The following is a 284370-nucleotide window of genomic DNA, read 5'->3' as shown; positions in this document are numbered from 1 at the left end:
ATCCCACAAGTCCCCTTCCTTGAATTCACCCTCAGAAGAGAAGCCCACTGGAGACTGAAGGTTTAGGGGGATGTGGATCTAAGCAGAAGGAGATACAGAGATGTGCTGCTCAGGTCCCCCTGTAAGGAGGGAGCAGGTGTCCAGCTGTGGGCAGAATGGTCAGCAGAGGACCTGCAGCTGTCAGCTCCTTCAGTGTCAGCCTCTCTTAGGTTATGTCCTTCCCTGGTCAGCTTGCTTCAGAGCTCGAAGGATGAGGGTACATGAAAGGGGTGGCTATCTTGGCCCAAGAGCTTCCTGCTGGCATGGCCAATACCATTAGGTTGATTGACTTCTGCCTCTTCCCCTTCTTTAAACATCGCTACAACATGGGATGGATGCTCTTAGCTGCTATTCTTCACCTATCTGGTTGTCTGTTACACTGTAGGAATTCAGTAAATGTTTGTTGAGTAAATAATTCAAACTCACAAATGTTTACTGAGTAACTTCTATGTAAAAGGTATTATACTTTTGATTATTTAAAAAAATGCTGTTTTTAGTGGAGTTTATTGTCCAGTGCCCTCGTAGTTGCACCTGGCCCACGAACCAGGTGACCACAGTGGTAAGGATGGAGATCATGCGTGGAATCCAACAGCTTGAGCCCACCCAGGATGCTCTGGCTTTGTCACGGCTGGCTATCCAACTGCTAGCAGGAGCCATCAATATGGCATCAATACTGAAAGAGATCATCAACCTTGGCCACCAGGTGGCAGATCCAGGTCGCCAGTCAGATCCTTTTGTCTTTGGAGAACTTAGAAATTTTTCCCTTTAAACTTATTATGTCTATATATGGGTTTACCTTCCTTGTTCCACTAGTAATACCAACAATTGGTGGCCTGCAGGTAGTACGTATTGGAAGTTATATTATATAACCTTGGGGAAGAAGGTACCCATTTAAAAACAAAGGCAGGGCGATAATGGTCTTACCATTCATGCCATCACCCAGAACTAACTGTCATAGTAGAATAGAATGATGGGATGGCCTGTTGCATCTGATGTTTTGAGATGTGGATCTTGTTGACCCTGGAGAAACTGCTCCTCCCAGAATAAGCCAATTCCTAGAGATAGTAAACAGCCTTTCACGCTCATAGTAACCAACCAGAGCCCATGGCTCCCTCTCCCACCTCCTCTACTGGCCCCTTGGACTCTGGGTCACTATTTTCCTGAACTAAAGCTCCCAGGGCCAACGGTCTCTAAACAGTTACAGACAGCCCCTAGATCTCAGGGCCTGCTGCTGTTCCTCAAACTAGATAATCCTAAACCTGCTCACTCTCTCTGTTTCCTTCTGCGGAAATTAGAATAAAGGCTCTTATCCACTTTCCCCAGTTCCTTCAACCTCCTGACCAACACTTGGGCTTCTCTCATTTCCTCACTTGGTGTGATGTGCCCACTGCTCTTGGGCACTGTGATTAATGAACTATCTTATGGGGCAGCACTATGGCATAGCGGGTGAAGCCGCCACCTGCAATGCCAGCATCTCATATGGGTGCCAGTTCAAGTCCCGGCTGCTCTGCTTTCAATCCAGCTCCCTGCTAATGGCCTGTGAAAAGCAGTGTAAGATGCCCCATGTGCTCAGGCCTTCCAGATGAAGCTCCTGGCTCTCACTATCTGCCTGGCCCAGCCCGGGTCATTGCAGCTATTTGGGGAGTGAATCAGCACATGGAAGCTCTCCCCTCTCCTTTCTTTAACTCTGCTTTTCAAATAAAATTAAATACTAACAAAACAAGAAACTATCTTTGCAGCAGTAATTGTCTCCTGACCTGTTGACATTGCCACATCTGAACAATAGTTAAATTTACATTTTAAAACATCTGTTGAGGCCAGTGCCCCGCGGATCACTTGGCTAATCCTCTGCCTGCGGCACTCCAGGTTCTAGTCCCGGTTGGGGCACCAGATTCTGTCCCGATTGCTCCTCTTCCAGTCCAGCTCTCTGCTGTGGCCCAGAAGTACAGTGGAGGATGGCCCAGGTGCTTGGGCCCTGCACCCGCATGGGAGACCAGGAGAAGCACCTGGCTCCTGGCTTCAGATCAGTGCAGCGCGCCAGCCATAGCAGCCATCTGGGGGGTGAACCAACAGAAGGAAGACCTTTCTCTCTGTCTCTCTCTCACTGTCTAACTCTGCCTGTCCAAAAAAAAAAAAAAAAATCTGTTGAAGGCTCATTTAATGTACAGGCAAACCATTGCAAGGATGGCCAGCCATCCTGAAAGACCTGATTTGTTACCCAAACCAGCAAGTGATATACCATGTATTCTGTTGGGGAAAAAGGAATGGCCTGTCTCACAAGGACACCCAGGGGCACACTTGCAGATTTTATGTTTTACATCCTTGGAACCCTGGGCTCTTTAGGGTAACAGTTTCTGATTTCTGGAGGAGCACTTAGGCCAGGTGATATTGTAAGCATCCCACTGAATTGGATACTTGTGACTCTACTGTGACAATTTGAGCTCCTCAGATCACTCAATCAACTGGCAGAGAAGGGAGTGACTGCACTGTTTGGGTTGGCTCCTTCTGGCTGCTGTGGGGAATTGGAATTCTTATTCAACAAGGGCAGGAAAGAGAATGTCTGGTACCCAGCGAGTTCACGAGTGTGTCATTTGATACTTCCATGCTTGGAATGATTGCTAAGGGGCAGTTCCACCAACTGTGACCTAGCAAGGGCACCTAAATACTCACGCCCCTGGGGGATGGATATCTGGGCTACCCTACCCAGATCAACCAAAATGTTAGCAGAAGATGAGGGAAATCTACATGGATAGTAGAGGAGAGAGCTGATACATTGCTGTGATGGCCCCTGAACTAGCTCTAGGAATGGAGACTTTGTTAATTTCCTCTTGCTGCTATGACAAATTACCATGTACTTAGTGGCTTAGAGCAACACAAAATTTTCTGACAGTTCTGTGGACCAGAAGTCCAACTCTGGGCTGAAATCAGGACATTTTCAGGCCTGTACTCCTTTTTGGAGCCTGCAAGGGAGAAGTTACTTCCATGCCTTCTCCAGCTTTTAGAAGCTTGCCCACATCTTCGGTTAGGGCTTCTTTTGCCATCTGTGAACATCTCTCTGATCATCTGTGGTTGCATTGCTCTGACCCACAGCTGAGAATGCTGCGCTGATTTCAGGGACTAGAGTGGGTCCACCTGGAAAATCCAGGCTGTCTTTCTCAACGTCCTTAACTGTAATTCTCAATGCAATGCACATGTTTCAGGCAGTAGGGCACAGATAATTTGGAATTAGGTAGATATTATTCTGCCTACCAAAGACTGAAATTTATTTCACTAAGCCTCTCGTCTCAGCCTTCCTGGAGTTGATGACTGGTTATCTCCTTGAGACACGGACTCTGTAATTGGAAGTACGTGTTCCTTCCCTCTTTGGGAAAGAATGAAGGCATGTTTGTGCTTATGGATACAATGGTGGCTCCAAAATGGAAGGGCATGGGTGGACATGAGTAGTGTGGGAGCCTTGCATTAGGCATAAGCCTTACAAATCTTTCCAGACTCCCTCAGCTGCCTAACCACACTGAGTTTCCTAACTTGAGGCAATGCCATTCTACGGGAATTTTCCAGCCTGGGTGGTTGCAAGGTGCTAAGTTGCACAACTGGGAAGTTTTGGGAAATGAGTTTGCCAAGGGATGGATTTTTTTTCAAAGATTTATTTATTTATTTGAAAAGCAGAGAGAGAGAGAGATATCTCCTCCATCACTGGTTCACTGGTTCACTCTCCAAATGGCCACAAGAGCCAGAACTGGGCCAGTCCAAAACCAGCAGCAAGGAGCTTCTTCCAGGTCCCAAGGACCTGGGCCATTTTCTGTTGCCTTTCCTAGGCATATCAGTAGTGAGCTGGGTCAGTAGTGAAGCAGCCAGGACTTGAGCGAGCTCCCATATGGGATGCCAATGTCGCAGGCAGTGGCTTTATCTGCTATGCCACAAAACCGGCCCCAAGGGATGAATGTTGACTACTGAGAAGTGGGAAATGGGGTGAGGGTAGCTGAGCAGATAGAGTTGCTCTCCTTTTCCCCTTCTTGCTCCCGTTTCTAGATGTGGCTTCTCCCTTCTGGAAAGACTGCCAAGCAAGCAAGGCTGCTGAGCAACCGGCTGCGGGTGACTGGAATTGGTGGCCGGTGTACAAATGTGTCACATTGCTTTGTATTTTCCTTCACCTCCTTCCTCATTCTTTCTTTTATACTCACCTTCATGGACTTTAATCTCCTAAATAAAACGTTATCCTCATCCCAGGCTAAGGAGGTAGAACCCAGGAAACAAATTATTTTACTACCGTTTTACTACAATAAAAGAAAGAGCTGTCATATAGGGCATTTAGATACTTGGGAAGAGTGTGGTAAGATTATAGAGAACTCTGAAAAGGAAGCCTCCTGGCTTACCACTTCTGTCGAGATCTCTGGGGTGGGAAATGAAAACAGAAAGGTGGTGTAGTCGCATGTGCCAATGACAGAGAAGGTCGGGACAGCAGGAATTCAGAGGTTGGAGGGAGAAATTCAATGAAGCCTTTTATAAGCTACAGTCTAGATTTATCTCACCTATTCATCTCTGCATCCATCTCTCCATCCATACGTCCCTAGGCATCCTCTATTTATTAAACCCCTCCAATGTGTCAGGCATCATGTGCTAAGTACACAGCAGAGGGGAGAGAGATAACGGTCCTGGATTTTTTTTTTTTTTTTTTTTTTTGGACAGAGTTAGAGGAGAGAGAGAGAGAGAGAAAGGTCTTCCTTCCGTTGGTTCATCCCCAAAATGGCCGATATGGCCGGCGCGCTGCACCGATCCAAAGCCAGGAGCCAGGTGCTTCCTCCTGGTCTCCCATGCGAGTGCAGGGCCCAAGCACCTGGGCCATCCTCCACTGCCTTCCCGGGCCACAGCAGAGAGCTGGACCGGAAGAGGAGCAACTGGGACAGAATCTGGTGCCCCAACAGGGACTAGAACCTGGGGTGCCGGCATGGCAGGTGGAGGATTAGCCTAGTGAGCAGTGGTGCTAGCCGATGGTCCTAGTTCTTATGGAGCTCAATGTTCAGCAGCAAAGACAGAAAAGACATGTCTAAATGAGAACAGGATTTAATTGGAGAATTTGTTTTAGGAGTCTTGGTGCCAAAAAAGCAGACTGTCTAATTTCTGTAAGGATCTTAATGGAAATAAGGAAGGCTGGGATCTCAAAAGTCTGCAGGGCCCTGTGGGAACCCAGGTAAAAGTGGATAACTCAGCCTCCCTTGGGGTATTAGAACTGAATCCTGGTGGGATCCAAGTGAGTACAACCTAGGCCAGAGTCGTAAGGCCCTGAGATCCACCGCGGCAAGCCCAGCTCTGTTATTTCATGGATAAGCGACTGTAATAAACAGATTTCCGAGGCCAGGAGCTTACACAAGTTAGATTTTTTTTTTCATATGCTAGTCCATAGATAGGAGTTAGTTCAGGGAGATTAGGCAGCTCTGGGCCATGAAGCTGAATATGAACTGAGAGTCCTCCTTGGCGGTTGCTGTGGTTTCCTTCATCTGCATAGATCAGAACAAGCACTCAGCTCTGTGGACAGTGGTGAGAGGAGGCAAACGGACAAGTGGTTGACACGGTGCCCTTCCCTCCCACTCCTGTTCTCAGCACGACAACCAATCACGAGCCCCTCCTAGAGCGAGGGCGGCTGGGCAGTGTGGTCCCCAGGTGTGGTGAGTGAGGATGGGGGAGAGATACTGAGTATGACTGAGTATGCCCATTTTAACCCTGAGTTTCAGATAACAATGAATACTTTAAAAAATACAACGATGTCCCATTTTTCAGGTAGTCAATGAGTATGTCTCAATGGGATATAGTTAGACTAAAAATTATTCATTATTTACCTAGAAGTCAAATTCAGCTGGGAGTCCTGGCACAAAGGGATGTGAATGGCAGTGTTCTTGAGCAAATGTACATGAGCTGCAACTGAATTCTCAAAACTTACCCTGCTGTCTTCCTGTTCTAGATTTTACTTGGCCAGCTCTTCCTTTGTTTTCATAAAATCTCTAGTGTCTTTTCATTATCTTCCTCTCCCTGTTTCTCCCTGTTTTTTCCTTTTCTTTCCTTTTGAAAAAAAAATATTTAAAAGGCAGAGTTATATATAGAGAGGGAGAGAGAGAGAGAGAGAGAGAGAGAGAGAGAGAGAGAGAGAGAGAGTCCTGCCATTCACTGATTCCCTCCCCAGATGGCCAGGCTGAAGCCAGGAGCCAGGAACTTTATCCGGGTCTCCCACATGGTTGCAGGGGCCCTTGGACTTAGGCCATCTTCTCCTGCTTTTCCCAAACCCATTAGCAGGGAGCTGTATTGGGAGTGGAGCAGCTAGGACTCAAACTGGTGCCCCTATGGGATGCCAGTGTTGCAGGCGGCGGCTTTACCTGCTGTGCCACAGTGCCGACACTATCCTGTTCTCTCCTTCAGTGCTCATGTTGGCCACAGAACATTTCTGTTACCTGCAATCAGAAGTTTGCAAGCAAAACAAGGCCTATAGCCAAGTTTAACCTTGAAAGAGACATAAATGACAGGAGCTGTTTTGGCAGTATTTGTCATTGTGAGACACCTATGAAAGCCATCACTTTTGTCAGCAACAGGATTGAATGTGCTCCCGTGGTTTGTGTTTTATTGTGGTTTCTAAAGAAACTACCAAGGCCTGGGTTCTAAATGGAAGAGGCATAGATGTATGCTGATAGCTGTCCCCTCAACTTTAGGAGGTAGAATTTGAATACATTTCCAACACTGAGCAGGCCAAGAAAAAACTGACCAGTGGAAATTTTATTTTACTCTTCTCTCCAGTCTGACAAAGGAGAGAAATAGGGGAGGAGAAGCAGAGGGAGATGAGAAAGAGAAGAAAAAGCCCAGGCAATCTGTAAACTGATATTCAGGGATCGGTCATCATTGGATGATATCAGACTTAGCAGATAAACTAATAGATGTTTTCAATTTTCAAATTTTATGTATTTATCTGAGAGACAGAGAAAGAGAGATACAGAGACAGAGGGAGAGATATCCCATCTTCTGGTTCACTCCCTGGATGCCCATAATGACTTAGGAGCCTAAAACAAAGAGTTGGAACCTCAACCCAGGCCTCCCACATGGATGGCAGACACCCAATTACTTGAGCTATTACCACTTCCTCCCGGGTTCTGCACTGGCAGGAAACTGGGAAACCAGGGTCAAGGACTGAACCCAGGTATTCTGGTGTGGGCAGGCTGTAGGCGTCCTAACTGGTATTTTACCCACCAGGCCAAACGCCTGTGCCAGGAGAGGCTTAGATCAGACTTAGAGAGACCATTCTGGATAGCTGAGAGTCACGATTCAGCGCAATGAGAAAGCAGGAGTGGCCGTGGATCTTCATCTCGGGAGAATGGGAAGAAAAGGACAACCTGCTCTCTCACCTGGGACAGACTGGGGGAGCTCGGGCAGATTCTCCAGTCCTATGACTCATCATTGGGGTTCCATGAGATTTTACCCCCTCAATTATTTTAACGCATGTTCCTACCAGCCCGGAGCCTTCCTGGGTGAGCTCATTTCTCTGTTACCCTGTGACCCGCTGGAGGGCAGGGCCCCTACAGACCATTGCAAGTCAGCCCCTGACTTGCACAGACACAAGCTTCTGTTGCCTCACACCCTTTTTCGGAAATATGATTCAGGCCTCACAACACACTCAGAAGTGTGGCGTACCTGACAATCTGTCGGCCCCCCGGCATGCTAATCACGCGGAACAGCGGCAGTGGCATCCATGGCTACCTCTTGTGAAATGCAAACGTGCCACTTCAGTGGCTGCCAGGTGGTGCTGAAATAAACAGGGACACTTCACCTTGAGAGCGTTTGGTAAGTGCTGGGAAACAAAACAGAAATAAATGATTTACAAAGCTGGATTCCCTGCATTCAAATAGTCTAGTTCAGTGATGCCATAGCCTAGAGCTGTTTCTTTCTTTCTTTCTTTCTTTCTTTCTTTCTTTTTTTTTTTTTTTTAAGATTTATTTATTTATTTGAAAGTCAGAGTTATACAGTGAGAATGAGAGAAAGAGAAAGAGAGTGCTCTTCCATCCGCTGGTTCACTCCCCAATTGGCCGCAGTGGCCAGAGCTGTGCCGATCCAAAGCCAGGAGCCAGGAGCTTATTCTGGGTCTCCCACGTGGGTTCAAGGGCCCAAGGACTTGGGCCATCTTCTACTGCTTTCCCAGGCCATAGCAGAGAGCTGGATCGGAAGTGGAGCAGTGGGTACTCGAACTGGCGCCTATATGGGATGCCAGCGCTTCCAGGCCAGGGTGTTAACCTACTGTACCACAGCGCTGGACCCTAGAGCTGTTTTGTACTTTGAGGGTGGCTAGTGTGTTGGAGGGACTGAAGTAATTTTATTTTAAATTTATTTGAAGGACAGAGTTCTTTCATATGCTGGTTTACCCTCCAAATACCTGCAAATACCAGGGCTGAACCAGGCTGATGCCAGAAACCTGGAGCTCAATTTAGGTCTTTCACGTGGGTATCAGGGACTCAAGTACTTGAGCCATCACTTGCTGCCTACCGGGGTGTGCAATGATAGGAAGTCAGAATGGAGAACAGAGTCACGACTCGAACTCAGGCTCTCTGATATGGGATGCAGCTGTCCAAAGTGGTGTCTTAACTGCCATGCCAAATGCACACCCCCATTTATGGGTTTTATGAGATCTAAGTTCAAAGGAATTATTTCGAACTAAAATTAACTTCCTAACTGAGATACACTTGAAGTATAATTTTACACTTACATTTTGAAAACCTAGTACACAAAAATGTAAAATATCCTATACACAGGGCTGGCACTGTGGTATAGCAGGTTGGGCCACCATCTGCAGTGTTGGCATTCCATATGGGTGCCAGTTTGAATCCCGGCTGCTCCACTTCCAAACCAGCTCCCTGCTGGTGTGCCTGGGAAAGCAACATCCATGTGGGTGACCTGGATGAAGCTCTTGGTTTTGGCCTGGCCTGGCCCTGGGACATTGGGGCCATTTGGGGAGTGAACCAGTAGGTAGAAGACTTCTCTGCCTTTGCCTCTCCCTCTCTCTAACTTCACCTTTCAAATAACAAAAAAATCTCATGCATCTTATTGTATATTGAATGCATGTTGAAGTGAGGTTATTTTAAAATATTAAAGTGGGTTTAATAAAATTTTTCACCAAAATAGATCTCACCTGTGTTTCTTTAATTTTTTCATTGTGGCTACTAGAACATTTAAACTTGTGTGTGTGACATAACAGCAGGACTGGGGGCCAGGCAGAAGCCAGGAGCCAGGACCTCAGTAGGGATCCCCCACGTGGGTGACAAATACTTGAGCCATCACTTGATGCTTTCCAGGGTGTGCATCAGCAGGAAGCTGGATGGGAAACAGTCTCCAGGACTCGAACCAGGCATTCCGATATGAGATGTGGGCATCGTAAGGGGTGACTTTACCTGCTGTACCCAATGCCCACCTTCTTCCTGCTTTATAACTCAGCATTTGGTGATACACCATCCCATCAGTTTTGGATGCACTGAGTGTACCTACCTTTGCGTAGAAGGATAAACATTCACTTAGGGAGGTTCATCTACCAGCAATGCACTGGATGATATCATTGCTGTGCACCGTGCTGGAAGTCCAGTGAAAGGAGATAGAAAACAAATGAGAGTATCACAGATGCTGATAAGTTCTTGATAAAGATACAGGTTTTTTTGGGTAAAGAGTAACTTCCAATCAAGATTAACTTTACCAAATAGTTGGGGAGCAGGAGGGCTCTATTGTAAATAAAATGGCTGGGCAATCTCTCTGAGAAGAGGACATTAGAGGACTAAGAAGGAGTCAGTCATTGTAGAGCCACGGGCAGAGCACACCAGGCAGAAGGCTTCCAGGTGGGGAGAAGGTTTGATGAGTTTGAGGCATAGAAAGGAAACTGTATGCCTAGGATGTGTCGAGGGAAGGGGGAAGGGGCAAACGATTGGGGATGGTAAATCGGAGCCATCAGGAGCTGGTAGGGCACATGAAGAAGTCTGAGTATTATTTTAAAGGAGATAGGGAACCCCTGATGGTTTTAGAGCATGGAACGATCAGATACATTTTTCATACAGATGACCAAAGAGTGGCCTTAATGGACAGCTGGCCATTCACCTGAAAGGAAGACCTAAGACCTGAGCAGTTTTGGTAGGTGTCCTTGACTTCTCACTGTTATTTTAGTTATTGACATATCAAGACATCTTGTACTTTTTTGCTTAGATCTGGTTTTTCCATGACATACTCAGAGACCTCCCAGGAGATAATTCATCAAAGGCCAATCAGACAAGTTTGATTTAAATAAATGACTATCGTTTGCATGGGTGGTTTTTGAGAACGTGGGTTACCTGTAACTCAGATGAATTTTCAGGATCAGTCCTTTTGAGTTTACCATTGCCTGAGTTTCATCTGGTTAGGACTGCAAGTAAAGGTTAAGAGACTTTTTTTTTTTTAAAGATTTTTTTTATTTATTTGAAAGGCAGAGTTACAGAGGCAGAAGCAGAGAGAGAGAGAGAGGTCTTCCATCCACTGGTTCACTCCCCCAAAAGGCTGCAATAGCTGGAGCTGCACCAATCCAAAGCCAGGAGCAAGGAGATTCATATGGGTCTCCCACATAGGTGCAGGGGCCCAAGGACTTGGGCCATCTTCTGCTGCTTTCCCATGATTGGGACTTGAACCAGTGTTTATATGGGATGCCAGCACCACAGGTGGTGGCTTTACCTGCTGAACCACAGCACTGGCCCCATGGTTAAGAGACCTTATTTAATAAAAACCTCTTTTTGGTGGTTGCTTAGGGCTAGAGTAGGACCAAAAGAATATGAGAGTTGTGACTAGAGGATATAGGGTTCCTTTTTAGGTGGTAAAAATGTTCTAGAATTGACTTTGGTGATTGACATATCATATGTTGAACATATTTGTGAATGTAGTAAACATCACTGAAACACGTGTACTTTAAATGGGTGAATTATATGGTGTGTGAGTTGCATTTCAATAAAGCTTTTTTAAAAAAGAAGATCTAAAATCTATAGTCTCTCATCTAACAAGCTAAAACCTAATATAAGCAGAAAGAAAAATAATGATTAGGATGAAAATAATTAAAACAACAGGAAAACAGCAGAAAAAATAAACAAGACTAAATATTGGATCTTTGAAAAGACCAACAAAATTGAGTGAAAAGTCAACTGACAAGACAGCAGGCCGGCGCCGTGGCTCAACAGGCTAATCCTCCGCCTTGCGGCGCCGGCACACCGGGTTCTAGTCCCAGTCGGGGCACCGATCCTGTCCCGGTTGCCCCTCTTCCAGGCCAGCTCTCTGCTGTGGCCAGGGAGTGCAGTGGAGGATGGCCCAGGTGCTTGGGCCCTGCACCCCATGGGAGACCAGGATAAGCACCTGGCTCCTGCCATCGGAACAGCGCGGTGCGCTGGCTGCAGCGCGCTACCGTGGCGGCCATTGGAGGGTGAACCAACGGCAAAAGGAAGACCTTTCTCTCTGTCTCTCTCTCTCACTGTCCACTCTGCCTGTCAAAAAAAAAAAAAGACAGCAAATAATGATTTGCATGTTGGTGAAAATGGATTTGATGCTCAAATCTGCAACTAAATTTGAGATGTTAGTTTAGGGATTTTCCTAACTTTCCTAGGTTTCAGTTCTTTATCTTTGTAATTGAAAGAATTGACATGGATTCAGTAAAATGTATTTCAACAAACATACCATATGCAAAATCTTTGAATTAATAAAATATAATTTTTATTGCAAAAAAAAAAACCCCTCTTTTTGGTCGTAAACAATATTGTTCTGGCATCTTGTCAGCATGGCAGCATATGACATGGCAGTGTGGTTAGGAGGCATCCCCTCTGCTGAACATCAGATAACTTTGGCACCTTGGGCCAATTGGCACCCAGTGGGAGGCAACAGTGGGGAGTAGCAAAGATGGTACCTAATGGTACAAAGTGGAGATACATCTTGGAGAAAGTGGAAGTCAGCCAAGATACTAGTCAATAGCAGAAATAGCAGCACAAGTTGCTGTAGCGGAATGAAAGGAGCAAAGGAGGAAAAACCCAGAAACATGGTAGCTGAGAGGTCATGGTGAGCTGTCTGTGTTGGGGTCCCCAGGAATTCTCGCTGAGGCAATTGCTCACATGCAGACCTATGATCCCAGGAAACTAGTGTGGGAAGAGGGAAGGAGAGACATGGAAAGGAAGACAGCTCCAAAGGGTCTGTTACCAAGCAGGTTCCCACGATGGGCACCTGCAGTTCATCTCTACTGGGGAGCTCCGGAAGACACGTATGGCATGCCTCAGTGCCATCTCAGGGGAGGGGACAGGGAGCGGGCTATTTATTTACCAACTCCCATCTGTCAAAGGGTAGGGGCTGTTAGGGACATGAACTCTTTGGTTCCTCTTGGCTGTGCTGATTGCTGGCCAGGTGTGCCCTCATTCAGGGAGTCACATGACCATCTTGAGTATCGAGAGATGAGTGTTGAGGGGCCCCAGTAGAACCCACTCCAGCAGTGATGACATGAGGCTTTGTGCATGGAGATGTATCATGTTTGCCTCCGTGCTGCTCTTATTTCTGGCCCCCATTTCAAACCTCGTTTTTGTTTTGATTTTCTTTTGCTTTTTCCTCTCCTACTTGTAATTCATGTTATCTGGATATTTTTTATGTATCTGAGTAAACAACCTTAAGATTTTTTTTCTGGAACACAGAAGGCTATAAATAAATAAACAAATAAATACCAAATGAATTTCAGCATTTTTCTTTTCTTTTTGACCATTTTTTCCCATTCTGTGACCTTGGAACAGAGAATTTTTGGCTGTGCCTAGCATTGTGCTGAGTATATCCAAGGAGGACATTTGACTGTTGCTCTGTAAAAGGACACATACCACAAGGGTACACAGAGCTCTTCACAAATCTATTCTGTGACCAGATGCAGGGGAACAGTCCCCTCTGGCCCCTTCCTTCCTGAACTGTCTCCTATCACATAGTAGACGTGTTAGAAGAATTAGTAAGAATTACATACCATAAAATATTACATAGGGCATCAGCTAGAAATCCGCCAACATACTAGAATTGTGCTTTTTTTTTTTTTTTTTTTTTTTTTTTTTTTTTTTTTTTTTTTTGACAGGCAGAGTGGATAGTGAGAGAGAGAGACAGAGAGAAAGATCTTCCTTTGCCGTTGGTTCACCCTCCAATGGCCGCTGCGGCCGGCGCATCGTGCTGATCCGAAGCCAGGAGCCAGGTGCTTCTCCTAGTCTCCCATGCGGGTGCAGGGCCCAAGGACTTAGGCCATCCTCCACTGCACTCCCGGGCCATAGCAGAGAGCTGGCCTGGAAAGAGGGTGCAACCGGGATAGAATCCAGCACCCCACCCGGGACTAGAACCCGGTGTGCCGGCACCGCAAGGCGGAGGATTAGCCTGTTAAGCTACGACGCCGGCCGAATTGTACATTTCATAAGCTCAAAGTTGCCCTTGAAATCGCTATTTTGTGGATGTTTTTAGTTTTCTAAGTGCTAGCTGGGGGGTAGGGTCTAAAGATAGATCTGGAAATGCTGTTTTAAACGTATACCCAGCAGGCTGTATAAGTGTAAGAACACCCAGTGGCAATTCAAATGCGTGCTGTTTATGAGCCTAATCTGTGCTTGTAGGTGTCCTGGCAAACTGTTCCCAATAATACCCCCATTGAGAACAGAATTGCCAGCAATGCTGGAAACTGGGCTCCCCAGGAATTTCAGATGCTAGAAATTGAGTAACTTCCTTACTTTCTATGAACCAGAAAGAAACTGTTGTTTGAGGGATGGGTAACAGGCATGGGAGTATCTGAGGTTTTTCACTGTCATGTTTTTCCCTTAAGAGGCAAGCATAGTAGTTTTCTTTAATGAAACACTAACTAGAAACAAAAAATTATTCTAGCCCTTGAAAGTCAAATTCTTGCCGTTCAATTTATTAGCGTTTTCCCAAAGATAGACTATTTCCAGGAAGTTCCATGTTTGTGCAGATCTTAACAGAAGAGAGAGAGAGTTTGACAGTTCTATCGTGCATTTTTAAAAATAAATTATTTATTTGAAAGGCTGTGTGTGGGGAGAAGGGAAGAGAGAGAGAGAATTAATCTTCTATCTGCTGGTTCATTCCCAGATGGCCATGCCAAACATGGGCTAGGCTGAAGCCAGGAGCCAGGAACTCCATCCTGGTCTCCCACTGGGTAGCAGGGACCTAAATAATGGGGCCATCCGCTGCCTCCCCAGGTACATTATCAGGAAGCTGGACTGGAAGCGAAGCACCAGGCACACAAACCAGTGCACTGATATGAGATGCCAGCATTGCAGGCAGCAGCTTAACCTACTGTGCCGTAATACCACAGCCGTTATGCAGCTTTAACTGATAAATAGTTCACATGCTATAAAGCTTATCTTTTTAAAGAATACAATCCAGTGGTTGTTAATATATTCACCACTAGTTCCAGAATCATCACCACCCTCTAATTCCAGAACATTTTCATCACCTCCAAAAGAAGCCTTGTACCCATGAGCAGTCAGTCCCCAATCTTCCCTCCTCCAGTCTCCTGTCACTAACCTACCTGCTTTCTCCATGGATTTGCCTATTCTAGGTATTTCACATAAATGGGTCCTACCATGTCTGGTGACCTTCCGTGTCTAGCTCCTTTCACAGAGCATGATATTTTCAAAGTCCATCCATATTGTAGCATGAGTCAGTATTTTGTTTTTACATTTTATTTATTTGAGAAGCAGAGAGAGAGGAAGTTCCCACTCCCCAGATGCCTGCTACAGATGGGGCTAGATTAAGGCCAAAGCCAGAGGCCAGCAGCTCAGTTCAGGTCTCCCGCATGGGTAGCAGGGACCGACCACTTGAGTAACTCATCATGGCTGCCTCTGAGGGTTGGCTTCATCAGGAAGTTAGAGTCAGGATCTGGAGATGGGTTTTGAACTCATGTGGGATGGAGGCTTAACCATTAGGCCAAATGCCCAACCCAGGACTGCCTTTTTTATGGCTGAGGAATGTTCCATTGTCTAGAAACACATATTTTGCTCATCTGCTCATCAGATGACAGGCATTTGGGCTGCTTCCACTTTCTGGCTAGGATGCATAAAACGGTAATGGCTGTTGGTGTGCAAATATCTGTGCAAGTCCAGGCCTTCAGCTCCTTGGCGGATGCGTCTGGGAGTGGAATTGCTGCACCATATGGGAATTTTTTTAAACTTTTATTTAATAAATATAAATTTCCAAAGTATAGCTTTTGGATTACACCGGCTCCCCCCTCCCCCCCATAATCTCCCTCCCACCCGCAACCATCTCATCTCCAGCTCCCTCTCCCATCCCATTCACATCAAGATTCATTTTCAATTATCTTTATATACAGAAGATCAATTTAGTATATACTAAGTAAAGATTTCAACAGTTTGCACCCACACAGAAACACAAAGTGTAAAGTACTGTTTGAGTACTAGTTATACCATTAATTCACATAGTACAACACATTAAGGACAGAGATCCTACATGAAGAGTAAGTGCATAGTGACTCCTGTTGTTGATTTAACAATTGACACTCTTGTTTATGGTGTCAGTAATCACCTGAGACTCTTGTCATGAGTTGCCAAGGCTATGGAAGCCTTTTGAATTCGCCAACTCTGATCTTATTAAGACAAGGCCATAGTCAAAGTGGAAGTTCTCTCTTCCCTTCAGAGAAAGGTACCTCCTTCTTTGATGGCCCATTCTTTCTGATGGGATCTCACTCACAGAGATCTTTCATTTAGATTTTTTTTTTTTTTTTTTTGCCACAGTGTCTTGCTTTCCATGCCTGAAAATACTCTCATGGGCTTCTTAGCCGGGTCCAAATACCTTAAGGGCTGATTCTGAGGCCAGAGTGCTGTTTAGGACATGTGCCATTCTATGAGTCTGCTGTGTATTGCCATATGGGAATTTTAACTGTGAAAAACTGCTTAACGTTTCTCAAGGTAGCTGCACTCTTTTTTATGTTCCCATTAGCAATGTGTCGGGGTTTAAACTTCTCATTTTGCCTAATATTTATGTGTGTGTGTGTTGTGTTCAAAATAGCTATTTTAGTGAGTGAACAAATATCTCACTGTGGGTCATTTTATTATTTTTTGGAAGTTTTGATGCCCCTCTGTCCCATCTGAGCCCAGACATACTTGTCCTAGAGCACCCGATCCATGGTTTCCCCACCACCACCACCACCATCTTTCCTCTTTTTGCTTTATTTTAGGACAATTTTAGGTTTATAGAAAACTGAACAGGTAGTATAGTTGCTGTTCCACAGTTCCATTTCTTATTAAGATCATACTTGAATGTGGTGCATTAGTTAGAATTGATGAATCAGTATTGATACATTAATTAAAGTCCACAGTTTACATGGGGGCTCATTTTTTTGTGCTGTGCAGTTGTATGGGTTTGGAGAAATACATAATGACATGTGTCCACTATTAAAGCATTGTATAGAATCATTTCACTGTCTTAAATTTGCCCTGTGCTTCCCCTGTTCATCCCTCCCTCCCTCTGCCAAACCAGCAGCCAGCACAGATCTCTTCACCATCTCATTTTACAGTAGCACACTTAACTCTTTGAAAAAAAATTGATTTTCATTTTTATTTGAAAGGCAGAGAGACATAGGGAGGTTATCTGTCTGTTGTTTCACTCCCCAAATGCCCACAATTGTTCAGGCTGTACCAGGCTGAAGCCAGCAGCCTGGAACACAATCTAGGTCTCCTGCATGAATGACAGGGACCCAAGTACTCGCGCCATCATCTGCTGCCTTGCTGGGTGCACATTACCTGGAAGTTATTAACAGAAGCAGAGGAGCCGGGACTCAAACTAGGCACTCCAATATGGGATGCAAGCAGCCCAAGTGGCAAATCAACCACGGTGCTGAACACCTGCCCCAGCAAACATTTTAGTTTTTACCCTACCTCTGTCTTTTCATATATTCAGAATCATACAGCATGCAGTCTTTTCAGACTGGCTTCTCTCACTTAGTGATATGCATCTAAGTTCCTCCTGTGGCTTTTTTTTTTTTTTTTTTTTTTTTTTTTGCTTTGTATCTCATTTCTTTGTATTACTGGCTATTCCATTGTCTTGGCTGCTTTTGGCTTTTGGCAATTATGAATAAAGTTGCCCTGGATATTTGCAGGTTTTTGTGAGGATGTGAGATCTGAATTCATTGGGGAAATACCTCAGAGCCCCAGTTCCTGGGACATACAGTAAGGTTCTATGCACTCAGTAAGCAGCTGCCAGCCGCGGTCCAACGTGATTGTCCTATTTTGCATTCCCACCAGCAGTGAATGAGCTTTCTTGTTGCTCCATGTTCTTCTAATACCCAGCATTTGCATTCACATCCTTCTGTACTGCCCTCTCTGTGAATGGGGACAGGGCCTGAGACTTGCTTCTAACGAGTGAGTATTGCAAGTGATGGGACATGTCACATAGGCTGCTAATGTCCATCTTGGTGGTAGATGTTCTCTCTTGCTGGCTTTGATAAAGCAAGTCGCCATGTTAAGGAAACCCAAGTGGCGACTGAGAGAAGAGAGCATCAGGCCAAGTACCAGAAAGCTGATTGCCAGGAAGAAACTGAAGGACAGCAGCTCTTGGTCTCACAGGCTGCAAGGAGCAGAGTTCTGCCAACAATGCCATACATGAGCCTGGAAGGGCCTCCTTCCCCAGGTGAGCTGCCGAGATAACAGCTCTGGCCAGCACCTTCACAGAGACCCTGTTACAGACCCTGAAGTAGCGGAAATGGCTAATCTGTGTACTTCTGATCCACAGATTATGAGATTATAACCGTGTATTGTATTAAGTTGCTAAGTTTGTGGCATTTGTCTCCTAGCAATAAATATAGCTGAGCCATGTGGCTAATCTTCTACATAGCTCAGGAATCCTCAGTCCCGAGTCTCCAACAGGCAAATGCTTGATTCATAGGAAATGAAGTGAAAATCTTGCCTTAAAGGTGAGACCAACTCAGACCAAGGGATCTATTTAATTCAGGTTCTTTGAAGACGTTCTGGATTGTTCCACAGTACACTGAATTCCATCCTACCTGGACAGTGAGTTGAGCCATCGAGAAGTTTCAGAGTCGTTGTAAAGGGGCATTTCTGAGTATAATCATGATGGGGAATTCATGATCTACGCTGTGATTGTAGCTAACAGATGAAGTTATGTTTGGTCGTTTTTCTTCTTCTACAGTTCTTTATAAAAATTACTTGGGTACATATCATAAAGTTAGAATCCAGGGATTTCAGGATGAACTAGCAGTCAGAGGGTTGGGGGCTTCTTAAGAGAACCATCCTGGGGCCAGCGCAGTGGTGCAGTTGGTTAATCCTCCACCTGCGGCGCTGGCATCCCATATGGGGGCTGGGTTCTAGTCCCGGTTGCTCCTCTTCCAGTCCAGCTCTCTGCTGTGGCCCGGGAGGGCAGTGGAGGATGGCCCACGTGCTTGGGCCCCTGCATCCGCATGGGAGACCAGGAAGAAGCACCTGGCTCCTGGCTTCGGATTGGAGCAGCACTGGCCATAGCAGCCATTTGGGGAGTGAACCAATGGAAGGAAGACCTTTCTCTCTGTCCCTCTCTCTCACTGTCTGTAACTCTACCTCTTAAATAAATAAATAAATAAAGCCATCCTGTAGTGGATGATAGCAATGCTCTACCCTTATCCACCCACTGTACCTCTTCCCGTGGATGTTGGTCCAACCTCAGTCTGCTAGCCCTTGCATTTCTCTGCTGGAGAAATTTCTCTGGACACTGAAGTCTACTCTACCAGCCTGGTGGCAAGCTGGAAGTGCCAGAGGGCAAAAGGCCCTGGGAGCAGCCTTCAACCATTCACTCCCAGGACTTGGTGTAAAAAACCCCAACCACTGTCTCTCGATGGAATCTCTCTGAGGTGGTGCCTGCTCTAGTTAACTCTGAATTTCCTCAGACCGATGGTTTGGGGTTAGAGTTTCTGGAAGTAGATGCTTATATGGAGTTTGAAGTACGAAATGCTGGTTAGAAATCAAGCCTGGTTGGAGGGGAAGGATATTTATTTAGCATAGAGCTTAAGATGCCCACATCCCATATCTGAATACCTGGATTTGACTCCTTATTCCAGCTCCTGGCTCCATCTTCCAGCCAACCCAGGCCCTAGGAACCAACAGTGATGGCTTGAGTAGTTGGGTCTCTGCCACCTGAATAGAGACAAGCATTGAGTTCTCAGCTTCTTGTTTTGGTCTCCCTGGCCTGTTGTGGGCATTTGGGGATGAACCAACAGATGAGAACTCTTTCCCTTCTGCCTCTCAAATACATACAGTTTTTGGGGATTTGCATAATTTTGATTTTGCCATCATCTTACCACTCTTTGAAGTGAGTGATTCTTAACAAGAAGCTGAGAATGGACAAGGGGAAAGAGTTCATTTTGACCTTGAATGCCATCAACGCCTTGTTTATGTGAGTGAGTCATCACATTTTAGAGCTGAGGCAATTTTCAGGACCGGCTAACCCATCGACTCTCCACCTTTTCTTCTGCTAACGATGCTCATGGTTGGTATGCACACGCCTAACACCCCCATGGGAATCCCCAGCATGCCAGCAGTAACCCCACTCTTTTTCTTCCCACTTAGGAAATCATATTAAATGCTGGCAAGAATGAGATTGTTACAGGGATAATGTATTTTTTAAAAGAGCTGACTCATGCTGAAGCTCTGGTACTTTAGCTATTAGCATCAAATCAGTCATGACACAGTTCGTGACTGATTGAATTTGGGAATTGCTGATCTTCTTCCAAACCCCTGAATTACATAAAAAAGTCATTTAGCCTCATGGTGTCTTCATTTTCTCACCTGGAAATGGGAACGGTCAAGTCCACTTCTTGGTGTGGTTGAGTTGTGGTGGAAGGCAGATGAGATAATGAATTGCAAGCTTCGGGAAACATAAAAATTGTAGACGGGGAGTGTGTGTCGGAGGTGGGGGATGTTTAGCTTAGTCGTTAAGACATCTGTATCCCACATCAGAGAACCTGGGTTCAATATGGACTCCAGCTTCCTGCTAAAGTGCACTGTGGAAGGCAGCCATGATGGTTCAGGCAGTTGGGTCCCTCCCCCATGCAGGAAACCTGGATTGTGTTCCTGGCTTCCGGCTTCAGTCCTGGCTATTGGGGGGCATTTGGAGAGTAAACCAAGAGATGTGATTTCTCTCTCTCTCTGCCTTTCAAACAAAAAACTTTTTAAACATTTATTTATTTGAAAAGCTGAGAAAGGTATCTTTTTTATTATCATTTTTTATTTATTTGACAGATAGAGTTACAGACAGTGAGAGAGAGAGAGAGAGAGACAAAGAGAAAGGTCTTCCTTCCATTGGTTCACTCCCCAAATGGCTGCTATGGCCAGTGCTGCTCCGATCCAAAGCCAGGAGCCAGGTGCTTCTTCCTGGTCTCCCATGCGGGTGCAAGGGCCCAAGCACGTGGGCCATCCTCCACTGCCCTCCTGGGCCACAGCAGAGAGCTGGACTGGAAGAGGAGCAACCAGGACTAGAACCCAGTGCCCACGTGGGATGCCAGCGCTGCAGGCGGAGGATTAACCAAGTGAGCCATGGAGCTGGCCCAAGAGAGGTACCTTTTTTTTTTAAAAAAAAAAATTATTTGAAAGTCAGAGTTATATACAGAGGGGGAGAGACAGAGAAAGAGAAGCTTCAATCTGGTGATTCACTCCCTAATGACCACAATGGCCAGGGCTTCTTCTGGGTCTCCCACATGGGTACAAGGCCCAAACACTTAGGCCATTTTCCACTGTTTTTTCAGGCCATTAGTAGGGAGCAGGATCAGAAGTGGAGCAGCAGGGACAAGAACTGGCACCCATACGGGATGGCGGCATCGTAGGCATCAGCTTTATCTGCTAAGCAACCATGCCATCTATATACTGGTTCATGCCCCAAATGGCTGCAATAGCTGGGCTGGATCAAGAACTCCATCCAAGTCCCAGGCAGGGATCCAAGCACTTGAGCCACCCTCTGCTGCCTTCCCAGCCACAATAGCAAGAGGTTATATCAGAAGCAAAGCAGCCAGAACTTGAACCCACATTCTGACGTGGGATGCGGCCTTAACCCCCTAGGCCACAGTGGTGGTCCCCAAGTCAAAAAGAATCTTAAATAGGGCCATCAGTACTTGACAGGAGACAGCTGTGTCTGTTGAGAATGTTTAAGCATCAGGATTTACAAAATATGCCCACTGGTGAATTTGCATCTGTTTGCTTTGTATAGGGATTCTTTGCTCAGCCTATTTGCAAGTCAAAATGTCATTAGCTTTCCTAGTTGTTGTCATCTTCTCTTTCTTTCTTAAAGATTTGTCTTGTTACTTATTTGGAAAGCAGATTGACAGAGACAGGAGAGACAGAGAAAGAGCTCTTATACCTGCTTGTTCACTTTCCAAATGGCTGAGATTGGGACTGGAGCTGGCTGAAGCCAGGAACTAGGAACTCCCCCCCGGGGTCTTCCACATGGGTGGCAGGGGTCCAGGTCTGGGGCTGTCTTCAGCTGTCTCCCCAGGAACCCTAGCAGTGAGCTGGATCAGAAGAGGAGCAGTCAGGACTCGAACCAGTGTGCTGATATGGGATGTGGGCATCACAGGTGGCGGTTTAACTAGCTGCAGCCCCATGCTGGCCCCTCTCCTGGTTGTTTTGTGCATTCTTTACACTTATGCTAAGATGTGCTAGTCAGAATCTCACAGCTACAAGGAATAGAAATCCAACACAAATTGGCTTGAAAAGTGGTTTTGACTCTTGCATCCCATATCAGAGGACCTGGGTTTGATTCCCTCTGGCATCACAAGGATTCTCTGTGCTTCTCACCCAAGCTGCTCTCTGTATATTGGCTCTGTTTTCTCGGGGAAGTTTTTTCCCCAAGCTGGGGCGGTGGATGGTAGACACTAGGACCCTATCTTCACAGCCTGTGGCCAGAGAAGATAGGTTCCCTCTCTCCCCATCTCACCCCTTCAGATTAGTTAGAAGAGCCCTGGGGAAGTACTCTGATTGGCTCACCTTTTGTCTTAGTCTGTTCAGGTTGCCATAACAAACGTCTCAAACCATCACATTTATCAACCACAGAATTTATTGCTCGCAGTTCTAGAGAGTGGGAGGTACAAGATCAAGGCACCAGCAGACTCACTATCAGCTAAGGGTCTGTTCCTCATGGATGGTGCCTTTGGGTCCTCCCTGGTGGGTGTGTCCAGGGTCCAGCAGCTGCCTCAGGCCTGTCTCCTAAGTGCATTGATCTCATTCATGGAGGCTCTACCCTAAGCACCTCATCTTCCAATACCATCACTTTGCTGATTAGAAATCAACATATCAACTTTGGAGGGACACAGACATTGGGAACACGGCCTCCTTGGACCAATCACTGAAGTCCAGGCACTAAGGTATAGACCGAGCCGGTTAAGTCAGAGGCCTGCGCCTCAGATGAATTATCCAGGAGCTTCTCCTGTACACGGCTGTTTCAAGGATAGTTGGGAGCTGGCAGCCACCAAATCTGTGTCTATCACTTGGGGAAAATGCTGTCTTATGCACTGTCAACCCTTTATTCTTAATGAATCTATCACACTTCCAGGGCTATAAATAATAAATCCATTCCCTTCCCTTCCAATGCAAATATTTTGAATATTTTAATGATTGCTTTCCAAAGCCTACTTTTCAAATCGCCCTTCAAAGTTTTGTGCCAACGTACACTCCCACAAACAGATGGTGCTGGGCAGTCTTGAATTCTATGCTGATCTGTACTGGTGGTTTTCAACTGAGAACAGTTCTCCCTCCCAGGGGACAGCAGCAGTGACTGGGGACGTATTTGATTGACACAGCTGGGGGTACTACCAGCTTCTAGTGGGTAGGAGGACAGAATGCTCCTAGGCATCCTATAATGAACAGGACAGCTCCCCACAACAGATAATGATCTGGCCCCCAAAGTCAACAAAGCTGAGGCTGAGTAACACCAGTACAGAGACCGTCCTGACTGGTGGAATATAAGGTAGTCTGAATGAGAAGTCTGTGCGGGATAGGAAGACTTTGGCAGCATGCGACGAGATTGGTTTTTTAGAATGTTGAGATACACTCATGGTCTTACTTTCGCAATTTGGGAGGAGGATATTGAACATGGCAGGTAAAAGTTTCCAGCTAGGGGCAGGTGTTGTGGTACAAGGGGGTTAAGCCAACACTTGGGATGCCAGCATCTCATATGAGCACCAGTTCAAGTCCTGGCTGCTCCGCTTCTGATCCAGCTTCCTGCTAATGCACCTGGGAAAGCAGCAAAGATGGTCCAAGTGTCTGGGACCCTGCCACCCATGTGGGAGACCCGGATGGAGCTCTGGGCTCCTGACTTGGGCCTGGCCCAGCCCTGGCTGTTGCTGCCATTTGCAGAATGAACCAGTGGATAGAAGATCTCTCTGCCTCTGTCTCTCCCCCTCTGTAACTCTGCACTTCAGATAAAGAAATAAATCTTTTTTTTTAGACATTGTTGGTTTTCTGTTTAGATTTTTATTTATTTTTATTTGAAAGGCAGAATTACAGAGAGAGAAGGAGAGCAAGAGAGAGACAGAGAGGCTGGCACCGCGGCTCACTAGGCTAATCCTCCACCTTGCGGCACCGGCACACCGGGTTCTGGTCCCGGTCGGGGCGCCGGATTCTGTCCCAGTTGCCCCTCTTCCAGGCCAGCTCTCTGCTGTGGCCAGGGAGTGCAGTGGAGGATGGCCCAAGTGTTTGGGCCCTGCACCCCATGGGAGACCAGGATAAGTACCTGGCTCCTGCCATCGGATCAGTGCGGTGCGCTGGCCGCAGCGCGCCAACCGCGGTGGCCATTGGAGGGTGAACCAACGGCAAAGGAAGACCTTTCTCTCCGTCTCTCTCTCTCTCTCACTGTCCACTCTGCCTGTCAAAAAAAAAAAAGAGAGAGAGAGACAGAGAAAGATCTTCCATCTGCTGATTCACTCTCCAAATGGCTGTAATGGCTAGCACTGGACCAACCCCAAATCCTGGAGCCAGGAGCTTCTCCCAGGTCTCCCACATGGGTGCTGGATCCCAAGCACTTGGACCATCTTCTACTGCTTTCCCAGGCACATTATCAGAGAGCTGGATCAGAAGTGAAGCAGTCAGGTCTCGAACTGGCATTGTAGTTGGTGGCTTAATCTGCTATACCACAATGGTGGCTCCAAGAAATAGATCTTCAAAAAAAAAAAAAAAATGCTATAAGGAGGGAATCAAAAACAGGAAGTCAGCCTGCTCAGATTCAAATTCTGAGTCCACTGCACTAGTTACTATCGCTGTGGCTTTGGGAAATCACACAACTAACCACAGTGTCCTGATTTGTAAACTAAGGATGATAATGGGACCACCTGAGAGGGCTGTTGTGAGGGTTAAATAGTTACTAGAGGGGCCGGTGCTGTGGCATAGCAGGTGAAGCCACCGCCTTACAGTGCTGTCATCCCATACGGGCACTGGTTCTAGTCCTGGCTCTGCTTCTGATCCAGCTCTCTGCAAATGCACCTAGGACAGCAGCAGAAGGTGGCCCAAGTACTTGGGCCACTGGAGCCATGTGGGAGACATGGAAGAAGCTCGTGGTTTAAGTCTGGCCCAGCCCTGGCTGTTTTGGCCTTTTGGCGAGTGAGCCAGAGGATGGAAGATCTCTCTTTCTGTCTCTCCCACTCTGTAACTCAAATCTTGTTTTTTTTTTTTTTAAAGTTACTATACATAAAGAACTTATAATGGTGCCTATAAAATAGCAAGTACAGATTGAGTATCCCTGATCCAAAAATGCTTAGGACCAGAAGTATTTTGAATAATGGACTTTTTTTCATACTTTGGAATATTTCTTATAAACATGAGATATCTTGGGGCTAGAACCCAAGTCTATACATGGAATGCATTTATGTTTCATGTACACCTTCTACCCAGAGCCTAAAGGTAATTTCAGACAATATTTTTAGTGTTTCTTCTTTTAAAAATTTGTATTTATTTCAGAGGCAGAGAGAGGAAGCTCCCATCTTCTGGTTCACTCCCCAAAGGCCTGCCACAAGGTGGGAACCATGAACTCTACCCAGGCCTCCCATGTGGGTGTCAGGAACCTGGTCACTCGGGCCATCACTGCTGCCTCCCAGGGTCTGCATCAACAGGAAGCTGGAGTTGGGAGCTGGAGCTGGGTATCAACCGAGGCATTCTGACGTGGGACATGGTCATCTTTTTTCTTTTTTTAAGTTCTGTTTATTTGAGAAGCAGAATTACAGACAGAGAAAGGCAGAGGCAGAGAGAGAGAGAGAGAGAGAGAGAGAGAGAGAGAGAGAGATCTTCCATCTGCTGGTTCACTCCCCAAATGGCTGCAAAGGCTGGAGCTTGGCTGATTCGAATCCCGGAGCTTCTTCCGGGTCTCCCACGTGGGTGCAGGGGCCCAAGCACTTGGGCCATCTTCCACTGCTTTCTCAGGCCATTAGCAGAAAGCTGGATCAGAAGTAGAGCAGCCAGGACTCGAACCAGCACCCACATGGATGGTGATGCTGCAGGCAGAGGCTTAACTGGCTATGCCATAGCGCCGGCCCCGGACGTGGTCATCTTAACTTGTGTTTGAACTGCTGGGCCAAATGCCCAACTCCATGCCTGAATTTTGACTATGACCAGTCGCATGAGATCAGAAGTGAATTTTCTCACTTGTGTAGCCCTGTTGGTGCTCAGAAAGTTTCAGATTTGGGAGCATTTTGGAGCTTTGGATTAGGGATGCTCAAGCTGTACTATATAAATGTTAGAAATATTACTTTCAATTCTCTACCACTTTACAGAAACCTGATGTCAGACTAACACCCAACATTAAGTTCTAAATGAATGGTAACTGTTTAGTGTGGGATGGTTGGTGAGAATCGTTGGGTTTAAGAATCTGAGCTTTTCACAAAGACAGCACTTCACGTGAAACTGAACAAATTCATTTTCAGCATGCCTATCAAAGTCCTTTAGAATTAGGAGTATTGTATTTAGCAAAGGTTGACCAACTATGACCCAAAGGCCAAAGCCAGCTAGCTTCTGTTTGTAATTCTTAAACATTTTTTTTTTTTTAGTTTTTGATTTATTTGAGAAAGAGAGAGAGAGAGAGCGAACAACCAAGCACCCACCCACAGGTTCACTCCCCAAATAGTCACCAAACCCAGGCCTTGGTGGTGAACTGAAGCGAGGAGCCAGGAAGTCAACCCAGGTCTCTCTTGTAGGTGGCAGGAGCCCACGTAGCTGAGCCGTCATGGCTGCCTCCCAGGGTCTGCATTAGCAAGAAGCTGGAGTCAGGACTTGAGGTGGGATTCCAACCCAGGCACTGCGATGGAGACACACACATAGGTATCTTAAAACCTGGGCAGATTTGTCTTGGCAAATCGGATTTCACCAGAACCTAGCCACAGCTGTTTTTCCTGTGTGGCCTAATTGTGCTACAATGGAAGACTTGCACATTCATGATGGCAGAGTCATGGCAGAGACTCTAGGACTTGCAAAGCCTAACATATCTGGTCCTTTACAGAACAAATTTGCCAATCCCTGGCTCTAGGTCACCGCTATTCAAGGTATGGTCCAAGAACCAGCTGTGCCAGTATCTCCTGAGAGCTGGTGAAAAATACAGAGTCATGGGGCTGGTGCTGTGGTGTAGTGGGCTAAGCCTCTGCCTGTGGTGCCAGTAGCCCATATGAGCGTTGGTTCATGCCTGGCTCTTCCTTTTCCGATCCACCACTCTACTTACGGCCTGGGAAAGCAATAGAATATGGCCCAAGTGCTTGGGCCCCTGCACCCATGTGGGAGACCCAGAAAAATCTCCTGGATTTGGATCTGCCCAACTCTGGACGTTGTGGTCATCTGGGGAGGGGACCAGCAGGTGGAAGACCTTTCTCTCTGTCTCTCTCTGCCTGTAGCTCTACCTCTCAAATAAATAAAAAAAACTTTTTTAAAAATGCAGAACCTCAGGCTTCCCCAGAGCTACAGAATCAAACTCTGCCTCCCAATATCATCCCAGGGTAGGGGTGAGAGTGGGGGACCAAGCCCACAGTGCGACTGGAAGACACTATGTTGAGGACACATGCTTTGGGTGGAAGAGTAGCCTGCCTTTCAGAATTCTGTCCAACTCTGAGCGCAAAGTGCAGAGTGCTTTTTTATTTTTTCTTTTTTAAGACTTATTTATTTGAAAGTCAGAGTTATACAGAGAGAGAGAGAGAGAGAGAGAGAGAGAGAGAATTTCCATTCACTGGTTCACTCCCCAATTGGCTGCAACGGCCGGAGCTTAGCCAATCCAAAGCCAGGAGCCAGGAGCTTCTTCTGGGTCTCCCACATGGGTGCAGGGGCCCAAGGACTTGGGCCATTTTCTGTTGCTTTCCCAAGCCACAGCAGAGAGCTGGATCGGAAGTGGAGCAGTCGGTGCCCATATGGGATGCTGGCACTGCAGGCGGCGACTTTACCCACTACGCCACAGCGCTGGCTCTGTGTAGAGCTTCTAGATTCCTACTTGTCTCTCAGTGATTTACATGTTAAAATTTGAGGCCATTACTTCAATACAATTAGAAGCGGAAAAGAATGTAGAAATGGCGTTTCTTGCTTCTCTCTCTCCTTGGTCCAGTCACCTTCTCTTTGTCACTCGTCAGGGGCTGTGTGTCTACAGGCCAGCAGGATGTGGTATTTTTTTGTCTTCCACCCTAAGCAAAATCAAGGAAGTGACACCTGTTTTTCATGGTCATATAAGGAGTCAGAGAACCGAGTTTCACTCTTGTAGGAACTCTGCTCTGGGCTAATTGCAAGGTGCTATGTAAGCCGAGTTACACTTTCCTCATCTGTAAAATGGGCGTACCTCAGAGGCTTGCTGTAAGGATGAGTTGTAATACTGTATATGAAAATGCTTCTGGGCCGGCGCTGGGGTGTAGTGGGTGAAGACACCGCCCACAGTGCCGGCATCCCATTGGGTGCTGGTTCGAGTTCTGGTTGCTCTGCTTCCAATCCAGCTCTCTGCTATGGCCTGGGAGGGCTGTGGAGGATAACCCATGCCCTTGGGTCCCTGCACTGGTATTGTAGACCCAGAGGAAACTCCTGGCTCCTGGCTTCAGATGGGCCCAGCTCCAGCCATTGTGGCTATTTGGAGAGAGGACCAGTGGATGGAAGACCTCTCTCTCTCTCTCTCTCTGTCTCTCTCTCCATTTTAAATAAATAAGTAAATCTTTTAAAGAGAAAGAAAATGCTTCAGCATGGGTGAGAAGTTGTTTATAGATGACTTGGGTACAGAAACTTGAACACAGTTAGGTGCCACGTCATTGTTGGGTAGTTTTTCCCCTGGGAACTGCTCCGTCCATAGCCACCAGATGGCAGCAAAGAGTGAGTTTCCCCTGGTCTGTTCCCTCCAGTTTGCCCTGGGGGTTGAGAGCCTGGAGACTGGTTCTTCCTGGCCTCTGGCCAGTGAACTCTCCACTCCCCTGACACCCCCGACCCTCAACTCATGCCTCCCCCTCTCTGCCCCACACTTCCCAACCCCATCCCACTCACGAGTCTTTTTGTTTTTTTTTCCTCTAAATTCCAACCATGGGAATGATTTTAAAAATGCATTGAGGGGAAAATTGGAAGTGACAACAATCTTTGTGTTCACAGCCAAGTCAAAATGGATTGGCAATGGGATTAAACCTGGGGGATTTATGAAATACATTTCAGGTGAAATGGGTGAAAATTGAAGAAGCCATGGGGGAGACAAAAAGAAAAGATTGGAATCGATGACTTGTTCTGTAAGTCCCTGTCCCCAGAGGGTCATCCCTCCAGTTATGATCTATTCAACAAATATTTATACCTGGCTTGGCAATACAGCTAGCAGGGGTTTTCAAAAATTACTGCAAAATGGAATTGAATGATATTTATTTTGGTGGGAAAATTTGAAATTCAAGCTTTGTTTCTCTATAATATGCATTTTCCATGAACTCCTTTTTATTGTAAATATTTATTTATTTACTCGAGAAGTAGAGTTGCAGAGAGAGGGGGAGAGACACAGAGAGAGGTCTTCCATTTGCTGGTTCACTCACCAAATGGCTCCAACGGCTGCAGCTGGGCAGATCCAAAGCCAGGAGCCAGGAGCTTCTTTTGGGTCTCCCACATGAGTAGCAGGGACCCAAGCTCTTGGGCCATCTTCCACTGCTTTCTCAGGCCTTTAGAGGGAGCTGGGTCAGAAGTGAAGCAGATGGGACTTAAGCTGGTGCCCATATGGGATGCCAGCACTGTAGGTGGAAACTTAACCTACGCCAGGCCCTTCTATGAACTTATTTAAAAAAAGATTTATTTATCTGAAAGGCAGAGGTACAAAAAAAGAGACAGAGAGAGATCTTCCATCCTCTGGTTCATGCCTCAAATGGCTGCGATGGTTGGGACTGGACCAGGCTGAAACCAGGAGCTAGGAACTCCATCTGGGTCTTTTCCATAGGTGGCAGGGGTCCAAGTACTTAGGCCATCTTCATTGTCTTCCGAGAAACATTAGCAGGAAGCTGGATCAGAAGTGGAGCAGCCAGCGCTCAGATATAGGACGTGGGCATTGCAGGTGGCGGCTTAACTGGCTGCAACACCACGGGGCCCCTCTCTTGGTTGTTATGTACATTCTTGACAACTTTACTGAGGTGTGCTTGTCAGAGCCTCATAGCGACAAGGGACAGAAATCCAACACAAATTGGCTTAAAATGTGGTCATTTAGCTTCATGGTATAAATGCCATGGGTGCTGGGGCCCGAGCACTTGGGTCACCTTCCACTGCTTTTGCAGGTGCGTTATCAGGGAACTGGAGTGGAAGTGGCGCAGCTGGGACACCAACTGGTGCCCGTATGTATGCACTGACTTCAAAAGTTTTTGAATGTCTTTAATTCTGCTTTTCCAAGAACATTTTTTTTTTAATTTGAGAGGCAGAAAGACAGAGAGATTGACACACACAGAGAAAGAGAGACAGAGATAGAAAAGAGAATGCTCCCATCTGCTGGTTTGCTTCTAAAATTTCCACAATGACTGAGGCTGGGCACAGCTGAAGCTGGGAGCCAGGATCTGAACCCAGGTCTCCCACATCAGTGGCAGGGACATAACTACGTGAGCCATCATTTCTGTCTCCCAGGGTCTGCATCCCTGAGAAACTGGAAGGAGGCAGGACTCGAACTCGGGTACTCCAGTGCGGGACCCAGGTGTCTTCATTGCAGGGCCAAATGTGCCTCCATTGTGAATGTAGACAACAAACCCCAGCACTGGTCGTGGTGCCCATGATGCTTGTCACCAGCAGAAGTTACAGAGACTTGTGTGTCGAGTGCATTTAGCTGCCGCCGTCTCAACATGAATGCTCATCATGACTTTGAAATCATGGCGGTTGCTACACTTGCAGCTACATCATCTTGAGACTATCAGTAAAAACATGCACATCTCCCAACTTGGGTTTTTTAAGTAGTTTGTATTTCCGTGTCATTTGTTATTTTCTAGCCCTCTGTGTTTTGTTTCGAGCATTTAAAACCATTGTCCTGGGAGGAGTCATTCAGTTTCACAGGGTTGCCAAAGAGACTCCATGCTTAGGACAGGCAAGAAAACTCTCTAAAACTCAAGAATTTCGTGAGCTTGGCCTTCACCATCCTCTCTGAGTAGTTGCTTGATTCAGGGCCATATTATGACTTTGTTGCCCCCCACAGGCCCCTCGTCCTCCAAATATATTAGAAGTTATATTTCTGTTTTTTAAAAGATTTTATTTATTATTTATTTGAAAGGTAGAGTTACAGACTGTGAGAGCGAGAGACAGAAAGCTCTTTTTTCTGTTGATTCACTCCCCAGATGGCCGCAACAGCTGGAGCTGCACCAATCTGAAGCCAGGAGCCAGGAGCTTCTTCCAGGTCTCCCATGTGGGTGCAGGGCCAAGGACTTGGGCCATCTTCTATTGCTTTCCCAGGCTATAGCAGAGAGCTAGATGGGGAGAGGGGCAGCCGAGACTAGAACTGGAGCCCATATGGGATACCGGCGCCACAGGTGGAGGATTAACCTGCGCCACAGTGCCGGCCCCAGAAGTTATATTTCATGGTTGCTTTGGTTTAAAGACAAAAACCAGCCAGACCGGATTCATTATTACTCTGTTGATTTATTTTGTTCTGCTCTCAAAGGCAGTTCAAGCATTGTGATGGCACCTGCTGATACCTAATGGAGAAGCCGATGTTGAGCAAACTCATCCGTTTGCATTTCCTCGGTGCTTAGGTATGTCCCGTGATGGCCGAGGCTCCATCCCCAGCACCATCTTTTATGCTGAGTGGCAGACCGACCACCTGCTCACTCTCAGAATGTCTTCACTGGCTGTCCCAGTGGCATCAGGTCCAAATGGAACACACTTCTCCCTGCTAATCTGCTTCTGCTCCTACAGCCTCATTCACCTCATCCAACAGTCATGGATGGAGAAACCTCAGGGTCATCCAGAACACCCCCCTTTCCTTCACTCTCCACATCCCATCAATCATCAGATCTTGTTCACACCGCCTCTCACGTGCATCCCAGGACCACTCCTGCCCTCCATTCCCTGTGCTACCACCTGCTGCGGGCCTGGATTGCTTGCCTGGATCTCCCTGCAGCTCTCAGAGAGGCAGAGAGAGAGAGAGAGAGAGAGAAAGAGACAAGAGAGAGGTCTTCTATCTGCTGGTTCGCTACCCAGATGGCCGCAATGGCTGGAGCTGTGCTGATCTGAGGCCAGGAGCCAGGAGTTTCCTCTGGGTCTCCCATGTGGGTGCAGGGGCCCAAAGACTTGGGCCATATTCTACTGCTTTCCCAGGCCATAGCAGAGAGCTGGAATGGAAGAGGAACAGCTGGGACTCGAACCAATGCCCATATGGGATGCTGGCACTGCAGGTGGCGGCTTTACCTGCTACGCCACAGCACCGGCCCCATGATAGGCCTCTGTCTCTCCTCCTGAGGTGTCTCACTGGGAGCTACATCTGATCATACCCCTTCCTTGCTCAATCCTTGGGCCATTCGCCATTGTCTAAATTAATCATGAGTCCCGGACTGGGGACTTTTTGTAAGCGCAAATTTCTATCTTTTTATTCACTTATTGTTAAAGATATATTTATTTATTTGAAAGTTAGAGTTGGAAAGAGGAAGACAGTGAGATTTTCCACCCATTGGTTCATTCCCCAGATGGCTGCAGAAACTAGGAGCCAGGATCTTCCTCCAGGTCTCCCTTTTACCTAGGCCATTATCAGGGAGCTGGATTGGAAATGGAGCAGTCAGGACTTGAACCAGTGCCCATATGGGATGCTGGCATTGCAGGCGGCAGCTTTAGCTTCTATGCCACAATGCCAGCCTTTAATCCATATTTTATTTTATTTTATTTTATTTTTATTTTTGACAGGCAGAGTGGACAGTGAGAGAGAGACAGAGAGAAAGGTCTTCCTTTGCCGTTGGTTCACCCTCCAATGGCCGCCGCGGTAGGCGCGCTGCGGCCAGCGCACCGCGCTGATCCGATGGCAGGAGCCAGGTGCTTCTCCTGGTCTCCCATGGGGTGCAGGGCCCAAGGACTGGGGCCATCCTCCACTGCACTCCCTGGCCACAGCAGAGAGCTGGCCTGGAAGAAGGGCAACCGGGACAGGATCGGTGCCCCGACCGGGACTAGAACCCGGTGTGCCAGCGCCGCAAGGCGGAGGATTAGCCTAGTGAGCCGCGGCGCCGGCCTTAATCCACATTTTAAACCTTCTCCTTGTCCCATGCTCCAGTGATGCCATGCCGGCCCCCCAACTCTGTATACCTCTAAACCTTTGCAGATTCTCCACATTTAAATGCCTCACCTGACCTGATGAAGACCCCCTCATGTTCAGTTCAGAGCCCACTTAATATCCCAAGCCCTCTTCAACCCCTCCAAGTAGAGCTACCCATTCCCTTCTCTATCCCACAGACCACCCAGTCTGAATTCTCATGTTTGTGTTATGTGGGTGGGATATTCAAAAGCCCCATCAGAACTCTGGAGGTGGAGACCTTCTTGTGCTGGGTTTGGAGGGAGAGGCCTCCTGCAGGAGGGACTGGGTTCTCACAGCATGGGGGTACTCAGGGAAGAATGGAATCTTGGTAGGGACAGCTTTTTGTTAACGGGATGAAAGTATTTCATCATGTAAACAGTGAGTGTGGACACACATATGGATCAGCAGCACTGTGTGAAATATGCATGTGTGTGTGTGCACGCGTGTGTGTACAGTGTGATGTGGACACACATGGAACAGCAGCACTGTGTGGAAGTGTGTGTGTGCGTGTGTGTGTACAGTGTGGAAGTTGTGTGCACACGTGTGTGTGTACAGTGTGGAAGCATGTGTGTGTGTGTGCACGCGTGTGTGTACAGTGTGATGTGGACACACATGGAACAGCAGCACTGTGTGGAAGTGTGTGAGTGTGCACGTGTGTGTGTGTACAGTGTGGAAGCATGCGGGTGTGTGCACATGTGTGTGTATACTGTGTTATGGATACAGGTGGAACAGCAGTACTGTGTGGAAGCGTGTGTGTGTGCATGTGTGTGTACAGTGTGGAAGTGTGTGCGTGCCTGTGTGTGTACATTGTGGTTGTGTCCTACCAGGCTGCGAGCATGGACAAGAGCCATTGCTGCTCATCCCATAGCTCTTTCCAGTCCATAGCTTCACCTGCTCCCTCAAGGGGCTTCCGACTCTGCGGACCCGACGGCTTCACATGTCAGCTCGTTTTCTCTTTCTACCGCTGCAAACGTGGCCGGGCAGGTTAGAAAAGAGAAGACGCAGCAGAGGGGCTGGGGGTCCGGCTGGATAGTTAAGCTGCCCATGTCCCGTACTGGGGTGCCTGCGTCTGACTCCCAGCTCTGGCTCCAGATTCCAGCTTTCTGTTGACACAGACGCTGGGAGGCAGCAGGTGATTGGGCAGGTGGTAGTGGTTGGGTCCCTGCCACCTGAGTGGGAGACCTGGCTCCCACTGCACGCCACTGCAGGCATCCAGGAGTAACACAGAAGATGGGAGCCCTATCTCTGTCTCTCAAATAAAAAAAATACAGAAAAAAGTAACAGAGAAAGAGGCCATGGGGTTACTTGGAGTGTTATTTAAAAATGTTCATTCCAAGGCCCCACTCTGAACCCACAAAATTAGACTGCCTGGGTGGCAACAAGCCCACACCCCCCAGGGGATTCTGATGGATGTTCAAGTTTAGAACTATTTTAGGTTAATGACTTTTATTTTTTATTTATTTTTTTGACAGGCAGAGTTAGACAGTGAGAGAGAGAGAGACGGAGAGAAAGGTCTTCCTTCCATTGGTTCACCCCCTCAATGGCCGCTACGGCTGGCGTGCTGCGCCGATCTGAAGCCAGGAGTCACGTGCTTCCTCCTGGTCTCCCATGCGGGTGCAGTGCCCAAGCACTTAGGCCATCCTTCACTGCACTCCTGGGCCACAGCAGAGAACTGGACAGAATCCGGTGCCCCAACCGGGACTAGAACCTGGAGTGCCAGCACCACAGGCAGAGGATTAGCCTAGTGAACCATGGCGCTGGCCATGGTTAGTGACTTTTAGACCAGGCTGCACATTAGAACTACTTGGAGAGTTAAAAAAAACAGGCTGGCGCTGTGGCTCAATAAGCTAATCCGGCGCCGGCACACCAGGTTCTAGTCCCGGTCGGGGTGCCAGATTCTGTCCTGGTTGCCCCTCTTCCAGGCCAGCTCTCTGCTGTGGCCAGGGAGTGCAGTGGAGGATGGCCCAAGTGCTTGGGCCCTGCACCCCATGGGAGAACAGGAGAAGCACCTGGCTCCTGCTTTCAGATCAGCGCAGTGCGCCGGCCACAGCGCACCAGCCGCGGTGGCCATTGGAGGGTGAACCAACGGCAAAGGAAGACCTTTCTCTGTGTCTCTCTTTCTCTCACTGTCCACTCTGCCTGTAAAAAAAAAATAGAGATTACCAAACCGTTAAACAAACCAGAATCCTGGCAGGTGGGGCTCAGGCATCTGTATTTATATAAATCTCCCTAGATGGTTCTGTTTGCAATTAGGATTGGGAATTATTGGTTTAGGAAACTCGTGAGCTGGTGAAACAGCCCCTGAACAGTGGATGTTTACCATGGTTAATAGGTAATGTTGTCTGGGGAGTTTGATCCTATGCATTGCTGTTTTATGTAGGAAGGAAGAAAACACATTCTTTTTAGGCTGCTGTGAGCGGGGATCACAGAGCAAGTCACCTCCTGCATTTTTATTCGGTGCTAGGCGTATTGATGATGAAGGTCTAGAGTGTGGGCGGAGCTGGGGGCGGCTTTGTATTAATCAGTGGGGCAGATGGCAGCACCTATATCCATGACTGCTTTGCCCAGCCCCCTTGTGAATCAATACAGCTCTTTCACTCTCCATCGCTTGAGAGAAAAGTGATGTACAGAAACGCAAGGGATCTGCTTGAAGCTGGAACTGTTGCTAGTGCCGTTGGCAAGGATAGGTCTCTGAAGTCGGGTTATACAAACTGCAATGGTGAGCACAGAATATTCTAGCCCCCTGGCCTCTTGGTTAAGTCTTTTGCATGACACAGGCCCTTGCCTTTACCTGTTACCTTTGTTCCTTTTCAAAATTTTTATTGTGTGAGATTTGCAAAATACATTGAATTAATAAGTCAAGAGATATGAATTTTAAATTTACTTAGATATTGCCAAATTGACTATATATATATAAAATATATACACCCAGCCAGTATAAGATGTGTGGGCACTGTTCTAAGCATTTTAGTTATTTATATATAGAAGGGTCTTCAAAATGTTCATGGAAAATGTGTATTATAAAATAAGATACACATATTTCATAATCTTTTTTGCATCCAAATAAACTCACACTAACTTGTTGTAACCTGTCTGAACAGGATCTAGTCTGAGGCATCAAATAGGATCAGACATCACTTTGCAAAGAGTTCCTATTAGAGCACTGTGAATTCTGCAAAAATTGAAGCCAGAACAAACATCAAGTTTATGGTGAGCTTCCAAGGAAGAAAGATGAAATCACTGACGCAGTGCCCTGAAGAATCCAGCAGTGCACAAATAGGGGAACTCTTTTTAAAAAGCAACGAGATGGGGGCCTGCGCTGTGGCGGAGTGGATTAAGCTGCTACCTGCAGTGCCGGCATCCTATATGGGCGCTGGTTCAAGACCCGGCTGCTCCACTTCCCATCTAGCTCTCTGCTGTGGCCTGGGAAAGCAGTAGAAGATGGCTCAAGTCCTTGGGTACCTGTACCTGCGTGGGAGACCCTGAAGAAGCTCCTGGTTCCTGGCTTCAGATTGGCACAGATCTGGCTGTTGTGGCCAATTGAGAAGTGAACCAGCTGATGGAAGACCTCTCTCTCTGCCTCTCCTTCTCTCTCTCTCTGTAACTCTCACTTTCAAATAAATAAATTTAAGAAAGCAATGAGATGATGTTGAACATGAAGTCTATAGAAACAGCAAACCTTTGACCTCAGTTTTCAAGGAAAAAAATTGATCTTGTTCATGCTCTGATTGAAGAGGACCCACAATTAGCAGCAAAGATAAGAGGCATCAGGATGGATGCCTCAACTGATTGAGCTTACTTGATTCTAGCAGAAACATTTAAGAGGCACAAACCTCGAGCTCAGTGGGTGCGGGCACTGCTGCACTCGGATCAGCTGCAGACAAGAGCGGAGTTCGAAATGACCATTGGAAGTAAATGGGATCAGGACCCTGAAGCATTCCTTACAAGACTTTTCGAAGTGAAACATGGCTCTACCAGTGTCATCCTGAAGACAAGATGGCTACCACGACATGGAAATGGTCAAGGCAAAGTGGAAGTAGGAAGGCCACGGCCACCATGCTTTGGTGCTCCAGGTATTCTGCTGTTGACTTTCCGGAGGGCCGTCACTGGATGGTCCTGAATTGGCTCTGCACTGATGTGGTTATGTTCCCAGGACCCTCAGTTCTTTAGGGATGGATTAAATGGCTGGTATCATGACGTACAGAAGTATCTTATTTATTTGAGAGACAGAGTTACAGACTGAGGGAGAGACACAGAGGGGTCTTCCTTCCATGCTTTGGTTCACTCCCCCAAATAGCTGCAAGGACTGGAGCTGAGTGATCTGAAGCCAGGAGCTAGGAGCTTCTTCCAGTCTCCCACGCGGTTGCAGGGGCCTAAGGACTTGGGCCATCTTCTACTGCTTTCCCACGCCATAGCAGGGATACAGAAGTATCTTGAACTTGATGGAGCTTATAATGAGAAATAAAGTTGATATTTAAAATTTTTTATCTCCTAATTCTCTTTTCCATTAACTTTAATTTTTTTTTTTTAATTTAAGAGGCAGAAAGGAGAGGGGGTTGGTGCCACGGCTCAATAGGCTAATCCTCCGCCTGCGGCGCTGGCACACCGGGTTCTAGTCCCAGTTGCCCCTCTTCCAGGCCAGCTCTCTGCTATGGCCCGGGAGTGCAGTGGAGGATGGCCCAAGTGCTTGGGCCCTGCACCCCATGGGAGACCAGGAGAAGCACCTGGCTCCTGGCTTCGGATCAGCACAATGCACCGGCCACAGTGCGCCAGCCGTGGCAGCCATTGGAGGGTGAACCAGCAGCAAAAGGAAGACCTTTCTCTCTGTCTCTCTCTCTCACTGTCCACTCTGCCTGTCAAAAAAAAAAAAAAAAAAAAAAAAAAAAAGAAGGAGAGGGAAAAAAAAAAGAGAGAGAGAGAGAGAGAGGTCCCCTTTGCTGCTTTACTTTCCAGAAGCCCACAGTGGCTGGGGATGGGCCAGGTTGAAACCAAGAGTTGAGAACTCAATCCAGGTCTTTGACGTGGGTGTCAGGAACCCAGTTATGTGAGTCATCACTGCTGCCTCCCGGGTCTACATTAGTGTGAAGTTGCAGTCAAGGGCCAGAATGAGGTGTTGAACGCAGGTACTAGAGCATGGGATATTGGCACCTTAACCACATGGGATGCCAGTGCAGTGAATGGTGGCTTGACCTGCTATGCTACAAGCTGGCCCTACTTGGAGGTTTTTTTGTTTTGTTTTTTTTCTTTTTTAATTTTTTTAAATTTTTGACAGGCAGAGTGGACAGTGAGAGAGAGACAGAGAGAAAGGTCTTCCTTTTGCCGTTGGTTCACCCTCCAATGGCCGCCGCGGTAGCTTATCCTGGTCTCCCATGGGGTGCAGAGCCCAAACACTTGGGCCATCCTCCACTGCACTCCCTGGCCACAGCAGAGAGCTGGCCTGGAAGAGGGGCAACCGGGACAGGATCGGTGCCCCGACCGGGACTAGAACCTGGTGTGCCGGCGCCGCAAGGCGGAGAATTAGCCTGTTGAGCCACGGCGCCGGCCCCCACTTGGAGTTTTAAAATCTTTTAATTTATTGATTTTTAGATTTAATTTATTTATTTGAGAGGTAGAGTTAGAGAGAGGGAGAGACAGAAAGAAAGGTCTTCCATTTGCTGGTTCACTCCTCAAATGGCTGCAATGGCTGGAGCTGGGCTGAGCCGATCTGAAGCCAGGAGTCAGGAGCTTCTTCTGGGTCTCCCACACAGGTGCAGGGGCCCAAGGACTTGGGCCATCTTCTACTGCTTTCTCAAGCCATCAGCAGGGATCTGGATTGGAAGTGGAGCAGCTGGGACTTGAACAGGTGCCCACATGGGATGCCAGTGCTGCAGGTGAAGGCTTAGCCCACTAGGCCACAGCACTGGCCCTAGATTTTTTTAGCCATAAACCCATATTTTTATATAATTAGAAGCTATTTAACTATATTATATATATTAATTATTTACTAGAATAATATTAAATAAGTGATAGTGCTATCCATGATATCCTAACAGAAAAACTCTATTCCAAATGATTTTGAGGCCAGCGTTGTGGCATAAAGGGTTAAGCTGCTGCCTTGCCAGCATCTCACATGGCTGCTGGTTCAAGTCTTGGCTGCTCCATTTTTTAAAGATTTATTTATTTATTTATTTGAACGGCAGAATTAGAGAGAGAGAGAGAGAGAGAGAGAGGGTGAGAGAGAGAGAGAGACAGGTCTTCTATCTGCTGGCTCACTCCACAACTGCCAGAGCTGCACCGGTCTGAAGCCAGGAGCCAGGAGCTTCCTCCGGGGTCTCCCAGGTGGGTGCAGGGGCCCAAGGTCCTGAGCCATCTTCCACTGCTTTCCCAAGCCAGAGCAGAGAGCTGGATCAGAAGAGGAGCAGCTGGGACTCAAACTGGCACCCATATGGAATGCTGGCTCTGCAGGCAGTGGCCTTACCTGCTACACCAGGGCACAGGCCCTATTCCACTTCTGATCCAGCTTCCTACTCATGGCCTGGGAAAGCAGCAGATGATGGCCCAAATGCTTGGGTCCCTGCTACTCACATGGAAAACCCGGAAGCAGCTCTAGGTTCCTGGCTTTAGCCTGGTACAGCTCCAGACGTTGTGGCCATGTGGAGAGAGAGCTATTAGATGAAAAATATCTCTCTCTCTCTCTCTCTCTCTGTAACTCTGTCTTTCAAATAAATTTTTAAAAAATTTTATTTGGTGTAGGATCATTTTGAAAATGTTCATAGAAGCCGGCGCCGTGGCTCAATAGGCTAATCCTCCGCCTTGCGGCGCTGGCACACCGGGTTCTAGTCCTGGTTGGGGCACCGGATTCTGTCCCGGTTGCCCCTCTTCCAGGCCAGCTCTCTACTGTGGCCAGGGAGTGCAGTGGAGGATGGCCCAAGTGCTTGGGCCCTGCACCCCATGGGAGACCAGGATAAGCACCTGGCTCCTGCCTTTGGATCAGCGCAGTACGCTGGCCACAGTGCACTGGCCGCAGTGCGCCGGCCGCGGCGGCCATTGGAGGGTGAACCAACAGCAAAGGAAGACCTTTCTCTCTGTCTCTCTCTCACTGTCCACTCTGCCTGTCAAAAAAAAAAAAAAAAAAAAAGAAAGAAAATGTTCATAGAAAAACTGGAAAAATATGCACATCACAATGCTTGGTGTTTTCTTTGTGCCTTTTTCTATTTTCTAGATTTTCTGCAATGAGTTTATACTCCTGAAATTAAAAATTCTGAAGATGTATTATAATATGCTTTTTCTCCTGGAAGTATATCTACGCCTAACTACTAGGGCATTGTGCATAGCTCAAGTATAGTAAAAATAAGCAAAAATGACTTGGCTGTGAGTACAGCTGGAAGGGTTACCCTGCAAGCCCTGCGGTGGAACTGGCGTCTCCTCCACACATGGCTTCCAGATGCACTTCATTTTGAGATCCATTTATTTAATGTGCAAAATGTTTCTATTGTAGAGATCCATTGTTGTCTCACGTTTTTGTAGAGAACATATTTTCAGAATGGAGTGCCAATATCTCAGAGTGTGAGAGCACTCTTCTATTTGCTGGTTCACTCCCCAGATGGTGGTAACATATGGGGCTGGGCCAGACCCAAGCCAGGAGCCTTGCAGGGTCTTAGTCCACCCGTACGAGGATGGACTGGGCCAGAGGAAAGGTAAGTGCACCGCTCGCCCGTTCCCCAGCCTCCCTTGTTTCCGGAGATAGTCAGACGCAGCGGGGAGTCAAGTCAAGCAAGAACCCATTTATTTGGTGCGTAACAAAGCCTTTTAAAGTACAAAACTGCAGAGTCATTGGGGCAGGGCATAAGGACCAACCAATCACTTAAAAGATCATTTTACAGGGCGATTTTCATAGGACTAGCCATATGTCTATACACTTGTTATCAGTTGTTGCCACTTCCCCTGATGTTGTGTAGCCAATTAGTTTTAGTGGTAAACAACTTTGGATTCCGCCCACCTTACTTCCTTTGGGTGCCATCTTGAATTACCTCATGTACCTAATTTCCCCGCAGAGCCTGGGTCTCCAACTTGGGCAGCAGGGGCCCAAGCACTTGGGCCATCCTCTGTTGCATTCCTAGCCATATCAGCAGGGAGCTGGATTGGAAGAGGAGCAGCCAAGACTCGAGCCGTTGCTTGTGGGCTGCCGACGCCACAGACGGCAGTTTCCTGTATCCCAACAGTGCCCCCACCCTGAGTCATTCATCCCACAGATAAATGGTGTGTATGGTGTGAATCTCAGCTCAGGGCATTGTTCTAGGGCCTTAGGGGAAGGAGACACACAGCGGGGGAAGGAGACACACAGACAAGCTCCCTGCTCTTGGGAAGAGGGCATTCTACAAGTGGTGAGGAAGACGAGAAGCTGGCAAACAGGACTTGTTGGTCCATGGACAGCCCTCTTCTCACTGTGCCTGCCCATGGTAGAACCTCTTGGGTTGTTTTCTAAGTACATTAATCCTGTCCATGAAGACTCCCCGCCCCATAACTTCATTTCCTCTTGGAGGCCCTACCTCCAAACACCATCGCACTGGGAACTGGGCTTTGCGATGCTTTGTGCATGCTTTGCATATGGTTTGAAAGTGTCACCCAAGGGTTCACATGTTGGAAGCTTGGTCTTCAATATGACGATGCTGAGAGGTGGTGGGACCTTTGGAAGGTGGGGTTTAATGCACGGTCATTATGTCATTGTGGGTGCTGCCCTTGGAAGGAATCCATGTAGTTCTCCGAGGATCCCAGTTGGTTCCCATGAGCATGAGTTGTTATAAAAAGAGGTGGCTTGAGCTCTAATTGCTCTCTGGCTTCCAGTCCCTGCATGGGACCTCTCCCTTTCCTGTGTGCTCTCACCACTGTGATACCAACCACCAGAGCCAAGCACAAGTTGGTACCATGCTATTGCTTCTTGGCCTTTTGGCTAAGATCAAGTGTAGTTGGTACCATGCTGTGGAGCGCCCAAAACTTTGGTCTAGATAAATGTCTTTTCATCGTGAAATACCTTCTCAGGTATTTTTTTAAGATTTATTTATTTACTTGAAAGTCAGAGTTACACAGAAAGAGAAGGAGAAACAGAGAGAGAGAGAGAGAGGTCTTCCATCCGCTAATTCACTCCCCAGGTGGCCGCATCAGCTGGAGCTGCGCCAGTCTGAGGCCAGGAGCCAGGAGCTTCTTCCAGGTCTCCCACATGGGTGCAGGGGCCCAAGGACTTGGGTCATCTTCTACTGCTTTTCCAGGCCATAGCAGAGAGTTGGATCGGAAGTGGAGCAGCCGGGACTCAAACCGGAGCCCTTATGGGATGCCGGCACTGCAGGCTGGGCCTTTAACCTGCTGTGCCACAATGCTGTCCCCAGGCATTTTTGTAGCAATGGAAAACAGACTAATCCAGGTTTGGATATGTGAACTCTGGGGACACACACACTGAGTCTACAGCACACAGATGCCGAACCCTTCTTCCAGAGTTTCCGATTCGAGTAGCCCTGGTGGAGTCCAATAAATTGCATTTCTAACAAGTCCCATGTCCCTTGCTGTCTGGGCCAGGATCACACTTTAGGAGTCATGGCCTGGTCTATCCTTCCCAACTGAGTGTTCTCCCCAGGAAATCAAAGCTTAGGCAAAGCTTGTTCGTTCACTCACGCACCCAAGAGCTATTGAAACACTGCTGTGTGCCAGGCACTGTCCTAGTGCCACCCAGTCAGTGATAAAATAGACATAGATCTATCCCCGGTCATCTAGACCGGTGACTTGCTTGAGGCTACACGGCTGGTGGCAGAGTTGGCACTTGCATCTGCATCTTCTTACTGAGGATCTGGCGCTTGGGACAGATGTTTGGTTGAGTGATCGAGACGCTGCTTGGGACACTCGCATCCCACATCAGAGTGCCCGTGTTCAAGTTCGGCCTCTGCCCCAGCTCCCTGGTCTCTAGCTCCTGGGAGGCGGCAGGCAGTGGCTCGAGTGGTTGGATTACTGCCACCACATGAGAGACCTGGATTGAGTTCCTGGCTCCTGGCTTTGTCCTGGCCCGGTCCTGGCTGTTGCAGGCATTTGGGGAGTGAACTGGTGGATGCAAGGTTTCTGTCTGTCTATATGTTTGGCTCTGTTTCTCTGCAGCTTAAACAGTAAAAATAATTAAGTGAATAAATAATCCAGCATTTGTTCCATTACGCATTAAGCAGTATTAGCAAACACCTTGATTGATGTGAATTTCTCTCTTTCATGTATCCTAAGGAAGTGACCTTAGAGGCAGAGTTCAGATGGGTTTGTATTTGCAAGTTCGAAGACAGATGCTTCAATGGGGATGAGGAATGCTGACCTCCTTGTCAGAGTCGGCTTCCCTGGAACCGACCAGAGACAGGGCTTCCTAGGTGGCCGCTGTGGGGTGTGCATCTGAACCCCCTCTCCCTCCCTTTCAAAAGTGTCAATGAATTTGGCATTGCTCACTCGTGCTTTCCTGACACTGGCTTTGTAGTGGGTTGAGGATTATCCCCTTCCCCAAACTGACCTTCTTTGGAAATACAGTTTTTGCAGATGTAACCAGTCGAGGATCTCAAGGTGATGCTACCCTGCCTAGAGGTGGCCTAAATCCAGGATCTTATGAGAGGGGGAGAGGGAGTGCAGCCCTGCGGGGCGGGGGTGGTGGGTGGGGAGAGGTCACAACAGCGGGACTTCCAGCCTCCAGGACAGGGAGAGAATAGAACTCTGCTGTGTGCGCTTCAGGGAGAGAATAGAACTCTGCTGTGTGCGCTTCCCTTGTTCGGGCAGCTCTGGGAAGCTGATGGTGCTGACCTCAGCAGAGCTTAAGGAGATGAGTGAGGTGTCAGCTGACCATCGCTTGAATGGAAAAGAAATACCTAACACTGGACATGAAGTGGGCATTCAACAAACGCCTGTTGAACTGAATTGAACTGAATGCTATTTAAAAAAAAAAAAAAAAGCAAAGTTTACTGAAAGTATATCGGGATAAAGCTGCTGCTTGATCTATTTTCTTTAGCCCCCAGGTAGGTGAGCACCTGCCCACGTGAATAATTGCACATGATTTTGGCTTCTACGTGTGGAGCTGTAGAAGGAGCCATATTCATTTTTGGACAATTTTAATAGCTCCTTAGAAGTCAGTCACTAATGAGGTCCCTGCACTGTGTCACTCTAAGGCATGGCCTGATCATTTAAACTAGATTTGTAATTTTAAAATGCTCCTGGCTTTTCCCCTTCTTTCTTGGGCTGCTTCTCTTGGTCCCTGAGGAGCCCCCAGTTCTATTTTCAGGTGCCTAGCTTGGTGGATGATATGTGATTTGCAAAGACGATTTAAGAGCTCAGCCCAGAGTCATACATCTGCATGCTCGCTAGTGCTTGTCTTGATACTTTATTGCTGATAAGTCACTGCCATGGGCCTCAACTTGCCTCATCCATAAAATGGATGCTCATAGGCTGGCGCCGCGGCTCACTAGGCTAATCGGCACACCGGGTTATAGTCCCGGTCAGGGCGCCGGATTCTGTCCCGGTTGTCCCTCTGCCAGGCCAGCTCTCTGCTGTGGCCCGGGAGTGCAGTGGAGGATGGCCCAAGTGCTTGGGCTCTGCATCCCATGGGAGAATAGGAGAAGCACCTGGCTCCTGCCTTCGGATCAGCGTGGTGCGCTGGCCGCAGTGCACCAGCCGCGGCAGCCATTGGAGGGTGAACCAACAGCAAAAAGGAAGACCTTTCTCTCTGTCTCTCTCTCTCACTGTCCACTCTGCCTGTCAAAAAAACAAAATAAAATAAAATAAATAAAAATAAGTAAAATGGATGCTCATATTGCTTTTTAGAAAGTTAGCAATGAAGTAGGAGAATGTACCGTATTTTCTGATCGTATTTGGAGGTCCAAAATAACTTCTGAATCCTGCAGGTTGAAGTCTGGGAGCAAAATTGTGCAGGTTAAGGTTGTACTTATCAGTGGCCCAGAGAGAGTTAAACAGTGAATTTCTGAGCCTTCCTTGGAGTTGAAGAGCTGAGAGTGAGCCTCTTCCTTTGACCCTACTGTGTCTTCACACACAGACCCAAACCACAGCAATGATGGTCAATGACTAGTTAAATGAAAATGGACACTGCCAGACAATCGGTGAATTTATTGAGTTCTTGCTTGTCTAGGGCACTCCAGTGGGTGCCATGGGAGGGCTCAGACCAACCGTGGTTTCTGTACGGAAGGGACTCGAGGAGGATCTGTGAATCCTCCCTTGCAGAGCTGGCCTTGGGAATGAGATAGTCTTTGATGACACGTGACCGGAAGTTCCTCTCCTGGTACCCCCAAAATTAGTTGCAGGCTAGGTTTACTAGATGTGGTTGTCCATGAGGACGTGTTTCATAGCAGCCTAACTCCAGACGGCTTCAACAGTACGGGCACGATTGTATCTGTTTGCTCACATAACTACGCATCTAGAGGCAGGCTCTCATTAGCTGCGGATTGCTCTGCACGCAGGCTTTCTCCCCGCCTCTCCAGTGTGACTCTCACGGTCTTTACGGCATCTTCAGATGGCACACAGGGTCCTACGGTGGTCCCTGAGTCTGTCTTTTTTTAGAGCGTAGCTCACATCTCCATAGCGCATCATCCACAGCAAGAAAGAATATCTCTTCTGCTGTCTCTTACAAAACGGTGCTTCAAAAAGTCTATGGGGCCGGCGCCGTGGCTTAACAGGCTAATCCTCCACCTTGCGGCGCCGGCACACCGGGTTCTAGTCCCAGTCAGGGCACCGGATTCTATCCCGGTTGCCCCTGTTCCAGGCCAGCTCTCTGCTATGGCCCAGGAAGGCAGTGGAGGATGGCCCGAGTGCTTGGGCCCTGCACCCGCATGGGAGACCAGGAGGAAGCACCTGGCTCCTGGCTTCGGATCAGCGAGATGAGCCGGCCGCAGCAGCCATTGGAGGGTGAACCAACGGCAAAAAGGAAGACCTTTCTCTCTGTCTCTCTCACTATCCACTCTGCCTGTCAAAAAAAAAAAAAAAAAAAGTCTATGGAAGGGGCTGGTGTTGTGGTGTAGAGGATAAGGCCGCAGCATGGGAGGCTGGCATCCCATATGGGCGCCAGATCATGGCCCAGCTGCTCTGCTTCCCATCTAGCTCCCTGCTAATGACTTGGGAAAAGCAGCGGAAGATGGCCCAAGTGCTTGGGCCCCTGCACCCACATGGGAGACCCAGAATAAGCTCCTGGCTTCAGCCTGGCCCAGCCCTGGCCATTGTGGCCATCTGGGAAGTGAACCAGCAGATGGAAGATCTCTGCCTCTCTCTCTGTCTCTCTCTCTGTCTCTCTAACTCTGACTTCCAAATAAATAAATCTTTTTTTAAAAAATTCATGGGAAATGGAATGAACAATAAATTTGTTTTGGTGCAAAAAATTTGAAAGCTGTGCACAGTGCACATTTTATAAGATGCGCTTTTGATGAAACTTCTGTGGACCTTCTGTTTGCGTCCTGGATTCACTCTCCCCTGTCGACCTGAATCCAGCCGTTTGCTGATTGCCAGGCCAATCACTATGGCCAGGAGACAAGACCCAGGGATCAGAAAGCTCTTGGGAGTCAAACACGTCTCAGGCCTCCTTTCTAGAGCCCACGCAATCTCTTCTCTCTCTCCTGTCGGCCTCTCTGCTGCTTTTTGCAATCAAGTGCCTTGATTGTTTTTTTTTTTTTTTTTCCTGCATAGAGTGGAAGGTGGAAGGTGACCATCCTCAGTCCTTGAGCTTTCATGGCCTCATTCGAGGGCTGGTCAGACTTCGGGTGGACTCCGAAGATGAGGCTGGCCCTGAAGGAAACACCAACATGATGAGCGTGAGAGTGGAGAGGCAGGGAGAGTGGGTGTGCAGGGAGGAGTCTCATGTCCTGCTTTCAAGTCAGGGGAGAAACCATTGGACTGGGAGCAGCAGGGTTAGTTTGTAGTTTTTTTTTTTTTTTTTTTGACAGGCAGAGTGGACAGTGAGAGAGAGAGACAGAGAGAAAGGTCTTCCTTTGCTGTTGGTTCACGCTCCAGTGGCCACTGCGGCCGGCTCATCGCACTGATCCGAAGGCAGGAGCCAGGTGCTTCTGCTGGTCTCCCATGCAGGTGCAGGGCCCAAGCACTTGGGCCATTTTCCACTGCCTTTCCGGGCCATAGCAGAGAGCTGGCCTGGAAGAGGGGCAACCGGGATAGAATCTGGCGCCCCAACCGGGACTAGAACCCGGTGTGCCGGCGCCACAAGGCGGAGGATTAGCCTGTTAAGCCACGGCTCCGGCCTAGTTTGTAGTCTTGGACCCAACAAGTATGGACAGGGAGTTGGAATCCCATTGGTTATACGTGGCTGAAGGTGACCCTCCCAGGAGCTGGAAGGCGTACAGATGGGGACTACCAGTGACCAGTGTGCAAAAAGAAATGGACATTTGCCCATCTGTGCCGACAGCTGGGAAACGACTTCCATTCAATAGCCTGCTGCGTGTCTCACTTGGTGGGAGTCTTTGGTTTCGTGACAGAAATGAACCCTGGCCAATCCCAAGCCTAATACATATTTATATGTGTGTCTGTGAGAGAACTTCAAAATTCCATGGAAAATGGAATGAAAAGATGAGCTTATTTTAATACAAAAAAAATTTCAAAATCCATGCCTAATTTTTTTCATAATATGCATTTTCTGTGATCTTTCTGAAGGCCCCTAGTGTGTATATGTGTGTGCACATGTGTGTGTATGGGAGTGTCTGACTCAGTGACATATCCACCATATGCTGGATCATTCTAATGATGACCCCCCCCCCAGTGTCTCACTTCCCTCTGCCAGAGATAAATGACATTTTCTTTGCAATGCGACATTGCTGCTCCTCCCTTCCAAAGGTGGACTTTATTTTCCCAGCCCCTTGAACTAGACTTGACCCTGTGATTTACCTTGGCCAGCACCATGTGGTAGGTTTGCTGCGGTGTGAGCTCCCGAGCCTACGTGTTCAGAAATCTTCTAGCTTCTGCTCTCATCCTCCTGGGGCCCTAAGACCCCCACCACCACTGAAGGACTAACCTCCCAGAGGACTGTAGATCATGCAAGGGAGACGCCAGGCTCCCCTGACACCAGACAGCCCCCAGGCGGATGCAGCAGCCACATGCAAGAGCTCAGGTGAGCCCGGCCGATCTGCCCAGATGGCCAACCTGAAGTATCTTAAGAAATTATACATCATCGTTTTGAAGCCTCTGAGTTTGGTCTTGCTTGTTGCACAGCAATAGCAGAAATACGTGTCCAGTCCATGAGCATGGAAAGGAGGCATCAGCCAGGAAGGGCCTCCAGGAACCTCACCTACATGCTTGCATTTTCTGCCCTGCCGAATGCGCACACTCAGGGAGAGGTAGTTCTTTAGACTGCAAGTACAGTACTGTTTGTAAGAGAAAATGCGTACCTGGCAGTTGAAAGGGAACAAACATTCGTTCGGTTTTGCTTTGTGTCTCTTGTAAGCAGAGCTGTATAAACACCCGGAGTGCCTATGACATGTTGTCTTAAACCCATACGTTAGAAATAAATACCATGAGGACGGGCTGATCTGAATTAAATAGACGGAAACTCTGGCTTTGGCCATCTGCAATCCTCCAGTTCTTCTCCTGGTCCTATCTGGAAACAAACACGTACACACCGAGGCACGAGAGAACTTCTGATTTAGAACAAATTAAATAAAGCAACATGTAGGATGTCAACACTGAGCCCTCCAAGACAGGATGCAAGCGCACCTGCTCTGAGGGTGGGGGTCAGGACTCGCTTTGTGCTTACTTACCGCTGAGTAACCCAGGTCAGAAGCGGAGTTGGCACTCCCACCTACTGGGTAAAATTCCAACTCAGTGATTCTCATCAAGGGGTGATTTGGCTTCCCAGGGGACACTTGGCAACGTCTGGAGGTAATTTTGGTTGGGAATGGGTGGGTGGGAGCCAAGGATGTTGCTTAACATCCTACAGTGCTCAGGGCATCTCCCCACAACAAAGAATAATCTGGCTTAAAATATCAATAGTGCTGAGGTTGAGAAAGCCTGATTTAATAGAAATAGAATTGCCAGATAGAATAGAACCACATCCTTGGACCTTGGGCTAGTCATAAAGAACAAAGCCCTGTTTTTCAATGCAGCACCGAATTTAACTCCCACGCGATAAAATCTTGCTGGCGAACCAGCTCCTAGGTATCCACCCAAGAGAAATGAAGACATAGTTGCACGCAAAGACATGCATGGGGCTGTGCAGAAGCGACATTATTTTAATGGCCTTATTGTGGAAGCAACCCAAAGCCTGTTAACTGGTGAATGGATAAACAAAATATGATCTTTCCATGGTACTCAGAAATAAAAAGGAATGAAGCCCTGTTACATGACCCGATGTGGATGAACCTCAAAGCCACTTTGCCCAGGGAAGGAAGCCAGACACAAAAGACCATAGACAGTAGGATTCCATTTATAGGAAATGCCCAGAAGAAGTGTACAGAGACACAAAGGAGACAAGCGGTTGCCTGGGGCTGGGGATGGCGATGAGGGTTGATTGCAAAGGGGTACGAGGATCTTACTGGGCTGATGAAAATGTTCTAAAACTGGGTTACAGGGGCTGGCACTGCGGCGTAGTGGGTAAAGCTGCCACCTGCAGTGCTGGCATCCCATATGGGTGCCGGTTCGATTCTCAACTGCTCCACTTCCAATCCAGCTCTCTGCTATGGCCTGGGAAAGCAGTAGAGGATGACCCAAGTCCTTGTGCCCCTGCACCTGCATGGGAGGCCCAGAGGAGGCTCCTGGTTCCTGGCTTTGGATCAGCACAGCTCTGGTCATTGCAGCTATTTGGGGATGAACCAGTGGATAGAAGACCTCTCTCTCTCTCTCTCTGCTTCTCCTTCTCACTCTGTGTAACTCTCACTTTCAAATAAATAAATAAATCTTAAAACAAAACACAAAAAACTGGGTTACAGTGATGGTTCTGGGACTCGTCAAACTCTCTCCAAAATATTCAACTATCCCCTTAGCAGTGGTGAATTTTGTTTCATTTTTACTTTTTAAAGATTTATTTATTTATTTTAAAGTCAAAGCTACAGAGAGAGAGAGAGAGAGAGAGAGAGAGAGAGAGAGATCTTCCATCCACTGGTTCACTCCCCAAATGGCCAGGCTAAAGCCAGGACCAGGAGTTTCTTCGGGGTCTCCCTTGTGGATGCAGGAGCCCAAGTCATCTTCCAATGCTTTCCCACGTGTGTGAGCAGGGAGCTGGCGACAGCTGCTGCCTCTGAGGGTGTGCACCAGCAGGAACAGAGAGTGGAGACAGGTCTCAAACCCTGGCACTTTGATACACGTCAGTGACCTATGAAGAATGGCTGGGGCTGGGGCTGGGGCTGGGGCTGGGGCAGGGGCTGGCTCTCTCAGACTTGGAAGATCCAGGGTGTGCTTCTCTTCCAGCTGTGCGATGAGTGAGAGGGGTTGAGATGGATGTGGTGGGAGTACTTGCACCATGGAAAGAGGCTCACGCTACAGATTAGGTCTCCTTTTTGCCCCCAGAGTGGTGGTTCTTAAACATTTACTAGTTCGTGAGTAACACACAATGCAAGATGCTCATCACAGTTCTTTTAGAGTTTTATTTATTTCAAAAGAGGAGAGAGAGAGAGAGAGAGAGAGAGAGAGGAGCTGTATCTTTTTGTTTGTTTGTTTTTGTTTTTTTGACAGGCAGAGTGGACAGTAGAGGGAGACAGAGAGAAAGGTCTTCCTTTTGCCGTTGGTTCACCCTCCAATGGCCGCCGCGGTAGGCGCGCTGCGGCTGGCACACCGCGCTGATCCGATGGCAGGAGCCAGGTGCTTCTCCTGGTCTCCCATGGGGTGCAGGGCCCAAGCACTTGGGCCATCCTCCACTGCACTCCCTGGACACAGCAGAGAGCTGGCCTGGAAGAGGGGCAACCGGGACAGAATCCGGTGCCCCGACCGGGACTAGAACCCGGTGTGCCGGCGCCGCAAGGCGGAGGATTAGCCTAGTAAGCAGCGGCGCCGGCCTAAGAGGAGCTGTATCTTCCATCTGTTGGTTCACTCAGCAAAATGAGAGAGAGAGAGAGAGAGAGAGAGAGAGAGAGAGAGAAGCTGTATCTTCCATCTGCTGGTTCACTCAGCAAATGTCCACACCTGGGCTCCTCAATCCCCATCTCCCACATGGGCGGCAAGGACCCCAGTACTTGAGCCACCGTCTGCTGCCTCCCCTGATGCACATTCGCAGGAAGCCGGGATCAGGGACAGACATGAAACTCAAGCCCAGGCACCCTGCCTAGCAAAGTTTTACCGAACAAGTAGATCTTGTTCTGCAAAGGCGGTGTCTGGGCTTGAATGCATATAGGAGACAATTTTTTGGATACTGAGAAAATAAGAATTTTTTCTCCATATTGTTACAAATATAATGCATGTACAAGTGTATTCTCATTTCGTCACCTTCCCACGACATGCATTTCCCCCAATACAGCCATCATTCAGTTTTATAGATGTTTCTCTTCTCTTTCCTCTGCAAATATTAAGAGATGTGCATACTGTCTGCATGGAATGGGGCTACACGTCTTTCTTAAACTAGGTAGGATGTTAAAAAAGAAAATGTTTTTCTTTTTTTTTGTTTTTTTTTTATTAAAGATTTTATTTATTTGAAAGGCAGAATTATACACACACATGTAGGGGTGGGGGAGGAGAGCGAAAGAGAGAGAGCGTGAGTGAGAGATGGAGAGAGGTCTTCTGCCTGCTGGTTCACTTCCAAATGGCTGCAACAGCCAGGGTTAGGCCAGGCTGAAGTCAGTAGCCGGGAGTTTCATTCAGGTTTCCCATGTAGGTGCAGGGGCCCAAAGACTTGGGCCATCTTCCTCTGCTTTCAAGGCTGCCTTGTAGGGAGCATTTTTGGAAGTGGAGCAGCCAGGACTCAAACTGGCACATACGAGATGCCAGCATCCCAGGCGGCGGCTGAGCCTGCCACGCCACAATGCTGATGTATTGGGTATTTCTCTTTGTGCACATGGAGTACTTTTAAAAAATAGATGCATAGGGCCGGCACCGCGGCTCACTAGGCTAATCCTCCACCTGTGGCGCTGGTACTCCAGGTTCTAGTCCCGGTTGGGGTGCTGGTTCTGGCCCGGTTGCTCCTCTTCCAGTCCAGCTCTCTGCTGTGGCCCGGGAGAAAAGTGGAGGATGGTCCAAGTGCTTAGGCCCTGCACCCCATGGGAGACCAGGAGAAGCACCTGGCTCCTGCCTTGGGATTGGCGCAGCGCGCCAACCATAGCACCATTTGAGGGGTGAACCAACGGCAAAAGGAAGACTTTTCTCTCTGCCTCTCTCTCTCTCACTGTCTAACTGCCTGTCCAAAAAAAAAAAAAAAAATAGATGCATAGGATTCAATTGAGTGGATACGCTGTAACCGACTTAACCGAAGCCCTCATAATGGACATACGGCTTTTCCAGTTATTATTTTTTAAAGATTTTATTTATTTATTTGACAGAGTTACAGACAGTGAGAGAGAGAGACAGAGAGAAAGGTCTTCCTTCCGTTGGTTCATTCCCCAAACGGCCACAATGGCCGGAGCTGTGCAGATCCGAAGCCAGGAGCCAGGTGCCTCCTCCTGGTCCTGCATGCGGGCGCAGGGGCCCAAGCACCTGGGCCATCCTCCACTGCCTTCCCAGGCCACAGCAGAGAGCTGGACTGGAAGAGGAGCAACCGGGACTAGAACCGGCGCCCATATGGGATGTCAGCGTGGTAGGCGGAGGATTAACCCACTGTGCCAAGGCGCTGGCCCCCAGTTATTATTATTCTTATGTTAGGTAAAGTTTTTTCTGTAGGATAAGCTCCTAGTGGAAGAACTGCTGGGACAAAAGGTAAAAGCATTTCTCATTTTCATAAACAGTCCCAAAGTCCTCTAAAAAGCTTTGTTCCAATGTAGGCATCCCTCTGGCATGGATGATAGAATTTTTTTGACAGATAGAGTTAGACAGTGAGAGAGAGAGACAGAGAGAAAGGTCTTCCTTTCGCTGGTTCACCCTCCAATGGCCGCCGCAGCCGGCGCGCTGCCGCCAGCGCACCGTGCTGATCCAAAGGCAGGAGCCAGGTGCTTCTCCTGGTCTCCCATGGGGTGCAGGGCCCAAGCACTTGGGCCATTCTCCACTGCACTCCCTGAACACAGCAGAGAGCTGGCCTGGAAGAGGGGCAACCGGGATAGAATCCGGCGCCCTGACTGGGACTAGAACCCGGTGTGCCGGCGCCGCAAGGTGGAGGATTAGCCTATTGAGCCGCGGCGCCGGCCCGGATGATAGAATTTTTAAAAAATGATTTTCCAGGTAAGATTTACTGCTCTAATTGTTGAGGGCAGCCCTGGCTGGGACTTAGCAGCGACAGTGTGGATGACTTCCTAACGAGCCTCCTGTTCTTTCCCTGGTCCCTTTATTCACGTCATCACCCCTACCCGGGATGCCTTTTGCGCATCAGTCCCTCCCACCCATTCCCCCAGGTTTACTACACAGCCCCCCTCCCACCCACGGCTCTCAACTGGAGACCCAGTAGCTGGAGACCTTCTCGGTGGTCAGAAGGAGGTGACGGGTGCTGCTGGCACCGGCAGGGTAGAGGCCAGGGACGTTGCTGGCACAGCCTATGGCGAGCGGGACAGCACCGCGCCACAGGGACTCACCCGGCCCCCATGTATGAGTGTCGAAGGCGAGAGACCCCACCGTGGGGGTGCTGAGGTTCCTCTTTGAACACTCGATGCTTGCTGCCCGCCCTTCAGTGTGGGCACTTAAGAGATTGCTTCTTTTATCGGTCGCCCTCTGGCTCGGTTGCGATTCCTTTACTGGGAGTGGTAGACATGTCAGCTTGAGTGAATGGATCCAGTGAATGGATCCAGTGAATGGATCGAGGACCAAGACGCCCCGAGATTCCCGGCTCTCCTAACGCAGCTGCCTGAGGTCGTGCTGATTTCAAGTGATGCTTGGTCCAGCGACTCCCCTGTTCATTTCTAGCTACTTTTCCCCTCTAAGACATGGCCGGTTTCATCCTGAGCCCCCTCCCCACCCCCATATAATGGGTCCAGTGGATCTAGTTTCACATCTTGTCCAGGGCTACAGTGCACTCATGAGCCACACGTGGCTCCAGAGACGTGGCTACTCAGAATTGTGCTGTGCTGTAAGTGTAGAATGTACACACCAGGTTTCAAAGATTTTGTATAAAAGAAAACGAATGTAAAATATCAATTGGAGATTTTCATACCAATTCCATATTTGAAATATTTTGGATCATCTCTGAGTTTAATAAAATTTGTTATTAAAATCAATTTCACATTTTCTCCTTTTACCTTTTAAAATATGACTACCAGAAAATTGAAATTTGTATCTGAGGCACACATTATATTGCTACTGGATAGCACTGTTGAAACAGATTTTGCTAGAATCTTCCGAGAGAGAACTTTTCTATTCCAGCTACTGCAGGAAATATCTCCTTTCCTTTATTGGCTTTGGTTGAACCAATCACTGCAGGAAAACGGTATGGAATTAGTTGATTGGCTGATGTCGAGTACAGGCCCACCTTTGGGGGCGGGGTGAAGCCAATCCCACATCTAGGAAGAAGAAGGGGGTGTATCACAAAGGGTGTTTGGATTCTGGTTTTTTTTGTTTTTGTTTTTGTTTTTGTTTTTGTTTTGACAGGCAGAGTGGATAGTGAGAGAGAGAGAGACAGAGAGAAAGGTCGAAAGGTCTTCTTTTTTGCCGTTGGTTCACCCTCCAATGGCCGCTGCGGCCGGCGCATCTTGCTGATCCGAAGCCAGGAGCCAGGTGCTTCTCCTGGTCTCCCATGCGGGTGCAGGGCCCAAGCACTTGGGCCATCCTCCACTGCCTTCCCGGGCCATAGCAGAGAGCTGGCCTGGAACAGGGGCAACCGGGATAGAATCCGGCGCCCCAACCGGGACTAGAACCTGGTGTGCTGGCGCCGCAAGGCGGAGGATTAGCCTGTTAAGCCACGGTGCCGGCCTGGATTCTGTTTTAAGAGGTAGGGTAAAGGGCTGTCCACTCTCAACTCCTAGGTCATATTCTCAGTTTCAGGTAATTTATCATTTTTGGGGGGTTGATTACACAAATAATACAAGCAGAGTGAGCCAGAGCTGTGTGCTGTGCTTGTTAGGTAACAGGAATGCAGGGCTCCGGTATCTTTGGCAGCCACTTTGGGCCATGTGCGAGGCTGTCTCTGAGGTGGCCCCCACAGCCCCCACCCCCTGGTGTTCGCATCCTGGTGCAGTCCCTCCCCTGGAGTGTAAGCAGAACCTGCAGCTTGCTTCTCACCAGGGGAGCAGGGCCAAGGGGGTGCTCGCTCACCTCTGTGATTACCCTACATCGGACGTCAAGCCCGTCCTGCTGAAGGAGTCTCATCCTCGCCGGCTTTGCGCAGGGGCAGATGGCAAGAAACGGGGCGGCATCCACTGACAGCCACAAAGAAACCACAGCTCTCAGCTTTCGAGAAAGTCCACGCTGCCAGCAGCCACGTGGGATTAAGAGCAGATCCTCCCACAGTCCAACCCTGCCATGAGGCCGCCGCCCCAGCTGATCCTTCCATCGTAGCCATCCAAAGCCAAGCCACGCCTGGGCTCCCGACTTCCGGAAGCTGAGAGCTAATGAATGTGGGTTGTCGTAGGCTGTGAAATAAGCGACAATAATGTTACACAGCAAGGCATGGCTCATACAGGTGGATAGGATGGAGATCATCCATTTCATTTGCAGTAGGCATCCGGAGTCCCTTACAGCGCTGTTCTCATCTTATGGATTAGTACCGGTGAATAGACAGTCTAATGTCTCAGAAGATAAACATTGTCTCCATAAGTGATGGTGGGGAGGTTGGCCTCCATCTCTCTCACTGAGTGACTGGCGTGACTATTTCCAATAAGTTTCAAATCTCATTGATTTCTTGCGCTGTGAAGAATGTGAGTCACAGGGAGTGAAAGAGTGATGGAGAGGCTCAGGTACTTCATCTTTTTGTTAGTGCTGGAAACGGTTTTTCCTCGGCAAAGGGAAGAGAGCTGGGTATTTTGTTCTTGAAGACACAACGCCTTTCTTTTCAAAGGCTTTCCAGACCCTGTTAATGGAGAAGAGAGAGAAGAGCACTCGCCTGTCAAGCCACACCACCTCTTAACAAGAAGTTTCTGTTCTCAAAATACACCACCAAGCACCCCCATTGAAAAAGAAATGCCTTAATGGTTGTGAAAACATCTTTACGCCCAGAGAAATTGGCTGCATTAAGGCGCCGGCTGCTTTTATCTGCAATGAACACAAAATGTGTTGACGCCGTGATGCATTGTTGTCTCTTCTCCAGTGTTTCATCCTAAATAACAGCAAACCGTGGGAGCTCACAGAATCAATGCGCCGCCGCTCTCTTCCTTCCTGCCCAGGGAGTACCGGCATCTACCATCTAGTGATTGTACATTTCCGCTCCTCAAGCTCTAGAATTTACTTCAGCTTAGAGGTGGCCCACGTCTTCAAGCCATGAAATAACACATCCCTGGAGACCGCCGGGATAGAGCAAGCATCTTAAAGCAGTTTGAGTCTTGCTTGCTTTTGCAACAGAACTACAGAGGAGGCGGCCAGGTCTCAAAGCTGAAGACAAAAACTCCATGGCCTCCAGGTTCCAAAAAGAGAAGAAAAACAACTGGATCCTCCTCGTCTATTAAGAAGGAACCAAATGGGGTTGGTGTCGTGGTGTGGCAGGTTAAGCTGGTGCCAGGGACGCGTGGCATCCCATGTGGGCGCTCGTTTGAGTCCCGGCTGCTCCACTTCCAAACCAGCTCCCTGCTAATATGCCCAGAAAAGCATCAGAGGATGGCCCAAGTACTTGGCCCCTGCACCCATGTGGGAGACGGGTGGAATTCCAGCCTCTTGGCCTCAGTCTGGCTCAGTCCTGGATCTTGTGGCCATCTGGGGAGCAAACCAGCAGATGGACAATCAATCAATCAATCTCTCTCTCTCTCTCTCTCTCTCTCTCTCTCTTTCTCTGTGCTTTTCAAATAAATGAATCTTTTAAAAAAAAAATGAAGCAGCCTGAACCCCGAGTGGTGCATGGCCAGGGAGGAATGAAGTGAACTCTGGGAATCCGGCGGGGATATGAGTTGCAGGGAGGCCTTGGGGAAGTCTAAAGCAGGATTGTGTTTCCTATGTCAGAAAACTGTGGATGTGGTCTCCCCTTCCTCTGCGTCTAGTCCCCCCCAAACATCGGAGAAGCCTTAAAGGGAAGTGAGGGCAGTGCAAAGAGCAGAGCGCTCCCCACCGGCCATTCTCCTCCCCACTCCCTGGAGGCGTGGGGAGAGGGGGAGCCTCCGACTGGGGACTGCACGAACACCCAGCAGTGACACTGCCTGAGGGCCCTGGGATTGGCTAGGGGCGTCTTTCAGGGGACGGAAAGGGAGACCCAAAAGGGACTGCTTGGAGGGAGAGCTCAGAAAAGGATAAAACGGTTTACCTGTTGGGATGCTTGACAAGCCAGCTGTACTGAAAATGCCAGCTGCATTTCTGCTCTTCCTGCTTTAGGAAGGGTGCTATTACGAGGAGAACGGAGAAGGCATTGCCAATTGGGATAGAATCACCTCCACTATGTTTTCAGGACCATCCCTTTCCTGGCACTGCCGGACGGACATCACCAGGTCAAGGAAATATTACCCAGGAAAATGGGGGCGGCCCCTGCAGTTACTCCATCGGGCCGCTAGATAGCGCTTCTGCTCCGGTGAGGCAAAAGGCGACCCCAGCTCAATGAGGACACTGCTGGTGGAAGTGATTATGAAGGCGGGAGCCTAAAGGCTAGGGGAAGAGAAGTTGAGGGGTTCATTAGGCAGTGTGGGATGAGTGTGAGCTGCAGAGATGCCGCATTGCATTTGAAAAATTGCATTGCTGAACAAGGAAATTAAAGAAAGGGCACAAGGAGACGTTGCTTTATACTCACTAGAATGGCTGTCATGTATGTAAATAAGTGGAAAAATAACAAGTCTTGGTGAGGATGTGGAGGAACTGGAGGCCTGATTCATTGCTGGGGGGATTTAAGATGGTGCAGCCATTGCGGAAAGCAGTTTAGTGGTTCTTCAAAAAGTTGGAGGTAGAATTGCCTTAACAATGATCCAGCACCAGGGCTGGCGCTGTGGCATAGTGGGTAAAGCTGCCACCTGCAGTTCTGGCATCCCATATGGGCGCTGGCTCAAGTCCTGGCTGCTCCACTTCTGATCCAGCTCTCTGTTACGGCCTGGGAAAGCAGTATAAAATGGCTCGAGTGCTTGGGCCCCTGCACTGGTGTGGGAGACCCAGAAGAAGCTCCTGGCTCCTGGCTTCGTGTCGGTGCAGCTCTGGCCATTGCGACCAATTGGGGAGTGAAGCAGCAGATGGAAGACCTCTCTCTCTTCCTCTCTCTCTCTCTCTCTCTCTTCCTCTCTCTCTCGCCTCTCCTTCTCTCTCTGTGTAACTCTTTCAAAATAAATAAATAAATCTTTAAAAAAAAATGCTCCAGCACCTCCGCAGCTGGGTACACACCCGGAACAACGGAAAGCCGGGCCCCTGATGGATACTTGTGCAGCAACGCGCACTCAAAGGCGGAGGCAATCCGGGCGCCCACCGACAGACGAGAGCTTACTCCATCATACAAAGCAATGGCGCTCTGATGTGTGTTACAGCACGAGTGAACCTTGACAAATGTATGCCAGGTGAAATAACCCAGATCCAAAAGGATAAAAATTGTATGGTTGCACTTCTATGAGGGACCTAAGAGAGGCAAAGTCGCTGGGATAGAAAGTGGAATGGGAGCTGAGAAGCTGTAGGAGAGATTACTCTTGGCTGGGTGGAGGGAGGAAGCGAGTCGACGTTGGAGACAGAGGCTGTCTGGGATGATGGAAACGCTGGAAATGGGTAGTGGTGCTGGTTGTACAGCACCGCGAGTGTTTGTGGCGTGGCTGTCTTTTCATTTGGGCTGTTGTTCAAATGTCACTCTCTCGATGAGGCTGCTCCTTTCCCCTTTATTATTTTTTTAATAAAGATTTATTTATTTACTTGAAAGGCAGACTGATAGGATGGGGGGGGGGGAGAATGAATGAATGAATGTCTTCCATCCACTTGTTTACTCCCCAAATGGCTGCAACAGCCAGAGCTGGTCCAGGCTGGAGCCAGGAGCCAGGAGCTTCTTTCCAGTCTCCCATGTGGGTGGTAGGGGTCCAAGCACTTGGGCCATGTTCCACTGCTTTCCCAGCGCGGCCAGGACATGAACAGGCAGGTCTATATGGGATGCTGGTGCTGCGGAGGCAGTCCACCTGCTGGGTCTCGATGCTGACCCTCCCTTTATTTCAGGTTGCAGGAGCCCTGCTTCGCTTTCATTTTTCCTATGTATTTTTTTTTTTATTTTAAAGCAAAATGTATTAGAGTCAAAGACCTCCAGCCAGAGTGGCATGGAGGGGGCTCCAAGAGAGGCAAAACCCAAAGGGGCCAGTGATACTGGGGTTTTGAAGCACAATTTTGGGGAAGAAAAAGACTTTACATCTGTTACCTGATTTGCAATATTTTATCCTGTCTGGCTTGCTCATGATAACAAAAAGAGCCATCATAGGGTGGGATGCCTACTTTGGTTTTTCCTGTGCATCTTGATTATTGTCTGTGTCTACCCACTACAGCCTGAGTCCCATGGGGTCAGGGCTTTTCACATTATTTATCTCCTGCTGTATCCCCAACACCTAAAATAATGTCAAACTAATAACAGACACTCAACAAATGTTTGTCAAATGAGTGAATGAACTCTAATGAGGTCTTCCCATTCCTATGAAAACAATAATTTTAATCCCTGTATTTCTCATTTGTCTTTCTCTCTTTTAAAAAAGATTTATTTTATTTGAAAGGCAGAGTTACACACACACACACACACACAGAGGGAGAGAGAGAGAGAGAGAGAGAGAGATCTTCCATCCCCTGGTTCACTCCCCAGATGGCTGCATCCACTGGGCTAGGCTGAAGCCAGGAGCCAGGAGTTTCTTCTGGGTCTCCCACATGGGTGCAGGGACCCAAGCACTTGGGCCAACTTCCACTACTTCAGGCACATTAACAGAGAGCTGGATCAGAAGTGGAGCAGCTGGGACTCAAACCCATGCCTCATGAGATGCCAGCACCGCAGGCAGCAACTTTACCCGCTATGCCACAGCATCGACCCTGTCTCATTTGTCTCTTAAGTGGCTTTTATAGATGTGTTTTAATATTTAGAGAATACAGATTATCAAAGGCCTATCCAAGGTCAGGTACCGTGTAAGACACTGAGGGTTGTTGCCTCATGTAGTGTGTGTGTGTGTGTGTGTGTGGCAGGGGGAGGTGAGTATAGGGGAGAGGGAAAATCTAAATATTAAGTTGACAAGAAGCATAGACAATTTTTTAAAAGATTTGCTTATTTATTTGAAAGTCAGTTACATACAGAGAGAAGGAGAGGCAGAGGGAAGAGAGGTCGTCCATCTGCTGGTTCACTCCCCAACTGGCCGTAATGGCCAGAGCTGAGCTGATATGAAGCCAGAAGCCAGGAGCTCCCTCCAGGTCTTCCCACGTGGGTGCAGGGGCCCAAGAACTTGGGTTACCTTCTACTGCTTTCCCAGGCCATAGCAAAGAGCTAGATTGGAAGTGGAGCAGCCGGGACTCGAACCAGCGCCCATACGGGATGCTGGCACTACATGCAGTAGCTTTACCCACTATGCCACAGCGATGGCCCTAAGCATAGTCAATTTTATAAAAAAGTTATTATTACAAGTTGAACTAAGATAAAGCCAAAGGAAAGACATGGGGGCCTATTTCATTGCATTTCCAGGACAAGGTGTTTGTCTTCTTGGGGCTCAGAGCCACGGCTTGAGGCACCGTTGTATTGGTCCTCCTGTGTTACTGTGAAGAAACACCTGAGGCCAGCTGGCTGTGAAGAGAGGAGACAGATTTAGCTCGCGGTTTTGGAGGCTGACATTGCAAACAGCGCAGTACAGGCTTTGGTGAGAGCTGTGTTAGCCGGATCATCTCATGGTAGTTCTTCTCTGGCAGTCCTAAGGCAGCACTGGGTAGGAGACAAGGAATGCATGTGTCTTTTTGGTCTCTTTCTGTCCCTCTGCTTTTTTTTTTTTTAAGATTTATTTATTTATTTGAAAGTCAGAGAGAGAGAGAGAGAGAGAGAGAGAGAGTCTTCTGTCCACTGGCTCACTCCCCAAATGGCTGCCACGGCCAGAGCTGCGCCAATCGGAAATCAGGAGTAAGGAGCTTCTTCCCAGTCTCCCCCATGGGTGTAGGGGCCCAAGGACTTGGGCCATCTTCTACTGCTTTCCCAGGCCATAACAGAGAGCTGGATCAGAAGTGGAGCAGCCAGGACTAGAACCGGCGCCCATATGGGATGCTGGCATTTTAGGCCAGGGGGTTAACTTGCTGCACCACAGCACCTGCCCTGTCCCTCTGCTTTTAAAGTCACTGGAATTCAAATAAGGGTGCGCCACCCCAAGGGCCTTAACCAATCCTAATCACTTCCCACAGGTCCACCTCGAACCCCACAGTCATCCAGTTTCCTCATGGTGGAGACTGAACTCCAACAAGAAGCTTTGGGGGATCCTCAGCCTTTGTCCAAACCAGAGTGACAGATAACAAGTACACGTTTTTCACCAATTTTGAAAGACTGATGTTCATCTTTGTAAGATTTTCCAGTCCAACAACTATAATAATTATATCAAATACCCACAGAGAGCAGGAAACTGGACCACTGTGGGTATTTGCTGACATTCAAAATTATATTTATCTATTTAATTTGAAAGGCAGAGAGGGGAGGAGAGAGAGAGAGAGAGAGAGAGAGAGAGAGAGAGAGAGAGAGAGAGAGATCTTCCATTTGGTGGTTCATGCCTACAACCAACTGAGGCTGGGTCGGGCTGAAGTCAGGACCTGGGAACTCACTCCAGGTCTCTCACGTGGGTGGTATGGACTCAAGTACTGAGCCATCGCCTGCTGCCTCCCAGGGTGCATATCAGCAAGAAGCTGAGATTGGAAGAGGAGCTACGACTTTAGCCCAGGGACTGTGGAATGGGAAGTGGGTGTTCCAAGTTGTGCCTTAACCACTATGCCAAACACGTACGCTGATGCCTTTTTTTTTTTTTTAACTTACAGAACAGTTGATATGAATCAGGTACCTGAGATTTTTATATTATAAATAAATTGGGATTATTAAAAAAAAAATTCCTGGGGCCGGTGTTGTGGCAGAGCTGGTTAAGCCAGCACTTGACATAGTGTTATCCTATGTCAGAGTGCTGGTTAGAGTCCCAGCTGTTCTGCTTACAATCCAATTGCCTGCTAATGTGCCTGAAAAAGCAGTGGAAGATGGCCCAAGTGCTTAGGCCCCTACCACCCACGTGGGAGACCCAGATGGAGTTCCTGGCTCCTGGCTTCAGCCTGGCCCAGACCTGGCTGCTGTTACCCTCTGGAGAGTGAACCAGTGAATGGAACTCCACTCTGTCTCTCTTTCAAATCAATAAAATAAATTAATGTTAAAAAAAAACTACTTCTAAAGTTAGTGAACTGAAGGATTAGAGATATATTTTACAACTTACAACATTTCTGTAGAAATACAATTAACTGACATGCCCAAGCATTGTAGAAAAATTGCCTAGAATCAAATGGCAGGGAAACTAATTGCCATTTAATTGAGCTTTGAAAATTTAACTTTCCTTTTTAAAAGCTTTATATAAGGAAGGTCAAAGAAGGAATGAAAAGACATAGACAGGAAATCTTTCATTCAGATTGGTGAGAAAACATTCAAAAGTGATGAGGTCAGAATGAAGTTTCCAACAATCCATTAAAACATTTAAAATCTGGAAAATGTATTTTGGTGAGTTTGTGAGCTCTGCTGCTTTAAATAAATGAAGTACAACTAGCCCTCAGGAAATTCATGGAAAATATGTATTATGAAAAAAAAAAAACTGCATGGATTTCAAAAACTATTTGCACCAAAATAAGCTTATCTTTCTTAAAAATTTATTTTTAAAGATTTATTTATTTATTTATTTGAGAGGCAGAGTTACAGAGAAAGGGAGAGACAGAGAGAAAGGTCTTCCATCTGCTGGATCACTCCACAAATGGTCGCAATGGCAGGAGCTGAGCCACTCTGGAATCCAGGAGCCAGGAGCTTCTTCCGGGTCTCCCACGCGGGTGCAGAGGCCCTAGTACTTGGGCCACCTTCTACTGCTATCCCAGGCCATAGCAGAGAGCTGGTTTGGAAGTGGAGCAGCTGGGTCTTGAACCGGCGCCCCTATGGGATGCCGGTACCGCAGGCGGAGGCTTAGCCTCCTCTACCACAGCATCATCTCCTAAACTTATCTTTAAGTTCCATTTTCCACAAACTATTTGAGATAGCCTGGGATCTCCAGTATACTCATAGGGAGGTTTCCTGTGGTAAGAGTTACAACAGAGTGGTGTTGTCTCCTGGGAGACATTGGGCAGTGTTTGAGACATGGTTTGTCACAATGAGGGACGTATGCTAGTGGGTGGAGGCCAGGGGAACTGTAACACACAGCACATAGCCTCCACCGTGAATTATCTGACTCCAAATGTCAGTAGCATCAAGGGTTTCATGTTGGCTGAAATGACAAATCCTGACCATACCCAAAACGTCACTCGTGCCATTGCCGGTCACTTCCCATTCCTCCATCTTCCCAATCTCTGGCTACCCCTCATTTGCCTTTGTCCTCCGGACACTTCATGTGGACAGGGTCATACAATGTGTGGCCGTGTGCATCTGAATTCTTACACGGAGCATACTGCTTCATCCACGTGACAGCATGCCTCTGGGGGCTCATTTTTTTTTTTTTTTAAGATTTTATTTACTTGAAAGGCAGAGTTAGAGAGAGAGAGAGACAGAGAGACAGAGAGACAGAGAGACAGAGAGAGATCTTCCATCCCCTGGTTCACTCCCCAAATGGTCACATCCACTGGGGCTGGGCCAGGCTGAAGCTAGGAGCCAGGAACTTCTTCTGGATCTCCCACATGGGCAGCAGGGGCTCAATTACTTGGGCCACTCTCCACTGCTTTCCCAGGCAGATTAGCAAGAGCTGGATCGGAAGTGGAACAGCTGGGACTCAACCAGCACCCATATGGGATGCTGGCACTGCAGGTGGCAGCTTAACCTGCTAAGTGGTAACACCGGCCCCCCTCTTTTAAAGATTTATTTATTTATTTGAAAGAGTTATGCAGAGAGAGGAGAGGAGAGGGAGAGGAGAGGAGAGGGAGGGAGAGAGAGAGAGAGAGAGAGAGAGGTCTTCCATCTGCTGGTTCACGCCCCAGTTGGCCGCAACAGCTAGAGCTGTGCCGATCCAAAGCCAGGAGCCAGGAGCTTCTTCCAGGTCTCCCACGCAGGTACAGGGGCCCAAGGACTTGGGCCATCTTGTACTGCTTTCCCAAGCCATAGCAGAGAGCTGGATGGAAAGTGGAGCAGCTGGGTCTTGAACCAGCACCAACATGGGATGCCGGCACTTCAGGCCAGGGTGTTAACCTGCTGCGCCACAGTGCTGGCCCCTGTTCATTCCTTTTTTTAAAAAAATTTTTATTTTTAAATTTTGACAGAGTTATAGACAGAGAGAGAGAGACAGAAAGGTCTTCCCTCCGTTGGTTCACTCCCCAAATGGCCACTATGGCTGGCGCTGCACCAGCCCGAAGCCAGGAGCCAGGCGCTTCTCCCTGGTCTCCCATGCGGATGCAGGAGCCCAAGCACTTGGGCCACGCTCCAATGCCCTCTCGGGCCACAGCAGAGAGCTGGACTGGAAGAGGAGCAACCAGGACTATAACCCGGCACCCATATGGGATGCCGGCACTGCAGACGGAGGATTAACCAAGTTAGCTATGGCGCCAGTCCCCTGTTCATTCCTTTTTATGATCAAATAATATCCCATTGCATGGATACTACAACTTCTGTTTATCCGTTCACTAGTTGATGGACATTTGGGTGTTTTCCACTTTTTGGCTATTGTGAATCAGGCTGTAAGGAACATTTGTGTACAGGCTTTTGTGTGGCTATGAGGGAGCTTCAAACAATTTGTGGGAAAATGTAATTAAAAGATAATGTTGGCGTGGGCATTTGGTGCAGTGGCTAAGACCTCACTTGGGATGCCTGCACTCCGTATCAGAGTGCCTGGCTTTGAGTTCCTGACTCTTTCCAATTCTAGCTTCCTGATAATGTATACCCTGGGAGGAGCAGGTGACGGCTCAGTACTTGGGTCCCCACCATTCACACTGGGAGATCTGCACTGGGTTCTGCAATCCTGGCTTTAACCTGTCTCCGCAGTAGTTGTTGTGGGCATTTGGGGAATGAACAACTAGATGCAAAATTTCTCACTTAAATCTCTTTGTCTCTATCTTTCAAATAATTAAAAATAAATTGAAGGGGCCGGTGTAGAATCAGAATCAAAATGGAGTGCGTGTGGCTAAAAGCTAATTGCTGATCTCTTGCTTCTGTACATATCAGCTTTGCTTGCTAACGGCTAAGGGTGTATATTGTGAAACTATGTGGGCCCAAATTCCCAGGAACTAGGTTGAAAGAAATGTGTCCTTCACTGTTATCTTACAACCGTATCTTGGATCTGTTATTGGGTTTGTTATTGCTAGCTGTTATCTTACAACCATATTCTGGTTTTCTTTTATTGTTTACTGCATACCAGGGGCCTGGTTAGAAATTGTGAGCCCTAGTGGACAGAATACTATAAAAAGCTGTGTAACGGCCGGCGCCGTGGCTTAACAGGCTAATCCTCCGTCTTGCGGCGCCGGCACACCGGATTCTAGTCCCGGTTGGGGCGCCGGATTCTATGCCGGTTGCCCCTCTTCCAGGCCAGCTCTCTGCTATGGTCCGGGAAGGCAGTGGAAGATGGCCCAAGTGCTTGGGCCCTGCACCCGCATGGGAGACCAGGAGAAGCACCTGGCTCCTGGCTTTGGATCAGCACGAAGAGCCGGCCGCAGTGGCCATTGGAGGGTGAACCAAGGGCAAAAAGGAAGACCTTTCTCTCTGTCTCTCTCTCTCACTATCCACTCTGCCTGTCAAAAAAAAAAAAAAAAAAAAAAAAGCAGCTATGTAACCCACTGTTGGGGGCTTCACTCTGATAAGGAGTGTTGGTTCCGATCGGTGGCCTGTCCCAATCAGTTGCCTTGCCTCTTATTAGCTCTCATTTTCAATAAAATTCATGTGTGACTGTCACTGGTTTTTGTAATATTCCATTTTAGCTGACAAGTGGATGCAACACAGGCATTGTGGTATAGTGGGTAAAGCTGCTGCCTGCAGTGCTGGCATCCCAAATGGGTACCAATTTGAGTCTCTGCTGCTCCTCTTCCAATCCAGGTCTCTGCTTATGGCCTGAGAAAGCAGCAGGAAATGGCCCAAGTATTTGGGTCCCTGCACCCATGTGGGAGACTCAGAAGAACCTCTGGGCTCCTGACTTCGGATCTGCTCAGCTCAGCTCCGGCCATTGCGGCCATTTGGGAAGTGAACGAGCAGATGGAAGACCTCTCTCTTCATCTCTCCCTCTGTCTGTAACTCCACCTCTCAAATGAATAAATTAATTTAAAAAATAATGCAAAATTTCATAAACTTTTCAAAGCACGCTGAGCTGTTTTCATTTTCTTAGAGCAGATACCTGGAGGTGAAACTGTGGGGTCATATGGTTACTTTACATTTAACTTTTGGAGGAAATGTCAAACTGTTTTCCAAAGTGGTTGCATTGTTTGTTTGTTTTTAAAGATTTTATTTATTTATTTGAGAGGTAAAGTTACAGGCAGAGATAAGCCCCAAATGGCCACAACAGCCGGAGCTGATCTGATCTGAAGCCAGGAGCCAGGAGCCAGGAGCCAGGAGCCAGGAGCCAGGAGTCTCTTCTGGGTCTCCACTATGGGTGCACAGGCCCAAGCACTTGGGCCATCCTCCACTGCTTTCCCAGGCTATTGCGGAGAGCTGGATCGGAAGAGGAGCAGCCGGGACTAGAACCAGTGCTCACATGGAATGCTGGCACTGTAGGCGGGGGCTTAGCTCCCTGCATCACAGCGCCAGCCCGTTATTGCATTGTTTTACATTCTCCCCAGTCACGCAGGAGGGTTCAGTCTTCTCATACCCAGAGCCACACTTGTTCTCGTCTGATTACAGTCATTGTAGGGGATATGAAGTGTTATTTTGGTTTTGATTTCCATTTCCCTAATGGCTAATGATGTTGAGCATCTTTTCATGTGCTTATTGGCTATTTGCATATCTTCTTTGGAAAAATTTCTATCTTTTGATGATTTTTAAATTGGGTTATTTGTCTTTTTATTGTGTAATTCTAAGAATTCTTTATATGTTCTGGATACCGGCCTCTTACCAGAGATGTGATTTACAAATATTTGCTCCCGGTCTGAGTTGCTGGCTTTAGATTTTACAAAGCACTTTTTAAATCTTATAGCTCTTAAATCTCATAATACTCATAGCTAGACATGAATTTAGGTTGAACCAGGTTAAATGAAATTTGTGGGATCATAATTTATTCATGAATTTCTAGGCTCTGCATTAACAGGAAGCTGGGTGCAGGTACTGGGGGTGGGACTCTAACCCAGGTATTGACGGGATGCAGGTGTCTTATATACCACATACTTACATACGCCAGTCTAATTTTTGTAATTTATTTGACAGTGAAAGAGACAGAGAGAAAGGTCTTCCTTCCATTGGTTCACCCCCCAAATGGCCGCTACGGCTGGTGCGCTGCACCGATCTGAAGCCAGGAGCCAGGTGCCTCTTCCTGGTCTCCCATGCGGGTGCAGGGGCCCAAGCACTTGGGCCATCCTCCACTGCCCTCCCAGGCCACAGCAGAGCTGGACTGGAAGAGGAGCAACTGGGACTAGAACCCAGTGCCCATATGGGATGCTGGCACTGCAGGAGGATTAACCAAGTGAGCCATGGCGCCGGCCCCCACCAGTCTAATTTTAATGACAGTTCATTTTTCTTGGTGGTGTCTTCTGCCTTTAGTATTGGAACAAACACACGGTCACTTCTTATTCTCTGTCCCCATAAACCTTTTGCACAGTTACTATTCCTGAAAAGAAACTTGGTAGAGTTCACATGGCTTTTGCTTCATGTTTTTAAAGTTCATTTTATTTTTTGTTTATTCTCTGCCTTGTTTCACAAAAGCCAGTCATTGTTCTAGTGGGAAATCAGCAGGCTATCTAGGTTGGATTCAGGCAGTGCAGTTAACACCACATTCTAATTTGGGATGAACATGTTCCAAGATTCTGATAAAGGCTTCTGTTTGAGATGCCTGGAAACTAACATATTTGGCTAGATAAGAAAAATCAGCAGAAGCATCAATCAGATCAACACCCGGCTTTTCTGAGATCCTTCATGCCACATCGACAGTTACATTAGGTAGCCTGCTTCACATCGCCCCTTCTTTTGCCACCATGAACTTTGGCTTAATCTCCTGTCATTAAACATTTTTCATTTTTACACTTTTTTTTTTCCTAGACCAGGCCAGCCCTTGCAATATGACAGAAACAGAGGCTGGAAGAACTTCTAATGCCATTGGAGAAGTAGGTTTTGTGCAGAGGGAAGGTTCTGGAATCGATCCAGAAGTACAGAACCCAGCTCTACCACCCGAAGTGGTAAGACCCAGGATTATTTGTTCTCTCTCTCATCTTCACTGCTCCCATCTATAAGATGTGGATTAGAGTTCCTCCCTCCCGGGGCTGCGGGATGGATTAACTGAAACAAGGTATTTGATTAAAAAGGGTGGGGGCATGATATATTTATACTGCTCTCTAGGCGTTTGGCATAGCAGTTAACATGCTGCTTGGGACACCCACATGCCATATCCAAGTGCCTAGCTCAAGTAGTTGGGTCCCTGCCACCCATGTGGGAAACCAGGACTGAGTTCCTGGCTCCTGGTTTCAGCCTGGTTCAGACCTAGTTGTTGCGATCATCTGGGGAGTGAAGATGGATGGGAGCGCTCTCAAATGAATAAAATTAAAAAAAAAAAAAAAACAGCTACTATTATTGTCCTGGAAACAAAAAGCAACATATTCCTGTTTGGAAAAACCATGCATTAAGTAACTCTATAGTCTTGGTTTTGTGCTGATGCTTGTGTGTGTGTGTGTGTGTGTGTAGTGGGGGAGACAGGGAAAGAGAACAAATCTCTAGTTCTACCTCATGTAGGCATCCGAGGGAGGAGTCTGGGAAGGATTGCCTCCCTCCTTTAAGACTTTCTGTGCACACAGAACACACACACATGTCCAGAATCCGATGATCGTCAAGTGACATCCACGTCACTGGCACCCAGGTTAAGTCATCACAGCAACACCCGGCACCCTGAAAGGCTCCACTTGAACCGCAGGCAGTTGCCGTCTTCTCTCCTGCTGTCTTCAGTTTTCCCACCCGCAGGTGCACCCCTCCCTAAAGCACTTTGCTTTGTTGTCCCTGCTTCTGCCATTCCTGCTAATGGAATCATAATTTGCCTAGCTTCCTTCCCTCGGCATTGTGCTGGGGCTCATCATGTTTCTTTTCATCTTGTGTGAAAACACTACAGTGTCAACATTTGTCTTTTCCATGGCTGATGCACGTTGCGGTTGCTTCCTGTTGTTTTTTGTTTGTTTTTAACGTTAGCCATTATGTTCTACAACACTATTCACTATTGTGTAGTCTTCCTGGTCTATGAGGGGACCTCAAAAAGTTCGTGAAGGCCGGTGCTGTGGCTTAACAGGCTGATCCTCCACCTTGCAGCGCCGGCACACCAGGTTCTAGTCCCGGTTGGGGCGCCGGATTCTGTCCCGGTTGCCCCTCTTCCAGGCCAGCTCTCTGCTGTGGCCCGGGAAGGCAGTGGAGGATGGCCCAAGTGCTTGGGCCCAGCACCCACATGGGAGACCAGGAGAAGCACCTGGCTCCTGGCTTTGGATCAGCGAGATGCGCCAGCCGCAGCGGCCATTGGAGGGTGAACCAACAGAAAATGAAGACCTTTCTGTCTCTCTCACTATCCACTCTGCCTGTCAAAAAAAAAAAAAAGTTTGTGAAAAACAGAATTAAAAAATAAACCTTTACAAAACAAACCAACAAAAGCTAAGTTTACGTTGGTGCAGAAAGTCTTGCAATCCGGGGCTGGTGCTGTGGTGTTGTGGGTTAAGCCTCTGCCTGCAGCACCAGCATCTCATGTGGGCGCCATTCAAGTTCCAGCTGCTCCATTCCGACCCAGCTCCCTGCCCATGGCCTGGGAAAGCAGCAGCAGGTGGCCCAAGTGATTGGACCCCTGCAGGAACACAGGAGACCCGGAAGAAGCTCCCAGCTTCTGGTTTCAGCCTGGCCCAGCCCCGGCGGTTATGGCCATCTGGGGAGTGAACCAGCAGCTGGAAGACCTTTCTCTTTGTAACTCTGCCTCGCAAACAAACAAACCTTGGGGTGGGTGCTGTGGCCCTAGCAGGAAAAGCCGCGGCCTGCAGTGCTGGCATCCCACATGGGCACTGGTTCTAGTCCCAGATGCTCCATTTCCGATCCAGCTCTCTGCTATGGCCTGGGAAAGCAGTAGAAGATGGCCCAAGTCCTTGGGCCCCTGCACCCACTTGGGAGACCTGGAAGAAGCTCCTGGCTCCTGATCAGCACAGCTCCAGCCATTGCGGCCATTTGGGGAGTGAACCAGTGGATGCAAGACCTCTCTCTCTGAAACTTTCAAATAAATAAACCTTTTAAAAATATATAAATAAGTGAATAAACTCTTTTCAAAAGAGGCATTTCCCACGCACTCAAGGCAGCTCTCCTCCAGTATCCCCGCACGTTCCTCCTGAGACGCTAGGCCGGGGGCGGCCGGAGCGGTCAGGGGTCGCACAGACGCGGGGGGGGGGGGGGGCGGCCGGAGCAGTCAGGGGTCGCACAGACGCCGCGGGCGGTCAGGGGTCGCACAGACGCTGGGGTGGGGGGCGGCCGGAGCGGTCAAGGGTCGCACAGACGCGGGGTGGGGGGCGGCCGGAGCGGTCAGGGGTCGCACAGACGCCGGGATCAGTCAGGGGTCCCACAGACGCGGGGTGGGGGGCGACCGGAGCGGTCAGGGGTCGCACAGACGCCGGAGCAGTCAGGGGTCCCACAGACGCCGGGGGCGGCCGGGAGCAGTCAGGGGTCGCACAGACGCCGGGTGCGGGGCGGCCGGAGCGGTCAGGGGTCGCACAGACGCCGGGGGCGGTCAGGGGTCGCACAGACGCCGGGTGCGGGGCGGCCGGAGCGGTCAGGGGTCGCACAGACGCGGGGTGGGGGGCGGCCGGAGCGGTCAGGGGTCGCACAGACGCCGGGGTGGGGGGCGGCCGGAGCGGTCAGGGGTCGCACAGACGCCGGGCGCGGCCGCCTGTGACTGTGAGGGCGGCTTCGCCCCTCCGCAGCCCCGTCGGCCGCCCGCCCCGCCCGGCTGTGGGCCCCTGCCCCGCGTCCGCTGGTGGCCTGGGTTTCTTCGTTGCGCCGGACCCGCTCCAGGATGTCGCCTTTTTCTAGAAATGTCCTTCCCGACGGGCTCCGTGGCCTGCGCCAAGCCGCCGCGGGCCGGCGGGCCGCGAGGTGGAGGAACCAGCGCCTGCTTCCTCAGCCGCGGCACAGACCCAGTGGTCTGCCCAAAGCCACAGAGGAAAGAGCCCAGGCCGCCGGCCGTGAGAGCCGCCGACAGCGCCCCGGCGACATCCCGACGCGGCGCCACACCAGGCCACCAGCGTAACCGCCGCATTCAAACCTCCGCGGCCCGCCCTGCCGGGTTTGTTCTCTTCCTTTCCCCATTGGTCGCGCGTCCAAGGGAGCAGCAATTTGATTGGCTGTCCTCCTCACTTCCTCCGTCCCTTCTTAAAGGGACTTGGGCAGGTCCTGACCGAGACGCCGATGTCTATCATAGGAGCGGGCCTGCTGATTGGCCCAGATACGGCTGAGCCCCGCCCACGCCTGGTTCAAACGCGACGGCGGGAGGCGCTGGGGTGGTGCCGAACGCAGCTTGTCGGGTCTGCTGAGCGTGAGTCTGGGCCCCACACCCCCGAATCTCCGCCACCCGGCTGTGTCAGGGCCGGGGAAGGGCCGGCTCCAGGCACCCCAGTCCCGGCTTTCCCTCCCGCAGCGCGCAGGGGCGGCGATTTCTCCCCCTGGGCGGGCAGCGCGCACCCGCCCTGCCCGGGAGCCGGCGGGCCTCGGAGGGTGGTGCCCGGGGCAGGAGGATTTGAGCCTGGTTTATTACCGGGCCGAGCGCTCTGTCTGCGTGGCCTGGCCTCCTGCCAGCGTTGCCTGCGGCGTCCGCCTGCCTTTGCTCCGCGTGGCCCTCGCTGTCTGCCCAGTGTCTTCGTCCTGGTGCCCAGCCCATCACCTCCTGCTCCCCGTTCCCACCTCTCTGGTCTCCCACAGCTGGGAGACGTCAGGTCCCGCCCCAGGACCCGTGTCCGGGCTGCTGTGCCTCTCGTCCCACTCATCAGCAACACTTGCTGTCACCTGCTTCCGCTCCTAGTTCAGAGGTCAGCTTCTCAGATCTGCTCCCTCTGCCGCGCCCTGGTTGGTCTTCCTTACCCAGACTCCACTCCCCTCGTAGCACTAATCACCTTCTCACGTGCTGTGCAGTGTGCTTGTTTTATAATTTTTTCATAGATGTATTTATTCGAAAGGCAGAGTGTCAGAGGGAGAGAGAGAGAGAGAGAGAGAGAGAGGTCTTCCATCCACTGGTTCACTCCCTAAATGGCCACAACAACCAGGACTGGGCCAGGCCAAAGTCAGGAGCCAGGAGCTCCATTCAGGTCTCCGGTGTGGCTGGCAGGGACCCAGGCCTTTGGACCATCCTCTGCTGCTTTACCAGGGAGCTCGATCGGAAGTGGAGCAGCCAGGACTCTGACATGGGATGGCTGCATAGCAGGCAGTGGCTTAATCTGCACCGCGGTTCCAGCCCTGTGCTTGCTTATTTTAGTCATTCATTCAATAACTGTTCATTCACACTGACCACGTGCCAGGCTACGGGTGTCAGCACTACGTGAGGACAAAGCCCCTGCCCTTGTGGGGTGTATATTCTAAGGGGCCGGAAGAGCAGGTAATAAGTTCGTCCGGGAGTCAGGCAGTAGATAACTGTATCATTCCTGGTGGAGTGAGTTTCACACCTGATTTTTAATTCCCACAGCCAGACTGAGCTTCCTAAAACCTAGGGGCTGGCCGGTTTTATCCTCTCCTTGATACCTAGAGGGAAAGCAGGATCTCTCAAGCCCTCTCTGCTCAAATGTCAAACACACTTGACCTTTTCCCATATCCCTTCAGCACAGGGGGGAGATGCTGAAGTTCAAGTATGGCGCGCGGCACCCACCGGACGCTGCTGCTGCTGCTGCGGAGCCCATTGCCAGCCGGGCCTCCAGGCTGCATCACTTCTTCCAGGTAACAGCTGCCCTGCCTGTGGCTCTCTGGTGTTTGTTTCTTTGGACTCCCCTTGTCGTTCACGTTGCTTTTTTTTTTTTTGACAGGCAGAGTGGATAGTGAGAGAGAGAGAGAGAGAGAAAGGTCTTCCTTTTTGCCGTTGGCTCACCCTCCAATGGCCGCTGCGGCTGGCGCATCTCGCTGATCCGAAGGCAGGAGCCAGGTGCTTCTCCTGGTCTCCCATGGGGTGCAGGGCCCAAGGACTTGGGCCATCCTGCACTGCCTTCCCAGGCCACAGCAGAGAGCTGGCCTGGAAGAGGGGCAACCGGGATAGAATCCGGTGCCCCGACCAGGACTAGAACCCCGTGTGCTGGTGCTGCAAGGCGGAGGATTAGCCTGTTAAGCCACGGCGCCGGCCTCACGTTGCTCTTATACAGGATGAAGACTAATATTGTAGTGGAAATCCTATTGGGTGTTTTTTTTTTTTTTTTTTTTTTTTAAGATTTATTAGGCAGAGTTACAGAGAGGCAGAGTCAGGGAGGGAGGGAGGCAGGGAGAGAGAGGTGTCTTCCATCCACTAGTTCACTCTCTAAACAGCTGCAACAGCCAGAGCTGCGCCCATCTGAAGCCAGGAGCCAGGAGCCTTCTCTGGGCCTCCCACACGGGTGCAGGGGCCCAAGGACTTAGGCCATCTTCTACTGCTTTCCCAGGCCATGGCAGAGAGCTGGAATGAAATGGAGCAGCCGAGACGAACTGGCACTCATGTGGGATGCTTTACCTGCTATGCTGGCCCCAGGTTTTTTTTTTTTTTTTTTTTTTAAGGGGATTTATTTGTTTATTTTGAAAGAGCTCCACACAGATAAAGAGGAAGAGACAGAGAGCTGTTCCGTCCACTGATTCACTCCCCAAATGGCTGTAACCTCCAGGGCTGGGCCAGGCTGAAGCCAGGATCTTGGAGCTTCTTCTGGATCTCCTATGTGGGTTCAGGGGCTCAAACACTTGGGCCATCTTCCACTGGTTTCCCAAGCACATTAACAGGGAGCTGGGCAGGAAGTGGAGCATCCAGGACTCGAACCAGCACCTATATGGGATGCTGGTGTTGCATGTGGCAGCTTAACCTACTATACCGAGATGCCAGCCCCCTATTGGTGTTTTATATGCCCTGACTGAATTGGAAAAAGGAGTATTGTTCAGACAGGAGTAGATACTTGCCCCTTGAAGGGAGATCTTGTCATTTCCTTTTTTCACATCTATACTAAGGTTTGTTTTTTTTTAATCCAAGAAAGAAAAACAAAGATGCTTTTTTTTTTAAGATTTACTTTTTATTTGAAAGGCAAAGTGACAGAGAGAGAGGGAGAGATCCTCCACCTGCAAATTCCTTCTCCAAATGGCTGTGTCAGCCAGGCTGGGCTAGGCCGAAGCCAGGACCCAGGAACTCCGTCCAGGCCTCCCATGTGGGTGATCGGGCCCACGTGCTTGGTCAGCCTCTGCATTAGCAGGAAGCAGGATCAGAATTGGAGCAGTTGCGGGACTCGAACTGGTGCTCATATGGAAGAGGCAGCAGCTGTGCTGGGCCGCTGCCCTTATTTGCTAATCTTCAAGTAGAGGTTGAAATACCTAATTCATGGGGGTCGTTAGGAAGATTAAGTGAGATAATCCATATGTAAAGCACTTCGCACCTTGACTGGCTCTTGGTAAGCCAGGTTTTTACTGCTAATACCAAGTATAGGATAGAATTATTTATAGTCATGATAAACTTCTGGTTACTTAGCACTAATTGTATTTAGGAAGGCATTTCTTTAGGATACCTGTATTATGATTCCTACTCATATGTTCTTGGGAACATTTACTTCAAGATATTGGAATTGGGGACGTTCCAACAGATCCGTGTGCAAACAAACGGAAAACTCGAGTTGTGCTGTGGCGCCATCCGCACCATCATTTTTTTTTTTTTTTTGACAGGCAGAATGGACAGTGAGAGAGAGAGAGACAGAGAGAAAGGTCTTCCTTTGCCGTTGGTTCACCCTCCAATGGCCGCCGTGGCCGGCATGCTGCGGCTGGTGCACCGCGCTGATCCGAAGGCAGGAGCCAGGTGTTTCTCCTGGTCTCCCATGGGGTGCAGGGCCCAAGCACTCGGGCCATCCTCCACTGCACTCCTGGGCCACAGCAGAGAGCTGGCCCGGAAGAGGGGCAGCCAGGACAGAATCCGGTGCCGCGACCAGGACTAGAACCCGGTGTGCTGGCGTTGCAGGCGGAGGATTAGCCTATTGATCCACGGCGTTGGCCCCACACCATCATTTTATGTCACAAGATATTTTTCACAAGCGAATTGTCTCTGTCTCTAACCTTAGCTGGCTGGGATGCTGCCACTTTCTAGCCCCTTTATCATTTTACTTCAAACATCTCAAACCCAGAACAAAATAACTAGGGATTTTATTAAGGGCTTATCATGTTACATAATAGCTATGGCTTCCAATGCACTGGGCTCAGAATCAGCATACTCCTAATGATCTCATTTCATCACAGAGGTGAAAACTATTCCTTTTTTGAAGATTTGTTTGTTTTTACTTGAAAGTCAGAGTTACACAGAGAGAGAAGGAGGAGCAGAGAGAGAGAGGTCTTCCACCCACTGGTTCACTCTCTAATTGGCCACACAGCTGGAGCTGCATTGATTTGAAGCCAGGAGCCAGGAGCTTCTTCTGGGTCTCCCACACAGGTGCAGGGGCCCAAGGACTTGGGCCATCCTCCACTGCTTTCCCAGGCCAAAGCAGAGAGCTGGATTGGAAGTGGAGCAGCCGGGACTTGAACCAGTGACCATATGGGATGCCGCCACTGTAGGTGGCAGCTCTACCCACTACGCCACAGCTCTGGCCCCGTGAGAACTCTTCTTATTTGCACTTTAAATAGGTGTAGGAGGACACAGGTGGAGAGGTGGGCAGGGAGTTGCCTGAGATCATGTAGCTGGTAAATGGCAGAGCCAGACTCCATCTCTGGCCCAGTTCCTAGGGTTGGCCATGCAACTCCTGGACCACTCGGCCACCTGTGTCAGAGTTTTTTCAGTGTACCTTACAGTTAAATTTTGTTATTACGGGGAGGATTGTAGGCCAGCCCCCAGTTCATGGTGTTTTAGTGATTGGTATCTCAGTCCAATTTGTGTTGCTATAACAAAATACTTGAGACTGGGTACCTTATGAAGAAGAGAGGTTTATTTACTTGTAGTTGTGGAGTTCCAGAGCATGGCGCTGGCAACTGCTGGGCTCCGGTGAGGGCCTCCTGATGGTAGGAAGGGCTTACAGAAGAGATGTTACAGCAAGACAGGAGGCAAGAGACCCGAGAGGCCAGGCTTTCTTTCTTTCTTTTTTTAGGATTTATTGAATTTATTTGAAAGGCAGAGTTACAGAGAGAGAGGGAAAGACAGAGAGAGAGAATTTTCCATTCACCGGTTTACTCCTCAAGTGGCTGCAGTGACCAGAGCTGAATCAAACCGAAGCTAAGAGCTAGGAGCTTTTTCCAGGTCTCCCACGTAGGTGAAGGACTTGGGCCATCTTCTGCTGCTTTCCCAGGCACATTATTAGCAGGGAGCTGGATTGGAAGTGGAGCAGCTGGGACTCAAACTGGCGCCCATATGGGATGCTGGTGCTGCAGGCTGCAGCTTTTTTTTTTTTCTTTCTTTTTTTAAAGATTCATTTATTTTGAAAGTCAGAGTTACACACATAGAGAAGGAGGGGCAGAGAGAGAGGCAGAGAGGGGGGTGGTGATGGGGGGGAGGTCTTCCATCTGCTGGTTCACTCCTTAGATGACAGCAATGGTCGGAGCTGCACCAATCCAAAGCCAGGAGCCAGGAGCTTCTTCTGGGTCTCCCACGCGGGTGCAGGGGCCCAAGCACTTGGGCCATCTTCCACTGCTTTCCCAGGCCATAGCAGAGAGCAGGATTGGAAGTGGAGCAGCCAGGACTCGAACCAACACCCATATGGTATACCAGCACTGCAGGTGGTGGCTTTACCCACTACACCACAGTGCTGGCCCCAATAACAACATTATCTCTTGAGTAAAACATTAATCCCTCTTAAAGACCTAATTATATTCCACTAGGCCCTACCCCTTAAAGATTACTCCACCTCAGCATTGCCATACTTTAGACCAAGTCTATAGCACTTGAAACCTTGAGGGCAAACCACTTCCAAACTGTAGTAATAACATGCACTTCTGTCCCTAGAAAAGCTATCACTGGGTGTTTAGTATACACCAAACACTTGCCTTGTGTGGCCAGGTGAGGATACTGTTCTCCCAACAGTGCTATTTTGCTGAAGTTTAGATACAGTAGCAATTTTGTTTTCCATCCTGATAAGTATTTCACTGGGTCTCAGTTTGTCTTTGTCCTTTTGATTCAACAGTAGTTCCCGGTGTATGCTAGGTTAGTGGTTGGCAGACTTCCAGAGCCAGCAAAATTATAAATTGGGGAGGGCTTTGTCACATAGCGGGTTAATCTGCCGCTTGAGACACTGGCATCCCACATCAGAGCACCGGTTCAAGTACTGGCTGCTCTGCTTCTTCCAGTGCAGCTGCTAATGCACTTGGGAAAGCAGCAGAAGATGGATCAAGTCCCTGTGACCCATGTGGGAGACCCAGAAGGAGCTCCTGGCTCCCGGCTTCCGGCTGGCCCAGCCCTGGCTGTCGCAGTCATTTGAGGAGTGAACTAGTACTTGGCAGATCTCTTTCTCTGTATCACTCTGGCTTTCAAATAAATAAATACTTTAATCTTTGACCAAAGTTTCACAAATTGCTGGGCACACATAGATTTGTCACTTTATATTTTGCCCAATAAAGATAGAAAAGTAATAAAAAAGAAAAATCTATTCTGCCCTTTTATTTGATAAAGAAAGGACATTTTAGGCACACCAAGAGAGGAAGAACATCCTCTCAGCATAAAGGACCGTTTTAAAATTTAAATACATTTGGCTTTATAAAATAGATATGGTGTGGTGTTCATTTTTTTCTCATTTTACTGCAGGCTGTTGAAAACTTTGTTAAGAATCAGTGCTATATTTGGAAACTCCTGCTGTAGCTGATCTAAACTCATTGAAGAAGAGAAGAAACCAAGCATCTTATTTTTCTGAGTCAGTGGCAACTATTACCAAAGTGACAGGGTGACCTGTGACGCTGTGCTTGGAAAACCCACTGAAGTTTCAGTCTTTGTGGGAACTGAATGATAAAAAAGATTCTAAGATATAATCTGGAGAATTCTATCTTTTTTTAAAAGACTTAATTTATTTGAAAGGCAGAGTCTCAGAGAGTGGGGGAGAGAAAGATCTTCCATCTGCTGGTTCACTCCCCAGATGGCTGCAGTAGCCAGACCTGAGCCATGCTGAAGTGGGTGCAGGGACCCAAGCACTTGGAGCATCTTCCTTCATCTTCCCAGGCCATTAGCAGAAGGCTGGATAAGAAGCTGAGCAGCTGAATTCGAACAGGCACTGTGCTATGGGAGGCTGTCAGTGCAGGTGGCTTAACTGCTGGGCCACAATGTGGGCCCCTGATGGGGGGAATTCTGATTCAGTCGGTAGGAAAGCGGACCAGAGAATCTGTGTGTGTGTGTGTGTGTGTGTGAAGTTCTCCACATGTAACCAGTCTGCTTATGTTATCCAGTGTTGGGTTAACAAACCACTCAGAAAGCAGTAATGATTTGTTTTTTCCCAGGATTCTGTGGGTTGGCTGGACTCACCTAGGTGTTCTAACGCCTCACCCTGTGGCGTCAGTGGGGTCACTCCGGGGCCACACTTAGCTGTGATTGTGTTTGGGACTGGAATCTCCAGAAGCCCACCGCTGCCTGTGGCCCTCAGTCTTCCTCCTTGTGGCCTCTCTGCTCCAGCGGGTCTCTCATCACTCAGTGTTCTTAGCCCAGAGCTTGTGATTTTTTTGTAGATAATAGATATTTTGGGCCGGCGCCGTGGCTCAATAGGCTAATCCTCCACCTGTGGTGCCGGCACACCTGGTTCTAGTCCTGGTCGGGGCGCCGGATTCTGTCCCGGTTGCCCCTCTTCCAGGCCAGCTCTCTGCTGTGGCCCGGGAAGGCAGTGGAGGATGGCCCAAGTGCTTGGGCCCTGTACCCGCATGGGAGACCAGGAGAAGCACCTGGCTCCTGGCTTTGGATCAGCGCGATGCGCTGGCTGCAGCGCGCCGGCCATGGCGGCCATTGGAGGGTGAACCAACGGCAAAGGAAGACCTTTCTCTCTGTCTCTCTCTCTCTCTCTCTCTCTCACTGTCCACTCTGCCTGTCAAAAAACAAAACAAAACAAAAAAATAAATGTTTTGGCTTTTCTGGATCATGTAGTTCTGCTTGCCACTACTCAACTCTGCCGTTGGCGCACAAAAGCAGCCTTAGACAATGTGTAAATGAATGGGTGCAGCTGTATTCCAATAAAACTTTATTTATAAAGACAAATGCCCAGCTGGATTTGGCCCATGGGCTATAGTTTTCTGACCCCTGGTCTAGCTGAAGCTTCTTTCAGATTCCCAGAAAAGCCAAAGCAGATGGGGCCAGGCTTCCTAAGGGCTCTGCCCTGACCTGGCACAGGGTCACTTTGGTGACATTCTGATGGCTGACACAGGTATCAGCACACATTCAAGGGGAGGAGACAGCTCCAGAACGGCGGAAGTGCTGCAGCCGTGTTTGCTGAGGGACCGTGCTGCAGTCCGTGGCCCCTCCCATGGAGTTCTGACTCCAGACCCGGGGCTGCAGGTGCATGTTGTCAGGGGCCCCACAGACACGTGAGCCAGGTAGGAGCCTGGGAGTCAGGTCTGCTGTGAGCTCTGGGACACATCTGCTGCCGTGAACGGAGCCGTGCCCAGCGTCGCCAGGCAGCCACGGGGACAGCGCTGTTGGGGACGGTGCTGTTAGAGCCACTGCTGTGGTGAGGGAAGCCAGACATTTCATTTTCATTTTTTTTTTATTTTGGTGAAATCTCCTGATTTTTAAATATTGGCAGATAATTCAAATTATTTAAAACACTACAGGCCAAACAAAACATGTCTGTGGGCTAGACACAGTCTGCCAGTTTGTAACTGTGGCTCCAAATCGTGAATAAATTTGGCTTGATGATAGTCACTCCATCCACACTGTTTTAGATGCTCCCAACGAATTCAAGAAACTGAAGTGATATCAACAAGCCTGTGGTCACACCCAAAAGAAGTGACCATCATTGTTTTGCAGTGTGGACATGGGGTAACGTGTCAGACCCAAGGGTCTGAGGAAACAGTACACGAACCTCAGACCATCAAGAATGAAGGGCATTGTCTTACTAATGGGCTGTTGTGGAGTTTGCTTCCCAAGCACTGGAGGCAGAAACCCGTGCTAATGGCAGTGATCGATGTTGCCACGGAATTGTGCTGTGAGGGTGTCGTGATCAGTGAGCGAGTTGGTGGCTTGTAATTTACGCTGCGTGGATGTTATTGATCAAAGCTTTTCGTTATTGACAGTGCCTCCATCTGCTGCTTGCTGTTTTTAGGGGAAGCCACCCTTCATGACTCAGCAGCAGATGTCTCCTCTTTCCCGAGAAGGGATATTGGATGCCCTCTTTGTTCTCTTTGAAGAATGCAGTCAGCCTGCTCTCATGAAAATTAAGCACGTGAGCAACTTCGTCCGGAAGTGTAAGTTCGGGGAACTTTTTCTCGGACACTGTTCTGGGAGAGAAAACGAGAAGGATGGGAAAGGCGGAGTGGGTTAGTGGCGGTGGTAGAGGGTAAGGACACTGGTCTAAACGAGGCAGACCAGGTTCTTGTCCAAATTTAGGTTGCATCTGCTGTAGCTTAGAGACCAAGGCTTCTTGGTTGCAAGCGACAGAAACTCAGTTTGAAGAATGAATGTATTTGGTCATGAAACTGAGAAGTCCAGGAACGTCTGGTCCCAGGAACACACGGATCCTCCGACTCCATCCTTACACTCACCCAGGGCAGGCTTATCTTTAGGTACGGTCAGCACAGTGCTTAGGGACCCCACAATATTTAATTGTAATGAATATAACTTGTTTTTAATTAGCTTCATTTAGTTTTGAACTCATGAGAAAAATGTATAAAACAATAATGTGTAATTCTGAATTATAGCTGTCTTGATAATGTTAAGTGTAACATTAAGCATAATTTTTGATTTTTTTTTAAATGGGGGAAGGAGTTAACGAAGGGAAGAGCATCTAGGGCTATGGGAGTTTCAAGCTGGCCCTGCCCTCGTGATGGTTCTGGTTTTGCTTGCCTCCCACGTGGCTCTTTCCACTCACACGCACGTTTCCCAGCCAGTGGTGGCCCCTGGAGAAGCCCGAGAATGTCTGGGGACATTTTCAGTCGTCATACAAGCATGGGAAACGGCTGCTGATGTCTGAAGGGTGAGACCAGAGAGGCCGCTAAACATCTTACAATGCACAGCATAGGCCTCCACACATAGAATCATCTGGGCCAAAGATAGACACTGGGCAGACGGGGTATGTCCATGCCCAACATGACCTTGCTGTGTAGCCTGCCCCAACCCCAGCTTAAATGGCTTAGAGCAGTAGTCCTGGTGTTACCTCCCATGTGTGTGAGGGCTGGCTGGACTCCTCTGCTGTGTGAGACCTTGACCGAGGCTGGAGTCCTCTGGGGCTCCCCTGGCTGGGGTGCCTGAAGTCATAGGTTTCTCAGTGTCCAGTGCTGTGTCTGGAAGGCTGGGAGTGGGGTGACGGCCTCTCTGTCCCCCTTCATGAGGCCTCAGGACCTTTTCCTCCCCACCTGGCTTCTCGGTGTGGCCTCTGTGCCTCCAGGGTCAGGGAGCTTTGGCCTGTGATGCCTGGTTTATAAAGTTTTCCTGGCACGCAGCCACGCCTATTTGTTTACGCATCACCCATGGCTGCTGTCACACTGCAGCAGTGTCTGGGTAGTTGTCACTGAGATCATATGGCCCACAGAGCCTAAAATATTTACCATCTGGCCCTTTAAGACAGGGCTTGGGGACCCCTGATTTACCTGGTCTCTCTGGCAGGGGAGCCAGACTTCCTATGTTGCAGCTCAGGGTTCTAAAACCAGAAGGAGCCATTCCAGCTTAGGGCTTCATCCTAGAAGGGACACAGGGTCTCTTTAGCTCTGTTCCGTTGTTGGAAGCAAGTCATGGTGTCTCCCCACCCTGGCCATGCCCAGGTTCCATGTGAGGGAATTGCACAGCGGGTGGATCCCAAGGGCTGTGCTTCGCGGGGTACCGCTTTCTGAGACTGGCCCGTATCTGCTGCCCAGCATTTGTCTCCCCATATCTGGAGTACACAGTCCCAAGGAAGATTCCGATTGGCTCTGCTTTGGGTCGTTTGACTATCGGGAGATTGAGGATTGTAATTGATTGGTCTCATCTGAGCCCCCAAAGGGTTGGGGCACTGTGATGATTAGGCCTTCCTGGTACAAGTGTGTGTGCAGTTCCCAAAGGAGCTGGGGATGTCCAGGAAGCAAAATCAGCAAATCTGCCCTATAGTGGCCTCTGAGAGGGAGAGAGAGAGAGAGGGAGAGAGCCCAACTGCTGCTTCACTCTCCAAATGCCTGCAATGGCCAGGGTTGAGTCAGGCTGAGGTCAGGGGCTGGGAACTCAATCCGTGTCTCCTAATCCAGGTCCCCTGTGCGGGTGGAGGGGTCCCAGCCACTTGAGTCGTTACCTGCTGCTTCTCAGGGTCTACATTAGTAGGAAGCTGAAACTGTAGTGGAGCTGGGACTCAAACTCAGGCATTCCGATACGGCTATGTGGGCAGCTCTATCAGTGGCTTAACTGCTAGACCAAACACCCAGCCACTGACCTTCAGTGTTTTCTATATACCCTGACCGTTTGCAGTGAGGAGAATGGATGTCTAATAAGGCCGTGTGGGAACTGAGTGAGTTAAAGCACAGGTGAGGCTTATCCTGTTGCCTGGCGCAAAGCACTCAGAACGTGTTACCTAATAATGATAACTGTAAGTCTCAACCACTTTTAATGCATTGTGGGCCTTTACCATGTACTTGGGTATTTGTTTGAATAAGCCCTCACCTTGTCTCATTGAATATTTAAATTCTCAAGTGGGGAGCGAGAAGGGAAGGAGATTACGTGACAAGACTGGTTTCCTGAGCCCGCCTCAGGCCCCTTCATTAGCCTTGAAGCTGCCCTCGGCCTACTTAACAGCAGTCAGTCATTGGAATCGTTCAGTAATCAGGGGCTAGGTTTAGTGGATGTAGATTTTTTCCTAATAGGCTGTCTTGCAGGGAACTGTTTCAAATATCTGAAGAGGCTTCCTGGGGAGCACTGTTAAGAGGCCATGATTGAAAAGGAGTGATTGCATTAGTATGGACTCTTTTTGTTGTTGTTGTTTCTGGTTGGGAATGTAGGCTTTGCTTTTCTGGTGCTGCAGAGCCCATCAGATGCTACTAGCCCAAGTTTCTAGAGTCTCCCTGTAGGGATGGCAATTTTCTTTGGGGACCATTGGAGGAAATGGAGCAAGATGTGTAGCTCTGATTTGGTGCCTCCAGTAAAAATGCCCCTAACCTGGGGTTCAGTGGGGCAAGGATTTTTTCCTTTTTTTCAAGATTGATTTTATTTATTTGAAAGTCAGAGTTACAAAGGGAGAGAGGAGAGGCAGAGAGAGAGAGAGAGAGAGAAGTCTTCCATCCGGCAGTTCACTCCCCAGTTGTCTGCAATGGCTGGAGCTGTGCTGATCCGAAGCCAGGAGCTAGGTCTTCCACACGGGTGCAGGGGCCCAAGAAGTTGGGCCATCTTCTGCTGCTTTTCCAGGTCACAGCAGAGAGCTGGATGGGAAGTGGAACAGCCGGAACTCGAACCGGTGCCTATATGGGATGCTGGCACTGCAGGCCAGGGTGTTAACCTGCTGCACCACCTTGCTGGCCTCAGATTTTGTCTGTCTTAAGCAAGCTATTATCACCAGTGTCTGGAAAATTTTAGGCACTTAATAAATATTTGTTGAATGAACATATTGCCACATAAACAAAAATAAGTGGTAACCACTACGCACAGTATTATGTAATTTGTGTAGAAAATAGGTGTGGCATTAAAATATGCACGGAAAAGCATTGCTAGTCATTGAAGCTGGCCTGTTCTTGGAGATTTGGCAGCAGCTGAAGTCCTGCCATCTTTCCATTATATTTACTGTATGCAAAATCTTCTGTATGTTCACAGCTTTTATACTTAATGGGCAAATGATGACCTTTGAGAATTTTTGAAACCATTTCTAATTACAAATGTCAGATAAAGGTAAACATAAAACACTGAAGAAGATAATATTTGAAAAATTTATTTATTTTACTTGAAAGGCACAGTTACAGAGAGAGAAAGATCTTTCATCCACTGGCACACTCCCCACACCGTAACAATCTGGGCTGGGCCAGACCAAAGCCAGGAGACTGGAACTCTGTCTGTCTGTGTCTTCTACCTGGTGGCAGGGGCCCAAGTACTTGGCCCATCCTCTGTTGTTTTACCAGGTGTATTAGCAGGGAGCTGGATTGGAAGTGGAGCAGCTGGGACTCGAACTGGTGCTTGTATGGGGTGTCAGTGTCACAGGTGGTGGCTTAGCTCGCTTCACGACAACGCCAGTCCCTGGCACTGATCCCACTCATGAAAGTAGAGCCCTCATGGCTTAATCATGTCCCCAGGGGCCCCCTGAGCGCCCCCGCCCCCAATACTGTCACACTAGGTATTAAGTTTCAACATATGTGTTTTAGGGACATAAGCGTTCAGACCACAGCACATCACATTCACAGGATTGAGCAGAAAGTCCCCCAGAAGCGCACCTGACTTAGGTAACCACTGTCCATCGTTTGGTGCACAGCATTCTAATTTTTTTTCTGCACTTTGAAAATACTGACTATGGAAAACTTCCAAACGTACCCACTGGCAAGGATAATAGTGTGATGATTCTCTGTGCACCGATCTCCTCACTGCAGCAGCTTCTGCCTGCTCTGCCATCACTCTTGTTTACTTTTACACAAAAATAGGTCACACGTGTATAATGGTTGGCGCTAGTCGTGCTCACTTAGCGGTGTACTGACGGAACAGATGTGTAGTGGACACTTTCCCTATGTGCTGGTTTCCACTGGAGGTACTGTGTTATAGCAGTGATCAAAACCGACCAAAATCCTTGCCCATAAATAATACGAGGGGTCTTTGGAAGCCAGAGCTGCACTGATCCAAAACCAGGAGCCAGAAGCTTCTTCCGGGTCTCCCATGTGGGTGCAGGGGCCCAAGGACTTGGGCCATCTTTTACTGCTTTCCCAGGCCATAGCAGAGATTGGAAGTGGAGCAGCTGGGACTTGAACTGGCGCCCATATAGGATGCTGGCACTGCAGGCGGTGGTTTTATCCCCTGTGCCACAGCGCTGGACCCTGGGTTATTTCTGATTGTTTTTCTGTTATGACTGTTTTCATTATAAGCTTATTTTTCTCTTAAATATGTTTTTGGAAGTATTTATTTTTATTTATTTGAAAAGCAAAGGCATAGATAGATAGATAGATAGAGAGATATCTTCCACCCACTGGTTTACTTCCCAGATGCCTGCAATAGCCAGGGCTGGGCTAGACTGAAGGCAGGGGCCCAGAACTCCATCCAGGTCTCCCATATGAATACTTGAGCCATCACCTCTTGCCTCCCAGGATTTGCATGAGCAGGGAGCTGGAAATGGAAGTGGAGCTGTGACTTGAACCCAGGTACTCCAATATGGCACGCGAGCTTCCCAAGCTGCATCTTAACTCCTGTGCCAAACGCCCACTCCTATATTTTTTTCAGCACAGGTGTGAGGGTGACTGTGAAGGATGGGTTCCTGGAGGCTGAGATATTGGATCACTGAGGTTCAAGATAGACTCAGCTGTGGTGGCTTCTGCCTCCTTGACAGCATTTTCATTATAGAGCTTTGGGTCCTTATCTCCACCTCAATGTTCAGTACCCACTGAACCCTTAAACACTGCAACTGAAAGTGCTTGAGGGTGAAGGGTGACACGGCTTTGGGGTCACAGAGGCAGCTGATAGGGAAGGGAGTTGTGAAGGATTTTTTTTTTTTTCATAGTCACAGGTTTGAGTTTAGTATCTCACCTGTTCACCTTAATAATCCAAAAGCTTTTGGATGGGAAAAAGAAAAAAAGGAGATTTGAAATGGTATCTTAAAATTCTGAGCGAGTGCTGTGGTGATTTTGCCTGCAAAGCAGTTTGTCTGCTCGTGTGATGGAGATGCCTGGTCCTCTCCAGCGACAGATCCAAAGTTATTAAGTTGGACGATGCCGTAAGCAACTTCGGGCCAAGGTCTGGTAGAGAATTAAGACAGATTGGCCTTGTGCGTGGACAGTGATGAAATCAGGCCTCAACCCAGAAAGTTGCAAGCCAGCGTTATTTGGCAAATGATAATTCAAAACTCAAATACTTGAACTGAACGAAGCTGGAAGAGGACGGGAAAGGAAGACAGGGCTTGGCACAGGGTTTGACAGCAAGAGCAAAGTGCCATGTGCCTTTCAGCTTTGTGTCTGCATGTGGTTTCTGCGTGGGCGCTCCAGACGTATTTTTTTCCAGTGGTCACGGTGGACTCAGTGAACACAGTGATGTCGTCTTTGGGATGACTGGCTGAAGTGAGAGATGTGTTATGGGGTGGAGGGCTGGGGAAGACCCTCTCTCTGAGAGAATTGGACCTCACCCTTGCAGCAAGGAAAGAGGATGGGTAATGACAATTGAAACCGCCTTGGCGAACTCATCAAAATGCCATTCATCGACTCGGTATGAGATGGCTTTTCCGTTTGCCGGACTCGGTGCCTCTCATTGTGTGGACGACTTGAGCAGAGTGTGGCTCTGGTATGTACGGTCTTGATATTCCCAGGAGATCGGTTCCAGGACCCTCCTTGGATATCCAAGTCTGGGAATGCTCAGGTCCCTCATATAAAATGGTATAGTTTGTTTTATAACCTATGCATTCTCGCCCATGAGTATACTTTAGCTGACTTACTCTGCTTAATTCAGTGCCCACATTTACCCATCACTTCATTTGTACAGGTTCAGTGAAGTGTTTGGTATGCTACAAATTCATGTTCTGCTTTTTGGAACTTTCTGGAATTTTTTTTTCCTCAACTATTTTCCATCTGCAGTTGGTTGAATCTGGAGGTGCTGAACCCGTGGATGTGGAACCCATCAATACAATGGGCTGACTCCACCCACTGAAATGGTCATCCCTTCTAATGCCCAGTGGACTTCACTGTCTGTGTGGGATTTCAAGACAGCCTCTTGGTCTTCAACATGGCCAAGATTACGCAGGATAATTTTAATCATAGGTGTCCCTTGCCTTCCTTTGGTATGGATATGATGCAGTTCCCCCTTAATGTGCAGGATTAAATTTTCAGGTCAGTCACTGCTGCTCCCCTCCCTTCTTGCAAGTCAGTGAATTGATGTCCAGTGATGTCTCAACTTAGTGTATTTAGAGTGTTATCAAATGTCTGAGGGTACTGAAAGAAGTTCATGGGCAAATGGAATTGACATGGACAGGTAGGTAGATAGTAAATGAGGAGAAGATGAGGACCCGGCAGCACCTCCAATATGCTTGCAGTCAAGCCCCACCCTCTTCCGTGTGGGGGGCTGGATGCGTCCATCATAATACAGGCTCAGCACACCCATTCCCCACCATGCCCCTGAGCCTCACTTGGCCTCATGCACGAGATGACCACGTGTGTGCGTGTGCTCCAGCCACACAGGGAGACACCATGACGCTTCTGAGAGTTCCAAAAATGGGACATGGAAGTGAGCAGTACTGAAGCCCCACCCAAACTGCCTCTTTGAACATTCTATTGGGCCCCGCCCCCTATCCTGTACAAAGGATGATGCCGGCTTTGGTGGGGGCAGTAGCCCCACCTTCCTCATAAAGAGAGGTTGGCCACACCATGCATGTTCCTTCCAAGAAATCTTCCTTCCATCTCCCCTTATCTGCTTCTCCCCTTGGATTCTTTTTTTGTGTGGAGACAAGAACTTGGAACAGCAGGGGGCCAAGTTGCCCACAGCATAATGAAAAAAAAAATCATGGACATTTCCACGAACTTTTTGAAAACCTCTAATTTATTGGATTCCAAATCTGCCATCCATTTAGTCTGTGTTTTGTACTTTGAGGATCTTTGAGAAATTGGATTTGGAAAAGAAGATCCAAGGAAAAGAAAAAGACAATGACAAACCCAATCCTGCAGAATAAATATCAGGGCTGCATTTGGTTCTTTGGGCTAAATCCCCCCAGCCCTGTGTTTTAAGCGTTGTTGCACGTTAGGTAGGGAAAGACCTTGTCATTACTGACACAATCCAAGGGATATAAAACATGGGCTGGTGGGATAACACTGAACAGAGTGCGTGCAGTTAGAATGGAATGATCTGGAAGCCAGTTCCAAGCTGATTGAAATGGGAACTGTGTTGCTTTATGTCATGTTACAAACCAGTCCAAATGCTGATGAGCCTGTTTGACCACACACACTGCCCAGCAGCCTTCAGAGGGCAGGAAGAAAAGCGTGGTTTTTATCCTGCCTCCTATTTCCTAGTCTACACGATGCGAATCAGAGCTGCCATGGAAACTGTACTTTGGAATTTCTGGAGCCCTTAATTTTAACTTAACATATAAAAACACTTTTGTGCAGATTTTATAATTATTCATGATGGATGAGAAACTGACTAAATGTCTTTTGACAGCGAGGGGAGACATAAGAACACATTTTTCTTCCCTTCTGGTTTTCACAAAGATGCATATACCTGGAGCGCCTTGTTTACCTGCGACTAACCCTTCCATCTCCTGCAGACTCCGACACCATCGCTGAGTTACAGGAGCTCCAGCCTTCGGTGAGAGACTTTGAAGTCAGAAGTCTTGTAGGTTGTGGGCACTTTGCTGAAGTGCAGGTGGTGAGAGAGAGAGCAACCGGGGACATCTATGCCATGAAAGTCATGAAGAAGAAGGCCTTGCTGGCCCAGGAACAGGTAGGAGCATGTTCACATCTCGCCCTCCCCTTTCTGTTCCAGAATGTTCACTGCAGAGCCAACAGGGTTTCCTCTGTGCCTCTGGTTAATTATTGCTGCGTGAAAGGTCTCTCGTGTTCTGAGCTCTGCTCCTTGAGTCCATGTTGGCTAATTTTGAAGGCTCACCAAATTCCCCTTTATTATTATTTTTTAAATCATGATTCTACAGTTGTATTTTATTTCAGAATCAAGTTGGCCTTTTAACTAATGAATTGGAGATATCTTTCATGGCCATCAGCTGGGGACCCAGGGATGTGCGTATTGTGGGGCGAATCGGGTAGCAATTGCCTTTTAGATGTTTATGTCGTGGGCATGTCTATCTGATTTTAAAACAGGCCATTGAAAGAGTTAAAGAAAATTGCTTGTTATGTGGCGAGGGAGTAGCTTGTTTGAGAACAGGTGAAGAAGTTGTCCCTTTGGCCGTGGTATTGGTATTGTTCTTTCCTTGGGAATGAGGCTGTGTCTCCAGTCGTATGGATACATTTGCTGTGTTTGCGAGAGACGTCCCTCAGCCTTAGAGCTCAGAGACTCATTTCTTAGTTACACACATCCTTGTGTGCATCATGTATCTGATAATGTGCCCTGCCCTGTGGGGAGCCTGCAAGCGGAATCGAACTGCCATGGCTGTGACTGTGAGGGCTTAGAGACAACCTTGGAAAGCGGAGGAAAAATGCAAATCCGGAAAGCAGGCACTCACCAGCTAAGCATCGCAGAGGGGGAGAGCAATTAGGAAATTCATTAGCATCGATGTGCGGGAGGTGCTGTGGGTGAGCCGGGGACAGTGAGGGAGAGGTGGAATGTGGGCTCTGGGCAGAGAGAAGGGATGGGAGTGAGCAGGCACAGGTGTGGCTGTGTGTGCTGTTCTGGCGGTCTGAGTACTAGAACGCGGTGTGTGTGCGTGTGTGTGTGTTGTGGCTTAGAACAAACAGACTGGGAAATGGGGCAAAATAAGGACATCTGGGAGGTGAGGGGTGTGTAAGCTTCCTGTTGCTTTTAAAATACTGGAGAGGAGCTTCTTGGGAAGGAAACGGTTTATTTTGGCTTATAGTCTGGAGGTTTGAGATTGGGAGACCCCGTTAGTCTTACAGTTTAAGACAGGGTGGCCCCCCCAGGCTGGTGTCCGATGGAGGCTGGCCGTGCGGAGTGGGTGTGGAGGGAGTGTCACGTGGCAAGGCAGGAAGCAGAGATGGGGGAACACACGCTTCTTTCACCCTCTCTGTGGTCTCTCCTTCTAATGCCATCAGGACTGGATCCTGTCCTCCGCCCTAGCCGCCTAGTCCTGTCCTCTCACCTCCCCAAGGCCCCAGCTTCAGCTTCCACAAGTGGATCCAGCCCCCAGCCTAATCCACCAACCATCAGCATGAGTGCATTACCAGTTGACGTGAGACGTTGACATTCAAACATCTCCCTGAGTCTGGGGGGTCCAGTCCTGTTCTACCCATAATGGGGTGATTGGTGGGAAATCTCAAGAACCTTTTTTTTATTGTGATAAAATATACATGGCACATACTTTGCCATTTTTACCATTTTCACATGTACAATTCAGTAGTATTTTTTTTATTTGACAGGTAGAGTTAGACAGTGAGAGAAGAAGACAGAGAGAAAGGTCTTCCTTCTGTTGGTTCACTCCCTAATGGCCCCTATGGCCGGCACTGAGCCAATCCAAAGCCAGGAGCCGGGTACTTCCTCCAGATCTCCCATGCGGGTGTAGGGTCCCAAGCACTTGGGCCATCCTCCACTGCCTTCCCGGGCCACAGCAGAGAGCTGGACTGGAAGAGGAGCAACCAGGACTAGAAACCGGTGCCCATATGGGATGCCAGCGCCGCAGGTGGAGGATTAGCCAAGTAAGCCATGGCGCCGGCCAATTCAGTAGTATTAAGAGCATTCCCAGTGTTATGCAACCACGGGCAACATCCACGTCTAGAACTTTTTTATCGTCCCAGACAGAAACTCTGTACCTATATTTGCTAACGCCTCATGCCTGCAAGAACTGCTTTTTTGGGGTTGCAATTTAATTTATGAAATGGGTGAGGCTTATTTTGGCTTTTGGAAGAGAGAAGTTGGAATCAAAGTCTAGGTCCCTGTGGACATCACTGATTTTGTGTGGCCTCCAATCAGAGAAACAGCACGGAAACAGCTGTCAGAACCCAAGAAAGATGTGGCTTGTATTTAGGAAAGAAATGTGAGCAACATCAAAGAAAGGAAAAATGACAAGGCCTTGGAAATAATTTAGAAGAGAGGCACGGAAGGCGCTCACTCAGCCTTCTGACACTCCGAAAGAACCATCTATCATCGGTACACACCAGGTGTTCAATGTATTTCTAGGTCCTAGAGATAGCCCGGAACTTGTGATGCTGGGTGTTAAATGGGAAATAGCACACACACACACACACACAAAAGAATGTGATAATATCATACTACAGGCATACCACAGGCGTGCCTTCCTCCAGGCCAGGGGTGGGGAGCATTGTTTCTGCCCAGGGCCATTTGTATATTTAGAACGTCATTCACAAACTTTACAAAATTATCAACTTAAAAATTAGCCTGCTACAGATGTATTGAATTTTGAGTCCCACCTATAGTTGGTTGCCTTGGCAGGGCCAGACCAGATGATTTCGTGGGCCTTCTAAGGCCTGCGGGCAAGATGTTCCCCACCCTGGCTAGGCAAATGACCTGAAGTGACCGTGCGTCTTGTGGGGAGAGTGGTTGCAAATCATACTCATGCAGCAGCTCACAGGAGCCATCCATCCAAACCTTCGTTAAGAAGGTGAACCTAAGACAAGTAGAGCCATGGTGAGAATTTGGAATTTAAGGGTGTGAGGAGAGAGGCCAGCACTGGGAGTGAGTGAAAGGAAATGCCGGAGAGGAAGTCGGAGAGGCAGTGTCCTGCAAACAAGGCCTGTGGCCCAGGCAGGCCGCACACCTGCCCAGAGTTCTGTGACAGCCGGGAGAGGTCTCCAGGGACTGCTTACTCTAACAGAAGCTCCAGGAGTCAAAGAGCCAGTGGGGAGCAAGGAAAAGTGGGGGCTGTTGGGTTCAGCCGACCTCCACTGAATGCCTCTTGTGGGCCAGGACAGGGGAGGATCAGCACTCCCGGGCGGGAAATTACTGGGGCTGGGCTGGTGGCTCCCAAATGTGTTAGACCAGACGCAGGGAGTGGGTGAGATGATTTTAGGCAGTACATGGTCAAACTGTTTAAAAACATTTAATAGTTTAATATTAACAAGAGTATCAGAATGTAGGACTTTGACAGTTACCAGTGTTAGAGTGAATCAGCAAAAAGTATATTTAAAATTTTTTAAAATTTGAAATAATCATAAATTTATAGAAAAGTAGCCCATATAGCCTGTCAAGGTTCCTTAGAGAGATGGAGCAAGAAGCATGTATATGAGGGGACTTCAAAGAGTTTATGGAAAATGGAATTAAAAGATAAATGTATTTTGGTACAAAAATTGAAATTCACACGTATGATTGGTATGTGTGTATATGTTTTATTTAAACACTGATCTAGGGTTGGGCATCTGCACAGTGGTTGGGATGCCACTTGAGATGCGTGCATCCCATTTTGGTGTGCCTGGGGTCCAGTCCCGGCTCTGCTTCTAATTCCTGCTTCCTGCTAATGCACACAGCAGCAGGTGATGGCCCCAGTGCTCGGGTCCCTGCCACCACATGGGAGATGCAGATTCAGTTCTAGGCTTCTGGCCTCAGCCTTGGTCCAGCCCCAGCTACTGCAGGCATCTGGGGAGTGAGCAAGTGGAATGAAGAGCTCTCTGTCTCTCTGACTTTCAAATACAATGGATCACACATGACACTTAGTAGCTTTGTCTCTAGTTTCCTTCAGTCTGAAACAATTCCTTAATTTTTCCTGACACTCATGACCTTGATGATTCTGAAAGTTACAGACCATTTAAATTTTTTTTTTTAAGAAGGCAAGGTAAACAAGTAGCTTAAGTATTTTATTTGTTTGCAACTAAGCTTGTTAACACTATATAATGAAAATGTACAAAGAATAAGGTTGCAGTTTTTGGTTAGATTTAAGTCAAAGACATTCATTAATAAGGAATCTTTGAATGTGAATATTCCAGAAATTTCTCTAAGCTATCTGATCAGAACAACTGTCTCTGAATATGACCTTACTTTGGAAGGTACTGGCATACATCTGAATTAAACTCAAAAATTTCAAAATAAGCCCTAATTAAAAAAAAAAAAAACTATTCTATATTCAAACTAAAACAATTTTAATAGAAATTTCCTTTCCAGAAACAATAATAATGAAAACAAGGCATTTTGTAAAATGTGGTCCTAAACAAGTCACAGTAAAAAATAAATGTATACTTAACTTCCACCTCCTCAAAACAGAGGCTACTCTCTGTTCCTCAGCCTTGGAACAAGGTGAAGAACAGCCGGTCAGCAACGTCGGGCAGGGGGCTGCCAAACACAGCTCAAGCAGTTGAACATGGACACCTCCTAAGAATCTGGGGAACCTGATCCAAGGAGCCAAATTCTACCTTTAAGAACTGATACAAAGGTGAAGTGGCTCCTCCCGAGTAGCAGTTCTGCTGGGCCCCGGTGCTGGCCCTGCCCCGTGCTCACCGTGTTATGCTCCCGCTCCAGGGACAGACCACTTAATTTTATAAAACTTAAGATTTATTCAGTGTTGCCCATGTTTCTACGAGGAGCCCTGTTCTTTTTGGGGAAAATGTTGTTTAGAGGCCAAGATCTGGGCAGTGAGCGTTCTCATTGCTACTGGGGTATCACTGCATGTGAACAGTACTAAGAGATAAGTGTGTGTGTCTACAGTGCACCTGCCTGCACGTGTGTACACACACACACAGAGCACACACCTTTATTCATTTCTGTGTGTCTCTGTATTGAAAAACAGTGATTTCACACTGATACCTCTAATTCTCAACTTCTTAGGGTTCATTTTACTTTTCACCCTTTCTGTATTTATATCTTTAATAATCTTATTTATTTTACACATCTGTAGCATCCAGTCTTCTGTCCTCTCCTTGGTGGGCTCACATCACCTGCTGTAGGCCAGCCCTGCAAGTGGACGTCTTCCTTACCCGGCAGGGAGCTGCCTGCACACTTGGCTGTCCTCCTGCCTCCCTCTGCTTGGGCCTGGCATGCTGTTCTGTCTTCCTAGCCTTGGCATGGGTGCTCACTTTGTTCTGCTCTACTGAATGGCTTAGGACTGAATTGTTTAAATAAAGTGAATTGACATAGAAGAAAGATGTGAAATAAGTAACTGGGCAGGTAATACATGGATCTGGCAAAAAAAAACTGTGAGCAAAGTAAGCAAATGACTAAGATTTGTAGAACGCTATACTAAGTGATGACTTTCTGTTGTTAGTTTTTAAATTGTTATCATTTGTAAGTGTGTATCTATTTTCATCTCCTTGAATGGCAGAATGACGCTGGGAAACAGAGAGGTATCTTCCTTTTGCTGGTTCCCTCCCCAAATGCCCACAATAGCCAAGGGCTGGGTCAGGCCCAAGCCAGGAGCCCAACACTCCATCCAGGTCTCCCATGTGAGTGGCAGGGACTCCAACACTTGGTTGTCATCCGGTGCCTCCCAGGGTGCATTAACAGGGAGCTGGATCCGATGTGCAGTAGCTGGGACTCCAGCTGGTGCTCTGATAGGCGACACAGGCATCCCAAGCAGTGGCTTAACCTGCTGCTCCACGTTGCCCGCCTCTGTTGTTCTTTTTTTAAACCAGAAACATCAATTTAGAAAGACAGAGGAGGGGCTGGCACCGTGGTGCAGCGGGTTAATCCTCTGCCTGCGGTGCCGGCATTCCATATGGTCACCAGTTCTAGTCCTGGCTGCTCCTCTTCCAATCCGGCTCTCTGTTGTGGCCTGGGAAAGCAGTAGAAGATGGCCCAAGTGCTTGGGCCCCGGCACTGGCATGGGAGACCCAGAAGAAGCACCTGGCTCCTGGCTTCAGATTGGTGCAGCTCTGGCCGTTTTGGCTATTTGGAGAGTGAACCAACAGAAGGAAGACCTTGCTGTCTCCCTCTCACCATCTGTAACTCTTCCTCTCAAATAAATAAATAAAATCCTAGAAAACAAAAAGACAGAGGAAGGGACTCCTCTCCTCCTCCCCCCATTTTAGTTCTTTATATTAAAATTGTCTAAAGGGTTTTTTTTTCCCCAGGTTTCATTTTTTGAAGAAGAACGAAACATACTATCTCGCAGCACCAGTCCCTGGATCCCCCAGTTGCAGTACGCCTTCCAGGACAAAGAGAACCTTTACCTGGTGAGTCTGTGCATCCACCTCTTAGCACTCCTATTCTCAGAGGCCACAGTCACAGACCTGAATGTGGTTCTTGCTCCTGGGGTCCACAAAGCCTCACTCGTTTGGCTGCTTTCCTGGCTTGCAGCTGTCTTGCTGCTCTCCCGTGTTAAAGATTAAGAGCCAGCCCATTTAGAAACAATCTCATTATTGTCGGGTATTGGAGCTGCAGCTTAAAGGGCAATAATGAGAAATAATTGGTTTGGGAATAGTCTGCCTTTACCTTTCATAGGATCTTGCTTTAATTTTTGAAAGTTGAGAGAATAGTGCGTGATCGATAGAAGAAAAGGCAGCCTTTCTTCCTCATGTGTGGAAGGTAATCAAGTTCTCTCCTAGCAGCACACAGTAGAATAGCAGTTACCAGAGGCTGGGAGTGGCAGGGGTACGTGGGGAGTCAGATGGCCTGGTTAGTGGTTGGACAGGAGGCCTGAGTTCCCATGCCCTGTGCACAGCAGGGTTAACAGTTAAGTTTTAGTTAACAGTTGATTGTGTGTTTCAGAATAGCTTGTTCACTCCCCAATGGCCACAACCACTGGAGCTGTGCCGATCCGAAGCCAGGAGCCAGGAGCTTCTTCCAGGTCCCCCATGTGGGTGCAGGGGCCCAAGCACTTGGGCCTTCTTCTGTTTCTTTCCCAGGCCATAGCAGAGAGCTAGATCGGAAGTGGAGCAGCTCAGACTCGAACCAGCGCCCACAGGGGATGCTAGCATTGCGGTGGCGTCTTTACCAGCTATGCCACAGCATCAGCCCCTATAGATATACTTTTTCTGAGCCTTGACTATGCCCTGAAGGAAAAAGACTTCTATATACTCATTATATATGGTTGGTTTTACAGAAATGGCTCGCTGCTCTCCCTGGCTATTCAGCTTGCTTTTGCCTTTCTTCCGCAGTTTGTCCCGGGCGTCCTCCCACGTCAGTACGTTCTGATCCACTTCATTCTTCTTCGTGATGACGTAGTTTTCCCACATGTGCGTCTAGCATAACTTATTTTAAGGCCTTGTTTAGCTTCTTGGTGGATGGGATTTGTAAATTTAAAAGTATTCTAGAAACAATTTTCGTTCCTGGTTTAGCCCTTCAAACAGGAGTGGGGGACCTTTTTCCTACCAAGGGTCATTTTGAATATTGTCACATCATGTGTGGGCCATACTAAATCATCCAACTTAAAAATGAGTCTGCTGCAGATGTACTGAATTTCTAGTTCTGCTTGTGGTTGCCTTGGAAGGGCCAGACCAGATGATCTTTCAGGCCTTGTACGGCCTGTGGGCTGGACGTTCCCCACCCCTGCCTGACTATCCTGTTACCTTGAAGGGAGACGAGCAGTCACAGAGGCTCATGTAGGAGGAAAGGGTGAGGGAGAGGTGGCATCCTGTCTGGTTTGGCCTTCCGCTGGGCACTGGGCACTTGTGGGGGACCCAACTGCCTTCATGTCTGACCTGGGATTAAAGAATGTCTGCCTGGGTTTGCTATCAGTTGAGAACCCCATGCCTGTTGACAGTTCTCCTCAGTGTGATGGCCTTCTCGGAGGAACGAACCAGGAGGCTGACCCTGCACTGAGCAGGTGCTCCTTTGGAACCAGAGCCAGGCCGAAGCTTCCTTTCCTTGGCTACTGTCTTGGAAGCTTTCCTTCCTTGAGAGCTGAGATGTGGAGCCCTCACCTTCACAAATGCCTGTGTTTTTTCCCTCCCAACTTAATATTTTATTTATATTTGAGATAATGTATTTTTAATTTATAATATCGTCAAAGACTTCCTAACTCTACTAAATAAAGAGTTCAGTGAATAAAAAGTGAAAAGACCATAGTCCAGCAAGAAAATAAGGAGGCGCCTATAAAACAAGAATCAAATGGCAGACATTCACCTTCACTCATATGAAGTAAATTCAAAACTAGCCATGCAGTCATCGAAGCTGTAATGGTATATAATTGCTCTCAGTTTGCTTGACAAAGACACAAATGACTTAGTCGTGTTTCTCGGGTCGCTGGTCTAGGCTGTGCAACATCTGCTGTATTCTCTTGGCAGTGCCCCCTCCTGTTTGCATGCGCAGTCACGCGCTACCCAACGAGGCTTTGATCAATGGTGGACCACAGAGACAGAAGTGGCCCCGTGAGATTAGAACGTAGCTGAGAAACTTCTGTTGCCTAGCATTCCTGCTTACTTTTCCGATGTTTAGACACACAAATCCTCCCCACCATGTCACGATTGTCTAGGGCGTCCAGGGCGGTGACGTGTCGGATGGGGCTGTGGCCCAGGAGCAGGGGCCACACTACACTCCGTGCTGGTGTGATGACCACACCACCGACTGCTCAGAGGCACGGTGCAGCCTCTTCACCAGCCTTCTGGAAGGAAGTTCCCCTGCAACAGCAGGGTTTTGTTTGTTTTGTCAGGATTCTTGTTTATCTTCTTTATTGTTGTTTTGGATTTTTTAATTAGAGCTCTGCGAGAGAGGGAGAGTGCCAGCTTGTGAGGATAAACTTCATTTTCCAGGCAGCACAGAGCACAGGCAGCCTGGAGCTGGGAGGGGCTCTGATTTCTTTTTGTCAGGAGTTGAGAGTGCACAGCTTTCCGGTCGGCCTTACAGTGTTTTGTAAACTCATATTTCTTGTCCTCTGGCTGGAACAACTCAGCTTCTTTTCTCCCATGTGGGTGCAGGGGCCCAAGCACTTGGGCCTTTCTCCTATTTCCCAGGTGCTTTAGCAAGGAGCTAGATCGGAAGTGGAACGGCCAGGACTCGAACTGGCATTCATATGGGATGCCGGCACTGCAGGCGGCAGTTTACCCCATGTGCCACAACTCTAACCCCAGGAGCTCACCTTCTTAATGTCCATTCTCATGGTAGCTGCCACTTCTCCAAAGTGAGCATTGTTGGGATGCTCTGGTATTTTCATACCAGCAGCATCGGTTTTAGTAGAAGTGGTGATGACAAATTTCCAGTGTTCTCTGCATAGAACACAGTAGAGGACCCAGGGGTCCAAGCTCTCGAGGCAAACAACCGTGCAGTTGCTTCAGGGCCACCTGCTTGCCTCCCCTGTGGCCAGAGGTGATGGTCGAGGGGCCCTGGCTGTGAGCCTCAGCCGCAGGTCTTCCGTGCTGCCTGTAGTGCTTTTTTCTTGTAGCTCGACGGTTTTCGGATCACACGTTCAGGAGGGTGCTTTCTAGACGTTTTGAGAGTTTCCCGAGTTAGTGGCCGCTGTTTTGCCACCAGCTGACTGTCACAGAGGAAAGAGCCTTCCTTTTCTTTTTCTTCACTGTGGATTTGGCGCAAGGGGGCCTGTGCATGGAGATGGGCTTCCTGGAAGTGCTCTTGGAGTGGGAGTCTGACGGCTCCTCTGCGGGTCGGGCTCCTGGCTGCTGTGGGCTGTCTTTCTTGGGCCTTTTGGCCGTGAGGCTTTTCTCTTGATTTCTTTTTTGCTTTTTTTGTAGATTTATTTATTTATTTATTTGAAAGGCAGGGTTAGAGAGAGAGAGAGAGAGAGAGAGGAGAGAGAATCTTCCATTTGCTGGTTCACTCCCCAAATGGCCAGGCCAAAGCCAGTAGCCAGTAGCTTCTGGGTCTCCATGTGGTTGCAGGGGCCCAAGCAGTTGGGCCATCCTCCACTGTCTTCCCAGGAGCATTAGCAGGGAGCTGGATTGGAAGTTGAACATGGGACTTGAAATCGAGCCCATATGGGATGCTGGTGCTGCAGGCCATGGCTTTAACCGACTGTGCCACAGTGCCGGCCCCTCTTTCTTGATTTTTTTTTTTTTTTAAGATTTATTTATTTTATTTGAAAGGCAGAGGTATGGAGAGGCTGAGGCAGAGAGAGAGAGAGAGAGAGAGAGAGAGAGAGAGGTCTTCCATCCGCTGTTTTATTCCCAAATGGCTGCAACAGCTGGAGCCATACCGTTCCAAAGCCAGGAGCCAGGAGCTTCCTCTGGGTCTCCCACGAGGGTGCAGGGGCTAAAGGAGTTGGGCCATCTTCCACTGCTTTCCCGACCATAGTGGAGAGCTGGATTGGAAGAGGAGCAGCCGGGACTTGAACCAGTGCCCATATGGGATGCTGAGACTGCAGGTGGCCGCTTTACCCACTACGCCATAGCGCCGGCTTCCCCTCTTGCTCTTGATGTCAGCATCCTTAGCTTCTCAGTGTTCCTGCCTGCCACCTTGCGAGATGGAGAAGATCTTAAAACATCTGGTCTCTAGAGTTCTGTTGCTTTAGTGTGTCGATCTTTGGGTTCAGTGACATTTCTGTAGCCTTTCTGAGTAGCTCGGTCAGGTATCACTGATGGAATCTTGCAGTTATTTCCTGGTCTGCGTTTTCTTCTCAAGTCCTTTGATACCTGGGAATAAGATGCTTGCTAAGGACAGAGTGTTCATATAAAAATCCACACTAAGCATGGGAATTAATACAGAATTGCAGGTCCACCATCCCTTATCTGTAATTCTGAAATACCCAGAGCTCGGAAGGACCTCCAGTTTTTTAATTACGTGTATAGCAGCAAAATCCTACTTGAACTTGGTTTGTGGCAAAGCCTGATCCGAGCTCTATTAAAGCTATTTACAGTATTCATTCCTGTTAGCATGATATTCACACATCTCCCTGCAAAGCGTTTGATCATGAGATGTTTCAGAACCACCTGAAGGTTTTATGTAATATGAATACATGCATCACATTGTTTTTCTAAAATCGGGAAGATTCTGAGTGCAGAAACACTCTAGTGCAGGAGAAGGGGATGCCAGATCTGTCTCTGTGCTGTCAAGCCCTGAAACTCCTTTTCACCCATCGACCACTTATAGATCACGGAAGCTTTGAAGTCTGCGGAGACTTCCGTGTCATGGTAAGCTCTCCAGGTAGTTGAACACTAATTTGTGATGCGAACGTGGTATAAAGGAAGATGCATTTTAAATCAATGGAAAAAGAGGTAGGATTCTTCCCCCATCCCCGTCCCTTGGCTGTGCCTTCTCTCCAGTTCTGCCTCTACTGTGTGAGTTCAGGCCTGTGTCTTCTCTTGCCTGCATCGCTGTGATAGCCCCCTAAGTGCTGTGCCTGCCCTCAGTCTGGTCCTCTCCGCAGGTCTTCCTCCGGTGCCACCGAGTCACTTCACCACTGAAACTTCCAGTCTCCCTCCTGGCTGCTGGATGCGGTCCAGATTCTGCGTGGGGCTTCCAAGGCCTCTGTGGCTTGTGTCTCCAGCCTGGGGGCTTTCTCCTCTCTCTCTCTCTGTTTTTCCCTCTCTCCTTTCATTCCTTTGATTCTTTGACCTTGCCTTTGACTTTTCCATGTGCTGTTTCCTCATCCCCTGTTTGGCCTAGCCAACTCTTCTTTTTCCTTCTGGGCTTGGATCAGATGCTGCTTCTTCTAGAACGTCCTCCTGGAGCCTGTGCTTCTGGGGTGGACCTCTTCTGCTATGCCCATATCACCTTGTGCTTCCTCTTCAAGAGCAGGTGTTGGTCCTGCCCGCTAGTCTGCTTCTTCCACAAGGGGAGCTATTATGTCGCTGTCGCTCCCAGTAGAGCTTTACTAGGTAAACAGCTTAAGAAATATTTATTGAATAAATGTATGATTAACTTCATAGGGATTTTTTAAAAAGATTTATTTATTTATTTGAAAGGCAGAGTTACAGAGAAGCAGAGGCAAAGATAGGGAGAGAGAGGTCTTCCATCCACTGGTTCACTCCCCAGATGGCTGAAGCAGCCAGAGCTGCACCAATCCAAAGCCAGGAGCCAGGAGTCTCCTCCAGATGCAGGGCCCAAGCACTTGGGCCATCTTCTACTGCTTTCCCAGGCCATAACAGAGAGCTGGATCAGAAGTAGAGCAGCTGAGACTCGAACTGGCGCCCAAATGGGATACTGGCACTGCAAGCAGCGGCTTTACCTGCTACACGCAGCACCAGCCCCCAAAGGGATTTGACTTACATATAAATTGACTTATTATGTTATAGAAATCATATTATGTGAGCTGTGAGTTTTTTGCTCTCTTATGTATATAATTCAAGACAGACCCAGTGAGATACAGTACAAGGAAATTTACCTTGGATCCTACTGGATTTTTTGATGGTTAAAAATTTCCTGTTTGCAGTGACATACCAACGAGCATGGCTTACCATTTTCTAGTGTATAGAAGATGGTAGCAACCACCACTGTGTCGTCTGGTTCTATATAACAAGGCCAGGGCCGTATTCTGGCAGGGGGCCCAGGGAAACGGTGCTTTGTTTATATGGTTCATGAAGAAATCTGTTGAATTCTGTAGAACAGATGCCTTCCAAAGTGCCCTTCCATGAACGAGTGAACTTCTCAAAGAAAGCGTCGTTTTGCATCTCAGCACGTGTAGATCTGATGCGTCTGAGTTCTTTGTGAGATTCCTGCTGTTGGTGTTTTTTGTGTTATCGACCTCTTCAGGCTGCCCTGGTTTTCAGCCTGTAACCGACCTCCTTCCCCGGCTGAGACTTACGTTGTCTCCTCTGCTCATTCCAGTTGCGGGTAGAGATGTGTCAGTTAAGGTGCAGGCTTGGCTGCTGTGACCTCTAGTCCGGATTGGTGGAGCATCTCTGTGTGTGCAATAGTTCAGGGATCCAGGTTCTTTCCATGTGTGGTGCCCCCATTCCTTAGGGAGTTGATCTCCTCTACGTGGTTGAGCCAGTTCCTGTCTTTGTTCTTGCAGGCTAATAGGAGAAAAGAACAGAAATCCAGAGCCAGCAAATTCCTTTCATACAGAATGGTGTGCAAGTTGGACGCATCACTTCCCTGCACATCTTATTGGCCAGAACTTAGTCACGTGACTGCATAGCTAGCTGTGAAGGAGACTTGGGTGTGTGCTGTCTGGCTGCATGGTCTATATTCTGTTAAAATTCTTACTACTGTGGGGCCTGGCGCTATGGTGTAGTGGGTAAAGCTGCCACCTGCAGTGCCGGCATTTCATATGGGTGCCGTTTCGAGTCCCGGCTCTTGGGCCATCTTCTACTGCTTTCCCAGGCCATAGCAGAGAGCTGGATCAGAAGTGGAGCAGCCAGAAGTCAACTGGTGCCCATATGGGATGCCGGTGCTTCAGGCCAGGGTGTTAACCTGCTGTGCCACAGTGCCGGCCCCAAGGCTCCATATTCTTACTCATGACAGTCTATGAAGGTACTCCAAAAAGTCTGTGGGAAAATGGAATTAAACAGTAAGTTGATTTTGGTGCAAAACTGTAGAGACATCCCTGTACAGTTTTCACATAACACTTATTTTTCATGAACTTTTTGAAGACCCCTCATAGTACTCATCCCCGAGCACTGCCAATAAGGACCCTGGTTCTGATGTGCTGTTTGGGATTAGCTCTTTGTGTTTCCTGTCTGATTTTCAGTCCACACTCGTGCAGTTTCGTGGGCAGTGTTTCTTTCCTGTAGAGGAACAACTTGGAAGTGGACATTGACCCCAGGGCCTTCGTGAGCCCCAGCCTCTGCTGTCACGGGGAGTTTGGAGGGAACTATTGATGGCAGCTCTTCATTGTTTACTGCCGTGCAGCGTGGCAGCTTACGATAGTTTTGACAACGAGACATGTGCTGTTTTGATCTCTTGGCTCAGATGATCCAGTTTTTCAGGCATGTCTCAAAACTCTCCAGGCGTGTGTTCACGTGTTGCCTCTTCAGAAGCCAGAGTTTGGGAGCCAGATGCCCATCAGATCGGGGTGTTCCCTAGCATATCAGTATTTTTTTTTTAAGGATTTTTCTTTATTTATTTGAGAAGCCGAGTTACAGAGAAAGGGAGAGACGGAGAGAGAGAGAGGTCTTGCATCCTCTGATTCACTCTCTAAATGGCTGCAACAGTGAAGCTGAGCCAATCAAAAGCCAGGAGCCAGGAGCTTCTTCTGGGTCTCCCACGTGGGTGCAGTTGGCTCAAGGACTTGGGCCATCCTACACTGCTTTCCCAGGCCACAGCAGAGAGCTGGATCGGAACAGGAACAGCTGGGACTTGAACCAGCGCCCATAAGGGTTGCCGGCACCACAGGCTGAGGCTTAACCCACTATGCCACAGCACTGGCCCCCTAGCATTTTAGTTCTTGTTTCATCTGTCCCTCATTGGGTCTCTCCAGAGTCATTGGCCTTTTTGGCAAAATGAGGCATCAATACCCCTTATTGACCCCAATCGAATTGCTGAGCATGGTACCGCCTTTGAGAGTTCTCTGTGCCCTTGAAATAGCTGGTTTGTGTCCTGGTGTGTGGAGATATATTTCAGGTGAGTGCATTTAGAGTTTTTCCATTTTAGGAATCACAATTTGATTCTCTTGCCCCAGTGTATCTGGTCCTATACTCAAGGTTTTTGATTCAGTAGGTCTAGGGTAGGACCCAAGAATTTGTATTTTTAATTTGAGAAGCAGATAGACAAAGGGACACAGACAGAGAGAGGCCTGCCATTTGCTGGTTAGCTTCCCAAATGCCCACCGAGGTGGGGCCTTGAGCCAGGAGCTGAGAACCTGATCCATGCCTCCCATGTGGATGTCATGAACCTAAACCCTTGGGACATCACCCACTCTCTTCCAGGGTGTGCATTAGCTGGAAGCTGGAGCCAGGCTTGAACCCAGGTCCTCCCATATAAGAAGTAAGCATCCTAATCAGCTGTCTTAAGAGCTAGGCCAAACACCTACTCCAGACTTGCATCTCTTTCTTTCCTTTTTATTTATTTGAAAGGCAGAGTGAGGCAGGGGAGAAGAGAATGCGAGTGCTGTCTTCCATTCTCTGGTTTATTCCTCAGATGCTGGCAACAGCCAGAGCTGGGCCGGGCTGGGCTGAAGCCAGGAACTCCATCTGGGTCTCCCACATGAATAGCAGGACGCCCCGTGCTTGGGCCATCATCTACTGCTTCCCAGGTGTATTAGCAGGGAGCCGGGTTGGACTTGGAGGCAGGCCTGAATCCCAGGCACTCTGATATGGGATGCAGGGTTTTCTTTCTTTCTTTTTTTTTTTTTTTTTATTTGACAGGCAGAGTGGATAGTGAGAGAGAGAGACAGAGAGAAAGGTCTTCCTTTTTGCCGTTGGTTCACCCTCCAATGGCCGCTGCGGCTGGCGCATCGTGCTGATCCGAAGCCAGGAGCCAGGTGCTTCTCCTGGTCTCCCATGGGGTGCAGGGCCCAAGGACTTGGGCCATCCTCCACTGCACTCCCTGGCCACAGCAGAGAGCTGGCCTGGAAGAGGGGCAACCGGGACAGAATCTGGCACCTCAACCAGGACTAGAACCCGGTGTGCCGGCGCTGTAAGGCGGAGGATTAGCCTGTTAAGCCACGGCGCCGGCCAAGGATGCGGGGTTTTCAAGTGGTAGCTTAACCCACTGTGCCACATCACCCTCCCCTGCCCTGCATTTCTAGTAAGTTCCCAGGTGATGCTGTATGCCTGGTCTGGGGACTCATTTGAGAACTGTTGTCCTACAATTGTCATTTCTTGGGGTTGCTTCTTCCCTTTGTCCCATCAGCGGTAGTACACACATCTGAAATCCCTCCCCTCTTCCTCTCCAGCCGTGAACTGTTCCCCTGCTCTTGGTGGCCGTGGAGTGTGCTCATCAGCTCATGTCTATTTCTTGTAACCTAACCGGCAGCTTTGTAAACAGCCCCTTTATTAGGTAACGTCCTCAATTACCTGGCTGGAGGCTGCTGTTGCTTGCTTTGACTGTGAATGATTCCATTCTCAATAAGGCTTTTTTCAACAGATGAATGAGTCAGGCTGCATTCATATTTTCTGAGATAAATGGCCTTTTCTCTTCTCCTCACGGTCACCTTGCCCTTCAGGAAGGATAATCGAGGTTCTCTGCCGGGGGCCACTCTGTTTGGAGGAGCCCTCCCTCCTCCCCCGTGCCAGGGATCAGGAACGCTGGGCAGATAATGACGGCGGTGGCATCATTCCATCTTTTCGCGGCACTTTCAGTCATGCTGAATGTGCAGGCATTTCAAGGAGACATTTCTAAGAGGCGGCTAGTACTGCTTGCTTCTAATGATGCCCTATGCAAATTGGAGTGGAGCTATTGGTCTTAATCTGTTTTCTGTTGCTGTAATGCAACACCTGTGACTGGTTAATTTGGATGGAGTAGAAGTGTATTTGGCTTACAGTTCTGGAGGCTGGGAATTCTATGAACAAGATGCTGGTGTTGTCCCAGTGTGGGACAATGGCCTTGCTACACCATAACGTAGAAGAGGAGCAGAGCCAGTGTGTGAATTTCAGGTTCATATTTTTTAAAAAAAATTTTTATTTACTTATTTATTTGAAAGGCAGAGTTACAGAGAGGCAGAGGCAGAGAGAGAGATCTTCCATCTGCTGGTTCACTCCCCAAACGGCCACAATGGCTGGAGCTGGGCTGACCCAAAGCCAGGAGCCTTGAGCTTCTTCTAGGTCTCCCACGTGGGTGCAGGGGCCCAAGAACTTGGGCCGTCTTCTACTGCTTTCCCAGGCCATAGCAGAGAGCTGAATTGGAAGTGGAGTGGCCGGGACTGGAATCGGCACCCATATGGGATGTCGGCACTGCGGACAGCACCTGCTACGCCACAGTGCTGGCCCCTCATTCTCTTCTTAAAAAGCCACTGATGCCATCATGACGGTTCCATTCTGTGACCTCATCTAACCCCAATTATATACAAAGGCTGCGGTTCCAAATACCATTGCTATATCAATTTGTGCTTTGTATTTTCAACATATGACCTTTTAGGGGACACAGTCTCACCATAGCAGGACTAAAGGACTATTAAATATTCACCCCCCCCATATTTGTGTACACATGCATGTGGGTAAATGTGCATACATGTGCATGCCTGAGCACACACACATGCACACACACACACGATATTTTGTCCTTCATTTCAAATGCAATAGAAAAGGTGGAGATTGTCATCCTAGTTCAAGGGGTTTAGATGCAAACACCAGTAGAGAGGCAGCCGCTCCTTCCAAACTGAACACATGTAAGATTTGCCCTTTAATTAGCATCTGCAGCTGCTGCCATCAGAAGGGGCTGTCTCTGTTGGCCTAAAAGTCTTTGCTTTAAAAGAGCAAGTCCGTTATAGCTCCAAGCCAGGCTCGTCTGTCAGCTGCTGTGCTTCGTCTGCGGGCGGTGGGGTTGCCGCATTGCTTAGTGCTGTTTCACTGAAGGGCTCTTCCCCTGGCTCCTGGCTCCCCAGCCTTTGGTTTCTACGCCTTGTTGGCCACCATTGCAATGGCCCGCGGCTGTGCACCATGTGCAGCAGGCATCTCCGGTCCTTGCAAAGATGCAGGATCATTCCTTCAGTGCTGATGGACTGGTTCTTTTCCAGCCTTTTGTTGTCTGTGATCTTGTCTTGATATTCAGAAAGGCTGCAGGTAGTCACTGAAGCAACACAGGCAGCAGCAGCAGCGAGAGCTGTGTTATTAAAGCCGAGCTTCGGTCAAGGACACCTCAGCTGTGGCAACCTTGCATTCAGCTGGAGTGAGAGCCACACTGGCCCCACAGCCTCGCCAGCTGTGGGTCTCAGTGCAGCGCGAGCCTAGCTGCATCACAAGCACAGCAGTGGCTCCTTAAAATGCAGATTCCTGGGCCCTACTTACAGAGCTTGACCCATGAAGTCTGGGGTCAGTCTGGAATCCTTATTTCTCTCTCTCTTTCCTTTTATTCTCTCTCTCTCTCTCTCCCTCTTTTTTAGATTTATTTATTTATGTGGAAGTCAGAGTTACAGAAAAGGAGGGCCAGAGAGAGAGAGAGAGAGAGAGAGAGATTGATCAACTGACACCGGTTCACTCCCCAAATGGCCGCAATGGCTAGGGCTGGGCCAAGCTGAAGCCAGGAGCCAGGAGCTTCTTCTGGGTTTCCCATGTGGGTGCAGGGGCCCAAGGATGTGAACCATCTTCTACTGCTTCCCAAGGCACATTAGCAGGGAGCTGGATGGGAAGTGGAGCACTAGGTTAATCCTCCGCCTGCGGCGCTGGTATCTCACATGGGCGCCCATATGGGATGCTGGCACTGCAAGCAGAGGCTTGACCTTCTATGCCACAGCACCTGCCCGTAGAGTCCATATTTATAAGAAGCTCCCTAAAGAGGTGGCATAAGAAGGAGATATAACTGACTCTTTTATACTGCATGTTGTTATTTATTTTTGAGTTTTTTGTTTATTTGAGAGGCAGTAAGACACACACACACACACACACATATATAGAAGGAGAACAAATGTGCTCCCCCATTTGCTGGTTCACTTTTCAGGTGCCCACAACGGCCAAAACTGGGCCAGGACCGCAACCAGGAGCTGAGAACTCAACCTCCCAGGATCTGCATTAACAGGAAGCTGGAATCAGGAGCCAGAGCCAGGAATTGAACCCAAGCATTTTGACTCTTAACTACTAGGCTAAATGCTTGCACTATTATTATAATTTAAAATAGTTTTCTCTTTCCACTATAATGCTGGCTCCTTGAAGGTAGCAATTTTCCTGTTTTATTTGCTGTAGTTTTCCTAATATCTAGAACAGTGCCTGACGCTCAGATATTTATTTGGATGAATGTGTCTTAACATTTTTTAAAAAAGCACTTCTTCCAGGGCTTCTGATGGGCAGGCAGGCCTGGGAAACCCTTACAGCCTCCTGGGTTAGAAGTCGCATTTTGGGGGATCAGTACCTCCCAAACCCTCTCTGAGTGGTAAGAGTCAAGGATAGAGCTCCAATTTTGGACAAGTTTGGTTGGAGCAGATGAACTCTCTGACACAACCTGGGTGGCCTCTGTTGTCCTTGTTTAGTTCAGTTTTCTGTTGACCCCAGTCTTTGGTTCACAGCAAGTCATCTGGTACCAAGACTTGAAGACTCTTAGCTTGTGACTTTCAACATTGCTTCTGGAGCCACATGATTTGGTGTCGTTTTAACAGTCTCAAACTGTCTTCTGAAAGCCCTCAAGCCTTGGTGCTTTATTATCTCTTTAAGCTCAGCAGCATGCTATTGGTGGAGACTGGCTTGGTGTATTATTCAGATTTCTGTTACTATAATGAAATACCCGAGACTGGAACTTTAGAATAAAGAGGTTTACTTAGCTCATAGTTTTGGAGGCAAGAAGTCCAAATAGTGTGGTACCAGCTCTATGGGCCAAGGGGCCCCTGGCTCCATTACTTCCTGGTAAATAGCATCATGGTGGGCAAGACAGGAAACTCAAGAGCAGGGAGGGGCCAGGCTTACAACTTACCACTAGGCCTCACCTCTTGCATGTCCCACTGGTTTTCAACATTGCCATGTGAATGGCCAAGTTCCCAACACATGAAGCTTTGGAGAGAACACATTCAAACCATACCCAAACCCATAGCTGTTGACCGCACACAAGCCGTCTTCCCTATACCAAAATGAGCGACTCTTCTCCAGTGGTATATTTTTGGGATAGGGATAATGTCTTGGGATAGCCAAGTTTACTCATAAATGTGCAAACTAAGTTCCCTTCCTGGTGCTCACTTGGAATTTTTAGTACAGTAATCTGGAATTGTGTTCGTGGGCAAGTTTGATTAGTTTCTTTGACAAGGCCCGTTCTATTTAGAGGTCTATCATTTGATGTGTCTATTTTGGCCCCGTGATGTGGAACCCACTGGCTAGCAGCTGTTGTAATTTGGGTTGCTTGTTTTCTCACCCAACCGTGGTTCTTGAAGAAATGCAGAGTTGTTTGACTCACAGAGAAGACTAGTTTGGGCTGGGGTCTTTGAATAGGAACAAAGGGTACGTATCTTTCTGCCCTTTTTTTTTTTTTTTTTTTTGACAGGCAGAGTGGACAGTGAGAGAGAGAGAGAGACAGAGAGAAAGGTCTTCCTTTGCCGTTGGTTCACCCTCCAATGGCTGCTGTGGCCGGCGTGCTGCAGCCAGCGCACTGTGCTGATCCGAAGGCAGGAGCCAGGTGCTTCTCCTGGTCTCCCATGCGGGTACAGGGCCCAAGCACTTGGGCCATCCTCCACTGCCTTCCCGGGCCACAGCAGAGAGCTGGCCTGGAAGAGGGGCAACAGGGACAGAATCCGGCGCCCCGACTGGGACTAGAACCCAGTGTGCCGGTGCTGCTAGGCGGAGGATTAGCCTGTTGAGCCACGGCGCCGGCCTTTCTGCCCTTTTAAGAGATGCTTCTTATTTTCAGAACAATTCAACTGGACAAAACAAATAGAATTCTCTGGAGTAGCTGGTGTGTACTTAGCAGGGGTCAGTGGTGACCTCCTAGTGGTTGCAGTGGCTGTCTGGCATGTGACTCTCAAACTCACAGACCATCCTGCTTTCTCACACCGTTAATAGAGCCACAGGAAATTTATAACTGTGACTTGTCATAAATATGTATTGTTCTTATTTTAAGACATTTCAGTTCTAAAAGTATGAGTACTTCTGTTATTATCTGTGAAAAAAATTTTTTTTAATGTTTAAGACCTTTTTAATGGCAACATATATTTAAAACAGACGTACAGATTAGCATCACCCACGTACCCGGGGCCTGTGGAGAACCAGGTTGGGATGAGTGGGTGAGCTGTAGGCAGCCAGGTGGCTCCAGGACTGGGATGAGCGACTGACGTCAGCTGTACCTTGGGGGAGCCGAAGGTGCATGGTAGCTGCTGCCCCTTCTAGTCTTGCTCCTCTTGTTCGCTCATGAATCCCTCTGTTTTCAGCAATCACAGTGCAGACGGAGCCTTATTCTTCCTGTGCGGTTGTCCAGTGTCTGCTGTGCGTGAGAAGCCCTGGGAAGGGGGTGGAGTCGCAGGTTGCGAGGGGCCCTGGAAGAGGATGTGCAAGGCAGCTTCCCCACTGACTTGGGTCTCGGGTTCAAGGGGGACTGGCATGGAGCCGACTTCTGGGGCCTTTAGGGTTATGTGTAGACACTCCACGTCTGATCTGTCTGGAGCGTTCTTCTAATTCTGGACTAAAACCAAGCAGGAGTTGGGAGGATGCTGTTGAGAATTCATATCCCAGATGTGGATTGTGGAGTATGCTTGTGGAGTGTAGTAGTTTGGTAGATTTAGTTTTTTTTTTTTTTTTTAATTTTTTTTAGAATTATATCCAGATATTGTTTTTTTCCAGAAAAAGATTTGAGACCACCTAGAATAAAAGGCATTCACAGCATGGAAGAGTCAACACTGACAGTGAAATTGGGTCCCAGCTTCTTGCCAGCCAGAGCAGAAAGGACCATGCAGTGAAGGGACAGGATGGTAGCTGAGGCCTCCCACTGGTCCAGGCCCTCTGCTAGGGGACTGTCTTAGCCCTGTTCTACAGAGGGTGGACCTGAAAGGCAGAGAGGGAGGACCCTGCTGGGGTCCGAGGCCACCCAGGCTGTGTGGTCTGGGCCAGGTGTGGCTCCTGGGCCTCTCCTCCAGTTATCCTCAAAAGGTGGAAGGATTTCAGTTCCTTGTGGCAGAAACCATTTTTTTTTTCTTGCTAATCACAGACTTTTATCTTGGGCCTCATAGTCTATATTTTTTCCTGTATACACACTGATAAATATTATAACTCATTGTTTTTGTTACAAAAAGGGGGTATGCTGTACTTTGCCCTGTAGAGGATATCACGTTACAAAACATTCGTGAAGGAAGGGGATGAAAAGGATGCACATTTTCCACAAACTTTTTTAAACTCCTGCCTATATTATCTTGGACAGATTCCCACTGCTCTATGAGTAGATGGAGCCCATTTATCTTCAATATATGCATCATATCCCATTATTTAGATGTATCATATTTTAGCCAGTCTCTTATTGATGGATATTTGGATGACTTCCAAGTTTGTGTGTGTGTGTGTTACAACTCTGCAGTGAATCTATTTTTTTCTCTCTGTTTATCAGCAAACTATTGTACCTGTAAAATACATTGGTAGAAGTGGAGTTATGAGGCCAGAGGTTCTATATTTCACATAAAATTTTTAATAGAGACTGTCGATTGCCTCCTAAGCCGACTGTAAGGGGAATGATTGTACCACATTTCCTGCACGCCTCCTGTAATCTGCTGGCTGCTGAAGGGAGTGCAAAGAGGACGCCAGGGAGTTCGCTGCCCTGCGGGAAAATCCATCCATGCTGTGTACCTGCTCCTGGGGAATGTCTGGGTGTCGTTCTGGGTGCGTGGGCGAGTGGGTGGATTTAATTCAGCTGTTCAAGCTTGCCTTGCAAACGTGCCTGGTGTCTGGGACTAGGCTTTCATTCTATTGATTCTCTTAGGGGAACGGATGTAATTTCCCTAGGGCAGGGACCTCATTCCATGTCTCACAATATGTCTCACGTGTCTTCATTGTAATGGCAGCACGTCAGGTAGTATTTGAGGATCCTATCGAAGTGTTCCCTTTCTTGGTTGTGTGAAAAATTAACAATGTCGGCATTCTCTACAGGTCATGGAATATCAGCCGGGAGGGGATTTGCTGTCACTTTTGAATAGATATGAGGACCAATTAGATGAAAACATGATTCAGTTCTACTTGGCCGAACTGATCTTGGCTGTCCACAGCGTTCATCAGATGGGATATGTACATCGGTAAGTAGGACTTTTTGGTAGCATACTGAGAATTTATCTGTATCACCTAAGAGTTCCTGCGTGGTAATGAACAAGTCACTTCAGGATCAAAATAGTGCTTTTTCCAGTTTGTAGCCATTCCCATTTGTAACTGGCGGAAGGGAAGCTTCCCAAAGTGGCAGACGCCTCAGCTTGCCCGTCCAGCAGTGACATCGGCCTGGAATTGTGATGTCCCCAGTGTTCTGGAGAGCAAGCCCTGTGAGTGTAGCTGAGACCAGGAACTCTCGCACGGGCTCTTTGGGTTTTATGATGGAAAGGCTGAATGAATGTGATTTACAGAAGGAACTGGCGTGCACACAGGAGTAGAAGCCATGGGGTTGTCCTCCTGGCCGTCCTGTTGGTGACGTACAGAGGTGTCCCCCACATCCTCCGTGACGAGTGTTCTTCCCATGCTCACTTGTCCGGTGTTACGCGTGGATCTGGAGTGCGGAGGGGACGCCAGGATGGCTAGACCACAAAACATGGAATCTGCGGCAGAGCCTTTGTCTTTCTGTGAGCCAGCTGCATGACCCTGGACAACTTCCTCAGCTTCTTTTGGCCTTAGTTTCTTTTCTTTACTTTTTTCCTCTTACAATTATTCTTATTTTTTATTTGAGAGGAAGAGAGAGAGAGAGAGAGTACATGCACGAGTGAGCATGTGTGTGAACTCACCCATCTGCTGACCTACTCCCCAAATGCTTGGAGGCCAAAGCTGGGAGCCAGGAACTCTCTCCAGTCTCCCACTCCAACCATCTCCACTGCCTCCCTGAGTCTGCGTTAGCAGGAGGTTGGAGTGAGGAGCCAGAGCCGATAGTGAATCCCAGACCCTGGTCAGGGCACCTCAACTGTGTCCTGGTGGCTGTGCTACATGCCCACCCTGGCCTGAGCTTTTGTAATGTAAAATGTGTATCTCTGGGAGAAATAACCTAATAAATATTTGCTTCCTTCTCTTTCTTCCCTCCTCCTTTCCTCCTTTTTAATGCGCGCTAGTTATTTACATCCATCGACAGAGGAGGTCCGTGTGGAGGAAGCTAAGATTCTTGGCTGAGTTGAGATCCTAGGTTAGCAGTTGCCTGCTGATTGGCACGGAGAGCACAGCACAGTTTCATTGTCCCCATTCCCTTACAGAGACATCAAGCCCGAGAACATTCTCATTGACCGAACAGGACACATCAAGCTGGTGGATTTTGGATCAGCTGCTAAGATGAATTCAAATAAGATGGTAACGAAATGGAATGAAGTTAGCAGAGTTTGTACTGCAGAGCATTCTGGGGTCTTGAGAAGTTTGAGAAGTATTGGGGTAGAATGGGGAGTGAGTGTGGACGCATAAGCCAGTTCCCAGATCATGGTACCCTTTTATGTGTAGCCCTGTTAATACCCTAAAAAACAGCTTTAGGAACATTTTTGCACTTCGGTTAAAAAAACAAGACAATACGTATTTTGTTTTCCTTGCCTGTTATATACTGTCTTCTGTTATATAATCTTTTCTACTTCTAAAATATTTTGATGAAATGTAACCTTCTTTTTCTCAAATCCTCTATTTCCTTTGCAGCAAAATTGGAATTAATTACTGGAGCATTTCAGCCAGATATCCTTAAGTGCTAAGAACCTAGTGCTCAGAATATCATTTTTAAGTCTTAAACCTTGGTAAAAATTAAACTGTATCCCACATGCTAATTAGGGAGGCAAGAGGGCAGCTGTTGAGATCCAGGGGGAGACTTCTTTAAAAGAGAAATGACAAAGTAAAAAAGGAGTTAAAAAAACCTTCTAATATAATTTGCGTGTGCCGCAATGTGAATTATGCAAAAAAGGATAGGCCTAGGAGAAAATCGACTTAGGTTTTGAAGACTTGCTTCACGACTGAGCCATTTGGTGACCTCGACGAACCACTAGGAACTTGGCCTTTCATTCTGTCTCCAGAAAATACTGGTTTTAGAAGGATGCAAAAATTAAGAGGTTGGAGAACCCAATCTTCAAAATACTGCCCAAGCTGGAAGTTCAGTTCTTGATATAAAGGACAGTATGTAAAACTGCATTTTTTGCTTTAAATTCCTTGGAGGAAATGTGGGTAGTATTAGACAGAGGCCAGGAAAAGGCTTGGTGCTGCATTGTCTTTGCACCTCCTACCTGTTCTTCAGATCTGAGACCTACTAGAGGTATGTCACCTCGCGTTCAGGGTCTTGGACAGACTCCCCATGCTGTCCAAGGTGGGATTTGTCAACCTCAGCGCTGTCATTTCTTCCAGGCTGTGTTCTTAGAACCTATTCACCTGATCATCACATCAGTCCTTGGCCTTCTGGCTAAGATCAAGTGAAGAATTGGAGAATCAAAGCATCTATGTTTAAAAATTTATATGTAATTCAGAAACAGATATGAAAACTTAGGTATCGAGTTTAGAGGAATAGAGCACAGAAAAATAATTAAATAATGCAAAGCTTAATTATCTAGGATTCAGAAACTTTGTTACATTAGTGACATTATTAGACACCTGCATTTAGGCATAAATTTTCATACAGGCCTGTGGTCTGACAATAGAACCCCAGCACTAATGACATTGTGGTCTGGGTAATCCGTTGTTATAGTGGACTATCCTGGCTCTAACAGGAGGTTTAGGAGTGTCCCTGGCCCCTACCCTCTAGATGTCAGTAGCACCATTTCCCACAGTTGTGAAAACCAAAACCTTCTCCAGATGTTGCCAAATGTCCCTGGGAAACGGGGTTAGGGTTAGGAAGAGGTTGGGCAAATCGGTCCCGGCTGAGATGCCTGCAAGAAGCATCAGGAATCTAATTATTACAGCCAGGAATACGTGTTTGCAGTAAGAAAACCTACTCAGAAAACTAGTTTAGGGCACAAAGTCATTGCTTGGTAAATAAATGGGAATTGAGAATAAGGCCCAGCCTCCGCGTCCCTGCCTTCAGAGCCCTCAGGGGACAGAAAGGGCTCCCGCTCGTGCTGAGTTCTGTTTTTCAGAGCTTCCACTGCCCTTTTGAGTTCCTCTGATTGCAGCAACCTTCGCTGCAGGCCAGGAGCCTCTCAGAGGCTCTTGGGTTTATTTGCAACTCCAGGCTCAGCCCCTGATTATTTTGGTCAAGGAGGTATGGCCCTTTGTGCACCTGCTTGAGAGCATAGTCCCTCCTTTCCCTTGGCTCATACGGCCAGGATGTGACAAGCAGTTAAGGGATTTTTTTTTTTTTTGCATCATTTTAAGTGCAGAGGCCCTTTTATTACAGGAGAACAATAATCTGCACTCTAGATCAAGTCAGATGTAGATTCCATAGAATTATAATTTTTAAAAAAATATTTTGGATCAGTGGTGGTGGGCTAAACATGTGTCTCCTTTAAATAGAATATTTTACAGGCCTATGGCAGGTTCTCAGTGTTTGCTATGCTCAAAAGGTACCATATAAAATATAGCCCACATTTCTGGAATGACTGTGTGTTACCCCAAATCAACCCATCCTCTTTCCTATCACCCCCAGAATATCATCTACATGTTTTGACTATTTGTGAGTCTTGGATTTGTTGAGTATTCCATCACCCATTGTCTCTTCTTGAGAACGTTTCTTTGGAGTCTTTATGTTAGTAAACACAGAACGAGGGCCTAGCAACCGTTAAGACCTGCTTGTGTGGCTTAGGCCACCCACTTCGCCTTATTGGAACCTCAGAGAGCAGCATGGCAAACAGCCAGCCACTCCAACCTGTATCTGAGCTCTAGTGAACACAGCTGTGAGGAGCTTGTAATGGAAGTGCATCGTAGCATGGTAAGGGGCTCTCGGCCCCTGTTAGCTGGCGGAGACTCCTGTAGGAGTGAAGAGATTGGACTTCTTTTCCGCACAGGAATAACATAGACTTCCTTTCCCCGTTTGTGCAGATGTAGGTTTTTTTTTCCTTTTTTTTTTTCTTTGACAGGCAGAGTTAGAGAGAGACAAGAGAAAGGTCTTCCTTCTGGTCTCCCATGCAGGTGCAGGGCCCAAGCACTTGGGCTATCCTCCACTGCCTTCCTGGGCCACAGCAGAGAGCTGGACTGGAAGAGGAGCAACCGGGACAGAATCTGGCGCCCCAACCAGGACTAGAACTGGGGTGCCGGTGCCGCAGGCGGAGGATTAGCCTAGTGAGCTGTGGCGCCGGCCCAGGTCTAGGTTTAATGCCCTGGGCAGCTGAATGGGGAAAGTTAGGTAAACAATTTTATGTTTTTTTTTTTTTTTTAAAGATTTGTTTATTTATTTGGAAGTCAGAGTTATACAGAAAGAGGAGAGGCAGGGAGAGAGAGAGAGGTATTCCATCCGATGGTTCATTCCCAAACTGGCCACAACAGCTGGAGATGTGCCAACCAGAAGCCAGGAGCCAGAAGCTTCCTCCAGGTCTCCCATGTGTGTGCAGGGGCCCAAGGACTTGGGCCATCTTTTACTGCTTTCCCAGGCCATAGCAGAGAGCTGGATCGGAAGTGGAGCAGCCGGGTCTCGAACTTGTGCCCATATGGAATGCCGGTGCTTCAGACCAGGGTGTTAACCACTGAGCCATAGCGCTGGCCCCACAATTTTATGTTTAAGTAAATTCTCCTGTTAAAGAATCTGCTAAGTTGACCCTTTTCTCCTTCCCTCCCTCCCCTCCCAGTTTCTTTTCTTCCCCATCAATATGATGAAAATTAACCATGGTTTTATACTCCTGGGTCGCTGTCAGACGGTGCATTGTGGATAGGCTGGGCTCCGAGCACATGTTCACTTTTAGTGCCTCACCGGATTAGCTGGCTGAATCGCCACAGGAGGAGAGAAAAAGTATGTTGGAAAGCCCTTGGTAGGATGTGAGATTGTATGTTGGACAGGTTTAGTGTGTGTGGAGGTCAGTGACTAATGGAGACTGAGTAATCATTAATTATCATTAAAAACCATTATTAATCATGATTAGGCACTATTGTGGGAGATGTACAAAGAGTGAGTCAGCTTGTATTTCTCCTTTCATATCTTTTTGGTACCAATTAATAGTAGAATTTAGAGAATTGTTGGATATCAATGTATATAATCACATATGCATTCTGAGGCAAGGATTACTTTGGGGAATTATTTGCCTGTTTTCTCTAAGTCTGGTCATTAGTTTGGAAATGAGGCATTGACAATTTGTGCTCTTTGGCTGGGTCACCCTGATACATATGACCCCATCAAGTTCCTTTTAACTCTTTGGTTGTGAACAAGCAGCTGTGCCCTGCGAGCTGTAATCAAGGAGAATGGAATATTCCTGAACAACTTGTGTTCAACAAGTACAGCGAGAGCTCATGATGAATATCTGACAGTTGTATAGTTAGGGTCCTGCAAAGTAATTAGGCATAAAGAGTGAGCATTTTAAAAAATTGATACAGGTACATTGTCATTAGCTAGCCAAACCACAGTGTTAGGGTTTTTCTTGTTATTTATTTAAAAAATATCTATTGCTCATTGTCAGTATTGTGGTCACAACCAAAACCCTATAGTTTGGCCCTAATTCTGTGCTGAGCTCATTAACACTTGTGCTAACAGTAAAAGGCTTAGAAGTCTTGGCCCAGACATCCCAACATTAATGCTTCCCCTCGATGGTGTCATTTTTGGTCTTCAAGCTTGAGTCAGCCCGTGTCTCAGCCTAGACTCAGTATTTCCCCGCTGTGCACCCGGAGCCCTGGCTGAGCAGTGTGGACAATGGCAGTGTTCCACTGCTGTCTAGGTGGTGGGCCTGAGGAAAGGGCTGAAACTTGTTGTGAAAAGGGAGGGGATGGGGGGCCAGCGCTATGGTGAAGCAGGTTAAGCCTTTGCTTCCAGTGCTGGCATCTCGTAGGGGCGCGAGTTCGAGTGCCAGCTGCTCCACTTCTGATCCAGCTCTCTGCTATGGCTTGGGAAAGCAGTGGAGGATGGCCCAGGTGCTTGGGCCCCTGCAACCACGTGGGAGACCTGGAAGAAGCTCCTGGCTGCTGGCTTCTGATCAGCTCCAGCCATTGAGGCCATCTGGGGAGTGAGCCAGCAGATGGAAGATCTCTTTGTCTCTCCTGCTCGCTCTCTCTAACTCTGCATTTCAAATAAATAAAATTTTTTTTAAAGGGAGGAGATTAGGAGAATGAGAGGAAATCTCATTTCCTGTAATGACAGGGTCTTGCGCAGAGGGATGGCAAAGTTGTGGGCTGGAAGAGCTCCATCCAGCTTCATCCTGGGCGAAAGGAGACCTGGCAGTGTCCTCTGCGAACTTTTCCTTTCTCCCTTACTGACCAATTAAAGCAAAGCGAAGCAAATCTACTTCCTTGATATAAGGCCCAGCCCTAAAGGTATGTAGCCATACCCACAAAATCTTTTGGCTTCTTCAGGGCCACTTAACATCCTTGAATGGAAAGAAAATTGGTTTGCACTGTGTACCTGCTGACCCAAGAGCAGCCCACTGGTTTATGATGTAGTATTATAGGACAACTGGTCAACATGATGTATGACTAATGTCAGCGTCTCTGTTGGGATAGGGAGGAAGGTGAAAGAGGCTATCACTTTGACTTCAAATTTCATGGCTCAGTAGAACTTCAAAACAATTTTGAAGACCAAACGAGCTGCCTACATTGCCTAGTAGGGGGGTGGGAGTGAGGGGCAGAAAACGTAATTTTCTCATCAGCATGAATTCAAGAAATAAAGGATATTTAAACATGGAACAGTCAGAAGGACAAATTCTCAGGAATAAATGGAATACATTGAGCTTTATAACAAAAGGCCTCCTACATTGTGCTAATCTAACTTTGCCAAGGTCAGATGCTTGGAGCCATTGGATTGGAGGGCCCTGGGTCTCTGAACAGTGGGGAAGGATCAGAGGAAAAGGAACTCATTAATGTTTGGCCCTGGTGGAAGTTATTTATCATGTCTTGCCCTGGGGGTAGGCCAGGATAGAGTTGTGGGTTCCAAAAGTGGTCTTCAATTTTTTTTAAACTTGAAATATAAAGTACATGTGTAATAGTGTGTTACCAGCTTGCTCCCAGTTTCTCAGGAATGGTTTGGTACATCTGATGGATCTGTCTTTAGCGTCTGTGAACATGTTGCTGTTTCTGTAAGTGAGTGAAGTCCTATCCTATCAGAGACTTGTATATGAAAGACATCTTCTGTCCCATTTGTGTGACCCGAGTGTGTGCCATCCACAGCTCTTGCCCCTTTGCCTTTGGTTGTGTTAGGTGCTTTCTCTCTCTTCCTTTCCTTTTAATTGGTACAGTGTTTGCATTTCCTGCCAGTGAGCCACTTGACAGGAGGTTTAAGTGCCTGGGAGCATAGCAGTCGGTAACAGATCAGCTTGTGTCTGAAATGTGGCTGCTGTCAATCTACTTGAGGATAATTGAAAGTTTGTTGTCTTCATTTTATTTATTGATGGTTTTCCAGGTGAATGCCAGGCTCCCGATTGGGACCCCCGATTACATGGCTCCTGAAGTGCTGACCGTGATGAACGGGGATGGGAAAGGCACCTACAGCCTGGACTGTGACTGGTGGTCGGTGGGAGTCATCGCTTACGAGATGGTTTATGGGAGGTCCCCATTCACGGAGGGAACCTCAGCCAGGACCTTCAATAACATCATGAATTTCCAGGCAAGGACTCATTAGTAGATTCTTATGAAACATTGAGAAATGTCACTTAAAAACTGTGTGAAGGGGTGGTTAGTGTAGTGCTTGGGATACCGCCGTCCTGTATCAGAGAGCCTGGTTCAAATACTGCCTATGCTCTCCATTCTTGCTCCTGCTGAAGTGCATCATGGGAGCTAGCTAGCTCACATGACTGGGAACCTACCTCCCATGTAGGAGGCCTAAATTGAGTTCCAGGCTCCTGGCTTTGGCCTGGTCTAGCCCTGGCTGTTGTGAGCATTTGGGGGAGGAGTGGGTAAACCAGTGGATGGGAGATCTTTCTTTCTCTCTGTGTCCCTGCCTTTCAAATAAATAAAGAAAAAAATCTTACTGCGTAAGTGAATGCTTATATATAAACTAGCAGTACTACACTGCAAAATAATCATAGCGAATACTTATTTAGCGCTTGCTTCTGTGCCAAAGCTATTTCAAACACTTTATTAATTGTAGTTCATTGAATCTCAGCGGCTAGGTGACACACTGCTGCCAATGAATGTATGGTATTTTTATCGATTATAAAATGCATTTTAATTTCTGTTCTGTTAAATGTGAGTGAATGTGAGTCTTAGGATTGATGAAACACAGTTTATTAACCTGATCTTCAAATCACCCTGTGAGGTAGAAACTATCACTATTATTATTTTCATTTATAGATACAGAAACTATAGCACAGAGAGGTTAAGTAGCATTCCCAAAATAATAGACTATTTGGTTCTGAAATCCATGCTCTCTATTTTACACTATTTTGCTTCTTAGTACTTAACTAACAGTTGAGTATGGTAGCACAATTAAGTGAGGAAATGAATTAGAAACATGGTAATGTGTGTGTGTGTGTACACATTGATATATACAACCATATATATATGAGGTTAAACCACTTTCTTTTATTTATTTATTTATTTTTTATTTGACAGAGTTAGACAGTGAGAGAGAGAGAGAGAGACAGAGAAAAAGGTCTTCCTTCCGTTGGCTCACCCCCTAAATGGCTGCTACGGCTGGAGCTATGCTAATCCAAAGCCAGGAGCCAGGTGCTTCTTCCTCGTCTCCCATGCGAGTGCAGGGGCCCAAGCACTTGGGCCATCCTCTACTGCCCTCCTGGGGCACAGCAGAGAGCTGGACTGGAAGAGGAGCAACTGGGACTAGAACCCGGTGCCCATATGGGATGCTGGTACCACAGGCGGAGGATTAACCAAGGGAACCATGGTGCCGGCCCCACCATTTTCTTTTTTAAAAAATTTTTAAAGATTTTATTTATTTGAAAGAGTTACAGAGAGGCAGAGGTGGGGGGTTGGTGGGGTGGGGAGGTAGGTCTTCCATTTACTGGTCCACTCCCCAAATGGCTGCAACGTCTAGAGCTGAGCTGACCTGGAGCCAGGAGCCAGGAGCTTCTTTCAGGTTTCCCATGTGGGCACAGGTGCCCAAGGACTTGGACCACCCTCTGCTGCTTTCCCAGGCACATTAGCAGGAAGCCAGATCAGAGGTGGAGCAGCTGGGACTCGAACTGCCACCCATATGGGATGCCAGTAATGCAGGCCAGGGCTTTAACCTACTTTGCCACTGCACTGGCCCCCTAAACCATTTTCTAATAACTATATTCCCACTATATATTAAGCCTGCTATATAGCTATATATATACATATACACACATATATACATATTTATGTATATATACACACATATATATACACACACATACATACATATGCATAAATATAGTTTCAACCAAAAGGAAAAAGAGAACTTAATTCTTAGGCCTTAGTATTTCATCCAATTTCCATCGTTCTGGAGTACCTAATACAGTATGTGTACACATACATTATTTGTTATTCTTTTTAAAAAATATTTATTTTTTTAAAGATACAGATCAGTCTTCTTTTTATTTATTTATTTATTTGACAGGTAGAGTTACAGACAGTGAGAGAGAGAGAGAGAGAAAGAAAGGTCTTCCTTCTGTCAAATGACCGCTACAGCCAGAGCTATGCCAATCCGAAGCAAGGAGCCAGGTGCTTCCTCCTGGTCTCCCATGCAGGTGCAGGAGCCCAAGCACCTGGGCCATCCTCCAATGCCCTCCCGGGCCACAGCAGAGAGTTGGACTAGAAGAGGAGCAACCAGGACTAGAACCTGGCGCCCATATGGGATGCTGGTGCTGCAGGTGGAGGATTAACCAAGTGAGCCACGGCGCCAGCCCCAAAATATTTATTTATTTAACAGGCAGAGAGAGACAGAGATGGACAGAGTTCTCTCATTTGCTGATTCTCTACTCGAATGCCCACAACAGTTAGGAGTTGACCAGGCCATGGCCAGCAGCCTGGAACTCTATCTGTGTTTCCCATGTGGGTTGCTGTCTCCCAGGGTGTGCATTAGCAGGAGGCTGGGATGGGGAGTGGAGCTAGGACTTGAACCAGGCACTCCGATAGGGGATGCTGGTATCTAAGCAGCAGCTTAACCACTGCACCAAATACCCACAGCCTCATGTGTTATTCTTGGGTCTTTTCTTCATTTAAAATTTCCCCTTAGGTGACTCTTGGGGCTAATTTCTTTCATTTTGATTCACTCATTCAGCATTTAAGTAGTGAGTGAACTGTACCAGATACTCTAGGGGACCAGTTTTGCAGCAATGAGCAAGAAGGAGAAGACCCTCTCTTCCTTCTTTCTCTGTCACCATTCTCTCTGTGTAAAAGCAGAACACAGAGAGAGCTTGTGGAAGGCAGTGATAGGGCAGAAAAAGCAGCCAGGGCAGGCTGGGTGGGTGGGGAGCGCGTTCTCAGCCGAGAGAACAGCGTGATTTGTTCAGGGAGCTTTAAATAGCCCATCATTGTTGGGCAGCAAAGAGGGAGACGGGAGCCTAGTGAGATGAGTTGGGAGAGGGGAGCAGGGGTCAGCCATGAGGGTATTGAGCCCCTGCAAAGGAACGAGGCCTATTGATGTGCGCAGGCCATTTATTTTGGGAATGTGTCTTTGGTCCAAAGTGAAGAGAGCACAGAACTGCTTCCTCTAAAAAGGCAACTAAAGGGACTTGCATATGTGAGAAATACTTAACTTTGGGACACAACAAAGTGACTTACCACTAAGGAAATAATTACTGTATTTCTTTGCTTCCTTCCTGCCTGCCTGCCTTCCTTCCTGCCTTCCTCCTTTCCTTCCTCCCTTCCTCCCCTCCCCCATTCTTCCTCCCTTTGTTCCTTTCTTTCTTTTTTGAAACAGCGGTTTTTGAAGTTTCCAGAGGACCCCAAAGTCAGCAGTGAATTTCTTGATCTGATTCAAAGTTTGCTGTGTGGCCAGAAAGAGAGACTGAAGTTCGAAGGTCTTTGCTGCCATCCGTTCTTCTCTAAAATTGATTGGAATAAAATACGTGAGTGTAAGTAGAGCCCTGCTCCTTAAATTTGGGTTCTGGGATTAAGAAATGCTTAGGAGCGATCAGAACTTGTGTGGGCCCAGAGAAGCTGGTGTACCCTGCGTATTATCTGCAGGACTAGAAAAGGCTAATGATGTAGCCATCTTTGAGTAATAATTCTGCGTTAGAACTGTTTGCACGGAAGTGGGTCATTTACCAAACTCCACGCTTATGCAGTCTCTAACACAGTATCTTACAGCGGTTTAGAGGCACAGGCTGATGGAGTTTTAAGGTCTGACAGAGTTTCTTTCCAAAGAATCCTGTTCACAGGTTAGGAAAAAGACTCTGAGGTTAGGCAACATCTCCAGGAAGCTCTGTTCCCGACCAAGGCTGCTCTGAAACCAGCCACGCTGCAATGTTCATTTACTTCCCTCTGGACTATTTGTCTTTGCTCACCAGCATGTGAAATCTTTAATGCAGACATACAGGGGATTCATTCAGACATCACTTTGCGGTCAATTTGCGTGAACTGAGTTAATTCATTAAAAACAAAGATCTGATTTATTATCAACAAAACTAAAGTACTTGGTGATTTACCAATTGGTGCTTTTTTAAAAAACATTTTTTTAAATTTTGAATGTGCTGTTGATGGAGTGTGATCTGATGAGTTGATGGAGTGAACAGCAGAGATCAGAGCCAGCAGGAAAGCAATTGGCCTGTTTTTAATTTTTGGTGGTGAGAGAGTGAGGAAAAGGAATCTGTTTTTATCTTTATTTATTTAGTTAAAAGGCAGAAAGAGAGAGAGACCGACAGAGATGTCACATCTGCTAGTTCATTCTTCAAATGCTCACCACACCTAGGGCTGGGCCAGGAGGAAGCCAGGAGCTAGGACTTCAACCCAGGGCTGCCCCATGTGGCAGGGACCCAGCCACTTGAGCATGCACTCTTAGAGTCTGCGTTAGCAGGAAGCAGGAAGCAGAAGTGGAGCCAGGCCTCAAAGCCAGGCTCTCTGATAGGAGCGGTAGATATCGCATGTGGTGTCTTAACTCCTGGGCCAAACTTCCATCCTCAGAACCCATTTTCAGACGTCAAAACCAGGCTTCTGGGAGTTGTGTGTGATTATAACCTCTTGTGGCTTCTGTGGCATGTGAGTGTGGTGAGATCCAGTGTTGTCCACTTGAAAACCGGTTGGATGGTTTCCCTAACCTCCTCTAAGGTACTTAAGGCTGCCTTTCCCTAGGTCTTTCTTGGTTTTCCTTCTGCTAGCCCCACACTTTCATTTTCTAATCTTTGTAGATCACCCCCACCCCAAACCTCCAAGGCTCGGACCTTTTAATCAGTAATATATTTTCAGTGCGTTCTTCCTTTTACGCTTTTTAAAAGACCTGATAGAATTTCCAAGTACTTATTATTTTCTTGACATGCCATTTTATTTCTGTAATCTTCTTGAATAAGCAGTTAATTTTTTTAAATGCATGAATACGATGATTATGCCTAACAACTTATCTCCACTTAAGTCAGTCAGTGAATGGTGATTAATTACCTGAGTAACTTTATTTTGTGTTTTGGTAAACCCTGATGTGTTTAGTATTACAGTCGTCCCACGATATCTGTAGGGGACTTGGTTTCCCCTGGGAATACCACAATTCAGGGATATTGAAGTTTCTTATAAAATGTCATAGTATTTGCATATCAATGACACAATCTTCCTGTAACCTCTAAATCATGTCTAGATTACTTATATTATCTAATACACTGTATACTCTGTATAGATAGTTGTTGTATTGCTTAGAGATTAATGACCAGAAAAAAGGCTTCAGTACAGAGACAATTTTTTCCCATGTATTTTCAGTTCTCAGTTGAACCTAGAGGTGCAGAATTTACAGATGTAGGGTGGTCAACTATACGTCACAATTCTCAGATTTAGTTCTAGCTTTTCCTTTTGGACTGTTTACAGGGTTTTTTTAAAATTTTTATTTATTTATTTTTATTTATTTGACAGAGTTAGACAGTGAGAGGGAGAGACAGAGAGAAAGGTCTTCCTTCCGTTGGTTCACCTCCCAAATGGCTGCTACGGCTGGAGCTATGCTGATCCAAAGCCAGGAGCCAGGTGCTTCTCCTGGTCTCCCATGTGGGTGCAGGGCCCAAGCACTTGGGCCATCCTCCACTGCCCTCCCGGGCCACAGCAGAGAGCTGGACTTGAAGAGGAGCAACCGGGACTAGAACCCGGCTCCCATAAGGGATGTCAGCACTGCAGGCGGAGGATTAGCCAAGTGAGCCATGGCGCCGGCCCCATTTGGGCTGTTTACAGGTTTTAAGGTTTACTGGATTTGTGAATGTAGCTATTTTTCTATCGTATTAGCTTTTTTATTTTTGCCACAACAAAAAACCTAAGATAAGCCACCAAGACATGGCACATGATTTTGGAGGTTTTCAGGCTAAGATCAGGCAGCCCTGTTGGTTCAGCTGTCCAGCAAGACTGGAGGATCGTAGTGGTGGGCATGTGCAGAGGAAGGATCACATGGTGAGACAGATTCGGGCGTACAGAACCAGCCTTTTGAGGGCACAAGTGCCTCCAACTGGGCACACCTCCTAAACACCAGAATTGTATTAAGTATCCTCCCTTGTAGTGTCGTTAACTTCTGACTTACGGGGTTTAACATTCACAGGAGTTGGGGAGCCAACTCATTTGTAAACTGCAGCACCTGTCAGTCATGCACTGCCTGCAGAGGACACACATCTGAGTAGATGTGGTTCCTGCTGTCCGTCCTGAGGCCTGTCCTTTGGGAGGAGACAGCCTGTTGTCTTGGTCATTCACACATGCGGCTTCCACATTTGATTCTTCACGTTGTCCATGGCTACGTGCTTAATTTTTTCTCATCGTAATAAATGTGGGCTTAGTTTTTCTTTATCCCCGGCACATTTTCTCTGTAATCCTCCCAGCCCTGTTTGTGTGAGGGAGTTCTCCTTCCCCAGCAGCATCCTGATTCTGAAAAACTAAGTTGGTTTTTGTTGACTCAGCTCCCAGGAGAGTGGCTCTGAAGACTCACAAAATGTATTTGCCTTAAAAACATTTCTTTCAGTTTCAATAACCTTTCCTTTTGGAATAATTTTAGATTAATATAACAGTCATCCAGATTGAGATCCCTGCTCACCCTTCCCCCAGTTTCCCCAGTGTTAACCTCTTTCATAATGGTGTCACGTTAGTCAGAGTTAAGGTTCAGATTGGTCCATTACTGTTAGCTGAACTTCAGACACATTTGGATTTCAGCAGTTTTCCCACTCATGCTTCGTTTATTTTTCTTTAATCTGAAAAGTAAGAGAGACAGAGAGGGACACACACACCCACACAGAGAGAGAGAGAGAGAGAGAGAGAGAGAGAGAGAAGAGGGGAGAAAGAAGAGGGGAGATGGGAGGGGAGAGGGAGAGGGAGAGGGAGAGGGAGAGAACATTCTTCAGTCTGCTGATTCACTCCCCTAATTCCTGCTTCAACCAGGGCTGGGCCAGGCTGAAACTGGAGACCAGAAACTCAACCCAGGGCTCCCATGTGTGTGGCAGGAACCCAATTACTTGAGCCATCACCTGTTCCCTTCAGGTGCACATTAGCAGGAAGTGGAGTCAGGACTCCAACCCAGGCACTCTGATATGGGATGCAGGTATCCCAGCAGGCAGCTTAACTGCTGGGTCAACCTCCTGCCCCTCATGTACCAATCCAGGGTACCATTATTGCTCTTGGGGTTTATCTTTGATGGGACTGGTCCTGACTTAGATACTTCTTGGTAGTTCAGCCAGCAGGTGTGATCTCCATGCCCGCGGAAGGTTGGTGCTGCCTTGTGACTCTCTGGCATTCCTGGCTTTGCAGAGAGGCGCAGTATTAAATTTCAGGGCACCGAGTATCTTTTCCTGTTTTCACAACCCCTGATCCCCACCTATTTGCAATCAACTCAGGGTTTTGTGATTGCAAACATTGCTGGACTCTATTATTTGAGCTCTTTTCTTACTCGGTAATGCTAAGATAAATTATGCCTTTGTCCAGTTCTGCTTTTCATAAACACATGTTGAGTGACTTTTGTCAACCCAAACACTTGAAGTCATTGAGTTGCCCAAGTTCATGGTTGCTACTTAAATAGTACCATGTGGTTCCAGGCAATTGACTATTTCTGCTCTCACCGTCCCTTGGTGAAAGCAACATTAACCTCTTTGCTGTTTCAACCCCTAGTTCTTCTTTTTCTTGTTGTAACCAATGAAAGGAGGTACTGTTTAACACAGCAGGTAATAATCTTCTAATGCTCATTATCTCAAGAGGTGGTCCTGGCAGGATATATACATTCAATTTAAGGTGGGTATTGGTAAATTTCTGAATGACAGACTGGGAGTGACTACTGAGAGCAACTAGGATGTGCCTGGACTTTGGTCCTGAGGTCAGGTGAGGAAATTGCTCTGGGCAGAACCCAGGGCTTGGCCTGGTTCAGGCACACTTGCTCTCCTGGTTCACTCTCTGCCTCCTACGAGGGTTTTCAGCTGCTTAATACTATTATCATTTCAAGGCTGCTTTCCAAGCTTCAGTAGGGAGTTTCCTAGTGTACTGGCTGAGCCAGGCTGCACAGTGGTGTCTCAGGTACCATGTAGGATTCTGGTTGTACCCAGCCTAACTGTTCTGGCCTTCTGGGAAGCTGAAGCCAATCAGAGCTCCTCTTTCATGCCTCTGGGGTCCTGCCTACCTTGGCTGGCATCACGTTCCTGCCCCAGTCGGTGGCAGAGTTCTGCATCTGGTGCTGTCTTTTTATCACATCTTTTACAGTTCTTTCTCCGAACGCATAGTGACATCAGCAGTACTAGCGCATTTGTACCTTTCATCCAAGACCGCCACGTGTCAACAGTGAGAAACACGTTAACACAAATGGTGATTACAGATCATCCCCCGCAACATTAGTGGACAATTCTCTAGCGAACTTGAATTTCCTGTTATTTATGACATGGGCTTTTCCCCTCTCGAGTCATTCTCCTTTTCACTGTTCTCAGAGAGACGTGATTCCCTGCAACATTATTCTGATTTTTCAGATCCTAGGCATTTGTAAGTGGAGAGTACATTTTATTTTGATGCTGTAGCAACTGAGTGGTTGTCCCATGCTGATGACACATGGCTATCTTCCCCTCCGGTCTAAGTGTCTTTTTTGTTATTGCTGACCGTTGCTCACTGCCTGGCTCCGAATGGCCAGGGTGACACAATAAGCACATAATCTTGTGGTTACTCAATAGGCCTGAGGGATGATAGCTTTTGGCTTAAAGGAGAGCCAATCCATGCCTTCCTAGCTTTACAAGAAATTCATACATAAATTTGTATGTAGAAATAAACACATGTCATTCACTGGGTTTCTTATTCTAGCCCATTAGTATGATATGAAGTATTGGGTAGGGGGCACCTATCTGTGCCAGCCACTGGGCATTCAAATATATCCCCTTATCCTACTGCAAAGAAAGGATAGTACCCCTTTTGTGGAAGTGGACACGGTGGTAACTTGTCCAAGGTTATACAACAAGACAGCAAGAGAGGTTGGATTTGGGTCAAAGGTCTGTGTGATTCCACACTCCATGATTTTTCTACATTAATGCCTTAGCCTGAGTGATTGCTATTCATGATACTGTCTGTTATGTTTATTTATTTATTTTTACAAAAGATATATTTATTTGAGAGAGGCAGATATTTTCCATCAACTGGCTCCCCCTCCCCCGCAAGATGGCTGCAATGGCCAGGCCTGGGCCAGCTGAAGCCAGGAGCCGGGAGGATCATCCAGGTGGGTTTCAGGGGCCCAGGGACTTGGGCCGTCTTCTGCTTTTCCCAGGCCATTAGCAGGGAGCTGGATCAGAAGTAGAGAAGCTGTGATATGAACCAGTGCCCCCTGGGATGCCGGCGTCGCAAGCGGAGGCTTTACCCACCATGCCACATTGCCAGCCTTCTGTGATATTTATTTTGATAATAAGCTGTGTCTCACTAGAGAATAATTTAATTGCTGGGTCTATTTAAGAGCACTTACAATTGCCATAATTTTTGGAGCCACAGGATTCATTCTGATACGTGAGTATCCCTGGCATTCTAAGTGCTATGTCAGCTGTAGCGTAGCTGTAACACGGCTCCATTGAGGAACCCATGTGAACATGGCTCAGTCTCCACCGAGCTTAGAGTCTAAGCTCCTGGCTGCTCCTTTGCCTGACCAGAGCTGCAGTCCCACTGAGTTTCTGTACCTCACAATGGTAGGACGCTCAATGCTTCACGGGTCTCTCATTTTTTCGCTGAACCACATGTGCTTGTTTTAAAACAAAACTTGGAACACAGACTGTGACCTGGTGACCCCTTCCCACCAGACAGCACCCTGCTAACCCGCCACTGTCCCCATGTCTCAGACAGAGCCCAAGACAAGACCATGTCGTCTTGGCGGCCTCCTTCTAGCATTGGGATTTCTCATCAGGATGAGTTGAGCAGGCTCGGGGAATTCTTGTCTTCTGTTTTTTAAGAACAGGGTTTCTCTGCTTTGGTGCTGCTGACTTTGGGGCCAGATCTTTCTTTGCTGCTTGAACTGCAGGATGATTAGCAGCATCCTTGGCCTTTATCCATAGATGCCAGTAACACCCTGCAGCTGCAACAACCACAAAATGTCCCCAGACATTGCCCAGGGTCCTGGGGGGTGGAGTGGGGGTGGCGGGGACTAATCCCCATCAAGAGCCATCAACTTAGAAGAATTAGCTGGGTTGTTCCCAGGACAGGGCCCATACCCTTGGAAGCCCTCAGGACTGCCACTGCTAACCGGCAGTGGAACTGTTGTCGGGTCGGTGGGACCCTGCTACTCAGAGCGTGGTCCCTGGACCGGCAGCATCAGTGTTGCCCGGGAGCTTGTTAGCGACACAGAGACTCCGGCGAGCTGAGTCAGAAGCCGCAGTTTAATAAGATCCCCGGGTGATTCCTGTGCCCAGGGCCCTTGCTGAAGGCCTGCAAGAGCAGGAAACCACAGTGCCAGTCTCGGAGCTTCTTGCTCCTCTCTGTGGGTCTTCCTTGTTCTGTCTCCTGGGCTCAGGGTTTGGGGAAGGCTGCTGAGGATGCTCATGGGTAGATGGCACTGCTTAGAATCGTAGGATTGGGGCTGGCGCTGTGGCGCAGCGGGTGAACGCCCTGGCCTGGAGCGCCGGCATCCCATATGGGTGCCGGTTTGAGACCTGGCTGCTCCTCTTCCCACCCAGCTCTCTGCTGTGGCCTGGGAAAGCAGTAGAGGATGGCCCAAGTCCTTGGGCCCCTGCACCCATGTGGGAGACCTGGAGGAAGCTTCTGGCTCCTGGCTTCAGATCGGCACAGCACCTGCTGTTGCGGCCAGTTGGGGAGTGAATCATTGGATGGAAGACCTCTCTTTTTCTCTCTCTGCCTCTCTCTCTCTGCGTAACTCTGACTTTCGAATAAATAAATAAATAAATCTTTAAAAAAAAAAAGAATCGTTGGATTTCAGGCTGTACTTTTGAGGAATTTAAAGCTTTTGTCTCGGATAGACTTTACATTCTTCCTCAGCCTGACGACACCGGTCTAACTTTATCTCTGGCAGAACGGCATTTCCTGTCTCCCCTACCTCCTGCTTTACTGTTGTCCCATATTTTCCTTTTTATTTTTTTTAGAGATTTATTTATTTATTTGAAATGCAGTGTTACAGAGAGGCAGAGGCAGAGAGAGAGAGAGAGAGAGAGAGGGAGAGAGAGGTCTTCCATCCATTGGTTCACTCCACAGATGGCCACATTGGCCAGAGCTGTGCCAATCCAAAGCCAGGAGCCTCCTCTGGGTCTCCCACGCGGATTTAGGGGCCCAAGGACTTGGGCCATCTTCTGCTGCTTTCCCAGACCATACCAGAGAGTTGGATCGGAAGTGGAGCAGCTGGGTTTGAACTGGTGCCCATATGGGATGCTGGCACTGCATGGGGCGGCTTTATCTGCTATACCACAGCACCAGCCCCCATATTTACTTTTAATTAAGGATGGATTGAGTGTTCTTCGTGAGCACTTTTTATGCATGTATTCATTGCCAGGCCATTGATGGCACACCTCCTGTGTGTCAGGGGCTCTACAAGTCATGGTAAGCGTATCGTTACCCTGTGCATTCCTCCCAAGCCCCTCTGAGGCAGGTGCTATAATTCGTCCCCCAGTGCAGATGAGGACACTGAGGGATGCAGCAGTGAGCCACTTTACCAAGGCCATGGAGCTGGTGGCTGGCAGTGGGGGGAGTTGGAGTTGATCTCAGATCTCCCTCTTTCTTTTATTTATTTGAAAGAGCAGTACAGTCCATGGTAAGATATTTGTGTTACAGGGAAAAATGTTTCCTTCCCACTCCTTCCCCATCCCCTTTCCCGGAAGTGAATGCCTATTGTCAGTTTCTTGTATAGCTTTCCAAAATGTTCCACGCTAATAGAAACACCCCCACAGCCTATACTCTCAGCAGCATCTTTATTCTGCCTCGTGAGTACTGAGAGATCTTACTGGAAGGTTGGTCTAACAAAGGAGAAGTCTTTATGAGGCCTGACCATGTTCGCTCTCTGAACTTGCCACTCTGCCATTGGTTTCTGACGAGCAGTATTCTTTCACCCAATGGAAAACCCTTCAGTTTGTTTTAGTGATCTGCTTTAAGAATAGTGTCATTTCAGGGCTGTTCCTTTGTTTCAGGCCTTGGCCAAGTCTGCTCATTTTGGGGGCACCTGCCCAAAGGACAGGTGTCTGGCCATGATTTGCTTTCTTGGCTTATGGAGGAGGATGGTAGATACACTTCCCTGCTAGGCTTGCGTGGCCCTCAAGTGCATCTCCTTGTCAGACCTGCAGTTATGTCAGGGGGGCAGGAAGAAGCGGGGAAGAGGAGTGGAGCTGTTGGGGGCGTCCGCGTTGGGAGAGGAGCAGTGTGGTGGCAGCAGTTCAGTTTACTAGACCAGGAGCATGTGGACACCACCTGCTGCACCATAAAGGAATAATGAGGAGAGAGTAGAGTGTGTGGTTGTGTCTGGGATATGCAGGCAAATATTGATGTGTCTCTTGAGAGCTGTTCTGTTTTTAGAGGGTAAGTCACTGATAGGAGAAAATAGGCCAAAAAGAGCTAAATGCTTATGAATTAGGATTATAGGATTTCCCCCTTCTAGTGTGAATTTAGAAGCTACACACAGAGATGTTAAGGGGGCGGGCGTTTGGCGCAGTGGTTAAGATGCCTCTTGGGATGCCCGCATCCCGTGTTGGAGTGTCTGCTTTTGAGTTTTGGCTTCGCTCCCGATTCCATCTTCCTGCTGATGTACAACCTGGGAGGCAGTAGGTGACGGCTGAAGTAGCTGGGACCCTGCCACCCACATGGGAGACCTGGTTGGAGCTCCTGGCTCCTAGGCTCCCAGACATTTGGGGAATGAGCCAGCAGATGGGAGATTTCTCTGTCTCTCAAATAAATAGAATTTTAAAAGATGTGTAATAATCTACCTTATTCTAAGATAAATTGCAAAGGTTTTTCTAGAGATAACTAAAAGATTAAGAACATAAAAATAAATAAATGTAGAAATCCGGGTGAAAGAGGAGTGCCAGGGAAACACAGTCAGGGTTGAGAGTACAGAGAAGTTCCTGTTGCATCATTAGAGGCAGAATGATTTGGGGCACTAAGCCTCCTAGTGACCAGAGCAGAAAGGAGCACAGGGACCGTTACCAGAGCCCCAGTCTACGAGGAAGAAGTTTGCTCAGAAAAGACCCAGTTTTCTGGGTACTGAGCTTCGAGGAACTTCACTTCTGGGTTTCCCGTAAGTGAGCCCGCTGCAATGCAGTGGACCACAGCTCTCCAACATGTGCCCTGGTGATTTCCATGGGAAGCTATCTGTATGCTGCTCAATACAAACCAAGCGTGCAGTCCCAAATTCCAGTTGCATATAAATTAGTTAAAGTAATACCTTTCCTAGGGGAAGATGGGAAATGGGGAATAGGTTTACGGGAGGGCCCATAAAATTGGAGTCCCTAACTTTTAAATTTTCACTTGCCAAAAACAAAAACAAAAACAAAACAAAACCCTTCCCAAACAAGCAAACTTGGAAACAATCTTGCCAAGGATTCCAAATGATATTAAACATCTGGGGCTCTGCTCAGCTGCCAGCTTTCTAATCAGTCCCGTGAAGTGTGGTGATTGCATTTGTGCTCATTTTCTGAGGGCGAAAGTTGTAGAGAACTAACGAGGACGGCTGGCAGGAGTCACCCACATGGAAGTCTGAGGACAGCGAGTCCCAAGCCCAGGTGGCTCGTGACTGAGGGTCTGGAAATCATTTCCGGTGTTTCGCTTCAGAGAAAATAAATTCGGCGAGTCTGCTCATCCCTGGTGATGGAACGTTCACGTGCACTCACAGTTTAGGATCTGAGAGCACCCTTCCGGCTCTTCCACATCAGGACTCACACAGGACACAGGCTCAGAGATGACGGCTGACGGAGACCAAAGTGCCAACTGTGTTCTTGGCAAGGCAAAGGCTCAACAGCCTGGGATGAGGGTCTCTGGCGGATTTACCCTCCTACTGGGCAGAGGGGAATGCTGCGTCTTCCCTCAAGGACAAAGCAGGCCTGGCCACAGGGGCCTGATGGAAATGAGGAGGACCAGAGCAGTCACTGGGCTGAGTGCCTGCCACGCTCTCAGGCAGTTGGAGAGGGGCTGTTGAGCTCGGCCCTTCAGTTTCGAAGCTTTGTAGGCCTACCTCTGGTAACATGTGGCCCAGTGGATGTCCAGTCCTGATGAGGCAGACTAGCTTAGGGAAGGAGCAAGTAAGAAGGCGATATTAGATGTGTTTATTCAATCCTTCTACTTAGAAGGGTGAAGGAGCCTGAGCAGAAGCTTTTTTTTTTTTTTTTTTTTCTTTGACAGGTAGAGTTACAGACAGAGAGAGAGACAGAGAAAGGTCTTCCTTCTGTTGGTTCATTCCCTTAATGACCGCTACGGCCGGTGCTGCGCCGATCTGAAGCTAGGAGCTGGGTGCTTCCTATCAGTCTCCCATACGGGTGCAGGGACCCAAGCACTTGGGCCATTGTCCACTGCCCTCCCAGGCCACAGCAGAGAGCTGGAGTGGAAGAGGGGCAACCGGGACTAGAACCCACAGGCGGAGGATTAGCCAAGTGAGCCATGGCGCCAGCCAAGCAGAAGCTCTTTAGATCAGAGAACTGGGGACAAATGATTTCCCTTGCAACAATTGGAAACAGCTTTATTGAGGAATAATAGACATACCGATGCTTGTAAGCCCCATGTATTTTTTTTTTTTTTTTTTTTTTGGGCAGGCAGAGTGGACAGTAGAGGGAGACAGAGAGAAAGGTCTTCCTTTTTGCTGTTGGTTCACTCTCCAATGGCCACTGCGGTAGGCGCGCTGCGGCCGGCACACCGCGCTGATCCGATGGCAGGAGCCAGGTGCTTCTCCTGGTCTCCCATGAGGTACAGGGCCCAAGAACTTGGGCCATCCTCCACTGCACTCCCTGGCCACAGCAGAGAGCTGGCCTGGAAGAGGGGCAACCGGGACAGGATCGGTGCCCCGACCGGGACTAGAACCCGGTGTGCCGGCGCCACAAGGCGGAGGATTAGCCTACTGAGCCACGGCGCCGGCCAAGCCCCATGTATTTTAAGTGTACAGTTGAGTAAACTTTGATATGTATATGCATCTCAGAAACCATCACCGAACTCAAGGTTATAAACATATCCATCACCCCAAAAGTTTCCTTGTGCCCCTCTGTCACTCCTGTCTTATACTGCTCCTATCCCTTCTCCTGTACGGGATAATGACTGATCTCCCTTCTGTCACTGTGGGTTAGTTTGTATCCACTAAATTTATATAAATTGAATCACGCAAAATGTTCTTATTTTGCCTAGCTTCCTTCACTCACATTATTCTACGATTTAGCCATGCTGTGTGGCATGTATCATAGTTCATTTCTTTTTTTGCTGAGTATTTGTTTATGGATACAGTACAACTTGTTTATCTTGTTACCTGTTGATGGGTATTTGGGCCGTACCAGCTCTTGGCCAGTTAAAGTTGCTTTTCCCACCCACGTATGAATCTGTTGATACATGTGTTCGTGTCTCTCTTGGGTAAGTGTCTAGGAATGGGATGGTTCATTCAGATAGTCGGCCTATCTCTAAGTTTTTTTTTTTTTTTTTTTTTTTTTTTTTTTTTTTTTGTGACAGGCAGAGTGAGAGAGAGAGACAGAGAGAAAGGTCTTCCTTTTTGCCATTGGTTCACCCTCCGATGGCCACTGTGGCCGGCGCATCTTGCTGATCGGAAGCCAGGAGCCAGGTGCTTCTCCTGGTCTCCCATGCGGGTGCAGGGCCCAAGCACTTGGGCCATCCTCCACTGCCTTCCTGGGCCATAGCAGAGAGCTGGCCTGGAAGAGGGGCAACCGGGACAGAATCCGGTGCCCCGACCGGGACTAGAACCCGGTGTGCCGGCGCTGCAAGGCGGAAGATTAGCCTGTTAAGCCACGGCGCCGGCCATATCTTTAAGTTTTTAAGAAACTCCCAGGGAGTGGGCGTTTAGCCTAGTGTTTAAGATTCCCTTCCGTTCCTGCTTCAGGCTCCTGACTCCAGCTTCCCACTAAATGCAGACCTTGGGAAGTAGCGGTCTCTCCATAAGGGAGACCTGGATTGCAATTCTGGCTTTTGGCTTTAGTCTGAGCTATTGTGGGCATTTGGGAGTCAGTGAATGGTAACACACACTCTCCCTCCCTCCCCCCACTTCACCCCCCCCATCTGCCTCTCAAATAAATAAAAAATAATTTAAAAAATTAAAAAGAAATTGCCAAACCTTTCCAAAATGGTATCATTTTATACCCCCACTGACAGCATATAAGTGATCTTCCTTCACATCTTTGCGAACACTCCCAACACTTGGATTTAAAGTTACTTGTATTTGGAATATAAGCTATGGAGATAGGCTTATTTTTCAAATTAAGAAGTTAGAAACACTCATATATGTGTGTTCATGTGTGTGTGTATGAATATATATTAGGGGGCTTCCGAAAGTTCATGGGAACTTACAATGACTTTTTTAATAACTAAAACAATTTTTAATAGATTTTTTTTGAGGCTGGTGCCGCGGCTCACTAGGCTAATCCTCCGCCTGCGGCGCCGGCACCCCGGGTTCTAGTCTTGGTTGGGTCGCCAGATTCTATCCCAGTTGCTCCTCTTCCAGTCCAGCTCTCTGCTATGGCCCGGGAAGGCAGTGGAGGATGGCCCAAGTGCTTGGTCCCTGCACCTGCCTGGGAGACCAGGAGGAAGCACCTGGCTCCTGGCTTCGGATTGGCGCAGCTTGCGGGCCGCAATGTGCTGGCCGTAGCGGCCACTTTTGAGGTGAACCAATGGACAAAGGAAGACCTTTCTCTCTCTCACTGTCTAAATCTGTCTGTCAAAAAAAAAGAAAAAGAAAAAAAAAGAAATTCTTAAAAAAAAAAAAAAGATTTTATTTAAGAGAAAGAGATCTCCTGTCTGCTGGTTTGTTCCCCCAAATGCCCACGATAGCAGGGAGGGAGCCAGGTCAAAGCCAGGAGCTGGAAAATCAGTGCAGGTGTCCTACATGGGTGGCAGAGACTCAACTACTTGATTCACCTGACCTGTTGCCTCCTGGGGAGGAGGGGGCACATTAATAGGAAGCTGAAGCCAGGGGCACAGTCCAGTCTGGAGCCACATTAGCTTTTAATTCCGTTTTTCTGTGCACTTTTTAAGGCCCATATGCATAGGCCTTGATGAAGAAGTGAAGCATTGTCCTTTAGAATATCTCCTCCATGTTGGACTTGGCTCTGCTCCTCGCCAGGGAGTGGTAGTGGAGCAGTGGTAGTTTGTACTCGTTCTTCAGCCTCTGTAAATTGGAAGGCAGCTCCAGGGGCTAAAATGGATTCTCATTTGACTTTTTCTGACAAGAATATCTAATATAGGGGCTTCCGCTGGCCCGATAGAACAGTTTGAGCATTAAAAAGACTGCAGTGGCCTGAAACACGTCCAATATATAAAAATTCATGAGTTTGCAATGATACTGAGAAGGAAGTCTCATTGGTCATTCTTGGAGGTTGCTAAGGCCCCAACTCATTACTCTGAATGTTGCTAAATATAGAGAAGGAAACCAAGCATCAGTCCTGCCGTCCTGTTTGAATGGTGTGCCAGGGTAACCAAGTTGTTGATGTGCTGATAAATGTAGAAGGGATGATGAGATTAGGAGTCGTGCAGTCCTTGATGAAATAATCACTTGGCAGTGATCATTGGTGGCTGCTGAAACCATTAGGTGAAAAACTGAAGGGAGCTTGGTGGTAGATGGATCAAGCTAATATCATCAGAAGCCATGGATCATTCTTAACATCACAGGCAGGGCGACAGGCAGACACTGTGTGCCCCCTAATGTCATGCAGTAGTAAGGAGACAGCACATTCCGGGCAGTGTTCTTGTCTGGAAGGCCCTGGATTTAACAGGCGGTTTACAGGAAGCAGGGGACAGAGAGACGTGTGAAGTGATGCCGCCAGGGGGCAATCAGCTGCGTACAGAAGGTGGGGAATTTTGTGATGATGTGATGCGTGGTGCAGCTTCTTAACCAATACATGGCATTTGAGAAGTAAAACAGGAGGGCAGCGTGACAAGTTAAAGGGGAAACACCAGCCAAGTCGACCCCTTGGATCTCGGTTGGATCCCGATTCAAACCAAGTATATGGAGAGGTATTTGGAGCAACTGGAGAAATCAGTTGCAGCCGTGGTATTAGACTGTGCTATGAGCTGCTGTCAATTTCTTGTAACCAGCTGTTTGTCAGTCCCTGAACTTCTCTTTGTTCATTCCCGGATATCTTGCTCTTCCTCCCACTCTGGTCTTTGCTTTCGCAGTTGTTTGCATTATACGATTTGATAGTCCAGAAGTCTCCCTTCTTGCATCCAGTTCCCACTTCGCCACTCCTTTCTGTGGCCTGGCTCCTATTCATCATGTCCTCCGTGCTACCCCTTCCTTAGAGTACAGTTTGTCCTGTTGACTTCTGTGGGCGGGCCCTTTATAGGTGTCTAGCACACACCTCTTCCCAGTGGCACTGTCCAGATGATTGTTAGCAGCCCAGGGCTCCATAGCTCTGTCTGGTTATGTGCTGTCAATCCAACCCAGGGCTCCCTCTTCAAGGTCCAACCAAGATTTCACTTCCACTTACTCTGCAGCTCCCTCACTACTCCGGCTTCTGTGGCTTTTCTAAAGTAGCACTTTTCCTCACGCCAGCCCATGAAGATGCCTTTTAAGCAACCCTTGAGATTCAATCACCTCCATGACACTTTGCCGCAAGAACACCCAAAACCCCACCACATCCCCCACTGGCAAAACTTGGCCTCGCTCCGTTTACGTGTGCTTTTCACAGCTACACCCTGACCTCTCACGGATGGGAATCTCCTCCTCGTCACGTCTTTCACAGGCCTGCCTTCATCATGTAGATCAATATGCTCATGAGAGTGCCTCAAGTTTTAAGCAACTGGAAGACAGCTGATTTCGGGCAATCTTCCTTTAGATTTGAACACAGCACCTGTCGTCCAATTAAGATTTTTTTAAAGAGGTGCAACGTTGTGGTAGGTAGACTAGAGTTGCTGATGTTTGTCATTTACTATTTTTTATTTTAAGGATTTATTTATTTATGTGAAAGGCAGAGTTACAGAGAGGCAGAGAGAGAGGGAGGTCTTCCATCTGCTGGTTCACTCCCCAGTTGGCCTCAATGGCTGGAGCTGTGCCAATCCAAAGCCAGGAGCCAGCAGTTTCCTCCAGGTCTCCCAGGGGGGTGCAGGGGCCCAAGGACTTAGTCCATCTTCTACTGCTTTCCCAGGCCATAGCAGAGAGCTGGATCGGAAGCTTGAACAGGTGCCCATATGGGATGTGGCACTGCAGGCCGTGGCTTTATTCGCTACGCTACAGCGCTGGCCCAGTCATTTACTATTACCAAATGCCCACTCTACTCCAGGCCTGGTCTTGATTCATGGTGTCATCATACAGTATTTATTTCTATGCCCTCGTCCCTTGTTGACACAGTGCTGGTTCTTATTCATATTGTGCTTCTGCTGTGTACGATGCAGCATCAGTGTCTGCAACCCATCATGATGATTGAAAGTCTTACGGGCTTTACTGCAATCTTTTTTTAAAAAAAAAAAAATGATTTTATTTATCTGACAGAGTTATAGAAAGAGAAGGAGAGAGAGAGAGAGAGAGAGAGAGAGAGAGGATCTTCTATCTGCTGGTTCTTCTGGGTCTCCCACAAGGGTGCAAGGACCCAAGGACTTGGGCCATCTTATGCTGCTTTTCCAGATGCATTAGCAGGGAGCTGGATTGGAAGTGGAGCAGCCAGGACTGCAGCCAGCGCCCGTATGGGATGCTGGCGCTGCAGGCAGCAGCTTAACTCGCTATGCCACAGCAGGTTCCTACAGTGGCATGTTGCATGGGCTAGCACATTAGGTCTAAAAAATTTACCCCTCATCTGAGAGTCTCATTCTTCATCCATTCCTTTAACAGAACAGGTATGAGACATTGAATGAGGTCAGCCAGGTAGCATTCTAGGTGTTAGGCGTGTGGTGGGGAACACAAGAGTCTATCCTCATGGAAATTGTGTTCCGTGAGGAAAGCATACAGTAAACACTGCACCCATGTGGGAGAATCTTTTCTGTTTTTAATATCAGTGTTTATCTTGCATGCTGAAAAATTAGAGGTGAGAATGGGGTAACTGTTGCTCCGTGGAACGTGTTTGAAAGAAGCAGCGTCAAGAGGACAAAATTGGTTTTTCTTTTTTAAAAAAATATTTTGAAGATGATAAATTTTTCCCCCAAAGCTTTTCATGAATGTCAGGATTTTTAAAAAAGGAGAAAGAAAGAATTTATAGGCAAGAAATTAACTATAGCTCCTGAAATAGCTCTTTGTTTCTGAAAGCCTTGTTCTGTCATCTATCTTGTAACTGAAAAAAAAAAAAAAGAAAACCTTTAAGAAGCGACTTTCATAGCCTCTGCCACTAAAGAGGATGTGGCCTTCCATCGCTGCAGACAGCCTGATTTACTTAGGAATACAGAGTAAAATGTTCCTTTTCTCCTCTTTTTCTTAGTGGCTTTTGACAACAAACAATAGATCTTAAAATATGACTTATTTGTCCCCAGTGAATGGAGTGGTATATGGCAGTGGGGGGAGCTGATGGGTTCATAATATTCAATCAGAAAATATTAATATAGACACTCATTAACATATTTTTCAGACAGAACAATCTCGACTTTTAAAGCTTCTTCATTTAATTCAAACGTCAATTAGCTTATTTGTGGCCTGTACTGTGCTAGGTACTATTTTTACAAAACCCATTTCCTAGTCATTTAATTATATATTTGCTCAGAAAATGTTTATTGTGCACCTACTGTGTGACTGGTACTATACTATATACTGGGGAGTCATTGGTACCTCCATCAATATAGACCTCATACCTTTTGTAAAGCTAAAAGAACAAACTTTACATCTTATGAGAATCAAAAAGAGCTATTTTTTATAAGGCACAAGAAATGGGAAAATTAGCTTCCCAGGTTAGGGCCTGGTCACCTACCTTATAGTTTTTAGATGTGACCAGGTTTCACACAATACTTTTAAAATGTTGCATCCATATTTATGCTAGTTTTCTACTCTTCCTGGTGCTCCTGTTACACAAATATTGGACCTTTTTATTCTGTCTTTGTCCCTTGACTGCTCAGGTTTTCTGTCTGCTTGTTGGATTCTGTATGAGCACTTCTTGAACTTTGTGTGCTCATGAGCCACCAGGGCTTGTGTTGGAGTGCAGGTGCTGATCCAGTGGGTATGGGGCAGGCCTGAGATTTTACATTTCTGGCCAGCTCCTGGACGATGCTGATACTGCCCGCTGCAGATCACACTTTGAGTACCATGGATCTATGTGATTTCCTTGGATCAAACTGCTAGTTCCCTAAGTTTCTTTTCAGCTGTACCTAATCTATTATTAACACATCCAGTGAGTTTTTAACTCTACATTCAACAACAGTTCTTTTCTTTTTTATAAGCTCTGTTTGATTCCTTTCAAATGTGCTGGATTGTTTTCTAAAGTGTCTTGTTTGTCAATTAGATTTGCTACTTATTTACCTTGGTAATACAGTTTATCTCATGGTCTGTATTAGGTTATCTTCCATCTGCAGGTTTTGGAGGGCTAGCTCTCCATTTCTGGTGTCTGTTGCTGCTCCTTCACACTGTTCATACCCTTGAGTGGTTTGTTTACCCTTGTTACAGGTAGTTGTTAGTTTCCACTTTTTTTTTTTTTTATTGTAAACTCATTTGTAATAGGGATTGTTTTGTGTGTGTGTGTGTGTGTGTGTGAGAGAGAGAGAGAGAGAGAGAGAGTGAGACAGACTCCTGGAGTGAGCCTAGGCCAGTTCGTGTTAATTTCTTGAACTGCAGTTCCCCCCACCCTGAACAGAACACGGTAGCCGGAGCTGCCTGCCTGCGGTGACAGTTTCTCACCAGCAGCCCCATTTCTTTGCCATGAAAGGGCTTGTCCTCAGCTGACACACAGCCCTAAGAAGCCCTTCTTTTCAGTTTCCTGTTGTGCTTAACTGATGACCTGTCCAGAGGCCCCTTTTTTTTAAACCAAAACTTTATTTATTTGAGATGAAGTAGAGCATGTGAGCTCTCATCTGCTGGTACACCAGCTGGGCTGAAACTGGGGCCTTAATCTAGGCCTCCCACGTGGGTGGCAGGGCCTTCCCAGGGTCTGCACTGGCTGGAAGCCGGAGCTGGAGTCAGGAGGAGTGAAGTTAGCTAGTAATCAAGGTTCTCTGCTGTGGGCTGCCGGCGCCTTCCCCTCTGCGCTGAGAACCTCCCCCAGGTCCCCAGCTTTTGATCTGAGGGTGAAGAGTTCACCTGTTAGCGGCTGGAGTATTTCGGGTTGACTCTCCATCCTTTCAGCTTGAAGGTTCTCTGGCTCCTTTCCTAATCCTGACCGCGTTAAGCTGGCTTTCAGCGTGGCGGGGTTGCACACATGAACCTTCCTTCATAGGGTGGAACTTTCAGATCAGTTATTTCACGGAGGGTGGCTCCTACCTCTCTATGGATCGCAGTCCTCACTCAGAAGTGGAGTTTCTATTCTAGTCTGCTGAAGATGAGGTGAGTGGAGAGTAGACAGGGGGTTAAACTGCTCCTAGGAGTGAAAGGTCGAGCACAAACACGCACCTGCCGTGCGGTGTGCAGTGCGCGCGCGGTGTGCAGTGCGCGCGCCTCGGGCAGGAACGCACTCGCCGTGTCTCCCTCTCCTCCCCTAACGGAACAGCTGGCGTGAACCTGCGCCTCGCATGTGCAAGAGTTAACAGCGAAAGCCGCTAATCTTTAAGGGGTGTTCACCGGACGCCAATAGCCGCGCTGAGCACTTTGTAGATTGTTGAAACCCCTCAGCGGCCCTTGGAGGTAGTTGGTCCCTTGTGGCAGCTGAGGCTCAGAGAGTTGGAGTGACTCTCCCGGGATCTCAGCTGGTGCATGGCGGAGCCGGGATTCGAACTCAGATTTCAGGGTGTGTGTCCTTGACGGCTGTTTCCATATTCGTATCAGCCGCACATGGCTCGCCATAAATTTCCTCAGTCTCCAGCTGAGTTTTCTTATTATGGGATGGACATCTTTCAGAACCTGATTATATATATATATATATATATATACACACACACACACATATATACATATATATGTATATATGCATTTCTTTTCTAAAAAACAAAGTGTTAGGGAATCGGAATCAGGTTGGGGTTGAGCCTGCGCTGGTGGAAGTACACAAGGGATTCAATCTAATTTTCCTTTGCATCAGCTGATTTGTAAAGTATTCAGCATGTAGATGTAAATTCCCTTGAGAGAGCTTGGAGGTGCTAAATAGTTCTCCGCGTGCGCTCTTCCGCCCTCCCATCTCACCTGGGTGCACCTGGGGCTCTGAGAACATTCTTGGGCTCCTTCCCTGCGCCGCCGCCCGGGATGCTGTTGTCATCGGGGAACTTTGCAAACAGCCAGACTCTTTTGAGTCTGTACGCAGAAAACAGACTGCTGCTCATATGTGGCACCCAGCCTGGTCCAGAACACGAGGAGTTAAGCAGAGGTGCGGGCCGCTGAGGGCTGTGACAAGTGTCCTAGGGGGAGCTCTAGCGAGCCCTGGCGGGCCGTGACTCACGCTGCTCTGTCACTCAGATCGGCACCGGCCCCTGCCACGCAGCCCCAGCCAGGTGTGGTTGCTGCCGGAGCCGAGCCGGGAGCAGGCAGCCTGCACTGCGGGGGATGTGATGCTCGGCTCGCCCACTCGCCCCGGCCGGCGCGCCCGGACGCCTCGGCCCGCAGCCATGGTAACGCTTCTGGCCGGAGACGCCCCCGGGAGCCCCCCGCGACGGGCCGCGTCCTGGTGACGGACGGGCCAGGGTCGGCGGGAAGCGGCGAGGATGTGAGGCGCCCCCCGCCGGGAGAGCTGCCCTGGCGAGGTAGGAAGCGTGCCGCAGTTGTGCGCCCCTGCGTTCCGGCCGGCGCGCGCAGGGGAGCTGTAAATCTCCCGCAGGAACTTGACCCGCCCGGAGCCGCCTCGTGCCGACGAAACTGCGGCGGCCGGGGGCGCTACGGCGCCGGGCAGCGGGACCAGGGGACGCAGCAAAGTGGGGCTCGGGTCCCCGAGTGGTCGCGGCCGGAGGCTAACGAACCAGACTGCAGGGCCGCCCCGGCCCGCGCCGCTCTCCCTCCCAGTCCCGGTGAGGCGCAGGAGGTAGAAGTTCCATCTCAGCTGTGATTGCCAGTGATGTACACCTGGCTGGGAGAGGGAGCAAATAGGCGCAGGTCGTCCGGCATCCCGGAGTAGCCCGCGGCTGCTCCCGGGGAAGTCTTCCGGAAAGATCCGCAGGGAGGGGGCTCGCTCCAGCGAGTTGCCCAAGTTCTCTGGATGCAGCGAGTGACCTGTTTGAGTTGATGCTTCAGTTTACCTCGGCCAGGACGGCGTTCTGTCTGCGGGTTGGTGGCCATGTTGGCAGGGAAGGGGTTAATCTCTTGTTGCTGTAGGAGCCCGGGCTGGGTCTGCCTGAGCGAGGAGGAGCTGGGTTGAAAGCAGGCGCTGCAGTGCTGTCGCCAGCGCCGGAGGAGTAAGACGCTTTCTCCGCAACACTGTTGGAGCCCTCTGAATTGTCTCTCTCCCCCATCTCTCTTGTTTTTCTTCAACCAGCTCCACCCCCCTTCGTTCCCACCCTCCAGTCTGACGATGACACCTCCAATTTTGATGAACCAGAGAAGAATTCGTGGGCTTCCTCGTCTCCGTGCCAGCTGAGCCCCTCAGGTTTCTCGGGCGAAGAACTGCCGTTCGTGGGGTTTGCGTACAGCAAGGCGCTGGGGATTCTTGGTAGATCTGAGTAAGTGGAAATCAGACTTTCTCAAGGGCCCTGCATTGAGGCAAAGGCATAAGGAGCCAAAGCTGGCGGTGGTGGCTGCTGGCCGCGCTGGGAGGTGGGGAGAGTGCAGGGGAGGAAGCGCTGGCGAGCCTGCGTTTGGAAAGCCGGCTACCTGTTTGGGCTCCGGTGTGGGCGGCTGTCGGTATTCTCATTCTGCGATGTGTAGGGTACCTGTTCCTGCCCACCGCATCGTCATTGTCGACTGGGTACTTTGGGTTAGTTTTTCCGTCTTTGCTCTTCTTTAGAGGGGAGGAGATAGTGGGAGATTTCTAGCAGTGCAGCTCCTGGGTGGAAGGAGAAGGGGGCAGGAATTAGGACGAGCTGTCCATCTGTGTATCCTTCGGTGTGTCTGTCTCAGGTGGGTGGATGGTTGCTATCTTGGCTGTATCGGAAAGCCCGGGGTTGGGGGGAGGAGGTAATCTTGAAAACCCTGTGTCTCATAAGCTCAAGGTCTCCCGATGGCTTTAACTGAGCTGCAAGTGGCTGAAGCAGAGCTCTCAGAGATGGAGCTCGGCTGCTCTCCAAGTATGCTGCAAGATCAGGGATCTGGCAGCCGAGCCTCTCTGAGCCCCACTGCCGTGAGCCGCCAGGCGGGAGTGTGATGTAGCCGGGGCGAGTCACTGATTCACAGAAACTGGGCTTCGCAGGAAGCAAACAGGCCAGCAAACCGGGAGACTGACCATGGACATGGAGACGTCCCTCTGAGCCTCCTGACCTGGTGGGTCTCCCTGCGTTCTCATAAAAGCTGTCGAACAATGCATTAGCACAGGCAGCACTTGGGATTGGAGGGCCCTGGCCGCCAGCCCCTTGGAATTTCTGTGAAATGCAGCAGCCTGTACGGGTTGGGAGCTCAGGGTATTGCTTCGCTTCCCGCAGGGTACGCTGACATTCTGTTTTCAGCAGAGCAAGTTCCCCAGGAAGGTCCTACCCCCCCGCCGGCCTGGCTGCCTCACTTTGCAGCTCTTGTGGTTAGCATTCAGTGCTTACTTGCTGCCCACTTAGGAGACAGCAGCATTTGATCTCCTTGACAGCTTGCATTCCCTAGCTGGTGTGCTTGGAGCTTAGACATGGATTTGAAGGGATGTCTCCTTGGTTCCTGGATGGTGTCTCCCCATGGGTGCTATTTTGACACTAATGTTCCTGAAAAGATTCCAGATTGTTGTGGGGAACTGGATATTTGATATGAGATGGGACTGTCGGCTGGGATCAGATGTGAGAGGGGTTTTGATGTTGGGGTAGTCTTCCTTTTCTCCTTTGCCTGCAGCCTGGGTTTACAGGACAGGTTGGATTTTGGTGGTGCTGGATGTGCCTCTGGGGCAGATTTGCCCTAAGAGCCCAAAGCAGTGTGGATGGCGGCAGGAGAGGCAGCAAGCTAAGTAGCTGCTGAATGTGCCACGGGAGGCAGTGGAGATGGCCCGGCAGGGCTGGGGGGTTGTGCGCTAGCACAGAGCAGGTGGAAGGAGGCAGAGGCCCGATGCTGAGGGATGCATGGTTGGTTAGTGGGCAGCGTAACCTTGACACACGCAGCACACTGAAGGTCACAGACGAGATGGAGCTGCGTGGGGAGTCCGGTCCTGGTTAGGCCTGAGCCAGCGGGGTCAGAGTGGGCACTCGCTTAGGCGCCAGTGACCGGCACAGCCAGTGAGGGCTGGGGGGTGGGGGTGGCGGTTAGATTTCAGGGGCACAGGGAGAGTGATGTGGAGGATTTGGGGCACTGCAATTAATCAGAGGCAGTGTGTGATTAATTGCTTATTTTTCGGGAAGACTCTAATTGCATCTTTCTGCTTCTCACTGAGAGCTCAGTTGAGGGAGCTCTCTGACAGGGGCTTCTCAGCGTGCAGGCCCAGGCACTGGATAAATATTTGTTGACCTGATTTGCTCATGATCCTCCCCCCCCTTGTGTTTATATTTGCTGCATTTGAAGATTTGCTATTTCACCTTTGATAGTTCAAACATCTACCTCCAGACCATCAGATGAGAGGTGTTCGTGCCCCGGCAGAATGTTTAATACGATGCTCATGAAAGCACAACAAAAAGAAGCCAAAGTCTGTGCAAACAAAACCTTCCTCCCTACGTGGAAGATGGAAGGAGAATAGTTCTATTTCTGGGGGAACTTCACGGTCTTTCCCATGGCAGTTTGAGGCTGGAGTCAATAAGATTTCCTTTCATCTGGCTGCTTTGTCGCATGATGTCACTGTGGGACTTGGCTACGTCTGCTGTGGGCAAAACCTACAGCATCGTTGTAGAAATGCACGCCACCTGTTGGATGCCCATGACCCTGGGCATGTTGGATTGGGCTAAGTTGGTCACCTGCTCAAAGAGAAGCAGTGATGAGCTTACTTAGCAGCTCCTACCGTTCTATTGACAAGTGATAAAGTTCATTTGGGTTGGGAAGGGCGTTTTCTGGGGCTTCCACCTTTGCCAACAGCGACCTCTGTTTCCTCTTGGGTTTGTCATCCTCCCACTCCCTGTTTCGGGCATCACAGGTTTTTATGGACACACGTTGCTTACCTGAGAAAACTGGGCTGCTACTCACTCTTGACGCCACCAAGGAGACTGCGGATGCTGCTGTGCTAGGCTTGGTAAATTGACCCCAGGCTTGTAACCAGGGAATTGAATGAAACGTTAAGAGGTGCAGCTGAATGAGTGAGGAATTTCCATAGAGACTCTGGCAGTGAGAATGACTTCAGTGATGTGATCAGACCTCACCTTTTAGGGTCCTTTATCTTGGGGGATTCTGGACTATTTTTGAGTCAGCCATTGAGTGCATCGTTATTTTGGGCTTAGCCAGCATCTTGAACTCAGTGTTTCAGTGGATGAAGCACAGTAGGAATTCAATGGTGGAAGTGGGAGAGATTCTAAAGAGCTCAGAGGTTTGGTTGACTTCAGGGTGGGGTTATGGCCAAGGTAGCTTTTTTGGGGAGTACCTGTCCAGTGCCTCTTTCCCTTTTTAACTGATGATAACCCAAGCCAAATCCCCAAGCTCTGAATGCCTGGGTGTTCTCTGAGCCTGTTTGCTTGAACTCTACAATAGTAGGGCAGTAACAAATGAGCAGTTGCAGGTTGAAATCTGGGTGTTCTTCCCTTCCCTGGCAGCGTGGGGTGTATTTCTTTAGGTCCTCCCTCCTCCCTGCTAGATTGAGGGGTGCTCCGTGTAAGCACTCACTCAATGTGGCAATGCATTTCTCCAAACCTTCAGCATAGATGCTGCCAGGGGTAAACCAGTTGTGCTTATGTCTGTGTTATTTCCTCACATATTGGCCTGGTGCTTTTGGAGAGATTGGGGATCTTGGAGGAACAGTGGGATCTGGGCGAGACTGAGAATTGTGGGATGGCAGGGTGTGGAGGGGCTGTTTTGGGGGAGGAGGTTCTCTCCTTTGACTCAGGGCTTTCTCCTTTCCTCCTGAGGGGTGTGAGAACGTGGTGATGAAGCCAGCTGTTCAGACTCACTGGAGGAGTGGAGGCTGGGCGCCATCACTGCCTTCCCAGATTTTCAGAGGACCGCTGCTTGGTGCCTCTTCTTTGCTCTTGTTGGGGCTTCTTTGCACGACAGTTTTCTCAAAGTGGGATGACAGTGACACCTTTCTCATAGGGCTGTTGGTGGGGGAGGGCGTTGTGAAGCACTTGGTCTAAAACCTGGAAAAAGGAAAAGCCTCGATACGCATTCGCCATTAGTTATCTTGGTTATTGCTGATATGCTAGTCTGTGTACATGTGGTGACCTTCTGTGTCTGCCAAGTAGCATGGGAAGGACTCAGGAGTAACTGGGGAGACGAAGTTGTGTCTGGCTCAAAACCCAGCTTCAGCCGGCACTGTGGCTCAATAGGCTAATCCTCCACCTGTGGCGCTGGCATACCAGGTTCTAGTCCCAGTCAGGGCGCCGGATTCTATCCTGGTTGCTCCTCTTCCAGTCCAGCTCTCTGCTGTGGCCTGGGAGTGCAGTGGAGGATGGCCCAAGTGCTTGGGCTCTGCACCCCATGGGAGACCAGGAGAAGCACCTGGCTCCTGGCTTCAGATCAGCGTGCTGCGCCGGCTGCAGCGGCCATTGGAGGATGAACCAACGGCAAAAAAGGAAGACCTTTCTCTCTGTCTCTCTCTCACTGTCCACTCTGCCTGTCCAAAAAATAACAATAACAACAAAACAAAAAACAGCTTCTAAGGCCCCAGAGTTTCCTTCTATAGATGCTTATGCATCCTGGCCAACCACAAGGGTTGATGTGCAGCTGCCAAATACCTGTTGGCAGAGGTGGTCGCTGGGGAGACATGAGGGGAGGACAGAAAGAGAAGGCCAGTCCCAGGCTGGGTACCTTCCCATCAAGCTGAGCAAGTCAAAGCAGATGGAGTGAAACAGCTTGGAGAACGTGAGCAGACCCCCCCTGGGGGAGAATATCCCAGTGTGGACTGGGCACCGACTGCTGTGGGAGAGGAGAACACAGCAGAGTTCAATGGGAGACACGGAGCGGGCAGTGCTGGCTCAGGGTTCTTGCTGAGCTGCAGGATGATTGGCCATGGCACGTCTGTCCAGTCCCTGAAGTTGACTGTGGTCTCTGTGCTGGGTCTTAATCCTGCTGGTTTTCTTGGAACACAGAACATGGTAGGCGCTCAGTAAAGATGTCTGCTGAAACCGAGCTAATGAGTGTGCCCATGGGAGGTAATGTTTGGGTCAGCTTTACTGGATTCGAATCAGTGGAGAGAATTTCCAGTGGGCAGAGTGACATGAACAGGTCACCCTTTTGGGGTCCCTACTCTGCAGCAGACTCTTGCAAGATGAGCTCATTTGAACTGCCCAAGAGGAAGCCATCATTCTCTGAGAAACTGAGGCATGGAGGAGATTAAGCAACTTGGCCAAGGTCACGTGGCTCCGAGTGGCTCAGCTGGGGCGTGAACCCAGGCACGATAGATCTCTCAGCTGCTGTGCTGTGCTGTGCCGCTAAGTATAAATGCCACAGGCAGGAGGAATTAGGACATTCGTGTCTGGTGCTCAGGTTCATGTGCTTGTCACAAGTGGAGGCCCGTTGTGGGGAGTAGCGAGCCAGGAGACAAGGAGGTCTAAGTGCTGGGTTTTGTTTTCAGTCTCTGCAAGTTTCTCAGGCAGTCTTACCTGGTGCGTGTGTGTCCACACGTAAAGGCACGCAGCTGCCCTCTTCCCTCAGAGTCCTCCTGGGCCAGAGTGTAAGCTTGGCAAGAACAGGAAACTACGTGGACCTCATTCTCCCCCTGCTCCCTGACTGAGCATACACAAGCTGCTGAGTAAGCATTTGGTGAATGGACCCCAGTCATTTTTCTGGCTTCAACTCTGAATTTGTGGGTGACCCCGTGATCCACTTTTTTTTTTTTTTTTTGACAGGCAGAGTGGATAGTGAGAGATAGAGAGAGAAAAAGGCCTTCCTTTGCCGTTGGTTCACCCTCTGATGGCTGCCGCGGCTGGTGCACTGCGGCTGGCGCACCGCGCTGATCCGAAGGCAGGAACCAGGTGCTTCTCCTGGTCTCCCATGGGGTGCAGGGCCCAAGGACTTGGGCCATCCTCCACTGCACTCCCAGGCCACAGCAGAGAGCTGGCCTGGAAGAGGGGCAACCGGGACAGAATCTGGCGCCCCGACCGGGACTAGAACCCAGTGTGCCGGCACCGCTAGGCAGAGGATTAGCCTGTTGAGCCATGGTGCCGGCTTCCACTTTTGTTCTTATCTACCTTTTGCTATTCTGGTTGCTTCCTGTCCATCCTGGGATGGCTTGTTCCAGTGGAAGACGGCCTGAACTCTCCTTTTAATTGAAGTGCTTTGGGTGATCGGAGGATCTTCCCTTAAAAATTGTTTGCCTTCTCACATCCAGCCAAAGCCTCGTTGTCATTGTGTCTGCTACCCAGAGCCCTATGGCAAAGATTCTCATCTGTGATTCAGTTTTCTAAATAGCAACAAAACCAGGATCTTTTCTGGCACCTGAAGGCGTGCATCTGCTGTATTGCCCAAATGGGGTGAAGACCCTCCGTGGCTCCTGCCCACGGTGACTGCACTCCATGCTCTGTGTTGTCTCTGCTCCAGCCGTCCCCTGGATCAGAAGTCTAGCATTCGCCTCTGTGTTGTGTGTTCTTCACTCCTCTTGCTCGTCCTTCTTTCTCTTCGGCACGTCTTGTTCTCCTGCTCGCCTTAGTCTGTGCTCTATTTAGACTATGCGAGCCTGCCTTGCAGCCCTGGCAGGGCCGTTCTGCCGCCTTCTCATTTGTCTGAAAGGTACCTTTAGGAAATCTAATCCAAACGGTCCCAGCCCAGCCCTGAAGACGAGGCTCCCAAAGATCTGGCAAGCGCGTTTTGTGCTGGCCTACACATCTCATTTGCATGGTTGCCTCGGATCCCGTAAGGAGGCAGCCATTGACGGAGCGCTGCTGCGTGTTCCGAGCTCCGCGCCAGTTTGGCAACCCTTGCTTTGCTTCAGCGGGTTTCTCTGAGTTCTTTCTGCTTCCCTTGCCTTTCACCTCCTGACCTCTGACAGACTTCCTGAAAGAATGGCCTGCACTTGCCGCCACTTTCTCCTCCCTTACCGCGCCATGCAAACCACCATCTCCAGAGCCACCTGTTAACACCAGCAGCCATCACACACATCCAGTGGCTTTCGCCTGGCCAATGGGGTACCATTGATCCCCGCATTTCTTCTTCTTCTTCTTCTTTTTTTTTTTTTTAAATGATTCCCAACCTTATTCATTCTCTATTTCCATCAGTACAACCATATTTTTGGTTGTGGCATGGGGCGGATCCTTGCTGGAATCCAGCTTTTTTTTTTTTTTTTTTTTTTGACAGGCAGAGTGGATAGTGAGAGAGAGAGAGAGAGAGAGAGAGAGGAAGGTCTTCCTTTTTGCCGTTGGTTCACTCTCCAATGGCCGCTGCGGCCGGCACATCGTGTTGATCCGAAGCCAGGAGCCAGATGCTTCTCCTGGTCTCCCATGCGGGTGCAGGGCCCAAGCACTTGGGCCATCCTCCACTGCCTTCCTGGGCCATAGCAGAGAGCTGGCCTGGAAGAGGGGCCACCGGGATAGAATCCGGCGCCCCAACCGGGACTAGAACCCAGTGTGCCGGCGCCGTAAGGCAGAGGATTAGCCTGTTAAGCCACGGCGCCGGCCCCCGCATTTCTTCTATAAAACCTTCTGTGTCGCTCTCTTCCACGTCGTGAGCAGTTGGCTTCCCTCCCTCTCCCTCTGGCTGCCATTCTCATTCCTGTGAATGTAGCGCCGTTTAGGAGAGCATGCGTGCTCCCCTCCACCCATCTATTGGTTCATTCCCCAAATGCCCACAACAGCCAGCTGTGGGCCAGGCCAAAATCAGGAGTGGGAAACTCCATCAGGGTCTCCCACGTGGGTGGCAGGGACCCAATTACTTGAGACATCATCTGATGTCTCCCAGGGTCTGCATTAGCAGGAAACTGGAGCCAGGAGCTGGAGCCAGGTAACAAATCCGGATTCTCTGATACGGGGTGCAGGCATCTTCACCACTAGGCTGAACCCTCACTCCTTCTGGTGATCCCATTCTGTTCCTTGACCTTAACTTTGACTTCTCCATGGCTTCCTCCCCTTGTGCTCCATCGTCACTCGTCTATTTCGCCGATTTCTTACCCTTCATCCTCTGTTAACATAGGCAGACCTACTTACTCCGTCATAAGCCACTGGGTGCTAGTTTTGCCTTCTTCATTTAGGAAACTACTGTTTTGCCTACGCTTCCAGGCAAGAGAAAAGCGTCCTCAGCTCTTTTGTGCCTCCGTCTTGCATCCCATCAGCTGCCAGATCCTCCGAGTTGTGCCTCTGGGATGACCCTTGCGTGCATGCCCATCTTTCTGTCCTTACCAGCACTCCTCAGGGACTTTCGCCTGGACCCTTGCAGTAGCCTCCTAATCAGTTCCTCTGCCTCTGGGTTTTCCTGGCTGCGCTCCATCTTCCACGGAGAGTGGAATTCTTCCAGAGCATAGGTTGGATGACGTAATTCACTTGCTGAGACCTTCAGCAGCACTCTGATGTGGACAGAATTAATGGCTGCTCCTGAACTTGGTATGCGAGTCCGCTATGCCAAGACCCCAGCCCCCCTTTTCAGTCACACCTCCTCCTTGCCCCTGTGTCTGGCCAACCTGCTCATGGCTCATTGAGTCCAGGCCCATGTCTTCCTCCCTTTGCCCAAAACAGCGTCTTGTTCTGACAGTGAATGTTTGTGGAGTTGAATTAGATCAAAGTAGCCAGGGACTATGCCAGTTCCTCCTTGAACCGTTTACCCAGCCACTAGTGGCAGCTGCCACCTGCTAGCACTGCCTGTGTGCCCTCAACTGTACTGCATACTTCACATGCATCATTATCTCCCTAAATGTGAGTGCTTTGACCATCACTCCGTGAGGTAGCTGGTATTATCCCCGGTGCACAGATGAGGGTGCTGAGGCTCCGCAAGGTTCAGTTAGCCCGGATCTAAGACTTGGACCCATATCTGGTTGCCTCCAGCCCACTGTACATCCTACCCTGTCTCTAACAGTTCTGACTTGGCTGGATTGTAGGACCCAGGGATTTGTGAAGCAATGAAGGCGAAAGAGCTGGTTCACCTGAGAATTCACCCTGCGCCAGGTGCTGTTTTAAGTGCTTGACAAGTGGGCTCATCTGGTCCTAGCACCACTGCCCCATTTTGCAGATATGGAAACTGATGATCACAAGGCTGGGGTGACTTCTTATGTTCATGCAGCTCGTCGGTGGCAGAGGGTTGCCACCTTTCCCAACTTTCAGCTTCAGAGCTGATAACATTCTTAATTTGTGGGGACAGACTATAAAAATTCAGGCTTTGGAATCCAGCGGACACGTGTTCGCCCCTAGGTGCCAGTGCTTGCTAGCGTGTGGACGAGCCATTGAGCAGCTCACAGCCCCGACGCCCTCGTCCGACAGTTAGTGTCTGTCAGATAGGCTTGCTGTGGGGACGTGGAGAGCACTTAGTGTCAGGATGCACAGTGAGCGTGCGTTTCATATGGGTGGTTGTTATAGAGCTGTGAAGATGGGACAGGATGCTTTTGGCTCTCCTTCTCTCCCTGCTTCCGCTTTATAAAGACATCTTGCTGGTTCCTGCCCATTGAGAGAATCTGGCTCCACGTGGGGTGCCTGACAGATGTCCTAATATCGCCATCCAATTTCTAAACTCTGACTGTGAGTCCACGATGTGTTGGTTAAACCTGCGCTTTGCCTAAGACACTCTCGAGGCTTCTGGTGGGTTCCGGTTCCAGTGGAAAGGGAGCATGGTGCCCAGCCTAGATGTCACGCACCCCTAGCCACCTTCAAGTGCTTGAGCCTCCCTGGATGGGAGAATGCGTGTGTCGTGGTGACGTTGCTGTCCCACACCAACGCTGGCCATCCCTGGAGCGGGGGCCAGAAAGCTCTTTCGTGCCAGCACTGACGTAATGCACTTTTCACTCGTATTTGTGTGTCCCACTGTGACCTTTAAACCGCAGCTGCCTGGGGCACAGAAGTGCTGCCACACCATCCACGCATCCATTCATTCATTCACTCAACAAATACGTCGTTTCAGGCCTTATGGTCATCCCTGAGCAAGATAGACGAGGGCCCTGCCCTAAAGCCGCAGGGGAAGCCAAAGTAAATGAGAACACTCGGGAGGTAATTTCAGATGTGGTCGGGGCTCCGAAGAAATCGGAGCTGCGATGGGGCTGACCAGAGGTGGCCACTTGACATGGGGTGTCTAGGGACGACCTTCCTGAGCTGAGCACTGAGTATTCGTTTAAGGGGAAGAATCCCTTCCTGAGGTGACACCCTGAACATCTATAGGGTCCAGGTGCTGTTCTGGAAGCTGGGAGACAGCAGTGACTACCAGGGAGACACAAGTCCCTGTGCTTCGTGGAGCTTGCATTCCGGGGGGGGGGGGGTGTCATGCAGGCATGCATTTGCTCATTCACGTATCTGAGAGCTCATTCACATATCTTGGTCCATGGCAGCATGGACCAAGCACTTTCTAGGCACTGGGGACATAGCAGACAACGCAAAGAGGCTGGAATCCCTGCCTACACAGAGAGCATTCTACCCACACGACAATGACAAACGTGGAGAATATTCCAGGCAAAGACCTTGAAGCCAGACGTAGCCTGTCCAGTGCACGGAAGGCACACGGGGACAGCTGGGACTTGGGGATGCATGGGCAACATGGTCCAATTTGAGCTTGACCTTGTGGTTTGCACTTGGCTTCAATTGCACTGAGCAGGAAAGCTTTGCAGGATTTTCAGTAGGGACATGGACGATCTGGTTCTCGTTGTATGAAGGCCCCTCTGTTGTGAAGGGAGGATAGCAGAGAGGTGGTTGGATCCAGGGAGGTAAGTTGGCTTGTTGCTGTATGCCAGCGAGAGGTAGAAATATGTCCATGAAGTTAACCTAGAAAGCTTGGCATTGGTGTGGAGGTGGCAATTGGATTAAAAATAATGTGAGTAGTTCTACTTTTATTAACAGCATGTTTTTGATAAATGACTTTTGAGCTACGTATTGATCATTCCAGAACAAGTGCTCTGAGTTAACTGGAGACCACTGCTGCTTGTGCCAGTGTGTGTGTGTGTGTGTGCGTGCGTGCGCGTGCCAGTAATGTGTTAGCTAGGTGGACTCTGCAGCTCTTCAGGGGGAGCAGAGTGTTTGATATTTCCAAGTGCTCCTGATGGACACCACTGTGTATTTTAAAATGGGCTTGTAAAGTTGGATCACAAATTTCATAATGTTCAATCTTAAAAGCCAATATATTTTTGGAAACAGAATGCTGATGCGTTTTTTCTTTTTCTTTTTTTTTTTTGCACCATATTACATCTTCAGTTGCCTATATTTTTAGTGCTGTTGGCCACAATTAATGTGGGGCCCTCAGCTGAGCTAATTTTGCTTTCCCCTGACTTAGCCTCAAGTACTCATTCTTGGTTATGTCAGGAAGGTGTGTGACTTGTGATCCGTGCGCTCTGTGATTTGGTGGCGTAGTTTGCAGGTGGAGGGTCCTCTTCCTTGGAGAATAGATGGATGACGCGATCCTCAAGCGTGAGCTCAGCTGTCCCATCTGGGTGATGAGCACCCAGAACATATACTTGGCTTCTGTTCTCTTTTGATAAGAAACATTTTGTTAACAGCTTTATTAAGGATTTTGGGGGGAGTTATGTGGATTGTTGATAGGCGTGTCATTGGGGAAGCTGCATTTTTATTATTTTTCCTTAAGTGTTGCAGTTCTGTGGAGAGCAAATCTTAGGTTGCATCTAATGCATTTTAAGGGAACAGGTACCCCCTTCTGCAGCGGTAGCAGCCGAGCTGCCCTTCCTCACGGCCCATGCACCATTGCCTCTACTAACACTCTTTGGGCCTTGATAATTATAAATCAGATGTGTATATCGGGAAGAGATGTTGATTTCAGAGTAAGTTTTTCTAGAAAATAGAAGCTGGAGAAAAAAAAAAAAAAAAGGAGAACCCAAACTTGGCTTTGTGCTGGCAGCGACAGCACTGCTGCGTGTGGGCGGGCGGCTGCATCACCCGCTGCTCGGAAGTGCTCTTCCTCTCCATGGGGAGAACTGGCTGAGGCGCTGCCACGGGGCCAGGAGGAGGAGGCAAGCCGTGTGTGGGCAGCCTGCTTGTTCTTTTATTAGCATCTCCACTGTGCTGCACCTCGGCCAGCCCAGAGCACGCACAGGTCCCCTCCGTGCACCACCAGCTGCAGAGGGGTGGGGGCCAGGCGCTCTTGTGTGTGAGTTGAGCTGTTCCAGGGGGCTGTGGAGCCACCAGGCACGTGGATATCCTGGGGTCACTGGCTGTCTTGGCCTCGGGCTTTGCAGTGAGCACGAGCAGTCACAGATAAGAGGGCGCCTTCTCCCATGTGACCCGTTCTCCCTTTCCCCCGTGACCTTGCCCCATCTCGGCCTCTGCAGCACTGCTGTGCGGTTTGTCCAGTGCCATCCAGCCAAGAAGGAGCAGAGCTGAGCTCTGAATTCCGGACCGCTGATTGCACAACCTCAGCTTTGAGTCCCCAGCTCTGCTGCCCTGCCCCCCCCCCCCCAAGTCATCCTGGTATGGCAGGAGAAGGCCAAGGCTGTAAGGTCAGCCCTTCCTCGGCCCTGGTGCTGAGGGGGTCGTAACACCCATCTCACAGGATGGTTGGGGGATTCAGCGAGGTGGCACATGAAGTGCCAAGCCCAGTGCCTGGCACGTGGGAAGTGGACACTGTTACCGGCAACAGAGGCAGTGGCCCAGCTCGCTCTCGTAGAGTGCTACTTCCTCGAGGACAGGGATGTAGCTTCCCTTACTCTGCAGCTTCTACAGGAGGGGTTCCCAGCCTGCACTGTCGACATCCAGGGCTGGGTAATCCTCATTGTGGGGTCTGTCCTGTGATGCATCCGGTGTTGAGCAGCATCTCTGGCCTCTGCCTACTGGATGTTAATAGCACTCCCACCCTCACTCATGAAATCCAAATGAGCCTTTACACAGTGCCAAAGACCACTGGGGGTGGGGGTGGGCAAAACAGCCCCTGGTTGAGAACCACTGGTCTACGTGCACCTCTCATGCGATCGCGGGACTTTTTTATGTTCTTACATGTATTATTCTCTCAACACACACACTCACATGAGATGGTTAAAACAAAAATTATGGTTAACGTTTGAGAATTTTGAGAACAAAGGCCCATTCTGGAAGGGTCTCCAGTTAGCAGAGTCTGTCTCCCCCCAGGGTCAATGGAGCTTCATCACTAGATAGTTTCCTCACTGTAATTCTGCATCTCATTGCCCCTAGCTTTGGAGTTGCAGCCGGTTCCAGGAGTTTTTAAAAACATGTTGCTGAAAGCAACACTAGTATCAGCTTTTAAATAATACCATGCCTTAAAGCAACAATAGTATCAGTTCTTAAAAATACCATGCCTTAAAGCAACACTAGTATCAGCTCTTTAAATAACACCATGCCTGATGAAGTGGCGCTTTTAAAGATGATTTTAGACCAGCGGAGTTGCTGCCTGAAGAGCCTAGGGCTGTATTTGGTCATAGTCTGCTGGCTCGGAGGCCAGCCTTGGATTGAAGCTCTCAAGCAGCGATTGACACTGTGGTCAGTCCCAGAATAATGCAATTATCAGCACTAATTTGCTATTGCTTTCAAAGTCAGAAGGAGGGCTAATGAAAGTCCTAGCCGAGAAACGGACTGTGGTACTACTCCAGCATACCTGTCGGAGGTGTGCATGGCTCTGGTTCCTTTGGAAATGCACACCAAGAGCAAACCACTGAGGCTAGGACTCGCATTACCCTAAGTGTCTCTATGAAAAAGAAGTAGAATACAAGTATTGTAGGTTGAACCAAATGCGTCTGTAGTATATTTCTTGTATCGGAATTCATGGAAGTTGTCTATTTTAATTGACTTTAGTAGAATACAGTTTAATCACTCTCTGACACCTGTGTCTTATCTTGAACTTCTTACCCTGCCGTGATTATTTTCAAAATTGGCTTCCCACTCAGAGTGACCAGAAGGCACCGGGATGAGAAGGCCTGGCCCAAATGCCGCGTGGAGCCGAATGCTTACACTAGTCCTCCGGTGAATTTTTTGTTTTAAGGGAAGATGGGTTTTTGTATTTCTTTTTAAAAAGTTATTATTTGAAAGGCAGGGTTACAGAGACAGGAGAGACCGAGATCTTCTCTCTGCTGGTTCATTCCCCACATGGCCAAGATGAATGAGGTAGGGCCAAGCTGAAGCCAGGAGCCCTAAACTCCATCCGGGTCTCCTACATGGGTGGCAGGAGCCCAAGTCCTCAGGCTAACTTGCACTGCTTTCCCAGGCACGTTAACAGGGAATTGGATTGCAAGTGGAGCAGCAGGGACTTGAACCAGCCCTCTGACATGGAATGTCAGGTATTGCAGGTGGCAGCTTCACCTGCTGTGCCACCACGCCCGCCCCACCCTATGAGTTTGAAAAGCCTAACCCTAAGTGGCAGGCACTTCAGAGCTTAGTCCTGTCTACACATTAGCGTCACTCAGGAGCCTAACAGAAAGGCTGCCGCCTGGGCCGCACTCCTGGAGTGCCTGTCGCAGAGGTCATGGGCCTGGTGGACCCCGCACGTTCATATTTGTGAAAAGTTCTTCAGGCGATTCTGCCGCGCAGCCTGGCCGGGGCCTGGAGGTCACAGAACATGACCATGGGCCTTCCCCCATCTCCTTCCCCCGACTCCTGGCCTCATCCTGCAGGAAGGAATTGCTGCTACAAGCCAAGGCTGGTCACTGCTTTCCTACTGTAGCTTTTTCTTTCTTTCTTTCTCTCTTTCTTTTTTTTTTTGTTAATGTGACTTTTATTTATCCGAGAAAGAATGATTTCTTTAGTGTCTTTATCCTGGAGTGCTCTTATGTGTTGTACTTAGATCATGTAAACAGCGGAAGGAAAGAGTTGGCCCCCGGCGGGTGGGGCCACATGTCGCCTGCGTTCTGGGCTCTGCTGACGAGTGACCTAGAAGTGCGTTTTGTGAATCAGCAATCTGCTTTGCTCCCACAGCAGCACGTTTCAAACGTGAAACACCTCTGTAGCCTGCCCACCACGTGTCGGGAAGCCTCCCGAGCTGCGACTCCCCTCCCACACCCACCCTCACCCTCGCGCATGACACGGCTGGGTGCCCCTTCTCCTAAAAGGGTGCCCGTCTGTGCCTAGGCCGCAGAGAGCTGTGGCCCGTGCTGTCGTCTGCCATGCACATCATGCATGTGACTGTGCGATGCGCAGCTGGCTCTGGAGTCTGACTTGTCCCTGCCTCCTTGTGGGGAATGGGCCTTGCTCTGCAGCCCACCTGCCAGAGCACCTTCAGAAATAAGGGGTGTGGTGAAGGAAAGCCCAGGCCATGCCCAGCAGCCATCTCGCCTCGTACAGAGAAGAGGGCTTGTGTGCGTGTGCGCCCATGTGTATGTGGGGTCGTGGGTGTGTGTGCATGCATGGGTGGGGGTGTGTGCGTGGGTGCCTGTGCCCGTGTGCACATGGGTGTGTGTGGGGGTGTGGGTGTGTGCACAAGCCCGGGCGTGGGTGTGTGTGTGCGTGTGTGTGTGTATGTTGAATACATTTAGGCAGAAAACAGGCTGGTGAGAGGTGTAGAACTTGGTTAACATTTTTAGGCAAACATGAAATTTTTCCAAAAAGTTAATTTCTGGATGCTGATCCCCGCTGCCCTCTCTGCAAATAACCAGCACTTGTCTGCACCTGACCAGCAGCACAGAGCCTGCTCAGCCCTGAGTTCTCCCGTTTCAGGCAACTGTTTCAGGCCTGTGAGGCGCGTGCTCTCTGTGAGCTTGCCTGGGCAATCATGATGAAAATGACAAGGATCATAGTAACAGGTGATGTACGTGAGCCTTCGCTGTGCCAGGTGCTGTGCTCAGGGCTTTGCTGCCTTGTCCCCTTTAGTCCCCACAAGCAGCAGGTGGAGGATTACCCCTATTGTCTAGATGAGGAGATGGGGGTTCAGAGAGGTCACAGCTGGTGCTTGGCAGGGTCAGGTCTGGAGCAGGACGGCGCGCCTCTGCGTATTGACTCACCTGGCTGTGCTGTGTGTGAGTGTAGAGGGCCAGCACCATCCTGCCCACCCTTGTCACGGGGCCAGGTGCTGCCCAGGAGGGATGCTTTGCAATGCTGCAGAGAGCTGACCTCTCTTAGCCAAGGAACTCTTTAAGGCAGGCTGGTCGTGGACAGCCAGCTCCTGCAACCCTGGGAGCAAGATGATACAGCAGCACTGTGGGGCAGCGAGGGCCTGGTCCCTGCATGTGTAAGAACCCTTGCAGCTGTCACTTGGTCCTGCCCTTCACCTATCCCAGTGTTTGTACCCGGAGTACCAACCAGAGAGGGGCACCACCTTGGTTGATAACTTACTTTCTTTCTCTTTTTTAAAACTTCTATGTATTTATTTGAAAGGCAGAGGTGGGGAGGGGAGATTCCATCTGCTGGTTCATTTTCTAAATGGCTGCAAAAGCTGGGGCTAGGCCAGGCTGAAGCCTGGAGCCAGTATCTCCATCCTAGTCTCCCATGTGGGTGGCAAGAGCCCAAGTACTTGGACCATTATTTGTTGCTCCCTGGCCTCATCAGCAGGGAGCTGGATCAGAAGTGGAACATCTGGAACTCAGACTTGAGTGGTGCGGTGCCAGTGTGGCAGGTAGCAGCTTACTCCACAGCTCCACAATGCCTACTGCACCATCATACCCCACCGTCCAGTGCTTCCCGGCCACATTAGCAGGGAGCTGGATTGGAAGTGGAGCAGCGGGGACTCAAACCTGCTGTGCCACAGCACCGCCCCCTGCATTAGCATTTTTATAAAGTATGAAGAATCAAACTGGCTGGTAAACAATACTCTGATTAGCGCAGCATCAGCATCCAGCTGTGTTAGTTCTGGCCTGCCTCAGGGCCTTTGCATTTGCTCTCCTTTCTTTCTGAAACTTGTTTCCTTCCAGCACTTTGTTGGCCAGCACCTGATCCTTCATATCACAGGTCAAATAGCCCCTCCTCCAGGAAGACTTCCTTGGTCACCCTTGCTTAAAACAAGCCCAGCCCCATTTCCTCTATGGTATCCCATCGTCCTGTTTTCTCACAGAAGTTACCGTCACCTGTAACCTTCTTGTTTATGTGTCTGCCGACGCCTGCTGTCTGCTTTCTATAGATGGTCAGCACAAAGAGGGCAGGGGGATGTGTTCTCTTTTGTTCACTGCTTCATGCCAGTGCCCGGAACAGTTTCTGGAACAGAAGAGGTGCACTATACATACGTAGTGAGTGATTGAGTGAAGGTGTGCGTTTCACGATCACACTCTCCCGTGTGGGAGGCGCTTTATTATCATCCCACCTTACGGATGTGCAAACTGAGGCTCAGAGAGGCTGTCGGTGGCAACTGAAGTTACACCAGGTCCACCTGTTTCCGGAGTTCTCACTTCCTTCCGCCTGCCTGCCTGCCTTGTGGCTCTAGTGCCATTAGAAGCTGCTCCAGTCAGCGGAATGCTGGCAGGGCCATGGTCTCCACCGCAGCATCTGATGGCCTTCGGTGGCATCTCGGGCCCACCTGCCAGCCGTCTTGACCCCGGTTTTCCTCTGTCTAGGTCTGTCGTGTCGAGTCTGGACTCCCCTGCCAAGACTAGCTCGATGGAAAAGAAACTTCTCATCAAAAGCAAAGAGCTGCAGGACTCTCAGGACAAGTGCCACAAGGTATTTATTGCCTCAGCCGGCCTCCCTCCTTGCTCCAGGATCCTCCCGTCCATCTATGCCAAGGGAGCCGCCCGGGGCTGCAGCTGGCACTGAGCCACCTGATCCGTAGAGAGCGAGGCGCTCCCTGCCTCGCCGAAGTCGCGCCTCCAGCAGCTCTGAGGGAGATGCACTCGGGCCTTGACGTTGCTGTAAATCCTTTAAATCTTAACCCGAGGAGGCCCTGGATTTAACGCGGCCCCGTTTCTCAGCGTGAGCCAGCCAGATGTGTGCTGCTTCCGGCAGGTGGCCGGGCCCTCTTCTGTGGCTGAGATGCACCCCATCTGCACTGAGTGATGCGAAGTCCGTCTTCGTAGTCTCTTAGCCCTCCTGCACTGTCACTGCGGCCACTGTGTTGGTTATGCTCAGCGCCTCCTAACGCTCACTGCTCCTGCCGCAGGCAGCTCTTTGGAGACTGATAGCAGTCACTGCTTGCCTGGGACTCCTAAGAGGGCAGACGCACCCATAACTCCTTGCCCTGTCCTGGATTTGTCCTCTAGATCTTTGCAAGGCGATGGGGGGGAACCAAGATGGATTTGGGATAAAGTTAAAGTGACGTCTGCAAAAACCAAAATCCACACCAAACCAAACCAAAACACACACACAGGTGACAAAAGATGATTGTGACTTCCTTGCTAACTGGGTTAGAGAAGTGATCGAGTGTGAAGCGAGACTTGGATGAGAGGAGTGACTTAGCACTCGGTGACTGTCCTTACGAAGAACTGCGCACTCCTGGGCGAAGAAGCAATGGTATTGCACACATCCCAGCTTCTGGCGACTTAGCGATAGCCCGGGCCACCATGTGGCTTCGGAGGCTACTTGCGATTTGATTGCTCCCGGCGAGCCTCTGCGGGCCCTTTTAACCTGTCGATGTGTTTGTTGCAGATGGAGCAGGAAATGACCCGGTTACATCGGAGAGTGTCAGAGGTGGAGGCTGTGCTTAGTCAGAAGGAGGTGGAGCTGAAGGCCTCTGAGACTCAGAGATCCCTCCTGGAGCAGGACCTTGCTACCTACATCACAGAATGCAGTGTGAGCCTCCCCCGAAGCCCCCTTCCCTTGGAGGTGGCACTTCCTGTTGTGTGTGTCTCATCCTGTTCCATAACGGCTCCATGAGGCACATCACAGCCGACGGCAGAGCGTAGAGAGAGGAAGTGTAGGGAAGCAAGACCCGTGACTCGCGGAGCAGCGAGAGCCAGGCGCCAGGTCCCAGGACGTGAGGCTGAGCCATTCCCAGCAGGAAGTCCGGGCAGAGCGCAGGCCGCCTGGAGCCTGAGATGGGAGTCAGTGGCCGTGGCGGCAAGTGGCCCTAGTCACCACGCCTCCCATCCCAGCCTCCCTGCACAACACCATGTGCACCGCGATCAGCCTTAGGATCCACACTGCCAGACACACGCAAGAAAACCTACTTCTGATGACTTTTCCAGCCCCTAGAAGCAGCGCAGGGACACGAAGGCCCTCTGTCATTATCTACCATGTGACTTTGTTTTTCCTTTGCTCACGAGAGTAGACTGTCTTCTCCATTGTCTCGTTAACTTCTCCATTCAGGTGTTTTCCTAATGTGCCCAGTTAAACAGTCTCAAGAAGTTGAATCACACGTTTTCCAAGTTTTTTTTTTTTGTTGTTGTTTTTTCACAAGGGAGAGGAAATCTATAGAACGTGGCTGATTAAGAATAACTGCTATGTTTCCCTTGCAGACTTGGCTGCCTGTCAGTGGTGGGTGAAGCTATTCAGCTCTGTATCTCAGATACATATTTCAGTACCGTGGAAGCATTGAGGGAAGGTGACGGATGAAAAATGTCCAGGAAAAATAAGCCGGGGTGGGGGGTGGGAATAGATGACTTGGAGTCCTCCATGACAACTGGGCCGGATGAAGTCATTGCTGCTTCGTAAGAGGCGAGGCGTCTTAGGCTTGCGAGCCCTCAGATCGCTGATACCGCGAGAAAAGGCTGTCGAAGCCAGCCCAGGGCTGGTTGTAACAGCTGAGGGGTCTTGTTGGTGTTCAGTCTCGAGCGCACAAGTAAGTATCTGCTAGGACACTGATAGGGCAGGAGGCAGGCGGCAGGCAGGTGCAGTTTCAGGCTGGGTCCCTGCGGGCACGCGACGTTTCTTGACCCAAAAGCTTTTACAGGACGGAAGCTGGAATTGGCACCCACCTGGGAGTTGTCAACTTTGACCCATCCCCCGAGACCGTGCTGGTGTGTGCGGAGCAGCTCACAGCCCTCTCGCTGTCTCTCTCTCTCTCTCTCGCTCTCTCTTAATGAACCTTTTCAAACAGAGCAGGCTCCACAGGGCATCCCTGTTAACATTTCTGCTTTCCGCAGAGCTTAAAGCGAAGTTTGGAGCAAGCGCGGATGGAGGTGTCCCAGGAGGATGACAAAGCACTGCAGCTTCTCCATGATATCAGGGAGCAGAGCCGGAAGCTCCAGGAGATCAAAGAACAGGTATGGCCGCCGTTCCCTGGCCAGCTCAGACCGCGCGTCTCGGGAGAGACACGGGGGTGGGGGGCAGGAAGGTATGTGGGTCATTTGGAAACTTCAGATGCCCTGTGATTTACATAAGTCATACTGTGCTTGTTCCAGCTGTCTGTGAAGTCTGCACCCCATAATGTCTGATCTTCGTAAGAAAGATGTTGGCTTAGAGCAAGAGCAGGCAAACCACAGCCGCCCGTGTGACAGATCTGGCCCACAGCTAAAGATGCCCTTAAAATGGTTTAAGAAAGAGATGGATCCATCGCTTGTTGGATCCTATCTACTGGTTCACTCCCCACACTCCATGGTAGCCCTACAGCTGGGACTGAAGCTGGGAGCGCAGTGCAGATCTCCCTCATGGGTGGCAGGGACCCAAGCCCGTGGGCCAGCTCTGCTGCCTCCCAGGGCCTGCACTCACAGGAAGCTGGAGTCAGGAGCCAGAGCCCAGAGTCGACCCAGGTGCTCCCGTGTGGGACCACAGGTGTCTGAACCACTAGGACTAATGCCTGCCCACCAAGGGGGGGGGTGGGGGTTCATTTAAAGATGATTGAGAGAAAAATTATCAAAAGACAAATAGTATTTTGCAATATGTGGAAGCTCTGTGAAATTGACATTTTAGCATCTACCTGTCAAGTTCTATGGGAACATGGCCACGGCAGCTTCCTGCCACAGAGCCAGGGCACATGGTTCCTGCAGGGACTGGCAAGTCTGCAGAGCTGGAGCCACTTGCTGGCAACCCTGCTACTGAAGGTTAACAGAGAAAATGCTTTTATGGCTTTTCTGGGGGGAAGCCAAGGCAATTCAGAATTTTACTTTTTTTTTTTTTTAAGATTTATTTATTTCAAAAAGTTACAGAGACAGCTAGAGACTTAGAGAGGTCTTCCATCTGCTGGTTCATCCCCAAATGGCCTCAATGGCCGGAGCTGAGCCAGTCTGAAACCAGGAGCTTCTGCCAGGTCTCCCACCTTGGTGCAGGAGCCCAAGGACTTGGGTCGTCCTCCACTGCTTTCCCAGGCACATTAGCAGGGAGATGGATCAGAAGTGGAAAAGCCGGGCTTGAACTGGTGCACCCATATAGGGTGCTGGGACTTTAACTTGCTGCACCACAGTGCTGGCCCCCAGAGTTTTAGTTCTGTACAGAAACATTCTAGAAGGAAAGTTCGTCGTTCAGGCCAAGTCCAAAGCAACATGGCATATCCGAGTGCAGAAAACTGGTTCCCTGTGGGTCCAGAAAAGAGAACGGGACCTTTAAAAAGCCCACTCTACCCCCCACCCCCATTCTAAATGAGTCTTTTTTTGTAGATGGCTCATTTTTATATTGCCTCATTGTTTCCTTTTTAGCATGGATTTTTCTGTCTTTTGAAGGAACTGTAAATAGAAACTTTAATGAAGCGATGGCAATGAGTAATTGGGGAGCTGAATGATCAGCTGCCAGGCAACTCTCATTCACTTCAAAAACCTAATGGAAACACTGCTGGAAATGAACATTTTTGTCTCCGAGTAGCACAAACTTGGCCATCTGGGTGGTGCTCATGTAAGAAACTCTTGCAAATAACTCCATCCTTGACTTACTCTTCAAAGAACAAGTTGCTGCCTTTGGGGTTTTGTTGGCAAAATAAACGTATCGCCTTCATATTTTAAAGTGATGGGTTAACGTCCTCTCAAGAAACGTTATAAAGAAATGTGCAGTGGCCACTTGGCAAGTGGACCCCTGCGTGTGTGCACAGCACAGCTCTAACCCTAGAGATCTGGAAGGGCACACGCGCACTTCGAATCTGCTCACAGGTGACCCATGCTCCTTTATCGACGCCTGTTTTCATCCTAGAAATTTCAAGAGGGAGGGTTCTTTTTTTTTTTAAAACCCTCCCACAGGTTCAATGTGTTTGGAAATTGACTTTTGGTGACTTCCCCGGGAAATGAAAGCTGTCGTTGGCCACCAGAGGGAGCAGCTGGGGTCCCATAGAAACTGAAATGATCAGGGCGTTTTGCGGAGGCCCACACTGGTGTTGGGTTCAAAGTGGTGTCTTCTATGGTTCATCTCCCAGCTGGCAAGCGTGTGGCGTTTCAGATTTAAGGACCGCCAAAAGTTCCGCTTAGAGGGGAAAGAAAGCTTTTTGGATTTTATTTCTTAAATGAAGAAGGATTTATTCAGGGGCCCTGGGGAAGTCTCGGGGAGCGCAGGGGATCTGCAGACCTGGAGAGAGCTGTTAATGCTTGCAGCGCACCGATTCCACCCAGGTCTGGGACTTCTTCCTGCTCTTCTCTCTAGAGCTGCCGCTTAGCCACTCCCCACAGAGTCTTCAGATTTGGTTTAAAAGAACACCGGAGAGTCCTATGCGATCGTTTGATCCCTACCCTTTTAACTGATTTTTCCTCATCCCCCCTCCTTAGAGAAGGGAAGAGAAGTGAGGGTAATGCCCAAGTCGCTGTGTCCCAGGGTTTGTGAGTGGCTACGACCACGTCTGTCCCCCTTCCCTCAAATTTCGAGGAACCACTCGGAATACTTGGATAGGTGGGACTCGGCTCTCGTCCCCAGCTCTCACATCTGGTCATGCCACTCAGACTTGTGGGTCCCTCCATGCTGGGACAGGAAGACAGCGCGCTGGCTCGCTCGCCTGCTCTCTCTCGTTCTCCCTCTCCTCTGTCTCGCTCTCCTCTCTCTCTTCTCCCTCCTTCCTGCCCTCTCCCTCTGTCTCTCTCCCCCCCCCTCCCCTTCCCCCCCAACTCGCTCTCCTCTTTCTCCTCTCCTTCCCGCCCTCTCCCTCTGTCTCTCTCCCCCCTCTGTCTCTCTCTCTCTCTCTCCCCCTCCCCCCCATCTCGCTCTCCTCTTTCTCCTCTCTCTCCTTCCCGCCCTCTCCCTCTCTCCCTGACCTGAATTCAGGAAAGAAAAGAGAGTCTGAGGGTACAACTTGCCGCAGCTGCTCCTTGTCTGCACAGCTTGGCGTCTGTGCCTGTGGGCAGGGCTGGCACAGTGGGCACAGGGACCGTTAGACTCTTAGGGTCCCTTAAAATGTTTCCATTTTTAATTAAAAAAAGATTGAGCTTTTAGGCCAAAAAGTCACTTTGTATAGATAATATAAACACTTTTATATTTATATTAATATAGTCATCACATGCAATTTGTTTTAAAAGATGTATTTATTTGAAAGGCAGAGTTACAGAGAAAGAGGGAGAGATCTTCCATCCAGGTCTCCCCTCATCTGGGTCTCCCACTTGAGTCCAGGGGCCTGAGCACTTGGGCCATCTTCTGCTACCTTCCCAGGCGCATTAGCAGGGCACTGGATTGGACATGGAGCAGCCAGGTCGCGACCCAGCGCCCATACAGGATGCTGGCTTCTTGGGTAGCGGCTTCACCCGCTGCGCCACAGTGTCATTGTCACAGAGGCAGGGGTCACGGAAGGCTCAGTTCCAAGAGCCATAAAAGTCACAATGGGGCCCTGGCTAAGGGGCCAGGACAGCGCCAGACAGAGGATGTCCTGTCTCCCGGGGCTCTCATTCCCCTCCACGCGTTCCCACAACTGGGAGCTGATTGCGAGATCTCTGTATCCTCTGCCTTCCCCTGCTTAGTGGCTACCAACTGGGGGAACCTGCGTGTCTCACCCTCCCCAGGGCTGGTCTTTGGGCAGGAGGGAGAGAAACGAGACCCTGCTCCAAGTTAGCCCCCTTTCCCCCCACCCCAGGGCCAGTCTCTCTGCTGATAACACAGGGAGAGGTGTGGAAAACCAATTTTTGTTAAGAGCCTTGCTTCCCCTCCAGTGTGGGCCGGGAGGATCTGCTGTTGCAGTGGAGTGAGAGGTCACCTTTATACCATGTCAGTAAATTGCAACTTGTTGATTAAAAATTATGCTGGCATAATTATTTCTTGGGAGAACAGGTCTCAGAGATGTTACCGTATGCTGTTCACGTCAAAGACGATCTCCACCCAGTCCCTTGTTCTTCTAGTGTGTCTCCCCACCCCACCCCACCCTGGGCGCCTTGGGTTAGACACATGCTTATTCACAATTCTTGCACTTAGCCCTGATCTTGCCGCAAAGAGCATCTTCACACCTTGTCCAAAAAGCTCCCCAAGCATTGCCCGTTTCTCGTGGCAAATCCAGTCATGAACAGCCGCAACCCAACTGTTCTGTTTTGCTTTTAAAAAATTCCCTTTGGGAAAGAAGGGGCTGGCTTGGCTCACCACTGTGCAGGGCCGCGCAAGGGGGCAAATTTTCTCTTTCCCTGGCGCTTTTCTCACATTTGTCCAGAGCCCGAGTTTTGTGAGTCCTCCAGATTTCAGGACTTGCAACGTTAAGTTCATCCTTCAGTTTTGGGCCCAGAAAAATTAATGGTGAGAAACTGACAATGATGAGTTTCACCTTCCAGGATGCCTTCTACTGAAACTCCAATCACCCCCTTGTGCCGTCTGAAAGGTTAATTTAAAAACTAGAACCATGTCTAATTGCCTTAGAGGCTCCTGACTTCCGAAGGACAAATCCATAGAAATGGCCACCCTTGGAGGAAACCCCCTGGAAGCGGTTTCTCTGCCAAGGGAACAGCATCTCTTTTGGCTGTCTCGTGTCGAAGTCTTAGGGCTCTGTGCATATTGTGTGGTACAATTTGCTCAAAAGATTTTTAAAAATATTTTTAATTATGGTTTCTACTTTTTTCTGAAAAATTTTTTTTTTTTACTTGAAGAGCAAGAGTGAGAGATGTCTTCTATTCATTCACTGGTTCACTTCCCAGATGCTTGCAACAGTCAGGGCTTGAAGCCAGGAACCCGGGACGCCATCAGGTTCTCCCCATGGGTGGCAGGAACCCAGCTGTTAGGCCGCGATCCATTGGCTCCTGGGATGCATTAGCAGAAAGCTGCGTCAGAGCAGAGGAGCCGGGACTCGAGCGACATTCTGCTGAGGGCTGCAGGTGTCCTGCGACACGCAACCGCCACTTCCAGAGCGTCTCGTTATAGCACACGTGTTCCCTGTGGTTTCCTTGTGATCCACGTTACAGCACACGTGTTCCCTATGGTTTCCTTGTGATCCACGTTCTACGTTCGGTTTAGAGACTGGCTGTTCTTTTCTCCTCATTTCCTGAACACCACCCTCGTTGCCTACTTTGTATCTCTTTCTGGGTCCATCTTTTTTTTTTTTTTCTGGTTAAATATTTGTTTTATTTATTTGAAAGGCTTGCATGTGTACACACACACACACACACCCTATCTGCTGGTTCATTTTCTAAGTCCTACAACATCCAGGGCTGGGCGAGGAATACCGCTGGGGAGAGGGTGTCCTACAGGGTTGGCATGAAGCCAACTACTTGAGTCATCCACTGCTGCCTCCCAGGGTGCACATTAGCTGGAAGCTGGAATTGGAAGTGGAGATGAGACTTGACCCCAGGGACTCTGATATGGGAGGCAGGTGTCCCAGGCAGCATCTTAATTGCTGCATCAAACGCCCACCCCGTGTCTCCATCTTGCTACTCCGCGTCTCCCGGGGCTTCTAGATCTGTTCTTTGCCGATCTCTCCTCCATGTGCGCCTTCCCGTGGTGGCTGGTGTTCTTCCCTCTCCACTGCCTCTTCTGTTAGGAAGTCTAAGTTCCCCTTTATTCCACTGCCCGCGCTCTAGGAGTACCAGGCTCAGGTGGAGGAGATGAGGTTGATGATGAATCAGTTGGAAGAGGACCTCGTGTCTGCGAGGCGACGCAGTGACCTCTACGAATCCGAGCTGAGAGAGTCTCGGCTCGCCGCCGAGGAGTTCAAGCGGAAAGCGACAGAGTGCCAGCACAAACTGATGAAGGTAGTCCCCCCCCAGGAGGGCGCCTGTGGGTGCAGCGATGGGTGAGCTTAGCAGGAGCACAGGTCGGAGAGACTATGGGGCACCTTGGGAAGCGCATGGTCTTTATGTGTAGAAGATAAGGTTCTTATCATTTATTATTATTATTTTGATTCCAGAGAGCAGGAAAGTATATCAGGTAGAGTTGTCTAGACTTTTAGGTTGTTAGCTTTTCCCAGTATGTTGTATCCTTTTCAAATGACTATTTGTATATATTTATGTACATACTATGGTAATTCAATGTATGTATTCAGTGTGTGAAGATCCTACCAAGTTAGTTAGCGTTTCCATCCCTTTAAACATTTAACAAAGGTTTTTTGATGAGCAATAATGGAGCATGTTTATGGGGTGCAGTGCAACATTTCAATACCTGTGTACAGCATGTGCTGATTAAGTCTGGGACATTCGCATTTCCACTGTTTGTCATTACCTTGTAATTGGAGCCTTCCAGCTCCTCTCTTTTATTCTGAGAAAAGTATGAAATGTTATTGTGAACTACAGTCACCCGCCATGTTATTTGACACTAGGAACAGAATCCTTCCATCTAACTCTGGTTTGGTGCCTGTATCCAGCTCCCTGTAACCCTCAGCTGTTACCTTTTCCTTACAGGCTAAGGATCAAGGGAAGCCTGAAGTGGGTGAATATTCCAAACTAGAGAAGGTACATTTTCCATGATTGGCTTTTTTTTTTTTTTTTAAAGTATTGCTATCAGTGGCCAGTCATTGATTAAGAATATGCTTGCAATGACTTGAGAAGTGTCTTCCAGGCTTATTTTGAGGGTCCACCTCTGGGTGAGCACATTGACCTTTAGCTGTGGTTCTAAAAGAGCTAGATGCCATGTTTTGTCCTGCCTGCCCATGGTTATCCATAAACACAGCTGCTTAATAACACAGGGAGATTCTGATGGAGGGGTGGGGCGACTTGGACTCTCTGTTTGCCATTTCTATGTTGCTGGTCTTAGAGAAATAGCATGGAGACTTGCACTGCACTGAGACAGTCCCGTCTCCCACAAAAGGCCATCATTCCTCTTCTCGTCCTCTACTTGAGTAGGTTCTGGAAAGCAACACAGGGAGACCCCAGTAAAGCCTCAAGAACGTAGGACTGCACTCAGTGTAGCAAGACTTTAATGCTGATTTGCCTTTTGCCTTATTTCTTGGGATTTTACAGATCAATGCTGAACAGCAGCTCAAAATTCAGGAACTCCAAGAGAAGCTGGAGAAGGTAAGCCCGAGGGGGCGTTTCGCGAACTCCATCCCCATTCCCAGATTCTTTGCCTGGTCCTAGAGCACTAGTGACAAAAGACACAGAATTACTCATCCAGTGCCAAGGGAAAGGAAGGGGGAGTGAGCCATTACCTGAAAATATCAGAGTTCTGAATATGCTTTCTCCTTTTGAGATGTGTCAGCAGTGTTTATTTTTAAAAACTCTCAAGTAAAAGTTCTAATTATACTACACTAGAACCCAAGAGGCTGGTTTCTCTTGCCTTGTGGGGCCAGGCTCCCTGTGTGGCACGTTTAGGAGAGAGGCGTGGGCCATCCACCACCCATGCTGTGTCCATCAGTAGTAGATGCTTGGAGGTTCTGTGGTGTTGTCAAGTGCAGGGGGAGGAGGAGGGCTGAGTTCACAGTTCTGCAAAGTTTGTACTAAGACCCTCCTGGTATTTTTAATTAAAAAAAATTATCCCCCCCCCCTTCATTGACAAATAAAATTGTCAATTGATTGACAAATACAATATATATTTTCGGTATACATTGTGATACACTGATATGTATGTGTGTATATGTACATATATATGCACTAGTACACTATGAAATGATTAATCAAGCTGATTATTAGCACGTTGGTCACCTCATGTGCTCAGCCATTGGTGTGGGTGTGATGAGAATCCTGCAGATCCGATCTTCGCAGTTTTCAAGTTGTCCCTTCAGCTGGACCCAGGAAATGCTTAACGCCAGGGCTGGAGTGAGTGTGGCTATGGGACGTGTCTTATCAAGAGTGTCTATGAATGGTTTAATGCGAGGATACTACAGAAAGCTGATAGGAACAGACATGAAAAGTTGAGTTTAATTTGATGCAGGCAACTTTGGAAATCCACGCATAAGTTTTTTCTTTCTTTCCTCCCTTTTGTTTAAAACCAGACTTATACTAAGAGAGAAAGAGACAGAGAAAGAGATTGAGAGGTCTCCCATCCGCTGGCTCACTCCTGAAGTAGCCACAATAGCCGGGGCTGGGCCAGGCTAAAGCCAGGAGCTTCTTCCGGGTCTCCCACGTGGGTGCAGGGGCCCAAGGACTTGGGCCATCTTCCACTGCTTTCCCAGGCCACAGCAGAGAGCTGGATAGGAAGTGGAGCAGCTGGGACTCAACTTGAGCCCTATGTGATGCTGGCGACACAGGCAGCGGCCCCAGGCATAGTTTTTCATAATCCATATTTCCATGAAGACACCTTATAGAATCTCTTCTCATTTTTTTCTTCCTTTTTTTTTTTTTTTAATTATGCTAAAAGCCGGGCAACGTTAATTACCCTCTTAGCCATATTTCTTGTGTAGTTCAGTAGCACTGAGTATATTCGCACTGTTGGGGAATGGATGCCTGGAACGTTCCACATTGTGACAGTGAAACTCAGTACCCAGCAAACACCTGTCCCTCCCCGCTCTCGCTCTCGCCCCAGCTCTGGCAACTCCCTTTCTACTTTCTGCTTATGTGGTGTTGACTGTTTAGATAGCACACGGGAGGGCAGTCACGTAGTGTTCACCGTCTGTGACTGGCTGCCTTCACCTGACATGCTGTCCTGAAGTTCCATTCATGTAGCGCCCGTGTCAGAATCGCCTTCCTTTTCAAAGCTGAATCGTGTGGCATTGTATGGATCGCCCTCATTTCTTTACCCCTCCCTGTCCCCTCCTTTTAAAACATTTATTTTCATTTATTTGAAAGGCAGGGAGAGAGGTAGAGGTAGAGAGAGACTTCCCATCTGCTGATTCATTCCCCAAATGTCTGAGACAGCCAGGGCCTGGGCCATGCTGGAGCCAGGGGCCAGGAGCTGCATCCGGGTCTCCCACGTGGGCGACAGGAACTCATCGACTTGAGGCATGACCTGTTGTCTCCCCCAGCCTGCATTAACAGGAAGCTGGAACTGGAAGCGGGTTAGGTCTTGAACCCAGACATTCTGAGGGCAGTATATAAAAAATAGTGTCACTATAGGATGTATCACTATTGTGGCATTTATATTGTTTCAGTTTTTACATTAATTAAGCTTAAGCTTAAAAATTAGTGTGTTGAAATAACCTAAATTTAACTTAGCTAAATTAACAATGAAATTTTAAAAACTGATTTTCAGCCACATTGCAAGAACTGAGTGGCCACGTGTGGCTGGTGCTGTCACGCGGGACAATGCAGGTCTCAGACTTCTCTTGTAGTTCTCATTCATTCTTTTGAGGAGTTAGCATCAAAGCCAGCGAGTGTGAGTCCTCCGTCTCAGAACTCAGATCTTCGCCATAGTGCCGCGAGAGCTGCAGTGAAGACGCGAACAGAAATTCGCAAATACAAAACTAACTTTAAGAGGCTCAGCTGTTATTTATTTATTTATTTCAGCTGTTTTTTTTTTTAAAAAAAGACATTGATCACAACACTCTGTTGTGCACTTTGAAAGGTATTTGTTTGCAAAAAGAGAAAGTTTAAATGATAGCTTTGGTCTTTTTTTTTTTTTCTTCTGACAGGCAGAGTGGACAGTGAGAGAGAGAGACAGAGAGAAAGGTCTTCCTTTGCCGTTGGTTCACCCTCTAATGGCCGCTGCGGTCGGCGCACCGTGCTGATCCAAAGCCAGGAGCCAGGTGCTTCTCCTGGTCTTCCATGAGGGTGCAGGGCCCAAGCACTTGGGCCATCCTCCACTGCACTCCCGGGCCATAGCAGAGAGCTGGACTGGAAGAGGAGCAACTGGGACAGAATATGGCGCCCAGACCGGGACTAGAACCCGGTGTGCCGGCGCCGCAAAGTGGAGGATTAGCCTAGTGAGCTGCGGCGCCGGCCATAGCTTTGGTCTTACTTTCTTGTAAATGCACCGCACATTTCCCCTGGCATGACTAGCAAATGAGAGAATTAAAATTAGGAGAAAGTGAGCACGCAGAGGTTCCTGCAATAGTTCCTGGGTAGCAGTCCACATAGACCTGTTCATTTGCATTTGCTGCACTGCATCCGATCGAAGATGCTAATGATTGTCTGTACCACAGAAAGAAAAGCACACCCGCTGTGATCACAGAACACTTTCCTAAGCCAGTGCTGCTTGAAGGAAAAGCACCCTCAGATTAGACCAGATGCAGAGCAGAGCCAGCGCCTCCACGCTGCGCAAAGCAGGTGCTGCGCGGGAACTCAGGGTACCTGCCTTTCCCACCAGCGTCACTATCTTTTTTTTTTTTTTTTAAGATTTATTTATTTATTTGAAAGTAAGAGTTACACAGAGGGAGAAGGAGAGGCAGAGAGAGAGAGAAAGAGAGGTCTTCCATCCACTGGTTCACTCCTCAATTGGACACAATGGCTGGAGCTGCCCTGATCTAAAGCCAGGAGTGATTAGCCTCCTCTAGGTCTCCCACGCAGGTACAGGGGCCTGAGGACTTGGGCCATCTTCTACTGCTTTCCCAGGCCATAACAGAGAGTTGGATCAGAAGTGGAACAGCCGGGTCTTGAATCGGTGCCCATATGGGATGCTGGCACTGCAGGTGGCGGCTTTACCCGCTACGCCACAGTGCTGGCTCCATCGTCACCATCTTTTTGAAGTGAGTAAGCTTGGACATCGTCTTGTGTTCTCGCTGTCCTTGTAGGCTGTCAAAGCCAGCACAGAGGCCACCGAGCTGCTGCAGAACATCCGGCAGGCAAAGGAGCGCGCCGAGAGGGAGCTGGAGAAGCTGCAGAACCGAGAGGACTCTTCCGAAGGCATCAGAAAGAAGCTGGTCGAAGCCGAGGTGAGCAGGGGTCCCTGGCCCACGCCGGACTGACCCTGGGTCCCGGCGTGGCCGAGCATGCCTGACCTTGAGACCACAGCTGGCCTTTGGCTGTGCCCAGGGAAACTGCGAAGCCATCACTTGCTGATGTTTGGCCAAGCTGCTTTTCCTTCTGAAGATCCCTTTGAAACTCCAGAGCCTTGGAAACAGTTCCCCCGAGGGGGAAGCAGGATCTGCCATGGCCGCTTCAAGCAGAGAGCCCTCCCTCGCTGTTTGGTTCCCGCTGGCCTGCAGTCACCTGGGAGGGTCTGTTTTCTGCAGGGGACCGTGACCCCATCTCTGGGCGCCGCCTTCTCCTTCCTCTGTCTTCCCTGGCCCCTGCCCACCCCCACACTGCCGATCACATTGGCTCTCAAGGCTGTCCCCGTCCACCTGTGTGTCACGACTCTCGGAGCTACACTTTGGGGCCTCCTCTTGCCTTCAAATTCTTTGTTGTTGTTGTTGTTGTTAATTGTTGAAATCATTGATATAGTAATTATACCAGAAATACACGAGTGCCTTTTCATTGTCAGAACAAACCAAGATGAAATAAAAACCTAAAGCAAAACAGAAGAAAATAGAGTAAAAAGTGACACTTGCCCCTTACTCCTCCCTGCCTCCCCTGCCCCTCGGTGTTGGCCCGCAGAATGGGTGGAGCTCAGTCGATCTCACCGTCTTCCTGTTGCTGGCTCATTTGCTTTTGCCTGTCATGGTCTTGGCGTGAACCTTCTGGAACATGATTCTGTGGGGCCATCCTCACCCCCCACTCCCGGATGCATTTTCCACTGCTCCCTTGTAACCCCAGCTGGGTGTCTGAACTGTGCATCAAATTTGGAATGGACTCGGTACCTTTTCCCCCAAGCTGGCCTCTTTCCTCAGGGTCCCCGTGCTGGTCGGGGCCACCAGCATCCATTTGGTCACCCTAGGCGTGAAGCCTTGGCAAACTCGGCTTGTCCTGACCCTGGAGTCGCTGCTCACCCAGTCCTGTAAACACGCTGTGCTCTCTCGTGCATCCCCGACCTGTCATTTTTGTAGCCTGTCCCGGCCCCTTTCTTCTTTTTGTTTTTTTAATTTTTTAATTTTATTTATTTTTATTTTTGACAGGCAGAGTGGACAGTGAGAGAGAGAGACAGAGAGAAAGGTCTTCCTTTTTTCCCTTGGTTCACCCCCCAAATGGCTGTTGCAGCCGGCACACCGCTCTGATCTGAAGCCAGGAGCCAGGTGCTTCTCCTGGTCTCCCATGCGGGTGCAGGGCCCAAGGACTTGGGCCATCCTCCTCTGCACTCCCGGGCCACAGCAGAGAGCTGGCCTGGAAGAGGAGCAACCGGGACAGAATCCGGTGCCCTGACTGGGACTAGAACCTGGGGTGCTGGCGCCGCAAGGTGGAGGATTAGCCTAGTGAGCCGCGGCGCCGGCCCCAGCCCCTTTCTTCTTAGCTGAGCAAACATAGTGCTTTATTGACCTTTTGTTTCCACCCAGTCTTTCCTTCCTCCCAGCTAGCTCACACAGTGTCAGTTTCCTGGGCCCTACACACCCTGTGCGCCATCTCAAACCTACATCTGTGTATCCTAAGTGCACCCCAGAACCTGGTATGGGAGCCTCGACCATTTGACCCATAAATGCTACCGTTCCACCTGCTTGCCCAGCTGACATACCCTGGGGCTATAGCCACTCTGGACTCTACTGAGAACACAAACGGGCTCCTGACCACCTCTGATTTTGCCAACGTGCCCACCTCCGTGTGAAACGCCCTCCACCCTCCCCGCCCCAAAGCGCCCTACACAGTCTCTGGGGCGCCCACCTCTGTGCCTCCTCCGCTTGACCGATCTGCTAAAAGCGCTCCTCCTCACCTGCCGCCTCCCACCTCCCCAGGTGCCTGTTTGCCTCATGGTTCTTCCCCCTCTTAACCTATGACGTGTGTGTTTGTGTTTGTCTTATCTTTCCCAAGGGCAGGAACTATGCCATCTTCCTCTCTCTTTCCCGTGATGCCTAGTGGGGTGCTTTGCAGATAGTAGGTGCTTGGTAAATATTTGAATGAATGAATGCACTCTTGTAACCTACACAACTGAGTACCTGAACCGTAGCATCTTAACTTCCTCCGCCGTTGCTTTGGGTGCCTGAGACTTGTCTTCCCGACTCGAACGTTTGCTTCCTGGGGACTCTGCCTCGGTGCAGGTGTTGTGCCCGTAGCAGTTACTCCATTAAAACTCTCTGATTGATTCACGATCTACAGGAACGCCGCCATTCTCTGGAGAACAAGGTTAAGAGGCTAGAGACCATGGAGCGTAGAGAAAACAGACTGAAGGATGACATCCAGACAAAATCCCAACAGATCCAGCAGATGGCTGATAAAATCCTGGTGAGCAGGAACGGAGGTTGACAAGTTCAAAGACAACAGGTTAGAGGTTGCCAAGGGAAGGGGGTAAGGAGGAGAACTAACTGCCACAACAGGGGAGGTGTCACCCCGTAGGTGAGCGGAGGGAGCCACCTCATAGGATAGCACGGATAACCAAACACTGGACGTTTCAGCACTGGAAACAGACCTCTACGTAGTATTTTTTTGCTCGGTTTGCTACTGCCTGGCATTTTTTTTAGTAGAATGTGCATCTTTCATTTTCGATCCATTTTTGTGGGTGCGTCTACCTACTTCTCTCAGCAGAGCTTTGTAGGGTCATTAACTTTGCAATTTCAAAAGCCATAGGGGTTTGGACCTTTAAGACTGAAACCCGGATTCTTGCTTTTAGAGAAGAAAGAAATTAGTCACACAGGATTGTTTTTCTCCAAGTAGTATTTGTCACAGGTCCACCCTCACCCACTCGCTTTCTCTGCTACATTTGGTTATTGCTTGTTTCCCTCTCCCTCTTGGAACGGGTCTGTTTCTGGGTTTGTGATGGTCCCGACTCGGCCTTGGGCTCTGGTGCCCAGGTTGGCGGCAGGCATGCCTGGGTTGCACTGGCGGACGCGCTGCAGTTTTGCCCTGCCAGGGTGGAAGGTGGCCCCTTTGAAGGGCTCTGCTTGGATCTCAGTGCAAAGCCTGAGATCTGATGTCACCTTTGAGAGACTTAGTGATGACATGGCGTCCATTCCTAAGCCGGCCCACCCCCTCACCGCCCCTAGGAGAGGCTCCGAAGTAGTTGGCCCTTTCTCCCCGCCATAAGGAGGGGAGGTGGTGAGCAGGCCGCTTCATCTCTCTCTCTCTTTGCATCACTTGTGGGAAATGAGTCACTGTTAACTGTGCAGACTCGGGAATGGCCAGCTGACAGGCCTAGGCAGCACTTAATACCACACCCAACCTGAGCCTTTCCAAACACTGCATTTCTCTGCGTAGATTTGTAAACATATGGAAGTTCTCGAACAAACGGAGAAAAGAGGAATCAGTTAAGTTGTTTTGCTTTGACATCCAGTCCTCATGTATATGTCTGCACAGAAAGACAAACGTGACTGTTAGTCTCCTCTATCTGTTCTCTTGTTCCGTCATCAAAGTTTCTCTTGGCTATTGTCAAGTGTGTCGATTTTATTGTAAGTTAAATTAGACCTCACTGAGATCCTGCCACCACTAGCCCTTGCTTGGTACAAATGAAGTGATTCACTCTCTTGTGGTTGCAAAGTGTCTCTCTGTTTAATGGTGATGTGTTCATTCATTCATTCAACAAATATTTAATGAGCTTCTACTATGTGCCAGGCACTGTTCCAGGAGCTGGAAATATAGCAGCAAACAGCAGTATTTGCATAACCACAATGAAGGATTGATCTCCTACATATAGAAAAGAGATGTTTAAAAAAATGACAACAACAACAAAAAATGCCAAACCATCCAGAAGTCAGGCTGCAGAATATCTGCTTTCCTAAGGTTCTCTTGTCACTGTAACACAGGAGGGTGGAGTTCTGCGTTCACGGGTTGTGCGTTGTCAGTGCCTGCTGGTATGCAGACCAGACACTGATTCTTGGAGTTGTCATTTTCAAGTATCTGAGTTTATTTTTTTATTTTTACCTAATTTTAGTTTTAATTTCCATTCCCTATGCCCTCTTAGGAGGATGGAAACTAAGAAAAGATGATTATTAAGTGATTTCTAACATAAAGGAATAATAAGCAGATTTCCTTGTCCAAATTTACTTTTCCACCTGCCCGAGTACCTTTGTGGCTGTGCCTTTATTTATCAGAACGTACCTTTTGCTCAAGAACCCCGTGCTCAGGCCACAGAGTCCTTAGGAGCAGGGCAGAGAGTGGTCCCGAACACCATTATGTGATGATGACACTTAGAGCAGGGCCCAAAATGTCACTTGCTCTAAAGCACCTCCTCTCTGGTAAGAACTCGCAAAGGCGGGAATCGGGGCAGCGTGGCAGCAGCCGTCTGCTCTAACAGAGGAAGTCCTTGTAGGGCACCGTGTACGTGGGTCCACGTAGGCCCTTAAAGCACATTTTCATTAATTACAGTCTTGTTCATGTTCAACTTTTTTAAGATCACGTCTGTTAGATTACAATAGGTTTTGTGCACCTGGCCTTTAAGCTCGAATACTTTAGTGGCCCCCAAAGCAAAGCCAACGCTTGCAGTTTTTAGAATTTACCAAGCTCAGTCGCTAATATTTTTTGTGCATGTGAATCTCAAAGTACTTTTTTAATCCCATTTTCTGGACATATCCCCTGTAGTTTCCTCATCCTTCAAAATTCTCATATTGCTTCCACTTCAAAGAAAAATTTCATGATGGTATGAAGAGATGAAAACTTGGAGTAATGACTTTTGATACTGGTAATTAACTAATAGGTCCAGATTCACGGGAATTAATGTAGATGCAGCTCTGTGCGTGTAGAGACTGTTTTAGTGAACTGAATGCTGCCTTTTAAAAGATCAGTTTATAATACTCTGGCAAATGAATTGGTATAATTTTCAAAAATGAATCACGATTTCATTTAAAAGCAGGAAACAAAGAACTGAGAGAACATGAAATCAGAGCCATTTGTGTTACTCCAAATTCTCTTCCCGTCTTTAACGTGAATATGCATGCATTTCTACGTCACTACTATCGATGTGTTTTATGTTCAGCTCGGTTCCCGTTTGCACCGTGTCATATAGACGTTATATTATGCACACATGTCTAGGTACTCCTGTGCTGTTCACACCAGTCAGTTGAAATAATCCCTCCAAAAAAGCTCCACAGTCATGTCATAATGTTAGTTTTCCTTTTTAGCTAGGGTTCTTGAGCAATGCAAAATATTCTTTATCATCACAATCAATCAAAGTTATTTTCTTGCTGAAGGCCATCATAGCAGTGGAAGTGACCTGAGACTCAAGATGCTAGTCAGGAGCTTTTGTGCTGCCCTAAACTTGGAAATGTTGCTTTGTTACTCGTATTTCTCTGTGCAAAGATGAAGAGCTGGCTTTGACCTGTCGTGGTGACAAACTTCTGATCCCAGGCCTCCCAGCCCACTGGCTGTGTGCATATCCGTGTGTGAACACTCGGACATGGAAAACCAGGGCCAAAGAACTGTGGTGATTTCCTTCCCAAGAACCTTAGGGCTAGAAGTGGAGGAGCAGCTGCCTGCTACCCGTGGTGCTGTACCAAAGTCATGTTTCCTCTGAATGTCTAGCGTCCGCTGTGATGGCCTGCGCTTTGCACACCTAACCGTCTGTTTTTCTACATCCAGGAGCTGGAGGAGAAACACCGGGAAGCCCAGGTCTCAGCGCAGCACCTGGAAGTACACTTGAAACAGAAAGAGCAGCACTACGAGGAAAAAATCAAAGTAAAGACACTTTCTGGTCTCCTCTGACGTCCCCCCGGGAGTGCCCAGCTCCCCTCTGTCCCTGGGTGCTTTCAGCCACCTCCTGCTAGACTGAAGGACTTTGTGGGTAAATGCTGTCCTCCCCCCGTTGGGGGACATTTCAAATCTAAAGTTTAAATTTGGTCATTAACTTTCTCAACTGCATCTTTAAATTTTTTTTTTTTTTTTTTTTTTGCCCACTGTCATTTAGGTGATAGTCATTTAGATTGAGCCATACATTCACCAGTTTTTGTTTAAACAATATATATATATATATATATATATATATATATATATATATATGTATATTTTGGGCATTTCAGACCTGAGCCTCTATTCCTGTTATTTAAAATGTACCCTTGAGAAGTGTCCACTGGTAACAAGCTCTCTGGTTTTTTCTGAAAATGTGTTTATTTCACCCATTTTTTTTTAATGACTTATTTTGAAAGACAGAATTATAGATAGAGAGAGGGAGAGACAGAGAGATCTTCCATCCGTTGGTTCACTCCCCAAATGGCTGCAATGGCCAGGGGTGGGCCAGGCCAAAGCCAGGAGCCAGGAGCTTCTTCCAGGTTTCCCACATGGGTATAGGGGCCCAAGGACTTGGGCCATTCTCCACTGCTTTCCCAAGCGTGTTAGCAGGGAGTTGGATTAGAAGGGGAGCAGCTGGGACTCAAACTGGTGCCTATATGGGATGCCGGCACTGCAGATGGCAGCTTAACCTGCTAAGCCACAGCACTGGCCTCACAGATTCTTTCTTAGCTGTGTTTAATCTATTAGATCCATCCATTGAGTTTTTAACTTCAGTTATTGCATTTTTTATTTCTAGGCATTTTAGTTGTTTCTTTCCTGAGTTTATTAGATTATTCACGACAATAATTGCCTGTTCTCTCCTTCATTTTCAAGTCTTTTACTTCTTTAAATGCATTAAGCATGATTGTGTTCAGATCTGTTTTTGCTCTGTTCTGTTCGTTCTTTGTTACGGTGTCTTTTTCCCTGTGTGTGCTTAGTGAGCTATGTGTTTTCCTTGGAAAATTAATGATGGAAATTCTTTGAGGCCATGGGTACAAATGTATGCCCATTTTGGGAGATGACCATGGGCTTTGATATTTTTCTCTTTTTGATCTTTGAAGCTATCAAAGCTGAAGCTTAAGTTCATTCATTTCAGCAAATACCTCAGGTTAAAACAGCTTACTATCCTTATCACTTATATTTTGCTGTGTGATTTCTTACTGTCTTGTCAGCTAGGTGCTTTTGAGAGAATGTTTACTATGTTTTACCTATCATTTTAAATCATTTTTAGTCGAAGGGTGGGCTTGACACCTTGTCCAGTATATTATCAGAAATGGATATAGATGCCAGCCTATCAATTTCTTTTGAAAATCACATTTTTATTAATTTCTACCAAACCTTTCATTCATTGTTATATTTTTATATTCTTTTTTTTTTTTTTTGGAAAGATTCATTTATTTATTTGAAAGGCAGAATGGCAGAGATTCTAGTCCCTGGTTTGCTCCCCAAATGCCCACAGCAACTGGGGCTGGTCCAGGTCAAAGGCAGGAGCATGGAACTCCATCTGGGGTGGCGGGGCCCAAGTAGTTGGGCCATCTTCCACTGCTTTCCCCAGAACATTAGCAGGGAGCTGGATCAGAAGCAGAGCAGCTGAGACTCCAACTGGCACTCCAGTATGGGATACCTGTGTCACAAGTGGTGACTTACCCCACTGAGCCACACCATTGGCCTCCTTTCTTCCATTCCTGGTAATCACATGTTGGTCATTATATCTCAAACACTGTCACTTCCCCTTCCAATGAGACATTGAAGGAAGTTTTCAATTTCTGTCGTGATCCTAGAATTGGTTTGGTTGGAATTCTCAGAGGAGAGTGGTTCTTTACTGAGACCAAACTTCCAGATGTTCACTCGGTGTCACTGCCATCACCTCCCTGGTACCTGCTTTTCTATATTTACTTTTTTTTTTTTTTTAAATTATTGGAGTGTGCATGCAGGCATGTTCCCCCTGTCCACGGGCTCACTCTCCAGACGTCCTCAGGGCTAGATCTGAGCCAGGTCAAAGCTGTGAGCTGGGAACTCAGTCTTTCTTCCAAACCAGTGGCAGGTACTCACGTGCTGGAGCCATCACCCGCTGCTTGCCAGGCTGTGCGTTAGCAAGAAGCTGGGGTCAGGAGCAGGGCTGGGACTGGAGCCCAGGACCTCAAGCAGGAGATGACCCATCCCACCTTCTTTCCTTTGTCTCTCTCTCTCTTTTTTTTTTTTTTTTTCATTAACGTGAAAATTATCTAGAGATGACTTCAAGGTGTTCTCATGCGACCTCCTACTTTAGTGCATTTTAAACTTTACCAGTCTTTTTGGTTTGAATACCTTCTGGCTTCCAGACTTTTATCTCTAGAATAAGCTAATTTTCGGGAAATGACGCGACTACACACACAGTAGTTCATTGGCACATTTGCATGATAAAAATAATTCTCTAAAACCCATCCTATGATTTGGGTGATTATATTGACATTCTTGTCAAAAGCCGAATTCTGTCTTAAATTGACGTGGATGCCTTGCAGTGGAATCTCTCATTTCAAACCTGGTCCTCACTCCCCCATCTCCCCTGAACATCTTGTCGTTCATCCTTCTGCCTGTTGGTGCTCTCCAAGCTAAGAGATGTGTGCGTTCCTGATGGCAGCTCGTCCCTCCTGGCCCCACTCTCCTCTTGCTGTTCATCACTGAGGAGGCTGAGGTCCCATCGGGAATGTAGTCATCCTGAGAGTGTATCTCGTTGCGTAAGCACTCGTAAGAAAGGCGCGTGCCCAGTCTACATCTCCTGCGGTCTCCACCACCTTCTAGACGGAGAGAACCGTGTTTGTGGATCCCAAGGTCTGTTAGGGAGAGATCTGTTTTCTTCGGTCGTCTTTACTGGGATCTGTATAAAACCACTTGTTTGTGTCCTGTTCTGCTTTACGTCTGCTGTTCTGGCCTCTGTGAGACCCTCTCGATAACGACTGTGCTCACACCCGAGATTCTGCCCTGTTCTCGCTCAGTTCTAGAACTGTGCTCTGACGTCCAGGGGAACGGGTCGCCTGTCCCGCCGAGCTGCAGCCTTCTTCTCATGACCCTGTTCCCCAGCCGTCCGCTCTTCTCCGCTGGCACTGCCCTATTTTCCCCATCAGTCAGCTGTAGTTAAAAGCCCTCTTTGAAATTTGTTCTTTCCTTTCTTAAAACCGCGGGCCCCCTCCCTGCTCGCTGGCCACGCGCTGTGAAGTCCTTTCACAATAGGCATTGTGGGAAAGGCAGTTTTCAGCCTTCGTCCTTCCTGTTGTCCTCCTTGACGCCATTGGGGTCATTTGGAAAAGCGGGATGGAGTCTCTGTGATGCGAGCCACAGGGCTGTGCTCAGAGGCTTGGGCGAGTCTGACCGCCTGTCCTCTCCCTTTCCTTCCTGCTTGTCGTTTTGGTGACTGGGAGGAGCTGTGTGTGTTTTGCAGAAAGTTAGATGGAGCTGGTGGTTGGTGACACTGTAGCTGATTTGTTTTATTCTTTGGGAGCAGTGGGTGCTAACAGTGGTGCTCCTAGCACCGAGAACACAGGATTTCCTATCCTCTGGGAAAGATTTTTCCTTCTGGTGACTTTTTGTTGCTGTTGTTGTTGTTGTTGCTGCATGAAAGGAATGAATGGAACAGAGAGGCGGTTTTTTTTTTTTTTTTTTTCTCTTTTCTCTTGTCTTTTCAATCTGTTAACCATCCACCTGTGTTTTCAGTGGGCAACATCCTCTTGTCCCTGGCTGGCTGTGATCATCCTTGACCTTGGTCGCAGACTTCAGTGTCTGTCCCTCTGCACACAGCCCAGGAGTATGCAGAATTAATTTTGTGCAGATTAGCACGGAACACATTGGCTAAGAAAATCTTGTCTCCAGGCAAAAACCGCAAGCGATCAGAACTTTATTCTCTAGGTCGAGATCACTAGGGAGATATCATCCCCCCCATCCAGACATCTAACTTGTTTGGGTAAGAGCTCTCTGGGCTTTTTGGCTGCTGGTTTTAAATACATTTCTTAGTTCATGTCCACCTGTTACTTGCCTTTTCTTGGTGGGTCCTGATGCCTCCATCTCATCACAGTCGATAGACTCCTTACTTCTGCTTTCTTTTCTCTCCAGTTTGGAGGCCTGAGACTTCTTCACTACTTTTGCCTCCTCCTCAACACCAACCTCAGTTGAATCTTCAGGCTCCGCTTTGCCTCGAAGGTCTCCATTCACTTCTTCCTTTGTTCCTGCAGGTGTTGGACAATCAGATAAAGAAAGACCTGGCTGATAAGGAGAGTCTGGAGAACCTGATGCAGAGACACGAAGAGGAGGCCCACGAGAAAGGCAAAATCCTCAGTGAGCAGAAGGCGGTAGGTGGAGGACTCGCATAGGCAGCTCTCGAAGGAGGGGTTTTTGGAAATGCCAAGAATCACCCACCTGGGAAGGCTCCATTTCATCTGGTGCATTCTTTCTGTCGAGTCCCCTGGGGTTTGTGGATAGCAGGACGCTTCCTCTGCACCTGCTTCCTCACCTAAAGGTAGCAGAGCAGGTGGCGCCACGTGACCAGTTCTGTGCTCTTTGTCAAGAGCTCTCACTGATCTCCTACCTGCTGGGATGGGGTTCTTCAAAATGCCCAGTGGCTCCCAGTCTCTCACTTTTTGTTGCTTCCTACTTGCCTGTTCTCTCTCTGTTAACCCTGACCCTACCCTTGTTAATACACACATTGTCTCAGACCCCACTGAGATTTTGCGCATCAGAATCTGTAAGCGAGGGTCCTGGGAAAGTTATGATTCATTAAATCAGGGACACTTTGATGTAGAGGGTCTGGAACAGCTGCGGCTGGGCGAGCGAGAAGGAATCACTGGAAAGTGACAACTCTGTGGGAGATGATGAATGTGAACCTGCAGGCCCGGGTCACCTGCTGATGACACAGAGCTGTACCGAGGCTTGCTCGCAGGATGCCAGTTCCTGCATGGGTTCCTCTGCATGTTTTTAGTGCAAACCATGTAGCTCGTGTGAAGACCTTTAAGTCTGTTGAACGAACAGCTGCAGCCCCTCCCTCTGAGTGGGAATATCTGTGACCCTCGGGCGCAGACTGGTTGAGTTCCTCGTGTCAGACCAGACTTGCACCCCAGCACCCCTCCGCCCTGGTCCACATGAATCCTATTCCGGTGTAGTGTCTGCCGGTGGGGTTCCAAAGGTCCTCTGTGTTTCAGATGATCAATGCCATGGATTCCAAGATCAGATCCCTGGAACAGAGGATCGTGGAGCTGTCTGAAGCCAATAAACTTGCAGCAAATAGCAGTCTTTTTACCCAAAGGAACATGTGAGTATTCAGCGTCTAACTTTACTTGATTGCACTTTGGTCTTCTCTCCTGGGGCATAGACTCTGTTCTGCCTCTATCTGATGGAGATGGAGCGGATTTAATCACATCTCTGCTTCAGCCCAGCCCTCGGATGCTCATGTAATTTTGTTTTAAGTGGCCTCATTCCACTGCGCACTCTCTTTTGAGCTGGGTTTTCTTAAGTGCCTCAGATCACCATCAGATTACAGAGTGTTTTGCTGTCTCTAATGAAGCTATTTATGATTTGCGTGTGGAAATCTTGGGTCCTTATCCCCCAGACCTGCCTCCCTGAATCAGTAGGGAGTGATCTTGCGCATGCCCAGTTTGGGACATGCACTTTGCTATAGTTAGGCCAGGCCCTGGGGCAGGAAGCCTGGGGTTCAGTGAGGACTATCCATATATAGGAGTGCTTTGATGTGTCTTAATCTGTTAAAATCTTAAAAGAAACTAAGATCCCCATGAAGCACATTCTCCAGGACCCCCACCCCCTCCCTGCCCATCAGTGTCAGTCTGCAGATTATCTTCCCAAATATTCCCATCTCGGTCAAAATCAGCGTGGTTGGCTGGCTGCTTTGTGGGCATTGAGTTGCTCTGGGCTTTGAGACTTCTTAGTCTGCTGGGGAAGAAGAATAGCAAAGTGGAAGGCAGAGATTCTTTCCCCTCATTGCTGCTGCTTCTGCAGGGCCTGTGTCTGTGAGTTTTGGGGGCCACCCTTGAACCCCACAGGGGCTTCTTGCTGCTCTGCAGTGGAGCCTCTCGAAGGAAAATAAAGGAGTGAACCGTTAGCGTCTTTTCGCTTCCCCCTCAAGCATATTTAGATCCCATAGGTGAAGAACTCTGAGTGGTGATGACTCAGTTGGTCCCCAGCCTCCGCATGTTGGGATCGTGCCTACGAGGCTGGGTCAGCTGACAGCTAATGCTGGAGCGACTACACTCCACCCAATGCGGACGCGTGTCTCATTCCACCCCTGGCCGCCCCTCCAGGGGGGCATGCTCACCATAATGCGATCGTGATTGTTGTTTGGACCCTGCCGCCACCCCTACCAGGAAGGCCCAGGAAGAGATGATTTCTGAACTCAGGCAACAGAAATTTTACCTGGAGACGCAGGCTGGGAAACTGGAGGCCCAGAACCGGAAGCTGGAAGAACAGCTGGAGAAGATCAGCCACCAGGACCACAGTGACAAGAACCGGCTGCTGGAGCTGGAGACGCGGTTGCGGGAGGTGAGGGCGAGGGGTGGGGCTAGAGCGAGGGGCGGAGCCTCTGGCAGATTCTGATGGACCCTGAACAGCCCAGCTGCACAGGGTTCCAAAGTGCGGACTGGGCCGTATGGATCAGGGTTAGAATTCCACGTCCATTTCCTGTTAGTGTTGAAGACTGATCTCTCCATAAATTGCCAGCGCACACGTGTCTCCTTCATGGCGTTTCATGGGAATTCTTGTAAATGGGTGCACCTGTCCCGTGGGAGCAGACTGAATCCTGCATGATCAGGGTTTCCTGAGGGCCATGTGATGTCGTGTAAGCACAGAGCCTGGCTTGGTGATGGTGGCAGTCTCATCAAAGACTAGGCCAAACTAGGGTCGTTTGCTAGGAGGTGATTGTGGTCTTGGACGTCGGGAAGCTGGGAGGAGCAGCTGCGTTTGGGGGAGGGAAATAGGACAAGCTTGGTTGCAGACTTGTTGAGGCTCAGTGAAGACATGAAGTTACACTTGTGTATTCATGACATATTTATTGAAAGACCTCTGTGTGCCTGGAAGTGGCCAGGATATACAAGGGGTCTTCAAAGAGTTCATGGAAAATATGTTTTATGAAAAAACTGCATGGATTTCAAATTTTTTTTTTGCACCATAATAAACTCATCTATTTACATTTTCCGTGAAGGTTGTGAAGTGCCCTTGTGTAGTAGTGACAGGACAGACAGGTTCCTGGTCCTGGCTGTTGCGGCCTAGGGGGCAGAGTCAGTTGGCCCTGGCAGAAACAAGGGCCAGAATTCAGGAGAACTGGGGGTGAGCATGCAGTGTCTCGTGTATCGCATGTGCTCAGACACTTGTGATGGATTTCCTCAAAGAGCTGATGGTCTTTCTTAAGGAAATGACTGTTAACCAAGATGGAGTTCTGAGGACTTGCATGAATCCAAGTTTAGGCATGTACTGGGATCCTGAAATGAAGTTTGTCCTCCAAATACAGGAAAAACGAATGACCCATGTTTTTTTAGAGATTGTCAAGGTATGGACACCCACACTGGCATCACCAGAGTGTCTACTAAAACCAGATTCCTTGGTGTCGCCTTTACTACAGGGGGTTGGCAGGGGATGAAGACTTTGTGCCTTGAACGAGCTCCAGGGTGATTCGTGCACTCCTTGGAGTTCCATAACCATTGTTCCGGGTTGTCCAAAAGCCCTAGGTGGTGGTTTAACTTTAACTGTCTGAGGCTGTATCTTTGCTCTTTGGTAAGTTGATCGAGATGTCCCTGTAGAGGTCGTCTTAGGAGTGTGAGTGTCAGTAACCCAGGCAGCTTTCTTTAGCTTGGGAACTTTGGCTATCTTTCGCTCTTGCTTTGCACAGAATCTGTCCCTGGGAGCCTGCCCTGCAGCTGTAGCTCATCTAGGCTATTTAAATGTCCCCAGGAAGCTTGTGGCTTTTTTCTTGAATCAATGTAGTTGGCTTCCCAGAGATGGAAGGAGAAACTTGAAAGGTTTGATGAGAGGCTCAGAGCTCTATGTTCTCCCTGGGTGTTTTGGAGTTGAGCTCTAAATATAACATGGCCAGTTCATCTTCTCTTGGCCACATGCTGCTAGAGAGATTGAGGGCAGAGGCCTCAGCCTTGAGGTTCATCTACCTTAAAGGGCCCTGGGCCTCCTCTAACTCCCATATGTGCAATGTTAGCTTTTCTCCAGCAAAAGGTGTGGCGTGGCCAAGATGCAAGGCCCCTGGGTTCTTTCGTTGTCCAGCACCCAGCTCCCCACCTCTCCTTGCCTCTGTGTCGCTGCCTCTCACGGTTTTGCCAAGAGGCATCAGGGTGTCCTAGCCTGCTCTGCTGGCATTTTAATAAGACAAAGAGTAAGGTGCATCATCTGTGAGTGTAGACTCGTGAGCCAGATGTCCTGGGTGTGAATGCTGGCCTTGACATTATTTTTTTTTCAAGTTATATGATGTTTGACAAGTACCTAATCTGTCAGTGCCACAGTTTGCTTATGTATAAAATGGAAGTAACAGTGCCTCCAACGTGAGTTGTTTTGAAGATTAGAGGAGTTAATATAGTGGGTAGCATGTTGTGAACACTGTGTTTGCTGCCGTCACATCATCTTCATCACCATCATTGTCGTCACAGTCATCATCAGTAGAGACATCACAACCCAAGCTTCAGCGACCGCTGATTTTTTCACACCTCCCAGATGGAGATCACCAACCCAGGCCCTTCTCTTGAATTTCTGATCCGTTGTTTCAGTCCATATTACACATTTCCACTTGAATGTCTTTCCTGGGGCTCAAGTTCAGCATGAACGTCTTGTCTTTCTCCCCAGACTGCCTCCTCCTCTCCTCTGCCCACCTCCATGCCCTGGCTTTTGTACTTGACCATGGTGTATGGCATCTTTTGCCCCAACTTGAAGGCAGAGACTCTCTCTCTCTCTCTCTTTTTCTTTTTTTAAGATTTATTTATTTATTTCTAAAGGCAGAGTTACAGAGAGATCTTCCATCTGCTGGTTCACTCCCCAGATGGCCACAAGGGCCAGAGCTGTGCCCATTCCAAAGCCAGGAGCCAGGAGCTTCTTCTGGATCTCCCACATGGGTACAGGGGCCCAAGGATGTGGGCCATCTTCTGCTTTCCCACGCCATAACAGAGAGCTGGATCGGAAGTGGAGCAGCCACTTCCCATATGGGATGCTGGCACTGTAGACAGCGACTTTACCTGCTACGCCACAGTGCCAGCCCCTCTCTTATCTGCATATTCCTTTTCACACAGAAACTTCTGAGTAAATTTTTCTTAAATTAGTGTATGAAACATTTAGTAGATGGATGGATGGATGGCTAGACAGGCGGAGGGAAGAATCACTCACTCACAATGTGACAGTAATGTGGGTTACCTAATGAGAACAGATCAGAGCCAGAGATATTTAAAATAAATAGAGTTCAGTTTGTTCCATTTGCATCCTAGTTATCAAAGTGTCCCTGTTACTAATACGATATTATTTATATCCATTTACCTTTCAATGTTTTTCTATTAAGAGTAATTATCATCGCTTCCATTTGGGGTTCTTGCTGTGTGGCTTTCTTTGGAGGCCTTCCCAGGCATTTGAATATCTCTAAGTAAGGGATAGTTAGGGTGTACAGTTGCTCCTCTGTGTGTGTGGGGCATAGGACACCCTGACCCCTAATAACAAAATCCACGGATGCTCCAGCCCCTTACATAAAATAGCATAGTATTCTTGAATAAGCTGCATGTACTTCCTCCTGTATGTTTAAAATCATCTCTAGTTTGCCTATAAAGCCTGATACAATATAGATGCTGTGTAGTTACTGTACTTTATCGTTTAGGGAATAATGAACATAGTCTGTACGTGTTCAGTATGACACATTTCTTTCCCAAGTGCTCTTGATCGAGCTTGATTGAATCTCCATATGTGGACCCCGTGGATACACAGCGCCAACTGTGTGAGTCAGGTTTTGTTACCATAACTGACAGAAGCTCCTTATGAAGGAAGACAGTTTATTCTGGCTCATGGCTTTGAAGATCTGCTGGCCCCAGTGGTCTGGTGAGGGCAGTGGATGGTGGAACAGGTGCGGAGGCGGGATCACACGGCAAGCCAAGGAAGTGGAGAGACAAGGCCCTCTGTCTCTGTGAAGCCGCCATGGCGCCACCCCAGCACCTTAATCCAATCTAATCACTTCCCAAAGCCTCACCTTCACCCATCCGAACCCATTATCCATTAACATTAACCCATTAACCGTTAGCAAGACTTTGGGGACCAAACCTCCTGGACCTTTGGGGGGGACATGGAAACTAATATCCAAACTGCAGCTCTGGCCGGACCTCCCCTCTTGGTGGGTCCTGAGATGCACGGGACTCGGACCTGTCGCTGGGGATTTGGTCCCACGGCCGGGTCAGAGGCTGCAGGTGGTGTTCTCCGTCCTCACTGGGCCTCCCCTCCTCCCTCAGGTCAGCCTGGAGCACGAGGAGCAGAAGCTGGAGCTGAAGCGCCAGCTCACGGAGCTGCAGCTCTCCCTGCAGGAGCGCGAGTCCCAGCTGACGGCGCTGCAGGCGGCGCGGGCGGCGCTCGAGAGCCAGCTGCGCCAGGCCAAGACCGAGCTGGAGGAGACGACCGCCGAGGCGGAGGAGGAGATCCAGGCGCTCACGGTAGGTGCGCGGGCCCCCGCGGGCGTGCGTGCGGCACCCTGGCTGTTCCAGGAGGGCAAAGACGGCGCACAGAGGGGTTTAATGGCTGGAAAATGGCTTCCACAGGTTTCTCCGTCGCTGGCATGCTTAGGCTAGTGTCGCTGGTAACATCAGCTCTCTGTAGTATCTCGAAACGTCCTCTATTTATATGTCTTCCCTCCTTTTAAAGCAGCCATTGCTATTTTGAATTACAGTTTGAGCCGAAGTCTGTTCCCCTGGGTCTTGTACTTTAGTTTTTGATAATCCTTAAAAGAAAAATAATCTCGTATCTTAAAATAGCCCTTTCTACAATACCTCTATTTTTGGTTCTGTTTTGGTTACCCTCGTTTGTGTTTCTTTCTTTTTTTAAACTGTAGCTTCTGCTTCCTGTATTCTGCATGATTCTGGAATGATCTGGAATGATCTGGATGGGAACAGTTCTCTGCTGTTTGTTTGCTCAGCTGGAGCGTGGTCTCAGGAGGTGGAACTTGGGAGGGAGCTCTCTGGGTTTCACCCTCGGTTCTTTCTGGAAACCTAAAAATGGTGCCTTGGCGAGCATTTTCCCCTAGCTCATCCTTCTCACAGGGACTACAGCTCGCAGGAGTTTAGCTGTAAAGTAGTGGCTTAACAACTCAAAGAGCCAGCCAGGGTCCTCGGGGTGGCTTGTAAAATCCTCTTGTTTTCTCCCCTTCTCGGAAGTCCGCTTAGAAAACCGTGTTCCCCCTGGAAGGCGGCTTTCTGGGCCTGTGCTCCTGGCAGGGAAGGCTGAGTGAGTTCTAACCGGGTGTCACCCAAGCACATGCGTTTCTCATAGTCACACAGTGTACCTGCCAACCAGATGGGCACACTCCTGCCTGCCGGTCAGGGTGTCCTCCCCTGTGGGCTGGCCATAATGCAGCTGATTGGACTGAGTGGTTTTACATCCTGACTCAACTTGGATGCTGTCCCCATCTCCATCAGTGAACATCTCTAGAGATGTCTTAGAGCAAGAGTATGCCTATAGGTGGCTGTGCATGTTCATTGCTTATGACTTACCTGGCTTAAAAGTAATTTAAAAGTGAAAGTTTTTTAATTTTTTACTTTGAAAGGCAGAGCCACAGAGAGAGGCCTTCCATCCCCTGATTCAGTCCTCAAAGGCCACATGGCAGGGGTTAGGCCAGGCAGGAGCCAGGAGCTGCTGCTGCTTTTTATTTTTTAAGATTTATTTTATTTATTTGAAAGAGTTATAGAGAGAGAGGTGGAGACAGAGAGAGAGGTCTTCCATCGACTGGTTCACTCCCAAATGGCCACAATGGCTGGAGATGGGCCAATCTGAAGCCAGGAGCCAGGAGCTTCTTCTGGGTCTCCCACATACATGCAGGGTCCCAAGCCCCTGGGCCATCTTCCACTGCTTTCCCAGGCACGTCAGCAGGGATCTAGATTGGAGCAGCTGGGTCTTGAACCTGCGCTCATCTGGAATACCAGCATTGCAGGTGGCAGTTCCACATGCTAATCCACAACGCTGGTCCCCCTCTTTCTAAAAATTTTTATAAAAAGATTTATTTATTTGAAAGGCAAAGTTATATATAGACGGAGAGGAGAGAGATATCTTTTATCTTTTGTTTCACTCCCCAAATGGCTGCAACAGCCAGGGCCAGGCCAGACTGAAGCCAGGAGTCTGGAATTCTATTTATGTGTCTATCATGGTAGCAGGGTCCCAAGCTCTTGGGCCATCTTCTGCTGCTTTCCCAGGTGCATTAGCAGGAAGCTGGATCAGAAGCAGAGCAGCGGATTCCAACTGATTCTCCAATGTGGGATGCTGACATGGCAGGCAGCTGCTTAAGGCACTGCACCACAATGCTGGCTCCTAAAACAGCTTCATCTTTAAAAATTGTTGACTGTTGTTGAGCTTAGGGAGCCCAATGTGTGCACCATGTCAGGAATGCAATCTGACAGTGTCAGGGTCCTTGTGGGACCAGTCAGGGACCTGGTGGCTTCTGGGATTCTGGAAATTCCGAGTAACTTCTGTATGGAAAGTGCTCATGCGTTCTAGATTTTTGTAGGACTTATACCCAGGTCAGAGGCCAACTGCAAGCTTAAGTCCCATCATCCCTGTAAGTGTGCTCATCAGAAAGATGCCACTTACCCCAAGTGTTTGGTTTGGGGAAAAAAAGAAATCACAGTATCCCTGGTTATATCCTGCTTTGTCTCAGAATGGATTGACAGCAGTTTGGGAAGATGCAAAACAGTAAAGCAGGAAACAGGAAGAAAGAAAAGGCATTGGGGGTGGTGGTGGAGAATGGCGATGAGAATGGAATTGTGTTCGAGAGTGCACGCCAAGAAGGCTTATATATTTGCGGGAGCTGGGTGCGTGGAGAGGGAGACAGACTGCGTTGCTGGAGGGAGACACTAAATGTCAGCACCGACTATATTTAATGCATTGTGTTTGTATATTAATATCTCCCCTCTGTATGCACACCCAAGCTCTGGAGGGAAGAGAAAGAGACATCAGTGATTTAATCCATGTTTAATGAGCCCTGTCTGTGTGCCCTAATGCTGTGTCTTCTGCCTTTCCTCCCCCAGGGGATTGGCCCGTAATTCCTCAAATCCTTTTACTTTGGAGCAGCCAAGAAGGACACATTGATCTAGCTGCTCTGTTGGAACCTGGGAGGGGAGGTGCCATGTATCTTAGCCTGGCCCTGTTTGGAAAGAGGAGGATGGAAAACAGAGCATGTGTCACCACTGTTTATCTGTGGGGAAATTACTCCCTTCAGTCCTGTCTTGCTGCTGGTTGGCATGTTCTGTCTAGTGGCTGCTAGCAGCCCAGCTCAGCAGCAGGTCACGACTTAATTTAGTGGGATGACATCACTGCCTTTGAGCATCTTCAAAAAAAAAAAAAAAAAAAAAAAAACAAGAAACCCCTCTCGATCTAGAAAGTGGCACTCAACCGAGTACCTGGAAGACAGGGCTCGTTTGCAGTGATGGCAGCCGAGCCTCAGTCAAACAGCTGTTTTGTGAGCCCATCCTGCAGGCATCCACACCGAGCCGCAGTTCAGTGCTGAGGCTGTGTGCTGCACCTCCCTCCCCTCTTGACGTTCGTAGGCCTGGTTACAGCCAGCATGTGGTGGTTGCCTGGGTGGCTCATTTGCACTGGCTCCAAAAAAATGTATTTTTGAAGAAAAAGAGAAAATGGTCACAAATTCAATACGTCCCTGTTCTCTCATTGTTTGGGGCCCAGGTTCTGAGCCAGCGCAAGCATCCATCAAATCAAACCAGCCAGACCTAAAATGATCTCCTGCCGGGTTTGTGAGCTCCACAGCAGACTGATCAATAAAAGGCCATGGTCAAGTGGACTCTTCCACTGCTTAATTTTAAGAGGCTTCCACCTCCTGGCCTGGGAAAGGAGCAGTCACCTGCTTTGGCTTCCCGCCTCCAGGCCGAATTGGGTGGTGCCCAGTTGCAGGGCTCCACTGCAGAGGCTTGGCAAGGGCAGCTGGGAGGCCACTGTTAGCCTTCCTAGTTCCCACTTTACCAATCCAGCCAGTGCCACTTGCACTGGAACTGACGGCCATCCAAAAGCCAATGAAGGTAGAGACCAGCCAGAGAGTCAGATTTAAACAGGAGCATGCTTCAAGAGACTTTGTTATCTATTGGTGGGAAAGAGTGTCCTGCCTGGACTTGATGTTGAAGGCCCTGTGTAATCTCTTCGGATAAGGAAGAGCATTTGAGCCTGCATCTGATCTGAGTGATCTGAGCATCACTCTGAATGGGGCTGCCTGGCACCCTGGGTACACCCACGAGGCCTTAAGGACATGTTTTGTGTTTCTGTCTGCTGTGTTCTCGGACTGATTTGGTCAAAGCAGTCATAGAATAATCAAGAGTCAAGGGCTGGAGACAGTAGCGACAGGACTCCTCCTCCCTGCAAGCGCGATTGTGGGATCTCAAAGGCATCTTCTTGCATGTGGTGAAAACATCAATCGCAGCACACTCATTTTCTCACATAATAACGAGCCTTGTATTTAATTAGTAAGACACTGGCATGATAAGCAGAATGTGACATCAGGGCACGTAAGGTGACAGATTGGCTTGGTGCCTGCAGTCAGCAGGTGACGGGAGGCTGGGAAGGCTGCATTCTGGAATTCTGGCTGGGGATCCCAGAAGGGGGCCGACAGCTGCACCCTGCTGTCCACCCCACAGTTCTGCCAGTATTTCCTCTCATTGAGGCTGCACTGTAGTTCGCTGTCTTCCTCTGGTAGCTCCACTTAGAACTAACAGAGGCACACACACTCCCAGAAGAGAGTATCTCTGGGATTTGGGTAAGACCCACGTTTCTCTTTGTTACCACCCAGCTCCCAGGTCAGTGGTCGGCAAGGGGTCTGTGGACCACTACAGGGGTCCCCAAGGTCAGACCGTTTTCACCATCCTACCTGGATGCCATTTGTCGTTTCCCACTGTGTTCACCGTTGCACTGATGCCACCAAAAGCAATGTCATTGTTACTTTCTTTTAAAAAAATCTGTTTTACCTTTTAGTTTGGTAAATGTAACTCACATAAACAAAAGCTCTTCATCATTTTTAAGAGTATAAATATTGATTCTTCGTAACACCTGGTACCTAATTGGCTCTCAGATATCCCACTGAAAGAACCTAGAGCTTGTTTTATCATTTTACTCTCCTTGTTTATTTTTTTTTGTCTGTTTTTGTTTTTAGAGAAAGCATGTGTGCCTCAACATTTTCCTGCTCAGATCAATTCCGTAGTCATTAAGCGCTTGCTGTGTCTCTGGCAGCCATGCAGGGGGCAGGTGCGTGCGTGCGTGTGTGTGTGTGTGTGTGTGTCACAGTCATGACTGGGAGGCTGGAGTGACTGTGGTCTGTTACCCCTCCTGTCAGAGAGGACCGCCATCTGATGCCGTGAAGTGGCCCAGCGGCCTGCAATGGTCCACTTGAACAGAAATGAGTCTGCATCAGCAATGAAATTTCGGATGCCAGTGGGGCCACCAGCGGTGTAGTGGGCTTTGGAAGCTCTGCTGTTAAGAAGGAAGTAGGACATTCTAAGGATGTGGCCCAAGGGTCCGTCCCTGTCTTAGGATCACTGCCTGTGCTTGCTTTGAAGGCATCGAGTCCACTCTGGTTTCTCTGCTTCCGTCTTGGAGACATTTCACACCAAATAGTCATTTAGTGCTGGGGTTTGTAGCAAGCAGGCTAACTTCAGTCTGTTGCCTGCTTTCTGTACATAAAGTTTTATTGAAACACAGCCACAGTCTTGAGTTTACAGACTGTTGGTCATCTTTTGCTCTATGAGAACAGAGTTGAATAGTTCTGATGGAGACCAAATGGTCTGCAGGCTGAAAATACTACCTGACCCTTTAAGGAAAAGGTTGCTGACCCCTGACCTGGAGTTAACACAGGGGCCTTGTTATTCCTCCAGGAAGAATCCTTGCCTTGGGGGGTTGGGTGGTCCTGGGGGCCAGGCTGCTGACTGCTCACAGGGGAAGTTGCAACAGCAGTTGCAGGTCTCAGCCAAGCTCTTACTTGAAACAAATGGTGTTCTGACCCCATCACGTTAACACTCCTCTCATTGTTACTAGGGAGAAAGCAGATAGGTATTTTTGGGGGAAAAAAAATTATGACTTCTTAAATTTACCCTTAAAAATAAATACAGGCTAATTATTTCAGAAGTTTATTCTAAACCAAAAATTTTAATTTATAGCTCTGTCTGTGAGTCTTTTTGTTTTATCCTTTTTTCCAACGTTGTTTTGTGTAGCTCCAGATTTGTGGATGTCATTTTGCCTCTGCATAAAGGACTTCTTTTAATGTTCCTTATAGCACAGGTCTGCTGGTGACAAATTCCTTCAGCTCTTGTGTGTCTGAGAAAGTCTTTATTTCAGCTTCATTTACCCTGGGTATTTTTGCTGGGTATAGAATTCTAGGTTGCCCGGTTTTTCTCCTTTTGTGTGTGTGTGTGTGTGTGTTTTGGTTTTTTTTCTTTGTTTTCCTTTCAGTACACCAATCAGGAAGTCCTTTTGCTTATCTTTCCAAGAGAGATCTCAGTTCCAGTTGCTGATCTGTGTTTGCTCCCCTCCTACTCCAAGCCTCCATTACCCTCTGCTTGAACCACGACCTCCTCACTGGTTTCTCGCCTTTGTACTTTTGTTCTGTTTTGATCCAAGTTGTCCTGCAACATCCACGATGATCCTAAAACGACAATCAGATCTTGTTGCTCCCCTCCTTAAAACCCTCTGTTGGTTTCCAATTTCATTTCGAATGAAACCCACGCTCTTTACTGGACCTTCAGGATTCTTGGTCCCTGCCTCCCTCTCTGTAATTACCTTTGGCTACCTTTTAACGTTGTTACTGTGCTCTCTCAGAGATTGTCTGGCTACTGCCCAATAGAAGAACATCCATTTTATTAGCAATCTAATGAAATAGAGTATATACAAGGGGACTTTGAAAGGTTCATGGAAAATTTGCATAATCTCTTTATTCCATTCTGCCATAAACTTAACCATGTTTCCTCTATTTAATAGGCACACACACACACACACACAGAGAGAGAGAGAGAGCAAGAGCCGTCTTCCATCCACTGGTTAACTCCTAGATGTCCACAATGACTGGGACTGGGTTAAGGCAGAAGCCAGAAGCTGGGAACTCAATCCAGGTCTCCCACGTGGGTGACAAGAACCCAATTACTTGAGCCGTCACCTGTTGCCTCCCAGGGCCTGCATAAGCAGAAAGGTGGAATCAGGAGCTAGAGCCAGGAATTGAACCTACGCACTTGAATATGGGATGTGGGTACCTCATCCATGGCTAACTGCTCACTCTCTCATGAACTTTGGAAGCCCCTCGTGGTCTGTATTTGCTCGATTCTGAGATACCTGAAAGCAGGCTGTGTCTTGCATATGTCCATATCCTGTCATAGTGTAGGTGACAGTACCTTTCTCCTTGATGTCCTGTACAACAGTGATGGGTCTTGCAGTTGACAGCCACCTAACTTTGATGAATTGTGGTATCTGAAGCAAACGTTTCCTATTACAGTGCTCACCTTTAGGACCCAAGCCACATTCTGGTGTTTTCTCTTTATTCTACTTCATTGGCTACAACAAACCAGGAACAAGGAAAACAAACAACTCGGCTGCCATGCTTGTTGGGGGGGTCACAGCGTGAAGTCTGGAAAATCTGCTGAAGCCACTCAGCCGTTTTGTTGTTCATCAGATGCACCAAACCCCCTCTTGCCTCAGGGTCTTCGCAAATGCTGTTCCCTCTGCCACCTCCTGTTCTTTTCCTGACTGGCTCCCTGTCCTGGGAGCTTCAGGTTAAAAGTCACCTCTTCCAGGAGGCCCTCCTGTTCTACCCCCACCTCAGTAAGTGCTTGTTCAGTCTCATTCTCTTTCACCAGCCTCCATTTGTTTCCGTCAGGGTGATTGCCCCGTGTGTGCGCTCACTTCCTATCTTGCCCCCTAGAGTGAAGGTGTAGGTCGTGTCTGCCGCTTTCCTTCCACGGCAGCCGGCACGTGGGATGTGCTCAAAAAATGCTTGTCAGGTGAACAGGCCTTGGAGAAAGACTGCTTACTTCAAGATCGGTGTAGGGTTTGGGGAATCTCGGAAGCTTTTGATTAAAAAAAAAAAAATTCCCTGCTTTGTCCTGCCTGTTGTCCTGTGTGTATGTGTGCGTGTTAGAGGGAGGAAAATTACTCATTTTCACAATGGGAGTGGGACAAATAAAGGAGAGGAAGAGCTTCAGGCTTTGTTGCTTCCTGCCCCCTCCCCAGCTTTCTCCCAGTAGTGCCTCGGCGTTAATAGGTATGTTCAAAATATTTGTACAGGGTGTGCATGTGTGGTCTAAATAGTTAAGTGTTACAAACACAGCGTCCTGTGTTCTTCTACCTTATTTCCGATGTCGGCGCTGACTTGGTTAATGAGTCCTTTAAGAAACGGACGCTGGGACTGCTGCAGCAGCATCCTTGGCTTCCCAGGCAAATTGCTGTTCTCTGTGCTTGACCCGTAGCATGTAGGATTGTATTCTACCCTATGAAAAATTTATAATCAACTTCTTACCTTTTAGGCACATAGAGATGAAATCCAGCGCAAATTTGATGCCCTTCGTAACAGCTGTACTGTGAGTATTAATTCACCAAAGATGATTAAAATCACACGGATCTCAAACAGGGAAGGAGAAGGGGACAGCTCTTCGTAATGCCACTGACTGATTTTTTTTTTTTTGTGCACACCTGCAGCTTAGGTTGGATAATGCAATCAGACAGTTCGGAACTTTTTGAGCCCTCGATAATATGTTTTACAGGGTTCTGCCATTTTGAAAAAAAATTGCACCCTTTCCTTATCTCTAGGAGGAAGATGGTTGGGATGGTCAAATGGCTCTCACTGTGGAGCCACTGGTAGGTTTTAGCAGCTGCAACAGAATCCCGTGGTGGCTCGCCCCTCTTTCCCTAACGTGGAGGGTCAGGTACCAGACTTGGTTGCCAGTGCAGTGGTGGCTGTGGGGCCTCCCAGCTGCCCCTGCAGGCAGGAAAGTCAAGTTAGTTCTTCTGCTGAGGCCCTAGGAATGTTAACTTCCAAACAGGCAAAATCTGGCTTCTTCAAATTCTGGGACTCTGGGTGATGATTTTAAAAAAATTTATTTTCATTTATTTCAAGGGCGGAGAGAGAATGAGATATTCAAACAGATCGACTGATCTTCTACCCAGTGGTTTATTCCCCAAATGCCTGCAGTTGCCAGGGGTAGGCCAGTCTTAAGCCAGGAGCCAGGAACTCCATCCGTGTCTCCCATGTGGGTGGCAGGGACCCAGCCATTTGAGCCGTTCGTTAACTGATACCTCTCAGAGTGTGCATCAGCAGGAAGTTAGATTGGAAGCAGAGCCACGACTTCACCCCAGGCAGTCTAAGATGGGCTGTAGGTGTCCTGAGCATGTTGTCACCATAGAGTGCTTGCCCAGGGTGAGCAAATTGATCTAGGCAGACATGTATTTTTTTTTTAGCCGATAGGCATGATCTCTAGATGGTCTAACAGGGTGTGTGGAATCAGGGTGTTTTTGATAAACACAAAGGGCTGCAGAAGGCCCTTTTCAGAAGATGGGCATCGTATCCTTAGTCATGGTTTCACCTCTTTCCTTTGGTCTTCTCATCACTTTCTTGCTTTCTTAGCCCTCGGTGATACCATCCTTGTTAATAATATTTGCATCTGTAAATTTCCAGAAGCACCCCGCCCACATACATACTTTATTTCCTTGTGATGAGTTCTTTGTTCCTTTTTAGTAACTATAATTGGGACCCTAAGTCCTGACAGTACAAGAGTTTGTCACAACGTTTGTGGAAGCATGGACTTGAAAGATCCCAAGGTTGTGATGCAAAAAAGGTTAAAAATCCATGAATAGCTTTTTCTTCATACAGTTTCCATCAACTTTTTTTTTTTTAAAGATTTATTTATTTGAAGGGCAGAGAGAGAGAGACAGAGATAGATGTCTTCCATCTGCTGGTTCACTCCCCAGATGGGCGCAACAGGCAGGGCTAGGCCAGGCTGAGGCCAGGAACCAGGAGCTTCTTCTGGGTCTCCTACATGGGTGCAGGGGCCCAAGCCCTTGGGCCATCTTCTGCTGCTTTCTCAGGTGCAATAGCAGGGAGCTGGATCAGAAGTGGAGCAGCTGGGCTACCAACCGGTGCCCCTATAGGATGCTGGCACTGCAGGTGGTGGCTTAATCCATTACACCACAATGCCAGCCCCTCCTTGAACTTTCCGAGGACTGAGTCTATGGTTTTTCCTTAATGTGGGTTTGGAATGAATACAGCAAGATGCACAGCACCAATCCTAAGCTTAAAGCCCGACAGCATATCTACAGGCTTGGACAGCTGTGTAGACATGTCACGGATGAAGATGCAGTGTTTTCAGCCCCCAGAAGACTCCCTGTATCCCCTTGTCATCAGCATCCTTTGTCCAATGGGTGACCACTGTTCTGCCCTCTGATGCCACGGGTTAGTCTTGCCTGTCCTTGAACTTCTTATAAATACAATTATAGCGGATGTGATCTTTTGGATGTAGTCTTCGTTTCTTCCTTGTCTATGAGGTTCCTGTGTGTCGTTGCATTGTCACTAATTTGTTCTTTTTTGTCACTGTGCAGTGTTTCCAGTATATGCATACAACTGTAGATTACTCATTCATTGTCCCGTTTATGGACATTTGGATTGTTTCCATGACGAATAAGACTGTTAGGAAATGCTCTTGACCAAGGATTTTGGCAGGGCTGTAAGTGCTTGTTTCTGTTTGTGGGTATACCCGAGAGTGCAAGGACTAGGCCATGAGCTGTGCTGATGGGGCTCTGCAGGTAGATGTTTGGTCTGGATTTCCTGATGTGGTGGTTGGATTAGGACCAGCCTGGACCAGTGTGACAGTTGGTGTCCTCCTCCTCCCCTCCCTTCCTTCCAGAGCTGGGGGTTCTGTTCCTGTGCTAGTTTTCTTGTTTTGCACAGAGCTCTTTGCTTACATTCCACACATGCTCAGAGTGGCATCCTTTCCTGACAGTGATGTTTTTATATTACCAGTTTTTCCTGACATAACCTTGGATATGTTTTCAATGCAGACATCAGTAATCCTGTCACATACAACTGGAGTTCTCTTTTTTCCTTTTTTAATCTTTTGGCATTAGAAAAAAAAAAAAACAACTCTTTTCTGCAGCTATGTGTGGTTTAATTGGTGTACGTTAAACCAGTACAACAGTCAGAATAAGGAACATAACCATTACCCTCAGATTCCTCCTGGTGCCCCTCAGGAATCTGCTCTGCCCCCCAGTTTTTAAATTGGTAGCTTCGTTTTCATGGAACATGTCAATATAGAGAACGAATTTGGTTTCTTTGTTAACTTATGTAACTTTTAAGTTCTCTCAATTTGGTTTTTCTGGAACAGTGACTTCTAATCTTGCTTTGCTTCCCTCTGGTGTTCAGTGGTGAAGACTCTGGGTAGGAGGGCTTTCTGGAGTTGGGGGGAGCCTGAGACAGTGACTGCCCCCCCCCCCAGTTGACCTAGAACAGCTGAAGTGGTTGGTTGAGTCAGGCAGACTGAGTTCATGTTATTAATTGGTTTCTTGGTAACGTATGTGATGTGATACTCCTAAGCCTCCATTTCTTCATCTGTAATATGGGGATAACGTTGTATATCCTCAATTTGAATACACCATTGATTGTGTGATGCATAATTTAAGGACTGCTCTTTGGGGGCTGGGTGAGGGAAGAGATAGCTTCTTTGTCCCAACGTGCCTTCAAACTTCAGAAACAGTAAGACTTAGGAAACACTGAGTCATAGAGTCTGGTAATAACACCTGCCTCCTAGGATTCTTACAGGAATTAAGTGAGGTGGTGCATGCCCAGGGCTTGCACAGGGCCTGCACAGTACTGGTTACTACTGTAATTCTATTGGGCTTCTAGTATAGTCTGGATTGAAAACCAGCTCTGCTACTTTAAAGAGTTTGAAACCACTGCCTCAGCCTCAGAGCAACATTTGGCCACAGTAGCAGGTCTCAGTTACACTTTGGCAAGTTCAAGGCCCCTTGGAAGAGCGAGGTGGGAGGTGGGCATTCCCTTCAGTTGGTGCTGTCCAAGGTTGTGTCTGCTAGGAGACGACACTTTCATTACTAGTGGGAACTCTCTTAACGACCGAGAGGAGCTCCCAGCTAGCAGAAAGCTCATGGACCGTGAGCTTTCCAAGCTCAGACCATTTCTCTATTTTGAAGAGCTTTAAAAAAAGGATTTGATTCAATCTGGCACCTAAAGCCCTACCTAAGTCTGTTTTAGAGGGGAGTTGGTGGGCAAACATATGACACAGCTTTAATTATGAATCAATCTGTCAGCTATAAGATTAAAAATAAATAATATGCAAATAGCTGCCTTCAGGAAAGATCTAGGCATTAAAATAGGACTTCAGTCGGGTGTGTTTAGCCTGATGCTCATTATCCACCCGGACCTCTGCCTAGTAACTTTCCCCTGCCATTCTCCCAGGAGACACAGGAGACTGACCTCTGCCTCTCAGGATGGCGAGGTTTGCATGACAGCCTTTGAAAGCAACAGACAGTTCCAAACAAACATCTTTTTTTTTTTTGACACTGACAGTAGATAATTTTTTATATCCTTATTCTCTGTTAGAACTGCACAAGATCTATCTGTGCAAATGCAGATACAAAAGTTCTGTTGGTTCATCTTTGCATCCTCTCTTCTTGGAGTTGAACTGTTCACAGCCTCATAATGTAGTCTGTTAATAAACAGATCACTTGTGGAAACAAGGAGAAAATATTCCCACGGCCACAATACACACCTAAGAATCCTCTTTGCACACTACCTGGTTCAACTTCAAGGAGGGTCTTCATGAGAGGTGAATATGACCTACTGCGTCATTTCCGGTTTCAAGGGTCTGCAACAAGAGTGGAATAAACACATCTCTCTCTGTTTGAGAGAGGCAGTCCAGCATGGGGGAAGAGCACAGGTTCTTGATCTTCAGAGCTGGGTGTGAATTCTGGCCTTGCTAGTTACTAGTGGTGTAACCTTGGGCAGGTTACTTAGCTGCCTGGTTGCCCCAGTTCTCTTCTATAAAATGGGAATAAAATAATAGCTACCTTGAAGGACAGTTGTGAAGATTGCCTTTGACTATAAACACTTTTTAAGCCAGGAAGACCATTAACACTGCCTGTGTCTCAAGTCCGTTTCATAATTGGCAAACCCAGTGATGTGTGGGCGGGTGGGGGAGGGGGCCAGCATCCCGGAGCTCCAAGCAGGGTCACAGGCTAAATGTGGTCAGGCTGCAGCGCACAACGCATTACAAAGCTGAATGAGTTAAAACGCTTCAAATCCCTGCCTGGACACTTCATACAGACACATCGTCCTCCTCTTGTCAAGTGGGAAAAATAGACACGATGACCAAATATAGAACCAGCAGTCACAGGCTGGAAATAGAAATCAGGCACGAGAGCCCTTGAGAGCCGGGTGACAACACTGAAGCGGAAGGACCCTTCCCACTGCAGTGGGCACATCTCAGTTGAAGTGAGAGTAATAACCCTTCAAAAAATGTTTATGTATTTCCAAATACTTGAAAGGCAGAGAGAAAGAGGCAGAGAAAGGGAGATCTTCCACCCTCGGGTTCATTCCCCAAATGCCCACAACAGTTAGGGCTGGGTCAGGCCAAATCCAGGAGGCTGGAACTCAGTCTGAGTCTCCCGTGTCAGTGACAAGGGCCCAAGCCCTTGAGCCATCACCTGCTGCCTCCCAGGGTGTTCAGTAGAACGAAGCTGGAATCCTGAGTGGAGCTGGGACTCGAACCCTGCAACTCTGTTATGGGGTGTGGGCATTGCAAGCTGTGGCTAAACCCACTGTACCACAACACTCACCCTGAGAAAATTAACCTTGACGCCTCCTTCACTTTTTCCAAGTGTTTCCTCTTTAGAATTACATAATCTAATTTTGGGAGAAATGGAAGAAGTGACAGAAATGGGCTCAAAATAAAATGCATATTTTTTTTCATGAAACAAAATGAGTGGTTATCCAAAGGCTCAAATACCTTTGTTAAGTAAATCATTTAGTCTTATGTGAATTGGTTTCTTGTTGTCCTTTTGTTCCCCCAAGAGGCTTTAAAAATGAAGCATCTTTGTCATTCACTTTTATTCCTTGTGTTTCCCATGATCCATTAAGGTCAAATAATGTGCAAAAAATGAAAACAGATAAAATAGTAAATTACCTATTATCTAGTAAGTGAGCTTCCATGTGATAGATGGAAAAGCCTACCTAGCAACATTTGAGATGGCTTAACTGGAGTTCCAGAATCCGTTTGATAGCCAGTTTGCCTTAGTCTTCTTGTTTTCCTTCAGGAAAGAGGTAGAGGGAAGCACAGTGGTTACATGGAGACATATATAGGATGCAGTGAGGGGTCAGAGTGGTGCCGTTAGGGGGTTAAGTGGACACCTACAACACTGGCTTCCAATCCAGCTCCCTATTAATGCATCTGGGAAAGTGGTGGAAGATGGCCCAAGTACTTGGGCCCCTGCACCCACATGGGACCCCGGGAAGAAGCTCCTGGTGCCTAAGCTGGCCCAGCTCCAGCCATTATGACCATCTGGGGAGTGAACCAGCATATGGAAGATGTCTCTCTCTTGCTCTCTCCAATTCCGCCTTTCAAGTAAATCTTAGTTGTTTTTTTTTTTTTTTTTAAGGATACAGTGTATCATAATAGAATCGGTTTACTACATATAGGAAGCAAATCAGTTGAATCAGTGGGTGTTATTTATTCCTTGTTTCTGATTTTAGGAGACTTAATGATGTCATGGACAGATGATAGAGGTGCCCAATGGGGCATCGCTGTCTGCCAGGAGTGATGAATGTATAGTTCTCTTCCTGTGTTTTTTAAGATTTATTTTTACTTATTTGAAAGGCACAGTTAGAGGGAGAGGCAGAGCGGGAAATCTTCCATCCACTCGTTCACTCTCCAAATGGCTGCAATGGCCAGGCTGAAGCTAGGAGCTTCATCTGGGTCTCCCACGTATGTAGGGACCCAAGCACTTGGGCCATCCTCTGCTGCTTTCCCAGGCACATTAGCAGGAATCTGGATTGGAAATGGAGCAGCCAGAACTCAAACTGGTGCCTTATGGGATGCTGGTGCTGCAGCTAGTGGCTTAACCCACTGGACCACAGTGCTAGCCCCTCTTCCTTTTTCCCTGATAAAATGTTTAGCTAAGCATCTGCTCAAATAGCGTGTATTCCCCCTCTTGTAGCTAACACATTAGTGTAACTAATACATTAGGAATTCACACGGTTTTTAATGTTGAGAAAACAAACTCCCAGGCTGCTTAAGACATTGAAAAACCATCAGCTCAGTTAACAAAATGGAAAGATGTATTTCCTGAGCCACATTCAACAAATGTGCTTAACTGATGTTCTTTAATTATATGCCCAGGAGGATTTTTTTGTAATTAATATTCAAAGGGGGTTAAAATAGGGAACTGTGAAAATAATGGTAGAATTTCATAAAGTAGGTCTGCTCTAGGTTTGAAATTGGAAACAATTAATAACCATAGGTTTAAGAGGCATTTCCTTTTAATTTGCGTTTTTCTGTTATGCAAAATTGAATCTACTGCCTGTGCACCTCATTCCAACTATTATTAGAAAATTGCCCTTAAATTTCCAAAGTATTATATATGAAAGCTCTCTGCAAGCACTGACACAGAGCCTCAGCCAAGAGAATGAGAAAGCCAAATGCAAGGAAATTGAAATCATTCTGCTATCGAGCAGGGAAATAATTTAACAAAACCAGATTAAATCACTCAATAAAGCCACCGCTTCATATACGTGGATTCCCATTTTCTGAGAGCTAATCGTATAGTGAAATCCGCTAAAGTGACGCGGATCACGGGGTTGTATTTTCAGGGTCATTCTGAGTTTCCCTTTAGTTTCTCTCTTCTTTGTTGCATGAGATTAAATTTATTGCTTGTGATTAAAATAACTGCAATGCCCTTGGCTGTCAGTCTTCCTTGATAAGAACTTTATTTTGCTGTCTAAGACTTTGGTCATCTCCAGTGACAACGTCCCAGAGGTGACATCGGGCATTTTTAGCTTCCTTAGCTGGTTATATCAGGCTACCTCTCCTCTTTCCTTGATTTGCACTTCCCACCTTAGATTGTTGTCCATCAACTTGATCTCACCGGAAGTGGCCCCTTCGATCACTTTTGATTGATCTGCCTTTGCCATGTTTCCCAGGAGTGTCCCTAGTTAGAGAGGAACCACGACTTTCCCCTTTTCTACCACTGCATGCCGAGTGGGTGGGCGTGGGAGCATGGGTTGGCTCTCCCAGTCGGGTGAGCTGCGCGTTGATCGCCAGCGTCACGTGGGCCCAAAGATCTACAGCTCTAGAAGCAACTCCTCACTCACGGTGAGCTTGCTTCGGCACGTAACCGGGTTCCTCCCCTCTTTCAGGTCATCACAGACCTGGAGGAGCAGCTGAACCAGCTGACTGAGGACAACGCCGAACTCAACAACCAGAACTTCTACTTGTCCAAACAACTCGATGAGGCTTCCGGTGCCAACGACGAGATTGTCCAGCTGCGGAGTGAAGTGGACCATCTGCGCCGGGAGATCACGGAGAGAGAGATGCAGCTCACCAGCCAGAAGCAAGTAAGGAGGGTGGATGGGGCAGTGAGGTCCCTGGAGCACTTCAGCCAGTTTTAGAAGGAGTGCCTGATGTGTTCTCCCAAGGGCTGCAAGACCAAGTCCTGCTCAGCAAAGGGGCTCTTTTCACAGTCGTGTCATGTTTCCAAGGCTTTGGGGCTCTTCAAAGTATAGAGTTGTTCTTAATTTTGATTTAAACAAACTTAAAATCAAATGCTTTGGAAGGCCGGTGTGAGCATTTGATCTTTAAGTGCGGTCACTTCCCCCAGGCCTTGCTTTGGGTTCTGCCTCTTAAGATGCCCACAGCAGTGGCTCTCGATGCATTCCTCACTGGCAAGAAACCATCGCAGACAGTAGTTAGAAACCTGTACTTTTCTGAAACTGAGCCGATGAGCTCCTCATTTGCATCAAGGCGCATCTTAGTGGTACTGATTTGCAGACGATGGAGGCGCTGAAGACGACCTGCACGATGCTGGAAGAACAGGTCATGGATCTGGAGGCCCTGAACGACGAGCTGCTGGAGAAGGAGCGGCAGTGGGAGGCCTGGAGGAGCGTCCTCGGCGACGAGAAGTCCCAGTTCGAGTGTCGAGTTCGAGAGCTCCAGCGCATGCTGGACACCGAGAAGCAGAGCAGGTGGGATTCCCTGTCTGTAGACAGCCGTGACCGGCACCTGCGGCAGGCGAGCAGTGCACCAGGGGACCAGCTGTCCCAGCTTGCCCGGGGCACAAGACTTTCAGTGCCCAAACTGGGAGACTCCTGAGCAAACCATGCTGGACTGGTCATCCTAGCTGTGGACGTGGCAGTTGATGCCAAGGCAGTGGCTGCTGTCCTGAGTGGAGGGGCTGGGAGTTAGGACAGACAGCTCAGGGCTTTCTGTGCAGAGCCACTGTCATGAGGTTTCCTACGGCGGCCACGCCAGACCATCGCTGCTTTAACATTGGCCAGGTCTTGTGCCCATCTTCCCTCTATACTCGGGCTGGGTGATTCTTTGTGGTGGGGCCCGGGCTGTGCACTGTAGGGGACTGAGCATCAGCCCTGCAGCCATTGTTCGAAGTTGTGACAACCAAAAACATCTCCAGACGGTGCTCCCAGTGTCCCCTGGCCGGGGGCAAAATTGTCCCCAGCGGGGAACCACTGCGTTGCCAGAAAAGTTCAGAGGTTTGCTCTTTGTTTTTCGCTGTTGTGGTGAGAAGTGGTGATGAGTTCAGGCAGTTTCTTCCCCCTGCCTTCCCACTGCCCTAGCACAGCAGATGTCCCCGCCGGATCTCAGATCTGCCGAGGCTCAGGGTGTGCCCTGCATAGCCCAAGGGTGCCATTCGCATTGAAGACAGTTTTACAGCTCAGGACAGGAGAGTGTCTTGTTCTAACAGAACTGGGAGTTAGGACAGTTTACAGGTGGAAGAAAGAAACAGTCCTGAAGATGGGGCACCTTCTCCATTTGCATGGTGGCAGCTACGGGCCAGCATCAGCCCGGTGGCTTCATGTTGGCCTGGCTGACTCGTGTCCAGCCTTTGTACCCTGGCCAGTATCACCGTCCCTCTTGGGATTCTCTGGTCTCCTTGAGCACCCTAAACTACACCTGGGCATAGCTGTCCCTTTGTTTGCTCTCTGCCACATTTAGCCAGATGTGTTGGGTGAGCAACCTTAGGCTTCGCCCAGGTAACCTGGAAGAGATGAAGGCAGAAGATGAAAATGCACTTTGCACAGTCGCGCACTCAGGGTGTGTGCCGTTGTGAGGGGCTGCCGTTGGAAGGCCCTGTTCCTGCTTCCCTGTAAACCCCTGGGCTCCCCCCATTCCTCACTGTGACCTCCGGCTGCTCTCCGTCAGGTCCCTTCCCTGCGCCTTCAAGTCCGGCTCCTCCTCCGGCTGTTGCTCGAGTCCTTCAGAGATCACTTTGCACGTGGGAGACCCAAGTTGAGTTCTTGGTTCCTGGCTCTGGCCTGGCCCACTTCTGGCTGTTGTGGGCATTGGGAAGTGAACGTGCAGACAAGAGAACTCTGTTTGCCTGTCAAATAGTATGACGATGATTATAATAATGAAATACACAAGCACGCAGGGAAGATGGAATTATGGTCTGTGCTTAAGAAGGCTGCATTCATTTGCTTTCAGGTCAACTGCAAGTGATTTTTGGCTTTCCCTCATGTTGTTCTCTTTTGGTATTGTATAATATACTCACGAGGCTGGGAGCCTAGTGGAGAAGACAGACTGCACCTCATATTTACGTCTTAAGATGGAGAGGGAAGGGTGCCAGGAGAGAAATACACTCACCCTTCAATACAGGGCAGGCAGAAGAGACTCTGGGGATGGTTTTGTGGAGGACATAACGTTGAGTTTCTGCTGGGAGGCTGAGGAGTTTGTACAGGAGGGGAGGAGGGAACTGCCCATGGGGAGATTGCATGAGCCCAACTGTGGGTTAGGAGAATGGCTTGCCCACGTCGAGGGTGAGCCTGAGGTGGGGTAGGAGAATGGCTCGCCCACATTGGGGCCTGAGTGTGGGGTAGGAGAATGGCTCGCCCACGTCTTGGTGAGCCCGAGTGTGGGGAGGAGAATGGCTCCCCCACATCGGGGCCTGAGTGTGGGGAGGAGAATGGCTCGCCCATGTGGGTGGTTAGCCTGAGTGTGGGCCAGGAGAATGGCTCACCCAGGTCGGGGGTGAGCCCAAGTGTGGGGTAGGAGAATGGTTCCCCCACGTCTTGGTGAGCCCAAGTGTGGGGTAGGAGAATGGCTCGCATACGTCTTGGTGAGCCCAAGTGTGGGGTAGGAGAATGGCTCACCCAGGTCGGGGGTGAGCCCGAGTGTGGGGTAGGAGAATGGCTCGCCCACGTCAGGGCCTGAGTGTGGGGTAGGAGAATGGCTCGCCCACGTCTTGGTGAGCCCGAGTGTGGGGAGGAGAATGGCTCGCCCGTGTCGGTGGTTAGCCTGAGTGTGGGCTAGGAGAATGGCTCACCCAGGTCGGGGGTGAGCCCAAGTGTGGGGTAGGAGAATGGCTCGCCCACCTCGGTGGTTAGCCTGAGTGTGGGCTAGGAGAATGGCTCGCCCACCTCGGTGGTTAGCCTGAGTGTGGGCTAGGAGAATGGCTCGCCCACCTCGGTGGTTAGCCTGAGTGTGGGGTAGGAGAATGGCTCGCCCACCTCGGTGGTTAGCCTGAGTGTGGGCTAGGAGAATGGCTCGCCCACCTCGGTGGTTAGCCTGAGTGTGGGGTAGGAGAATGGCTCGCCCACCTCGGTGGTTAGCCTGAGTGTGGGCTAGGAGAATGGCTCGCCCACCTCGGTGGTTAGCCTGAGTGTGGGGTAGGAGAATGGCTCGCCCACCTCGGTGGTTAGCCTGAGTGTGGGCTAGGAGAATGGCTCGCCCACCTCGGTGGTTAGCCTGAGTGTGGGCTAGGAGAATGGCTCGCCCACCTCGGTGGTTAGCCTGAGTGTGGGCTAGGAGAATGGCTCGCCCACGTCTTGGTGAGCCCGAGTGTGGGGAGGAGAATGGCTCGCCCGTGTCGGTGGTTAGCCTGAGTGTGGGCTAGGAGAATGGCTCACCCAGGTCGGGGGTGAGCCCAAGTGTGGGGTAGGAGAATGGCTCGCCCACCTCGGTGGTTAGCCTGAGTGTGGGCTAGGAGAATGGCTCGCCCACCTCGGTGGTTAGCCTGAGTGTGGGGTAGGAGAATGGCTCGCCCACCTCGGTGGTTAGCCTGAGTGTGGGCTAGGAGAATGGCTCGCCCACCTCGGTGGTTAGCCTGAGTGTGGGCTAGGAGAATGGCTCGCCCACCTCGGTGGTTAGCCTGAGTGTGGGCTAGGAGAATGGCTCGCCCACCTCGGTGGTTAGCCTGAGTGTGGGCTAGGAGAATGGCTCGCCCACCTCGGTGGTTAGCCTGAGTGTGGGGTAGGAGAATGGCTCGCCCACCTCGGTGGTTAGCCTGAGTGTGGGCTAGGAGAATGGCTCGCCCACCTCGGTGGTTAGCCTGAGTGTGGGCTAGGAGAATGGCTCGCCCACCTCGGTGGTTAGCCTGAGTGTGGGCTAGGAGAATGGCTCGCCCACCTCGGTGGTTAGCCTGAGTGTGGGCTAGGAGAATGGCTCGCCCACCATTCTCCTAGCCCACACTCAGGCCCTGACGTGGATGAGCTCAGCCTCCCAGCAGAAAGTCAACGTTATGTCCTCCACAAAACCATCCCCAGAGTCTCTTCTGCCTGCCCTGTATTGAAGGGTGAGTGTATTTCTCTCCTGGCACCCTTCCCTCTCCATCTTAAGACATAAATATGAGGTGCAGTCTGTCTTCTCCACTAGGCTCCCAGCCTCGTGAGTATATTATACAATACCAAAAGAGAACAACATGAGGTCCTTCCGTGGGGGTCACTCCACCTCCATGCCCACGGAGGGTGTGCCAGTCTTGGCACAGCGTGTTCAGCCCAGTTGCATTTGGAGCTGTCTTTTCCCTTTCAGCGTTTCCAAGTGAGTACTCACAGGAGCCTTACCTTTTAAGGGCATTTTTACCCAAGGCCTAAAGTGGGTCACATCTTTGCTGGGTAAGCGGTTGGAAAGGAAGATATAATTTGGAAGTCGGAGGCAGGGTTGGGCATCTGTCCAACTCTCAGCCTGTTGAGTTGCTTGTCAGGATTATATAGGGGCCTCCACACTGCAGATCGCTGGCAACGGGAACCCTGAAGGTGGGCCTGTGTCTCTGTGGCAGGGCGAGGGCCGACCAGCGGATCACCGAGTCTCGCCAGGTGGTGGAGCTGGCGGTGAAGGAGCACAAGGCCGAGATCCTCGCTCTGCAGCAGGCTCTCAAGGAACAGAAGCTGAAAGCCGAGAGCCTCTCCGACAAGGTCAGCACTTGGCCCTCTGCCTCGTAGAAAAGCATTTTCTGTTTCCATCTTTAATTACATGCTTGACACACATCAACATTCCATCCCCGGGAAGCGTATTTCCTAAGCATACATCCGTTCACTCCAGAAATGTCACCTGGTTATACCCTTCTGGGGGACATCCTTGGTTGGTGACGGTGTGAGTGGTGATGGGTGTTGGGTGATCGTGGTTGCTCAGTGACCTCTTAACATCTCCCTGTCTGGGGTCCCAAGTCCTGAGTTTCTGTCCCATCGTCTGGCATTTGTTTCTAGCAGGCTTTATGGATTTGATGCTGAGCATGCTTGGGGAGGTGCACCGTGGCAGTGACTGACACTCACTCCATTGCTGCAGCTGCAGCTGGCCAGTGTCTCTGAGCACGGGCTCGTGGCGCATGCATGTCCTGTGTATCTCACATTGGAAACACGTGTGTCCTGTCCGTGCGCCTTCACATGTTATAGTCACAAAGTATGTGAATGTTCTGGATTCTTTATCTAATGGCCTTGAAAAAGACGCAGACGAGGTGCTTCAGTGTTACAGATGACAGAAGTAGAGGTCAGAAACTTCATATACGCAGGGCTCGCACTTTCCACATACACACATAAAATCTAAATTTTGTAGTTTCAAAAATAAGTGTTTGAGGTCATTAAGGTAAATATAGAAACCATGGAAAAGGAAAAATGCATGGCAACCCCTCACCCTGCTATATTAGCGGCGAGTTTATTTGCAGTTTCTTTTTGGTATTTATACATATGCACATGTACACATATACTCACATTACTGGACCATTTGTGTAAGTACAGGTTTTTACTATACATATAGCTTTACATCTTTTATTTTAACATCATAACAGGCTTTTTGTGGGTTATTGAATATTTTTGAACACGTAGCTCTAAAAAAACATCAGTCCGATGAAGGTGCCTAATTTAATCATCCTACTTGTACTGGAAATTTGGGCTTCTTCCAGTTTTTTGCCTCATAAGTAACACTGTGAATAACATAAACCTTGTTTGTGTTTTGTGTACCATAATCTCATTATGTGTGTTACAGTCTTGTTCGTGTTTTGTAGGTTTGTGTGTGTGTGTGTGTGTCTGAAAATATTATGATTGTTTTCTTACCAGGAATTCACAGAAGCAGAATTGAATTCAAGGCTAGTGCTTGCCACTCTGGGACACTCCTTGGTTCCTTGATGCTGGCTTAGCATTTCTTTTTAACTGTGAGAAAAGTAATTTATTATTTAGAGTTCAGTGAACCCTTTTATGTTTAACTTAATATTTTTTCCTAGTTGGCTCTCCTTAAATATCCAGTAGCCAAGTCTTATGCATCCTTTAAACTCCAAATATTCCAAGACCATTCTTCCTTCCTTCCTTCCTTCCTTCCTTCCTTCTCCCTCCCTCCCTACCGCCCTCTCTCCCTCTCTTTCTCTCTTTCTCTCTTTCAACAGGCAGAGTTAGAGAGTGAGAGAGAGCGAGCAAGAAAGGTCTTCCTTTTTCCGTTGGTTAACCCCCAAGTGGCCGCTACGGCCGGCGTGCTGCGCCGATCTGAAGCCAGGAGTCAGGTGCCTCCTTCTGGTTTCCCATGTGGGTGCAGGGCCCAAGGACCTGGGCCATCCTCCACTGCCCTCCTGGGCCACAGCAGAGAGCAGGACTGGAAGAGGAGCAACCGAGACAAAATCCAGCGCCCTGACCGGGACTAGAACCCGGTGTGCCGGCGCCGCAGGCGGAGGATTAGCCTAGTGAGCTGTGGTGCTAGCCAAGACTGTTGTTTCTTGACCTCCCAATTGGGATAACTTTATCTTTTCCATACCCTTTTTTATCCATCTTATTAACTGACAAAGCAGTCATTATTTGTAACACAGAAGGTGTTACACTGACTTAAGATCCTTGAGAGAGCTTAGCCATGCTTTTATGCCCAGAGCTATATTGCTATGCAAGTAGTAAGTAGTTAGTGTATAATCATTTAATTAAATGCAGCCAAAGCATGTCAGATACATAAATTCTTGAGCAGCCACACTGTTAGAACTTCTCACAGCAATATATGAGACCTGTCCCTTAGAAAGAGTCCTTATCCTCACACAACTAACATCCCTTGGAATTATTCTTTATCTGTGAAGGTTTGTGAAAGCCATTGGCCTCTAACGTTCTTAACTGTGGCATCATGGTCAATTCTCCCCAATGTCCAGCTCAATGACCTGGAGAAGAAGCATGCCATGCTTGAAATGAATGCTCGGAGCTTACAACAGAAACTGGAGACTGAACGAGAGCTCAAGCAGAGGCTTCTGGAAGAGGTGAGTACAAACACCGGGGGCTCTGAGTGTAAGAACTCAGTGGGTTCCTGTGGTCAGAGCCAGCTCAGACATTTCACATCTTGAAATTGGAATTTTCAAGAAAGAGTCAGGTGGTCACATAATACTTTGCAGTATTTAAATATTCAAAGAATATTTAAATATTTCAGAGGATCAGAGGGTCTCTGTACCTTCGTCCATGGTGCATGGTAGATTGTCAAGCTCATGGTGAGTTTGTGCCAAATAGAGGTTTATGAAATGCACAGGTGAATGAATACCAAGTTTAAAGTCTTCTTTAGAATTAATATCCAAAGTATTAAGTTTCATGCTGACAGGACACCCATGAATATTAGCTTCCTTCACAGGGTAAGGATCGGATCAGGTTATGCCGAGCACCAAATTTCATGAATACTTTTGAACATTCATTTAATTCAATTACAAAAAATTGTGCCCTGCTTTTGAGACAGAAGATGACAAGCTCAAATTGATCTCCTAAGCCCATCCATTATTTCATTTCCTGTACTTTTTCATAGAGCTCTGAAAATTGCTACTGAAATGGATGACTATTGCCCACTCTCACCGAAAGTCTTACATATTGACTCCCTAATGATTCTACTTTGTTCGTTAGAATTGACCTACGAGGACAAATGTACTCCATACAGATACCTAATGAAAAGTTGAGCTCTAGAGAGTTCTGTGTGTAGGAGCCTGACAGTTCAGTTAACCAGAACACTCTTGTGCATAATTTTTTTTTTGTGATACCCATAGCTTCTGAGGTGATTTGCAGATAGAAATAATTTTGTATGCTATTAAGTTGGAAAAGTGTAGTGAAATTTGGCAGGTGGGTATTGAATATTTTATAGAATGATACTTTGAAAAATATAGGTGGGAGTTTGGGAGCGTTCTGGAAATGGATGGTAGTGATGGCTGCATGATGACACGAATGTCCTTCAAGCCATGGAAGGACTTACATTAGTGATAAATTTTGTTATGTGTATTTTGACACTGTAAATTAAAAAAATAAAATTAGTAATGCAGTGTAAACATGTGTAGACATGAAGTTCATCAGATGGTCATAGGTTGAGTGTCCCTTGCGTAGAATGCTTAGGACCAGAAGTGTTTCAGATTTCATATTTTGGAATACTTGCATACATGTAGTGAGACATCCTAAGGATGGAGCTTAACCTAAACCTGAGATTCAGTTATTTTTCTTGTACACCTTGTACAGTTGCCTGGAGGTAACGTTACACAGTGCTTTGAGTGTGCCTGCATTTTGACTGTGACCCCTATGAAGTCACGTGTGGAATTTTCCATTTGTGGAATTATATCAGCACTCAATGAGCTTTGGATTTGGGTTGGGCATTTAGTCCAAGGCTTAAGACACTAGTTAAGATGCCCACATTGCACTTGGGAGTACCTGGGTTTGATTCCTAGTTTCAGCTCCTGTTTCCAGTTTTCTGCTAGTGTAGACCCTGGGACGCACTGGTGTGGCTCAAGTTACTGGGTTCTTGCCACCCAAGTGGGAGGCCTGGATGGAGTTCCTGACTCCAAGCTTCAACCCTGGCCTTTATGGGCATTTGGGGAGTGAACCTGTGGATGAGAGCTCTCCTCTCTGTCTCTCTTGCTTTTCAAAGAAAAACAAATCCATTCATTCTGTGGGTTGAATTTATTAAAAAAAAAAAATTATGTTTTAGATTTCAGATTTTTTTTTTGTCTTAGAGATGTTGAATTTGTAATGGAAATTTTACATCTACCTGGGGGTCAAATAGAGAATTATGGCCTTTTGTCTGGGATGATTAGGCAGTGTCCCCTGTTCTGCTCTTTCTGCCTCCAGCAGGTACCTAAGTAATGCCTATGCTATCTTCCTTCTAAAGAGGGCAGATTGGCCCTGACAGCTCCGTGCTGTGGTCCAAGGTTACTGGTGAGTCAGTGGCAGCACTAGGAATAGGCTGGAAGCCTACTTTGCTCCCTGTTCTCGCTTCTGAGCGACATGAGAACATTTCCAGTTTCCCAGTTTGTACCCCACAGTTAGATTTCTGAGCAGACATCTGGCCGACACTGCGTTTGAAGCAGATGTCACAGACAGCTGAAACCTCTGGGAAATAAAGATTGATGTTTATTGACCCAAATTGCAGTTGGGATCCTTGGTTGTGGGCTGTGCTGGGCGAGCGTGGGCCCAAGGTCTCACCCAAGTGTCCTCATCACAGGTGTGGAGATGTTTGGGCTGGGCAGAGTCAGAGTCTCAGAAGTGGGAGGGGTTTTCACTCCTCTAATCCAAATCCGCAGCACTGGTCCCTTTATCCCTGCAGATAAAGGATCCGGACCTTCCTCTTACATGTTCCCTGGTGGCCCACGGTGGCCTCAGAAGCTTTCCCGACACGGTTCTTGGCAGCCAGTGTCGGTCCATTGGATGTAGCACCAGGGGAGGAAGTTGCTTTGTTGATCCTGGCCAAAGTCATCCTGTCGGAGGCAGAGAATCCCTTCCCCTCTCAAACAGTGGCCTAAATACCTGACTTTGGATACTTCAGCCTATTCTTTTTAAAAAGATGTATGTATTTCTTTGAAAGGCAGAGTTACAAAAAGATAGATACAGAGAGATCTCCCACCTGCTGATTCACTCCCCAGATGGCTGCAATGGCTGGGATTGGGCCAGGCCAAAGCCAGAAGCCAGGAAACCCATCTAGGTCTCTCATATGGGTGCAGGAGCCCAAGCACTTGGGCCAGCTTCACTGCTTCCCCCAGTGCGTTGGCAGGGAGCTGGATCAGAAATGAAGCAGCTGGGACTTGCACTGGCTTTGCAGGTGGCGGCTTAACCTGCTGCACCAGATATGCTGGTCCCCCAGCTCATTTGTCAGCAGCTCTAATTCTTAGAAAATCCTTTCTTATTTCCATCTAAAACTTAAAACTTCTACCCACTGATTCTAAGACACTGAAACATGAGATTAGAGAGTAGTCTGATATTTCCAACCCAAATCAGAGGTTGGTGTTGATCAGTAGTCAAATTACTTGATTAGTAATCCAAATAACTAGTATTTAATTAGCACTTACTATGTGCCAGGTGCCTTCCTGAGTATTTTACATGAATTAACTCATGTAAAATGGGCTTGCGATGAGCCCACAAGAGAGCTGCTTTTATCCTCTGTGACAGTTGCTTAGATCCAGCTAGCTCTCCCCCTCCAAGTTGCCTTCTGTTTTCTTACTGAAACATTTCAAATCCCTCCAAGCTTTGGATGTTCTTTTCTGGTAGATGTATCTTTCCAAAAGGGAGTTTCTAGAGACCCCTGTGGGCCGAAAGGCACTGGATGCAGTGGGCTGTTGCCACGTCCATCCTGGGTTCTGTAAACCTCTGCTCGTTCCCGGGGCTCTGCGGGCTGGGGGTTGGGGTGGGGGTCTCCTCCGTGATTGGCACCCATTGACCAGCGTGAGCATCAGCCGCCCTTCCATGAGCTATTTTCCTTCCTAGACAACTTTACGTTCTGTCTGTTAGAAACACTACACCCTGCTGAACCTTTTCTTGGTGGTTTTGGTCACCCTTCTTGCCCAGTGGGGTCATTTCCTGCCCTAGTTCTGTCACCCAGCTCCTTCTCTCATCCTGTGGTTTCCTGTCACCCTGTAAGAGTGTCGGACAGGTCTCAGCGCCCCGCTCAGGCCCTGCTTTCACGCCGACCCACTCCCCTCTCTCTCTGGGAAGCAGGTTAATGGTTCTGAAGAACACTTCAGTGTGCATGAGTGTTTGTCACTAGTAGGTAACCAGCCTGTTTCTTGGAAAGCTAATGGACAGTTGAGATGTTTTTTCCAGAAAAACATTTTGGGCCTTGCTGTCATGAAGCGGATTCTTGTCCCCAGCAGCTGTTTCTCTGCCTCCTGCCTGAGAGCTGATGTCCTAAAATAGTAGAAAGAAGCTAAACAGGGTGATTTGTGGAAGAAATCACCTGTGAGGCGGGGCTCCATAGCTCCTCTTAGGAGGGTGTCCTGGCTGTTTTCTTCCTTTTTTCCCTGCATTTTAGGGGATTCTGCAGTGCAGTTGAGAAACTCCTGGTTATGTGTCCAAGCCAAGTGATCTCTAGTTAGTATTGGTTCTCTCTTGCTTTATGGTAGGGCAATAGGGAAAAGGTAGGTGGGAAAGTGAGGGAAGGCACAGCCCTGGATGGAGGGAAGAAAGGAGGACAAAGGAGATAGAGAGGACCAGCATTCATTAAGCACCTGCTGTATGCCGGGCCTTGTGCTCAGTGTGTCGCCCAGGCGGGCAGGCGTTGCGCCCACTCTGAGGTGAAGACACAAGGCTCCAGGGGACAGTACAGTCACCTGCAGTCACACCACTGAGGTGTTCAGGCCCACATTCAGAGGGCCTGTGAGATTCTAGGTCCAGGTTCTCTTCTGCTAGAGTGTGGTGCCTCCAAGAATCGGCTGCCTCTCAAGAGGTAGGGCCAGTGATGAGCAGGAAAGGAAGGAAAAGACACAGGTGGAGAGAAGGGGTGTGAGGTGAACAGGGCCAGCGAGTTCTGAGGTTGCCAGCGGCCCTCGGCATGCTGGGGTGAAAGCTGAGGTTGTCAGCGGCCCTTGGCGAGCCGGGGTGAAAGGCTTTGGCACCTGCCAGCGACTGTTTGAAAACGCCTGTGGTGATGGCTGTTGCTCTACTGTAGCTCCCTGTGCTGAGTGTGCAGATGGGATTTGGGCCACAGCAAGAGTGTTTAGAACACAGCTTGGGGCGGGATGAGACCCAGCAGCAGCTGGTCAGCATGGCTGCTCTCCCTTGCCTTATGGAAACAGAAGAGTTTAGGAAAGAGCCGTCAAGCCAGGGTCTTCATCACCTGTGCTGACTCTGGGTTGACTTCCAATGTGAAAATCAGAGCGTGAATTGTAGCACAAAACCATTCCACTGTGCTAAGTGGGATTTTTTGCCCCTGTGGGTTTTGCCGACACCGATACTGTGTCTCGGCTCCTCTTCCTTTCTCGGCATCCCATGGATCTATCTCCTTGATTGAGGCTCATTCGGTGTGGGGGATTTGGCTCCTCCTGTGTCCCTTGCCCTGCCTGTAGGAGCGGCTGACCGCTGACGACACTCGAGACCTTCCGCTTAAAGCCAGAACAGATTTAGCTGTCACAGCACCGAGTCTCACTGCCCGTGAGATGCTCTCAGGTGGCCCAAGCCTTTCAGCTCCAAGATAGCCTCAGCTGTCGCTCTGACTGCAGCCTGGTGCCTGTCACCCCTGGGACCCTGGGACTTGTGCCACGTCTTCCCAGCCACGCCCACATCATTTTGACATAGACAGCAATTACTAACTGCAGGGAGATGGTTTCAGAAGCTGAGCTTTGGGTGCTGTGCCTAAGTTAGTTCAGGGAGGAGGCGCAGCAGGGGCCGAGTTATGTGCTGTGAGGGGCTGAGCCTCTGGCCCCCCTTCTCCCACCAGCAAGCCAAGTTACAGCAGCAGATGGACCTGCAGAAGAACCACATCTTCCGTCTGACTCAGGGGCTGCAGGAAGCCCTGGACCGGGCTGATCTGCTGAAGACAGAGAGGAGTGACCTGGAGTATCAGCTGGAGAACATCCAGGTACGCACCCGCGGGGCCTGCTGGGAGGCAGGGTGCCGAGGCGCGGCGGTGGGGGCCTCCGCCTCTTTGTGGCATGCGGTGTCTGCTTCCCCCAGGGTCCTTTAGGGGAATTGTCAAACGTCTAAGGAAGCCGGAAAATGTCCCTGGTGCCCACCACCTGGAATGTAACAGCAGCCCTTTACTATTTTTACTTTCTTGTCTGTTCCATTTATTCCATTTATTAACCCATCTTTTTTTTTTTTTTTTTTTTTTCCTTTGCAATAAAATTGGGACTAAATGAACAAGAACGTGCCTACCGGCACCACGCTGTCTGTGTCGCACGCTCACGTGCTGGGATCCCGACACCTGCGCGGTCTGTTCTCGGATGGTCCTGCCTATAGCCGTGTCCTCCTGCCTGGCTCTGAGGTTCTTTTCTGTTTCTGTTTCCATTTTAGGTTCTGTATTCTCACGAAAAGGTGAAAATGGAAGGCACGATTTCTCAACAAACCAAACTCATTGATTTTCTGCAAGCCAAAATGGACCAACCCGCTAAAAAGAAAAAGGTGGGTCGCAGTGGGAGTGGACAGTTTTATCAGGGGTATCATTGATCCAATCCAACAAATGACTTGACATTGGTGGCCGTTAAGATTATGGTGCCTTTCTCTGTTCAGGGAGTGTGCCCCTTGTGGCTGTGGGGAGTACGCTGGGCCATGTGTCCTGGACTGTGGTGGGATCCGCAGGTTGTGGGCAGGGGCTCCAGAGAGCAGGGGCAGCTTACGTGTGTGATTCGAGGGCTGAGAAAGTCGCAGACTCAGGGGCTCAGAGGGGCTCTGAGGTCGTATGTCGGGGACTCCACAGGAGACCTGAGTCCGGAAAGTCCTCAGAAATGACCCGGCCCAGTCCATTCCTGGACTGGAATCCAGGGAGTTGACCTGCCTTATAAAGCGTCCCGGCTCGATGGCTGGACCCTCCCCCACTGCTGCACCATCCCTTTGCTATCACAAGAAACGAATCAACAACCGTGGACGGGGCTGTAGGTGGGTGCCCGCGGCAGGGTTGCTTGTAGCAGGCCTGATACATGATTCCCAGTGATTCCCACCGATTCCCGTGATTTCTCGTTGTAGCCTTTGTCCTGGGTCTCAGTTCCTCTAAGGTCTCTGAGGAGCTTATGGTCTCCTTCCCAAGGCCTTAGTACCCCGTAGTGGTAGAGGCTTCTCAGGCAAGGACTTGCAGAGCTGGGGTCCCGAGACAGGCGTGGGAGACCTGGTAGGTGTCCCGGCTCCTGGTCCGTCTGTGCTGTAGGGGTGAGGGCGGCCTGCGGAGGCTGCAGGGGCGGATTTTCGTGCACCTGTGTGACTGTGTGTGTTTGTAATTCTTACGATGTTTAATCTTTTTTATTTTAGCAGCAACTGTTCCCTGGTTATGTCACTTGATGTAGTTAGGGTGTTTCCATATTTTTTTTTCTTTCAGTTAATTTTTTCTTTCATTTGCATTATTCCTGAGTTTTTCTTTTTTTTTTTTTTCTTCCATGTGCAGTAAATGTTTCCGTTTGCATTTTTTTTTAAAGACGCCTCTTGTTTTGACGTCATTTTTAGCGTTTTTTTTTTTTTCTTTTTTCTTCCTTTTGGAAAACCACTCCCATCCGTGTCTTGTCACAAGCATTGTGAGACAAATTCCAAGGCAAGAGTGACCTCTGACCCGGCGCCGCATCCTCCACCCTCTCCCGGTTCCATTTTTTGAGGGGTACAGACTCAGAAATGCCCTCCCGTCCTGGGGATGCCAAAGGAAGAGGTGGTGGCACTGCAAGCGTCTTTAACCCGCTCGGCGAACACTTCTGCACCCCCGTTTTGTTCTTTCTGTTTTCCCCCAGCCGGCCGGAGCGGGCTGTGGCTCAGCCCGCCCCCCTCCCCCCTCACTTGCCATTTTTGCTAAATGCCCTTACAGTGAGTATGCTCCTGGCCTGCGCGCTTCGCCTCTCCCGAGTCAGACATCCTGTAGCTACCCCAGTGCCAGCTTCCAGCAGTCAGGAGCTATCTCTGTTTCCATTGCTAGGGTTTATTTAGTCGACGGAAAGAGGACCCTGCTTTGCCCACACAGGTTCCTCTGCAGTACAATGAACTGAAGCTGGCCCTGGAGAAGGAGAAAGCTCGCTGTGCCGAGCTGGAGGAGGCCCTGCAGAAGACCCGCATCGAGCTGCGCTCTGCCCGGGAGGAAGGTAGGGCTCCCTCTTGCACGCGCTCCGGGCTGTGGGACAGGCAGAGGGCGCCTCCACGAGACTGGCCAGGACCAGTCCTGTGTCTCTGTGTACGGCCCGTCCGCTTCCAGTCCAGGCGTCCCGCGTCTGCCAGATCCTTGGCGTTGCTGAATGGGCACCATGCGTGCGCTTTGGGTCTTGCATCCTTGAAGGATGGCCCAGGGCCAGTCCGCTCGGTGACCAGCTGACCACAAGGCGCTGTACCGGTCTTTCTGCAGCTGCCCACCGGAAAGCCGCAGAACACCCGCACCCGTCCACGCCGGCCACTGCGAGGCAGCAGATCGCCATGTCCGCCATCGTGCGGTCGCCCGAGCACCAGCCCAGTGCCATGAGCCTGCTGGCCCCGCCGTCCAGCCGCAGAAAGGAGTCTTCCACTCCAGAGGGTGCGTTCCTCCCATAGCCTGGTTTCTGTTGCTGAGTGACGATCGCAGCCGGTGTGAAGCCCAGGAGTGCGGTGCGGGCACCTGCTCAGCGTTTGGTCCTCAGGTGCCTTCTTGCTGCGTCCTGGTATGGCCGAGGACCTCCCGTGGTGCCACAGAGCACGCCTGGCAGCTTGGGTCTCTTCCACCTCTTCCAAAACCATTAATGCCATTCAGGGCTCCACCTCACGATCTCTTCTCATCCTAATCACCTCCCAAGGGCCCCACGTCCAAATCCCCTCAGTTACCAATTTAGAGATGAAGTTCCCCACTTGCCGGCTTTTGGGACACATGTTCAAATCATAGCCGTGTTCATGGGGCCATGGCGGCTCTCCAGGGGCCATTACACTGGTGTGGAGTTTCATTTCTCCTCTAAGGCAGGCAGGCTTATGGTAAAAACTGCAGGTGAGGCTGAGGGATAAAGAGTAAGAAGTGACCCACCAGCCCCAGCCCGAGCCCGAGCCCGAGCCCGAGCCCCAGCCCCAGCCCCGCTACTCAGAGTCAGCCGTTGTGTTCTCTTAGCAGTGGTTCTGGCCAGTCCCAGTGTGGCTGTATCAATCATGGTATCTCATGTTTGTAGTATTTTAAGACTGGGAGACAATGAACGTGTTTTTCCCCACCCCTTCCTTGGAAGCTGGGTCTCGGGGTGTTTCGTGTTAGTGCTGTGGACGGCCGTCTTCTTGCAGAGGGCTGTGGCTCTCCCTGGTGTTGATCTATGCATGGAGCTCAGCTGTTGATCCAGACGCCTGTTGATGGCATTTAGGTTGTTTCCAATCCGCTGTTACCGTGACCACCCTGCAAAGAGCGGCCTTGGCCTTTGTGGGTGTTGTGGCTGTGGGATAAATTCTTGTGACATGAAAGTCATGTGCATTTCAAATATTGGTAGTTTGTGCCAATTTATATTCCTCTCAACGGTGCAGAGAGTTTTCTTTGTGATCTTGAAAACACTTTGTTCGCTAGAATTGAAAAGGACTTTATAAAAGACCCAGGAAGGTGGTTTGGAAAGTTTTAGGGAAATAGAATTCAGCTGTGGTTTAGCGTGATGGTATCACAATCAAACCTACTTTGGTTGCAAATCAAATGATGGGTTTTGTGTTACTGTTGTTTTTCTTGAACTATCGTCATCTTGTTCCTTTGTTTATATAACACCTTGAATCAAAGAGCTTTACTCTTTAAAAAAAAAATTTTTTTTTTTTTAAAAAAGAGTTACAGAGAGGAAGACACAGAGAGTTCTTCCATCTGCTGGTTCACTCCCCAGTTGGCTGCAATGGCCCACTGGGCTGGACTGAAGCCAGGAACCAGGAGCTTCATCTGAGTCTCCCACATGGGTCACAGGGGCCTAATACTTGAACCATCTTCTGCTGCTTTCCCAGGCCATTGACAGGGAGCTGGATTGGAAGTGGAGCAGCTGGGATATGAACTGGTATCCATATGGGATGCCGGCGCTGCAGGCAGCAGCTTAACCTACTGGGCCACAGCGCTGGCCCCAGAGCTTTACTCTGGGATGTGTGTTTTGCTTAGGAGTTAAGATGCCCACGTCCTGTCTGAGTGCTTCTCTCCAGTGCCCGGCTCCAGTCCCTCACTCCAGCTTTCTGCTAACGCAGACCCTGGGAGGCAGCAGGGACGGCTCAAGTACTTGGGTCCCTGCCACCCACATGGGAGACCTGGATGGACTTTGAGGCTCCTGGCATTAGCCTGGCCCAGCCCTGGCTCTTGTGGGCATTTGGAGAGTAAACTAGGACTGGAAATTTCTCTCTTTCTGCCTGCCAAGTAAAATGAAATAAATTAAGAATAGAATAGTTTTTCAATCTATAATTAATCTGTATTGTTTTTAAATATATTTATTGAAATATAATTTGCATTCCATTCAATTCACCCAATTAAATGTACGATTTTTTTAGTAAGTTCACAGGGTTATGTAACCATCATCACATTGTAATTTTGAGCATCTTTAAAAATTATTTATTTATTTATTTATTTGAAAAGCAGAATGGCACAGAGGGAGAGATGGAGAGAGATCTTCCATCTGCTTTGTTCACTCCCACTCCACAGATGCCCGTAATAGCCAGGGCTGGGCCAGGCTGAAGCCAGGAGGCAGGAACTCCATCTGTGTCTCCTGCATTGGTGCAAGGCCCCAATGCTTGGGGCATCAGAATTCTGCTGTGTGCCCAGGAATATTAGCAGGGAGCTGGATCAGAGGGAAGCAGAGAAACCAGGACTCAAACCAGGCATTCTGACATGGGATGCCGGTGTGCCAAGTGGTAGCCTAGCCTGTTGCACCACAATGCCTGCCCCGATTTTTTAAAAAAAATTATTTATTTGAAAGGCAGAGTGGGAGGAAGGGAGGAAGGAAGAGGGAGATGCCTTCCATCCACTATTTCACCTTCCAAATTGCCACAATAGCCAGGGTTGGGCCAGGCTGGAGCCAGGAGCTTTTTTGGGTCTCCCATATGGGTACAGGGGCCCAAGCTCTTGGGCCATCTTCCAGCTGCTTTCCCAGGTGCATTAGCAGGGAGCTGGATGGGAAGTGGAGCAGCTGGGACTCAAACTGGCGCCCGTATGGGATGCTAACACTGCAGGCATCGGCTTTACCGCTATGCCACAGCACTGGCCCCTGCCCTGATTTTTGAACATTTTTATTCATCCCACCAACCCTGCAAAAATAACGTCACAAGCTCTGCACCTTTTAGCAGTCATTTCTCTTCTACCCAGCCCCCGGCAACTGCTACTCTGCTCGGTGTCTCCATGGCTTTGCTCTTTTGGACGTTACAGATAAATGGTCTCATGCTACATGTGGCCCTACATGTCTGGCTTCCTTCTCAGCATGTTTTTGAGGTTCATCTGTGCTGTAGCATCGGTCATACTTCATTTCTTTTTCTGGCTGAATAATATTTTCTCACATAGATAGTGTCACCGGTCATGCAGGGGAGGGCGGTTGCCAGAGCGAGTCTCCTGGGTTCTTTTCTTCAGCTTAGTGTAGAAATAAAAAGCCGGGAAACCATTTGCAAAGAGGCAGAAACTTTTATTCAATTGGCAAGCGACAGAGAAAGCGTCTGGTCCGAGAGGAGACGGGGCAGAGTGCCTGAGCAGGACACTGGCTCTGAAGAAGTGCCCCCGGTTTTTAAGGCATTACTGTTTGCTCATTGGGTCATCCTACTGGGGGTGCCCATTGGACAGGGGGTTTCACATACGTATGTTGATTGGCTTGGGGCTCGAGGAGATAGCAGGGGCCTCCTGGAGACTGTCTCCTTAGGGGCTGAGCCCCCTCCTCTGCGAGCTCTGGGCAGAAGATCGCAACTAGCTTGAGTAGCTTGAAGGATGATTGAAAGCTGCGAGGTCGCACGAGACGGCCAGGGTCTCTCGGAGCCGGTCCAGCTCTGCCCAGGTACTCAGAGCTGCCAGCTCTGAGAAAGATTGCAGCCACCCTGAAGGTGCAATTTAAAGCTGCAAGGTCACACAGGCAGCACAGGAAGCTATTAGAGGGGAGATGCCGGCTGGCCTGGAGGCAGGCTTTCCAGCCACAGCGGACACCCTGCTTGTGGAGGGGATTCTAACTCATCTGAAGGGGCCCACAGACCCCCAGCCCCACTGGCCGGCCTCAGCACATCTTGTGCGTCCACTAACCCCTTGATGGACATTTGGCGTTCTTACATTTTGGCTGTCATCAGTTGTACTGTTAGAAACATGCACTTTTTTTTTTTTTTTTTGGACAGGCAGAGTTAGAGAGAGAGAGAGAGAAAGGTCTTCCTTCCATTGGTTCACCCCCTAAATGGCCGCTACAGCCGGTGCGCTGCGCCGATCTGAAGCCAGGAGCCAGGTGCTTCCTTTTGGTCTCTCATGTGAGTGCAGGGCCCAAGGACCTGGGCCATGCTCCCTGCCTTCCCAGGCCACAGCAGAGAGCTGGCCTGGAAGAAGAGCAACCGGGACAGAATCTGGTGCCCCAACCGGGACCAGAAGCTGGGGTACCAGTGCTGCAGGTGGAGGATTAGCCTAGTGAGCCACGGCGCCGGCCTATGCACATATTTTTGAGTACATAGGTTTTCAGCTCTCTTGGGTGTGAACCCGGGAGTAGGATTGCTGGGCTGTGGGGCAGTTCTGAGGAACTGCCAGACGAGGTCCCCCAGTGGCTGCACCGTTTTACGTTCGTACCAGCAGTGGATGAGAGTTGTGGCTCCTCCACATCTTCACCAACCCGCTAGGAAGTGGCCTCTCCCTGGGGCTTTGATTTGCAGTTCCCTGATGACTAACGATATGAGCTTTTTCCCATGTGCTTGTTAGCCTTTTATTTATACTCTTTAGGGAAATACTGTTTAAACCCCAGTGGCCCCACCCTCTTCTGGAAAAATTTGAAAAGCAAGGAAAGAGAGAGAGCAAAAACAAGAAATCACATGGGCTGGTTCACTGCCTCAATGCCGCAGCGGTGGGACTGGGCCAGCCTTAAGTCGGGAGCTGGGAACTCCATCCAGGTCTCCCGCGTGGGCGGCAGGGACCCAACTGCTGGAGCCATCCCTGCTGCCTCCCAGGGTCTACAGTAGCAGGAAGCTGGACTCGGACCCGAGCCTTCTGACACTGGGATGCTGGCCTCCCAAGTGGCAGATGTTTCTTCTCCCTCCGTGGATTGTCCTTTCCCTCCTCGACGGTATCGTTTGCAGCGCTGTAATGACTTAAAAACTGTCTCCCTCCAGAATTTAGTCGGCGTCTTAAGGAGCGCATGCACCACAATATCCCTCACCGGTTTAACGTGGGCCTGAACATGCGAGCCACCAAGTGCGCTGTGTGTCTGGACACGGTGCACTTCGGACGCCAAGCATCCAAGTGTCTCGGTAAGAGCTGCGGTTGTGCCGCTGGCGAGGGCCCCGGGTGTCTCCATCTGAAAGAGCCATCAGGAGCAGCTGCCTTGCCCTGCGCTCCCTAGCGTCACTGCGTTCATGTCAGTGGGAGCACGCTATCTCCTTGTTAAAGCCGCGAGCCTGTGTCTGTCTTCAGCAGAGTGCCTCGGTGTTGGCTCATTTCTAGCCCCTTCTTGTCAGGCTGGTCTCTCCCTGCCTGGCTCCAGCCGACACCTGCGGACATGTCCTTTGCACACCTGTTTGTGGGCAACCTGGGTTGAAGTTGAGAAAAGCAGGTCCTGAGCACTTGGCCCCCTCCTTCCTGCCTGTAGGGGCCCGGCAGCTGGGGAAGCTGAGTGATGACCTGGATGCTAGGGCCAGACTTAGGGGTGGGGGGCGGGGTGGGAGCCTTGGGCTTGGCTGGTGGAGGCAGGGAGCCGTCCACGCCCAGCTGAGCCGTGGTTCACTGCTCCTCCCTAGAGTGCCAGGTGATGTGTCATCCCAAGTGCTCCACCTGCTTGCCTGCCACCTGCGGCCTGCCCGCCGAATACGCCACGCACTTCACCGAGGCCTTCTGCCGCGACAAAATGAACTCCCCGGGTCTCCAGACCAAGGAGCCCAGCAGCAGCCTGCACCTGGAGGGGTGGATGAAGGTGCCCAGGTACTGCTGCAGGGCGGCCGGGCCAGGCAGGTGCTGGCACGGAAGGCCGCAAGCCCCTTCCTCCCCTGACGTGTTCCAGGGGAGTGTCTCTTCTGGGGCTCTCCCCTCGCCACCCCTGCTTCCAGCCTGGCTCTTGGGAGTTCACACGTGTTTCTTTCCCATCGCTCTCCCCCAGGAATAACAAGCGAGGACAGCAAGGCTGGGACAGGAAGTACATTGTCCTGGAGGGATCAAAAGTCCTCATTTACGACAACGAAGCCCGAGAAGGTAACTTAAGAATTCAGGGGGACTCTGAGTGCACGTGGCTCCCCAGGCCTCCGGCGTGGGCGTGAAGGCTCCGGTTGTTTTGTGTTTTTGTTTTTTTGTTTGTTTTTGGACTGCCTCGCGAGCCTTCTACGCTTTCCCATTTTTGAGAAGTGAAAGCAAGTGACTTCTCTAAAGGTTATTGGTGCGATACTCACATCTATAGGTCTCCCCCCTGAAGGACCCGCAGGGCGCTGCCCTGAAGATTCCACCTGCTAATACACCTTCCGGGAACTTCTGCCTCAGTCAACTAACCCATAAATCCGCATCGTCATCAGAAATTTCACTGTGCTACCCATCTGACACACTTTGTTTTGTTTTTATCTTCCCTCTCTGCCTCCTCTGCACACCTCTCTCCTTCCCTTGTTCTCGTGCGCCTGTCTCCACTCGCGTCCCCTGTCTCTCTCTCGCTCTCTCTCGCTCTCGCTCTCTTCTCCCCTCGTTCTTGTCCCTGTTCTTTTGTTTTTCTTTCTGCCCTTCCTCTTTGCACCAAGCTGGACAGAGGCCGGTGGAAGAATTTGAGCTGTGCCTTCCCGACGGGGACGTATCTATCCACGGGGCCGTTGGTGCTTCTGAACTCGCAAACACAGCCAAAGCAGGTGAGGGGGAGCCGGGGCCGGGCTGGGGCCACAGGGGGCACTCCCTCCTCAGCTCCCGGCTCAGCAGTGGCTGGGGCTGGGGCGCACCTGGTGGGGTGGGGTCTCTGATGTCTCGGGGCGTCCCTCCCAGTGATGAGGAGGAAACCCACACCCAATCCGGTTCCCTCTATGAAATCTCCTAGATGTCCCGTATATCCTGAAGATGGAGTCTCACCCGCACACCACCTGCTGGCCCGGGAGGACCCTCTACTTGCTAGCTCCCAGCTTCCCTGACAAGCAGCGCTGGGTCACTGCCTTGGAGTCGGTGGTCGCAGGTGGGAGAGTTTCTAGGGAGAAGGCCGAAGCCGATGCCGTGAGTATGAGAATGGGCACCGGAGCTTGGTCTCTGTGAAGGGGTGGACTTGCGCTGAGCTGACCTTGGGGGTCCCGGCAGCCACCTCGCCTTCCCTCCCTGAGGGGTAATGGCTCTGGACCGCCGGCCTGACTGGGGGTTTTGGGGACAGGCTCAGAGGCAGCGGGCGGCACGTCCCCGGCTCGCTCTCTGCAACCCTTTAGAATGGGAGAGTCAGCACCCAGAGCTGACCCTTGGGCGCGAGAGGGCTTGGTTATGGCGATACAGCTGCCACGTATGGAAGAGCACGTGCCCTCTCCTGCTCCTGGGTTGAGTCCGTTTGGTTGGAAGGCTTGAGTTACAAGCATTGGGGCCACGGCAGCCCCGCCTGCCTCGGGAGGGCTTTTCATAACCTCCCTTGCTGCTGCAGCAGTTGCCCCTCTGTGGGCAGCTTTGAAATCCTACTCATGCCTAAGACTTAGGAACGTAGGTGTGCTGTGATTGGCATGCCTCCCCCTAGAACGTTCCGAGATACAAACAGCGCTCGTCACTCACTGGCCCCGCGGAACACCCAACAGCTCCGTGTAGGCACTTGGCTCCTAATGATTTAAGGGTTTTGCGATCAGAACAGTCTTAACCACGAGCCTCCTGAGAAGGCTTGGGCAGACCTGTTTAGCTGACCTGTTTCATTGTTCCCCGCGTGAGCCTTTTACTGAAATGCACGTTACTGTGTGTGCAATAGGCCCGGGACAGTACTCTCTTGGAGCTTCTGCCTGCGTGGGTTCAGGTACCAGATCCAGGGCTCTTTGGTGTGCTTCTGACACCTCTTCATTCCTGCTGCAGCAGGGGGCGGGGGAGGAGCCGGCCATGTAGCTTATTAACCCTTTGCAGGTGGAACCTTTCTTGGCTTCAGCTTATTTCCCATTATGGGATAAGTTTCTGTACTGACCACACTCGCCCGTCTCTGTATCCCGCTCAGTTACGCCTCTGTGCTAATTAACAGGCAGCAGCCCTGGGACACCAGCGCCACGCGTGTCTCACCTTTGCAGCGCAGATCAAAATAGGGGGCGAGGCAGGAGCAGCTGTTTGTTTCTGCAGGAGTAGCTCGCTTTAAACTTTGTCTCTCTGCCTGGTCTGGTCCCCAGCAGTTCTGTCTCACTATGTCTCGTTTGATTTTTTTTTTCCCCCTCATGTACGAAAAAGAAATGGCTGGGAAACTCCCTGCTGAAACTGGAAGGCGATGACCGGCTGGACATGAACTGCACGCTGCCCTTCAGCGACCAGGTGAAGCCTTCGGTGCCCCGACAGCAGGAAACGGCCCCTGTGCCGGCCACCCGCGTGTGCTTACTTTCTGCCCTTGGGCTTCTCTGCAGGTGGTATTGGTGGGCACCGAGGAAGGACTGTATGCCCTGAATGTCTTGAAAAACTCCCTGACCCACGTCCCAGGAATCGGAGCAGTCTTCCAAATCTATATCATCAAGGACCTGGAGAAGCTTCTCATGATAGCAGGTGCAAGGCCAAGGGCATGGCACTTGTTCTTTGCCTTTAGAGGAAGCAGCGTGTTAAGCCCAGTGTCAGGCTTGGGAAACACAAAGGCAGGGGCTCCCTCCTCTGTCCCTGGTGAAGTCCAGGCGTTGGCTGATGGACTCTGTCCACATTCAGTTCCCTCTGGAGTCCGGCTTAGTGCAGTCTGACTCCCACACAGAACACCTGCCCGTTGTGTCAGGTGGAGAGTGCCTCAAAGCCTCATTCAGCGCAAACCTTTTGCCCTAATTACATCAGTGCCACTGAGGGCCGTGACCACTGCTCCCGTGTGTCCTCCCTGACATCTGTGGATGCTCCCGAACCTCTCTTCTGCCTTCTCTTTCATTTTGTCCTCTCTCTCTCTCTCTCTCTCATTTTTCTGAACCAAATGGTTCAGTGGGAGTTAGTTGCTGCTGGAGCCCAAGTTCTTCAGTGTATCAGCCAAAGAGCACTGGCATTTTTTACATAACCATGGCACAGTTTGTTTTGCTTTCTTTTAGGGAAAAATAGTCCTATTTTGGCTCGATGTTCAAAACAGCCACAGTCATTTATTTCAGAGACTCTGTGTTTCCACCTTTCCCTACCACCCCCCCCCTTTTCCTTTCAAGTAGTTTTAGACTCAAAGCAATGCTGAGGGGAAGGCATGGACGTTTCCCAGCGGCCCCTCCCTCCACGTCCACGCAGCCCCTCCCACCACAGAGCGGCGCACTTCTTGGTGCTGGTCGGAGCAGCAGGGCTGACGTGTCATCCCCACAGCTTCGTTTGGGATCCAGTTCAGTCCTGGTGCTGTGCATGCTGAGGGCTTTGACAAACGCACAAGTGTGATGACGCACTCACCACCGTGCTGTCCTGCACTTAGAATGGATTTCACTTCATACGGTTTTTGCATTCAGGAAGTGGAACCCTTGCTGTAATACAATCCTTGGATATGCTGCCTGTGGCCCCGGTAATGTCCTTGCTAGCCTTGATTTTCCTGATTCGTGGTATAGCCCGAGGTCGTGCGCTGCATTTAATCATGGCTTCTTCACTCTTTGGCCCTTCCTCAGCTGCTTTAGGTCTTGCGTGGCATCCGGCTGTGGGAGGAGCCACGCCTGTTGTTGTGTAGACGGTCCCCTCGTGGCAGTCTCCCTGTCCTTTGCTGCTGGGGAGCCTGTTTGCAAGCACAGCTCACATGTCCAGTGTTATGTCTGCGGCATTTTCACCTCCTAGAATCTTGGCAGGAAGCCCAAACGTTTAACAGTCTTGGATCCGCAGCGTGGGCCAAGCATGTGTTGACAGGTTGAGCATCCCTAGTCAGAAAATCCAAAATGCTCCAAATCCAAGCCTTCTTGACCCCCTTGACACCTGGCCCTGTGGGATGGCCTAATCGAAACACAGGTGCACTAAGAATGCGGTGGGAAATGACCCGCAGGCCGCGTGTACACGGTGTCAGTGAAACGCAAGTGAATGTTGTGTTTAATGTGGGTCTCGTCCCCAAGATAACCTCATGTTGTAGATGCACATATTCCAATATCAGGGAAAAAAAATCCAAAATCTGAAACGCTTCCGGTCCCAGCTGTTTCCAAGAAATGATACTCAGCCTGGGCGGGCCCCCTGGTTTCCACCTGTGACTAGAGAGAGAGCAACCTGCGTGGCTTTGCTGATGGGCCTCGCACTGACCAGAGGCTGCTCCCCCACCCCCACCCCCAGGAGAAGAGCGGGCCCTGTGTCTCGTGGACGTGAAGAAAGTGAAGCAGTCCCTGGCGCAGGCTCACCTGCCCGCCCAGCCCGACATCTCGCCCAATGTTTTCGAAGCCGTCAAGGGCTGCCACTTGTTTGCTGCAGGCAAGGTGGGTGCTTCTCGGGGCCTCCTCCGCTGGCGGAATGTTCTCGAAATGGGCGCTGTCCTGCCTGCGGGTCTGGCTTTTGACCTTGCAAGTCCTGTGTCCGCAGACTGGCCTAAACTCCTGTTGCTGCCTTTAGGGACGTGGGATAATTTACACAGCCATGAAATCTCTGAGAAAAATGAGAGAGATTAACCAACTTAGAAGGATAATCCATAGTTTAAAAAAGTGCGTGTGTGTGAGTGTGTGTCGTGAGCTTCTTTTTTCTTAGTCTAACATGGAACCGCATGTCTGAACGGGATGAAAGGAGGTTTTATTGATAGAAATGTACAGATTCTAATGTAGGACATTTATGTAACATCAAATCAGGACATGAGGGACTCCAGTGAATTTTTTCAAAGTTTCTAACGTCTTGGAACTTGGAACATGTATTTGCTTGTCGTTGTCTTCAAAATGTTTCTTTTCAGGCTATGACTTGGTGAAGTGGTTAGGAGACCACTTGGGACACTCACATCCCCTATCAGAGGACCTGGGTTTGGGTCCCAGCTCTGTTCCCAATTCCACTTCCTGCTAATGCACACCCTGGGAGGCAGCCGGTAGGAGCTCACGCAGTTGGGTCCCTGCTACCCACATGGAGGACCTGGATTGAGTTCCCATGTCCTGGCTTTGGCACGGGCCAGCCCCGGCCCTTGTGGGCATTTGGGGAGTCAGTCAGTCGTGGGAGAGCTCTCCCGGTTTCTGTCTCTCTGCCTTTCAAATAAGTAATTTTTTTTTCATTAAAAGAAATTGGGAGTAACTTGGGAGTATACACACCTCCGTATATAACCTTACTGAAATCTGAGCCCGGCATTGGCAGAGACCCTGAGGCAACTGGGGTCCCACTGTTGACAACCACTCTGCAAGACTGCTTACTGAGCGTCAGCGCCCATGCTTGCTCAGCGTTTACTGGAACTTTTCATAAACTTGACCGGGCCTCAGAGTCTTCTATTCCAAGGGGTTCATGAATGGGTGGGGAGGGTGTTGGCAGCCACGGGAGCCTCTCTTGGGAGACTCGGTCTCCCCGGGTTCTTTGTGAGTGAAGAGGGTAGTGCCGGGGCCGTCACGGGGGTGTCCTGAGCACGTGTAAGGTACGCTGGGCTAAGTGAGGATACTTGTCAGGTTAGTGTACGCAGTGCGGTTTTGACTTAAGGTATTTTCAACCTATGATGGGTTTATTGGGCTGTCCCCTCATGGGAAGTTGAGGAATATCTGTATTAAATTGTGGCAAATCAGAACAAAGGGTCAGAAGGTGGAGTGAGGGCATGGCTGGCACAGGGAGGCTTCATGTGAGAGCGCTTGGTCTTGGAGGAAACCAGTCACAAAGGGGGTGACAAGACAGGCGTGTGTGCCTCTGCGCCTACTTGACGTTCTCTTTGAGTTACTGTTTCCATCTCTATTACTACTTATGCCGTAGCTCTAATTTTGATTTTATTAATCTTTGCAAAGGAAAGCCTTTGAGCTGTATTGATTGTCTCCAGTATAGCATTATTGTTATTTTTTTAGTACAGCATTATTTTATTTGTCATTAGTTCCTATGTTTATCTTTGTTTTTCCTTCCTTCATTTTTCTCTGTCTTTTCTCTATTCTTCTTCTAATTTTTTTAGCTCATTAATTTTTAGGGTATTTTCCCACTATAAACATTTTAAACTATGCATTTTCCTCTCACTACTACTGTCATTGTTACACCTATCAGACTTTTGTATGGACACATTTATTATCATTCCAAATACTTAAAAATTTCTTCTTATGATTTCTTTTGTGTGTAAGGAGTTACTTAGAAATGTTCACTTCAGTCCAAGAGTCAGGTTTTTTAATTAAAAATTATTTGCATTATAATTTACGAAATGCTCAAAAAATGCATGGAACATATATAGAAATCATGAAGCCTAGTGATGTCCTGGACAAGGCCACTACTCAACCTAAGAAATGGAAAATTACTACAATTTCCTTTTTCACGTGTTTCTCCCCCATCTCTTCTTGTCCCATCACACACACACACACACACACACACACCCCGCCCCACCTGCCAGCCTTCATTTCTGGGCTGATTTGAGTGTAAGCCTCTTTGCATCCTTGGTAAATGATAAGAATCTGATTGATGAAAGAACTGTTTATACAGGTCTTAGCTAAGAACTTTCCTGTGGACTGACATTTTCTCTTAAATTCTTATAGCAATTTCTTTGTCGTCGTCTTCCTCCTCTTTTTCTCCCTCTTCCTCCTCCTTCTCCTCCTCTTTTTCCTTTTTTACCTTGAAAGGCAAAGTGAGAGAGGAAGGGACAGAGATAGAAAAAGATCTTCCATCTGCTGGTTCACTCCCCAAATGGCCATGAAGGCTGGGGCTGAGCTAGGCCAAAGCCAGCAGCCAGGAACTCCATCCGGGTCTCCTGTGTGGGTGGCAGGCGCTCAGGTACTTGGGCCATCGTCCACTGTTTTCCCAGGTGCATCAGCAGGGAGCTGGATTAGGAGCAAAGCAGCCACGACTTGAACCGATGCCCAGATACGGCATGCTGGAGTCGCAAGCAGCGGCTTAAGCCGCCATACCGTAAAAGCCCCATGTTACAGCAATTGTTACCACCTTCCCTCTCCCCTCCCTCATCCTGCCCCGTAGGTTAAGGCTGTCAAAAGAATCTCCAGCAAAAAGGCACACACAGAAAGTGCGGTGTCAGGGGGCCCCGTGGCCTTTTCTGGGTCCCAGGTAGAGCAGTGGTTCCCAGCCCGAGGCCGTCCTGCTGTCCCTGAGCACGTGGCAACGCTGGGCCACGCTTTCGGGTGTCACAGCCGGGCAGCAGGTGCGCACAGCGATCCGCTGCGCGCGGCCAGTGGTGCTGAGGCCGATGCCCCGCTCCAGTCCGACATCCTCCCCTAGTTCTGCTTCAGAGCCGGCATCCCCGGGCTGACGCTCTGCCTCTGCTCCCTCCCTCTTCTCCCGATTGCTTTTCAGATTGACAACGGGCTCTGCATCTGTGCAGCCATGCCCAGCAAAGTCGTCATCCTCCGCTACAACGAGAACCTCAGCAAGTACTGCATCCGCAAAGTGAGTCCCCGCGCAGCCCAGCCGCCACCCTCCTGCACGTGCCGGCTCGGGGGTCAGCGTGAGCCAGGCCCTTCAGCCTGGGCTGACCCCTGCAGGGCGAGACCCTCCATTGCTGGAGAGGCCTCCAGAGCTGCTGCTCACTCGCTTTTCTTCTCCTGTTTGGGAGCTGCCTCTCCTTCCGCCTTTTGTTAAGCTGAGAGCTGGCCGGTGGAGGAGAGGTTTCTTTAGAATCGGGGAAGGAAGGAAGGGGCTGCTTCCAGGAATCTAGCAGTTCGGGTGGGACTTGTCAGAAGCTTCCTCAGGCCGTGGAGGAGTTCGCGAATCACCTTTTGGTAAAGCCTGTCCCAGCCGTATTTTGCTTCATAATTGGGGAGCAGAGTGAGTGTGATGGGGGCTGCGCTGTGGACAAGGCGCATGTTAGACCAGTAACTGACTCGGTTCTGGAGAGAGCGTGCATTGCTGAGAGTAAGCCCCTTCTGCCCGTCCTGAGCCTGGTCTCTCTCTGGTGCGCTTGCGATTAGTCCTGCAAGGGAGAGGAGGGGTGCAGGACCATAGACAGGGGGCGCTGCCTCTTAGCGAAATGATTTCATTCCGGGTGGGATGTCGCTGGCTTAGGCAGTGTGTTTACCGAGTGCCCACTGGTCCTGGGAACCCAGCTGGTCACTTTCGTGTGGCTCTGAGCAGCAGCGGGGATAATATCTGGTTTCCAGGTGAGGCAGTTGAGGCTGGGGGAGATCCTGAGTTACAAAGTTGAGCCGCAAGCTGTAGTTTGATTTTCCCTGTTCTTTCCCTGTGTGCTGCTGCCTACTTAGTAGGTGACAGTGCATACCCAGTGGCGGTGAGCGTTGCGTCTTGTTTGGGTTTAGATTCTGGAAGCTTCCCAGAAGTCATTGCTGCCACCACGTGGAATGAGCATGCCTGGTGTTTTGGTGACATTAGGATCAACCTAGAACAATAAATAGGAATACGTAGGATGACGATGGTGATGGGTGTAGTGGGTGATAGTCTCTCCTTGGAAACTTCCAGGCAGGAGGAAGCTAAGCCACGACTCGAACAGCTGGAGTGTTTTCCTGGTCTTTTTTTCCCTCTGATAAGAATGTCGTGCTGTCCTCTCATGGAAACGGTGCTTCCGACCCCTGGGGGCTGCGATTTTTTAGTCTGGGGTTGCAAAGAGCAATCGTAGGAGGCCATCAGGGGTCCCTGAGAGGCCCTCCTGGTGATGGGCTGTGTGTGACCGCACGAACCAGTCTAGCTAGCGACTGTGTGCAGGGATAGTGATGGCAGATGAACAGCGGGGACACGGGGTGGCCCTGTGCTCGCTCTCACACCCTCCTCCCTCCGGCTGGTCCAGGAGATCGAGACCTCAGAGCCCTGCAGCTGTATCCACTTCACCAATTACAGTATCCTCATCGGAACCAACAAATTCTACGAGATTGACATGAAGCAGTACACGCTAGAGGGTAGGGCCTGCGTCCCCTCCCCGACCCTACGTGCGCCCTGGCCTCCCTGGAAGTCACGGCACGGCATGGCTATCTATGTCCCCTCCCCGACCCCATGTGCAGACCGGCCTCCCCGGGAGTCATGGCACGTCGCGGCTGCCTGTGCCTCCTCCCGACCCCACGCACGGCCCTGCCTCCCCGGGAGTCACGGCACGTCGTGGCTGGCTGTGCCCCCTCCCCGACCCCACGCACGGCCCTGCCTCCCCGGGAGTCACGGCATGTCGTGGCTATCTGTGCCCCCTCCCTGACCCCACGCACGGCCCTGCCTCCCCGGGAGTCACGGCACGTCGTGGCTGAAGCCCTGCTTCTCGCTCGCCTTCGCAGAATTCCTGGATAAGAACGACCACTCCTTGGCGCCCGCTGTGTTTGCCTCCTCGTCCAACAGCTTCCCTGTCTCGATCGTGCAGGTGAACGGCGCAGGGCAGCGAGAGGAGTACTTGCTGTGCTTCCACGGTGGGTCATGGCTGCTCTTGGGGGGCCTCTGGGATGCCAGGAAGCCCAGCCTGGGCCTACCTGGGCTGGGGGTGGCCGGGGGGCCCTGGGCATTCAGGGAGCATCCTTCTGGCACCATCGAGGCCCTGGGGGCCCATCTGCCCACATCCAGGCACTTCCCGGGTCCAGCCCCACACATTCCTTCCCCCCTTTGCCTGGCTCGCTCCTTGTCCTTCCTCACTCTTTCCCTGCCGCCTTTGTTTGATCCCTGGATCTGCCCCCCACCCCGTCTCTTCCTCCTTCTCTCCCCTTTCCCATTCTACTCCCCTTCTGCCCTGCACTTAAACTCTTTTGATAAAGCCTAAGATAGTAAAGTGAACTTAGTAAATTAAAAAATAAATTCTCCAATTTTTTGATAAAGACAGAGCTGGCCCGGCTGCGGGCCCCGGGTCGCACAGCCCGGTGACCCTGGCCGGCATCCCCTGGGCTCTGCTGCTTGTCTTTGCCACAGTGTCACCCACGCGCTGTGCTCACATCCCTGTGCTCTCCGCACCTTGCAGAATTTGGGGTGTTCGTGGATTCTTATGGAAGGCGTAGCCGCACGGACGACCTCAAGTGGAGCCGCTTGCCCTTGGCCTTCGGTAGGTGAGGCGTGGTGCGGGAGCCGGTGTCCTGGGAGGGAGCTGCAGGTGGAGTTCTGCTGTGAGCTCTGTGCTCGTGGGTTCCATTAGACCCCAAGCACCCAGCGTCACGGTCACCGAGGAAGTGTTCCTGGCAAGGCGTCTGAGGAGGCAGATGCCATTCCACCCTTGAGAGATACCGCTGGGCTCCCCCGATAGAACAGAGAACTTTCCCTGTGCATTTCGGTCACTTTGGAAGGGCTTCTTGGTAACCCACGGCATGGCCAGACTGCCAATGAACGAGTTCTGGTTAGGGAGCAGTTGGGGCCTGCTCATTCCTTTGTAAGCGTGAGCATCTTTGTACTGCTCTCTGCACACTTGCCCCGTGGGATCGTAAGTCACTAAACATGGGCCTGCTGGGTTCAGGAGGAAATACGTCCATGCAAGCGCGTCCCCACGTATCTGTGAATGTGTGGGTATTCTGGGCCATTAGGGCACTGCAGCCTTCAGTCTGGCCGCGGTCTGGCCACAGTACCCTGGTTTGTGTGGCTGTCGCTGCATGGCAAGCCATGCCAAGACCTAGAGACTTCAAACAGCTTGTCGTTGGCCGAGACTCGGCGGCTGGACTGCACCCTTCTGCTTCTCGCAGTCTTAGCAGGGGCTCTGAGGCCACCAGAACATCCCAAATGGGCTCACAAATGGTGCAGGCCATCGGTGTGGGGCGTCAGGTGGGCGCTCCGCTGGGACTGGGGGCCAGAGGCCTCGCTCCTCTCCTGCGGGAGTCCAGAAGGCGAAGCAGAGCTTTTGCTTCCAGCACATTCTGCTGGCCAAAGCAGGCCCGAGAGCCCAGATTCCAAGCAAGGAGACCGTGCGGGGGTTCGAGTACAGGGAGGCACGAGCGGCAGTCTGACACCATGGTGGCGCAGGAGGACTGGCAGTGCCCACGGCCTGTTGTCTTCCAGACAGGAGACGGCTCCAGCTGTGACCGCTCCAGTTTGAGTGACACCATGACACAGAGACAGGCTACTCAGACGACCAAAAAGAGCTCAGCATCTAAAATCCATCTTTGTCATTTTTTTTTGAGTTGTTTACAATCAAATGGTTTAAAAAGGTACTCAGTGAGAAGTCTCACTGAGATCATCCAGTCCAGGTCTCCCATGTGGGTGACAGGGGCCTCGCTACTTAAGCCACCAGCTGCTTCCCCCCAGGGTCTGCATTAGTGGAGTTGTTGACTCGGGTGCTGGGGCCGGGCAGAGCCCAGGCGCTCTGATGTGGGACGTGGGCTCATTGTCCTGCCAGGCCACTCCTGCTCCTCAGCTTAGGAGGTTTTTATGCTTCCAGTACTTTACCCAAATACAACACGTAAAAATACACATTTTTTTTTTGAACCAGTAAGGTAGCATCCTTTACACATTATTCTGATCCTTGCTTATGCACTGAACAGTGAAGCTTGGGTATTTCCCATATCCGTCCATAGAAAGCTGCTTCATGCCGTTCCCAGCTGTGCCCAGTTCCAGACTCGGCCGCGGAATTCAGTGGCTCCCCTATAATACCCAGATGAGTGGTGCTGCTGTAACGGACCGTGTGACCGAATGAGCCCGACACTGCACGATCATGCGGGCACGTGTGTGTGTCTGCAGGATAAATTCCTTCATATGGGATTGTTGGGTCAAAAGCCGCATCTAGCCAGGCTTTCATTTTCCCTCTTCCAACCCTTCTTTTCCTGTGTTCTTCCTCCACGGTGCCCACGCAGCCTACAGAGAACCCTACCTGTTTGTGACCCACTTCAACTCACTGGAAGTGATTGAGATCCAGGCGCGCTCCTCGCTGGGGTAAGCATTGCCCTTCTGGGCTTTGAAAACCCTGGCTATGGGCCGGGGTGTGTGTTTCTTCCTCACTTGCCTCGCGATGAACATACAACCTATGATGGACTTGAACTCTGGTCTGCGACTCTGCAGGACCCCTGCTCGAGCGTATCTGGAAATCCCGAACCCACGCTACCTGGGCCCCGCCATCTCCTCGGGAGCCATTTACCTGGCGTCCTCGTACCAGGATAAGGTCAGGGTCATCTGCTGCAAAGGAAACCTCGTGAAGGAGCCCGGCACTGACCACCACCGGGTCCCCTCCACCTCCCGCAGGTACCGACCCCTCCCCTCCCTCCGCGCTGGGGCAGGACGCTTTCTACAGAGCAGGACATCTCCGCTCAACTGGCTGAGCTTTCCCAGTCTTCACATTTACAACACCTGTTTCTCTGAGATCTGCAGCATTGAAACGACACGGTCCCTTCCAGGCGTCAGAATTGTAGAGTTGCCCCCTGTGAGAGGGAACAGTCTGGTCTTCCCGCTGGGGTGCGCTTCAGAGACTGGCAGGGGTGGGCCGTGAAGTGTACATCCATTCCATTGGCAGATGTGTTAGCTTCTCATTACAGTGAACTACCTAGGGCACGTTACTTAGGAAGGAAGGTTGAAGTTAGCTTACGGTTTTGGAGGTTCACAGTCCAAGACCGGGGGCCCCCTGGGTCTGGTGTCTGATGAGGGCGGTGGGTGGTGGACGACATGAGAGAAAGGGTCACACAGTGAGCCAGGAAGCAGAGAGACAGGTGTGTGTTCATCTGTGCCTATGTGGGCTCTCGGCATTAAAGCCATTAAAGTCATGGGGAGCCACCCCAGCAACCTCCCCAAGGCCCTACAGCAGCTAAGTTCCGCTAACTGTTGACATTAACCAGTGCCCTGAGTTTTGGGAACCAAGCCATTAACATGGGCCCCCAAACCATATCCAAACCGTGATAGCAGATATTTTGCTTTGCTGGTTTGGGGCTTGCCTGGTGGGGTGGGGTGTAATGGTGAATAGGTCAGATGCAGCCCCCAACCCTCAGCCTTTGATAATGCTTAAAGCCAAGTACGGGAGAGATGGGGCCATCAGGATCATATAAAAAAGATATATAAAAAATTATTCACAAGCTTGCAGTTTGCAGCCTAGATTCATTTGTTTTTCTGTGTAGCCACTCTTCAGATTGTTGCCAGCCTTTTGTGCACCATGCTGATGATCCTAGGAACTTGCTGGAAACCAGAAGTGCCAGATAGCCCCGTGCTCCCAACTCTTGGCTTGGCCCTGCCTCGGAGGCTCAAAGGGCTACACTTAATTTCCAGGGTTCTGAAAAGTTGATTTTGACAGGCTTTGTCGGTGTTCTTGTTGCTTTTAGGGAGGGACAGGTTTTCAGAGATCTTTTTTTTTTTTTTTTAATTTATTTATTTATTTGAAAATCAAAGCTACACAGAGAAGGAGAGGCAGAGAGAGAGTCTTCCATCCACTGGTTCACTCCCCAATTGACCGCAACGGCTGGAGCTGCACCGATCCAAAGCCAGGAGCCAGGAGCTTCTTCCGGGTCTCCCACGTGGGTGCAGGGGCCCAAGAACTTGGGCCGTCTTCTGCTGCTTTCCCAGGCGGCAACAGAGAGCTGGATTGGAAGTGGAGCAGCTGGGTCTCGAACTGGCGCCCATATGGGATGCCGGCACTTCAGGCCAAGGCATTAACCCACTGTGCCACAGCCCTGGCCCAACAGAGGTCTTTTCTCTGCCATTCTGGAATGTTCTTCCCCTTCTCTGCAATAGAAGTGATAGCACATGGTGCATACTCTTGGAGATTGATCCATGTCAGTGTAAGACGTGTTTTTCCTTTTTTTTTTTTTTTTTTTTTTGACAGGCAGAGTGGACAGTGAGAGAGAGACAGGGAGAAAGGTCTTCCTTTTGCCGTTGGTTCACCCTCCAATGGCCGCTGCGGTAGGCGCGCTGTGGCCGGCGCACCACGCTGTTCCGATAGCATTCTTTCACACAGCCTCACTTTTTTTTTTTTTTAAGATGTGTTTATTTACTTGGGAAGCAGATTTACAAGCAGAGCAAGGGAGAGAGAGAGAGAGAGAGGGAGAGAGGGAGAGAGGGAGAGGTCTTCCATATGCTGGTTCACTCCCCAAATGGCTGCAACAGCTGAAGCTGAGCTGATCAGGAGCCAGAAGCTTCTTCCAGGTCTCCCATGCAGGTGCAGGGGCCCAAGGACTTGGGCCATCTTCTTCTGCTTTCCCAGGCCATCAGCAGAGAGCTGGGTCAGAAGTGGAGCAGCCAGGACTCAAACCGGCACCCATATGGGATGCCGGCACTGCAGACAGATGCTTAACCTACTAAGAGTGTTGGCCCCTCGGCCTCACTTTAGCTTGCTTAACTGTCCCTTTATCGAGGGGTGTTTGGGTCACTTCCAGTCTTTGGCCGTGAACGTGTGTCCTTTTGCATGTGGAGGCATCAGCTGCATGGGCGATGGTGGACGTGCACTTGTCATTCTGAGAGATGTTGCTGGGTTTTCTCCCTGGAGGCTGCGCGCATGTGGAATCCCACCAGCTGTGTGAGCAAGCGGGACTGGCCTTGTGCTGACGTGGAGGGCCAGGAGCCAGATCCCAGCTGACGTGTGGGGAGTTTGAGATGTCGGTCTGCAACACAAAGCCCGGGATTGCTCCACCTAGGGGAGCAGTAGAGTGACCTAGGATTCTGCTGGCCCTACCTGTGCTCTCAGTTACATGGGCCTCCTCCCATGGGCTAGGCCAGGGATATGGAGGTGACAGAGACACTACTCTCTCTCTCTCTCTCTCTCTCTCTCTCTCTCTTTTTAAGTTTATTCATTTATTTGAAAGGCAGAATTACAGAGAGGGACAGGCAGAGAGAGTGGGTCTGAGAGAAGAGCTCTTCCATCTGTTGGTTCACTCCCCAAATGGCTACCATGACCAGGGATGGGCCAGGCCGGAGCCAGGAGCCTGGAACTCCATTTGGGTCCCCAGGGCCCAAGCACTTGGGGCATCTTCCTTTGCTTTCCCAGGCACATTAGGGAGCTGGATCGGAAGTAGAGCAGCCAGGATACGAACCAGTGCCCATATGGGGTTCTGGCACGTCATAGGTGGTGGCTCGTCCCACTGCACCGCTGCACCGGCCCCTGTCCTCACTGAAGGGGCTCATGGTTTGGTGAAGGAACCAAATCTAATCTCACAGAATACTGAGGTCTTGAAAGAGGCAGTCGCACACTTCGTATTTTGAAACTACATCCTAGTGAATGGTCTCTGCTGTTGTGAATGCTGTAGGAATTAATGAGCCGGACATGGTTGGTCAGGGGGTCTTACTCCCAGCACTCCTCTGGGCTCTGCCTCCGAGGGGCTCCGCCCGGGGATGGCTGGATCTCCCAAGTCTGCCAGAAACCAAGCGTTGTAATTAGGTTGCTGCCCTCTGCTTGGCCTCACCAGTCGGGTGGCCAGGCCTTGCGTCTGTGACTTTGTGACCTCTTGGCGAGGAATGGCTTATTCTGGCTGAAAATGGTTCCAGCAGGGGTGGCAGGGGTAGAAATAATGCACTTGCTTTCCTGCTGTTGCCAGGCGTGACTGGAAAGTCAGTCTGTGAAGTCTTTAGTTGTCCCCTGGCTTCTAGAACCGTCTGTGCTTCTGATCACTCTGGGCAGGTCGGCTTGGCTGGTTGGGGTTCACTGCAGGCCTCATTTTCCTGGTCTTTTTGGCAGAGCAGGAAATGCAACTCTGTAGAAAACATAAAACTGACCTGTAGACCATCAGTCCCGAGCGCATGTGGAGATGGAAGGCTCGGCTCCCATGACGGCCACTTCCTTTCTTCACGAGGATCTCGGCTGACGTCCTGAATGGCCCTCCTGGGCCAGCCTTCCTCCCCAGGGCAGACCGCTGCCTCCCGCTTGCTTTGTGCTGGCTTCCTGTGGACACACCTTGTAGTTCCTCTGCCATTTTAAGAGGCTTACTGTGGCTCCCCTACTTGGCATTTCTTTTCATTTGTCTTTGGTGTCTCAAAGCTGTGTGGCTAGATGGGAATCTAATCCTCGATTTCAAGAAGTTCACATCTGAGTTATCTCAGACAAGCGTTCTGGTCTCCCGAGCCTTCGGGCTGTGGGCCTGCACAGCTAGAGTGGCCTGGGGAAGCTGTTCTCGGCGTGCTGACTGCCAACAGGATTGTCTCCGCTCGCAGACACTGCCGCTCCCTGGAGCAGGAACTGGCAGGCTTCTCTCTGGGAAGGTCCAGGTGGGCCACGCCTTCAGCTCCAAGGCCCTCCGGTCTCTGTCTTGGCTCTCAGTCCTGTTGTCACAGTGCAAAGGCAGCGTAGACAGTGCATAACCAGGTGGGCATGGCAGTGTGCCAATAAAACTTTATTGACTAAAGCAGGCGTCTGCCGGCATTTGGCCCTCCAGCCTGTCTGGAGCCTCTCCTTCCCAGTGGGTCAGGTCTTTGATGCACATTGCTTTTCAGTAATGGGCATTGACAAGAGAAGTTTTGATAGAGCAAGACAAATACTTGAAGAAAAAAGTCAGATCGATAAAATGTTAACCTCTTCCAAAGACATCGATTTAACTGTCAAGGATTAAGATTGGGCTCTGGGAAAACCGGCAGTGCTCTCCAGTAATTCTGAAGACAGGACCTGCTGTAGGATGGTAGTGCAAAAGCCCAAGCCCTAGCATGTGAGCATGCAACTTCGTTGAGAACATTAGGGCAAAAAGAAGTTAGTATGCAATTTGTATTTGTTTCATTTTTAGATTCAGCATGTAAGTGCATTGTAATTTGGGTTTTAGAAATATCTAGGGTAAAATAATAATTTTCTCGATTTCCAATTTTGATAAAACCCTGATCAATCAAATACACCTTCAGGTAACTTTCACTGTAAATGCTGGTCCCGTCTAAGTAGGTTGCCTTTTCCCAGCACCAGTCACATCAGGTAATGTGGGCCCCTGTTGTTTCTCTGCTGAGCCGGGATGGGAGGGCGTTGACTCAGCAGGTCCAAGTTCAGCTTCCACTGTACCACCTCAAAGATTGCATGGGAAAACAGGAATGGAAAGATAAGCTTATTTGGGTACAAAAAGTTTTGAAGTCCATGCAATGTTTTTATAAGAGGCATTTCCCATGCATTTCTTGAAGAGCCCACATATCTCTTGGCCTTGCTACTTCAGAGAGATGGTCAGGGGCCTGGGTTTGCTGAAGTCTACATTCACAGTGTCCAGGCCAGGCCTGGGTGGAGGGGGTAGATTGGTCCCAGGAAAAGCCCCTAGTTGTTTTTTATCTGTTTGATGATTAACCATTGACCTTGGGGCAAGGGACATATTTTGAGCCAGCTGCACTGTTGGGTCTGCTCTGCTGAGTTCCCTATCGATATATCCCCATTGCCACGACTGAAAGTCATCAACTTTCTGAGCATCAGCATAAGGTGCCACAGAGTGTCCTGGAAAGCCCCCTGGGTGGAGGGGGAGGTGACCAAGCACCCGGCCAGGAGGGGAACCCTATGGCAGCTGACTGTGAGCAGCACAGGCCTTCTCAAAACTGCATCTTGGATGCAAGTCCTCCCAGGTCATTGACTTCTGGGTGTCAGCAGGCTTAACCCCTTCTCTCTGGGCCTCCTAGGCTTTGGGGATATAGCGTGGGGATTATGACGTCAGACTGCCCTGGGCTGGAATCCCAGCCCCGCCGCTCACCTGCTCAGGTGAGTCCAGGCCTCTCCACGGGCTCTGTGACTCTCTAGCCTGTAGGACGGTGGTCATGCTCGTCCGTCCCTAGCTCACAGAGCTGTCTGATCCTTTCCTGAGACACGGCAGGAGCTTAGCCCAAGGCCTGCCCCGCCACAGGTGCTCACTGAATCGGAGCTCGCACCCGGGCCGGGATGCCTGGCGTGCTCCAGCAACATGAAGCAGGAACCTGAGCTCCAGGTGTCACCTCTGACCTCAGTGTGCAGGTCGGAGCAGGGGCTGCTCAGAGAAGACTCTCAGCTCCCTGCCTCTTCTCATTGCCAGCAGCCCCAACAAGCGAGGCCCGCCGACGTACAACGAGCACATCACCAAGCGCGTGGCTTCCAGCCCGGCGCCACCCGAAGGCCCCAGCCACCCCCGAGAGCCAAGCACACCCCACCGCTACCGCGAGGGGCGGACAGAGCTGCGCAGGGACAAGTCTCCTGGCCGCCCCCTGGAGCGCGAGAAGTCCCCGGGCCGCATGCTGAGCACGCGGAGGGAGCGGTCCCCCGGGAGGCTGTTCGAAGACAGCAGCAGGGGCCGGCTGCCGGTGGGAGCAGTGAGGACCCCACTGTCCCAGGTTAACAAGGTAAGGCTCCGTCCGAGCCCGTGCGTCTGCCGCGGAGCCAGAGGAGGGGCTCAGGGCTCAGGGCTTGGGGCCACGCTTGTCAAACAGGGCCTCTGGGACTGCACTTGAGGCTTTGTGAGGTGTATGAGACCAGAGGAGACCAGGAGGAAGACGTACTTCGTTGTAGAAGAGGACTCCTGAGCAAACAGATTACATGTGTGATTAAATAGGCGGGGGCCTGTGGGTGGGTCTAAAACCCTGACGGCTACCCCAGGCAGATTGTTCCATTCCCCCGAGGTGAGCGTTAGCAGCTTCTAGAGGTCTCCTGTCTATACCAGCAGATGCGAGTGTCCACCAGGGGTCTTCGAAAAGCTCATGGAAAATGTGTATTATTAAAAAAACTATGCATATATCTCAACATGTATTTTTATTTGATAGTTAGAAAAGCAGAGGATTCAAAAATTTTTTTTAAAGATTTATTTATTTATTTGAAAGTCAGAGTTGGAGACAGGGAGAGAGAGCGCGCACCCATCCACTGGTTCACTCCCCAAATGGCTGCAACAGCCAGAGTTGAGCCAAGCCAAAGCCAGGAGCTAGAAGCTTCATCTGGGTCACCCACCTTAGGTGACAGGGGCCAAAGCACTTGGGCCATCCTCCATTGCCTTTCCCAGGCCATCAGCAGGGAGCTGGATCAGAAATGGAGCAGCCAGGATACAAACCGGCACCCATATGGGATGCTGGCATTGTGGGTTGCAGTTTTAGCTGCTATACCACAACACTGGCCCTTCAAATTTTTTTGCAACAAAATAAAGTTGTCTTTGTAATTGATTTTTTTCCCATTTTATTTGAAAGTGGATGAAATCTTCATCCACTGGTTCACCCCTGAAATGCCTAGAACAGCGGGGTTGGGTTGGGCCAGTCCAGGCTGAAGCTAGGAGTTGGAGACTCCGTCCCGGTCTCCCACGTGAGTGGCAGGGAACCCAGTACTTGAGCCATCACCTGCTGCCTCCCAGGTGTGCATTAGTAGGAAGCTGGATCAGAAGTGGAGCTGGGACTTGGAACCAGGCACTCTGATACTGGATGTGGGCGTCTCAAGTGCTGTGCCAAACACCTGCCCCAAACTTGACCTTTAGTTCGATTTTTCCATGAACTTCTTGAAGTTTCCTTGTATTCTCCCTTTCTAAACACGAACGAGAGCAACCACATGAACTGCTCTGTGCTCCGCCTCTCACGCCCACCCAGTTCATGTTCGTGTGTACCGGTTTTTCCCCAGAAGGCCCCACAGAGATGGTGACAGAGGCCACTGCCTGCAAGCACTTTGCATTTTTTGAAAACTCTACACCGCGTGCATGTATTGTCCATGTAATTTGGGGTTGACAGCTGAGGAAATGGGTGGATGTGTTGAAGATGAGGGGCTCCCGTGTGCAGGGGAGGCCAGCCAGTTCCCGGAGCCCACTCTCAACAAAGGACTGATTTCCTGGGCACCTTTACTGGTAGAGAAAGGAGGAGAAGCCAGCCACGTGTTTTTCCTTACCCTTTTTCTTTCTTTCTTTCTTTTTTTTTTTTTAAGATTTATTTATTTATTTAAGAGGTAGAGTTACAGTGAGAGGGAGAGGCAGAGAGAGATCTTCCCTCCGCTGGTTCACTCCCCAAATGGCCTCAATGGCCGGAGCCGTGCCGATCCGAAGCCAGGAGCCAGGTGCCTTCTCCCGTCTCCCATGCGGGTGCAGTGGCCCAATGATTTGGGCCATCTTCTACTGGTTTCCCAGGCCATAGCAGAGAGCTGGATTGGAAGAGGGGCAGCCAGGACTAGAACCGGTGCCCGTGTGGATGCCAGCGCCGCAGCTGGAGGATTAACCTACTGCAGCATGGCGCCGGCCCTCTTATTCTTTCTGATTTGCCAATAAAGCCGTGTGTGTGTGCGCGCAGTAGAAGTCCACAGCGAGCTTCAGGGACTGCTCAGCGGCTTCCGCTCCCTGACTGAGCCCAAGCTGCAGGGGCCGGCTCCGCGGGGCAGGACTCTCGGCAGCCGCTGTGCGCTCCTGTGTGGATTGTGCAGAGCCCGGCAGCCTCCGGGGTCCTGTGGGCTGGGATGGCTAAACCCCCCCCTCCTCGTTCTGTTCCTAGGTCTGGGACCAGTCTTCAGTATAAATCTCAGCCAGAAAAACCAACTCCTCATCTTAATCTGCAGGAAAATACCAAACACACCACGGAACTCCGCTGAAGGGGACCACAGCGGCCGTCGGTTCAGCTGCCCCCGGCACAGCCGGGCCCAGACCCGCCTCGGCACGGACACCCGTCTCCTGGAGGTGCAGGTGGCTGTGGCTCCTCCTCGGCTCCTCCTGCAGTCATCTTTGCACTTTGTTACTCCTTCAAAGCATTCAGCAACTTTTGTAAAGCTTTAGCCTGTACCAGCTCATCAGAGGAAACCAACCGGGACGCCTCCTAACTACGGCGTGGTTAGACTCCTAGTTAGCTGCTCTCAGATCGTAGGCTTGGTTGGTTTTTCTTTTGGTTTTGGTTTGTTTCCGTTTTTGTTTTGTTTTGTTTTGTTTTTTAAGACCACGGAATTCTTAATAGATTTGAATAGCAATGTATTTCCTGTTGTAGTCCTTTTTAGCTAGATCCCACCATCGGGTCTTTGCCACTGGCACGCAGCGTAGAAGAGTCCCCGTCTGTTGGCTAGCACTCTAGTAGGCTCACTCTCATTCAAGTCCATCCTCCTAGCTGGCCCTGTTTTCCCCAGGGCGAAACCGTAGCCGAATGTTTACTGTTCTCATTGCCTTTTACGGCCTCAGTGACTTCCCCTCCCACCAGCTGAGAATGTACGAGGTCAGCGGAGGTCAGCGGAGGTCAGCGGAGGTCAGCGGGCCTCAGCTCGCAGGCAGTGACTTGGGGCCAAGGGACCTCTACAGAGTTTTCCTTCCCTGCCCCTCAGCATCCTTCCCCAGCCTGCTCCCCACTCTCCATCATAGCTGTGGCCAGGAAAGCATGCGAAAGACTGGCTCCGACGCCAGCGTTAACGGCTCTCGGGGTTGGGGAGGGGACCGGGGACGCCCACCTCCTGTCCGTGAGGGCGCTGGGATGGGGAAGACCCCCCGCCCGGGAGCTGTGCATGGCGGTCCCCTGCATGTGCTGCCCCCAGCCTGGCTGCCCCAGCCCGGGTCGCTCTGCCTGTATCAGCACCACCCCATAGCGTAGCCCCCGCCGACTCGAGACCCTCTGACCACTTTGCCAACTAACTGGCCACACCAAGCTGCAGTCTGTAGCACTGAACAAACAAAACACAAAACGCTCAAGCCTTACGACCAGAGAAGGATTTCAGCGAAGCACCACGTCACACTCGGTACCCGCGCCCGCCACGCTCCCCTGCTGGCTCCCCCGCGGGCGCTCCGTTCACACACAGCCCAGCACGGTTCTACCCCAGGAAACTGTGACTTCTAGACGAGCCTTTCCCTAGGGCTAGATCTAAGGCCAGGAGGTGGGAGGCAGAGCCGCAGCTCAACTCTCCCAGCCCTGCCGGGGCGGGAAGTCCTCCGGTGCAGTGCGGCTCCCACTCTCTCTCCCTCCCCTCCGGGAGGGTGCGGAATTCCTGGCAACCAGTACAGAACCAACCTAGAGGCTCTGCAGTTGGCAAGCTAACTAGCGGCCTTACTTCTGCCTTTAATCTCCCACAAGGCACCTCTTGCTTTGGATTCTCCGTGACTCTCTTGGGCACGCCTCTTCCACCAAGGCGCACCCTAGGTGTAGGCTAAAAGGTAGACCTGTGTCCACCACAGCAGGCGAACATGACCGTGTTCTTAACCCGTGTGTCCGCAGTTCAGGTCGCTCTCCAGATTGCAACCTGGCCCAAACACTGGCTCCTTCCTGCTCGTCTCTTAACCTAAGTGCTTTCTTGTCTGAAACGCCCATGAACCTCCATGTTGTAGCGTCGCTGGCAGGTGTCCTGTTGTTGTGTCCCCTGTGTCGCTTGGTGTGTTTAGGGTCCCATCTCCGCCCCCAGCCCCTCCCCCAGGGCAGATCGGACTGAATGTTGGCCGCAGTTTCTGTCTCTTGGTCCACAAGCGTTTGGAAAGGTCCCTGAGTTTGGTCTTTCAGTCTTGGCATTTCATTTAGGCGCTCCATGAGAAACGGGCAGCTGACGCCCTGACACTGTATATTGTGTGTCCCATTTGTGAAATGCTTCCCGCTATATAGAACTAGCTCAAAAACTGTACATATTTACAAGAAACTTTATATTCGTAAAAAAACAAAAAAGGAAATTGAATTGGTTTCTACTTTTTTATTGTAAAAGGTGCATTTTTCAACACTTACTCTTGGTTTCAACGGTGGTAGTTGTGGCCAGCTGCCCTTCCCAGGAGCGGGGGGAGCCCCGTGCAACCACCACGATGCCAGCAGGAAACACCGGGACACAAAACTGCGTCAGAAGCTTCTTAGCATAAGTAAGATTCTAGGTCCCCAGCAGTACAGGCTCTTTCTTCATTCCCTTTTTTATTCTGAGCGCAGAAGAGAACACAGGAGCAGTTGGAGGACCCACCGCGAGAGGAACGGACTTGTTGTGGCACAGTAGTGAAATAAAGCGATGATCTCAACACACTGCTGCCCTGCAGTCCTCTTTTCTTGAGAGGCCTTGAAAACGCTGCCTGGGGTCGGCGACGGCTCCCTGTGCAGGGAGGCGGCCCCTTGGGGGCGGGCTGGGACAGCCGCGTGGTGGTGGGCGCAGAGAAGTGGGCCCTTGGGGACTGGCTGGGACAGCGCGTGGTGGTGGGCGCAGGGAGCCGGCTCCACAGAGTGGGCTGGGACAGCCGTGTGGTGGTGGGTGCAGTGCAGGGAGATGGGGCGGGCTGGGACAGCCGCGTGGTGGTGGGCGCAGGGAGCCGGCTCCACGGGCAGGCTGGGACAGCTGTGTGGTGGTGGGTGCAGCGCAGGGAGGCGGGGCGGGCTGGGATAACCACGTGGTGGTGGGCGCAGGGAGGCGGCCCCCCAGGTTGGGCTGGGACAGCCTTGTGGTGGAGGGTTTGCACGCAGGCTGGCGTCTTGCAGTCAGATCGGGGGTGGGGTACGTTCTCTTCCGAAAGTGGGATGCTTGCAATGAACCATGAATTCACAGTTAGGGTCGTTTTGTAGGCCTGGCTGCAGACTGGGAAAGCTCGTAGCCTCAGCAGGACATCTTGCAGAGATTACTCGGTGGGTGGCCCGGTTCTCCTGGGGTGCAGATAACTAGGAAAATGGGTCAGCGTCAGCGTTCTCTCGCCAGGCATGGTAAGGCCACTGAGGCTTTAATAATGTGCATTTCCTTTGGGGGAGCAGTTGATTGAGGTAATTAAGAATCTCTGTACTTCACTTTTTAACTAGATGAATAGTTAAGTCTGCAGGTAAATTTAAGACGAATATTTACGACTGCGAGGTAAGTCTTGTCAGTTCGTACTTTGTTATATAAACTTGCTTGAGCCAGATAAATATTGTTTTAGGCAAATGGTGACTTTTTTTTTTTTTTTTTTGGTTTGTTTCCTGTCACTTTTAGCCATTGATGTGTCTTTTTAAATTTTATCTATTTGAGAGGCAAAGAGAGAGTTCGATTTGCTAGTTCTCTTCCCACATGCTGGGGCTGCGGCTGGGGCTGCAGCTGGGGCTGCCCACGCGGCTGGCAGGGTTCTGATCACGGGAGCCAGGGTTGTGCGCGGTAGCAGGAAGCTCAGCCAGGAACGGAACGCAGGCACTGCGCTGTGGGACGCCGGTACCTTCACCACTAGGCTAAATGCCAGCCCCTGCTGTCTGATCTTGTAATGACGTCATCTGTGGTTCAAACTGGACTTGGGTTGCCCCTGACATTGCTTGTGATGGGAACCACAGACAAGAGTTCTGTTCCTCTTTTCTGTGTTACCGTCGGGCATGACAATCCGCCCCAAGGTCAGAATTTTAAGAGAGAAAATAGGAAGCGAAATGCTGGCGCCTTTCTTTCCCCGAAACATTGGACAAATGCCCTTCCCTGATCACAAGCAGCCTTTTCCGTTCCCGCCCTGAGGGTCCTCGGCAGCCGCATGCAGAGCACTCGGGAAGCTAAGCAGGCGCTGGCGTGGTTCTGACAGGTGCAGGGCAGGTTCTAAGGCCCAGCCCTCTGTGCTGCTGTCCCGGCTCCTTCAGCACAGAACGCGCAGTCACATTTCCTGTGCTCACAACTTGGTCTTCACAGCAGGCTTCATTCCCGTGAAACCTCAGGGCTTGGACTTGGGCCAAAAAGAGACGATGTGCTCACTGGGACCGAGCAGCTGCCTTGTCCCACCGGGCCTGGCGTCTGTGATTGGCTCCAGGAAACGTTCCTGCAGACGGAAGTGGAGCATCAGGGAGCCCTGCAGGCATGGGACAAGCCAAGCTTTCTGTCGCAATGCAGTGGTTGAATTGGCTTCTGGGCCTGGGGGGATTTTTGCTTCTCTCTTCCCCACAGGGCATCTGGCAATGTCTGGAGACATTCGTGGCTGCCACCGCTGCTATTGGTATCTAATGGGTAGAGACTGGGGATGCTGCTGAACGTTCTACATTCTACGGTGCACAGGAACCCTGCCCCCACCCCTCCCCCAAGTCACCAAGAGTGATCTGGTCCAAATAGCGTGGAGGTGAGACGCGTCGGCCTGTTCCCCTTGTTCTAGTTGACTTGCTTGGCCGTGTAAAAACTATTCCTGGTGTCTGAGGCATGGGATTGTGGCTCAAGGCACACGGTGTTTATATGAAAAAAGATGTTATCATTCGCCTAATCCAACGTTGATGTTTCCTTTGCCTGGCACTGGGGAGGGAGGTGGTGGACGTGTAGAGGGGAACACTCTGTTTACCCCTGAGTCTATCAATGATTAATGAACTTGGTTTGCCCTGGAGACGTTGTCAGAGGTAGAAGAAATAAATTTGAAACTAACTTTACTGCTGTACGGAACTGGGAACTCGTGCTGCCTTCCAGAGCTTTGAAATAGGAACATGGCTCCCAGTGTGCACATCTGGGCTGTGTTGTCTCCAGGTGCGATGGGTGAACTCAGTGTAGGGGGACAGTTTAGCAAGAAGAGAAACCCCATTTCTCCTGGGTCCAGAGGCCGCGCTGGTCGTCTGGTGAGAGCCACTGTCTGCTTCCCACGTGGTGCCCTGTTGCTGCCCCATCCCCCAGAGGGAGGAGGCTGTGTCCTCACGCAGTGGGAGCTGCCAGCAGCCTCTCTGTGAGGGTCTCCATCCCATCCCCGACATCTGGCCCTTGGAGGGGACACATTCAGACCCGAGCAGTGGTGGACCAGGTCCTGGCAGGACCGGTGCATGTGCAGAAGTGAAACCACGCCCCCACACAAGCAGAGTGGAATCTCACCTCCGCACTGATCGTGCAGGCCCTGCCCAGCCTTGGATGATACCACGGACGCCGCCTTGGCCTTCCAAGTCATGCCGGTCTCCCAGCAAGGAGCCGGCACTTTCCCCTGCTCTGGTCTGCTGGCTTCCTGCTTGTGGCCACGTCCCATTCACGTTCTAAAGGCTTTGTGGCTCCCCGTGTGAAGCAACAGTCCTTGGGGCTGAGTGCTAGTCCGACCCCTCCCATTTTTCAGGGGGGAGACCGGGCTCCCAGAAGCCCTGTGATTGCTCGAGGTCACACAGTTGGAGGGTGACTGAGCTGGACCAACACCGCTCCTCTCCCTGCAGTGTCCGCTCTCGGGGCAGGGGCACGGCTGCAGAATGACCACGTCAGCTTGTGCACGCCATCAGCTTTTCCCACACTTGGGCTGGGGGGCGGGGCGGGGGGAGAGGCAGCAGCCTGCCCAGGGCCCTCCTGGCTTTTCAGAAGTTTGGTACATGTGACCGTGGGTCCCACATCCATGGATCTGGCCAACCACGGGTGGAAAATATTTTTTTTTTTTTTGACAGGCAGAGTGGACAGTGAGAGAGAGAGAGACAGAGAGAAAGGTCTTCCTTTGCCGTTGGTTCACCCTCCAATGGCCGCCACTGCTGGCGTGCTGCGGCCGGCACACCGCGCTGATCCGAAGCCAGGAGCCAGGTGCTTCTCCTGGTCTCCCATGGGGTGCAGGGCCCAAGGACTTGGGCCATCCTCCACTGCCTTCCCGGGCCACGGCAGAGAGCTGGCCTGGAAGAGGGGCATCCGGGACAGAATCCGGCGCCCCGACCGGGACTAGAACCCGGTGTGCCGGCGCCGCAAGGCGGAGGATTAGCCTAGTGAGCCGCGGCGCTGGCGGGTGGAAAATATTTTTAAAAAGGAACTGTACCTGTACCAGATGTGCACTTTTTGGTTGTCATTCACTAAACAATGGAGTTTAGCAAATATTTCCATGGCATTTATGTCATGTAAGTAATCCAGAGGTGACTTAAAGTCCAGAGGGCCGTACAGGTTATACCCAACGCCATGCCGCTTAGATGGGCGGCCTGAGCCTCTTGGGAGCCCTGCAACTGACCTCCTGCAGCTCCCAGGAGAACTGCATTTACCCCGCAGGGCTGTTCTCTACATTCTAGTCCTTCTCAGGTTTGTGTAGAGGGTTCCAGGGGGAAAAAATCGATCTTCATTCAAAAGCAATTTGAGTTAAGCTTTAACCAAGGAGCCGATAAAGGGAATGCTAATGGAGCAAGTGCTACCCAGGTCACGGGACATCCCAGCGTGACACGTGGCTTCTGCCCGGGTCCCACGGGACATCCCAGCGTGACACGTGGCTTTGCCAGTGACTCGGCAGCGCGGGCAGTTCCCTTTCCTCTTCAGTAAGCTAATTTCCATTACTTTTGGCTCCCTGGGTGTGTGCTTCCACTTGGCTCTGTGGCAATCTTCCGAGTCATAAGCGATTTCCGTTTGTGTGGCTTTTTGAAGAAAATGAAACCTTTTACCTCGACACACAAGTGCGGAGAATGCCGCCTGACCCGCAGGTCCACTGGTTTCTGGGTGTGCCTGCTCCTGGCCACCACGACAGCCATCTCCCCCGGGAGGGCTCCTACAGGGAGACAGGTTCTGAACCGGTTTGCACACCGGGTTTCTGGCCTCTTGCTGTTTCTGCCCAAGGCCCGCAGTTCCCTCTGCGCTCCTGCTAATAGTGCTGTGCCTGGCATCGCTGGGGTGGTCAGGGTAGGACGGCCGACGGCCAGTGTGAGTGCCCTCCTGGCTACTCCCTGCTCGATGGGCCCCTTTCCTGCTACTTCTCCTTCATGTGTCCTGATGGCCGGGAAGGAAAGGCAGAAGGGGGTACCTGTAACCCCTCCGCCACTCTGGGGAGGACAGAGTCCTTTCCAACTGACTCCACGAACATCCCGGAGGCTCGCAAGCCAGGCCCACGATCACAGGTTCCCTTGGAGCCAGAGGAAGCTGTGCTGGTACCGTGCCTGGCGACTTCAGCCTCCCAGGCAGTGTGGCAGACGTGCCCTATGCCTTTGCCGCAAGGATGGCAGTGCCAGTCTTCACACAGCTCAGTAAAACCAGGCTCCGGGTGCACGTCCAGTCATCTTTACAAAGTTTATTCAAACGTATGCCAAGGTGACAATAGTTCAGTGTTTTGAAAACAGTAACAAAAAGGGGGTATCCAGAACTCAGGTTTACCAGATCAGCCCTGGGAACCAGGGCGCTGGTTCCTCCCTCTCCCAGGGGAAACCAGGGGATGCGAGCTCAGTGAGAGGACCTGCACGGGATACAGCTGCGGCACCGCCCTAGACACGGGGCGCTGTGCCCCACAGGGCGTCTCCCAGACAAGGCCCCTGCAGGTGGCTCTCGGTGTCCCACCCCTCGAACAAGCAACGGCTGCCGCTGCAGCCCCATCTGCCAACCAGGGGCACGGGGACACGGGCTTCCGGAGCCTTCACGCCGCCGCCGCCGCCGCCGTGGCATGGAGAGCTGGGCGGCGTCCCAGCCTGGCGACGCCTTCTGCGCGCAGGTTACTGCTGAGCAGTTCCCGTGGTCTAGACTCCAGCTCTGGGGACTGAAACGTGACCGAGGGCTGTGCGGTCGGCTGCCCTGGTTAAAGAAGTTCTTAGTGCACAGTGAGAGACGACTTAATGCTTCATCTGGAAATCAGATGGCTTTGAAATCCGACAGAAACCACACTCCCCGGAGCAGAGGAGCCAGCGTATTGCTTTGCTTTCGAAGGACAGCAAGGCCGACACTGCACTCACCGTGCACGCCACGGCAGGGGCGAGAAGTGGCCTTGCATGGGGGAGTGGACACTGTGTGGCCTCCACCCCTGCTTCCAAGTGTGGTCGGCAAGGCGGCCGCATTGTTTGGGCTCCAGGAGGCTCTCGGTGAGCAGGGGAGAGGCAGCGCTGCAGAGCCCCGCGTCGGAGCCCCCGAGGCTGCAGCACGGGAGGCCGTGGGGGCCGGGGCTCTTCAGGGGCTGCAGGGCCTGGACGAACCTCCAGGGAGCACAGGGCAGCTGTGAAAGGTCTTGGAGATCGTGCGTCCCCCTGCTGGGGAGCGCGCGTGGGGCCCGCCTCCGGCTCTTCATATGGGCTTGTACAGCAGGGTGGTGACGTACTTTTTCTTGTACCGGTGGGTGGCGCTAAGCACCATCACACCATCCTAAGGAAGAGGCGAGAATTATTGAAGGCAGCACTGAGGTGGGGCTCACGGCTCAGCCCATGAGAACCAAGAAGAGGCTCCACAACGGGAAACCCCTGGGCCCACGCACACCCGAGCTGGAGCGGGTGCGTCAGGAGCTGGACACTGCCCCAGGCACCTCTGCCAGCAAGGGTCCTCTGGGCATGGCCATTACCTTGATGGAGAGTGCGTAGAGGTGGTTCAGCATGACGTGGTTGGGCTCAGGGAGCAAGGCCGGATCACACTGTGAGGGGAGAGAGGCAGGTGTGAGCGCTCGCGACGTGGACATCAAGAGGATGCTGTGTTTTCACAGCCTGTCCAAGGCGGCCAGTGAGGTGGGGAATCTGCTCCCGCGCACCTGCTGTGTGTTCTGGCCAGGCTTTCCCCTGGGCCTCTCCGGTGTGGGCCCTGTTCTGTCCTAAGAGGCACAGGCAGGGACACAGGAGCAGTCCGCTGGGAGCACGACAGCACGCACAGACACACAACGTGTGTAAGCACCCCCGGGCAGCAGCTGGCTGTCCAGCTCGTGGAAGACCCGTGACCTTGGAGGAGGGAAGCATCGGCAGCGACACCCATTCGGGCTCACGCAGGACTCGCACTTAGTGGTGCCACTGATTCTTAAGAGAAGCCGGAAACCTGGGTTTCTTTCTGTAAACTTCTAACTGCAATGTTAATTCAAGCAGTAATAATTAAAAAAGGTATCATTTTGTCAATGGATCCCCAGCAGGTGCTTGTAGGGAGGCGGTGCAGGGTTAGTGGGGGGAAGCACAGGACCACACACCTACCTGCTCTTCGTGCCGTCTCAGCCGCTCACTATGGCCCTGAAAGGCTTTTTTTTTCTTAATTTTAAGCTGAACTGTACCTATAGGGAATGGGCACTTAGCCTAACGGTTAGGACATCTGTGCTGCCACACTGGAGCCTGGGTTTGATCCCAGCTCCAGCTCCTGACGCCAGCTTCCCACTAGTGCGGACCCTGGCGGGCAGCCGCGATGGCTCCGGTGCCTGGACACCTGCCCACCGTGCAGAGCTACACTGAGTGACCAGCTCCGGCTTCAGCCTGGCTCAGCCCCAGCTGCTGAGAGCATTTAGGGAATGAACCAGCAGATGGGACCTAGTTTGCATTTCAAATAGTTACTTTCCTTTAGAACAGTGTGTCTGAGCACTTACTCTGTATGACATGTTTTGAAATACTTGTCTCATCTACTCTTCATGTACTGCTGGTACAGCAGCCACTGTAGAAGTTCCTTAACCTAAAAGAGCCACCGTCGGCCCAGCAGACGCCGTGTGTGTCCACAGGGAAGACAGCTGTGTCAGGACATCCGCACTCCTACTCCCTGCATTACGACAGCTACGCTAACCAAGCCGCCGGCCCATCAGTGGAACAGTGAAGAAGGAAATCCGGTCACTCGTGACGACACGAGTGAACCTGGAAGCCACTGTTTAGAGAAATAAACCAGGCACAGAAGATGCTGCCTGGCTCCCTTCTATGTGGAAACTGAAGACAGCTCCGTCGGAGCGGAGGGCGGCGTGGTGCTGGTGAGGAGATGCTGGTCAGCGGGCTTGTCGGGGGAGTGAATTCCAGAGATCTGCCGTGGGGCTGGCACTGCGATGGAGGAGGTGAAGCCGCTGCCTGCAGCGCCTGCATCCCGTATGGGCACCGGTTTGAGTCCCGGCTGCGGCGTTTCTGACCCAGCTCCCTGTGGGGAGGCAGCAGCAGATGGCACGGGTTCTTGGGCCCCTGCACCCATGCAGGAAACCTAGATGAAGCGCCTGGCTCAGCCTGGCCCAGCCCTGGCTGCTGCAGCCATTTGGGGAGTGATCCAGCAGAGGGAAGAGCTCTGCCTTTCAAATAAATTAATTATAAAAAACACGATCTATTGTCCTGCCTGGTGACTGCAGTATTATATGCTCAGAGAGCAGATGTTAAGTGTTCTCCCTGGGACTTGACTTCTCTGGTTCCGTTTCCCCTTCCTAAAATGGGGGTAAACGCTACTTAATTCACGGAGCTGCTGAAGCCAGGATATGTGAGGAGCACGCAGGCGGTCCAGGGCACAACAGCAGCCATTGCACTCTGTAACTGCAAGCAAGGTTTGTGAGCGCTCAGCGCTGCCTTGGACATGGGGGCCTGAGCCTTTCTCCCGGTCCACATCCCAGCATCAGTATCCGTCAGGGCAGGCAGTTAGTGCTGCTCCCTTTACCAGGAGGTGGGAAAACAGAAGTCAAACTCCAGTCCTGGCTGAGAAGGGCACTGGGAGTCGGCTAACCTACAAACTTTGTAAAACTAATTATGAAGCTTGATGTCCTGTGTTCTGCACCCAGTGCCTGCTTGCCACACTGCCGGTTTCGGACAGTAGTCCTCACCACTGGCTGCCTCTTGGCCTACACAGGGCTGACCCAGCTGTCTGGCCATCCCTAGTGTGCTGAGAAAGGGGGGGGGGTCCCACTGGGGCAGGGTAATAAACCCCGAGACCCTACCCTGGCGGCCAGCAGGGATCTCTGTAGGGGGTGCCTGCACAGAGCTGTGCCAGCTCATCTCAGCACAGGCTTGAGCGGCATGGTCACTTCAGCACCTGCTGTGGTTTCAACAGGTGTCGCTCAGAACGCACGTATTTGAAACTTAACCTCCAACACAACAGTGCTGGGATGCGGGGCCTAATAAGAGCTGCCAAGGCCAGGAGCCCAGCCTACAGGAAGGGATTAGTATTAACAGAGGGGGAGAGGGCCCTGGGATGACAACACAGGCGTCCATGCCAGAGGCTGGCTCCATGCTCCTGGCCTCCCAGCTTCGCCCTTTGCAAGCCACCCAGTCTCACAGGCAGTGCAGCAGTAGCCACTCCTACAGTCCCTCGAGCACACCTCTCAGCCGCGCTGCCCTGGGTCAAGCCCGAGGGCCAGGTGGACTGGGTGATGGCCGCCTGTCGGCTTCCAAGGACACGCACCGTCACCAGCCCAGGGGAAATGATGAGCCACGTACCCAAACTGTGATCCAAGAGCACAGACAGTTCTGGAAGCAATTTAGTGATTGAAAGTAAATTCCAGAACGTGGGGGCCAGAGGCAGAGCGCCCCTGCACGGCTTCCTCAGCGGGGTGTGTGCATGTGTGTGTGTGTGTAACCACTGGCCAGCAGCCCCTGTATGGCTTCCTCGGCGGTGTGTGCGTGTGTGTGTCTAGCCACTGCCGTCAGGCAGGGTGTGTGCGTGTGTCTAGCTGCTGGCTAGCAGCCCTGGCCGTCAGGTGGGCTGGGTGGCCAACACCATGCTCCTTCAGCAGCTGCTGTGTGCGCAGTGGGCAGAGGGGAGCAAACGCCCACATACTCACGGAAATGCCGGTGTCCTTGTTCAGGATGACCTGCAGCAGGTGCGGAGGAAGAATGGGCGGAGCTTTAAACCGCTCCTCTGGCTTGGACACATAGGGCTCCTGATGGTAGGGTCCCGGCGGGGAACTGGACAGCTCTGTTGGGAGACGGTGACAGCACATCGGTTTTGAAAATCGCGAGCTCTGGGGGCAGCCTCATTTAATCTATGGCGTTGGCACCTAGTTTTCCTCAATTCAGACTTTGATTCCCTGACAGATCTATGTATAGGCTCCGAGGATAAGCAGAAGGGATGAGGAAGGTGGGTGATTGGCAAAAAGCTCAGCTGTGAGCTCAGATGGCCTGGGGAAGCCGGGGCGGCGAAGCCGGCGAGTCTCGGTCAGATTAATGAGGCAGCCGCTCCCAGTCCCCCAGCCCAGTAACGCTGCCACCTCGCTTCAGGCTGGGCTGGCAAAGGACACAGAGCTAAGGCTTCGAGAGAGGATGAAGTGGCTCAGCACAAGCTATGCGCATCGCCAGTCATGATGGAACAGAAGATAAAGCTGCCTGCTTACCCAGAGGCAGTGGAGAAAAACAGGTTATATAAGGCACGGCACATTTCAAACAAAAAATTAACCCAAACTGAAAACCCGATTTCTAAAGGCTCTTTGATTCTATCACACTCAAGTTCCTGCCAAAGCCCTTGCCTGAGTATCTTGATTGTACAGATATGTTAAGAAGCTTCTAGAAGTGTGGTGTTTCACGTTAGAAGGAGCTCGTTCAGTGAGGTCTGGCCAGCTGCAAGGGGCCAAGTCCCCACCCTCATTTCCTAGGGGACAGGCCCCCCTGCACCTGCCCCGGTCCCATCACAGCAGGACCCCGAGAAGAGCTGGAAGTACATACGGAGCATCAGGAAGGTGCCCACTGAGAGCCTCCATCGGCTCAGCAGCAGCGAGGGGCCATGTTCCCACCCAGCTGTGATGGCACAGCGGCCTGATGTTTAGTCACCAGCAGGTGGGAGGGTGTTTGGATTCTCACTCTCCCCTGATTCCTATCTATGTAAAAAACAAAAACAACTCAGCTCTCTAGAAGATTAGTTAGAGATCCGGATAGAAGAATCACTTTTGAATCCCGAGGTCCCACTCGGCAGCCTGACCTGTCAGCCACTGGTGACGCTGAGATCCTGGTGGCAGAACCCGCGGGCCCAGCTGAGCAATGAGAGCCATCCTATCAACTACCTGACCCTGTCACCTGCGACTGCCAGACGCGCCCTTGGGGAGCCTTTTCACCGCCTCCTGTGGGATCCGGGCACTGTTCACAGCGTTCCCCCCACCTCCGCCCCTGGGAAGGACAGGGTAGGGCGCGCTGACACCTGGATTACAACGTGTCTCTTCCCCTGAATTGAACCTGACAGAGCCTGGGTAGAAAGCAATTCATCTACCCCTCAAAGCTTCAGACTCGTGGGAGGTGGGCAAGTTCTGCCAGGAGTGTGTCGAGCAGGTTCCTGGAAGGAGTGCTGTGCTGTGTCGCCTGCTTCCTGTGAGCTGCCTCCGGCCCTTGTCAGGGGCCTGGCAGGTGCTAATGGAGCACACAGGTGATGGCCAAGGTCACCGAGGTGTCCGCTTATCACCTGTCAGGCTGCAATCCTCCAGGCAGTGCAGGTGGGAAGTGAGCCGCAGGCCTACCAGCGCTGGCTCCTCACCGACCCCACATCTCTCTCCAGGGCCTCCTCGGCACTGCCCCTGGCATGAGTCCAAGCTCTGGTTCTGTTCCATTGCCTGCTGTCTGGGGCCAGACAGACCTACCGCATGTCTGAGAAGACCTGTGCCATGACTCACAGCTCCCGAGGGGGTGAATTTCAACACCTGACTTGCCAGAGTCAGGGGTGAGTTTGTGGTTCCACAGGGAGCTACACACAAGAGCAGGAGCCAGGAAGCACATCTGGAGCCCGCAGAGCCCCACCCGCGCGCGTGGGGAACAGAGCAGCTGTGTTCGTACCAGACACGTCGGAGCACTTTTGGGAATCCACCATTAAAGCATCAAATACTTCAAAGTCCGTTTTCTTCACTTGGATGACGTTGTTAACCGTGCCGAGCTGGCTGGTCACTACTGGCTGGGGAGAGACAGAGGCAGAGTCATGAGGGGAAGGCCGTGAGTCACTCTGCCGAGGACTTGGGGTTCCTGGCTGGCCACCCTGCTCGCCTTGGTCACACGGGCCCACAGTCCGACAGCGGCTCTGCTACCTAGCCCAGACCACATGGGGACGTTTTGTATCAGGGCAAAGGGGCCCCTTGGGAAGGGGGCGCGCTGGAGAGGAAGAGTACCTCCGAAGGGTCGTGTGTCCACTGCCCATCCACAAAGAACTTGTACTGATGCTCTCCTTCCGGAAGATCCAGGATGGCTACAAAGTTATTGTGGCTGCAAGGAAAAAGGAACCAGAGGTTTTCACCTGGCTGGGCCACTCCAAGGCTCCCTTGTCAAACCAGCCGCAGAACGACACCAGAAGGTTGCGCAGGAAGCCCAGAGCCGAGCGCAAGGCGGAGCAGTTTCACGGTCTCGCGGTGCAGAGGCTGGGAGGCAGCGGCAGCACGGGCCTTCCGGAAAGCTCGCTCTGCTCAAATACTAGGAATCTACGCTCCTGGCCCAAAAGGTCAACAAACAGGCACTCGTGTTCTCCAGCGTGGCGGCCCTGGAGGCCAAGGATGACCACACAAGGTAAACAGCAAGCTGTCTTGTTTTGCTGTGTGCCATTTGCCTCGGGCGGGAGAGGGGATCAATTTCATAGGACATAAACATTCTCTAAAGAAACTTGCAAAACTTAAAAAAAGAAAAAAAAAAAAAAGTCCCAGGGCACTAGTGTCACCAGCGTTGTTCCTGACTCAGGCTGCTAACAGATGCACGCGGCCCTGGACGACAACCAGGAGGACCCAGCCGGGCACCTCATCCTCAGCACTCAGCAGCGCTGACACATTCTCAGGACAACCTGAGACAGGAGTCGGGGCTAGCTTCCTGGGAACGCGTCACACCTGCTGACGATGCCCGCGCGGCCCGAACCTTCCAAACAAAATGCAATCCCGGGACCCAAGGTCGGAAGGGACCGCAGGGATCCCCTGCTGCCAACTCCCAGCCCAGCCAGCAGCCTGTGCCTGCAGCCCTTGCCCCCAGCCCAGCGCTCTGCCCACCCCGCCAGGTGATGTCTGGGACGCCAGCAGGTGGGTCCTCCAGCACAGGCGCTGTGGGATTCACCCCGTGAGGCCTTGAGGAAGGGTCTCTCCTCCTCGTGCCCTTTCCTGGTCGCCTGCAGCCACGTCTCGGCTCACGGCACACGCAGGCAGCGCCCGGCGTTACCTTCTGGTGAGGGGCAGCTTGCTCCAGTTGTTGAAGGACCCAGAGAGGTACACTTCCTTCCCGCCCCCCGTCCACCGGAACACCGTCGGCCGAGCCTGGGCGGGGGCTTTGTCGTTCACCTCCAGATCGTGCTGCCAGGCCAAGAACTCCTCCTTCTCGGGGGCCTGGAAGCAGAGCGGGTGTCGCAGGATAGGGGTCAATGAGCTCCCGGCCAGTGCAGCCTGAAGAGGCGCTGTCACGCCCTTGTAGTCTGCTGGCCATGCCTCAGTGTCCCCACCAGCACCACGGAGATAAAAGAATTCATTCCTAAGGTTGTTGGGAAAACTCAGGCGGACAGTCCACGTGGAAATGTCCTGTTGAGCGACTGACAGGACGTGCGGAAGCGCCTCCTACCCAGCACTGTGTCCCTCGCTAGCAGAGAGGCCACCTGTGGGGCTGGCGCAGTGGGGCACTGTGTTAGCTGCTGCCCGTGATGCTGTGTGTGGCGTCCCGGACCTGAGCACTGGCTCCACTCCACAGGCCCGCTGCTCTGCCTCTGGTCCAGCTCCCTGCCAATGCGCCGGGCAAGGCGGCAGAGGGTGGCCCAAGTACTTGGGCCCTGCCACCCATCTGGGAGACCTGGATGGCGTTTTTGGCTCCTGCCTTGGGCCTGGCCCAAATCAGGCCGTTGCAGCCGTTTGGGGAATAAACCAGAGGATGGAAGCTCTTTCTCAGCCTTTCAAATAAAGAATTTTTTTTTTTTTTTTTTTTTTTTTTTAAGGAGCTCTGCATTAGAACTGTAGGAGAAACTATCAGACGTGCTTGGAAGACTGCTTAATAAATGTCATTTTCCTCCCTTCATTAAACAAGACTGGAAGTATGTGAACATATGTGAGGGATAATTCCAGAACCTGTCAGTTTGAAAATCGGCAGATCCAGCCTTTGAGGAAGGGAAAGGCTATTCACTGGCAGGAACGGTGTCCTGGTGTTGGTGAGAAGAGATACTAAATAGGACATTAGGATGAAGTATAACGTCCAGTGTGTAAGTGCTGTGTAACCGAAGTGTTCTGGCCTAAGAGAGAAATAAACACATCCAGCTCTGGGAGAAATAAATAAAGGATGTTTAAACAAAGTTTCCTGGCCAGACGCCAAGACCTTTCCAAAGGGCAGTAGCCGGAGGAGGGGACAAGGCTTTCGGGGCGTCCAGCAGGCGTTTGGCGCCTGAGCTTATCTACAAGACGCATGTGTCTACGGAATTCTAACAAGACCTGTGGGTTACAGAATGCCAGCCCAGAACCACAGTGCAGGGAGGCTGTGATGGCCACAGCCCCCACGGGTAAATCTGCTACATGATTTCAGGCAGTTACAATGTATGCTCCCCAGATCTGCTACACACCAGCAACACCAACACCAGCACTTCTGGCACAAAGCTATGGTGCCTTCAATAGCCTTGCTGGGGTCCCGTGTACTTTTGGGGGGAAGGGACGTTAAGTCAACACGGTTCCAAAGTTCAGGTGGCGTGCAGCTTTCTGGGAACGCAACAAGTTCAGGAAACAAGTTCCAAGCACAGGATGGAGGGCCAGGTAACAGCAGATCTTCCTAGTTAGACCCCCAACTAAGATCTGAGGGTGTAAGACGGTGTCAGCGCCCAGCCCAACACTGGAGGGAAAAAGTGAGTCACTCCCCACGAGCCGCCCATCGGCCGCATGGACAGAGTGTGCAGGTGCATATAACAGGGTCCCCTTCACCCTCTCTACTCTGTCCCTTTAAGGAATGAGTTCTCAGATACAGTATCGGCTCCCAGAATCTCTAAGTGTCCCCGGGCCCTATGCAGTGGCTTTGGTGGGAGAGGAGGGCCCGCTGGGCTCGTCACAAAGCAGACCGTCCCAGGGGACCCGATGCGGCCTGCAAAGAGGTGCGCTTCGGCCCGCTTCCAATGCTGAATCCCAGACACAACGCAGCGGCGCCCACCCGCGCCCACCCTGCGCTCGGCCGTTCTTCCTTCCGCTCCCACGTGCGCCCTGATCCACGCGCCCCGCCCACCTCCCCAGCGCGGACCGCACAGCCCCCAGACCCACTCCCACGACGGGCCGGGCTGCCTGCGGGGCACGCAGCACTTCCCGGAGCCCGGAGACTAATTACACCGGGGAGAGACGCGGCCGGCCGGGGCTCACTCGCCTGAGTTAATCAGGAGTCGGAAACTCGGCGCCCCGAGCGGCCCCTCCCTCGGGGCCGCGCCCCTGTCCGCGCCCCCCAGCCGCGCACCTTGATCTCCTCCGAGTGGAAGAGGTCGGCGTCCTCGGGGCCGTCCATCAGGATCTTGGGCCTGTCCCCGTCCTTGGCGCCCCCCGAGCTGTCCCTGCGCGGCGTCTTGTGGCCGCCGTGCCGCTCCAGCGCGGCGCGCTCGCTGCTCGTGTTGCCCATGGCGGGGGTCTGCGGGGACACGGGGGAGCCGGGCCGGGTGGCGCCGCCCAGGAGTCCGGGGCAGGGTCGGGAGGCGCCCGGAGCAGGATCGCCAGGCTGCGCGAGGTTTCGCAGTCGCCTTCACCTGCGCCCGGGCCGTGGAAGCGGGAAGATAAGCCGGCGCTTTCCTGGCAACTCCCCCCAACCCCGCAGCCACTTCCGCTTCCGGCGACTCCGCACGGCTTCCCCGCCCCGCAGGCGGGGAGGCTGTGGCGGGCGCGCAGCCCCGGACTAACTCGTCGTCACTTCCGCTTCCGGCGGTGGCTGGCATCCGTGGGCTTCAGAGCCGCGCAGTCGCAGTCGGCCGCACGGGGGGCCCGAGCCAGCGTGAGGCCGTGGAGGGCCGGCAGGGGGCGCCCCAGTGCACTGGCGGCCTGGGCCGCTCTACCTGCGCTGGAGAGAGCGATGCCAGTGGATGTCCTAGGCCGCCCTCCGCTGATGCTACCCTGTACGGCTAAAGGTGCAAAGTCTGATTAAGAAACCGCCCTTTGCTTAAAGCCCCTTGGTGCCGTGGCTGTTAACGCTTTAGGATGCATTAGACTGATTTTGCTAGAAGTTTCTTCTAGTAGCTCGAGGGCTACAAAAGAGAACTTTTATTAAATTCAGTGCGTAGGCTTTACAGATTTATTTATGTATTTGAAAGTCAGATGGGGGGGGGACAAAGAAAGAGATCTGCCATCCGTTGGTCACTCCTCAGGTGGCCACTGTTGGGCCCCTCAGTAGTAGAGATGCCCACTTGCTCGAGAGGACGCCCAAAAACCCAGACTCCAAACCAGCTGATGCAAAAAGCATGAGGTATTTATTGTACGTTTGCGCAAACGGGCCCCTCACCTCAGGCAGTGAGGAGCCCCGAGCGGCAGTTTTACACAGGTTATATAGGCAACGAATTAGCATATTCCTAACGCATGTATAGGATTGGTCAGTTCAGAGGGACCGTTAGCATATGGGAGAATGCTGGCGAAGAATGCTGGTGGAGAGTGCTGGTATAAAATGCAGAGGTGGCACGGGATTGGTTGGTTCGGAGGGACAATTAGCATACCGGAGAATGCTGAGGGAGAGTGCTAAGGTGTTACAGGATTGGCCGGTCGCAGTGACATCATAAGTGTGCGCCTAGAGACCCTCCGAAGGGAGGGGCAGCTCTGCTCTGGGGCGCGCCCAGAGGTTTCCTGGAGGGGAGGGGCAGTTCTGCTCTGGGTAGCATCTAACCTCTTAAGAAGCCCCTGATATTTGCCCAGGCCTAGTTTCCTGTCCCTCTCCCCCATAAGGGTCCTTCATTCCCTCCTTTTCTCTTTGCACAGATTTTAATCCTAAAATCTATTGGACCTCGGAGATCTTTGAAGCTTGACACTGGTACTGTTGAGTCAGCACCCGGGTTTGGAGTTAAACTTGCCAAGCTAGGCGAAAGGGTGGCTGGCAAAAGGGGTGGTCTGGGGAGAGCCTGCCTCACTGGAGGGAGGGAACTCTGTTCTTGCTGGACTGGGTTGAGTCCCACTGACTGGGGACTGGGAGCCATACACGCCCCAATAGTTAAGACTATTTTTAGGGATTTTTGTCAAATTATTGTGGTCAGGTACATCCCAGGTATCTAACCCAGTAACCAGTTGACATACGTTCGGGTATAAGGTGGGCCACCATGCCCTGGGGGTATGTAACCACTAACAGACCAGGCCACCCGTCCTGTGGGGGAAATTACTTCCCACGTTAACAATTGTGGAGCATGGGGATTGGAAAAACAATGGGGAAAGGCCAGGAACATCACAAATATTAAACAGTTTTTGAAAGTCTTAGCTTGAGCGGGTTCTGAGTGCGCTGGAGCTTCCATTTGGCTGGTCTATCCGGATCCTCGGGGCCCTGGGGAGGTGGTGCTCGCTTCACGTGTGAGGCGTGGACCCACGCAGCGATTCCGTCGACCTTGAGAGCGGTGGGAGTTGTCAACAGCACAGTGAAAGGGCCTTGCCACCGGGGCTCTAGAGTTTTAGATTCGGACATACACGGCATCACCGATTTGGAAAGGATGTGGGATAGTTGTCGTCTTGGTTTGGTAGGCTGCTGCAAGAGGTTTCCAGACCTGGTTCTGGATGATCTGGAGCGCTCTCATCCGGGCCTGTAACCTAGGGGCATCGGCAACGGAGTCACTGGCAAGGTCAAGCAAGCCTGCTATTGGTGGGGGCCCTCCACAAAGGACCTCGCATGGTGTCAGTCCGCAATGAGAGGGCGTGTTTCGGACCCGGAACAACACCATAGGGAGGAGTTGGACCCAGTCTTTAACGCCAGTCTCCAACGCTAATTTGGTCAAGGCGCCAGATGTTGGGTCTTAGTCCACCCGTACAAGGATGGACTGGGTCCGAGGAAAGGTAAGCGCGCCGCTCGCCCGTTCCCCAGCCTCCTGGTCCCGGAGACAATCAGACGCAGCGGGGAGCCAAGTCTAGCAAGGACTCAGTCACCTTCTGCATAATAGTACCTTTTATAACACAAAACTGCAGAGTCATTGGGGCCGGGCTAAGGACCAACCAATTACTTAAAAAACACCTTGGGGGGGGGATTTCTATAGGACTAGCCCTATGTCTATACACTTGTTACTAGTTTTGTTACCTCCCTTGTTGTTGTGCAGCCAATTAGTTTTAGTGGTAAACAACTTTGGATTCCGCCCATCTTACTTGGCTCCAGCTCAGGCGGGGGCACCCGGGCCTGGCCTGTCCTGGCCAGGCTCATGCCCCACAGATTCCCCCTTTTTGTTTTAGCACGCGATCCCTGTCTTAGGTTGCCCCCAGCCGTCCTTGCCCTTACCCGTCATTGGTAACCCAGGCAGCTTGGCCATGAGCCCTGTCTTAGGTTGGTGCAGGACGCTGGGTGCTTTACCCGTCTTGGGGTGTCGCGTGACTTGTAATTATGGGGGCGTGGTGAGCTTTCTCCACCGCCTGTCTTAGGTTGTTCCGGTCCATCCGGAATCTTACCCGTCATTGGCAATGTGGAGAGCACCGGGGGCGCTTCCCCAGCTCAGGGGATCATAGCCCTCTGTGGCTAGCAGCCTCTGGTAATGAACCTCAACCTGTCTTACCCTAGTTGCCTCTATGTGCTGTTGTATAAACTGTATAAGCCTATTCGTTATGCATGGGCCAATGGCAAGGATTAAAAGCAGGGCAAGAAGCAGTCCAAGAAGAGAGAAGAGGTAGGGAAAGAGTCCATTAAGGCTCATCCAAAAGAGGCTTTTTTGGAGTACACACTAGATTACCTTGGAAACCAGAAATAAACACCTTGAACATAAGAGTTAGCACACAAAATCCGCACATAACTTAGAACTATTTAACAGAGCTAAAAAGAGCTTACATGACCTAACTTTAGAAATGGCAGAGTAACCCACTAAGCAGACACTGTTAAAAAGAGACACTATAGTTTTTGCAAAAGCAGATCTGTAAAAGAAACAAGTTTAAAGCATATTAAGGACATATAAAAACTTGTAAGACCACCTTAGCTGGAAAGCAAAAACACGAATACAACATAGGTCCGACATCATCTACAATATTTTAACACACTGCATAATTTAAATAGACTTAAACAGTTGTTACTTTAACAAATTTAGAGTCCCATCCTTTGAGAGTTCCAGGGATCCTACTGGAAGTCCCAAAGTTGTTAGACTCCATTTGAGAATTTAAACTGTTAGAGAGTCAACCGCCTAGCCAAAAACTAGTACGTATAACCTGAATATTTTAACCAAAGCTGTGGGGTAGATCTGATCAGAGTTAGGTAATCACTTAAACATTAAAGGCAGACAAATCCAATAAAACACGAAACCTTCAAGACACGTGCAAACTCTTAGATAAGTTAACTACAGCAGCACAGAAAAGAGCTGGTCATCAGCATAGGAGCCCATTGCTTAGGACAGGGAAACACATCTGAAACAAAGCGGCAGGGAATGAGAGACTTCCGTAGTGCTGGAGAAAAAGTCTTATTAACTGCAAATAAAGACTCATTAGGTTGGAAAGGGTTAATGGATTGAGGTTTTTGTTCTTTTAAGTAAGGCCAGTGGTAGCCAAAGGCATTTTTTTTTTTTTTCCCCCTCCTAGTGAGGACAGCATTGAATTGTAAATGGAGAGGAAAAAAGCAGTCCAAGGACTAGTCTCCCCTAGAGTATCTGGCTGTGGCCTGCAAGGGTGTAACAGGCTACACTGACTGGAAGAGAGTGCAGAGAAAGGCCGTGGTCCCCCATTTACAGGGAAGACTGTGCACGTCGGGGTCTAGCAGGACTGGCTGTGGGGTTGGGTAGGCACGCTGTTTACAAGATGGAGGCGGGCTATTCAAGGGAGGTGAATAACCATAAAGGGGTGGCCACATGGGCGGAATTGGAGGCGCAGTGCCTTGAGGCAGTGTTGGGCTTTTAGGGGTTGCTGCCACACCTGAAGGCTCCACCTTAGTTTTAACTGCCTCTGGGGATTTACGAGCCTCCCTCAGGCCAGTGCAGGCCTTCCCTTTCCTCCTGCTCCTTGTGGATCCTTTTTGTTGTAAATCCTTTCTGCCTCCTTTATTAAATCTTGTATAGTATATCCCTGAAGCCCCTCTAGCCGCTGCAATTTATTGCGGATGTCCGGCGCTGACTGTCCTATAAAGGACATGATTACATCTCCCTGCCGGTCCTCTGCCAGGGGGTCAAACGGGGTGTACATACGGTAGGCTTCCATTAATCTTTCTAGGAAGCCTGCCAGCGTTTCCTCAGCCCCCTGCACTACTGCACGTACCTTGGCCAAATTGGTGGGGCGCTTTCCAGCCCCTCTGAGACCCGCAAGGAGAACCTGGCGGTAAAGACGAAGTCGCTCCCTACCAGCAACGGTGGTGTAGTCCCAATCAGGACGGGTTAAGGGAAACGCCTCCTCGATTTCGTTTGGCAGTAGGGTCGGTCGGCCATCTGCTCCAGGGACGTTTTTCCGTGCCTCGAGGTAGACGCGCTGCTTTTCCTCAGTAGTGAGGAGGGTCTGCAGAAGCTGCTGACAATCATCCCAGGTGGGCTGATGAGTCAATAAAATTGACTCGATCAGCCCAGTCAGAGCCTAGGGGTCTTGAGAGAAAGAGGGGTTATGGGTTTTCCAATTGTAAAGATCGGAAGCAGAGAATGGCCAGTACTGCATCTGGCCAGCCACCGAGCGAAGAGGAAAAGCCTGCGAAGTCCAGACGCTTCCCGAGCCCCCTGCCTGCCCCCGACGGAGGCGCAGGCGGCTGGAGGGCGGGGAAGGCGCTGAGACTTCTTCCCCTGCCCTCGTGGAATCGCGCGCGTTCTCGAACGTCCTTCCAGTGATCTAGAGTGAGACTTAAAGGGGTGGTTATTTGTTGACCCTTGCGTGTAAGGATTTCAGCCCAAACAAAAAGAACAGCCAATGCACAGACATATACAGTAAGCAAGACAAAACACATGGCTAGGACAAATCGAACGCTATTGCGCTATTTTTGGGAGCGGCTGCCTGACCAGCCCTCCCCGGGAAGGAGGGAGACTTAGTCTCCGACCCACCTCCAGACCACCCCGAGTGCGTCTTCCGGGGGAACAGACCGAGGGTTTCCCCTCATAACCCGGAGCGTCCTCCGGGTAACGGGCCAGGGGTTGCTGGGCACGCCTGCCTCCCCCACTGGTCCCACAGAGTCAGGTCAGATACTGGCCAGTCAGAATACTCAAGACGAAGACAACAACAGACAGAAAACACTTAATTATACCTCCAACTGGTCCGCAGAGAATGGGTCTGAGGGCGACCTCGAGCCCCACGTTGGGCGCCAAATGTTGGGCCCCTCAGTAGTAGAGATGCCCACTTGCTCGAGAGGACGCCCAAAAACCCAGACTCCAAACCAGCTGATGCAAAAAGCATGAGGTATTTATTGTACGTTTGCGCAAACGGGCCCCTCACCTCAGGCAGTGAGGAGCCCCGAGCGGCAGTTTTACACAGGTTATATAGGCAACGAATTAGCATATTCCTAACGCATGTATAGGATTGGTCAGTTCAGAGGGACCGTTAGCATATGGGAGAATGCTGGCGAAGAATGCTGGTGGAGAGTGCTGGTATAAAATGCAGAGGTGGCACGGGATTGGTTGGTTCGGAGGGACAATTAGCATACCGGAGAATGCTGAGGGAGAGTGCTAAGGTGTTACAGGATTGGCCGGTCGCAGTGACATCATAAGTGTGCGCCTAGAGACCCTCCGAAGGGAGGGGCAGCTCTGCTCTGGGGCGCGCCCAGAGGTTTCCTGGAGGGGAGGGGCAGTTCTGCTCTGGGTAGCATCTAACCTCTTAAGAAGCCCCTGATATTTGCCCAGGCCTAGTTTCCTGTCCCTCTCCCCCATAAGGGTCCTTCAGCCACAATGGCCAGGGCTGGGCCAGGCCAAAGCCAGGAACCAGGAGTGTCATCCCAGTCACCCACGTGGGGTGGCAGGGACTCAAGGACTTGGGCCATCCTCTGCTGCTTTTCCCAGGCCATTAGTAAGGAGCTGGATGGGAAGTGGAGCCTCCCAGACAGGAACCGGTGCCCATATGGGATGCCGGTATTGCAGGCAGCGTCTTTACTCTACAATGCCGGCCCCAGTGCATAGGTTTTTGATGAGTAATTTTGCAAAGGCATGATTAGCATCTGTCATTTACTATAGAAAGTGGGTCAGCAAGAAGTATGCATGTAGACACTTCAGTATTCTAATCTCACTGTCTTATTTTTGTTTTTTGTATGTCACAAAATACCTCACTGGACCTGGTCGTGCATTTTGTTCACCGAACATCTATTTAGTACCTACAAAGTCCTGGATGTTGTGGCAAGGAAATGGGAAACACAGATGATCAAGACAAAGTCTTCTAGATTGGGCAGCTTCTCTCAAAATAATAATAATAAGGAAAAAAGCACCATCCTTTTTCCAATTTTACCGCTGGGAAGCCGTCTACAGAAATATCACACAAGGAACTATAGCTGAGCTGGTTCATTGGCCACACCAGCTCTGAGGGCATAGTAAGTGTAAGAGGCACACTATTATTTTTTTACATTCTAATCTCTTGAAATTGGATGTTTCTTAGAATTGGTGCCATCTTAGATATGAAGAAATAACAAAATGACAGCCTGACCAATCTGGAACGTTTGTTAGTGGGAAAATAGCTAAGTGGATTAAACAGTCATTTTGTAGAATACTGAACGTTTTAAAAAGGAAAGGGATGGAAAGGGGGCACCTGGGGGGAGGGTCTGAGACAGAACAGGACTTAGGGACATGGGCTCTGATGTCAGCCTCTTGGGTTAAACATGTGGCTTTACACTTACTGTCACCTCGGCCTCTTTTGCAGTATGAGAAATAAAAATAACCCTCATCTTACAGGCTCCTCTTGGGAGTCAGTTGGCAATACGCACGCAATATGCTTAGCACAGCATCTGAGTGTTTGTAAACATGCAATATTGTTAGCATTATGCTTGTACATGGAAACTTCTGGAGTGGTTTACAATGCATTGTTAATAGTGGTTCCTTTGGAAACAGGACCAGATAGGAGGGCACCTTTCATTCTTTAGTTTATACCCCTATGTGTTGTTTGATTTTTTTTTTCTGCTGTGAGGATGTCTGACTTTTTCAATTTAGAAACAATCTTAAAAAAACAAAAGTGAGTAAGACATAGTGTCAGCCCCAAAGGAGCCGCTAGAGTAGAGGTGGGAACAGACTGGCAGAAAGTCAGGTAGCGGAGGTGGGCGAGGGATTCTACGGGAGCCCCAGTGGGACGCAAGCCAGGCCAGGGACGGGAGCCCCCAAGGGCTCCTGAAGTGGATGGCTGTGAGACCGAGTTTACTTCCTATAAGGATGTTGGATGTGCTCGCTGGATTGGATGAGCCAAGGTACTGGGGGTGACACACACAATGTGTGCTGTGAGCTGTCTGTTCCTGGTCCTGCCTTGCTACCGTAGGCAGTGAGGAAGCCATGCACAAGTGGAGTTTTGGGTTCTTCTCAAACAGCTTGGGAGATAAGGAAGAACCCAGGAGCCGTGCTCCTCTTATCTGGGCTATGCAGATGCCTTAATGCAGGAAGGAGTTTCAAGATGTCTGCTTTGGCTCTGCTAAGATAATAGTGAATGCATGAGCCCGTGATGCCCAACACCGCAAATGATATCCTGAGGGTGTTGTCAGTGGTTTCCAGCCAAGGGGACCGCCCAGTGCCTGAGGCTGTAGGGGGCAAGTTGTAGGGGGCAAATGGGCCCTGCAAGTTCCCCTGGGCCCCATTCATCAGACTGTGTAGCCTAGAGGAGTGAGGAATTGGTGCCCGTATGGGATGTTGGTGCCACAGGCAGAGGATTAACCCACTGCACCATGGTGCTGGCCCCTCCTATAGTCTTTTGAGGGATCTACTGTTAGCAGCTGAAGCTCAGAGAGATGAAGTGACTTTCATAGGTCACACAGCTAGCCAGTCATGGAACTTGAATGCAGGAAACCAGACTGCTGTAGAGGTCTTTAGGCCATGATTGTTTGGTGTAATACACAAAAGCCAGAAGGTGTTTGTTTTTTTTTTTCTCTTTTTCTTTTTGACAGGCAGAGTGGACGGTGAGAGAGAGACAGAGAGAAAGGTCTTCCTTTGCCATTGGTTCACCCCCCCCCAATGGCCGCTGCGGCCGGCACACTGCACTGATCTGAAGCCAGGAGCCAGGTGCTTCTCCTGGTCTCCCATGGGGTGCAGGGCCCAAGCACCTGGGCCATCCTCCACCGCACTCCCTGGCCACAGCAGAGAGCTGGCCTGGAAGAGGGGCAACCGGGACAGAATCCGGCGCCCCGACCGGGACTAGAACGCAAGGCGGAGGATTAGCCTAGTGAGCCATGGCGCTGGCCCAGAAGGTGGGTTTTTAAAAAAAAATAGTGGTGTGGAATTAACAACCATGACTGTAATCATGCCCCTAGCACCCCCTAGGTGGCGATAAAGAGCAATGGAAATACTCCCATGGTTTTCCAAAAAAATGAAATAAATGAATTTTTCAAGTATGAATGGACAAAGTAAAATCTTTAAGCAGCATAGGGCATATAGAACAAAAACCAAAGTCTCTCACAACTTGTCCTAGATTTCCATTTCCCATGCCTCCAAATACCCTGTTGAGAGCTCGTATACTTTTGGAGAGTATATTTTGTTATAATCGTGTAACTACTATTTTCAGGTAAAAGTATTTACCTATATCTCTCTCCTTTAAAATGGCTTCAATTGGGACTTTTTACTGTATCTTTCCATGGCACAATACTTATTTTTTTAACAAAGGATTTATTTATTTATTTATTTGAAAGCCATAGCTACAGAGAAGGGAGAGAGAGAGAGAGAGAGAGAGAGAGAGAGAGAGAGAGAGAGAGAGAGAGAGAATGAGAATCTTCCATCTGATGGTTCACTGTTCAAATGGCTGTAACAGCCTGGGCTGGGCCAGGCCAAAGCCAGGAGCCAGGAGCTTCTTCTGGGTCTCCCGTGCAGCTGCAGGGTCCCAAGCACTTAGGCCATCTTCTACTGCTTTCCCAGGCCATTAGCAGGGAGCTGGATCGGAAGTGGAGCAGCCAGGACTCGATCTGGTGCTCAAATGGCATGCTGGCATGGGAGGTAGCAGATTTACCCACTATGCCACAATGCCAGCCCCCTCTACCTCTTTTTTTTTTTTTTTAATGTCTGGAGAGTCCATAATAGTAATAGTAACATTAGAGAGTGCTTACTGTAGGCTTGGCACTACCCTAAGCACTTTTCCTTGCTTTAAGCCGTTGCTTAGAAGGGACATTCTGTTCTTCCCAGTCCACATGTAAGAAAACGAAGGCACAGGTGGGTACATAAAGCAAGTCAGTGTGGGAGCCAGGATTTAGAAGTACGAATCTACACTGTAAACCACCAATTGTATCATAGATATACAATCATTTCCTAAGTAACTAAATTGCCCTGAAGTACAATATCATAGATATGCCATAATTTACTTAATCTCTAGTTTCTCAATAACTCTTCAAACATTACTTGTTGTTAGGGATCTATGGTAAAATATATTACCCTAAAAATGTACCTAGGAGTTTGGTTTTATTCTTGCATGGTAATGCTGCCAGTCCAGTACACTATTGGCATTGACAAGATAGTTTCATTACTCATAGGTCCCCAGGGTGCCACAGGCCATGCAGGGCCACAGGAGACAATTCTGAGGTTGGTCTTAAGCAGAGAGCGGGAGAGGAGGCGATGGGCAGAATCCTTGACTGTGGTTTTTACAAGAGAGAATGAGCAAGGCAAGCCACTGAGCAGGCTTGGGGGTAACTTCAGTGGACCTAGGCTACAGGGGAAGTCCCTCGTGTTTGGTACTTGGTCCTGGAGCCATTAGGTCAAGGAACCTGGCCTCCTGGAGTCTAAGAGCCAGGTAGATGTGGGCTCTGGATTGGTTTGCATGTTGCAGGCAAGTCATTTGCTGTCCCTAGGAATTAGATAACTTGGGGAGGGGTGATCTTTTCCATCATTGAGACCCCAAGACTAATTTTGTTTAGAGAGAGAGGTCTTCCATCTGCTGGTTGACTCCCCAAATGGCCAAAATAACCAGAACTGGGCCAGGGTGAATCCAGCCAGAACTGGGCCAGGGTGAAGCCAGGAGCTTCTTCCGGGTCTCCCACATGGGTGGCAGGGGCCTGAGCATGTGGGCTATCTTCTGCTGCCTTCCCAAGACCATTGCAGGACATGGCAGGTGGTGGCTTAGCTGTGGCACCATGACGCTTCTTGCCCTAGGAACCTGAACTTGTAACTCTGCCTCCCTAGCACTGAGCCGTGGGTTCTCTGAGGTCTTCAGCTGTGTCTGCAGCTGGGCTCCCCGCTGTGTGATTCGGGAGTCAGCCAAGGACTTGAGGCAAGTTGAGATTGTTAGGCCCTTTCTCTTGGTTGCATCTCTCCTAGGCTTTCTGTGGGGGACCCCCTGTCCCTACCCTGTGAGTCCTCAACCCAGTGAGACTGCTGCTTCCTGCCTGAGCCCTATTCTCTGCTCTGTAGACTGGTAGGCCCTTCCATGAGAAGCCGGGTAAACATGGCTGATCCTCTCTGCCAAGGTTCTGCTTCCTCCATTCCCCCTGCTGTGGCTGTTCCCATGGGCCTTCACCTTTCACACGGTTTTGTGCACAGTCTATAGCTATGACGGGCAGCAAGGTTCACCCAATGTAAGTCACTTCACCATCGCTGGAAGGCAGAAGTCAGTCTTCGTGGGTGAGCATTTTTGTTTCTCATTGTGGACTTCCACAGATAACACCGTCATTGTAGGCCCACTCCACCTGACCGGGTCACAGGTCCTAGTATAGTTTTATGGGTAAAAAACAAGGAATAATCCCTCACAGTTGAATCACTAGATCCAAGGGAACATATCTGTACCAATTTCTTAGGCATTGCTAAGTTTCTCTGCAAAAAGGTTGCAAGCAATGATGTTTGGGATATTTGGGTCTTACACCTTCACCAACACTAAGCATTATTAAGCTTTTAATTTTTTTTTTGCCAGTCTGACTAGTAAAAATAATATGCTGTTGTTTTCCTATGCATTTGTCTGTGTATGAGCAAGGTGGAAGAACTTTTCATTACCGGCCACTCAAACTTTGGCAAGAAAGTCTCCTATTTTTTGAGAGTAAAGATTCATGAGAAGCGTAGGGATTTTGTATCGGGGTGAAGCTGCCACTTGAGACACCTGAATCTTATTTAAGAGCGCCTGAGTTTGTGGGCGGCTCTGCTCACCATTCTACCTCCTGCTAATGCACACCCTGGGAGGCTGCAGGTAATGGCTCAAGAACTCGGGTCCCTGCCCCGCCATGTGGGAGACCTGGATTGAGTGCCTGGCTCCTGGCTTCAGCTTGGTCCTGCCCTGGCTGTTGTAGGCATTTGGGGAGTGTGTTAGCCATCACAAAACACACCGAACGCTGGAGTAAGGGAGAGGGTTCACTGGGGAAAACCCAGCAGACCGGGGGAAAGGGGTGAAGAGGGAGGAGAGTAAGAGAGAGAGAGGAGAGAAGGCTAGAGAGAGTGAGCAGGGAAGAAGAGAGAAGCCAAGAGAGAGTGCAGGAGAGAGAGCCAAGAGAGCCATGTGTTCAGGAACAGGTCCTTTTAAAACTTTGCCGGAGGGCGGGCAGGGAAGCAGGAGCAGCGAATCCCATTAGGATGGGGGTGGAGCTTGACACCAGCAGTTGGGCCATGTGGCCACCTGGCTTCCAGCAATGGCAGCCGGGGCTAGAGTTTAGGATGTAAATCAGGGTGTAGATCGCGCCATAGATAAAACCGTGATGGTGATGGGGCGATGTCTCAAGCCGCTGTCTCCTGGGTGGGGAGCCGAGTATATCCCTGTAGCACCATTTGGTTGACCGCCTGGTTGCTGCAGGCCTTGGTTTGTTCCATTATCACCAGCTGTAAACACTTTAACACTGTAGTATAACGACAGGGTGAGAATAGTAACCAACGATCTTAAGAGTAGCATTAACCAGGTAATGAGAGGATTTCATAGAGGAGAGGAAATGGGGTGGGGGGGTCTCTGGACCCTTGTGGGGACAGTTTGATGGATGTGGCTTAAAGCTGATTCCAGCCAAGACTGGGAGAAAAGCCACTCATCTTCTGTGGGTAGAGGGGTTTGTCTGTAGAGAAATTCTGAATCATACAACATTAAGTGTGGGAGAGGACCACCAGTACACACATGTTGGGAGTAGAGCCACTGATGTTAGGGTAGAGGCTATGATTACAAAGGAATGAGGCCCAAGTGCGCTAGACAGGGTCTAGAACAAAGGACAGAGTCATTATTAGAGGAGCTAAGAAAGTTTCTGTCTAAGCTACAAATAAGTTTTCTGATTGAGAGGCAAATAGAACCTGACAGAAGGGGCTTGATAATAATCTGGTGGGCTTTAGGCTTTGTAAGTTAAGAGGCCCAGGCCTATCTATCTCTTCACATGGGGTACATCCTAAGGGAGGTGTGAACCTTCTTGGGGAAGACACCCTGTTGACTTTCATTACCTAGCTGGCCTGGGAGGAGAGCTGGCCAGGTAAAGGCAGGTGGCATCTAACAGGAAATTTGCAGTTCTGCCTGCAATGTTGCTGACCCTACTTGGCCGTCCCCTCAGCTGTGGTGGTCACTTTGGAAGCTGGGCTGAATGAGGGGCTTTTCAGCTTAGAGCCAATAAGATCTGTGGCTCTGACCTGGTCATCCTTCGACTCCAGGGCAGTTCCATTTCCAGTGATCCAACTCTTGGCATAGCTGCCAGGGCTCTTCACAAGCTGACTTCTGCTGAAGGCCAGGCTTACCAGATCGAAAGCCACTGCAGTGGACTGGCCTGTTGGGTCTCCTTGAGGGCAGATCACTGTACAGATCAGCCATTAATAGGCTGCCACCTATCTTTACATTTCTGATGCCTGCTTTCTCTTCCTCCTGGTTTTTGTTAAAGCAGACCAAAGGATGCAAGTCAAGGGGGTGCTCAAGTCCCATCTCTAATCTTTGTGGTCTGTAGTCACAGGCATGTTCTGTAGTAGTTTTTCTGAGGTAGATAATGCCCATGAGGAAAATTATATTCTCACTTTTAAAACTTTCTTTCCCTTTGGTCTGAAAGGGAGGTTTTTTCTACTCACTGTTTACTTCACTGATGGCGAAGTAAATCTAGCTATGAGATTATAACTTAAGCTCTTATTTTGGCTATGCTATTACAGAAAAATGTTAGCCATCCCTTTTATAAGATCTAAATTCAAAATTTGCATCTTGGTGAGTCTTTCAGAATAGAATTAGTTTCCTACCTTGAAGAGAAGAGAGAAATGAAAGAACAAGTCGGGCTTAGAATAGAGAAATGAGGGAGCAAGTCCTAGATTGCCTATTGACAATAGCAATATCAAATGAAAACTTAGCAAACAGTTTCAGCCATTAGATAATAACTTAAGAAAACATTTACCAGAAGGTCCAATACCTTCTATAAATTTTAAGAATACATGTATTTGGAAACATCTCTTAAATATCTAACATGGTGTAGCTTGTTTAACCAGCAAATTCAGGCACAAGCATATAGAATGTTTTTAGTTTCTATCAACAAATTTTTTTTTGACAGGCAGATTTAAAACATCTGATAAGAGATTCAGGTCACATGAATTAAAATGTATCTTTGAATAATTTTAGCTGTTTAAATTTAGGGGCAAGCTTTTATCTCCAAGCCAATTAAAATAAAGCTCTTAATAAATTTTTCCATGTAGACATACAATATGTATACCCATATAATATAACATAATAGATAGAACAATAAAGCAGTTTCAGTAATAGCTTTTAAAATCTTTATCTCTTTTTTGTAAATTACCAATTGATTACAATGACTTTCTGCTCTTAGTAACCTCAGTTAACCATACTTTCTCTCAGTTGGTACCTGTAATACATCATTGGCTTCATCTGTTTACAGAGCCATCCCAAAGTACTGAATATAATAGAAGTGGCTGGAAAAAGTCCATCGGAACCTCTAGGAGGACAGCTAAACACAGAACCAACAATGCTTTAGTTTTATGAGCAGCAAATCTGATATATAAAACTATGGATGACAAAAAACTTTAAGTTGCCACGTTTAAAATTATAAATACATTAACCAACAAGAGGTACTTGCTTACTTCACAGTATTTTTGAAAGCACCTGTAGGATTTTACAAAGCATTTAACCCTTTAGGTAGGCCTCTGGGGCTTTCTCATTAAGATAACCATCATGTCTAGTAACACAAGATCATTAGACTTTTTAATTCTCAGACATTTGTATCAATAGCATTTTATATTATAGAAACTTAAAATTTAGCACCACTTCACATCTTGACAGTAATTATAATATAGTTCAAATAGCCTGATTAGTTAGTGTCTCTACAAGATGAGAGACATATATATGTCCTTCGATTTTTTCAGTTGGGCCCAAACTGGAAAATCCGAAGTCCAAAATTTACTGGAAATTTCGGAGTCCAAATTTTTTGGAACTTTGATTTTTTAATTTTTTGAATGCTTATCAAGAATGCCAAGAAGGCTCAAAATCCAAACCATCTGGTTGAAATAAGATTCCTTAACATCATGACATAATATAGACCAAGTTTGAACATTGTTACAAGGTGATTATTCAAATGTTTGAAAATAAGCACATATTTAAATAACCCATAGCTCTTAATAAAAACTCAGCTGTTTTCAAACAATTAGAATTTAACAGAGACATCAAGCGAACATAATAATTACTTTAACTCATTGCTTTAACAGAATCAGATTCTAGTTATATGTCGAAGAGAAATAGATTAGTATACTTGCAATGTTTTTTTTTTTTTGACAGGCAGAGTGGACAGTAGAGGGAGACAGAGAGAAAGGTCTTCCTTTTTGCCGTTGGTTCACCCTCCAATGGCCACCGTGGTAGGCATGCTGCGGCTGGCGCACCGCGCTGTTCTGATGGCAGGAGCCAGGTTCTTATCCTGGTCTCCCATGGGGTTCAGGGCCCAAGCACTTGGGCCATCCTCCACTGCACTCCCTGGCCACAGCAGAGAGCTGGCCTGGAAGAGGGGCAACCGGGACAGGATCGGTGCCCCAATCAGGACTAGAACCCGGTGTGCCGGCGCCGCAAGGAGGATTAGCCTACTGAGCCGCGATGTTTTCCATCTGCCAATGTCCTGGATTTACATTTTGAAATAACCTGTAAAAAATCTCCAAATTTAGACAACATTTTTAAATAAGGTAACACATCAAATTTTAGCCCCAGTTACTCTAAGCAATGTTGAACTATTTTCATAGACAGTTTATAAACTAACCCAAATAGTTTTTTATAGAATATAACATGCTGAGGCCGGCGCCGTAGCTCAATAGGCTAATCCTCCGCCTTGCGGCACCGGCACACCAGGTTCTAGTCCCCGTCGGGGCGCCGATCCTGTCCCGGTTGCCCCTCTTCCAGGCCAGCTCTCTGCTGTGGCCTAGGAGTGCAGTGGAGGATGGCCCAAGTGCTTGGGCCCTGCACCCCATGGGAGACCAGGAGAAGCACCTGGCTCCTGCCTTCGGATCAGCGCAGCCATTGGAGGGTGAACCAATGCAAAGGAAGACCTTTCTCTCTGTCTCTCTCTCACTGTCCACTCTGCCTGTCAAAAAAAAAAAAGAATATAACATGCTGAGTGTACAAAAGTTTACATTTAGATGCATTTATTTCATTTGCCTTTACCCAATTTAAATTAGCAGTTGCACCTAAATGACTTAGGATGTGATATTATATCTATTTGAATTTGATTATAATTAAAATTGTATTAATCTAAAAAAAGCACTAATTACCCATTGCTGTTTCATTGGGTACTGATTACCCGGAAACCTGTTAAAATAAATTGCAAAATAAGTTCAGCAAGTTACAAAGCAATATTTTCAAAGGTAGTGATCTTCCTTGATTCAAAGAAAAATTAGTTACAGTGGGCCAGGTCCATGCAGCAAACCTGATTTCCCTGTCTGGCTTGCTGAGGATAAAACAAAAGAGCCATCAGAATGGTGGGATACCTAATTTGTTTCTCAATAAGCAGGGAACCCAAAAGGAGACAATCATTCCCAAACTGATAAGACAGAGAGTAGACTTTGGGCCAGGCCTGGTTCTAAGATAAATTCTGAATTCCTGGGTGGGAGGGGGAGGTATAGTGAGCTGAGTTAGTGAAAAGTTGGGGCCACAAACGTGGAAGGCAGAGGTTTTGGCTTAGGCCCTTGACCTGTAGTGGAAACTTTGGAGGCCGATAGGACCTTGACCAGAGAGCAGTACACATAGAAGGTTTAGATCAAAGATAGAAAAGCTTGAGCATATGGATCTTCCATTTTCCAGAACGCTCACAGAAGTGATAAAGATCTTGAATGATAATCAAGATCAAACTACTCCGACTTTGGGCTGATCCCTCAGGGCCAAACGCGCCACCTGGAGGGGCCACTTTAAAGATGAGGCATTGGTGTTTGAGGGCTGGAGCCAATTTTGAGAGGGCGGACAAAATGTGGTTAGGAAAAAGTTCCCATTGCCACCTGTAGAGTCAGACCTGTGGACTGCAAGCGTCCTTGAATCCTGGCAGTCTGACTAACGAAAGAATATGGGAGCAGAAGGCGGGGTTATCACCCAAGCACCCACTGGAGCCCAGGGCCTAGCCTGTAAAAGGGGAACAGAGATGGAGTCATCACTCACACCCACTGTTGCCCGGACACAGTGTCCGTAGAGACCAAAGGCCTTAAGTAGGAGTTGTGGTGTCCAGCACTACTGAAGGACCCTTATGGGGGAGAGGGACAAGAAACTAGGCCTGGGCAGATACCAGGGGCTTCTTGGGGGGTTGGATGTTCCCCAGGGTCCAGCGGGCACGTTCTCTGGGAAGGAAAAGTCTATCCCCTTTGGAGAGCCTCTAGGCGTGCCCAGAGCAGAGCTGCCTCTCCCCTTTGGAGAGTCTCAGTATTCTCCTCAGCATTCTCTTCACCTGGTTCCCTCAGCACTCTCCTCAGCATTCTCTTCAGCTGGTTCCCTGAGCACTCTCCTCAGTACTCTTCGGTATGCTAATTGCCCCTCCGAACCGGCCAATCCCATATGCTAATTTGTTGACTATATAACCTGTGTGAAACTGCCGCTCAAGGCTCCTCACCGCCTTAGGTGGGGGCCCGTTTGCGCAAACGTACAATAAATACCTCATGCTTTTTGCATCAACTGGTCTGGAGTCTGGATTTTTGGGCGTCCTCTCGAGCAAGTGGGCATCTCTACAACTGAGAGGTCCAACACTACGACTTTTACGAGAGTAGAAAAGCCGATGTGTGGATGGAGATTGCAGAGCATTCGGTGGCGTGGAAGGAGTTCCGGAGGTGTGCTTTTGCGGCTGGCAGAAATCCAGGACCCCGGAGCACTGGGGGGCGCTGGATTACCAATGTAAGGCTTTCCCGGCCAATGCGCCAATGTTAGCCGTCACAAGACACACCGAACACCGGAGGAAGGGAGAAGAGGGTTTACTGGGGAAAACCCAGCAGACCAGAGGGAAGGGGCGAAGAGGGAGAAGGAGAGTAAGAGACAAAGAGGAGAGAGGAGAGGAGAGAGGAGAGAAGGCTAGAGAGAGTGAGCAGGAGAGAAGAGAGAGCGCAGGAGAGAAGAGCCAAGAGAGCCATGTGTTCATAGACAAAACTGCGCCAGTTTCCTAACAGAGTGAACCAGCAAAGGAGAATCTCTCCGTTTCTCTGCCTTTCAAATAAGAATGTAGAATTTTATAAAAATTACCGAGTGCCACTGTTCCCTGAGCAGCTCTTACTGAGACAGGTCTTGACTGGGTGTTGCCACCCCTCCAGCTACAGCAGCTGTTTCAGGGCTGTGCGTGTGACTCCCAAATATCTTTGGACCACAGGTGGTTGACTCCTGAGATACAGAACCCAAGGGTAGCAAGGTCCACCTGTGCTGCTATTCACTCCTCT

The 284370-nt window shown here is 49.6% G+C and overlaps 2 protein-coding genes across 10 annotated transcripts; one reads left to right on the top strand and one right to left on the bottom strand.

Annotated features, from left to right (window-relative positions):
- The first annotated feature begins 71689 nt into the window (after positions 1 to 71689).
- CIT (citron rho-interacting serine/threonine kinase) lies at positions 71690 to 248971 on the top strand. Of its 9 annotated transcripts, none has more exons than XM_062181903.1 (49): positions 71690 to 71732; positions 73007 to 73120; positions 80602 to 80743; positions 88882 to 89057; positions 95258 to 95359; positions 111659 to 111801; positions 112948 to 113041; positions 119184 to 119387; positions 122625 to 122778; positions 143965 to 144148; positions 161239 to 161344; positions 162266 to 162409; positions 163702 to 163821; positions 169450 to 169620; positions 170266 to 170316; positions 170824 to 170877; positions 174468 to 174608; positions 176860 to 176985; positions 180271 to 180366; positions 184662 to 184778; positions 185625 to 185734; positions 186801 to 186975; positions 190911 to 191108; positions 199167 to 199220; positions 207059 to 207256; positions 207690 to 207883; positions 211930 to 212065; positions 214264 to 214368; positions 219777 to 219917; positions 220352 to 220459; positions 221949 to 222111; positions 222369 to 222533; positions 227255 to 227392; positions 227879 to 228059; positions 228235 to 228326; positions 228857 to 228961; positions 229144 to 229313; positions 230035 to 230079; positions 230496 to 230576; positions 230666 to 230801; positions 232506 to 232645; positions 235620 to 235712; positions 237064 to 237172; positions 237536 to 237664; positions 238204 to 238284; positions 240017 to 240095; positions 240222 to 240401; positions 246092 to 246395; positions 248502 to 248971. In XM_062181903.1, exons 2-49 carry the CDS (start codon positions 73019 to 73021, stop codon positions 248523 to 248525), a joined length of 6261 nt encoding a protein of 2086 aa, XP_062037887.1. In that variant the 5' UTR covers positions 71690 to 71732; positions 73007 to 73018; the 3' UTR covers positions 248526 to 248971. The 9 variants fall into 9 exon arrangements, with proteins under 9 accessions (XP_062037887.1, XP_062037889.1, XP_062037888.1 ...); XM_062181905.1 differs by having other exon boundaries at positions 71714 to 71732; positions 73012 to 73120; XM_062181904.1 differs by lacking the exon at positions 71690 to 71732 and adding an exon at positions 71983 to 72222 and having other exon boundaries at positions 73012 to 73120.
- Positions 248972 to 255805: 6834 nt separating this feature from the next.
- PRKAB1 (protein kinase AMP-activated non-catalytic subunit beta 1) lies at positions 255806 to 266165 on the bottom strand. Its single transcript, XM_062181927.1, has 7 exons — positions 265806 to 266165; positions 263562 to 263725; positions 262538 to 262631; positions 262212 to 262326; positions 260240 to 260373; positions 257096 to 257164; positions 255806 to 256902 (listed from the first exon to the last, which is right to left on the bottom strand). Exons 1-7 carry the CDS (start codon positions 265962 to 265964, stop codon positions 256825 to 256827), a joined length of 813 nt encoding a protein of 270 aa, XP_062037911.1. The 5' UTR covers positions 265965 to 266165; the 3' UTR covers positions 255806 to 256824.
- Between the last annotated feature and the right edge of the window lie 18205 nt (positions 266166 to 284370).

The sequence above is a fragment of the Lepus europaeus genome, chromosome 23, assembly GCF_033115175.1.
Source record: "Lepus europaeus isolate LE1 chromosome 23, mLepTim1.pri, whole genome shotgun sequence".
In the NCBI taxonomy this organism is placed as follows: Eukaryota; Metazoa; Chordata; class Mammalia; order Lagomorpha; family Leporidae; genus Lepus; species Lepus europaeus.
This window is presented reverse-complemented; position numbering and strand designations above follow the sequence as displayed.

What these genes read in the sequence shown, in the direction of transcription:
- PRKAB1 (XM_062181927.1), bottom strand. Translation starts at nt 265,964, where the DNA reads ATGGGCAACACGAGCAGCGAGCGCGCCGCGCTGGAGCGGCACGGCGGC. An exon ending in AAAGTGCTCCGACGTGTCTG is followed by an intron (nt 260,374 to 262,211) that starts GTACGAACACAG and finishes GTCTCCCAACAG; the next exon opens with AGCTGTCCAGTTCCCCGCCG. An exon ending in ACAAGGACACCGGCATTTCC is followed by an intron (nt 257,165 to 260,239) that starts GTGAGTATGTGG and finishes CTCCCCTCACAG; the next exon opens with TGTGATCCGGCCTTGCTCCC.
- CIT (XM_062181903.1), top strand. Translation starts at nt 73,019, where the DNA reads ATGCTGAAGTTCAAGTATGGCGCGCGGCACCCACCGGACGCTGCTGCT. An exon ending in ATAACATCATGAATTTCCAG is followed by an intron (nt 119,388 to 122,624) that starts GCAAGGACTCAT and finishes TTTTTGAAACAG; the next exon opens with CGGTTTTTGAAGTTTCCAGA. An exon ending in AACCCGCTAAAAAGAAAAAG is followed by an intron (nt 220,460 to 221,948) that starts GTGGGTCGCAGT and finishes TTCCATTGCTAG; the next exon opens with GGTTTATTTAGTCGACGGAA.